This window comes from Amblyomma maculatum, chromosome 1 (assembly GCF_055883805.1).
Source record: "Amblyomma maculatum isolate TAMU_Amacu chromosome 1, ASM5588380v1, whole genome shotgun sequence".
Classification (NCBI taxonomy): Eukaryota; Metazoa; Arthropoda; class Arachnida; order Ixodida; family Ixodidae; genus Amblyomma; species Amblyomma maculatum.
This window is the reverse complement of record NC_139344.1, coordinates 280,245,514-280,531,650: the sequence shown is the minus strand read 5'-3', so window position 1 is coordinate 280,531,650 and position 286,137 is coordinate 280,245,514. Positions and strand designations below refer to the sequence as shown.

Below are 286,137 nucleotides of genomic sequence, written 5' to 3'. Positions count from 1 at the left end.
CTGGAACCAGGACCACTGCAGAGCCCACATCCTGCTGGAACTAAAAGCCATGCCACAGTCTATCCCATACGTTTATTGTAATAGCTGTGCCGCCTGGGCAAGAACTTGATATAAACCACATGGGGGCTCATGGATAAGCAGGCTCAGCAAATTCTCGAACAGTGCCCTCATTGCAACTAAAGCCCGTTTGGCGTGCTGAAAAGTTTCTATGGCAGTACTTTTAGCTCAACCTAATATGCATAGTGCACTGCATTCACAAACACGATGGCAGTGAATGGTTCTTACAGCAGCGAGTAAACCAAAGGGACGTCCTGCAGTCAACTCCTGGCAGATGATGGAACTGTACACAAACTTTCAGGCTCGGCAAGACTAGAATAAGACCATTTACCCACAATCAAAATTTTACCCAGTCATTATGTTTGAGATAATAGCTTTTTCACAGCTCCCTTAATATAGGACATGCTTCAAATAAGCTTAGTGTAGTACTTTTTGTATCGAAATGCCTACAATACTCTGAAAATTCATTTCTTCATTTCTTAGGCTAATGTTGTTGAACCCAATAGACTAGTTAGTCTTGGGACTGGGTGCCAGGTATATCAAAAATGTGGTTGTATATGAGAGGTGAAATACAATGAATGATTTCTACTACCAATTATGTATGCACATTATCTCTCTCTCTCACACACACACACAGACAGACAGACAGACAGACAGAGTTTGCTAAATTGTGTTTTGCTTTTATTTCAGTTGGTATTTGATTCCATATCTTCAAACAAATTCAGTCTGTTTCCATACACATTAACAGGGGAAAGGTTGAAAATTCCACTGCTAACACTGGGTTGAACATAACATGGAGGAATATTTGCAAAGGAAAAGGATCACTGCATTTTACAATGCTACTCACATGGATATACATAGAGAACTGTTCAAGTTCATGAAAGAGTAACAATTATGCCTAAGTATTTATGAAAAGTATGAAGCTTCTTTACCATAAAATTGGATCTTGTTTTATTTGCATAACACTGCACACCTGTTTGGCCAAAACATGGATGAAGGGAATGAAATTGTGGACAATATTTACATTGCCTAAAGCTGGATTTATACAATGAATGAGGTCGTGCAGACAAATCCACACTGACCAAGTTCCGGGGTCTCTTCATGTGTTGCAAGCATTCACAGGATGAACAGAAACAAGAGATCTGTGATTTATGTACACCAAATGAACCCACCGTTATAAACAGCGATTCAAACCAAACAAAGAGCGACAAAGTACAGAACACATGACTACAACACTTCCATAGCAAAGCATCAGAACACATCTGCTGCTGCCAGTTTTTGAATAAATTGCTACAATGACACTTTTATTAGTGGTTAGCTCGCAGGTCGCACAGAACAGTCAGTTGTGAGTAAAAAAAAAAATATTAACAACGGTGCATGGACGCTGGACCAAGGAGCATCTCAATCACCAGGATTTCCTTCAGCATCTTCCAGACAACGCCGTTCTTTACTCATGTTCTTTCCGAAGTTTGTCAATTTCTTCATAAATGCGTAATGTAGCTGCTTCTATTTCTGCAACCTGTAAAGACATCAAAATTACCAATGTGCTAGAAGTTTTAATTTGGCTGTTTAAAACAATTTATGGATTTTTACCAGTTTCCAATAAGGGGTATTAACGTGACGTCGAGGTTGACTTTAGTGTGCGACAAACGCCATCTTGGTGTCCAGTTTTGAATAGTGTGGTTGGCGGTTCAACTATACTTATGCTTATCTGTTTTCTCTGTTACTCTACTTCATGCAAGCACTGAAGCAGTGAACATTAAATCGACATCATGAGACACAGTTCGAACTATCTGGACAGTCTGTGCGATGTGGATAGACATTGAAAAAAATGGAAATGTGCAGCACCAACCCATTTGCAGTCGATGTGCGCAGTCAATGTGCGCGACTGCACGGTCAGCATCGACCTGTGGCCGTGCATAAATACGTGCGACATTCATCAATTTTTTGTGCTGTGGATGAACTTCGTTATGAGAAAACAAATAAAAGCCAATGTATCACGCGAAGGACACAACTACGTTACAATTGTGGCTGCGTTGCACAATGTGTTGCACAATTACGTGCGTGCCGTAGAATGGTTTTCCCAGCAAAACCTTTCAGCTAAAATTACACATAGAATTAACTTTTGGTCGCCAGCACCACCATTATTGCGGTAATATCTTGACGAGATGGGCATAAAATTTTATTTGGCAAGCAAATTTGATAAACATCTCCGGCAAGCACAATTACAGTTTGCTTCAACTTCAAGCTGGGGCACCCTCATCAAACTTCTGTTATGGCTGTCAAACAGCTGCCAAGAAACAAATCAACACAGGCCTGCGAAACCTGCTGAGCAATGCCGAATGGCCGTTGATTCCAGGCCGTCTTTTGGCGGTCTGTGCTGCGAGCTGTTGTGTAGGGCCAGAATGCATTGATATAAGAAGCCAGAGATCGCACCGTGGACACTGCAGCATCTCCGGACTTCCGACGGCTCCGGCTCTATGTGTTCTTCCTCGCAAAAGGCAGGGGCCGAGATTCGCATGCAAAACCTTGTTTTAATTTTCTTTCACGAACGTTGGGGCGAAGGGGAAAGGGGGGGGGGGGGGGGGGGAGGGTGCTAAGAATTGGCAGGTGCCAAAAAATTACGAACATATGATAATTAGAAAGCTGGCCACTTCTAGTGGCTCCTAAGCATAGTGGCAAAGGTCACTTCTTTAGCTACACCGAAGAGATTGATAAAGAAGGAAAAGAATTCACAATAACAGATCAGAATATAAAGCGAGATGCATTCCAAAAGCAATTTCAGGTCTCTCGCAAAATTTCATGGATCTGTGGTTCTCAATCTCTGGCATTTTGCAGAATTTAAAATTTAAAGTTAAGCGCTTTATTCACGGCGAGTTGGGTTATCAGTTGTAGCATTTGTAGCTCCACTGCCTTTCCTGCACCATCAACAGGGATCGGTATGTTTAGGTGGCTGGGGAAAACTACAACCAAGCAGCTGCAATGTATTATCACAAATCAGATCCATATATTGTCCTCGGCACTTAACCTACATGTGAAAACACCTAGAATGACCAAGCATGTCTGCAGTGCAGTTACTGATGCAAAGCAGTAATCAACCCCTTAGCTGCAGCTGTCACCTGTCATCCACAATGACTAGTGCACTCGTTGCCTCTCCATTAAGTTGCGCTATGTGGCCAGAGTGACCTGATTTAGGTAGCAGCCTGTCTCCAGCTGCTACTACTGTCTGCAGAGTAGAGGAGATGAGAAAGACTAGCACCCTGTTTCCAGATCATGCGATAGGTAACTTTAAGGTGGCCAAAAAACTGCATTTCAAAAACCCAGTTCTTTTTTTTTTTTATCAGCTTAAGATTTAACCATGGTTGAACCAAGTTAAATGACCAATAGTTCAAATTTACATGGTTTTGCATGGATTAACACTTTTTCTATGGACACTACTTGTTGAGACCTTTGCAATAATATATGACAACGTTGTAAAGTTCAATTCTTAATCACAATTAATGGTAATTAGGACCTGAAATTAGTGTAGTGCAAATGTATTCAATATAAGCTATCCAACGATAGCTTATACTTGATGCTATTACTTGGATATCCATATGCTGACAACATATGTTGCAGCATCACCTTCCCAAAACAGTTGTCTGCATTCCACCTCCTGTCGCCAATGGTACAACACTGTTTACTTGTTCAATAAATACTGCGGCTTTGTTGTTTTCTTATCTTTAGCATAAAACTGTACAGTAAAAAATTAAGCCAAGTGACGACTATGACTGGCTTGGCTCAAGTGTAATTCTATATGTGCTTCATGTGCACAAAGTTCAAGGTGAGCTTCCACTGCCCCATCATCTGTTGAAGCGTAAAATTGGATGGAAACAGTTCAAGTCATGGGTACTAGTGGCAGGGTAAAGAAGTGCAATGTCAACAGCTCACGAGGTGGTATTCGCAATGCCATCCATTCAAACCTTTCGTGTAGATGTGCTGCGCCTATGTTTCAGTCCTCAGCCTGGACCCGAGTCGAGCTTTGAAAAAGACAAGTCCTTTTCAAAGAGAGATAAGGTTTGTGTGCTCCACAAACTGAAGCAAGAAGAACCGACTTGACAACTGGAATTCTACAGAGATAAAAAACAGCGCTATTTACAGACCCTGGCTGCCTACAGTTCAGTAAAAGCTAAGTAATTTGAACTTCATGAGACCAGAAAAGAAGTTCGAATTATCGAAATGCCTCGAAAAACCTGACAGGAACCATTTATTTGCATTGGGGTAAATTTACCGTATTCACTGGCGTAATAAACCCAAACGCATATTGAACTTAACGCCCACTTTTCCCGCTGAGAATTAAGAAAAAAGTGTCGGTCTTTATCGGGTCCCTCCGTTTCGTGCCGTAGCAGCACTCAGCCTATTTCTTGGCAGCGCGCCAAACTGCTGCTCAACGATAACATCACAGTGTGGGTGTCTTTTGATGTTAGCTGTACCGGTTTGGGGGGGGGGGCAAACTTGGCAGAGTGCCAACGGCTTTCACTTACTCCTCTCTGGCGCTCATTCTTCACGGTGGTAGCGGGTGTGCCATAAAGAAAGAAATGGAGTGCCGCTTCACAAGCAGCCTGCGGCACAGCACGTGTGAGGTCTCGCTGCACGACACGTTGCATGGCACTTGATAAGAGCACGCTTTGGGAGCAGCAAAGAACCGCATTGAAAGCGCGTAAAAAATCCAATATCTGAAACTCCGTGCAACTGGGATCAGTTAGCTGGCTGGTGCGTAGCCAATGAGCGCCACTGCTGCTGACTGGCGCGAAGCTCACAGAAGCGAAACTGAAACGTAGTCAGCCTATTAAGGTAGTGTTGAATGAGCCCGTTTGTGCTTCGTGACACTTTCCATTGCTTTCGTGCCGCCTGCACACTGGCCACGGATACAATGGGCGCTCTTCTAAGTGACTTGTGTCCTCTGTCGCCGCTAGGCGCATGGCGGGCCTACCCCATTCCGGGTGTTCGTTTCTACGGCGGCAGCTGGTGCGCGCCTGGTTTCAAGTTTTAAAGAGCTCATTTATAAGATACAGGGCAACAAAATAAAGACAAAACAATGTGGAGGGTTCACCTACTTCAAGAAGTTCAAACATATAACATATTTTCTTTATAGAGCTGGCGGCTAAAAACTACAAAGAAGAAAATCACCCTCCCGTTTCATAAAACTATGCAGAGTGTACAATATACATTGAGGCCTTAAATGGAGAAGTGGTACTTTAATTTATTTCGCATGCTTATTTTTCACAGAAAGTAAACTGAACGCGAATGTGGGCTTATGCCAAATTAAAAAGCTTTAAAGCAAGCTGTAGTCAATGTGATCATCAGTAGATGCAGACTCAACGGGTGAAAGCTTTGGCTTCCTCTCTAGCTGCAGTGTACGTGCAGACTTCTTGCGTTAACATTATAGCCTGCCGACAGCCCATAATATTAATGATGTATGTCCCAATAAGTAATTCATATGCAAGTTAATTCTTTCCGAACAGTCAAAGATTAACATGATAATGTTTTTGATATATGAATAATACGAGTCACCAGTGACTTAACATGAATTCCCTTAGCTGCAGAAATTGAGTCACTGACATCCCCAGTTAACTGCATGAAGTTCTCACTTAACAAATAATCTCAATGTTGTTAAGACTATGATCAGGCATCAGTATACGTTTTCGTCTCAAAAACCAATTCTCTGTCGTATTTTCTGTATGTTGCAAACAGTGAATTAGCAGCATCAAAGCGTAAGGTTAACATGAGCCCTGTTATGATGCATATAAGCGAGAGCGTTGTCTGCTGTTTTTGTTAATTTCATTGTTCGATGCAGTGCATCGCATTCTGCCAGCCAGTTTCAATCGGAGCATGACTGAGGCAGAGTACCAGTTTCACCTGTGTGCACTATCTTGCAACATGCTGAGCGGCAGCATCGTTTCATGTTCGGACGATTTTCTGGTTGCTTGTGTGCGTGTCTTCAATCACGAGCATCTCCCCGTGACTTGACAGAGTCAGGTCGGTGAATGACCCACTATAGGTTCGGTTACGCGGCTTATCTACTCTCGATACTCTTTCGGTGCAGAGGCACATTATAACCTTTCTTTGTCAAGGCGTGTGCTTCTCTTCGGGGAAGATGACAGTGTTCATTACCATCTGCACATATGGTTCACAAATGAGTAACGTACGCTTAACGTATGTACATGCTTGCAGCCACAGGCTTGAACAACCTGTATATTTTAAGCCATTCTGTAGCGCACCAAAACAAAATCCCAGAGCACAAGTGTCAAGATGCTTTGCGCGCCAGCGGCCATTTCGTCCGCAAAAGAAGGGTAGGGTAGCAGTGCCACGATTGCCTACTGGCGGCAGCAGATAAAAAACATCCCGAGAGCACACATTGTACAAAGCATGTGCCGCAACCGCCGTTCAAGTCCAGCCCATGACTGGTTTAAAAAGATAACGAGCAATAAATTAAAAAGCTTCTGCACAACTTTTTTCTTGAAGGATTCAGTTAACTAAAATTAGGACTTTCTAATTAACTTTGGGGAGCACAAAATAAAGAATACTGTAGTTTAGGTCACACTACTCTCAACAGCCGTCAGATTCACTACGCTAGGATGCTCGCCTTTTGCACGGCATCTCATAAGGTTTAGGAGGGTCACCTGGGACAACCAGTGAAGCTGAAGTCCTTCCAGGGCTAGCGTGGGAGCGCACCACCACACAAGCAAGGCGCATGCAGTGCGGGAGCAGTTTAAAACAAATCATACGGCCCTGCAGAGCAAATTTATTACTTTTCATTTTGCCAACAATCCGTTCCCGTGTCACCTGACTGCAAGATTGTGAGCCAGAGGTCGCATTACAAGCGTTTAGTAGTTTTTCTTTCCCTGTGAGAGAGTGAGGGGCCAATATGCTTTCTGAATACAATGTGGCATTCCACTTTCCCCGGCCATTGCTCCTCGGGCAGTGGGTTCCTGGAACGACTTCTTTGAACCATACCGTCAACGCTGAACGGGTCGCGCCCCATTGCCTGGAAAGGCAGCATAAGAGAATGTAGAACACAGAGTTTAGCTCTACCATTTACTTTTAAAATCTTGGTTACACTGAACTGGAACACCTGGTAAATGTTTTACATGTACGGCAATATTAGTGAACGCTTCTACAAGGCGAGTATATATGAGATCATTGTACTGAAAGCTCATTAAGGTTCAAAAATATATGTCCCCTTAGTTTTCTACATTTAATAAAAAATCAGACTTCAGTATTTTTTGTGGCACAGTGTGTTAATAAAACAGAGAGAAAGTGGCAATTAATGATGTTGTGGACATCAGGTGGAATGACAGAACGACAGCCCTGTTATTAACAATTTCAATTCTCTTGGAAGCACATCAGCGAACTAGTGCATCGAGCACAGTGACTCAGGCAATGTACACATACCCTTGTATGGGAATTATTGATCAAAACATCGGTGCAAAAGTTCCAAGTAACTCATATTCTATTCTGGGGCCTTCATGTCAACAGCACCCAGCCACCTGAGAAGGAAACGTGAATGGCACCAAAGTTTTGTAGGGCTGAGTCACACTTGCAGGCATGGTCACTACGGTATAAGTGTGCATTACAGAGGTCGATCAGTCGGCATTGCGTCCAACAAATGCCTACGTTCAAGGGAGCCACAAGAATAAGATTACACGGCATTAACGTGGCAAATACCGTTTTTCTAGCAAAGTCACTGCTATTTAACAGCTACCAATTGCACCAGGAAAGTCCACATGGGCCAAAACAATCTATGCATTAAAAAACTTTGCATCCTGGACCAAATATTTGGTTACATCTTTTCTCCTATGAAATGCTCCTTAAGGCATCAGTATACATGGCTCAACACAAGAAATTGGCTAGGCATGGTAAATAATTTATCACTACACTTCTCATGTTGTTTTGGCTACAGCTTAACCAGCTCAATGGCAGCCTGTTACATGAAAATTAAGTTTAGGTCACATAAAGCTTACAAAAACTTGCAATGTAGTCACTGCTCTTTCATTTTAATTCACGAAAACCCTTGTGTCAGCCTGCCATAAACACCAGAGTAACAAATAAGCAGCTAAGATGACAGCGTTTGCATGTCTCATGCAACCTAAGCTAGTCTTTGAAAACATGGCCATTGCTCATTTTCACTCCTACTACACCTCCTTGCACAGTGCTTCTGTTTCCACTTTCGCCACACTGAAGGTCAAAGCCCCGCTACTCTCCACCAGCGCGGGCTGCCGTTTCAGTGTGAAAGCACTAATCAGAGGTTCACAGTCTAGCAAAGTCATCTAAAGTTTGTATGCCCACTTCTTGCAGGTGTCCACCAGACAGTGAGGCAGCTACTGCACTTTTCCAGGCTATGAGAGATGCTGTACTAGAGGGCTGTGGAAATTTCGACACTAGGGGATCTTTACATGCACCGATATTGCGCGGTACACAGATGCCTAGCAAAGTCTGCTTAACTTTGAAATTGGTATATGGGAAAGGAAAACGCACAGTATCTTGCACACTTTTTGCCGAGACCTAAGTGCACATATGGGACGGAAAGAAGGTGGGAGAAAAAACGCGTACTATAATGGAGGGCTGTGGAATAATTTTCACTACCTGCGGACTTTTACAAGCACTGACATCGCTGTGCCAGTGTCCTAATCCTAAACCACCAAGCGAAACCACGCCAAAACGGTGCTTTCACATGTCTTAACCAGTTTAAGCGGAGTTAACTCCAGCTGATTTTTTCGTAGCCTGACACACTTTCTACTCTTGTACTCCAGTGCACGTTTTCTCCTTTCCACTTTTCCTTTCTTTTCCCCTACTGCTCTTTCTCTACCTCGTGTATGCTGCCCTTCTACATTTCCTCACTACCTTCGCACACCATCCGCTACCTTTCTCCACTGGTACTGGTTCTCCTCTGTCGCTTATGTGCTCTCTCCATTTCTCTTTCCTTGTCGCAACCTCACAATAATGCCATGTTTTATCGATATAGCTCCTCTAAAGTTTTGCGCTAAAAAATGCATGTAGCATTCCTATTTGATCTAGATGACACAGGCGTTAACATTTAATTCCCCCATACCTGCACAGTGCGGCCCGCTGTTCTTCTATGGCTTCCTTGAGTTTCACGATGTCCAATTCAGCCTGTTTTATTGCCTCGGTAGAAGCAGCAAAAGCTAACTCGAGCTCTTCATTGTCGGCCATGATGGCAGCTTTACGGTCACAGAGTTCTTGAAGAGACTTGTCGCAGGCGGAATGTTCTTTTTCAATCTGCTCTGCTTCCTCAGAAGCCTTGATAAGAAAACTAGCAAGCTTTTTTGCCTCTTCCGTCTTGGTGGAAAGTGCGATTGCAATTTTAGTTGCTTCATTCTTGGCCAGCAGCTGCTTCGTTTCCTTTTCCTGGTTGGGAGAAATAACAGTCAATTGGATGAATGCCACAAGCTGTGCAGCGGTTCAACATCACATACAAAAAAAAAAAAAAAGCAAGCACTGACTAGCTTACTCATATGCCTGTATCACCCAGAACGACAACCTCTGGCAAAGCATGAAAGCCTATTATTAAAGGGGTGGGACACTTGTTTTCCTATTGTCTTTTTGTTTTGGAACAATGTGTATAGCATTAGTAGAAAGGATCACTATCTGGAATTAACTAGTGTTTAATAAATAATTTGTGGCTGAATGTTTTTATTCTGTACTTCCAATTTTGATTCCCAACAATGGTTGCGAAGTCACAAGGTTCCTAAAAAGGGTATATACAGATAACGAGGCTATCATAACACTGGAGGGACAAAAAACAAAGATAGCAGGAATAAAAAAAGGACTCAGGCAAGGCTGCCCCTTGTCACCCCTGCTATTCATGATATAATGAGTCAGGTGGAAAAGTGGCTTGAAAAGAGTGACACAAGAGTAAACTTGGGATATATGCAGGGAGGACAAAAAGTAAGACAAGTGCTACCGAGATTGATGTACGCAGATGATACTGCCTTGCTGGCTGACAAGCGGGATGGGTTGCAGGAGTTAATGAGGATCTGTGGGACACAGGGAGCTCAGTTGTGGCTGCAATTCAGTAGAGAGAAATCGGTGATAATGGTTTACGATGATGGTAAATGTGACCCGACAGAGATACAGGTAACAAAGATTAACTATGTGGAGAAATATAGATACCTGACCATATGGTTAAATGAAAGCAAATGCTATCTAGAAGAACAGTTTTTTATATGGAATTTTATGGCGCACAAGCAACTCTATGATGCACCAAACACAAGGTTACATGATTTGTGATATGAAGTACCTAGATTTTTGATACTCATATATGATTCAAAACATTTGCTTTCACAAGAAACATAAAAATAAGAGAAAAACAGACCTTATACTTAGTGTAGATGGCAGTCATGCGTGGCCAACTGTCCACGAGAATCTTCAGAAGCTCCCGAGTGCGTTTTGCTTTTGGTTTCATTAGGTCTGTCAAGCCAATATCAGTGACGCCCAAGGGGTAAAATAAGACTTGCATCAGCTTCAAATAGTGAACCACTGGCACTGAGTCCTCAATATGTGATTTATCAGGTGGCAAATGGAAAAGGGGCACATTCATCGCTTCCTCCTTCAAGCCAAATGGCAGACAGGCTGCACGCAATACATTGACTATAAAGTCTGAGGTAGGAGAATGCAATTCCTGAGGTGTAGTTCGAATTCTGAGGCATCTTTCCAACATGTCCACAAGAGGGTCAAGGTCGTTACTGGTCGACTTGGCTGTTGATACGTGCTATAAATGAACATCAGCACAAAACATCATCAGTTTACTGTACCAGACTCGAACAGCAGCAGTTGTGCAAATACACAGTGCTGAACTCTCGACCCAATTTGTCAATGCTTTGATCGAAACAATAAATACTATAGGCAGTGCACTTAAAAAAAAAAGATTACTTTGGTCACCACTGTATTCACTTCAAATTAAACAAAAAACCGGACATGACTTCACTTAATAAAACCAGTTCAAATGTTCACAAGTTTCCTACTACTGTGCGTATTTGTCCATAAGTTCTGTAAATTAACAGAATACAATGGTACGCAAAAACTACAAAATTTATCTATTTTTTTAAGCTGACATTTTATGACTAACTGCACGGAAAATGTACTACAAATATACACCCTTGATTAAGCTCAATATTGTAGTGCATTAAGCTGGACTCCACATATTAAAAGCAGCAACCAGTCTTCTTGCACAAGCCATCAAAATTTGTACCAGAAAACATACACTTTTATTGAAGAACAAAATAGATAAATATGCAATTACGCACCGGTGCATGACTTGTCATCTTCTTTATTAATGAACCTCCTGCAAAAGCGATGCAGAAAAATGAAGTTCAGAAATATTCAACACTCAAACTATGTTTCAATCTATGAGCAGCACAACAATTTAAAACTTTAGTCTAGCTTCAACCATATCCAAAGGTTCTATGATACCTTGAGTACTGCTGTTCCAAGCTGCATACTGCAAGCATTATGATGGAATTTCATGTGATGACAAGGCTCATTTTCCCTAATCCATTTTCATATATAGTTTATGCATCCTGCAGGTTGGCCTTGAACTTCAGGAAATAAATAAACAAAAATTTGAGTTAGTTTGAACTAATTATTATTTGTTGTGACAATGCAGTAACATAGGAACCTTGTGAGCAGCCATATGCTATTATGAACAATTTTTTTATAGTCCATTTGTTGTTATAGTCCATTTCCTGTGGTTGCTTTTTTCAGCTTTATAGCTGTCCAGCACCCTTGTCTGCACTTGTGAAATGCTTTACTTAGTTACTAACTGTGTGTCCCTCTTTGTACAGGCTCCATATTCTATCCCCAAGCTGTCCAGCACTTTGCTTAGCTTGGCTCCCAGTGGTGCGAAAACAGTGTTCAAAGGTTCAATCCAAGCTTCTATTTCGGTTTATCAATCTGCTGTTCCAACAGCCCAAAATATGCCTTTTCTTTCCGTTTTGCTTTTTAGCCCTCCGCTGTTCTCTCGACAGCAGGTCCTTTTGGCTAGAGAGCACGAAAAACAAGCACAGGAACTTGTAGATACACTCCGTGTTCAATTATTTGCCTGCTATGAGGCTGCATTTTGAAAACGGCGTTCATAGGCGCTTTCGGTGTTGAGTGCACCCCATCTCCCAAAAAAAATATTAATGTTAATACTACTACTGCGGAGATGACAACCAAAGTTAGTGAGACATTTTTTCAAAACATGCACAATCAAACACAACTAAAATTTAAAAACACATCTTTTTGTGCAAATTGTGATTTTAGTCCTGCATCATTCTTAAAAGGACTGCTAGCCACGACGCTTGTTAGCACCTGATTTGCGGCCGGCTGAAATGGCACAAACAAGTAGGAGATAGAGAAAGCAAAGACGGGGGCGAAATGAAGAAAAGGACAGGGATAAGGTATGTGAAAATGCGTACATATCGCACCGCCAGCTGCTATTGTCACATCAGCTGAGCAGTTTAGACACTTTCAGGCTATTCAAGACGCTTTGTGTGCAAAAGACTACATAGCGCATGCACTTTCTATGTAGTGTACTCTGATGCCCTCACTACTGCCACCGCATCCCCATATACCAGGGAGAAACAGTGGTGCAGTACACTCGGAGTATGAGACTATTTTCCTCCTCACCACAAAAATGGTCTGTAGAACACAAGTTAAAAAATACAGCAGCTGCTAACTATAGGCAATCATTCCCGGCATGTGTATTACTCCAAAGAACAGCAAATGTTTGATATTTGATTGATCAGTTTGATATTTAACTGCACTAAACCCAGATGAATAAAATTCTTGGACTTATAATATGGCCCGACTGTTTCCTTTTTATTTAGGCAACTAGAGAACACTTAACAGCTGAGCGCTTTCTGTGAAAGAGGAATTGTGCTGCGGTTACTGCAGATTGAGTTGTATTCGACTACAAAATTTAAGGGTTTCAGCAGCTAATTTGCTTAGTTATCATTTGTTTCATTACTACAGTCATGATTAAAAGCAATAACATTACACATAACTAGCACTACTTGGCTTCAGGAGGTGGAAACAATGCAAGCATTATATATGCTTGCTGAAAACATTTATGTCAGTAAACATGTGCTGTTTTGTGCCCCCTCTTCATGCTTGTAGTATTCCTTCGGTTTGTGTGATCCAAGCATGCCTGTGAACAACATGCATTTGCCCACTTCAGTTGGGAGTCGCCAGGTAATCTTTTAAAGGACCTGGTACGCTGCAGTTTCAGCAGTAGATGCAGCGTCATCTGGGAGCCATCATGTAAAAATGCGGTTGTTTGGAACCGGCAACACCAGTGCCACCAATTCTGCGCTCGGATCCCATCCTGGCTTTCCCCAGGAACAGACGAAAAATGCACTGTGAAACACGCAACTACATTTACTGTTACGCTTCTGATTTTCACAATACCAACAGGAATGCTGTTAAAAAGCTGCCCAAGATCGGAATGAGACACACAGCGTGCAAAGTCACTGTTTCGTGTATGAGGTTTGATTATGCTTTTTAAGCATGTGCTTAAGTCTGTGTTGTAGCAAGCAATCTTGTAATGTAGCAAGAAAGCAGCATTAAGAACGGGGACAGAGAGGACAACAACAGACATGAACACTAGCCCAAATTGGCACTCTGCATCTGATATTCACATCTCATATCTGCTTCTTTCCAGACAGGAATCGCATTGGCAACATCGAAAACTGGATTACACGCACTGTGAAGAAACGAGACATAAATGAATGAACCTCAATTCCAACCCACATGACCACACATTTCTTGAAAATATCAGAGGATACAGGCTCGTTGAAAACTTATTCGCCCATATTATACACGTCTTTGAGCATATGGAATTTGCATCTGCACACTAACTTGTTTTAAAAACGTGTCAACATTTTCAGCGCTCAAAAAACCATATAGCTGCACACACTGAAGAGCTTGCCCAGCCATGCCAGCCCTGCACTTTTTTTTTTTGAGACTGCGCTGAAGCACAACCCTTCATTTGGACTGAGCCAGTGGTAAAGAAAATGAATGGCGGTGGACGTGGTCCCTGCTGGTGGGTCCCTACAGAGCTCAGAGCAGTGTTGCCGCATGCGCTCATGTATGCCACGGGCACCTCAAGGAGATCCGATATGATCATTGCAAGGAATCCGTGGTCTTCCTGCTGTGGAAGAGTTTTTTTCAAACATGCTTTCCCTGTGACAGCTGCCCTCTGTGCTCGCTATGGGGATGGGTCTAGCTTGTCGGCATACTGCCACTGGGAGCAAAGCCCAGTTTGTTCATTATTTATCACCTTCCACTCAGTGTGTCATGCTGTTAGTGTGAAGACCTAAGGGCTTGAAACCAAGTGCCGCCATCAGAAGCACTCGTGCATGTAGGCCGGCGAGTCCAGGCAAAGGAAAGCCCTCCCAGCTGAATATGAGTAGTGGATTTAGGTGCTTTGTTTTTCATGTATTTTGTAACACACTCTCCCTGCCTTTCCGCCTCCTCCTCCTTCTTTGCAACATACACACACACGCTGCATACATGTGTATGGTTGAATGTAGAACAGCAGCAGAAAGAATCTTTGTTCTATGGCAGTGATGCTATCTGAAAACCGACACCTCACTGCTCCTTCCAGTGCCTTACATGAGATGAGAACAACTTTTTCTACCCTTTATGAGCACACCAGGCCCATAGGCTCAACCTGAAATGTCCAATGTAATTATTCAATTTTTTTTTAAAAACACACTTCCATTCAAAGTGGCATCCAAATGGTTCCAAATACACAGATGGGAATTTTTCTGGCAAAATTAGACTCAATGGTCTGATTTCACCAAAGTACCAAACAATTTTTACACCTGATTTTTAGATTTATGACATCCTCTCTGAGCAGTGTCACCTGGAGACAAATAGCGAAAATATCGTCAAAACGAGAGCGCATTTAAAGCCCTTTTTGTTGCTTCTGTGGCGCAATAGATTAACACTATCTCAGCAGTGAAAGATTTGTTAAAATCCTCTGAGTGAAATTTTTTCTTAATTGTTTTTAAATTCATAACATTCAAATAAATGACTCATCTTTCCTGGTGTGTGTTCCCCTTTAGTTTGCATTACGTGATGTTTTTGATTCTTAATAGCCGCGGAACGAGCCATGAACAGAGCCAGGCAGTGACAGTATGGCAACGGTTAGACTATGCAGTCCCATAATCATTTCCTGCCGAGTGAGTGTATGTTACCTTTAGGTTGAGTTCAGAGTCATCTCTCAGCAAGAATTACGGTTTAACTCGCTGAGAGACAACCATGCAGTGAGGAGAAAAAGGTTGCCGGATCCTACCATTGAAGCTTGGAAAACACAGATCTTGTCCATGCTTTAGTCAGCACCTGCATTTTTTTTTTTTTTGACAAATGTGCATACCTGATGCGTCCAAACGAATAGTTGTTTTTTTTTTTGGGGGGGGGGGGGTCTATCCTCGAAGAAATCGTGTTTTTTTTTTTTTCTTTGGGGGGGGGGGGGGGGGAGGCTGGTTGAACAAGCACGGTCAAGCATAGACTTACATTTTCACCGCTCTGCGGTTCATAATAAATTTTCGCAAGTTATAGTGTATCCCCCGTTTTTCTCTGTCCTTGTCAGACTGTGCGCTTATATATATATATATATATATATATATATATATATATATATATATATATATATATATTCATGTCTTATCAACAATCTAAAATGCCACGTTAGCTCTCCTTTCTTTGGGTTTCCTACTATCTTGATGAAAGTCCACCCATTCAACTAAAACCTCTTGAAAATACAAAAGTTTCGTGAGCCTTTTGTTAGCAGTGAACATGAGTCAGGGCCCCCTATCCTAAAGCTATTATTTAACCACTGCTGCCTGAAACGAATACGATAGATCGCCTGTTATACCTCAAAAGTGATCAACCCGCCAGCTTCCTAACTATAACTCAAGAGGTTGAGAAGACATTTCTTACCGCGGCGACAGTCTAGCTTGCTTCTGGTCCGTTCCTCTTGCTGTAAACGATGTCAAAGGGGTTCCAGCGTTCTGCTGGCAGCCGTTGGTTCTATGCAGCGCGAGCACCGTGAGAAGCCGTGAGCGCGAGGCGCGAGCAGCGCGCTTTGTACGTCGCGCCCTCGTGCACTCGAGATATAATGATGATGATAGCTCTTCATGCTCATATATGAGCCAAGGTACTTCCGCCATGTATGAGCCAGTAGTACGTAGTATGGTAGTATGTATCTCTGCACTGATTGAACATGAAAAAAAAAAAAGCATAACGTGATACCCACACACTTTATTACAAATACAAAGGAAAATCTTCAAACACGGAACAGCGTTTGCTGCTCCGAGTCTAGACCGAGCTCTAGTGAGAAATCTACTGGTCTACCTGGTCCATATACCTTGCCTGGTCTACCTTGGTGAAGAGTATGAATTTTTGTTTTGTGCTGCTATGTTTTATGGCGTCTTGTTAACTGACTCTTCAGTTGATAGTTCACGTCAGATTCGACCGCTGTCAAAACCTCGAGTTGATAAAAATGTCCACTTACTGTGCCGGACATGGAGGAAGGCTACAGTCTCCCCCGTGGTACCCGTGTTCGAAACCTTCGAAACCGAACGCCGGCAGCTGCGTAGCTGCGTTTCGATGGAGGCGAAATGGAGATGCGCCCATGTGCTGTGCGGCGTCAGTGCACTTAAATGTCCCCAGGTGGTCGAAATTACTCCGTAGCTCTACACTGTTTGTGCTTCTCCTCTCATTCCACTTTCACTCCTACCTTCCTCCCTTCCCTTGCGGCGTAGGCCGAGTGTCGACAGAAAAAATTGAACCATGCTGCGCCTTTTGTGGAGTCGAGTGCTAGACAGCTCGTGGATGTAGCCATACTGTTAGCAGAGCTGTAGTTACTGTATATAATAATGCTACCTTTTTGGCAGCATATACAGTAACTCTAAGCTGAGCTATAGACACTTTGCAAAACTCGGGGTTCAGCTTCTCTGCACAATAAAAACCCCTTCACCTTGGCGGCCAAACCTGTTTGGGGGGCAGAAGTTGGGTGCAGCGCAGAATACTGTGTCAAGCCTGATAATCATGTATGAACCTGGTGAGCAGAACTTCCTTCGCTTTTGATAACGAGGAGGAAGCAAAGGGGCGGGAGAGGCGATTTGAATGGCACTTGCGAGGAACTGGCTTCCCCGATGGCCTCTTAATACCATAATTGCGGCAGCAAAAACAGACAGGTGTGCAGGAAATGGACGTGGCCATTATTGTCACATAGACGTCTCCTGCACTGCACCCAACTTCGGCTCTCAAATCAGGTTTGGCCGCCATGGTGCAGGGGTTTTTGCTGTGCAGGGAAGCTGACTTCCAGAGTTTTGCAAAGGGTCTATTGTATGCACCTGAGTAGTACGCACTAGAATGCAGCAGTCCAGAGAGAAGGCATTTCCAAGCTCTCACGGCCTGTACAAAGTCTTCCTTCCAGGAATGCACAATTCATCCTTGCCTTAATATTTGCTAATGCTCTATGGCTGCCTGAAGTTGTGTGTGGCATACAAAGGTGAAACAAATTACATACTCCTAGCCTACATTGAAGACAAGTATAAAAACAAACACTACACAGATTACAATAAAACAAGGTATCTGTGACTTGTATCATTCTATTTAACTTCAAAATCGCACAAATTTAGAAATATTTGTATTCACTTGTATAACCTCATTTTATATGCAGCCTGGAAACTTCAGTGCCGCAATCAACCAAGAAGCATTAAAAAAAAAATTGTTTCATGACCTGTGTTGGCTTTGCATGTCGGAAGAATGCTCAGACGATGATCGCTTTTCTCCATTCTGGTTTTCAAGGTGTTGATCATATTGTGAAGGAGATTTCTTTACGACTATTTTATTTGTTTTGACGCCGTTTCATTCGTTTCACTCCTGAAAGCCCAGTGCAGACCAAGACATTTTGTTTTTCAGATTTTTAAATTTTAAATTTCTTATATGAAATTGTCTTCTCAGTCTGGACAGGTTCATGGCAGCCACAAAAATTAAAAGCTGAAAAGTTTTGTCTGTGCGCTGATAACCTGAATTGTGTAAATTTTTCTAAGCACACATTTAGAAGAGGCATGCTGTTTGCAGCAACGACAAAAACTTAAAGCAAGGTTTTGTGTCATCTGCATTCTCTAGTAATTTAGATGGATGGTGGTGGTAAAAACTCTTTTCATGGTGTGGCTCTCAGACCGCACCTTTCGGCAACTTCCTAATCCAGTTCACCGCCCGCAGTTGTACTGCAGGTACAAAGCTGGTCGCACAAGCTTAAGTAGTTGGTTAGATAACAGTCAGTCAGCTTATTTGGGTTGGAGCTCAGGACACCCGCATACACGATTTTACAAAGGGGTGAAGGGCGCTGCCATAATAGGGAGCTGGGCTGCTCTCGTAGCACAGGAAAGTGTTGACTTCCTCTCTTAACTGCCCAGTCAAACCGGTTTCTCCAGGGATTGTAAAATGGTGCATAGGATATTAAAAAAAAATGTTTCAGAGACTGATTTTTAAAGTCAACCAAAAATTATTATTTTTTTTTATGTACACTTTGAAATCAACACTAGAGCTACTAACAAAATAGTAAGAGTGCCATTATGAAAGAAAACGTGACGCATCCTGGTCTGGTGTGCCGTCAACTAGCTTGATCCCATATAACATGAATCGGTTAAGTTCAAAAACTCTGTCCACAGGTGCATTACTTTTCAGATGTCATTAGTCACGCAGGGGTGGAAGTGCTGCTCCAATTCCTCCATTCTGCTCTAAAATGCAATATTGCTCCAAAAGTGCTCCAAACTGGCTGTTTTGATGCTTTGCCATCAATTTTAGCAGAACACGGGAACAATGTCATTGCATCAGAGGCAAAGATATAACGCATCTTGCACTGGTCTTAATACAAATGAGCTTTTTGTAAGGGAAGGAAGCATGGAGTATAATAAATATTTGTTCGCAAGTAAATTTAATATGAGCCACCGGCAGTTGGAGATAATTGCGAAAAAAAAAAATGCACTGTGCATGTGACGTAGCACCTCCTCTCAGCCTTTTGAATCGCCAGTGCAGAGAAGCGAGATCAGCAAGCGAAGCAGGTAGCGCAAACTATTGTGAGCCGTTAGGAAGAAAACTTGTCCGACCATGTGTTATATTCTAATGGTTCTGCTGTGGAAACAAGCAGGTACTTCACCATCGATCTTCTTTGTCTGGCAAGCTTGCCAGGCCTACGGCAGACAAAACCATACTTGAAGCGTTATGGGTCGTATGCCAAAGCTGTCACTCACTAGGAAGCTTCTCAAGAGTGTTGGAAAGGTATACGGGGCCTAGCGCCAAAATATTAAAATGGAGCCCAAGCATTGCTCAAGCAAAGAATGGTAAACTTTTGGCAGGAGGCAGTGAATTAAAAAAGCTGCGGGATGGAAAGGCTACCCTTCAATGCCATCTGTCTGTAGCCCAAAGCTTCTCCAAAATGCCCGTGCCTGCTTCCAATCCTGTAGACCTCCACCATATTTACAAACGGACAAGACGATCAAGGTTGTACTGCAGTTGTCCGCGATCCCACAGTAGGAAAAAGCACTGAAGCGGCACTGGCGCCAAGCTTGTCAATGTTCGTTACTGTGGTCTGAAGGCGCCTTTTAGGCAGACGAAATATCCATGTGCTCAGGAATTTATCAGGCCACGCATAGGATCAAAAGGGATCATGTAATACCCCATGTCTGGGGGCTTTGAGCTATATTCTAAATAAATAAAATAGATATGCACAAGATAGGGAGCAGAAATGTCATGCCCATTAATCTGAATTCCAAGTTAGTATCGCTACTAGAGCCAATCTAAGTGGTAGACTGGACATTTGAATCTATCAAGCCAAAATAGGTAAATGCATTAGGTCAGACTAGATGTTCAGGTATGAAGCGCACCAGCAAGTGTTACTTTTGCTGCTAGTCTGTTCCAAGTTTTTGCCGAGGTCGGCCTGTGTTATATTATACATCTTTACATGCTTTGGCCGTTTGTCATGTCAGAGGTGAGTGCAAAGTTGGAAAGCCATTAAACTTGCATAAAAAGGAATCAGATTGGAGATTTTGTATTTCAGAAAAAAAAAAAAAAGCAATTATCAAAGGCGTTTGACCTTGGAAACTTGCTCCAAAACACAATTCAAATGCTCCAAAACTCTCGTTTCGTTGCTCCAAAGCTGCTCCAAAATGGCTTCACTACTGCTCCCAAAGCTGCTCCAAAATGCTCGAGCCTGCATCCACACGTTAGTGATGAAGAGCCACAGGAGGTACATATTTGTATTTGTATCGCTACATTTTACCGCCATTCCCGGCTAGGTTCCAAGCTTGCTCTGTGTTTTCGCTTGTATGCTTATTCCTACACAGATTGCAGTACTGCTGAGAAAGCAAAAGAGGGCCACAAAAGATGGACATCTTAGCTCTCTCATTTAGATACCAAGCTTAGACCTGATGTAGTACTATGTGGGCCTTTAATACATGAGCTCATACGGCATGTTCTTGTACTAAATGCAGACCTTTCTTATCCATGATATTGTTACCGGGAAACGCGGGACCAAAGTGATGTGCTCACTGACAAAGACGACGACGCTGAGAGAGTGGATTCTGCACGGCTACCGAAGTCTTAGCGTCGAGTTCAGCCCATCGCAGTGCCGTCACAGTACATCCCCGTAACATCTTGGTGGAGGTCGCGGGTTCGACACAATCTGACGCATGGATCTCCGCAGTGGCCGTCACCTCGGAACCGTCACGATGACAACCGACGCGGCTCCATCTACCTCCGCAACTCCAACTGTCGTCGTAGCCCACCCCCGTGACCCTGGCCCATTCTGCGGTACAGATCGAGGTCGACGGCGAGGACTGGCTTTCGCTTTATGAGCGTGTTAGCCAGCACAACAGGTGGGACGCCACACTGATGCTGGCCAATGTCATCTTCTACCTTACTGGCACGGCACGCGTGTGGTTCGAAACATACGAAGCAGATCTATATACCCTCTTGGGATGTTTGCAAACAAAAACTCCGTGACCTGTTCGGAAAACCGGTTGGCCCCCTAGCAAAAAAGACCAATAGGGAGCGTTATCGGTTCTATAAGAATCGGTATTAGTTCTGTAGGTATTCTATGTGTTGTATCTGCATTTCTATGGGACTTATACAGAAACTCATAAATCTTATAGACTGGTACATATTTGTCCTATAGGCAATAGTATTGGTTTCATAGGTTTATCTGTGGGTTGTATAAGAAAAGTATCAGACCAGTGCAGAAGCCCATACATCTTATAGGCTGATACATGCTTGTCTTATAGACCACTACATATTGGTTCATGTGTCTGATACGTCAGTATGCCTTTGTTTATGAGTCTTACATGCAGGATCAGCCAGTTGGAGATTTTAGGTCTTTTTTATTGTTTCCTTTTCCATCTCTGACACATCCCCAAAACTCACGCATTCATCCCGTTTATTGAGTGTTGCCGTAACGTACAATATTAGCCGCTATAAGAACGCCGTCAACTCGCCGCCAAGAGGGACCTCGCCACAAGTGCCCAGACATATCTACCGAGCCTTATATTACGTATATACAAGACGTTCTGGCCCTCTGCCGAAAAGTCGACAAAGACATGACAGAACCTGATAAAGTGGGGCACATCCTCAAAGGCATAGCCGACGATGCCTTCAATCTTCTACTCTGTCGGGACTGCTCTACGGTTGACTCCGTTCTGCAGGTTTGTCGACATTTCGAGCAGGCCAAACACAAACGCAGTGCACATGCATCGCTTAAATCGGCTCCCCAACACTGCCCCTAGCTCCACGTGCGAGGATCTGCCGACCCTAAGGCAGCCTTCCAACACTCAAAATGTGACCCGCATCGTGCGTCGTGAACTGGAAGCGCTCGCTCCTGCTGCATATCCAACCCGCCCTCCTCGGACAGTAACCTAGCGACGATATCCCTCATTCAAGCAGTCGTTCGTCAAGAGGTTGCTAACTTGGGCGTCCCCTATAGCCACACCGTAGAACACCACAGTTCGAGCCCCATCCCTCCCATGGTCGCCACCGCTACGCCCCGCAACACCTACACGCCACGCTACTGATACCGCAATCCTGATGAGTGGCGCACCCCTGACGACAGGCCGATCTGTTTCACGTGCTCGCGTATTGGCCACATCTCTCGCCACTGCCGCAGCCGCTGGACATCACTACCTCGACGTTTTCCTTACGTTGACCGCTACTCCGATTACGGTCATCCACCGCCGTTTCACGCCTCGTTATGAGCCGCCCCGCACCGATACCACTCCGCCTCCTCCTGTGTCCAGTCGCTCTCCTTCCCCACCAGCCCGCCGTTCCCGTTCACCTCTTCCTAGCCGCAGTTCCTCGTCGTCCTCTGCCGGCCGCTTCACGGGAAACTAGCCAATGCAGCTCCCGGAGGTGACGCTGCATTGGTACCCCGACCTGGAAATCCTCTACTGCCAATTTCTTCGCCCTGTAACCTCCTCTCCCTGCTCGTGGATGGTGTTCCCGTCTCTGCCCACATTGACACTGGTGCCCAAGTCTCGATCATGAGCTCATCGTTTTGCCGCCGCCTCAAGAAAGTACAGACCCCCGCCGCTTCGCCCACCGTTCGTGTTGCCGATGGCAGTACTGCCGCCGTCACTGGTCTGTGCACTGCCTGAGTCACCCTTGCCGGTCATCACATCCCTGTTTTGTTCACCGTCCTCAACCAGTGCCCTCACAATGTGATCCTCGGCCTTGACTTTTTAACGGCCCACTCTGCCCTTATCTACTGCTCCAGCGGCCTTCTTCGTTTGGACCTACCTGTCTGCTCAGAACATCCTCCATCTACACCCCGCCTTTGCTCCACCGAGTTCGCTTGCCTGCCCCCTGACTCTGCTGTTTACCTACCTCTGTCACCTTTCCCGCCTGTGCCTGACGTGACTATGTTGCTTGCCCTATCACCGAGGTCTTTCTTGACCGCAACATCGTTCTTCCTCATCTCATCATACGCGTTACACAGAACTCCTGAACTTCAGTCTGTCACCCCAAGTTCTCCCCGAAGGAATATCCCTTGCTACCTTGTCCCTTCTCACAGACTGCACTATTTGTGCACTCACTCCTGGCCCATGCACATTCAAGCGTCCTTCCAACACCCGTACTTCCCACCACAATTACCGACCCTATTTCCGCAATGATTGCCTCTGACCTCAGCCCCGAACACGCTCAGGACCTGCACAACCTTTTGTTATCCTTCTCCGAAATTTTTGACTTTGCTGCCGGTTCTCTGGGCCAAACATCAGTTGTGACTCACCGCATTGACACCGGCGATGCAAAACCTGTACATCGGAGGCCTTATCGTGTGTCCAAGTCATCCAGCAGGAGGTCGACAAATTGTTGGCCAACGATATCATCGAACCTTCGAACAGCCCCTGGGCATCTCCTGTCGTGCTTGTTAGAAAAAAAGACAACAGTTGGCGCTTTTGCGTCGACTATCGACATCTGAACAAGATTACAAGGAAAGATGTTTACCCGCTGCCGCGAATAGACGATGCCTTGGACTGTTTACATGGAGCCCGCTACTTTTCCTCTATCGACCTTCGTAGCGGCTACTGGCAGGTTTCTGTTGACGAACAAGACCGCGAGAAGACAGCTTTTGTCACACCCGATGTTTGAACGAATGATGGACTCCTTACTCCGTGGCTTCAAATGGACGACTTGTCTATGTTACTTGGATGACGTGATTGTCTTCTCGCCCTCGTTCGAAAGCCATCTTCGCACTTTTCCGCCGTGCCGGACTTCAACTGAACTTAAAGAAGTGAAGTTTTGGCTTGGCAATTTGGTGAATGCCACCGGCGTGCAACCCGATCCCGACAAAGTTCGCGCTGTCAGTGCTTTTCCATCTTCCCATTCACCCCGTGATGTCCGCAGCTTTATAGGACTGTGCTCTTATTTTCGCCGGTTCGTCCCAAACTTTGCCGCTATTGCTCGTCCTCTCACCAATCTCCTGAAGAAAGGCGTTCCTTTCTCATGGGGACCAGAGCAGGCTAACGCATTCTCCACCCTCATCGCTGTTCTCACCAATCCTCCTGTGTTGGCCCATTTCAACCCGTCTGCCCAGACGGAACTTCGCACCGACGCCAGTGGCCACGGGATTGGTGCCATTCTTGCACAGCGACAACGCGGCCAACACTGCGTGATTGCCTACGCCAGTCGTCTCCTATCATCAGCGGAACAGAACTATTCTATTACGGAACGGGAGTGCCTGGCTCTCTTCTGGGCCGTTGGAAAATTCAGACCCTACTTGTTTGGCCGACCATTCACTGTAATTACCGATCACCACGCCTTATGTTGGCTCTCCTCCCTCAAGGATCCTGCTGGTCGCCTCGGCCGCTGGGTACTGCGCTTGCAGGAGTATACCTTTTCCGTTGTATATATACAAATCAGGTCGGCTCCACCAGGATGCAGACTGTCTGTCCCGTTATACCGTCGATCCCCCTTCCTCTACTGACCACGAGTCGGACCCCTGTGTCTTCTCTATATCGGACTTTTCCCACATAGCTGACGAACAGCGCTTGGACCCAACCCTCAGTTCTCTTATCGACCGCCTTCGCACACACAGCCGTGACTCTTCCCTCGCCCTGTTTTTCCTTCATGGGAATACGCTGTACCGCCGCAACATGCGACCTGATGGCGCTGAGCACTTGCTGGTCGTTCCCCAACACCTACGCTCTGCCATTCTAGAACAAATGCACGACGCCCCTACAGCTGGTCATCTTGGCCTCTCATGCACATACGACCGCGTGCGCCGGCGTTTCTTCTGGCCTGGACTCTACCGCTCTGTCCAACGTTATGTAGCCGCTTACGACCTCTGTCAACGCCGGAAGAAACCCCCTGTGCTACCATCTGGACACCTGCAGCCGATTGCTATCCCGACTGAGCCATTTTCTCGTGTTGGCCTTGACCTCCTAGGGCCCTTCCCCGAGTCCTTGTCAGGAAACAAATGGATCGCTGTGGCCACCGATTATGCCACGCGGTACGTGATCACTCGCGCCATTCCAACCAGCTGCGCCACAGACATTGCTGACTTCCTTTTGTACGACGTCATACTTCACCATGGTGCTCCCCGTCAACTACTTACCGCTCCGTGGCCGCTGTTTCCTTTCCCGAGTTGTTGAGGAAATACTTCGTTCTTGCTCCGTTCGGCACAAGTTAGCCACTGCGTACCACCCCCAGACGAACGGCCTTACGGAGCGTATTAACCGCACACTCACCGACATGCTCGCAATGTACGTATCTGACAGTCATCGCGACTGGGATATTAGTCTGCCATTTGTCACCTTTGCATATAACTCTTCGCGTCATGACACTGCTGGGTACTCTCCATTCTATCTTCTCTTTGGAAGAGACCCCTTACTGCCCTTCGACACTTTGCTTCCCGGCGCTGGCCCCGTCACAACCTATGCCCGCGATACCATCGCCCGAGCCGACGCTGCTCGCCAGATTTGTCGTCACAATCTCATCGTCTCTCAAGAAACTCAAAAACGCCGCTACGACGCTCACCACCGCGATGTGCACTATCCTCCCGGATCTCTGGTGTTGCTCTGGCTTCCGTGCCGTCGTGTGGGGTTGTGTCAAAATCTTCTGCCCCACTACGCGGGTCCTTACCGTGTACTACGCCCAGTGACCCACATGACCTACGAGATGGCACCGCTCCACCCAAAGTCACCGACTGCTACACCCACTTCCGAAATCGTACGTCGCCCACCTCAAGCCATATTACTCCCCTTCCACACCGCACCGGGACGTTGCCTTTTGCCGAGGGGGGTAGTGTTACCGGGAAACGCGGGACTAAAGTGATTTGCTCACTGACAAAGACAATCGAGGAACGCGGGCGCGACGAAGCGTTGAGAAAGAGGACGATGCTGAGAGAGTGGATTCTGCACGACTACCGAAGTCTTAGCGTCGAGTTCAGCCCATCGCAGTGCCGTCACATTAAGTACATCCCCGTAACAATATTTTTCTGTTAAATATTCATTTACAGCCTTCCTTTATGATCTGTGTGAAGATTTTATTTTGCTTGAATAATTTGCAGTCGTGCATATGCATTAGTCATCCATTATAGCTGACATAAGATATACATAAACTGTATATCACGCCAAGACTGGTTTCAGTCCAAGGAGCAATCAAGGTCCCATTCTGCCAATGGGCTTAGCCCTCATTTATCCGAGTCTCAGTTAAGCTGAGCCAGGCCTGCCACAAGTCTGCCACTGGAACCAGGACCACTGCAGAGCCCACATCCTGCTGGAACTAAAAGCCATGCCACAGTCTATCCCATACGTTTATTGTAATAGCTGTGCCGCCTGGGCAAGAACTTGATATAAACCACATGGGGGCTCATGGATAAGCAGGCTCAGCAAATTCTCGAACAGTGCCCTCATTGCAACTAAAGCCCGTTTGGCGTGCTGAAAAGTTTCTATGGCAGTACTTTTAGCTCAACCTAATATGCATAGTGCACTGCATTCACAAACACGATGGCAGTGAATGGTTCTTACAGCAGCGAGTAAACCAAAGGGACGTCCTGCAGTCAACTCCTGGCAGATGATGGAACTGTACACAAACTTTCAGGCTCGGCAAGACTAGAATAAGACCATTTACCCACAATCAAAATTTTACCCAGTCATTATGTTTGAGATAATAGCTTTTTCACAGCTCCCTTAATATAGGACATGCTTCAAATAAGCTTAGTGTAGTACTTTTTGTATCGAAATGCCTACAATACTCTGAAAATTCATTTCTTCATTTCTTAGGCTAATGTTGTTGAACCCAATAGACTAGTTAGTCTTGGGACTGGGTGCCAGGTATATCAAAAATGTGGTTGTTGTATATGAGGTGAAATACAATGAATGATTTCTACTACCAATTATGTATGCACATTATCTCTCTCTCTCTCACACACACACACGACAAGACCAGACCAGACCAGACCAGACCAGACCAGACCAGACCAGACCAGACCAGACCAGACCAGACCAGACCAGACCAGACCAGACCAGACCAGACCAGACCAGACCAGACCAGACCAGACCAGACCAGACCAGACCAGACCAGACCAGACCAGACCAGACCAGACCAGACCAGACCAGACCAGACCAGACCAGACCAGACCAGACCAGACCAGACCAGACCAGACCAGACCAGACCAGACCAGACCAGACCAGACCAGACCAGACCAGACCAGACCAGACCAGACCAGACCAGACCAGACCAGACCAGACCAGACCAGACCAGACCAGACCAGACCAGACCAGACCAGACCAGACCAGACCAGACCAGACCAGACCAGACCAGACCAGACCAGACCAGACCAGACCAGACCAGACCAGACCAGACCAGACCAGACCAGACCAGACCAGACCAGACCAGACCAGACCAGACCAGACCAGACCAGACCAGACCAGACCAGACCAGACCAGACCAGACCAGACCAGACCAGACCAGACCAGACCAGACCAGACCAGACAGACAGTCAGACAGTCAGTCAGTCAGTCAGTCAGTCAGTCAGTCAGTCAGTCAGTCAGTCAGTCAGTCAGTCAGTCAGTCAGTTTGCTAAATTGTGTTTTGCTTTTATTTCAGTTGGTATTTGATTCCATATCTTCAAACAAATTCAGTCTGTTTCCATACACATTAACAGGGGAAAGGTTGAAAATTCCACCGCTAACACTGGGTTGAACATAAGAAGGAGGAATATTTGCAAAGGAAAAGGATCACTGCATTTTACAATGCTACTCACATGGATATACATAGAGAACTGTTCAAGTTCATGAAAGAGTAACAATTATGCCTAAGTATTTATGAAAAGTATGACGCTTCTTTACCATAAAATTGGATCTTGTTTTATTTGCATAACACTGCACACCTGTTTGGCCAAAACATGGATGAAGGGAATGAAATTGTAGACAATATTTACATTGCCTAAAGCTGGATTTATACAATGAATGAGGTCGTGCAGACAAATCCACACTGACCAAGTTCCGGGGACTCTTCATGTGTTGCAAGCATTCACAGGATGAACAGAAACAAGAGATCTGTGATTTATGTACACCATATGAACCCACCGTTATAAACAGCGATTCAAACCAAACAAAGAGCGACAAAGTACAGAACACATGACTACAACACTTCCATAGCAAAGCATCAGAACACATCTGCTGCTGCCAGTTTTTGAATAAATTGCTACAATGACACTTTTATTAGTGGTTAGCTCGCAGGTCGCACAGAACAGTCAGTTGTGAGTAAAAAAAAAAATATTAACAACGGTGCATGGACGCTGGACCAAGGAGCATCTCAATCACCAGGATTTCCTTCAGCATCTTCCAGACAACGCCGTTCTTTACTCATGTTCTTTCCGAAGTTTGTCAATTTCTTCATAAATGCGTAATGTAGCTGCTTCTATTTCTGCAACCTGTAAAGACATCAAAATTACCAATGTGCTAGAAGTTTTAATTTGGCTGTTTAAAACAATTTATGGATTTTTACCAGTTTCCAATAAGGGGTATTAACGTGACGTCGAGGTTGACTTTAGTGTGCGACAAACGCCATCTTGGTGTCCAGTTTTGAATAGTGTGGTTGGCGGTTCAACTAATGCTTATCTGTTTTCTCTGTTACTCTACTTCATGCAAGCACTGAAGCAGTGAACATTAAATCGACATCATGAGACACAGTTCGAACTATCTGGACAGTCTGCGCGATGTGGATAGACATTGAAAAAAATGGAAATGTGCAGCACCAACCCATTTGCAGTCGATGTGCGCAGTCAATGTGCGCGACTGCACGGTCAGCATCGACCTGTGGCCGTGCATAAATACGTGCGACATTCATCAATTTTTTGTGCTGTGGATGAACTTCGTTATGAGAAAACAAATAAAAGCCAATGTATCACGCGAAGGACACAACTACGTTACAATTGTGGCTGCGTTGAGCCGTGGCTGAAGCAGATGAACCAATGTGTTGCACAATTACGTGCGTGCCGTAGAATGGTTTTCCCAGCAAAACCTTTCAGCTAAAATTACACATAGAATTAACTTTTGGTCGTCAGCACCACCATTATTGCGGTAATATCTTGACGAGATGGGCATAAAATTGTATTTGGCAAGCAAATTTGATAAACATCTCCGGCAAGCACAATTACAGTTTGCTTCAACTTCAAGCTGGGGCACCCTCATCAAACTTCTGTTATGGCTGTCAAACAGCTGCCAAGAAACAAATCAACACAGGCCTGCGAAACCTGCTGAGCAATGCCGAATGGCCGTTGATTCCAGGCCGTCTTTTGGCGGTCTGTGCTGCGAGCTGTTGTGTAGGGCCAGAATGCATTGATATAAGAAGCCAGAGATCGCACCGTGGACACTGCAGCATCTCCGGACTTCCGACGGCTCCGGCTCTATGTGTTCTTCCTCGCAAAAGGCAGGAACCGAGATTCGCATGCAAAACCTTGTTTTAATTTTCTTTCACGAACGTTGGGGCGACGGGGAAAGGGGGGGGGGGGGGGGGGGGAGAGGGTGCTAAGAATTGGCAGGTGCCAAAAAATTACGAACATATGATAATTAGAAAGCTGGTCACTTCTAGTGGCTCCTAAGCATAGTGGCAAAGGTCACTTCTTTAGCTACACCGAAGAGATTGATAAAGAAGGAAAAGAATTCACAATAACAGATCAGAATATAAAGCGAGATGCATTCCAAAAGCAATTTCAGGTCTCTCGCAAAATTTCATGGATCTGTGGTTCTCAATCTCTGGCATTTTGCAGAATTTAAAATTTAAAGTTAAGCGCTTTATTCACGGCGAGTTGGGTTATCAGTTGTAGCATTTGTAGCTCCACTGCCTTTCCTGCACCATCAACAGGGATCGGTATGTTTAGGTGGCTGGGGAAAACTACAACCAAGCAGCTGCAATGTATTATCACAAATCAGATCCATATATTGTCCTCGGCACTTAACCTACATGTGAAAACACCTAGAATGACCAAGCATGTCTGCAGTGCAGTTACTGATGCAAAGCAGTAATCAACCCCTTAGCTGCAGCTGTCACCTGTCATCCACAATGACTAGTGCACTCGTTGCCTCTCCATTAAGTTGCGCTATGTGGCCAGAGTGACCTGATTTAGGTAGCAGCCTGTCTCCAGCTGCTACTACTGTCTGCAGAGTAGAGGAGATGAGAAAGACTAGCACCCTGTTTCCAGATCATGCGATAGGTAACTTTAAGGTGGCCAAAAAACTGCATTTCAAAAACCCAGTTCTTTTTTTTTTTATCAGCTTAAGATTTAACCATGGTTGAACCAAGTTAAATGACCAATAGTTCAAATTTACATGGTTTTGCATGGATTAACACTTTTTCTATGGACACTACTCGTTGAGACCTTTGCAATAATATATGACAACGTTGTAAAGTTCAATTCTTAATCACAATTAATGGTAATTAGGACCTGAAATTAGCGTAGTGCAAATGTATTCAATATAAGCTATCCAACGATAGCTTATACTTGATGCTATTACTTGGATATCCATATGCTGACAACATATGTTGCAGCATCACCTTCCCAAAACAGTTGTCTGCATTCCACCTCCTGTCGCCAATGGTACAACACTGTTTACTTGTTCAATAAATACTGCGGCTTTGTTGTTTTCTTATCTTTAGCATAAAACTGTACAGTAAAAAATTAAGCCAAGTGACGACTATGACTGGCTTGGCTCAAGTGTAATTCTATATGTGCTTCATGTGCACAAAGTTCAAGGTGAGCTTCCACTGCCCCATCATCTGTTGAAGCGTAAAATTGGATGGAAACAGTTCAAGTCATGGGTACTAGTGGCAGGGTAAAGAAGTGCAATGTCAACAGCTCACGAGGTGGTATTCGCAATGCCATCCATTCAAACCTTTCGTGTAGATGTGCTGCGCCTATGTTTCAGTCCTCAGCCTGGACCCGAGTCGAGCTTTGAAAAAGACAAGTCCTTTTCAAAGAGAGATAAGGTTTGTGCGCTCCACAAACTGAAGCAAGAAGAACCGACTTGACAACTGGAATTCTTCAGAGATAAAAAACAGCGCTATTTACAGACCCTGGCTGCCTACAGTTCAGTAAAAGCTAAGTAATTTGAACTTCATGAGACCAGAAAAGAAGTTCGAATTATCGAAATGCCTCGAAAAACCTGACAGGAACCATTTATTTGCATTGGGGTAAATTTACCGTATTCACTGGCGTAATAAACCCAAACGCATATTGAACTTAACGCCCACTTTTCCCGCTGAGAATTAAGAAAAAAGTGTCGGTCTTTATCGGGTCCCTCCGTTTCGTGCCGTAGCAGCACTCAGCCTATTTCTTGGCAGCGCGCCAAAATGCTGCTCAACGATAACATCACAGTGTGGGTGTCTTTTGATGTTAGCTGTACCGGTTTGGGGGGGGGGGGGGGGGCAAACTTGGCAGAGTGCCAACGGCTTTCACTTACTCCTCTCTGGCGCTCATTCTTCACGGTGGTAGCGGGTGTGCCATAAAGAAAGAAATGGAGTGCCGCTTCACAAGCAGCCTGCGGCACAGCACGTGTGAGGTCTCGCTGCACGACACGTTGCATGGCACTTGATAAGAGCACGCTTTGGGAGCAGCAAAGAACCGCATTGAAAGCGCGTAAAAAATCCAATATCTGAAACTCCGTGCAACTGGGATCAGTTAGCTGGCTGGTGCGTAGCCAATGAGCGCCACTGCTGCTGACTGGCGCGAAGCTCACAGAAGCGAAACTGAAACGTAGTCAGCCTATTAAGGTAGTGTTGAATGAGCCCGTTTGTGCTTCGTGACACTTTCCATTGCTTTCGTGCCGCCTGCACACTGGCCACGGATACAATGGGCGCTCTTCTAAGTGACTTGTGTCCTCTGTCGCCGCTAGGCGCATGGCGGGCCTACCCCATTCCGGGTGTTCGTTTCTACGGCGGCAGCTGGTGCGCGCCTGGTTTCAAGTTTTAAAGAGCTCATTTATAAGATACAGGGCAACAAAATAAAGACAAAACAATGTGGAGGGTTCACCTACTTCAAGAAGTTCAAACATATAACATATTTTCTTTATAGAGCTGGCGGCTAAAAACTACAAAGAAGAAAATCACCCTCCCGCTTCATAAAACTATGCAGAGTGTACAATATACATTGAGGCCTTAAATGGAGAAGTGGTACTTTAATTTATTTCGCATGCTTATTTTTCACAGAAAGTAAACTGAACGCGAATGTGGGCTTATGCCAAATTAAAAAGCTTTAAAGCAAGCTGTAGTCAATGTGATCATCAGTAGATGCAGACTCAACGGGTGAAAACTTTGGCTTCCTCTCTAGCTGCAGTGTACGTGCAGACTTCTTGCGTTAACATTATAGCCTGCCGACAGCCCATAATATTAATGATGTATGTCCCAATAAGTAATTCATATGCAAGTTAATTCTTTCCGAACAGTCAAAGATTAACATGATAATGTTTTTGATATATGAATAATACGAGTCACCAGTGACTTAACATGAATTCCCTTAGCTGCAGAAATTGAGTCACTGACATCCCCAGTTAACTGCATGAAGTTCTCACTCAACAAATAATCTCAATGTTGTTAAGACTATGATCAGGCATCAGTATACGTTTTTGTTATTTCTAAATGTGCATGACTTGTTTTAAAGTGCAATCTCAAAAACCAATTCTCTGTCGTATTTTCTGTATGTTGCAAACAGTGAATTAGCAGCATCAAAGCGTAAGGTTAACATGAGCCCAGTTATGATGCATATAAGCGAGAGCGTTGTCTGCTGTTTTTGTTAATTTCATTGTTCGATGCAGTGCATCGCATTCTGCCAGCCAGTTTCAATCGGAGCATGACTGAGGCAGAGTACCAGTTTCACCTGTGTGCACTATCTTGCAACATGCTGAGCGGCAGCATCGTTTCACGTTCGGACGATTCTCTGGTTGCTTGTGTGCGTGTCTTCAATCACGAGCATCTCCCCGTGACTTGACAGTCAGGTCGGTGAATGACCCACTATAGGTTCGGTTACGCGGCTTATCTACTCTCGATACTCTTTCGGTGCAGAGGCACATAACCTTTCTTTGTCAAGGCGTGTGCTTCTCTTCGGGGAAGATGACAGCGTTCATTACCATCCGCACATATGGTTCACAAATGAGTAACGTACGCTTAACGTATGTACATGCTTGCAGCCACAGGCTTGAACAACCTGTATATTTTAAGCCAGTCTGTAGCGCACCAAAACAAAATCCCAGAGCACAAGTGTCAAGATGCTTTGCGCGCCAGCGGCCATTTCGTCCGCAAAAGAAGGGTAGGGTAGCAGTGCCACGATTGCCTACTGGCGGCAGCAGATAAAAAACATCCCGAGAGCACACGTTGTACAAAGCATGTGCCGCAACCGCCGTTCAAGTCCAGCCCATGACTGGTTTAAAAAGATAACGAGCAATAAATTAAAAAGCTTCTGCACAACTTTTTTCTTGAAGGATTCAGTTAACTAAAATTAGGACTTTCTAATTAACTTTGGGGAGCACAAAATAAAGAATACTGTAGTTTAGGTCACACTACTCTCAACAGCCGTCAGATTCACTACGCTAGGATGCTCGCCTTTTGCACGGCATCTCATAAGGTTTAGGAGGGTCACCTGGGACAACCAGTGAAGCTGAAGTCCTTCCAGGGCTAGCGTGGGAGCGCACCACCACACAAGCAAGGCGCATGCAGTGCGGGAGCAGTTTAAAACAAATCATACGGTCCTGCAGAGCAAATTTATTACTTTTCATTTTGCCAACAATCCGTTCCCGTGTCACCTGACTGCAAGATTGTGAGCCAGAGGTCGCATTACAAGCGTTTAGTAGTTTTTCTTTCCCAGTGAGAGAGTGAGGGGCCAATATGCTTTCTGAATACAATGTGGCATTCCACTTTCCCCGGCCATTGCTCCTCGGGCAGTGGGTTCCTGGAACGACTTCTTTGAACCATACCGTCAACGCTGAACGGGTCGCGCCCCATTGCCTGGCAAGGCAGCATAAGAGAATGTAGAACACAGAGTTTAGCTCTACCATTTACTTTTAAAATCTTGGTTACACTGAACTGGAACACCTGGTAAATGTTTTACATGTACGGCAATATTAGTGAACGCTTCTACAAGGCGAGTATATATGAGATCATTGTACTGAAAGCTCATTAAGGTTCAAAAATATATGTCCCCTTAGTTTTCTACATTTAATAAAAAATCAGACTTCAGTATTTTTTGTGGCACAGTGTGTTAATAAAACAGAGAGAAAGTGGCAATTAATGATGTTGTGGACATCAGGTGGAATGACAGAACGACAGCCCTGTTATTAACAATTTCAATTCTCTTGGAAGCACATCAGCGAACTAGTGCATCGAGCACAGTGACTCAGGCAATGTACACATACCCTTGTATGGGAATTATTGATCAAAACATCGGTGCAAAAGTTCCAAGTAACTCATATTCTATTCTGGGGCCTTCATGTCAACAGCACCCAGCCACCTGAGAAGGAAACGTGAATGGCACCAAAGTTTTGTAGGGCTGAGTCACACTTGCAGGCATGGTCACTACGGCATAAGTGTGCATTACAGAGGTCGATCAGTCGGCATTGCGTCCAACAAATGCCTACGTTCAAGGGAGCCACAAGAATAAGATTACACGGCATTAACGTGGCAAATACCGTTTTTCTAGCAAAGTCACTGCTATTTAACAGCTACCAATTGCACCAGGAAAGTCCACATGGGCCAAAACAATCTATGCATTAAAAAACTTTGCATCCTGGACCAAATATTTGGTTACATCTTTTCTCCTATGAAATGCTGCTTAAGGCATCAGTATACATGGCTCAACACAAGAAATTGGCTAGGCATGGTAAATAATTTATCACTACACTTCTCATGTTGTTTTGGCTACAGCTTAACCAGCTCAATGGCAGCCTGTTACATAAAAATTAAGTTTAGGTCACATAAAGCTTACAAAAACTTGCAATGTAGTCACTGCTCTTTCATTTTAATTCACGAAAACCCTTGTGTCAGCCTGCCATAAACACCAGAGTAACAAATAAGCAGCTAAGATGACTGCGTTTGCATGTCTCATGCAACCTAAGCTAGTCTTTGAAAACATGGCCATTGCTCATTTTCACTCCTACTACACCTCCTTGCACAGTGCTTCTGTTTCTACTTTCGCCAAACTGAAGGTCAAAGCCCCGCTACTCTCCACCAGCGCGGGCTGCCGTTTCAGTGTGAAAGCACTAATCAGAGGTTCACAGTCTAGCAAAGTCGTCTAAAGTTTGTATGCCCACTTCTTGCAGGTGTCCACCAGACAGTGAGGCAGCTACTGCACTTTTCCAGGCTATGAGAGATGCTGTACTAGAGGGCTGTGGAAATTTCGACACTAGGGGATCTTTACATGCACCGATATTGCGCGGTACACAGATGCCTAGCAAAGTCTGCTTAACTTTGAAATTGGTATATGGGAAAGGAAAACGCACAGTATCTTGCACACTTTTTGCCGAGACCTAAGTGCACATATGGGACGGAAAGAAGGTGGGAGAAAAAACGCGTACTATAATGGAGGGCTGTGGAATAATTTTCACTACCTGCGGACTTTTACAAGCACTGACATCGCTGTGCCAGTGTCCTAATCCTAAACCACCAAGCGAAACCACACCAAAACGGTGCTTTCGCATGTCTTAACCAGTTTAAGCGGAGTTAACTCCAGCTGATATTTTCGTAGCCTGACACACTTTCTACTCTTGTACTCCAGTGCACGTTTTCTCCTTTCCACTTTTCCTTTCTTTTCCCCTACTGCTCTTTCTCTACCTCGTGTATGCTGCCCTTCTACATTTCCTCACTACCTTCGCACACCATCCGCTACCTTTCTCCACTGGTACTGGTTCTCCTCTGTCGCTTATGTGCTCTCTCCATTTCTCTTTCCTTGTCGCAACCTCACAATAATGCCATGTTTTATCGATATAGCTCCTCTAAAGTTTTGCGCTAAAAAATGCATGTAGCATTCCTATTTGATCTAGATGACACAGGCGTTAACATTTAATTCCCCCATACCTGCACAGTGCGGCCCGCTGTTCTTCTATGGCTTCCTTGAGTTTCACAATGTCCAATTCAGCCCGTTTTATTGCCTCGGTAGAAGCAGCAAAAGCTGACTCGAGCTCTTCATTGTCGGCCATGATGGCAGCTTTACGGTCACAGAGTTCTTGAAGAGACTTGTCGCAGGCGGAATGTTCTTTTTCAATCTGCTCTGCTTCCTCAGAAGCCTTGATAAGAAAACTAGCAAGCTTTTTTGCCTCTTCCGTCTTGGTGGAAAGTGCGATTGCAGTTTTAGTTGCTTCATTCTTGGCCAGCAGCTGCTTCGTTTCCTTTTCCTGGTTGGGAGAAATAACAGTCAATTGGATGTATGCCACCAGCTGTGCAGCAGTTCAACATCACATACAAAAAAAAAAGAGAAAAAGAAAAAAAAAAAAAAAAAAGCACTGACTAGTTTACTCATATGCCTGTATCACCCAGAACGACAACCTCTGGCAAAGCATGAAAGCCTATTATTAAAGGGGCGGGACACTTGTTTTCCTATTGTCTTTTTGTTTTGGAACAATGTGTATAGCATTAGTAGAAAGGATCACCATCTGGAATTAACTAGTGTTTAATAAATAATTTGTGGCTGAATGTTTTTATTCTGTACTTCCAATTTTGATTGCCAACAATGGTTGCGAAGTCACAAGGTTCCTAAAAAGGGTATATACAGATAACGAGGCTATCATAACACTGGAGGGACAAAAAACAAAGATAGCAGGAATAAAAAAAGGACTCAGGCAAGGCTGCCCCTTGTCACCCCTGCTATTCATGATATAATGAGTCAGGTGGAAAAGTGGCTTGAAAAGAGTGACACAAGAGTAAACTTGGGATATATGCAGGGAGGACAAAAAGTAAGACAAGTGCTACCGAGATTGATGTACGCAGATGATACTGCCTTGCTGGCTGACAAGCGGGATGGGTTGCAGGAGTTAATGAGGATCTGTGGGACACAGGGAGCTCAGTTGTGGCTGCAATTCAGTAGAGAGAAATCGGTGATAATGGTTTACGATGATGGTAAATGTGACCCGACAGAGATACAGGTAACAAAGATTAACTATGTAGAGAAATATAGATACCTGACCATATGGTTAAATGAAAGCAAATGCTATCTAGAAGAACAGTTTTTTATATGGAATTTTATGGCGCACAAGCAACTCTATGATGCACCAAACACAAGGTTACATGATTTGTGATATGAAGTACCTAGATTTTTGATACTCATATATGATTCAAAACATTTGCTTTCACAAGAAACATAAAAATAAGAGAAAAACAGACCTTATACTTAGTGTAGATGGCAGTCATGCGTGGCCAACTGTCCACGAGAATCTTCAGAAGCTCCCGAGTGCGTTTTGCTTTTGGTTTCATTAGGTCTGTCAAGCCAATATCAGTGACGCCCAAGGGGTAAAATAAGACTTGCATCAGCTTCAAATAGTGAACCACTGGCACTGAGTCCTCAATATGCGATTTATCAGGTGGCAAATGGAAAAGGGGCACATTCATCGCTTCCTCCTTCAAGCCAAATGGCAGACAGGCTGCACGCAATACATTGACTATAAAGTCTGAGGTAGGAGAATCCAATTCCTGAGGTGTAGTTCGAATTCTGAGGCATCTTTCCAACATGTCCACCAGAGGGTCAAGGTCATTACTGGTCGACTTGGCTGTTGATACGTGCTATAAATGAACATCAGCACAAAACATCATCAGTTTACTGTACCAGACTCAAACAGCAGCAGTTGTGCAAATACACAGTGCTGAACTCTCGACCCAATTTGTCAATGCTTTGATCGAAACAATAAATACTATAGGCTGTGCACTTAAAAAAAAAGGTTACTTTGGTCACCACTGTATTCACTTCAAATTAAACAAAAAACCGGACGTGACTTCACTTAATAAAACCAGTTCAAATGTTCACAAGTTTCCTACTACTGTGCATATTTGTCCATAAGTTCTGTAAATTAACAGAATACAATGGTACGCAAAAACTACAAAATTTATCTATTTTTTTAAGCTGACATTGTATGACTAACTGCACGGAAAATGTACTACAAATATACACCCTTGATTAAGCTCAATATTGTAGTGCATTAAGCTGGACTCCACATATTAAAAGCAGCAACCAGTCTTCTTGCACAAGCCATCAAAATTTGTACCAGAAAACATACACTTTTATTGAAGAACAAAATAGATAAATATGCAATTACGCACCGGTGCATGACTTGTCATCTTCTTTATTAATGAACCTCCTGCAAAAGCGATGCAGAAAAATGAAGTTCAGAAATATTCAACACTCAAACTATGTTTCAATCTATGAGCAGCACAACAATTTAAAACTTTAGTCTAGCTTCAACCATCCAAAGGTTTTATGATACCTTGAGTACTGCTGTTCCAAGCTGCATACTGCAAGCATTATGATGGAATTTCATGTGATGACAAGGCTCATTTTCCCTAATCCATTTTCATAAATAGTTTATGCATCCTGCAGGTTGGCCTTGAACTTCAGGAAATAAATAAACAAAAATTTGAGTTAGTTTGAACTAATTATTATTTGTTGTGACAATGCAGTAACATAGGAACCTTGTGAGCAGCCATATGCTATTATGAACAATTTTTTTATAGTCCATTTGTTGTTATAGTCCATTTCCTGTGGTTGCTTTTTTCAGCTTTATAGCTGTCCAGCACCCTTGTCTGCACTTGTGAAATGCTTTACTTAGTTACTAACTGTGTGTCCCTCTTTGTACAGGCTCCATATTCTATCCCCAAGCTGTCCAGCACTTTGCTTAGCTTGGCTCCCAGTGGTGCGAAAACAGTGTTCAAAGGTTCAATCCAAGCTTCTATTTTGGTTTATCAATCTGCTGTTCCAACAGCCCAAAATATGCCTTTTCTTTCCGTTTTGCTTTTTAGCCCTCCGCTGTTCTCTCGACAGCAGGTCCTTTTGGCTAGAGAGCATGAAAAACAAGCACTGGAACTTGTAGATACACTCCGTGTTCAATTATTTGCCTGCTATGAGGCTGCATTTTGAAAACGGCGTTCATAGGCGCTTTCGGTGTTGAGTGCACCCCATCTCCCAAAAAAATATTAATGTTAATACTACTACTGCGGAGATGACAACCAAAGTTAGTGAGACATTTTTTCAAAACATGCACAATCAAACACAACTAAAATTTAAAAACACATCTTTTTGTGCAAATCGTGATTTTAGTCCTGCATCATTCTTAAAAGGACTGCTAGCCACGACGCTTGTTAGCACCTGATTTGCGGCCGGCTGAAATGGCACAAACAAGTAGGAGATAGAGAAAGCAAAGACGGGGGCGAAATGAAGAAAAGGACAGGGATAAGGTATGTGAAAATGCGTACATATCGCACCGCCAGCTGCTATTGTCACATCAGCTGAGCAGTTTAGACACTTTCAGGCTATTCAAGACGCTTTGTGTGCAAAAGACTACATAGCGCATGCACTTTCTATGTAGTGTACTCTGATGCCCTCACTACTGCCACCGCATCCCCATATACCAGGGAGAAACAGTGGTGCAGTACACTCGGAGTATGAGACTATTTTCCTCCTCACCACAAAAATGGTCTGTAGAACACAAGTTAAAAAATACAGCAGCTGCTAACTATAGGCAATCATTCCCGGCATGTGTATTACTCCAAAGAACAGCAAATGTTTGATATTTGATTGATCAGTTTGATATTTAACTGCACTAAACCCAGATGAATAAAATTCTTGGACTTATATGGCCCGACTGTTTCCTTTTTATTTAGGCAACTAGAGAACACTTAACAGCTGAGCGCTTTTTGTGAAAGAGGAATTGTGCTGCGGTTACTGCAGATTGAGTTGTATTCGACTACAAAATTTAAGGGTTTCAGCAGCTAATTTGCTTAGTTATCATTTGTTTCATTACTACAGTCATGATTAAAAGCAATAACATTACACATAACTAGCACTACTTGGCTTCAGGAGGCGGAAACAATGCAAGCATTATATATGCTTGCTGAAAACATTTATGTCAGTAAACATGTGCTGTTTTGTGCCCCCTCTTCATGCTTGTAGTATTCCTTCGGTTTGTGTGATCCAAGCATGCCTGTGAACAACATGCATTTGCCCACTTCAGTTGGGAGTCGACAGGTAATCTTTTAAAGGACCTGGTACGCTGCAGTTTCAGCAGTAGATGCAGCGTCATCTGGGAGCCATCATGTAAAAATGCGGTTGTTTGGAACCGGCAACACCAGTGCCACCAATTCTGCGCTCGGATCCCATCCTGGCTTTCCCCAGGAACAGACGAAAAATGCACTGTGAAACACGCAACTACATTTACTGTTACGCTTCTGATTTTCACAATACCAACAGGAATGCTGTTAAAAAGCTGCCCAAGATCGGAATGAGACACACAGCGTGCAAAGTCACTGTTTTGTGTATGAGGTTTGATTATGCTTTTTAAGCATGTGCTTAAGTCTGTGTTGTAGCAAGCAATCTTGTAATGTAGCAAGAAAGCAGCATTAAGAACGGGGACAGAGAGGACAACAACAGACATGAACACTAGCCCAAATTGGCACTCTGCATCTGATATTCACATCTCATATCTGCTTCTTTCCAGACAGGAATCGCATTGGCAACATCGAAAACTGGATTACACGCACTGTGAAGAAACGAGACATAAATGAATGAACCTCAATTCCAACCCACATGACCACACATTTCTTGAAAATATCAGAGGATACAGGCTCGCTGAAAACTTATTCGTCCATATTATACACGTCCTTGAGCATATGGAATTTGCATCTGCACACTAACTTGTTTTAAAAACGTGTCAACATTTTCAGCGCTCAAAAAACCATATAGCTGCACACACTGAAGAGCTTGCCCAGCCATGCCAGCCCTGCACTTTTTTTTTTTGAGACTGCGCTGAAGCACAACCCTTCGTTTGGACTGAGCCAGTGGTAAAGAAAATGAATGGCGGTGGACGTGGTCCCTGCTGGTGGGTCCCTACGGAGCTCAGAGCAGTGTTGCCGCATGCGCTCATGTATGCCACGGGCACCTCAAGGAGATCCGATATGATCATTGCAAGGAATCCGTGGTCTTCCTGCTGTGGAAGAGTTTTTTTCAAACATGCTTTCCCTGTGACAACTGCCCTCTGTGCTCGCTATGGGGATGGGTCTAGCTTGTCGGCATACTGCCACTGGGAGCAAAGCCCAGTTTGTTCATTATTTATCACCTTCCACTCAGTGTGGCATGCTGTTAGTGTGAAGACCTAAGGGCTTGAAACCAAGTGCCGCCATCAGAAGCACTCGTGCATGTAGGCCGGCGAGTCCAGGCAAAGGAAAGCCCTCCCAGCTGAATATGAGTAGTGGATTTAGGTGCTTTGTTTTTCATGTATTTTGTAACACACTCTCCCTGCCTTTCCGCCTCCTCCTCCTTCTTTGCAACACACACACACACGCTGCATACATGTGTATGGTTGAATGTAGAACAGCAGCAGAAAGAATCTTTGTTCTATGGCAGTGATGCTATCTGAAAGCCGACACCTCACTGCTCCTTCCACTGCCTTACATGAGATGAGAACAACTTTTTCTACCCTTTATGAGCACACCAGGCCCATAGGCTCAACCTGAAATGTCCAATGTAATTATTCAATTTTTTTTTAAAAACACACTTCCATTCAAAGTGGCATCCAAATGGTTCCAAATACACAGATGGGAATTTTTCTGGCAAAATTAGACTCAATGGTCTGATTTCACCAAAGTACCAAACAATTTTTACACCTGATTTTTAGATTTATGACATCCTCTCTGAGCAGTGTCACCTGGAGACAAATAGCGAAAATATCGTCAAAACGAGAGCGCATTTAAAGCCCTTTTTGTTGTTTCTGTGGCGCAATAGATTAACACTATCTCAGCAGTGAAAGATTTGTTAAAATCCTCTGAGTGAAATTTTTTCTTAATTGTTTTTAAATTCATAACATTCAAATAAATGACTCATCTTTCCTGGTGTGTGTTCCCCTTTAGTTTGCATTACGTGATGTTTTTGATTCTTAATAGCCGCGGAACGAGCCATGAACAGAGCCAGGCAGTGACAGTATGGCAACGGTTAGACTATGCAGTCCCATAATCATTTCCTGCCGAGTGAGTGTATGTTACCTTTAGGTTGAGTTCAGAGTCATCTCTCAGCAAGAATTACGGTTTAACTCGCTGAGAGACAACCATGCAGTGAGGAGAAAAAGGTTGCCGGATCCTACCATTGAAGCTTGGAAAACACAGATCTTGTCCATGCTTTAGTCAGCACCTGCATTTTTTTTTTTTTTTTGACAAATGTGCATACCTGATGCGTCCAAACGAATAGTTTTTTTTTTTTTTTTTTTTTGGGTCTATCCTCGAAGAAATCGTGTTTTTTTTTTTTTTTTTTTGGGGGGGGGGGGCTGGTTGAACATGCACGGTCAAGCATAGACTTACATTTTCACCGCTCTGCGGTTCATAATAAATTTTCGCGAGTTATAGTGTATCCCCCGTTTTTCTCTGTCCTTGCCAGACTGTGCGCTTATATATATATATATATATATATTCATGTCTTATCAACAATCTAAAATGCCACGTTAGCTTTCCTTTCTTTGGGTTTCCTACTATCTTGATGAAAGTCCACCCATTCAACTAAAACCTCTTGAAAATACAAAAGTTTCGTGAGCCTTTTGTTAGCAGTGAACATGAGTCAGGGCCCCCTATCCTAAAGCTATTATTTAACCACTGCTGCCTGAAACGAATACGATAGATCGCCTGTTATACCTCAAAAGTGATCAATCCGCCAGCTTCCTAACTATAACTCAAGAGGTTGAGAAGACATTTCTTACCGCGGCGACAGTCTAGCTTGCTTCTGGTCCGTTCCTCTTGCTGTAAACGATGTCAAAGGGGTTCCAGCGTTCTGCTGGCAGCCGTTGGTTCTATGCAGCGCGAGCACCGTGAGAAGCCGTGAGCGCGAGGCGCGAGCAGCGCGCTTTGTACGTCGCGCCCTCGTGCACTCGAGATATAATGATGATGATAGTTCTTCATGCTCATATATGAGCCAAGGTTCTTCCGCCATGTATGAGCCAGTAGTACGTAGTATGGTAGTATGTATCTCTGCACTGATTGAACATGAAAAAAAAAAAAAGCATAACGTGATACCCACACACTTTATTACAAATACAAAGGAAAATCTTCAAACACGGAACAGCGTTTGCTGCTCCGAGTCTAGACCGAGCTCTAGTGAGAAATCTACTGGTCTACCTGGTCCATATACCTTGCCTGGTCTACCTTGGTGAAGAGTATGAATTTTTGTTTTGTGCTGCTATGTTTTATGGCGTCTTGTTAACTGACTCTTCAGTTGATAGTTCACGTCAGATTCGACCGCTGTCAAAACCTCGAGTTGATAAAAATGTCCACTTACTGTGCCGGACATGGAGGAAGGCTACAGTCTCCCCCGTGGTACCCGTGTTCGAAACCTTCGAAACCGAACGCCGGCAGCTGCGTAGCTGCGTTTCGATGGAGGCGAAATGGAGATGCGCCCATGTGCTGTGCGGCGTCAGTGCACTTAAATGTCCCCAGGTGGTCGAAATTACTCCGTAGCTCTACACTGTTTGTGCTTCTCCTCTCATTCCACTTTCACTCCTACCTTCCTCCCTTCCCTTGCGGCGTAGGCCGAGTGTCGACAGAAAAAATTGAACCATGCTGCGCCTTTTGTGGAGTCGAGTGCTAGACAGCTCGTGGATGTAGCCATACTGTTAGCAGAGCTGTAGTTACTGTATATAATAATGCTACCTTTTTGGCAGCATATACAGTAACTCTAAGCTGAGCTATAGACACTTTGCAAAACTCGGGGTTCAGCTTCTCTGCACAATAAAAACCCCTTCACCTTGGCGGCCAAACCTGTTTGGGGGGCAGAAGTTGGGTGCAGCGCAGAATACTGTGTCAAGCCTGATAATCATGTATGAACCTGGTGAGCAGAACTTCCTTCGCTTTTGATAACGAGGAGGAAGCAAAGGGGCGGGAGAGGCGATTTGAATGGCACTTGCGAGGAACTGGCTTCCCCGATGGCCTCTTAATACCATAATTGCGGCAGCAAAAACAGACAGGTGTGCAGGAAATGGACGTGGCCATTATTGTCACATAGACGTCTCCTGCACTGCACCCAACTTCGGCTCTCAAATCAGGTTTGGCCGCCATGGTGCAGGGGTTTTTGCTGTGCAGGGAAGCTGACTTCCAGAGTTTTGCAAAGGGTCTATTGTATGCACCTGAGTAGTACGCACTAGAATGCAGCAGTCCAGAGAGAAGGCATTTCCAAGCTCTCACGGCCTGTACAAAGTCTTCCTTCCAGGAATGCACAATTCATCCTTGCCTTAATATTTGCTAATGCTCTATGGCTGCCTGAAGTTGTGTGTGGCATACAAAGGTGAAACAAATTACATACTCCTAGCCTACATTGAAGACAAGTATAAAAACAAACACTACACAGATTACAATAAAACAAGGTATCTGTGACTTGTATCATTCTATTTAACTTCAAAATCGCACAAATTTAGAAATATTTGTATTCACTTGTATAACCTCATTTTATATGCAGCCTGGAAACTTCAGTGCCGCAATCAACCAAGAAGCATTAAAAAAAAAAATTGTTTCATGACCTGTGTTGGCTTTGCATGTCGGAAGAATGCTCAGACGATGATCGCTTTTCTCCATTCTGGTTTTCAAGGTGTTGATCATATTGTGAAGGAGATTTCTTTACGACTATTTTATTTGTTTTGACGCCGTTTCATTCGTTTCACTCCTGAAAGCCCAGTGCAGACCAAGACATTTTGTTTTTCAGATTTTTAAATTTTAAATTTCTTATATGAAATTGTCTTCTCAGTCTGGACAGGTTCATGGCAGCCACAAAAATTAAAAGCTGAAAAGTTTTGTCTGTGCGCTGATAACCTGAATTGTGTAAATTTTTCTAAGCACACATTTAGAAGAGGCATGCTGTTTGCAGCAACGACAAAAACTTAAAGCAAGGTTTTGTGTCATCTGCATTCTCTAGTAATTTAGATGGATGGTGGTGGTAAAAACTCTTTTCATGGTGTGGCTGTCAGACCGCACCTTTCGGCAACTTCCTAATCCAGTTCACCGCCCGCAGTTGTACTGCAGGTACAAAGCTGGTCGCACAAGCTTAAGTAGTTGGTTAGATAACAGTCAGTCAGCTTATTTGGGTTGGAGCTCAGGACACCCGCATACACGATTTTACAAAGGGGTGAAGGGCGCTGCCATAATAGGGAGCTGGGCTGCTCTCGTAGCACAGGAAAGTGTTGACTTCCTCTCTTAACTGCCCAGTCAAACCGGTTTCTCCAGGGATTGTAAAATGGTGCATAGGATATTAAAAAAAAATGTTTCAGAGACTGATTTTTAAAGTCAACCGAAAATTATTATTTTTTTTTATGTACAGTTTGAAATCAACACTAGAGCTACTAACAAAATAGTAAGAGTGCCATTATGAAAGAAAACGTGACGCATCCTGGTCTGGTGTGCCGTCAACTAGCTTGATCCCATATAACATGAATCGGTTAAGTTCAAAAACTCTGTCCACAGGTGCATTACTTTTCAGATGTCATTAGTCACGCAGGGGTGGAAGTGCTGCTCCAATTCCTCCATTCTGCTCTAAAATGCAATATTGCTCCAAAAGTGCTCCAAACTGGCTGTTTTGATGCTTTGCCATCAATTTTAGCAGAACACGGGAACAATGTCATTGCATCAGAGGCAAAGATATAACGCATCTTGCACTGGTCTTAATACAAATGAGCTTTTTGTAAGGGAAGGAAGCATGGAGTATAATAAATATTTGTTCGCAAGTAAATTTAATATGAGCCACCGGCAGTTGGAGATAATTGCGAAAAAAAAACTGCACTGTGCATGTGACGTAGCACCTCCTCTCAGCCTTTTGAATCGCCAGTGCAGAGAAGCAAGATCAGCAAGCAAAGCAGGTAGCGCAAACTATTGTGAGCCGTTAGGAAGAAAACTTGTCCGACCATGTGTTATATTCTAATGGTTCTGCTGTGGAAACAAGCAGGTACTTCACCATCGATCTTCTTTGTCTGGCAAGCTTGCCAGGCCTACGGCAGACAAAACCATACTTGAAGCGTTATGGGTCGTATGCCAAAGCTGTCACTCACTAGGAAGCTTCTCAAGAGTGTTGGAAAGGTATACGGGGCCTAGCGCCAAAATATTAAAATGGAGCCCAAGCATTGCTCAAGCAAAGAATGGTAAACTTTTGGCAGGAGGCAGTGAATTAAAAAAGCTGCGGGATGGAAAGGCTACCCTTCAATGCCATCTGTCTGTAGCCCAAAGCTTCTCCAAAATGCCCGAGCCTGCTTCCAATCCTGTAGACCTCCACCATATTTACTAACGGACAAGACGATCAAGGTTGTACTGCAGTTGTCCGCGATCCCACAGTAGGAAAAAGCACTGAAGCGGCACTGGCGCCAAGCTTGTCAATGTTCGTTACTGTGGTCTGAAGGCGCCTTTTAGGCAGACGAAATATCCATGTGCTCAGGAATTTATCAGGCCACGCATAGTATCAAAAGGGATCATGTAATACCCATGTCTGGGGGCTTTGAGCTATATTCTAAATAAATAAAATAGATATGCACAAGATAGGGAGCAGAAATGTCATGCCCATTAATCTGAATTCCAAGTTAGTATCGCTACTAGAGCCAATCTAAGTGGTAGACTGGACATTTGAATCTATCAAGCCAAAATAGGTAAATGCATTAGGTCAGACTAGATGTTCAGGTATGAAGCGCACCAGCAAGTGTTACTTTTGCTGCTAGTCTGTTCCAAGTTTTTGCTGAGGTCGGCCTGTGTTATATTATACATCTTTACATGCTTTGGCCGTTTGTCATGTCAGAGGTGAGTGCAAAGTTGGAAAGCCATTAAACTTGCATAAAAAGGAATCAGATTGGAGATTTTGTATTTCAGAAAAAAAAAATGCAATTATCAAAGGCATTTGACCTTGGAAACTTGCTCCAAAACACAATTCAAATGCTCCAAAACTCTCGTTTCGTTGCTCCAAAGCTGCTCCAAAATGGCTTCACTACTGCTCCCAAAGCTGCTCCAAAATGCTCGAGCCTGCATCCACACGTTAGTGATGAAGAGCCACAGGAGGTACATATTTGTATTTGTATCGCTACATTTTAGCGCCATTCCCGGCTAGGTTCCAAGCTTGCTCTGTGTTTTCGCTTGTATGCTTATTCCTACACAGATTGCAGTACTGCTGAGAAAGCAAAAGAGGGCCACAAAAGATGGACATCTTAGCTCTCTCATTTAGATACCAAGCTTAGACCTGATGTAGTACTATGTGGGCCTTTAATACATGAGCTCATACGGCATGTTCTTGTACTAAATGCAGACCTTTCTTATCCATGATATTGTTACCGGGAAACGCGGGACCAAAGTGATGTGCTCACTGACAAAGACGACGACGCTGAGAGAGTGGATTCTGCACGGCTACCGAAGTCTTAGCGTCGAGTTCAGCCCATCGCAGTGCCGTCACAGTACATCCCCGTAACATCTTGGTGGAGGTCGCGGGTTCGACACAATCTGACGCATGGATCTCCGCAGTGGCCGTCACCGACGGAACCGTCACGATGACAACCGACGCGGCTCCATCTACCTCCGCAACTCCAACTGTCGTCGTAGCCCACCCCCGTGACCCTGGCCCATTCTGCGGTACAGATCGAGGTCGACGGCGAGGACTGGCTTTCGCTTTATGAGCGTGTTAGCCAGCACAACAGGTGGGACGCCACACTGATGCATGGCCAATGTCATCTTCTACCTTACTGGCACGGCACGCGTGTGGTTCGAAACATACGAAGCAGATCTATATACCCTCTTGGGATGTTTGCAAACAAAAACTCCGTGACCTGTTCGGAAAACCGGTTGGCCCCCTAGCAAAAAAGACCAATAGGGAGCGTTATCGGTTCTATAAGAATCGGTATTAGTTCTGTAGGTATTCTATGTGTTGTATCTGCATTTCTATGGGACTTATACAGAAACTCATAAATCTTATAGACTGGTACATATTTGTCCTATAGGCAATAGTATTGGTTTCATAGGTTTATCTGTGGGTTGTATAAGAAAAGTATCAGACCAGTGCAGAAGCCCATACATCTTATAGGCTGATACATGCTTGTCTTAATAGACCACTACATATTGGTTCATGTGTCTGATACGTCAGTATGCCTTTGTTTATGAGTCTTACATGCAGGATCAGCCAGTTGGAGATTTTAGGTCTTTTTTATTGTTTCCTTTTCCATCTCTGACACATCCCCAAAACTCACGCATTCATCCCGTTTATTGAGTGTTGCCGTAACGTACAATATTAGCCGCTATAAGAACGCCGTCAACTCGCCGCCAAGAGGGACCTCGCCACAAGTGCCCAGACATATCTACCGAGCCTTATATTACGTATATACAAGACGTTCTGGCCCTCTGCCGAAAAGTCGACAAAGACATGACAGAACCTGATAAGGCGGGGCACATCCTCAAAGGCATAGCCAACGATGCCTTCAATCTTCTACTCTGTCGGGACTGCTCTACGGTTGACTCCGTTCTGCAGGTTTGTCGACATTTCGAGCAGGCCAAACACAAACGCAGTGCACATGCATCGCCTAAATCGGCTCCCCAACACTGCCCCTAGCTCCACGTGCGAGGATCTGCTGACCCTAAGGCAGCCTTCCAACACTCAAAATGTGACCCGCATCGTGCGTCGTGAACTGGAAGCGCTCGCTCCTGCTGCATATCCAACCCGCCCTCCTCGGACAGTAACCTAGCGACGATATCCCTCATTCAAGCAGTCGTTCGTCAAGAGGTTGCTAACTTGGGCGTCCCCTATAGCCACACCGTAGAACACCACAGTTCGAGCCCCATCCCTCCCATGGTCGCCACCGCTACGCCCCGCAACACCTACACGCCACGCTACTGATACCGCAATCCTGATGAGTGGCGCACCCCTGACGACAGGCCGATCTGTTTCACGTGCTCGCGTATTGGCCACATCTCTCGCCACTGCCGCAGCCGCTGGACATCACTACCTCAACGTTTTCCTTACGTTGACCGCTACTCCGATTACGGTCGTCCACCGCCGTTTCACGCCTCGTTATGAGCCGCCCCGCACCGATACCACTCCGCCTCCTCCTGTGTCCAGTCGCTCTCCTTCCCCACCAGCCCGCCGTTCCCGTTCACCTCTTCCTAGCCGCAGTTCCTCGCCGTCCTCTGCCGGCCGCTTCACGGGAAACTAGCCAATGCAGCTCCCGGAGGTGACGCTGCATTGGTACCCCGACCTGGAAATCCTCTACTGCCAATTTCTTCGCCCTGTAACCTCCTCTCCCTGCTCGTGGATGGTGTTCCCGTCTCTGCCCACATTGACACTGGTGCCCAAGTCTCGATCATGAGCTCATCGTTTTGCCGCCGCCTCAAGAAAGTACAGACCCCCGCCGCTTCGCCCACCGTTCGTGTTGCCGATGGCAGTACTGCCGCCGTCACTGGGCTGTGCACTGCCTGAGTCACCCTTGCCGGTCATCACATCCCTGTTTTGTTCACCGTCCTCAACCAGTGCCCTCACAATGTGATCCTCGGCCTTGACTTTTTAACGGCCCACTCTGCCCTTATCGACTGCTCCAGCGGCCTTCTTCGTTTGGACCTACCTGTCTGCTCAGAACATCCTCCATCTACACCCCGCCTTTGCTCCACCGAGTTCGCTTGCCTGCCCCCTGACTCTGCTGTTTACCTACCTCTGTCACCTTTCCCGCCTGTGCCTGACGGTGACTATGTTGCTTGCCCTATCACCGAGGTCTTTCTTGACCGCAACATCGTTCTTCCTCATCTCATCATACGCGTTACACAGAACTCCTGAATTTCAGTCTGTCACCCCAAGTTCTCCCCGAAGGAATATCCCTTGCTACCTTGTCCCTTCTCACAGACTGCATCATTTGTGCACTCACTCCTGGCCCACATTCAAGCGTCCTTCCAACACCCGTACTTCCCACCACAATTACCGACCCTATTTCCGCAATGATTGCCTCTGACCTCAGCCCCGAACACGCTCAGGACCTGCACAACCTTTTGTTATCCTTCTCCGACATTTTTGACTTTGCTGCCGGTTCTCTGGGCCAAACATCAGTTGTGACTCACCGCATTGACACCGGCGATGCAAAACCTGTACATCGGAGGCCTTATCGTGTGTCCAAGTCATCCAGCAGGAGGTCGACAAGTTGTTGGCCAACGATATCATCGAACCTTCGAACAGCCCCTGGGCATCTCCTGTCGTGCTTGTTAGAAAAAAAGACAACAGTTGGCGCTTTTGCGTCGACTATCGACATCTGAACAAGATTACAAGGAAAGATGTTTACCCGCTGCCGCGAATAGACGATGCCTTGGACTGTTTACATGGAGCCCGCTACTTTTCCTCTATCGACCTTCGTAGCGGCTACTGGCAGGTTTCTGTTGACGAACAAGACCGCGAGAAGACAGCTTTTGTCACACCCGATGTTTGAACGAATGATGGACTCCTTACTCCGCGGCTTCAAATGGACGACTTGTCTATGTTACTTGGATGACGTGATTGTCTTCTCGCCCTCGTTCGAAAGCCATCTTCGCACTTTTCCGCCGTGCCGGACTTCAACTGAACTTAAAGAAGTGCGGTTTTGGCTTGGCCATTTGGTGAATGCCACCGGCGTGCAACCCGATCCCGACAAAGTTCGCGCTGTCAGTGCTTTTCCATCTTCCCATTCACCCCGTGATGTCCGCAGCTTTATAGGACTGTGCTCTTATTTTCGCCGGTTCGTCCCAAACTTTGCCGCTATTGCTCGTCCTCTCACCAATCTCCTGAAGAAAGGCGTTCCTTTCTCATGGGGACCAGAGCAGGCTAACGTATTCTCCACCCTCATCGCTGTTCTCACCAATCCTCCTGTGTTGGCCCATTTCAACCCGTCTGCCCAGACGGAACTTCGCACCGACGCCAGTGGCCACGGGATTGGTGCCATGCCATTCTTGCACAGCGACAACGCGGCCAACACTGCGTGATTGCCTACGCCAGTCGTCTCCTATCATCAGCGGAACAGAACTATTCTATTACGGAACGGGAGTGCCTGGCTCTCTTCTGGGCCGTTGGAAAATTCAGACCCTACTTGTTTGGCCAACCATTCACTGTAATTACCGATCACCACGCCTTATGTTGGCTCTCCTCCCTCAAGGATCCTGCTGGTCGCCTCGGCCGCTGGGTACTGCGCTTGCAGGAGTATACCTTTTCCGTTGTATATATACAAATCAGGTCGGCTCCACCAGGATGCAGACTGTCTGTCCCGTTATCCCGTCGATCCCCCTTCCTCTACTGACCACGAGTCGGACCCCTGTGTCTTCTCTATATCGGACTTTTCCCACATAGCTGACGAACAGCGCTTGGACCCAACCCTCAGTTCTCTTATCGACCGCCTTCGCACACACAGCCGTGACTCTTCCCTCGCCCTGTTCTTCCTTCATGGGAATACGCTGTACCGCCGCAACATGCGACCTGATGGCGCTGAGCACTTGCTGGTCGTTCCCCAACACCTACGCTCTGCCGTTCTAGAACAAATGCACGACGCCCCTACAGCTGGTCATCTTGGCCTCTCATGCACATACGACCGCGTGCGCCGGCGTTTCTTCTGGCCTGGACTCTACCGCTCTGTCCAACGTTATGTAGCCGCTTACGACCTCTGTCAACGCCGGAAGAAACCCCCTGTGCTACCATCTAGACACCTGCAGCCGATTGCTATCCCGACTGAGCCATTTTCTCGTGTTGGCCTTGACCTCCTAGGGCCCTTCCCCGAGTCCTTGTCGGGAAACAAATGGATCGCTGTGGCCACCGATTATGCCACGCGGTACGTGATCACTCGCGCCATTCCAACCAGCTGCGCCACAGACATTGCTGACTTCCTTTTGTACGACGTCATACTTCACCATGGTGCTCCCCGTCAACTACTTACCGCTCCGTGGCCGCTGTTTCCTTTCCCGAGTTGTTGAGGAAATACTTCGTTCTTGCTCCGTTCGGCACAAGTTAGCCACTGCGTACCACCTCCAGACGAACGGCCTTACGGAGCGTATTAACCGCACACTCACCGACGTGCTCGCAATGTACGTATCTGACAGTCATCGCGACTGGGATATTAGTCTGCCATTTGTCACCTTTGCATATAACTCTTCGCGTCATGACACTGCTGGGTACTCTCCATTCTATCTTCTCTTTGGAAGAGACCCCTTACTGCCCTTCGACACTTTGCTTCCCGGCGCTGGCCCCGTCACAACCTATGCCCGCGATACCATCGCCCGAGCCGACGCTGCTCGCCAGATTGCTCGTCACAATCTCATCGTCTCTCAAGAAACTCAAAAACGCCGCTACGACGCTCACCACCGCGATGTGCACTATCCTCCCGGATCTCTGGTGTTGCTCTGGCTTCCGTGCCGTCGTGTGGGGTTGCGTCAAAATCTTCTGCCCCACTACACGGGTCCTTACCGTGTACTACGCCCAGTGACCCACATGACCTACGAGATGGCACCGCTTCACCCAAAGTCACCGACTGCTACACCCACTTCCGAAATCGTACGTCGCCCACCTCAAGCCATATTACTCCCCTTCCACACCGCACCGGGACGTTGCCTTTTGCCGAGGGGGGTAGTGTTACCGGGAAACGCGGGACTAAAGTGATTTGCTCACTGACAAAGACAATCGAGGAACGCGGGCGCGACGAAGCGTTGAGAAAGAGGACGATGCTGAGAGAGTGGATTCTGCACGACTACCGAAGTCTTAGCGTCGAGTTCAGCCCATCGCAGTGCCGTCACATTAAGTACATCCCCGTAACAATATTTTTCTGTTAAATATTCATTTACAGCCTTCCTTTATGATCTGTGTCAAGATTTTATTTTGCTTGAATAATTTGCAGTCGTGCATATGCATTAGTCATCCATTATAGCTGACATAAGGTATACATAAACTGTATATCACGCCAAGACTGGTTTCAGTCCAAGGAGCAATCAAGGTCCCATTCTGCCAATGGGCTTAGCTCTCATTTATCCGAGTCTCAGTTAAGCTGAGCCAGGCCTGCCACAAGTCTGCCACTGGAACCAGGACCACTGCAGAGCCCACATCCTGCTGGAACTAAAAGCCATGCCACAGTCTATCCCATACGTTTATTGTAATAGCTGTGCCGCCTGGGCAAGAACTTGATATAAATCACATGGGGGCTCATGGATAAGCAGGCTCAGCAAATTCTCGAACAGTGCCCTCATTGCAACTAAAGCCCGTTTGGCGTGCTGAAAAGTTTCTATGGCAGTACTTTTAGCTCAACCTAATATGCATAGTGCACTGCATTCACAAACACGATGGCAGTGAATGGTTCTTACAGCAGCGAGTAAACCAAAGGGACGTCCTGCAGTCAACTCCTGGCAGATGATGGAACTGTACACAAACTTTCAGGCTCGGCAAGACTAGAATAAGACCATTTACCCACAATCAAAATTTTACCCAGTCATTATGTTTGAGATAATAGCTTTTTCACAGCTCCCTTAATATAGGACATGCTTCAAATAAGCTTAGTGTAGTACTTTTTGTATCGAAATGCCTACAATACTCTGAAAATTCATTTCTTCATTTCTTAGGCTAATGTTGTTGAACCCAATAGACTAGTTAGTCTTGGGACTGGGTGCCAGGTATATCAAAAATGTGGTTGTATATGAGAGGTGAAATACAATGAATGATTTGGTTGGTTTGGTTGGTTTGTGGGGTTTAACGTCCCAAAGCGACTCAGGCTATGAGAGACGCCGTAGTGGAGGACTCCGGAAATTTCGACCACCTGGGGTTCTTTAACGTGCACTGACATCGCACAGCACACGGGCACCTTGCTTTTCGCCTCCATCGAAAAGCGGCCGCCGAGGCCGGGATTCGATCCCGCGTCCTTGGGAACAGTAGTTGAGCGCCGTAACCACTGCGCCGATTTCTACTACCAATTATGTATGCACATTATCTCTCTCTCTCACACACACACACAGACAGACAGACAGACAGACAGAGTTTGCTAAATTGTGTTTTGCTTTTATTTCAGTTGGTATTTGATTCCATATCTTCAAACAAATTCAGTCTGTTTCCATACACATTAACAGGGGAAAGGTTGAAAATTCCACTGCTAACACTGGGTTGAACATAACATGGAGGAATATTTGCAAAGGAAAAGGATCACTGCATTTTACAATGCTACTCACATGGATATACATAGAGAACTGTTCAAGTTCATGAAAGAGTAACAATTATGCCTAAGTATTTATGAAAAGTATGAAGCTTCTTTACCATAAAATTGGATCTTGTTTTATTTGCATAACACTGCACACCTGTTTGGCCAAAACATGGATGAAGGGAATGAAATTGTGGACAATATTTACATTGCCTAAAGCTGGATTTATACAATGAATGAGGTCGTGCAGACAAATCCACACTGACCAAGTTCCGGGGTCTCTTCATGTGTTGCAAGCATTCACAGGATGAACAGAAACAAGAGATCTGTGATTTATGTACACCAAATGAACCCACCGTTATAAACAGCGATTCAAACCAAACAAAGAGCGACAAAGTACAGAACACATGACTACAACACTTCCATAGCAAAGCATCAGAACACATCTGCTGCTGCCAGTTTTTGAATAAATTGCTACAATGACACTTTTATTAGTGGTTAGCTCGCAGGTCGCACAGAACAGTCAGTTGTGAGTAAAAAAAAAAATATTAACAACGGTGCATGGACGCTGGACCAAGGAGCATCTCAATCACCAGGATTTCCTTCAGCATCTTCCAGACAACGCCGTTCTTTACTCATGTTCTTTCCGAAGTTTGTCAATTTCTTCATAAATGCGTAATGTAGCTGCTTCTATTTCTGCAACCTGTAAAGACATCAAAATTACCAATGTGCTAGAAGTTTTAATTTGGCTGTTTAAAACAATTTATGGATTTTTACCAGTTTCCAATAAGGGGTATTAACGTGACGTCGAGGTTGACTTTAGTGTGCGACAAACGCCATCTTGGTGTCCAGTTTTGAATAGTGTGGTTGGCGGTTCAACTATACTTATGCTTATCTGTTTTCTCTGTTACTCTACTTCATGCAAGCACTGAAGCAGTGAACATTAAATCGACATCATGAGACACAGTTCGAACTATCTGGACAGTCTGTGCGATGTGGATAGACATTGAAAAAAATGGAAATGTGCAGCACCAACCCATTTGCAGTCGATGTGCGCAGTCAATGTGCGCGACTGCACGGTCAGCATCGACCTGTGGCCGTGCATAAATACGTGCGACATTCATCAATTTTTTGTGCTGTGGATGAACTTCGTTATGAGAAAACAAATAAAAGCCAATGTATCACGCGAAGGACACAACTACGTTACAATTGTGGCTGCGTTGCACAATGTGTTGCACAATTACGTGCGTGCCGTAGAATGGTTTTCCCAGCAAAACCTTTCAGCTAAAATTACACATAGAATTAACTTTTGGTCGCCAGCACCACCATTATTGCGGTAATATCTTGACGAGATGGGCATAAAATTTTATTTGGCAAGCAAATTTGATAAACATCTCCGGCAAGCACAATTACAGTTTGCTTCAACTTCAAGCTGGGGCACCCTCATCAAACTTCTGTTATGGCTGTCAAACAGCTGCCAAGAAACAAATCAACACAGGCCTGCGAAACCTGCTGAGCAATGCCGAATGGCCGTTGATTCCAGGCCGTCTTTTGGCGGTCTGTGCTGCGAGCTGTTGTGTAGGGCCAGAATGCATTGATATAAGAAGCCAGAGATCGCACCGTGGACACTGCAGCATCTCCGGACTTCCGACGGCTCCGGCTCTATGTGTTCTTCCTCGCAAAAGGCAGGGGCCGAGATTCGCATGCAAAACCTTGTTTTAATTTTCTTTCACGAACGTTGGGGCGAAGGGGAAAGGGGGGGGGGGGGGGGGGAGGGTGCTAAGAATTGGCAGGTGCCAAAAAATTACGAACATATGATAATTAGAAAGCTGGCCACTTCTAGTGGCTCCTAAGCATAGTGGCAAAGGTCACTTCTTTAGCTACACCGAAGAGATTGATAAAGAAGGAAAAGAATTCACAATAACAGATCAGAATATAAAGCGAGATGCATTCCAAAAGCAATTTCAGGTCTCTCGCAAAATTTCATGGATCTGTGGTTCTCAATCTCTGGCATTTTGCAGAATTTAAAATTTAAAGTTAAGCGCTTTATTCACGGCGAGTTGGGTTATCAGTTGTAGCATTTGTAGCTCCACTGCCTTTCCTGCACCATCAACAGGGATCGGTATGTTTAGGTGGCTGGGGAAAACTACAACCAAGCAGCTGCAATGTATTATCACAAATCAGATCCATATATTGTCCTCGGCACTTAACCTACATGTGAAAACACCTAGAATGACCAAGCATGTCTGCAGTGCAGTTACTGATGCAAAGCAGTAATCAACCCCTTAGCTGCAGCTGTCACCTGTCATCCACAATGACTAGTGCACTCGTTGCCTCTCCATTAAGTTGCGCTATGTGGCCAGAGTGACCTGATTTAGGTAGCAGCCTGTCTCCAGCTGCTACTACTGTCTGCAGAGTAGAGGAGATGAGAAAGACTAGCACCCTGTTTCCAGATCATGCGATAGGTAACTTTAAGGTGGCCAAAAAACTGCATTTCAAAAACCCAGTTCTTTTTTTTTTTTATCAGCTTAAGATTTAACCATGGTTGAACCAAGTTAAATGACCAATAGTTCAAATTTACATGGTTTTGCATGGATTAACACTTTTTCTATGGACACTACTTGTTGAGACCTTTGCAATAATATATGACAACGTTGTAAAGTTCAATTCTTAATCACAATTAATGGTAATTAGGACCTGAAATTAGTGTAGTGCAAATGTATTCAATATAAGCTATCCAACGATAGCTAATACTTGATGCTATTACTTGGATATCCATATGCTGACAACATATGTTGCAGCATCACCTTCCCAAAACAGTTGTCTGCATTCCACCTCCTGTCGCCAATGGTACAACACTGTTTACTTGTTCAATAAATACTGCGGCTTTGTTGTTTTCTTATCTTTAGCATAAAACTGTACAGTAAAAAATTAAGCCAAGTGACGACTATGACTGGCTTGGCTCAAGTGTAATTCTATATGTGCTTCATGTGCACAAAGTTCAAGGTGAGCTTCCACTGCCCCATCATCTGTTGAAGCGTAAAATTGGATGGAAACAGTTCAAGTCATGGGTACTAGTGGCAGGGTAAAGAAGTGCAATGTCAACAGCTCACGAGGTGGTATTCGCAATGCCATCCATTCAAACCTTTCGTGTAGATGTGCTGCGCCTATGTTTCAGTCCTCAGCCTGGACCCGAGTCGAGCTTTGAAAAAGACAAGTCCTTTTCAAAGAGAGATAAGGTTTGTGCGCTCCACAAACTGAAGCAAGAAGAACCGACTTGACAACTGGAATTCTTCAGAGATAAAAAACAGCGCTATTTACAGACCCTGGCTGCCTACAGTTCAGTAAAAGCTAAGTAATTTGAACTTCATGAGACCAGAAAAGAAGTTCGAATTATCGAAATGCCTCGAAAAACCTGACAGGAACCATTTATTTGCATTGGGGTAAATTTACCGTATTCACTGGCGTAATAAACCCAAACGCATATTGAACTTAACGCCCACTTTTCCCGCTGAGAATTAAGAAAAAAGTGTCGGTCTTTATCGGGTCCCTCCGTTTCGTGCCGTAGCAGCACTCAGCCTATTTCTTGGCAGCGCGCCAAACTGCTGCTCAACGATAACATCACAGTGTGGGTGTCTTTTGATGTTAGCTGTACCGGTTTGGGGGGGGGGGGGGGGGGGGCAAACTTGGCAGAGTGCCAACGGCTTTCACTTACTCCTCTCTGGCGCTCATTCTTCACGGTGGTAGCGGGTGTGCCATAAAGAAAGAAATGGAGTGCCGCTTCACAAGCAGCCTGCGGCACAGCACGTGTGAGGTCTCGCTGCACGACACGTTGCATGGCACTTGATAAGAGCACGCTTTGGGAGCAGCAAAGAACCGCATTGAAAGCGCGTAAAAAATCCAATATCTGAAACTCCGTGCAACTGGGATCAGTTAGCTGGCTGGTGCGTAGCCAATGAGCGCCACTGCTGCTGACTGGCGCGAAGCTCACAGAAGCGAAACTGAAACGTAGTCAGCCTATTAAGGTAGTGTTGAATGAGCCCGTTTGTGCTTCGTGACACTTTCCATTGCTTTCGTGCCGCCTGCACACTGGCCACGGATACAATGGGCGCTCTTCTAAGTGACTTGTGTCCTCTGTCGCCGCTAGGCGCATGGCGGGCCTACCCCATTCCGGGTGTTCGTTTCTACGGCGGCAGCTGGTGCGCGCCTGGTTTCAAGTTTTAAAGAGCTCATTTATAAGATACAGGGCAACAAAATAAAGACAAAACAATGTGGAGGGTTCACCTACTTCAAGAAGTTCAAACATATAACATATTTTCTTTATAGAGCTGGCGGCTAAAAACTACAAAGCAGAAAATCACCCTCCCGTTTCATAAAACTATGCAGAGTGTACAATATACATTGAGGCCTTAAATGGAGAAGTGGTACTTTAATTTATTTCGCATGCTTATTTTTCACAGAAAGTAAACTGAACGCGAATGTGGGCTTATGCCAAATTAAAAAGCTTTAAAGCAAGCTGTAGTCAATGTGATCATCAGTAGATGCAGACTCAACGGGTGAAAGCTTTGGCTTCCTCTCTAGCTGCAGTGTACGTGCAGACTTCTTGCGTTAACATTATAGCCTGCCGACAGCCCATAATATTAATGATGTATGTCCCAATAAGTAATTCATATGCAAGTTAATTCTTTCCGAACAGTCAAAGATTAACATGATAATGTTTTTGATATATGAATAATACGAGTCACCAGTGACTTAACATGAATTCCCTTAGCTGCAGAAATTGAGTCACTGACATCCCCAGTTAACTGCATGAAGTTCTCACTTAACAAATAATCTCAATGTTGTTAAGACTATGATCAGGCATCAGTATACGTTTTTGTTATTTCTAAATGTGCATGACTTGTTTTAAAGTGCAATCTCAAAAACCAATTCTCTGTCGTATTTTCTGTATGTTGCAAACAGTGAATTAGCAGCATCAAAGCGTAAGGTTAACATGAGCCCTGTTATGATGCATATAAGCGAGAGCGTTGTCTGCTGTTTTTGTTAATTTCATTGTTCGATGCAGTGCATCGCATTCTGCCAGCCAGTTTCAATCGGAGCATGACTGAGGCAGAGTACCAGTTTCACCTGTGTGCACTATCTTGCAACATGCTGAGCGGCAGCATCGTTTCATGTTCGGACGATTTTCTGGTTGCTTGTGTGCGTGTCTTCAATCACGAGCATCTCCCCGTGACTTGACAGAGTCAGGTCGGTGAATGACCCACTATAGGTTCGGTTACGCGGCTTATCTACTCTCGATACTCTTTCGGTGCAGAGGCACATTATAACCTTTCTTTGTCAAGGCGTGTGCTTCTCTTCGGGGAAGATCACAGTGTTCATTACCATCTGCACATATGGTTCACAAATGAGTAACGTACGCTTAACGTATGTACATGCTTGCAGCCACAGGCTTGAACAACCTGTATATTTTAAGCCATTCTGTAGCGCACCAAAACAAAATCCCAGAGCACAAGTGTCAAGATGCTTTGCGCGCCAGCGGCCATTTCGTCCGCAAAAGAAGGGTAGGGTAGCAGTGCCACGATTGCCTACTGGCGGCAGCAGATAAAAAACATCCCGAGAGCACACATTGTACAAAGCATGTGCCGCAACCGCCGTTCAAGTCCAGCCCATGACTGGTTTAAAAAGATAACGAGCAATAAATTAAAAAGCTTCTGCACAACTTTTTTCTTGAAGGATTCAGTTAACTAAAATTAGGACTTTCTAATTAACTTTGGGGAGCACAAAATAAAGAATACTGTAGTTTAGGTCACACTACTCTCAACAGCCGTCAGATTCACTACGCTAGGATGCTCGCCTTTTGCACGGCATCTCATAAGGTTTAGGAGGGTCACCTGGGACAACCAGTGAAGCTGAAGTCCTTCCAGGGCTAGCGTGGGAGCGCACCACCACACAAGCAAGGCGCATGCAGTGCGGGAGCAGTTTAAAACAAATCATACGGCCCTGCAGAGCAAATTTATTACTTTTCATTTTGCCAACAATCCGTTCCCGTGTCACCTGACTGCAAGATTGTGAGCCAGAGGTCGCATTACAAGCGTTTAGTAGTTTTTCTTTCCCTGTGAGAGAGTGAGGGGCCAATATGCTTTCTGAATACAATGTGGCATTCCACTTTCCCCGGCCATTGCTCCTCGGGCAGTGGGTTCCTGGAACGACTTCTTTGAACCATACCGTCAACGCTGAACGGGTCGCGCCCCATTGCCTGGCAAGGCAGCATAAGAGAATGTAGAACACAGAGTTTAGCTCTACCATTTACTTTTAAAATCTTGGTTACACTGAACTGGAACACCTGGTAAATGTTTTACATGTACGGCAATATTAGTGAACGCTTCTACAAGGCGAGTATATATGAGATCATTGTACTGAAAGCTCATTAAGGTTCAAAAATATATGTCCCCTTAGTTTTCTACATTTAATAAAAAATCAGACTTCAGTATTTTTTGTGGCACAGTGTGTTAATAAAACAGAGAGAAAGTGGCAATTAATGATGTTGTGGACATCAGGTGGAATGACAGAACGACAGCCCTGTTATTAACAATTTCAATTCTCTTGGAAGCACATCAGCGAACTAGTGCATCGAGCACAGTGACTCAGGCAATGTACACATACCCTTGTATGGGAATTATTGATCAAAACATCGGTGCAAAAGTTCCAAGTAACTCATATTCTATTCTGGGGCCTTCATGTCAACAGCACCCAGCCACCTGAGAAGGAAACGTGAATGGCACCAAAGTTTTGTAGGGCTGAGTCACACTTGCAGGCATGGTCACTACGGTATAAGTGTGCATTACAGAGGTCGATCAGTCGGCATTGCGTCCAACAAATGCCTACGTTCAAGGGAGCCACAAGAATAAGATTACACGGCATTAACGTGGCAAATACCGTTTTTCTAGCAAAGTCACTGCTATTTAACAGCTACCAATTGCACCAGGAAAGTCCACATGGGCCAAAACAATCTATGCATTAAAAAACTTTGCATCCTGGACCAAATATTTGGTTACATCTTTTCTCCTATGAAATGCTCCTTAAGGCATCAGTATACATGGCTCAACACAAGAAATTGGCTAGGCATGGTAAATAATTTATCACTACACTTCTCATGTTGTTTTGGCTACAGCTTAACCAGCTCAATGGCAGCCTGTTACATGAAAATTAAGTTTAGGTCACATAAAGCTTACAAAAACTTGCAATGTAGTCACTGCTCTTTCATTTTAATTCACGAAAACCCTTGTGTCAGCCTGCCATAAACACCAGAGTAACAAATAAGCAGCTAAGATGACAGCGTTTGCATGTCTCATGCAACCTAAGCTAGTCTTTGAAAACATGGCCATTGCTCATTTTCACTCCTACTACACCTCCTTGCACAGTGCTTCTGTTTCCACTTTCGCCACACTGAAGGTCAAAGCCCCGCTACTCTCCACCAGCGCGGGCTGCCGTTTCAGTGTGAAAGCACTAATCAGAGGTTCACAGTCTAGCAAAGTCGTCTAAAGTTTGTATGCCCACTTCTTGCAGGTGTCCACCAGACAGTGAGGCAGCTACTGCACTTTTCCAGGCTATGAGAGATGCTGTACTAGAGGGCTGTGGAAATTTCGACACTAGGGGATCTTTACATGCACCGATATTGCGCGGTACACAGATGCCTAGCAAAGTCTGCTTAACTTTGAAATTCGTATATGGGAAAGGAAAACGCACAGTATCTTGCACACTTTTTGCCGAGACCTAAGTGCACATATGGGACGGAAAGAAGGTGGGAGAAAAAACGCGTACTATAATGGAGGGCTGTGGAATAATTTTCACTACCTGCGGACTTTTACAAGCACTGACATCGCTGTGCCAGTGTCCTAATCCTAAACCACCAAGCGAAACCACGCCAAAACGGTGCTTTCACATGTCTTAACCAGTTTAAGCGGAGTTAACTCCAGCTGATTTTTTCGTAGCCTGACACACTTTCTACTCTTGTACTCCAGTGCACGTTTTCTCCTTTCCACTTTTCCTTTCTTTTCCCCTACTGCTCTTTCTCTACCTCGTGTATGCTGCCCTTCTACATTTCCTCACTACCTTCGCACACCATCCGCTACCTTTCTCCACTGGTACTGGTTCTCCTCTGTCGCTTATGTGCTCTCTCCATTTCTCTTTCCTTGTCGCAACCTCACAATAATGCCATGTTTTATCGATATAGCTCCTCTAAAGTTTTGCGCTAAAAAATGCATGTAGCATTCCTATTTGATCTAGATGACACAGGCGCTAACATTTAATTCCCCCATACCTGCACAGTGCGGCCCGCTGTTCTTCTATGGCTTCCTTGAGTTTCACGATGTCCAATTCAGCCTGTTTTATTGCCTCGGTAGAAGCAGCAAAAGCTAACTCGAGCTCTTCAATGTCAGGCCATGATGGCAGCTTTACGGTCACAGAGTTCTTGAAGAGACTTGTCGCAGGCGGAATGTTCTTTTTCAATCTGCTCTGCTTCCTCAGAAGCCTTGATAAGAAAACTAGCAAGCTTTTTTGCCTCTTCCGTCTTGGTGGAAAGTGCGATTGCAATTTTAGTTGCTTCATTCTTGGCCAGCAGCTGCTTCGTTTCCTTTTCCTGGTTGGAGAAATAACAGTCAATTGGATGAATGCCACAAGCTGTGCAGCGGTTCAACATCACATACAAAAAAAAAAAAAAAAGCAAGCACTGACTAGCTTACTCATATGCCTGTATCACCCAGAACGACAACCTCTGGCAAAGCATGAAAGCCTATTATTAAAGGGGTGGGACACTTGTTTTCCTATTGTCTTTTTGTTTTGGAACAATGTGTATAGCATTAGTAGAAAGGATCACTATCTGGAATTAACTAGTGTTTAATAAATAATTTGTGGCTGAATGTTTTTATTCTGTACTTCCAATTTTGATTCCCAACAATGGTTGCGAAGTCACAAGGTTCCTAAAAAGGGTATATACAGATAACGAGGCTATCATAACACTGGAGGGACAAAAAACAAAGATAGCAGGAATAAAAAAAGGACTCAGGCAAGGCTGCCCCTTGTCACCCCTGCTATTCATGATATAATGAGTCAGGTGGAAAAGTGGCTTGAAAAGAGTGACACAAGAGTAAACTTGGGATATATGCAGGGAGGACAAAAAGTAAGACAAGTGCTACCGAGATTGATGTACGCAGATGATACTGCCTTGCTGGCTGACAAGCGGGATGGGTTGCAGGAGTTAATGAGGATCTGTGGGACACAGGGAGCTCAGTTGTGGCTGCAATTCAGTAGAGAGAAATCGGTGATAATGGTTTACGATGATGGTAAATGTGACCCGACAGAGATACAGGTAACAAAGATTAACTATGTGGAGAAATATAGATACCTGACCATATGGTTAAATGAAAGCAAATGCTATCTAGAAGAACAGTTTTTTATATGGAATTTTATGGCGCACAAGCAACTCTATGATGCACCAAACACAAGGTTACATGATTTGTGATATGAAGTACCTAGATTTTTGATACTCATATATGATTCAAAGCATTTGCTTTCACAAGAAACATAAAAATAAGAGAAAAACAGACCTTATACTTAGTGTAGATGGCAGTCATGCGTGGCCAACTGTCCACGAGAATCTTCAGAAGCTCCCGAGTGCGTTTTGCTTTTGGTTTCATTAGGTCTGTCAAGCCAATATCAGTGACGCCCAAGGGGTAAAATAAGACTTGCATCAGCTTCAAATAGTGAACCACTGGCACTGAGTCCTCAATATGTGATTTATCAGGTGGCAAATGGAAAAGGGGCACATTCATCGCTTCCTCCTTCAAGCCAAATGGCAGACAGGCTGCACGCAATACATTGACTATAAAGTCTGAGGTAGGAGAATGCAATTCCTGAGGTGTAGTTCGAATTCTGAGGCATCTTTCCAACATGTCCACAAGAGGGTCAAGGTCGTTACTGGTCGACTTGGCTGTTGATACGTGCTATAAATGAACATCAGCACAAAACATCATCAGTTTACTGTACCAGACTCGAACAGCAGCAGTTGTGCAAATACACAGTGCTGAACTCTCGACCCAATTTGTCAATGCTTTGATCGAAACAATAAATACTATAGGCAGTGCACTTAAAAAAAAAAGATTACTTTGGTCACCACTGTATTCACTTCAAATTAAACAAAAAACCGGACATGACTTCACTTAATAAAACCAGTTCAAATGTTCACAAGTTTCCTACTACTGTGCATATTTGTCCATAAGTTCTGTAAATTAACAGAATACAATGGTACGCAAAAACTACAAAATTTATCTATTTTTTTAAGCTGACATTTTATGACTAACTGCACGGAAAATGTACTACAAATATACACCCTTGATTAAGCTCAATATTGTAGTGCATTAAGCTGGACTCCACATATTAAAAGCAGCAACCAGTCTTCTTGCACAAGCCATCAAAATTTGTACCAGAAAACATACACTTTTATTGAAGAACAAAATAGATAAATATGCAATTACGCACCGGTGCATGACTTGTCATCTTCTTTATTAATGAACCTCCTGCAAAAGCGATGCAGAAAAATGAAGTTCAGAAATATTCAACACTCAAACTATGTTTCAATCTATGAGCAGCACAACAATTTAAAACTTTAGTCTAGCTTCAACCATATCCAAAGGTTCTATGATACCTTGAGTACTGCTGTTCCAAGCTGCATACTGCAAGCATTATGATGGAATTTCATGTGATGACAAGGCTCATTTTCCCTAATCCATTTTCATATATAGTTTATGCATCCTGCAGGTTGGCCTTGAACTTCAGGAAATAAATAAACAAAAATTTGAGTTAGTTTGAACTAATTATTATTTGTTGTGACAATGCAGTAACATAGGAACCTTGTGAGCAGCCATATGCTATTATGAACAATTTTTTTATAGTCCATTTGTTGTTATAGTCCATTTCCTGTGGTTGCTTTTTTCAGCTTTATAGCTGTCCAGCACCCTTGTCTGCACTTGTGAAATGCTTTACATAGTTACTAACTGTGTGTCCCTCTTTGTACAGGCTCCATATTCTATCCCCAAGCTGTCCAGCACTTTGCTTAGCTTGGCTCCCAGTGGTGCGAAAACAGTGTTCAAAGGTTCAATCCAAGCTTCTATTTCGGTTTATCAATCTGCTGTTCCAACAGCCCAAAATATGCCTTTTCTTTCCGTTTTGCTTTTTAGCCCTCCGCTGTTCTCTCGACAGCAGGTCCTTTTGGCTAGAGAGCACGAAAAACAAGCACTGGAACTTGTAGATACACTCCGTGTTCAATTATTTGCCTGCTATGAGGCTGCATTTTGAAAACGGCGTTCATAGGCGCTTTCGGTGTTGAGTGCACCCCATCTCCCAAAAAAAATATTAATGTTAATACTACTACTGCGGAGATGACAACCAAAGTTAGTGAGACATTTTTTCAAAACATGCACAATCAAACACAACTAAAATTTAAAAACACATCTTTTTGTGCAAATTGTGATTTTAGTCCTGCATCATTCTTAAAAGGACTGCTAGCCATGACGCTTGTTAGCACCTGATTTGCGGCCGGCTGAAATGGCACAAACAAGTAGGAGATAGAGAAAGCAAAGACGGGGGCGAAATGAAGAAAAGGACAGGGATAAGGTATGTGAAAATGCGTACATATCGCACCGCCAGCTGCTATTGTCACATCAGCTGAGCAGTTTAGACACTTTCAGGCTATTCAAGACGCTTTGTGTGCAAAAGACTACATAGCGCATGCACTTTCTATGTAGTGTACACTGATGCCCTCACTACTGCCACCGCATCCCCATATACCAGGGAGAAACAGTGGTGCAGTACACTCGGAGTATGAGACTATTTTCCTCCTCACCACAAAAATGGTCTGTAGAACACAAGTTAAAAAATACAGCAGCTGCTAACTATAGGCAATCATTCCCGGCATGTGTATTACTCCAAAGAACAGCAAATGTTTGATATTTGATTGATCAGTTTGATATTTAACTGCACTAAACCCAGATGAATAAAATTCTTGGACTTATAATATGGCCCGACTGTTTCCTTTTTATTTAGGCAACTAGAGAACACTTAACAGCTGAGCGCTTTCTGTGAAAGAGGAATTGTGCTGCGGTTACTGCAGATTGAGTTGTATTCGACTACAAAATTTAAGGGTTTCAGCAGCTAATTTGCTTAGTTATCATTTGTTTCATTACTACAGTCATGATTAAAAGCAATAACATTACACATAACTAGCACTACTTGGCTTCAGGAGGCGGAAACAATGCAAGCATTATATATGCTTGCTGAAAACATTTATGTCAGTAAACATGTGCTGTTTTGTGCCCCCTCTTCATGCTTGTAGTATTCCTTCGGTTTGTGTGATCCAAGCATGCCTGTGAACAACATGCATTTGCCCACTTCAGTTGGGAGTCGCCAGGTAATCTTTTAAAGGACCTGGTACGCTGCAGTTTCAGCAGTAGATGCAGCGTCATCTGGGAGCCATCATGTAAAAATGCGGTTGTTTGGAACCGGCAACACCAGTGCCACCAATTCTGCGCTCGGATCCCATCCTGGCTTTCCCCAGGAACAGACGAAAAATGCACTGTGAAACACGCAACTACATTTACTGTTACGCTTCTGATTTTCACAATACCAACAGGAATGCTGTTAAAAAGCTGCCCAAGATCGGAATGAGACACACAGCGTGCAAAGTCACTGTTTTGTGTATGAGGTTTGATTATGCTTTTTAAGCATGTGCTTAAGTCTGTGTTGTAGCAAGCAATCTTGTAATGTAGCAAGAAAGCAGCATTAAGAACGGGGACAGAGAGGACAACAACAGACATGAACACTAGCCCAAATTGGCACTCTGCATCTGATATTCACATCTCATATCTGCTTCTTTCCAGACAGGAATCGCATTGGCAACATCGAAAACTGGATTACACGCACTGTGAAGAAACGAGACATAAATGAATGAACCTCAATTCCAACCCACATGACCACACATTTCTTGAAAATATCAGAGGATACAGGCTCGTTGAAAACTTATTCGCCCATATTATACACGTCTTTGAGCATATGGAATTTGCATCTGCACACTAACTTGTTTTAAAAACGTGTCAACATTTTCAGCGCTCAAAAAACCATATAGCTGCACACACTGAAGAGCTTGCCCAGCCATGCCAGCCCTGCACTTTTTTTTTTTGAGACTGCGCTGAAGCACAACCCTTCATTTGGACTGAGCCAGTGGTAAAGAAAATGAATGGCGGTGGACGTGGTCCCTGCTGGTGGGTCCCTACAGAGCTCAGAGCAGTGTTGCCGCATGCGCTCATGTATGCCACGGGCACCTCAAGGAGATCCGATATGATCATTGCAAGGAATCCGTGGTCTTCCTGCTGTGGAAGAGTTTTTTTCAAACATGCTTTCCCTGTGACAGCTGCCCTCTGTGCTCGCTATGGGGATGGGTCTAGCTTGTCGGCATACTGCCACTGGGAGCAAAGCCCAGTTTGTTCATTATTTATCACCTTCCACTCAGTGTGTCATGCTGTTAGTGTGAAGACCTAAGGGCTTGAAACCAAGTGCCGCCATCAGAAGCACTCGTGCATGTAGGCCGGCGAGTCCAGGCAAAGGAAAGCCCTCCCAGCTGAATATGAGTAGTGGATTTAGGTGCTTTGTTTTTCATGTATTTTGTAACACACTCTCCCTGCCTTTCCGCCTCCTCCTCCTTCTTTGCAACATACACACACACGCTGCATACATGTGTATGGTTGAATGTAGAACAGCAGCAGAAAGAATCTTTGTTCTATGGCAGTGATGCTATCTGAAAACCGACACCTCACTGCTCCTTCCAGTGCCTTACATGAGATGAGAACAACTTTTTCTACCCTTTATGAGCACACCAGGCCCATAGGCTCAACCTGAAATGTCCAATGTAATTATTCAATTTTTTTTTAAAAACACACTTCCATTCAAAGTGGCATCCAAATGGTTCCAAATACACAGATGGGAATTTTTCTGGCAAAATTAGACTCAATGGTCTGATTTCACCAAAGTACCAAACAATTTTTACACCTGATTTTTAGATTTATGACATCCTCTCTGAGCAGTGTCACCTGGAGACAAATAGCGAAAATATCGTCAAAACGAGAGCGCATTTAAAGCCCTTTTTGTTGCTTCTGTGGCGCAATAGATTAACACTATCTCAGCAGTGAAAGATTTGTTAAAATCCTCTGAGTGAAATTTTTTCTTAATTGTTTTTAAATTCATAACATTCAAATAAATGACTCATCTTTCCTGGTGTGTGTTCCCCTTTAGTTTGCATTACGTGATGTTTTTGATTCTTAATAGCCGCGGAACGAGCCATGAACAGAGCCAGGCAGTGACAGTATGGCAACGGTTAGACTATGCAGTCCCATAATCATTTCCTGCCGAGTGAGTGTATGTTACCTTTAGGTTGAGTTCAGAGTCATCTCTCAGCAAGAATTACGGTTTAACTCGCTGAGAGACAACCATGCAGTGAGGAGAAAAAGGTTGCCGGATCCTACCATTGAAGCTTGGAAAACACAGATCTTGTACATGCTTTAGTCAGCACCTGCATTTTTTTTTTTTGACAAATGTGCATACCTGATGCGTCCAAACGAATAGTTTTTTTTTTGGGGGGGGGGGGGTCTATCCTCGAAGAAATCGTGTTTTTTTTTTTTTTCTTTGGGGGGGGGGGGGGGGGGGAGGCTGGTTGAACAAGCACGGTCAAGCATAGACTTACATTTTCACCGCTCTGCGGTTCATAATAAATTTTCGCAAGTTATAGTGTATCCCCCGTTTTTCTCTGTCCTTGTCAGACTGTGCGCTTATATATATATATATATATATATATATATATATATATATATATATATATATATATATTCATGTCTTATCAACAATCTAAAATGCCACGTTAGCTCTCCTTTCTTTGGGTTTCCTACTATCTTGATGAAAGTCCACCCATTCAACTAAAACCTCTTGAAAATACAAAAGTTTCGTGAGCCTTTTGTTAGCAGTGAACATGAGTCAGGGCCCCCTATCCTAAAGCTATTATTTAACCACTGCTGCCTGAAACGAATACGATAGATCGCCTGTTATACCTCAAAAGTGATCAACCCGCCAGCTTCCTAACTATAACTCAAGAGGTTGAGAAGACATTTCTTACCGCGGCGACAGTCTAGCTTGCTTCTGGTCCGTTCCTCTTGCTGTAAACGATGTCAAAGGGGTTCCAGCGTTCTGCTGGCAGCCGTTGGTTCTATGCAGCGCGACACCGTGAGAAGCCGTGAGCGCGAGGCGCGAGCAGCGCGCTTTGTACGTCGCGCCCTCGTGCACTCGAGATATAATGATGATGATAGCTCTTCATGCTCATATATGAGCCAAGGTACTTCCGCCATGTATGAGCCAGTAGTACGTAGTATGGTAGTATGTATCTCTGCACTGATTGAACATGAAAAAAAAAAAGCATAACGTCATACCCACACACTTTATTACAAATACAAAGGAAAATCTTCAAACACGGAACAGCGTTTGCTGCTCCGAGTCTAGACCGAGCTCTAGTGAGAAATCTACTGGTCTACCTGGTCCATATACCTTGCCTGGTCTACCTTGGTGAAGAGTATGAATTTTTGTTTTGTGCTGCTATGTTTTATGGCGTCTTGTTAACTGACTCTTCAGTTGATAGTTCACGTCAGATTCGACCGCTGTCAAAACCTCGAGTTGATAAAAATGTCCACTTACTGTGCCGGACATGGAGGAAGGCTACAGTCTCCCCCGTGGTACCCGTGTTCGAAACCTTCGAAACCGAACGCCGGCAGCTGCGTAGCTGCGTTTCGATGGAGGCGAAATGGAGATGCGCCCATGTGCTGTGCGGCGTCAGTGCACTTAAATGTCCCCAGGTGGTCGAAATTACTCCGTAGCTCTACACTGTTTGTGCTTCTCCTCTCATTCCACTTTCACTCCTACCTTCCTCCCTTCCCTTGCGGCGTAGGCCGAGTGTCGACAGAAAAAATTGAACCATGCTGCGCCTTTTGTGGAGTCGAGTGCTAGACAGCTCGTGGATGTAGCCATACTGTTAGCAGAGCTGTAGTTACTGTATATAATAATGCTACCTTTTTGGCAGCATATACAGTAACTCTAAGCTGAGCTATAGACACTTTGCAAAACTCGGGGTTCAGCTTCTCTGCACAATAAAAACCCCTTCACCTTGGCGGCCAAACCTGTTTGGGGGGCAGAAGTTGGGTGCAGCGCAGAATACTGTGTCAAGCCTGATAATCATGTATGAACCTGGTGAGCAGAACTTCCTTCGCTTTTGATAACGAGGAGGAAGCAAAGGGGCGGGAGAGGCGATTTGAATGGCACTTGCGAGGAACTGGCTTCCCCGATGGCCTCTTAATACCATAATTGCGGCAGCAAAAACAGACAGGTGTGCAGGAAATGGACGTGGCCATTATTGTCACATAGACGTCTCCTGCACTGCACCCAACTTCGGCTCTCAAATCAGGTTTGGCCGCCATGGTGCAGGGGTTTTTGCTGTGCAGGGAAGCTGACTTCCAGAGTTTTGCAAAGGGTCTATTGTATGCACCTGAGTAGTACGCACTAGAATGCAGCAGTCCAGAGAGAAGGCATTTCCAAGCTCTCACGGCCTGTACAAAGTCTTCCTTCCAGGAATGCACAATTCATCCTTGCCTTAATATTTGCTAATGCTCTATGGCTGCCTGAAGTTGTGTGTGGCATACAAAGGTGAAACAAATTACATACTCCTAGCCTACATTGAAGACAAGTATAAAAACAAACACTACACAGATTACAATAAAACAAGGTATCTGTGACTTGTATCATTCTATTTAACTTCAAAATCGCACAAATTTAGAAATATTTGTATTCACTTGTATAACCTCATTTTATATGCAGCCTGGAAACTTCAGTGCCGCAATCAACCAAGAAGCATTAAAAAAAAAATTGTTTCATGACCTGTGTTGGCTTTGCATGTCGGAAGAATGCTCAGACGATGATCGCTTTTCTCCATTCTGGTTTTCAAGGTGTTGATCATATTGTGAAGGAGATTTCTTTACGACTATTTTATTTGTTTTGACGCCGTTTCATTCGTTTCACTCCTGAAAGCCCAGTGCAGACCAAGACATTTTGTTTTTCAGATTTTTAAATTTTAAATTTCTTATATGAAATTGTCTTCTCAGTCTGGACAGGTTCATGGCAGCCACAAAAATTAAAAGATGAAAAGTTTTGTCTGTGCGCTGATAACCTGAATTGTGTAAATTTTTCTAAGCACACATTTAGAAGAGGCATGCTGTTTGCAGCAACGACAAAAACTTAAAGCAAGGTTTTGTGTCATCTGCATTCTCTAGTAATTTAGATGGATGGTGGTGGTAAAAACTCTTTTCATGGTGTGGCTGTCAGACCGCACCTTTCGGCAACTTCCTAATCCAGTTCACCGCCCGCAGTTGTACTGCAGGTACAAAGCTGGTCGCACAAGCTTAAGTAGTTGGTTAGATAACAGTCAGTCAGCTTATTTGGGTTGGAGCTCAGGACACCCGCATACACGATTTTACAAAGGGGTGAAGGGCGCTGCCATAATAGGGAGCTGGGCTGCTCTCGTAGCACAGGAAAGTGTTGACTTCCTCTCTTAACTGCCCAGTCAAACCGGTTTCTCCAGGGATTGTAAAATGGTGCATAGGATATTAAAAAAAAATGTTTCAGAGACTGATTTTTAAAGTCAACCAAAAATTATTATTTTTTTTTTATGTACACTTTGAAATCAACACTAGAGCTACTAACAAAATAGTAAGAGTGCCATTATGAAAGAAAACGTGACGCATCCTGGTCTGGTGTGCCGTCAACTAGCTTGATCCCATATAACATGAATCGGTTAAGTTCAAAAACTCTGTCCACAGGTGCATTACTTTTCAGATGTCATTAGTCACGCAGGGGTGGAAGTGCTGCTCCAATTCCTCCATTCTGCTCTAAAATGCAATATTGCTCCAAAAGTGCTCCAAACTGGCTGTTTTGATGCTTTGCCATCAATTTTAGCAGAACACGGGAACAATGTCATTGCATCAGAGGCAAAGATATAACGCATCTTGCACTGGTCTTAATACAAATGAGCTTTTTGTAAGGGAAGGAAGCATGGAGTATAATAAATATTTGTTCGCAAGTAAATTTAATATGAGCCACCGGCAGTTGGAGATAATTGCGAAAAAAAAAAATGCACTGTGCATGTGACGTAGCACCTCCTCTCAGCCTTTTGAATCGCCAGTGCAGAGAAGCGAGATCAGCAAGCGAAGCAGGTAGCGCAAACTATTGTGAGCCGTTAGGAAGAAAACTTGTCCGACCATGTGTTATATTCTAATGGTTCTGCTGTGGAAACAAGCAGGTACTTCACCATCGATCTTCTTTGTCTGGCAAGCTTGCCAGGCCTACGGCAGACAAAACCATACTTGAAGCGTTATGGGTCGTATGCCAAAGCTGTCACTCACTAGGAAGCTTCTCAAGAGTGTTGGAAAGGTATACGGGGCCTAGCGCCAAAATATTAAAATGGAGCCCAAGCATTGCTCAAGCAAAGAATGGTAAACTTTTGGCAGGAGGCAGTGAATTAAAAAAGCTGCGGGATGGAAAGGCTACCCTTCAATGCCATCTGTCTGTAGCCCAAAGCTTCTCCAAAATGCCCGTGCCTGCTTCCAATCCTGTAGACCTCCACCATATTTACAAACGGACAAGACGATCAAGGTTGTACTGCAGTTGTCCGCGATCCCACAGTAGGAAAAAGCACTGAAGCGGCACTGGCGCCAAGCTTGTCAATGTTCGTTACTGTGGTCTGAAGGCGCCTTTTAGGCAGACGAAATATCCATGTGCTCAGGAATTTATCAGGCCACGCATAGGATCAAAAGGGATCATGTAATACCCCATGTCTGGGGGCTTTGAGCTATATTCTAAATAAATAAAATAGATATGCACAAGATAGGGAGCAGAAATGTCATGCCCATTAATCTGAATTCCAAGTTAGTATCGCTACTAGAGCCAATCTAAGTGGTAGACTGGACATTTGAATCTATCAAGCCAAAATAGGTAAATGCATTAGGTCAGACTAGATGTTCAGGTATGAAGCGCACCAGCAAGTGTTACTTTTGCTGCTAGTCTGTTCCAAGTTTTTGCCGAGGTCGGCCTGTGTTATATTATACATCTTTACATGCTTTGGCCGTTTGTCATGTCAGAGGTGAGTGCAAAGTTGGAAAGCCATTAAACTTGCATAAAAAGGAATCAGATTGGAGATTTTGTATTTCAGAAAAAAAAAAAAAGCAATTATCAAAGGCGTTTGACCTTGGAAACTTGCTCCAAAACACAATTCAAATGCTCCAAAACTCTCGTTTCGTTGCTCCAAAGCTGCTCCAAAATGGCTTCACTACTGCTCCCAAAGCTGCTCCAAAATGCTCGAGCCTGCATCCACACGTTAGTGATGAAGAGCCACAGGAGGTACATATTTGTATTTGTATCGCTACATTTTAGCGCCATTCCCGGCTAGGTTCCAAGCTTGCTCTGTGTTTTCGCTTGTATGCTTATTCCTACACAGATTGCAGTACTGCTGAGAAAGCAAAAGAGGGCCACAAAAGATGGACATCTTAGCTCTCTCATTTAGATACCAAGCTTAGACCTGATGTAGTACTATGTGGGCCTTTAATACATGAGCTCATACGGCATGTTCTTGTACTAAATGCAGACCTTTCTTATCCATGATATTGTTACCGGGAAACGCGGGACCAAAGTGATGTGCTCACTGACAAAGACGACGACGCTGAGAGAGTGGATTCTGCACGGCTACCGAAGTCTTAGCGTCGAGTTCAGCCCATCGCAGTGCCGTCACAGTACATCCCCGTAACATCTTGGTGGAGGTCGCGGGTTCGACACAATCTGACGCATGGATCTCCGCAGTGGCCGTCACCTCGGAACCGTCACGATGACAACCGACGCGGCTCCATCTACCTCCGCAACTCCAACTGTCGTCGTAGCCCACCCCCGTGACCCTGGCCCATTCTGCGGTACAGATCGAGGTCGACGGCGAGGACTGGCTTTCGCTTTATGAGCGTGTTAGCCAGCACAACAGGTGGGACGCCACACTGATGCTGGCCAATGTCATCTTCTACCTTACTGGCACGGCACGCGTGTGGTTCGAAACATACGAAGCAGATCTATATACCCTCTTGGGATGTTTGCAAACAAAAACTCCGTGACCTGTTCGGAAAACCGGTTGGCCCCCTAGCAAAAAAGACCAATAGGGAGCGTTATCGGTTCTATAAGAATCGGTATTAGTTCTGTAGGTATTCTATGTGTTGTATCTGCATTTCTATGGGACTTATACAGAAACTCATAAATCTTATAGACTGGTACATATTTGTCCTATAGGCAATAGTATTGGTTTCATAGGTTTATCTGTGGGTTGTATAAGAAAAGTATCAGACCAGTGCAGAAGCCCATACATCTTATAGGCTGATACATGCTTGTCTTATAGACCACTACATATTGGTTCATGTGTCTGATACGTCAGTATGCCTTTGTTTATGAGTCTTACATGCAGGATCAGCCAGTTGGAGATTTTAGGTCTTTTTTATTGTTTCCTTTTCCATCTCTGACACATCCCCAAAACTCACGCATTCATCCCGTTTATTGAGTGTTGCCGTAACGTACAATATTAGCCGCTATAAGAACGCCGTCAACTCGCCGCCAATTGAGGGACCTCGCCACAAGTGCCCAGACATATCTACCGAGCCTTATATTACGTATATACAAGACGTTCTGGCCCTCTGCCGAAAAGTCGACAAAGACATGACAGAACCTGATAAGGTGGGGCACATCCTCAAAGGCATAGCCGACGATGCCTTCAATCTTCTACTCTGTCGGGACTGCTCTACGGTTGACTCCGTTCTGCAGGTTTGTCGACATTTCGAGCAGGCCAAACACAAACGCAGTGCACATGCATCGCTTAAATCGGCTCCCCAACACTGCCCCTAGCTCCACGTGCGAGGATCTGCCGACCCTAAGGCAGCCTTCCAACACTCAAAATGTGACCCGCATCGTGCGTCGTGAACTGGAAGCGCTCGCTCCTGCTGCATATCCAACCCGCCCTCCTCGGACAGTAACCTAGCGACGATATCCCTCATTCAAGCAGTCGTTCGTCAAGAGGTTGCTAACTTGGGCGTCCCCTATAGCCACACCGTAGAACACCACAGTTCGAGCCCCATCCCTCCCATGGTCGCCACCGCTACGCCCCGCAACACCTACACGCCACGCTACTGATACCGCAATCCTGATGAGTGGCGCACCCCTGACGACAGGCCGATCTGTTTCACGTGCTCGCGTATTGGCCACATCTCTCGCCACTGCCGCAGCCGCTGGACATCACTACCTCGACGTTTTCCTTACGTTGACCGCTACTCCGATTACGGTCATCCACCGCCGTTTCACGCCTCGTTATGAGCCGCCCCGCACCGATACTACTCCGCCTCCTCCTGTGTCCAGTCGCTCTCCTTCCCCACCAGCCCGCCGTTCCCGTTCACCTCTTCCTAGCCGCAGTTCCTCGTCGTCCTCTGCCGGCCGCTTCACGGGAAACTAGCCAATGCAGCTCCCGGAGGTGACGCTGCATTGGTACCCCGACCTGGAAATCCTCTACTGCCAATTTCTTCGCCCTGTAACCTCCTCTCCCTGCTCGTGGATGGTGTTCCCGTCTCTGCCCACATTGACACTGGTGCCCAAGTCTCGATCATGAGCTCATCGTTTTGCCGCCGCCTCAAGAAAGTACAGACCCCCGCCGCTTCGCCCACCGTTCGTGTTGCCGATGGCAGTACTGCCGCCGTCACTGGTCTGTGCACTGCCTGAGTCACCCTTGCTGGTCATCACATCCCTGTTTTGTTCACCGTCCTCAACCAGTGCCCTCACAATGTGATCCTCGGCCTTGACTTTTTAACGGCCCACTCTGCCCTTATCTACTGCTCCAGCGGCCTTCTTCGTTTGGACCTACCTGTCTGCTCAGAACATCCTCCATCTACACCCCGCCTTTGCTCCACCGAGTTCGCTTGCCTGCCCCCTGACTCTGCTGTTTACCTACCTCTGTCACCTTTCCCGCCTGTGCCTGACGTGACTATGTTGCTTGCCCTATCACCGAGGTCTTTCTTGACCGCAACATCGTTCTTCCTCATCTCATCATACGCGTTACACAGAACTCCTGAACTTCAGTCTGTCACCCCAAGTTCTCCCCGAAGGAATATCCCTTGCTACCTTGTCCCTTCTCACAGACTGCACTATTTGTGCACTCACTCCTGGCCCATGCACATTCAAGCGTCCTTCCAACACCCGTACTTCCCACCACAATTACCGACCCTATTTCCGCAATGATTGCCTCTGACCTCAGCCCCGAACACGCTCAGGACCTGCACAACCTTTTGTTATCCTTCTCCGACATTTTTGACTTTGCTGCCGGTTCTCTGGACCAAACATCAGTTGTGACTCACCGCATTGACACCGACGATGCAAAACCTGTACATCGGAGGCCTTATCGTGTGTCCAAGTCATCCAGCAGGAGGTCGACAAGTTGTTGGCCAACGATATCATCGAACCTTCGAACAGCCCCTGGGCATCTCCTGTCGTGCTTGTTAGAAAAAAAGACAACAGTTGGCGCTTTTGCGTCGACTATCGACATCTGAACAAGATTACAAGGAAAGATGTTTACCCGCTGCCGCGAATAGACGATGCCTTGGACTGTTTACATGGAGCCCGCTACTTTTCCTCTATCGACCTTCGTAGCGGCTACTGGCAGGTTTCTGTTGACGAACAACACCGCGAGAAGACAGCTTTTGTCACACCCGATGTTTGAACGAATGATGGACTCCTTACTCCGTGGCTTCAAATGGACGACTTGTCTATGTTACTTGGATGACGTGATTGTCTTCTCGCCCTCGTTCGAAAGCCATCTTCGCACTTTTCCGCCGTGCCGGACTTCAACTGAACTTAAAGAAGTGCGGTTTTGGCTTGGCCATTTGGTGAATGCCACCGGCGTGCAACCCGATCCCGACAAAGTTCGCGCTGTCAGTGCTTTTCCATCTTCCCATTCACCCCGTGATGTCCGCAGCTTTATAGGACTGTGCTCTTATTTTCGCCGGTTCGTCCCAAACTTTGCCGCTATTGCTCGTCCTCTCACCAATCTCCTGAAGAAAGGCGTTCCTTTCTCATGGGGACCAGAGCAGGCTAACGCATTCTCCACCCTCATCGCTGTTCTCACCAATCCTCCTGTGTTGGCCCATTTCAACCCGTCTGCCCAGACGGAACTTCGCACCGACGCCAGTGGCCACGGGATTGGTGCCATTCTTGCACAGCGACAACGCGGCCAACACTGCGTGATTGCCTACGCCAGTCGTCTCCTATCATCAGCGGAACAGAACTATTCTATTACGGAACGGGAGTGCCTGGCTCTCTTCTGGGCCGTTGGAAAATTCAGACCCTACTTGTTTGGCCGACCATTCACTGTAATTACCGATCACCACGCCTTATGTTGGCTCTCCTCCCTCAAGGATCCTGCTGGTCGCCTCGGCCGCTGGGTACTGCGCTTGCAGGAGTATACCTTTTCCGTTGTATATATACAAATCAGGTCGGCTCCACCAGGATGCAGACTGTCTGTCCCGTTATACCGTCGATCCCCCTTCCTCTACTGACCATGAGTCGGACCCCTGTGTCTTCTCTATATCGGACTTTTCCCACATAGCTGACGAACAGCGCTTGGACCCAACCCTCAGTTCTCTTATCGACCGCCTTCGCACACACAGCCGTGACTCTTCCCTCGCCCTGTTTTTCCTTCATGGGAATACGCTGTACCGCCGCAACATGCGACCTGATGGCGCTGAGCACTTGCTGGTCGTTCCCCAACACCTACGCTCTGCCATTCTAGAACAAATGCACGACGCCCCTACAGCTGGTCATCTTGGCCTCTCATGCACATACGACCGCGTGCGCCGGCGTTTCTTCTGGCCTGGACTCTACCGCTCTGTCCAACGTTATGTAGCCGCTTACGACCTCTGTCAACGCCGGAAGAAACCCCCTGTGCTACCATCTGGACACCTGCAGCCGATTGCTATCCCGACTGAGCCATTTTCTCGTGTTGGCCTTGACCTCCTAGGGCCCTTCCCCGAGTCCTTGTCAGGAAACAAATGGATTGCTGTGGCCACCGATTATGCCACGCGGTACGTGATCACTCGCGCCATTCCAACCAGCTGCGCCACAGACATTGCTGACTTCCTTTTGTACGACGTCATACTTCACCATGGTGCTCCCCGTCAACTACTTACCGCTCCGTGGCCGCTGTTTCCTTTCCAGAGTTGTTGAGGAAATACTTCGTTCTTGCTCTGTTCGGCACAAGTTAGCCACTGCGTACCACCCCCAGACGAACGGCCTTACGGAGCGTATTAACCGCACACTCACCGACATGCTCGCAATGTACGTATCCGACAGTCATCGCGACTGGGATATTAGTCTGCCATTTGTCACCTTTGCATATAACTCTTCGCGTCATGACACTGCTGGGTACTCTCCATTCTATCTTCTCTTTGGAAGAGACCCCTTACTGCCCTTCGACACTTTGCTTCCCGGCGCTGGCCCTGTCACAACCTATGCCCGCGATACCATCGCCCGAGCCGACGCTGCTCGCCAGATTGCTCGTCACAATCTCATCGTCTCTCAAGAAACTCAAAAACGCCGCTACGACGCTCACCACCGCGATGTGCACTATCCTCCCGGATCTCTGGTGTTGCTCTGGCTTCCGTGCCGTCGTGTGGGGTTGTGTCAAAACCTTCTGCCCCACTACACGGGTCCTTACCGTGTACTACGCCCAGTGACCCACATGACCTACGAGATGGCACCGCTCCACCCAAAGTCACCGACTGCTACACCCACTTCCGAAATCGTACGTCGCCCACCTCAAGCCATATTACTCCCCTTCCACACCGCACCGGGACGTTGCCTTTTGCCGAGGGGGGTAGTGTTACCGGGAAACGCGGGACTAAAGTGATTTGCTCACTGACAAAGACAATCGAGGAACGCGGGCGCGACGAAGCGTTGAGAAAGAGGACGATGCTGAGAGAGTGGATTCTGCACGACTACCGAAGTCTTAGCGTCGAGTTCAGCCCATCGCAGTGCCGTCACATTAAGTACATCCCCGTAACAATATTTTTCTGTTAAATACTCATTTACAGCCTTCCTTTATGATCTGTGTCAAGATTTTATTTTGCTTGAATAATTTGCAGTCGTGCATATGCATTAGTCATCCATTATAGCTGACATAAGATATACATAAACTGTATATCACGCCAAGACTGGTTTCAGTCCAAGGAGCAATCAAGGTCCCATTCTGCCAATGGGCTTAGCTCTCATTTATCCGAGTCTCAGTTAAGCTGAGCCAGGCCTGCCACAAGTCTGCCACTGGAACCAGGACCACTGCAGAGCCCACATCCTGCTGGAACTAAAAGCCATGCCACAGTCTATCCCATACGTTTATTGTAATAGCTGTGCCGCCTGGGCAAGAACTTGATATAAATCACATGGGGGCTCATGGATAAGCAGGCTCAGCAAATTCTCGAACAGTGCCCTCATTGCAACTAAAGCCCGTTTGGCGTGCTGAAAAGTTTCTATGGCAGTACTTTTAGCTCAACCTAATATGCATAGTGCACTGCATTCACAAACACGATGGCAGTGAATGGTTCTTACAGCAGCGAGTAAACCAAAGGGACGTCCTGCAGTCAACTCCTGGGAGATGATGGAACTGTACACAAACTTTCAGGCTCGGCAAGACTAGAATAAGACCATTTACCCACTATCAAAATTTTACCCAGTCATTATGTTTGAGATAATAGCTTTTTCACAGCTCTCTTAATATAGCACATGCTTCAAATAAGCTTAGTGTAGTACTTTTTGTATCGAAATGCCTACAATACTCTGAAAATTCATTTCTTCATTTCTTAGGCTAATGTTGTTGAACCCAATAGACTAGTTAGTCTTGGGACTGGGTGCCAGGTATATCAAAAATGTGGTTGTTGTATATGAGAGGTGAAATACAATGAATGATTTCTACTACCAATTATGTATGCACATTATCTCTCTCTCTCTCTCTCACACACACACACATACACACACACACACAAACACACACACACACACACACACACACACACACACACTCACACACACACACACACACACACACACACACACACACACACACACACACACACACACACACACACACACACACACACACACACACACACACACACACACACACACACACACACACACACACACACACACACAGAGAGTTTGCTAAATTGTGTTTTGCTTTTATTTCAGTTGGTATTTGATTCCATATCTTCAAACAAATTCAGTCTGTTTCCATACACATTAACAGGGGAAAGGTTGAAAATTCCACCGCTAACACTGGGTTGAACATAACATGGAGGAATATTTGCAAAGGAAAAGGATCACTGCATTTTACAATGCTACTCACATGGATATACATAGAGAACTGTTCAAGTTCATGAAAGAGTAACAATTATGCCTAAGTATTTATGAAAAGTATGAAGCTTCTTTACCATAAAATTGGATCTTGTTTTATTTGCATAACACTGCACACCTGTTTGGCCAAAACATGGATGAAGGGAATGAAATTGTGGACAATATTTACATTGCCTAAAGCTGGATTTATACAATGAATGAGGTCGTGCAGACAAATCCACACTGACCAAGTTCCGGGGACTCTTCATGTGTTGCAAGCATTCACAGGATGAACAGAAACAAGAGATCTGCGATTTATGTACACCAAATGAACCCACCGTTATAAACAGCGATTCAAACCAAACAAAGAGCGACAAAGTACAGAACACATGACTACAACACTTCCATAGCAAAGCATCAGAACACATCTGCTGCTGCCAGTTTTTGAATAAATTGCTACAATGACACTTTTATTAGTGGTTAGCTCGCAGGTCGCACTGAACAGTCAGTTGTGAGTAAAAAAAAAAATATTAGCAACGGTGCATGGACGCTGGACCAAGGAGCATCTCAATCACCAGGATTTCCTTCAGCATCTTCCAGACAACGCCGTTCTTTACTCATGTTCTTTCCGAAGTTTGTCAATTTCTTCATAAATGCGTAATGCAGCTGCTTCTATTTTTGCAACCTGTAAAGACATCAAAATTACCAATGTGCTAGAAGTTTTAATTTGGCTGTTTAAAACAATTTATGGATTTTTACCAGTTTCCAATAAGGGGTATTAACGTGACGTCGAGGTTGACTTTAGTGTGCGACAAACGCCATCTTGGTGTCCAGTTTTGAATAGTGTGGTTGGCGGTTCAACTATACTTATGCTTATCTGTTTTCTCTGTTACTCTACTTCATGCAAGCACTGAAGCAGTGAACATTCAACGATAAAAAAGGGTGATTCATTTTTTTCTGAAATTGTTCCTATTACATGTCGCCACTCATCATACGACATCAGTCTGCAGAGTAGGTTTGCATTACCAAAGTGCAGAACTAACTATGGGTTTTGTATGTTGAGATTTATTGTGCCAAAGTTCCTAAATACCCCTTTGAGTGACCAAGTGAATATTATGTCTTTTTCTTCCATTCGTAAAAGCTTTATTCAGCAATCTATGCTACAGTGAAGTCAATTGTGTTTGAACGTACTGTGCCACTCTGTGTTATAGCCTCACGGTCTTCTGCGTCTATTATTGCTGCCAGTTGTCAGATATGTTCTGTCAACCTTGTTCTGTAGATGCACTTGTATTCATTTTTTTTTTTTTTACCAGTGGTTGTTTTTGCCTTGTGCCTACTGCTGACTTGTAGGGGTGGTGAGGCCCGTCAAGCGGTGCATAATTCACTGCTTTTTTCTCACCATCCCCAGTTTGCATGTACAAACTGAAATAAAAGATTGATTGATTGATTGATTAAATCGACATCATGAGACACAGTTCGAACTATCTGGACAGTCTGCGCGATGTGGATAGACATTGAAAAAAATGGAAATGTGCAGCACCAACCCATTTGCAGTCGATGTGCGCAGTCAATGTGCGCGACTGCACGGTCAGCATCGACCTGTGGCCGTGCATAAATACGTGCGACATTCATCAATTTTTTGTGCTGTGGATGAACTTCGTTATGAGAAAACAAATAAAAGCCAATGTATCACGCGAAGGACACAACTACGTTACAATTGTGGCTGCGTTGAGCCGTGGCTGAAGCAGATGAACCAATGTGTTGCACAATTACGTGCGTGCCGTAGAATGGTTTTCCCAGCAAAACCTTTCAGCTAAAATTACACATAGAATTAACTTTTGGTCGTCAGCACCACCATTATTGCGGTAATATCTTGACGAGATGGGCATAAAATTTTATTTGGCAAGCAAATTTGATAAACATCTCCGGCAAGCACAATTACAGTTTGCTTCAACTTCAAGCTGGGGCACCCTCATCAAACTTCTGTTATGGCTGTCAAACAGCTGCCAAGAAACAAATCAACACAGGCCTGCGAAACCTGCTGAGCAATGCCGAATGGCCGTTGATTCCAGGCCGTCTTTTGGCGGTCTGTGCTGCGAGCTGTTGTGTAGGGCTAGAATGCATTGATATAAGAAGCCAGAGATCGCACCGTGGACACTGCAGCATCTCCGGACTTCCGACGGCTCCGGCTCTATGTGTTCTTCCTCGCAAAAGGCAGGAGCCGAGATTCGCATGCAAAACCTTGTTTTAATTTTCTTTCACGAACGTTGGGGCGACGGGGAAAGGGGGGGGGGGGGGGCGGGGGGCGGGAGGGTGCTAAGAATTGGCAGGTGCCAAAAAATTACGAACATATGATAATTAGAAAGCTGGCCACTTCTAGTGGCTCCTAAGCATAGTGGCAAAGGTCACTTCTTTAGCTACACCGAAGAGATTGATAAAGAAGGAAAAGAATTCACAATAACAGATCAGAATATAAAGCGAGATGCATTCCAAAAGCAATTTCAGGTCTCTCGCAAAATTTCATGGATCTGTGGTTCTCAATCTCTGGCATTTTGCAGAATTTAAAATTTAAAGTTAAGCGCTTTATTCACGGCGAGTTGGGTTATCAGTTGTAGCATTTGTAGCTCCACTGCCTTTCCTGCACCATCAACAGGGATCGGTATGTTTAGGTGGCTGGGGAAAACTACAACCAAGCAGCTGCAATGTATTATCACAAATCAGATCCATATATTGTCCTCGGCACTTAACCTACATGTGAAAACACCTAGAATGACCAAGCATGTCTGCAGTGCAGTTACTGATGCAAAGCAGTAATCAACCCCTTAGCTGCAGCTGTCACCTGTCATCCACAATGACTAGTGCACTCGTTGCCTCTCCATTAAGTTGCGCTATGTGGCCAGAGTGACCTGATTTAGGTAGCAGCCTGTCTCCAGCTGCTACTACTGTCTGCAGAGTAGAGGAGATGAGAAAGACTAGCACCCTGTTTCCAGATCATGCGATAGGTAACTTTAAGGTGGCCAAAAAACTGCATTTCAAAAACCCAGTTCTTTTTTTTTTTTTATCAGCTTAAGATTTAACCATGGTTGAACCAAGTTAAATGACCAATAGTTCAAATTTACATGGTTTTGCATGGATTAACACTTTTTCTATGGACACTACTTGTTGAGACCTTTGCAATAATATATGACAACGTTGTAAAGTTCAATTCTTAATCACAATTAATGGTAATTAGGACCTGAAATTAGTGTAGTGCAAATGTATTCAATATAAGCTATCCAACGATAGCTTATACTTGATGCTATTACTTGGATATCCATATGCTGACAACATATGTTGCAGCATCACCTTCCCAAAACAGTTGTCTGCATTGCACCTCCTGTCGCCAATGGTACAACACTGTTTACTTGTTCAATAAATACTGCGGCTTTGTTGTTTTCTTATCTTTAGCATAAAACTGTACAGTAAAAAATTAAGCCAAGTGACGACTATGACTGGCTTCATCATCATCATCAGCCTGTTTATACCCACTGCAGGGCGAAGGCCTCTCCCATATCTCTCCACTTAACCCGGTTCTGTGCTAGCTGCATCCACTTGACCCCTGCGAACTTCTTAATCTCATCCGCCCACCTAACTTTCTGCCGCCCCCTGCTACGCTTTCCTTCCCTTGGAATCCAGTTTGTTACCCTCAGCGACCATCGGTTATCCTCTCTTCGCACTACATGTCCTGCCCATGTCCATTTCTTCTTCTTAATTTCCACTAGAATGTCGTTAACTTGAGTTATTTCTCTGACCCACTCTGCACGCTTTCTATCTCTTAATGTTACCCCTACCATTTTTCGTTCCATAGCCCTCTGGGTTGTCCTCAACTTAAGTAGAACTCTCTTGGTTAGCCTCCACGTTTCAGCCCCATAGGTGAGTACAGGCAAGATGCAACTGTTGTATACTTTCCTCTTGAGCGATACCGGTAAGCTGCTAGTTATAATCTGCGAGTGCTTGCCAAATGCGCTCCATCCCAATCTTATTCTTCTTGTTATTTCCTTTTCATGATCCGGATCTGCGGTTACTACCTGTCCTAAGTAGATATATTCGCCTACTACTTCCAGTATTTCGCTACCTAATGTAAACTCCTGTTCCTTCCCGAGGCTGTTGAACATTACCTTAGTCTTCTGCATATTGATTTTCAAGCCTACCTTTCTACTTTTCCTGTCTAGGTCATCAATCATTATTTGCAGTTCATCTCCCGAGTTGCTTAGCAAGGCAATGTCATCAGCAAATCGCAGATTACTGAGGTATTCTCCATCTACCCTTATCCCTAACTGCTCCCATTCCAAGTCTCTGAATACTTCCTCTAAACAAGCTGTGAATAGTACTGGGGAGATTGTGTCTCCTTGCCTAACACCTCTCTTTATGGGAATTTTGTTGCTTTCTTTATGCAGAACTATGGTTGCTGTGCAGCCACTATATATATCTTCCAGCACTTTCACGTACGGCTCGTCTACGCCCTGATTTCGCAATGCCTGCATCACCGCCGAGGTTTCAACTGAGTCAAATGCTTTTTCGTAATCAATGAATGCTATGTATAAGGGCTGGTTATATTCCGAGCATTTTTCTATCACCTGATTGATGGTATGGATATGATCGATAGTAGAGTACCGTTTCCGAAACCCTGCTTGATCCTTTGCTTGATTGCAGTCTAAGGTTGTCCTGATTCTATTAGCGATTACCTTAGTAAAAACCTTATACGTAGCAGACAGTAAGCTGATTGGTCTGTAATTTTTAAGGTAATGACTGTAATGACTGGCTTGGCTCAAGTGTAATTCTATATGTGCTTCATGTGCACAAAGTTCAAGGTGAGCTTCCACTGCCCCATCATCTGTTGAAGCGTAAAATTGGATGGAAACAGTTCAAGTCATGGGTACTAGTGGCAGGGTAAAGAAGTGCAATGTCAACAGCTCACGAGGTGGTATTCGCAATGCCATCCATTCAAACCTTTCGTGTAGATGTGCTGCGCCTATGTTTCAGTCCTCAGCCTGGACCCGAGTCGAGCTTTGAAAAAGACAAGTCCTTTTCAAAGAGAGATAAGGTTTGTGTGCTCCACAAACTGAAGCAAGAAGAACCGACTTGACAACTGGAATTCTACAGAGATAAAAAACAGCGCTATTTACAGACCCTGGCTGCCTACAGTTCAGTAAAAGCTAAGTAATTTGAACTTCATGAGACCAGAAAAGAAGTTCGAATTATCGAAATGCCTCGAAAAACCTGACAGGAACCATTTATTTGCATTGGGGTAAATTTACCGTATTCACTGGCGTAATAAACCCAAACGCATATTGAACTTAACGCCCACTTTTCCCGCTGAGAATTAAGAAAAAAGTGTCGGTCTTTATCGGGTCCCTCCGTTTCGTGCCGTAGCAGCACTCAGCCTATTTCTTGGCAGCGCGCCAAACTGCTGCTCAACGATAACATCACAGTGTGGGTGTCTTTTGATGTTAGCTGTACCGGTTTGGGGGGGGGGGGGGGGGGGGGGGGCAAACTTGGCAGAGTGCCAACGGCTTTCACTTACTCCTCTCTGGCGCTCATTCTTCACGGTGGTAGCGGGTGTGCCATAAAGAAAGAAATGGAGTGCCGCTTCACAAGCAGCCTGCGGCACAGCACGTGTGAGGTCTCGCTGCACGACACGTTGCATGGCACTTGATAAGAGCACGCTTTGGGAGCAGCAAAGAACCGCATTGAAAGCGCGTAAAAAATCCAATATCTGAAACTCCGTGCAACTGGGATCAGTTAGCTGGCTGGTGCGTAGCCAATGAGCGCCACTGCTGCTGACTGGCGCGAAGCTCACAGAAGCGAAACTGAAACGTAGTCAGCCTATTAAGGTAGTGTTGAATGAGCCCGTTTGTGCTTCGTGACACTTTCCATTGCTTTCGTGCCGCCTGCACACTGGCCACGGATACAATGGGCGCTCTTCTAAGTGACTTGTGTCCTCTGTCGCCGCTAGGCGCATGGCGGGCCTACCCCATTCCGGGTGTTCGTTTCTACGGCGGCAGCTGGTGCGCGCCTGGTTTCAAGTTTTAAAGAGCTCATTTATAAGATACAGGGCAAAAAAATAAAGACAAAACAATGTGGAGGGTTCACCTACTTCAAGAAGTTCAAACATATAACATATTTTCTTTATAGAGCTGGCGGCTAAAAACTACAAAGAAGAAAATCACCCTCCCGTTTCATAAAACTATGCAGAGTGTACAATATACATTGAGGCCTTAAATGGAGAGGTGGTACTTTAATTTATTTCGCATGCTTATTTTTCACAGAAAGTAAACTGAACGCGAATGTGGGCTTATGCCAAATTAAAAAGCTTTAAAGCAAGCTGTAGTCAATGTGATCATCAGTAGATGCAGACTCAACGGGTGAAAGCTTTGGCTTCCTCTCTAGCTGCAGTGTACGTGCAGACTTCTTGCGTTAACATTATAGCCTGCCGACAGCCCATAATATTAATGATGTATGTCCCAATAAGTAATTCATATGCAAGTTAATTCTTTCCAAACAGTCAAAGATTAACATGATAATGTTTTTGATATATGAATAATACGAGTCACCAGTGACTTAACATGAATTCCCTTAGCTGCAGAAATTGAGTCACTGACATCCCCAGTTAACTGCATGAAGTATATCCACTTTGCATCCCTGATACCATTCACAAATGTGAGGTCTGGAGAGGTGTCTATGCTCACGCTGGTGCCTATCCTTGTATGATCTAGCGGGTTGTTCAAGATCGTCCATCGCAGGTCCTGGGCAACCTGCCAAAGTTTACAACTTTCACATTCCCCCGGTCACCGATCTTTTTCAGGCGATGAGACAGGCCATGAATGTACGGGATCACAGCAATCCGCTTGTTAGTAGGCGGCAGTGATTTACTAGTTTCTATTGAGCACAAGCGCTTAACTAGGGTTTCGGCGAGAATGATAATGATATGTGTGGGATATCCAAGGTATACCTTGGTTAGCTATGTTATATGAGAAGCTTTCGGTCTGGTGTGGTCCTTATTCACGTGGCAGCGCTACTATGAGGGTCTATGTCCCAGAAATCGGAAAGTGACATATTCTGATAATTTTAAAAACTGAAGGCGATTTTTAAATCTCTAAAGACGTGCGGATGTTTGGTTTCAACTGGAATGCTCAACTGCTTTATCAGAGTCTGTCTGCTTTGACAGCCTGGAGTGAACCTGTTGAAGAGAACACCTTTTTGAACATTTAACGCGTTTCTGAAGGCGTTGCATTCAATTACGGGGCCCACAAAAAGCAGCTGAATGTCAGACGCCGCCTAGGTAGGCTTTCTAGCGAGACAGCGGTGTAGCGTGGAAAATCGTTCCGCCGGTCCATCGCTGGTGCCATTGACTTGAAAGGCGAATTGTTCAAACGTATAGCTACTGACCACACCTGAAATACTGAATTGTGCATGGTCAAGGCGGAATTTCTCTAACACCGAGCACTGGTAGCTATCAATTTCGCGCCCAATATTATGAAAATCCGTTCTCTCTTCGATCATTGATACGTCCACGGTTGAACATTCATGTGCCTCGGGGTAGGCCAGCCGTGGGAACATGCAACGATCACTTGCATGGCACCCTGTGTAAAATTTCAAGAGTCAGCTTCTGCAACGAAATGTGAAGCGCGCATTTCTACCACGTACCTATAAGTCCGGTGACTCATTTCAAAGCTGCGCGGCCATTCAGTCGGGTCACGCTAACCTCGAGCATGCGGGGGTTTAAACTACATGTACGCAAAATTCAACGACGATAAAAAGATGCAGGCTGAGCATTTTAGTCTAGACTTCCCCTAAATACCAAAGAACATATTGCTGTTCGTAGGGAATTCAGATCGTTCGCGCTTCCGGCTTTTCGGTTGTGCACTCATGTATTGCGGTGCAGTAGGTCTTCACCTCGACGAGTCGATGTGCAGCTCGCTGCAGTAGCAGCGCAGGCCTCTAGTAGATTCGGCATGTCTTCTGCCACGGCTCTGGGGCAGAATTTAAACGAATTTAACTAGAAACATCCTGTTTCCTCTGTCTACATGCGAGGAACAAGTATAATGCCATTTCACATATACTTTGGACTGCGGAATGTGCTGCACGGCGAGGTGTGTGAGTTGTGCCGGCACTAGACCTTCGATCGGAGGTCGATGCAGGACAGCGTAAATGCTAGGAATAGCTCGCTTGCATTACGGGAAGATCGAGGTGATAGTTTAGTGCGAAGCGAAAGCTGCTCGTGAATGTGTTATATGCCAGCTGGTGGAGCTGGTGCAGTATACGTCGCATCGCTTGCAGATATATGTGCGTGATAGCGATGCTTGCCGTACACAACCCTGAGTGAAGACCGTAATTTATGTTAGAACGGATGAACTCTTCGTAGCACCTCATCGAGAGTCGCCCAGCTAGCTATTATATAGACCTGGATAAGATTCATTCACGCGTAGCAAGCGGAATGTGGCGTTCGACGTGCATATAACCATGAATCATGTATATCGACGTCCGCCGTATCTTTACGAGATTCGAATGGATACGTCGGACGTACCTTTAGACAATTCGTTTCATCAAAGTGGCCAAGTACAGGGGGGCATTGCAGGCGGCGCTTAAGTTCGTCGAAGGCTTCTTTTTGCGGCGCTTCCCATTTAAAAGGTACGTCAGCCGTTGTAAGCTGCGTCAACGGTTCGGCGATCCGCGAAAAGTTTCTGACAAATCGTCGATAATAAGCGCATCGCTTTCTTGTCGGCAGGCGGTGGGAATTGTGCGATTGCAGCTGTTTTCTCCGGGTCTGGGCGGGTATACCGTTCTTGCTAACGATGTGACCTAGGAATCGGAGTTCTTCGTAGGTGAAGTGACACTTCTCTGCTTTTAGCGTTAGTCCCGATGACTTGGCTTCCAGCACTGTCTGTAATCGTTTTAGGTGGTCTTCAAAGTTTGACGAGAAGACAACAACGTCGTCCAAATATACCAAACAAATTTGCCACTTCAAGCCTGCCAGGACTGTATCCATTACTCGTTGAAATGTGGCTGGTGCGGAGCAGAGGCCAAATAGCATCCTTGAACTCAAAAAGACCGTCCGGTGTGATGAATGCGGTCTTCTCGCGATCTCTTTCGTCGACCTCAATTTGCCAATATCCGCTCTTCAGGTCCATCGATGAGAAGTGCCTTGCATTGCAGAGCCGATCGAGAGTATCGTCGATGCGGGGAAGCGGGTAGACATCCTTCTTTGTTATGCTATTTAAGCGGCGGTAGTCAACGCAGAAGCGAGGTGTGCAGTCTTTCTTCACCAAAACGACTGGTGCCGCGTAGCACACTTTGTTGCCTCAATGTGGCCGCAATGTTTGCTTTCAACATTGCCTTAACGTGGCTAGTGTCCTCTTTTTGCCACGTTGATGCAACATACATAAGACAACATTGAAGCAACATTGCACCAATGTTACAACAATCTTTAGTCAATGTTTAAGCCACTTCTGAAGACGATATTAATGCAACATGGCTGCAACATTTTCTTAATATTGGTACAACGTTTTATTTGCACACATGCAACATTCCCATGACAACGTTAGTGCAATATTGCTGCAAAGCTATTGTAATGTTTCAGAAACTTTCAGGCAGCATTCCAAGCTACTGAAATATTCCGCCCCATTGATGGCCACTAGCTATCGATGCTTGCTGTTCAATAAATTTATCTTGTGAAAGGCTAAACCATGTGCAATGGTATCGTCGTACCACAATGGTTATGGTAGCTTAAGGTCGCAAGAATGAGCAACTGAACATTACTCGTTGCCACATGGCAGTGCGGTGCAGAGGAGTACGAACACCTAAAAGGCTGCACTGGACAACACAGCTTTTCCCCACTTTTCAAGCCGCTTACTCTGAATGAGACCTTAAATGTAATATTCATCAGCTCTGTACCAGTGCTCATTTAGATGCTATAAGCTGCTGTGACCTGAAAATGGCACTGAAAGTGGTTATCCTGGCAACTAGAATGATTTATATATATGCATGTGCATTACAAATAACCATCATTTGTTTTTTTAGTGCTATTTTATTTGTCAAGAATTTATTCAATTAGCCTAACAAACAGCAAGCTTGATTCCAGTATACTCATTAGCTTGACATACAGCAGCTAGTTTTACAAATGTAAGACATTTACTTCAAGACAATCGTTTTATGCAGAAACTTGCAACAATCATACATAGCACACAGCCAATTTGGCTACTTAAGAACAGAAAGCACAAATAATGTCAACAGTTACTAAGCACATCAGCATAGCTTTAAAATGTGCATATCCCTCAACTTGAATTTTACAAACATGACACTTTAGTAAATTATTAATTGCAGAAACTTGCAACAAAATATAAAACAGCAGTACTGCCTATTCAGAAAAAGGAAGCAGATATATAACATACTGAACATTTACACAGGCACATTGGCATAGATTGAAAAATGTGCCACATGGGCCTACATTTCACAGACAAGATTTATTTTATTTAATTACTTTATAAAGTAACTTGCAACAAAGCTACAAAACAACACACAGGCTACTCAGGAACAAGAACCAGAGATAATGTTCTGAACAGTTACTGGGCACAATAGTATAGCATGAAAATGCACCCACCACCCCTCCAACTTGCATTTACAAATATAAAACACTTCAGTAAACTATTTACGCAAACACTATAGCACAGTGTAGCACTATTTTGTGCAGAAACTTGACACAAATATACAAAGTAGGAGTACAACCTAGTTCGGTATTCAGAAACAAGCAGACGTATTATGAACGGTAGAATCATTACGACTAGTTTAATCCTTCCTTCTTTGGACATGTGCCATTGCACTGGAAAACTACAAACAAGTATTGTCAGCATTTGACTGAACAATTTAGCATGTCTAAAAATGCTTGTGCCCTGGTAGCCTCCAGCTGGTCACGATGAGGGTCTCTTCCAAATCATGATGTCACAAGTGAAGCTGCATCCCTGAAAAAAAAAAAAAAAAAAAAAAAAAAAAAAAAATCGAATTGCTAAGCTAAGCATTTTGGTGGGCACATCTCTAATTACAAAATTTTTACGCTGCTCTATGAATACAGACATGGACAGCTGTCACGACCATTATCAGGACTGACATCTGCCGAACAGTTTTCTAGTCGTCGTTAACAGCCTCTGCTATTCTTCGGCGTCGTTGCCGGATAGACACTTCGCTTAGCGAACACTTCACTCTCTTCATGATACAATGAATGTAGCACTTTACCAAACTATCACGAAGGGCATGGGTAACACATGCATATATGCAACACGTGTCACAGTTCAACGTAGGTTAGAAATCACTCACCACTGATGTTATCCTCTGTGTAGGCCTCTGTCATTTGAAGCCGCAATGCAACACAGCAGCAAGAACACGGCGACCACAAGAAAACTATGCTAGAATAAGGGAAACACACGTGAGCCATGGAGGAAGGAAAATGCTCCATGCACGTGAAGAATTTGCCGCGATCGCCGCTTACACGCGGTTTGGCAGGAATGGCTCTCGGCGCGGCCGCGATTTCGACTTGATTTGGATTCGCGACGATCTTCATGACCATTAGGCTGCGGGGCATTAGTGAAAACAGAACTAAATTTCTTCAGCAGTTATAGTTTTAGTCCGCATGTTTAATTGAAAGATAATGCAATCTCAGCAGTCTAAATATATTGCGTATAAATATATATATATATTTCTATCTCAGTGTAACAAAGTCCAGTACACTTGTACTGTTCATCACATGCACATGACATGCAAGGTTGCACTCAAACTAAAAAATAAATAAACATTGTCATGCGGGGAAGTGACAAGGTCAAAGGAGTGACCTAATACCGGCTTTTCTGTTTGGGCTGCAGAAATAGTCTGAAGAAACGACAGTTAGTCAATAAAGTGAATGTTATAGAAATGTCATCATATGTGGTTCAACATTTATACATCATTTGACAATATTGCTGCAATATGGAAAGACCACTTTAGAGCAACATTGCCAGCATGTTACTCGTTAACATTGCAGCAACGTTATCGAATGTTGAAAGTTTTCGCACTATGTTGGATAAATGTAGTCCAATGTTATCGCAACATTGTACAACATTGACATTGTTGCTGCAATGTTACAGAAACATATTGTGCTACTAATTCGCCGAAGAATACCGGCATCTCAACAAGCTTGGCACGACGATCGCTTCGAAGGTACGACACTGCATTGCACTGGCCAAGCACCGCATTATAACGGACGAACACGCCGCGACCTCTGCGCCAAAGCCCTTATCGTGTATCGCCGCGAGAACGCCAGCCATTCGCGATCAAGTTGAGGAAATGCTGCGTGATGACGTAATGTAGCTGGATTACGTCATCACGCAGCATTTCCTCAACTTGATCGCGAATGGCTGGCGTTCTCGCGGCGATACACGATAAGGGCTTTGGCGCAGAGGTCGCGGCGTGTTCGTCCGTTATAATGCGGTGCTTGGCCAGTGCAATTGCAGTGTCGTACCTTCGAAGCGATCGTCGTGCCCTTGTTGAGATGCCGGTATTCTTCGGCGAAGTTTGTTACCAGAACCTGAGCTTGACTTCTCCGGAATTTCGCGATGCCTCTTGCGATGCCGACACCTCGTTCTAAGAGCAATTGGATATTTCCTTCGACGATGCCTTCAATGGTTTCGATATTTCGCTACCTACGCAGACAGCGATGCTTGATCGGGGCGGGACGGTCAATTCTTCATCGAGGACGTTAGAGCGATGTGTTGCATCGACGTCGTCGTAGCAGGAATGGCTTTGTCTGCAGAGAGCTTGATGAGCTTGGATCGCAGGTCGATGATAGCCCTATGCGCCGCGGGAGCACTGCTGCAAGACCACAAAGCTGGGGGGGTAAGCACACCCATTTACGGTTATTCTTGCAGTGCATCGTCCCGATGGAGTAATCAGGTTGCCACCTGCGGTGCAAATCAGCGGGCCAACCTAAGCGGTGGTAACTTCCTGAACTGAGAGGCCAACAGTCCACTAATGACTGAATAGGAGCTCCGGTGTCTACTAGGGCAATGACTCTGCGACCGTCGATATCAACTTCAAGGTCACTTGTTCGCGTCCTCGCATTGCACGTAGGCCTTGGTGTCCGATCTCGGCTTCGTCGTTTCTTCAGGTCATGGCCGGGGCATACCGTTGTTACTTCGCTGGGCGGCGGGGTCGGCTTGCACTGTGGTCGTGTTGTCGTGGAGCGGCGGTGAAATGGCTGCGTCGTCGTTAGTGGTCGTCGGCGGCGGAGAATGTTCGTCTTTTCGCCGTTGAGCAACCTCACCTCCAAAGGTTGCTCTATTTAGTTTCCCCTGCGCGGCCTTGGAGACAATTCGCGCACACTTTTATCGTAGTTACGGCCTGGCGACGCAAAGCGGGCCCTGTACGGCGATGGAGACCTGAACCGACGGCTTCCCAGACGGCCACTGACGTCCGACGGACAACCGAACTCGGCCGCAACTCGGCGGCCGATTTCGGACGTCCGCCGGAATTCCGGCGTACGTACGAAAGCGGATGGTCGAATCCGTTCGCCCAGCGGACAGCCGCCGTACGTCCGCCACTGGATTTGCTTTTACACAGCTATGATATAGTTTGTAGTCGTCGTGCTCGTCTGAACTGCGTATAAATCAGTAATGCCGTCAAGTCTGCATTATATGATGCCAGAGCGAATCGATGCGATAGAAAGCGTTTCCATTAAACAGTTCTTTTTATTTTCCGCATGTTTCATCGTTGAATTCTTCCATCCAAAATTTTTGATTAAAAGTTAAATGACCATTAAACATGTTTCTATCATGATGCTTCGGTGAAATTTTAATCAGTGGCTGAATAGACGCAGCAAGCTGCAAGCTCAGAAAGAACGAAACCGAACCTATCCTCAAAAAAATCTGAAATGAGCCAATCCAATCCACCTGACAAGTTGAAGTTTAGTCATGGAAGATGGCTTCACGTTTCCGTGTTCTGCGTTTTCTGCGCAGTTACAAATACCTACGGCTGTAATGCACTGCTAGCATTGTTTTTGCTGTGGCTTGGTGCGGCTGGCACACTTTGTTCACCCGCTGATTCCAAAGTAAGTATTTCACCGAACTTTTGTTTCTTTAGTTGAACTTTTCGATGCACCGATAGTGGTGAGCTTTTGCGTAAGGAAACAGCTCTGTACAGCAGCCGAACGGTCGAGTGTTTTAGGCGAGACTGACAGGATGGCTCCGCGCCGACTAACTAAAGTGCAGCCTCAAGTCTGAGGGCCATCTTTTCGGCATTACTGGACGCTGCGCCAGTAAGCAGCGCAACTTCTCTGTCTCTGATAAAGGAGTGCCTGCCCGAGCTTTAAAGGAGTTAATTTGTTAACCATGCGCAACGTGCTGAGTTGTAAAAACTATACGAGAAAACTTTTGCACTCCTCGAGCCTATCGTGCGACATGCCTACACTTGTGAAAACGTCGCGAGTTTTTTTTTTTTTTTTTTTTTAATGGACAGCCGCTGATCTTTCTCTCTCGAGCTTTACGGCAACTACAGTTTCTAGAAGGAACGGCTGTAGCTACTAAATAACTAAAGGTTTAGTACTCTCCTTCAGCTTTGACAAACTAGGACAGCACCTTGCGCATGTTGGTTATGCATGTGGGACCGAACCGCGCAGAACAACCGCACAAGGAGATGAGAGAAAAAAAAAAAAAGTCAGCACTTGTCTTTTTCTTGACCCGTTGTTCTGCGCTGTTCTGGCACGAATTTGACATACCGCCGCCGCGATACAGTTGGGCTGTGAGCTCTGGTGCCTGCAACGCCTTCTTTTATGCAAAACAGGCGTACTGGGAGGCCATGCAAGCCGCGGGCTCAAAAAAAAAAAAAAAAAAAAAAAGAGTTGAGCAAAAGTGAGATGAAAACAAAATTGTTGTTGCTTTGACCTTACAGATATTCAAAGGCTCCTCAGAACTTCACTGCATTATTGACTGCGAGATAATGCCAAAGCTGCACTAGAGCCATGCAGCACCTTATAGTGCATGATACTGAGCTTATGTGTCGCACTGAAAGCTCTTACCATGTTCTTAGATTATCATATTAAAGTAGCTTTAAACCCATGCTTGTTAATACAGTGATAGCCATAAATTGAATCTAGGGCATCATGCTCACATACAAGGCTTCTGATAACCGCTGGTCACATGATGCGGGCTATAGCAGAAACCTGTACGTGGTCATCTTACAAGCATTTGTGCAATTGATGCTTTTAATGTGTTGTAAAAGATTTTGTGTTCTGTTTCTGTATGGGAATGCTTTCCTTATTGAAGGCTAACATTTGGCTTGCTACAGCAAAACCTCTACCTACTCATCCTAAAAACAGCACCGCAGTTGGTGCTTTTAATGTATTGTAAAAGTATTTGTGTTCTGCTTCTGTATGGCAATGCTTTTCTCGTTGAAGACTAGCATGAGGCTTCCAAAAATTTTTCAGATGCCATTTGCTGTAGCCGATTTCGTAGGCCAACAGGAAGCAGCACTTTGAACATGGAAAACTGTCATCCACGGGGGAAAAACAGCAACATCCCTTTGCATTCTCATTTCTTTGGTATGGCTAAAAGTGAGTATTGTATCATTATCTATATTATTAATATTGAATCATGATTGTCAGTGTTGAAGTTGTTTGAGCGTGATGATTTTAAACACACAGGACATCCCTTCGACATTAAGGTTTTAGCTTGTTTACATGTAGGATGTAGAACTGGTTTCAACAAACTTTATGCAGCAAATTCTTTTTACATTGTCCACCATGTTACTTTTTGTCATTGGACACAGTCGTCCACTCTTAGCTTGAATGGGAATGTGTGGCATGCAGTTTGCAAAATAGCAATGCATCCGTCACAGCCATGCATCAAGGCTAAGTGGCTTGTGCGTAGAGGGACCAGCCGCTCCAGCTTCACGTCATCTGCCTCTTTGCTCCGGTGTGCAGACGTGCATTGAGGCAAAGTGGTTTATTTGTAGAGAAACCAGGAGCTTCTTTGTCACATCTGGCTGTTTGTTACGGTGTGCAGATGCGCATTGAGGCAAAATGGCTGATGTGTAGAGGGACCAGGAGCTGCTGCTTAACGTCCTTCGCCTCTTTACTACAGTGCACAGCCGTGCATTGATGCTAAGTGGCTTGTGCATGTAGGGTCCAGGAGCTGCAGCTTCACGTCTGCCTCTTCGCTCAGGTACGCAGGTGCGTATTGAGGCAAAATGGCTTATGCATAGAGGGACCAGGAGCAGCTGTGTGGCGTAGTGTGTATATTTGCTATGGTGCGTATCGAAGTACAATGGGGGGCTCATGTGTAAAGGTACCATGAGCTGCTGTGTCATGTCGTCTGCCTCTTTACTATGGTGCGCAGGCATGCATCAAGGCAAAGTGGCTTATGCACAGAAGGACCAGGAGCTGTTGCTTCACATCTGCTATGATGCGCAGCTGCGTATTGTGGGTGGTGGTGGAAAACATTGCCATCAGATACAAATACAGGAGGTTACTAGCTGACCCTGAGGGGGCCTGTCCTGACAAAAACAAGGGGTCCCTAGTTTGGGACCCCAGTGGTGGTAGAGGGACTAGAGGCTGGTACTTCACGCTGTCTGCCTCTTCGCTACGGTGTGCAGCTGCGATGGATGCAGTGGCATCTCAAAAAGTGGATGCCACGCACTCGCATGTTCAGCCTGAGTGGACGACTGTGTACCTGCTATAGCTTTGTTATTTATAGAATAAACCTAGGCCAAGTTGGATAAATTATAGCTCACCTCATATGTGGTCAGCAAAGAAAAGCCACTTCAGAAAATTTGATGCATTTACTGTCATAGGGTTCTTATTCGTATACATGGTACTGACAAGTCAGATTCTTCACCCTCAGAAATGCCAGAAAAATAACCAAGGGTGCATCTGCAATAGTCTAGCTTGCTCTTTCTCTGCAGACTTGAGTCAGATGTGTGTTCCATTGCTGTGGGTGGGACAGGCGTGAATCTTTGATTTTAAGCTTGCAACAAGTATATTATTGTAGTTTAAAGGCAAAACGGTACTAATAATCATAGCCCCCCGTGGCCTTTATCCCCTTTTAATAGTGTTGCTAGACACTGAATTACTAGTTTACTCTGCACTGTTTCTGTCTAGTTAATGTGCGGAGATGTACATATATTTATATGACTTGGAGTTGTCGACTTTGTACTTAGAAACATTGTAGTGTTATCTGATGTGTTGCTTTCATTTCTTTAATGATTTCTGTAAGGGATCGGTGGGTATGCTAGGCACCATTATTAGTCTGCTCTTTTTTGGGTCACCTGTTCAATGCCCAGCTGCGGCCGTCTCCCACTTGCCCTTGGACAGGAGGCGGAGAGACGCGCACAGATAGGCAGCTACAGCAGCTACAGTGCTTAACGGAAACGTAGGCAGAGAAGGAAAGAAGTCCCCTCTTCCGAGGACTTTGCTGTCGCACTCGAAGACGCGGGGACAGGCAGTTTGTTCTCGTTGCTGTCTCATGTAGGGGGCTCATTTTTATTTAAGGAGCTTTACGAACAGTATACAACTAAGGGGTCCTTAGTACTAAGCGTACTAAGGGATCCTTAGTACGCTGACTGGACCCATCACCCGGAGGCAGCACAGCTTTGAAACGAGCACCTCTTTTGGAAGAACTGCTTATCGTTCAAAGAAAAAACACTGTCAGGTTGAAGGGTGTAAGGCCCTCTTCCTTGTTGGGGAGCCCATAAAAGTGACAATTATTCAGTGCAGGCGCGCTGAGTGGGGTCTCGTTGAGGATTCCAACCCTGGATGTTAACAATGGTGGGAGATAGCGGCGTTGAAAAAGGGCAAGTGTGTAACAGTGACGGTATGATGTGGGTTGGCTCTTCTGATGTGGTCCGCAATGGTGCTGACTCGGACGCCAATAATTGCAATAATTACCCTGTAAAAGGAGCCGCCAAGGATGCAAGCTTTGGGCAATGGTTGCGCACGTGGGACACCGTTTTGATGGGTTCTAATTATTTATTTTCTTTTTTTTTTTTCCTAGGGGAGAGAGTTTGGCATGTGACCTAGTGAGCCAATCATTTCGAGGTCCATTCTCTAAATTCCGTTTGTTGTGAAACGAATTTGTTGTCCCTTTTGCATTGCTTGTATTAGGGAGAGGGTGAAGAACTTATGAAAGTGGAAAGACATGCCAAAATGTTTGTTAGCCAGTCATGTGTGAGTTCGTTGTCATCGGGGAGAAGAAATGTGGGCGAAGTCCCGAAGTTAATGAAACGGCCCCGCGGCCTGGAGAACTCGTTCTGAGCTAGATTTTGATCTCTTTACTCTTCGGCATAGATCATAGTCATTGTTTCACCTGTTGTAAATACGTACATTCATGTATAAAATTTTCAGTTCATCTTCCTCTCCGTGTGCAAGTTGTTGTGGCCAGATGCAGTAAATTCACTATTTTCATTTCTATATAATGTGCCTTTCTGAAGATGGTGAGCTCTTTTGTTCAATCCTGTAAGAAAGCTGCAAAGCGCTCCCAAATTTTCCACAAAACTGTGTGATATCTTTAATACTAACTGCGGCTTGGTGTCACTCAAAACATGTAATTGAGGTAGATTTCTTCCCCCCCCTCTTTTTGTTCGTTCAAATGAGTATCAGCGGACACTAACTCTTGCTTTTGTAATGCCCTAGGCCCTGCCTTAAGGTAGTAGTCCAATGTCGATGCCATTTTTATAGCTATGGCTGTCCAACAGCACTAATGTCTTTTATACACTTCTTTTACTAATCTCTTACCCAAGTGGTGACTTATACTGCGGGGGCGAAAGTCTGGACAGTATGTCTGTAGATTTTGGACTAGAATCGCGATGTAAACGAATTGTGACCTTATTTCTCTTGCACACATGAAAGAACTAACGTTCAACTTTCACATCGACAAGTATGGTCCCTGGTCGATGTGAAAGTTATGTGCTTTGATTGCAGTTTGTGTAGTCCACACGCTTGTCCCCGATATTACATAGGGGCAAATTAGGCGCCTTTACAGGGGCAGTTTCTTTGGCGCCCACTACCTTCCCCATAAAAAAGCTACAGTGTTTCTTGTGAACAGCTGGCTGCATTTATAAATACCATTATTTTTTTTTGTAATTTGTTGTGCATAGTTGAGAAATCCATGACATACATCCATGCTGCATGCTGTCGGTAATACATCAGGAGCTTGTGGTTATCAGCTTTTTGTGTTTTGTGTAACTATAAGCCTTGCTATTGTAATGTCACATATAGCGCTGTGGGTAAACAAATAACTTTATTTTTAACTCTTGTAGAAGCATGAACACTGCGCAATCACTGCGGCGGGCTATGCTTCCACATTGGGCTTTAGCCACATGTCAAATGTCTATCTTTATTCTGCTGCAGCAGCTTGCATGTTATCAGATAAGTTAATTCGTCGCAGCTGCTCTAAGGAGACGCTTTCTAGACGCTTGTAGCCTAGATGTTGATGTCGATATACCCCCGACACGCCCAGGGAATGTCTTCAGTAGAGGGTACATGGAAACCAGCGAAATGTGCAGTTTACAGAACAAAAAGGTAACAATTTTAAATGATGTTATTATTGATCACTTCTTTTCAGAGCAGGAACAATGACTAGAAATCTGCCTGTTAAACCGCTCAAAATGCAGGTTTCTGCCGCCAATGCGTACCTGTGTAATACTGCAATGCTCTGGCTGTGCTTTATGTTCATATACAGCATCCTTTATGCTTAATATCTCTGCATGTGCACTCCATGTCTTGGGCATTGCTGAGGGCGCATAGCAGCAAGCATAACATGCCATGTTTGTTCAGAGTGGCATGTTCAAAGAGACGACATAAAAACATTAAAATACTGAATGCCAGGTTCTGGTCAAACTACGTTTGTATCTTTTGTTATTCTGCATGGGTTTTGCTGCAGTTATATGACCTTTCTATATAGTATGTGACAGTTCTGAATGGAGATGCATGCGTACAGTGCCATCTGGAAAAAGCAATTGAGAGAAACTGGCAGTTGCCCTTGGAGATGTGTAATCAAAGTTCAGCACAGATAACTTGAATTTCATTTTCCCTTCTATTGCAGGAGGAGCCCAGCCTGCTCTTTCCATCTTAGGCCTGAAAGACTAGCAACAGCTGATCGAGCAATTGCACAGGATAGTAACTGCTCCTGGAATCCCGGCCTGCGGAGGCCGCCCACACAGAACTCGATCATCTCGCTAATTCCGAAATATTAGGTTTCAATAAATACCTTTTCCTCCACCACCTCCCCAAGGGAAGAGCTGTCACAACCAAGGATAATTAAAAAAATTATTCAAGTAGATTCTTAATACTCCAGTTGGCCTGCATTTTACCATGCCATTCCTTAACATCGATATTTTTTTTAGTGTAGACTATTTATTCATGCAGTTTTTGCAATAAAGGCAAAAAAAAATGCTTTTTTTACAACCTTGCATGCTGGTATGCCTATGCACTTAGCATGTTTTCAGGAATGGTGCATTTGTGTAAAGCTCAGCTAGCATATGTGCCTCTTTGATGGAAGTTTTATTTGCACACTACTGTTCAGTGCTTTGTGTGTGAAAGTAAAGCAGACAACAGGAAACTTGAACCTGTTGCATATTCTATTGTCTGCTTTACTCTCACGACAAAGGCATTGAGCACTAGTATGTGACTGAAATTTCCATGGCACATGCTTGCTGAGCTTTACACGAATGTTATTGGCAAGTTTTTACACTAATAGCGGGCCCTGCAAGCATGTTCCGGGAAACGTCCGAATGTCCGCCTCCGGCTGCCCGTCGGACGTCCGTGGGACGCGATCCGGATCCACGAACGATAGTCCGACGGACGTCCGCTGTACGTATATCGAACATAACCGGACTTCCGTCGGATGTCCGAAGGTCCGAGAACGGACGTCCGTCGGTCGACCGTCGGACGTCTATGGCCGTCTGGGAACGAATCGGTCTCCGCGGATTTGCAGTCGACGCTCCTCGACCACGCCCAGGTGAACGACCGCAATTAAGATATCGACAACTATCTGCGTAGCGGTGAGATTGCGCCACCAACCCAGACGGCCATAGACGTCCGACGGTCGACCGACGGACGTCCGTTTTCGGACCTTCGGACATCCGACGGAAGTCCGGTTATGTTCGATATACGTACAGCGGACGTCCGTCGGACTATCGTTCGTGGATCCGGATCGCGTCCCACGGACGTCCGACGGGCAGCCGAAGGCGGACATTCGGACGTTTCCCAGAACATGCTTGCAGGGCCCGCTATTGGTGTAAAAACTTGCAAATAACATTCGTGTAAAGCTCAGCAAGCATGTGCCATGGAAATTTCAGTCACATACTAGTGCGCAATGCCTTTGTCGTGAGAGTAAAGCAGACAATAGAATATGCAACAGGTTCAAGTTTCCTGTTGTCTGCTTTACTTTCACACACAAAGCACTGAACAGTAGTGTGCAATTAAAACTTCCATCAAAGAGGCACATATGCTAGCTGAGCTTTACACAAATGCACCATTCCTGAAAACATGCTAAGTGCATAGGAATACCAGCATGCGAGGTTGTAAAGCATTTTTTTTTTGGCTTTATTGCAAAAACTGCATGCATAAATAGTCTACACTAAAAAAATATCGATGTTAAGGAATGGCATGGTAAAATGCAGGCACTAAAAAAATATCGATGTTAAGGAATGGCATGGTAAAATGCAGGCCAACTGGAGTATTAAGAATCTACTTGAATAATTTTTTTTAATTATCCTTGGCCGTGACAGCTCTTCCCTTGGGGAGGTGGTGGAGGAAAAGGTATTTATTGAAACCTAATATTTCGGAATTAGCGAGGATCGAGTTCTCTGTGGGCGGCCTCCGCAGGCCGGGATTCCAGGAGCAGTTACTATCCTGTGCATTTTCTCGATCAGCTGTTGCTGGTCTTTCAGGCCTAAGATGGAAAGAGCAGGCTGGGCTCCTCCTGCAATAGAAAGGAAAATGAAATTCAAGTTATCTGTGCTGAACTTTGATTACACATCTCCAAGGGCAACTGCCAGTTTCTCTCAATTGCTTTTTGCAGATGGCACTGTACGCATGCATCTCCATTCAGAACTGTCACATACTATATAGAAAGGTCATATAACTGCAGCAAAACCCATGCATAATAACAAAAGATACAAACGTAGTTTGACCAGAACCTGGCATTCAGTATTTTAATGTTTTTATGTCGTCTTTTTGAACATGCCACTCTGACCAAACATGGCACGTTATGCTTGCTGCTATGCGCCCTCAGCAATGCCCAAGACATGGAGTGCACATGCAGAGAAACTAAGCATAAAGGATGCTGTATATGAACATAAAGCACAGCCAGAGCATTGCAGTATTACACAGGTACGCATTGGCGGCAGAAACCTGCATTTTGGGCGGTTTAACAGGCAGATTTCTAAAGTCATTGTTCCTGCTCTGAAAAGAAGTGATAAATAATAACATCATTTAAAATTGTTACCTTTTTGTTCTGTAAACTGCACATTTCGCTGGTTTCCATGTACCCTCTACCGAAGACATTCCCTGGGCGTGTCGGGGGTATATCGACATCAACATCTAGGCTACAAGCGTCTAGAAAGCGTCTCCTTAGAGCAGCTGCGACGAAGCAACTTATCTGATAACATGCAAGCTGCTGCAGCAGAATAAAGATACACATTTGACATGTGGCTAAAGCCCAATGTGGAAGCATAGCCCGCCGCAGTGATTGCGCAGTGTTCATGCTTCTACAAGAGTAAAAGTAAAGTTATTTGTTTACCCACAGCGCTATATGTGACATTACAATATCAAGGCTTATAGTTACACAAAAAGCTGACAACCACAAGCTCTTGATGTATTACCGGCAGCATGCAGCATGGATGTTAGTTACTGAAATATGGTTGCATAATTCTGGCAACCAGCTGTGCATGTATGTCATGGATTTCTCAACTACGCACAACAAATTACAAAAAAAATAATGGTATTTATAAATGCAGCCAGCTGCTCACAAGAAACACTGTAGCTTTTTTATGGGGAAGGTAGTGGGCGCCAAAGAAACTGCCCCTGTAAAGGCGCCTAATTTGCCCCGATGTAATATCGGGGACAAGTGTGTGGACTACACAAACTGCAATCAAAGCACATAACTTTCACATCGACCAGGAAACTCGGACCATACTTGTCGATGTGAAAGTTGAACGTTAGTTCTTTCATGTGTGCAAGAGAAATAAGGTCACAATTCGTTTACATCGCGATTCTAGTCCAAAATCTAGACATACTGTCCAGAGACTTTCGCCCCCGCAGTATAAGCCACCACTTGGGCAAGAGATTAGTAAAAGAAGTGTATAAAAGACATTAGTGCTGTTCGACAGCCATAGCTATAAAAATGGTATTGACATTGGAGTACTGCCTTAAGGCGGGGCCTAGGGCATTACAAAAGCAAGAGTTAGTGTCCGCTGGCCCTCATTTGAACGAACAAAAAGAGGGGGGGAGAGAAATCTACCTCAACTACATGTTTTGAGTGACACCAAGCCGTAGTTAGTATTAAAGATATCACACAGTTTTGCGGAAAATTTGGGAGCGCTTTGCTGCTTTCTTACAGGATTGGACAAAAGAGCTCACCATCTTCAGAAAGGCACGTTATATAGAAATGAAAATAGTGAATTTACTGCATCTGGCCACAACAACTTGCACACGGAGAGGAAGATGAACTGAAAATTTTATACATGAATGTACGTATTTACAACAGGTGAAACAATGACCATGATCTATGCCGAAGAGGAAAGAGATCAAAATCTAGCTCAGAACGAGTTCTCCAGGTCGCGGGGCCGTTTCATTAACTTCGGGACTCCGCCCATATTTCTCATCCCCAATGACAACGAACTCACACATGACTGGCTAACAAACATTTTGGCACGTCTTTCCACTTTCATAAGTTCTTCACCCTCTCCCTAATACAAGCAATGCAAAAGGGACAACAAATTCGTTTCACAGCAAACAGAAATCAGAGAATGGACCTCGAAATGATTGGCTCACTAGGTCCCATGCCAAACTCTCTCCCCTAGGAAAAAAAAAAAAGAAAAAAAAAATTAGAACCCATCAAAACGGTGTCCCACGTGCGCAACCATTGCCCAAAGCTTGCATCCTTGGCGGCTCCTTTTACAGGGCAATTATTGGCGTCCGAGTCAGCACCATTGCGGACCACATCAGAAGAGCCAACCCACATCCTCCCGCTCCGCATCATACCGTCACTGTTACACACTTGCCCTTTTTTAACGCCGCCATCTCCCACCATTGTTGACATCCAGGGTTGGAATCCTCAACGAGACCCCACTCAGCGCGCCTGCACTGAATAATTGTCACTTTTATGGGCTCCCCAACAAGGAAGAGGGCCTTACACCCTTCAACCTGACAGTGTTTTTTCTTTGAACGATAAGCAGTTCTTCCAAAAGAGGCGCTCGTTTCAAAGCTGTGCTGCCTCCGGGTGATGGGTCCAGTCAGCGTACTAAGGACCCCTTGGTACTCTTAGAACTAAGGACCCCTTAGTTGTATACTGTTCGTAAAGCTCCTTAAATAAAAATGAGCCCCCTACATGACACAGCAACGAGAACAAACTGCCTGTCCCCGCGTCTTCGAGTGCGACAGCAAAGTCCTCGGAAGAGGGGACTTCTTTCCCTCTCTGCCTATGTTTCCGTTAAGCACTGTAGCTGCTGTAGCTGCCTCTCTGTGCGCGTCTCTCCGCCTCCTGTCCGAGGGCAAGTGGGAGACGGCCGCAGCTGGGCATTGAACAGGTGACCCAAAAAGAGCAGACTAATAATGGTGCCTAGCATACCCACCGATCCCTTACAGAAATCATTAAAGAAATGAAAGCAACACATCAGATAATGCTACAATGTTTCTAAGTGCAAAGTCGACAACTCCAAGTCATATAAATATATGTACATCTCCGCACATTAACTAGACAGAAACAGTGCAGAGTAAACTAATAATTCAGTGTCTAGCAACACTATTAAAAGGGGATAAAGGCCACGGGGGGCTGCGATTATTAGTATCGTTTTGCCTTTAAACTACAATAACATACTTGTTGCAAGCTTAAAATCAAAGATTCACACCTGTCCGACCCACAGCAATGGAACACACATCTGACTCAAGTCTGCAGAGAAAGAGCAAGCTAGACTATTGCAGACGCACCCTTGGTTATTTTTCTGGCATTTCTGAGGGTGAAGAATCTGACTTGTCAGTAGCATGTATATGAATAAGAATCCTATGACAGTAAATGCATCAGATTTTCTGGAGTGGCTTTTCTTTGCTGACCACATATGAGGTGAGCTATAATTTATCCAACTTGGCCTAGGTTTATTCTATGAATAACAAAGCTATAGCAGGTACACAGTCGTTCACTCAGGCTGAACATGTGAGTGCGTGGCATGCACTTTTTGAGATGCCACTGCATCCATCGCAGCTGCACACCGTAGCGAAGAGGCAGACAGCGTGAAGTACCAGCCTCTAGTCCCTCTACCACCACTAGGGTCCCAAACTAGGGACCCCTTGTTTTTGTCAGGACAGGCCCCCTCAGGGTCAGCTAGTGAGTAACCTCCTGTATTTTTTATCTGATGGCAATGTTTTCTACCACCACCCACAATACGCAGCTGCGCATCATAGCAGATGTGAAGCAACAGCTCCTGGTCCTTCTATGCATAAGCCACTTTGCCTTGATGCTTGCCTGCGCACCATATTAAAGAGGCAGACGACATGACGCAGCAGCTCATGGTACCTTTACACATGAGCCCCCCCACTGTACTTCGATACGCACCATAGCAAATATACAGACTACGTCACACAGCAGCTCCTGGTCCCTCTATGCATAAGCCATTTTGCCTCAATACGCACCTGCGTACCTGAGCGAAGAGGCAGACGTGAAGCTGCAGCTCCTGGGCCCTCCATGCACAAGCCACTTAGCATCAATGCACAGCTGTGCACTGTAGTAAAGAGGCGAAGGACGTTAAGCAGCAGCTCCTGGTCCCTCTACACATCAGACATTTTGCCTCGATGCGCATCTGCACACCGTAACAAACAGCCAGATGTGACAAAGAAGCTCCTGGTTTCTCTACACATAAACCACTTTGCCTCAATGTACGTCTGCACACCGGAGCAAAGAGGCAGATGACGTTGAAGCTGGAGCGGCTGGTCCCTCTATGCACCAGCCACTTAGCCTTGATGCATGGCTGTGACGAATGCATTGCTATTTTGCAAACTGCATGCCACACATTCCCATTCAAGCTAAGAGTGGACGACTGTGTAAAAGTAAAATACTGGTTATTTACTTCAATGGACAATGAAAAAAGTAACATGGTGGACAATGTAAAAAGAATTTGCTGCATAAAGTTTGTTGAAACCAGTTCTACATCCTACATGTAAACAAGCTAAAACCTTAATGTCGAAGGGATGTCCTGTGTGTTTAAAATCATCACGCTCAAACAACTTCAACACTGACAATCATGATTCAATATTAATAATATAGATAATAATACAATACTCACTTTTAGCCATACCAAAGAAATGAGAATGCAAAGGGATGTTGCTGTTTTTCCCCCGTGGATGACAGTTTTCCATGTTCAAAGTGCTGCTTCCTGTTGGCCTACGAAATCGGCTACAGCAAATGCCATCTGAAAAATTTTTGGAAGCCTCATGCTAGTCTTCAATGAGAAAAGCATTGCCATACAGAAGCAGAACACCAATACTTTTACAACACACTAAAAGCACCAACTGCAGTGCTGTTTTTAGGATGACTAGGTACAGGTTTTTGCTGTACGAAGCCAATTGTTAGCCTTCAATAAGGAAAGCATTTCCATACAGAAACCGAACAGAAAAACTTTTACAACACATTAAAAGCATCAATTGCACAAATGCTTGTAAGATGACCAGGTACAGGTTTCTGCTATAGCCCACATCATGTGACCAGCGGTTATCAGAAGCCTTGTATGTGAGCATGATGCCCTAGATTCAATTTATGGCTATCACTGTATTAACAAGCATGGGTTTAAAGCGACTTTAATATGATAATCTAAGAACATGGTAAGAGCTTTCAGTGCGAGACATAAGCTCGGTATCATGCATTATAAGGTGCTGCATGGCTCTAGTGTAGCTTTGGCATTATCTCGCTGTCAATAATGCAGTGAAGTTCTGAGGAGCCTTTGAATATCTGTAAGGACAAAGCAACAACAATTTTGTTTTCATCGCACTTTTGCACAACTCGTTTTCTTTTTTTTTTTTTTTTTGAGCCCGCGGCTTGCATGGCCTCCCAGTATGCCTGTTTTGCATAAAAGAAGGTGTTGCAGGCACCAGAGCTTACAGCCCAACTGTATCGCGGCGGCGGTATGTCAAATTCGTGCCAGAACAGCGCAGAACAACGGGTCAAGAAAGACAAGTGCTGGCTTTTTTTTTTCTCTCATCTCCTTGTCCGGTTGTTCTGCGCGGTTCGGTCCCACATGCATAACCAACATGCGCAAGGTGCTGTCCTGGTTTGTCAAAGCTGAAGGAGAGTACTAAACCTTTAGTTATTTAGTAGCTACAGCCGTTCCTTCTAGAAACTGTAGTTGCCGTAAAGCTCGAGAGAGAAAGATCAGCGGCTGTCCATTAAAAAAGAAAAAAAAAAAAAAAGAAAAAACTCGCGACGTTTTCACAAGTGCAGGCAAGTCGCACGATAGGCTCGAGGAGTGCTAAAGTTTTCTCGTATAGTTTTTACAACTCAGCACGTTGGGCATGGTTAACAAATTACCTCTGTCACACGGACACGGCTGAACTCCTTTCAACTCCCTTCAACCAAGGTAGCCATTACCTCGAGGGAGATACGTGCCGTGTCACACGGCAGTCCATTATGGAAGGAAGTTAAATGGAGTTTTGAAGCAAAGGAGATCGACGATCTCCATTGATGGGCGAAGGGAGTACTCTCGTTTCCAATGTGCTTTGCTTCCGAGTCATTAAATAACATTTCTTCAATAATGTAATTTTTACTCCTAAATATATTAGATTTTATTGCATAAAATTGTATTCTAACTCGGTTAGTTGCGTTTAATTGTCGCGATACTGCACCACGTATTGCACAACGCCGCGCATGGTGTCCAGCAGAGCGGGAAAAATGGCTATGTTTAGAGCATGGTCGTTGTTTTCAGCAAATGTGTGTTCTTTTATATTGATATGACTAAAGCTAATTGCATTTTGCGAGGAAAATAGTAGTATAAAAAATATTTCAGTTTGTTTTGGACATTATTTTTTATATCTTTGTGCAAAATAAACAGCGCCTAATGGCCCCATGTTGGCTGCTCTGAGAAGCTCGTTGCAAGCCGTGTGACACGGGGACAACTCCTTTAAGGCGAAACTTTCTGCGACTCCCTTGCGCTCCTTTAGACCAAGGAAGTTCAAGGTAGTTCCGAGTCGGCCGTGTCAGGGATAAAGCTCGGGCAGGCACTCCTTTATCAGAGACAGAGAAGTTGCGCGGCTTACTGGCGCAGCGTCCAGTAATGCCGAGAAAGATGGCCCTCAGACTTGAGGCTGCCCTTTAGTTAGTCGGCGCGGATATAGTGAACTAGAATACTTCAGTCTCGCCTAAAACACTCGACTGTTCGGCTGCTGTACAGAGCTGTTTCCTTACCCAAAAGCTCACCACTATCGGTGCATCGAAAAGTTCCACTAAAGAAACAAAATTTCGGTGAAATACTTACTTTGGAATCGGCGGGTGAACAAAGTGTGCCAGCCGCACCAAGCCACAGCAAAAACAATGCTAGCAGTGCATTACAGCCGTAGGTATTTGTAACTGCGCAGAAAATGCAGAACACGGAAACGTGAAGCCACCTTCCATGACTAAACTTCAACTTGTCAGGTGGATTGGATTGGCTCATTTCAGATTTTTAAGAGGATAGGTTCGGTTTCGTTCTTTTTGAGCTTGCTGCTTGCTGCGTCTATTCAGCCACTGATTAAAATTTCACCGAAGCATCATGATAGAAAAATATTTAATGGTAATTTAACTTTTAATCAAAATTTTTTGATGGAAGAATTCAATGATGAAACATGCGGAAAATAAAAAAAAATGCTTAATGGAAACGCTTTCTATCGCATCGATTCGCTCTGGCATCATATAATGCAGACTTGACGGCATTACTGATTTATACGCAGTTCAGACGAGCACGACGACTACAAACTATATCATAGCTGTGTAAAAGCAAATCCAGTGGCGGACGTACGGCGCATGGTACGGCGGCTGTCCGCTGGGCGAACGGATTCGACCATCCGCTTTCGTACGTACGCCGGAATTCCGGCGGACGTCCGAAATCGGCCGCCGAGTTGCGGCCGAGTTCGGTTGTCCGTCGGACGTCAGTGGCCGTCTGGGCGGGCTCTGCAGGGCTCAGAAAAATACCCATCCCGTACAAATAAATGTGCCGTAACGATTTACAGTGCGCGATAACTCGTCCCGCATGAGCTGTAGCAGACGCCAGCGAAATAAGAGCGCTTTCATCCTAGTGCAACGGCGAAAACCCGATTAATGTCGAATGAAACGCCTTCTATCATGGGTGGAGGTCCACATACGTCAGCATAGGGAAAAAATCACCACTTTTACTGATTAGGCGCACAAAAGCATCGGTACTATGTCGCACTATTGCAAGAAAACATTGAAAAGTCGACTAGTAGATGTTGCAGTGGCGCCGTCTGGCGGCGTCAATGAAAATCGGCGTGCCCGAGCGTCGTCGTTCGCGCCACTAGAAAGTATTCTAGTTCACTATACTTTCAGGTTTTGCCACTAGATAGCGCCACCGTGTTTGCAATTTCGTGAATGAAGCAATGACAGTGCCCACTAAAACTTTCGTCGACGAGGGCGTGCGTTACTGTGCCGTAACAGCATTGAGTGTGAAACTGAAAAGGACGTTTACGCAAAAAATGCCCAATTACTGTCTGGCGAGTGAAAATTATATTTGTTTTAGGTACGTCTTTTTTGTCGACCACCAGGCGTCTTAGCTGCTCATGGTTTCCAGCATCGCACTACATAAAAACGGGTGCATGCATTGACCGAAAAATTCTCGGTAAAAATTTTCTACAGCGTTCCTAAAAAACCGTTATGGAATCGAGCATTTTAGACATCAATCTTTCCACTGCGGCGAAAAAAAATCGAGACCTAAATTCCAGTGTTCTGTCCCTTTAACCATACTAACAACTCCCTCTTGTGTAAACTCGCTGAACATCTGAAATGTGTTTGTTCAGCACTTCATAACTTCTGGGCTGCCATGAATGGCAGCTATGTCATGTGGTGTTTATGGTAGGCAACCACCTTGGCAGGAATGTTGCTTTGTGAGCTGCGTTGATTGGTGTCTGCCCAAGATCTCGGCACCACTTACAAACCTGCACAGTCAGCAGTGGGACGGTGTACATCGGACTTGTATTGGCAGTCACTTTTTCAGAATTGCCGGAACCAAGTACCATATGGCATTACCTTGGCCTGCATTTATGGTGACGCAACAAAAACAAGACATAACTCCGTCTAACTGACAGGATTAAAATTTCCTAGCAGGTCTTGTGCTCAGCACATCACAAACACTGTTTGCCATGTCAGTTACAGCAATGGTTCTAGCAAAACTGCTTTCACTGTGTAGTGTTTATTATTTTTAACAGTGCAAATTTAAGCAGTTTTGTTACTCGTACAGCGATTTGTATCCATATACCTTTTTTTATCCCAGAGCTGCAGTGACATATAGAATATTTTGTGGCTACCCGAGGGTATTTAATGTCCTGAAATCGAGATGCGTGTGTGTATTTTGACACTACACAACCAATATGCAGTCCGCAATAAATGTTCCATCTTGTGCAGGCAAGCTGACTGCTCAAATGTTTGAAAATGCAACACATCATTAGCATGATCGTGTGAAACAATATGAAGGAATATCAGTTCACATTTTTGCAGCTTTCACAGTTTTCCTGTTTTCCCTAAGGCAGAGGAAATAATTACTTGGCAAACTTTGTTTTTTGTGCATGCTGCAATTAGTCGCAAGGGCAATGACTAGACAAGTATGGAATCACGAACGCAGCTCTGTTCATTTATTTATTGTTCTGACACTAGTCTACATGCTTGTCTACAATGATAAGCACAACAGGGAAGTAGAAATAACATTAAATAGGATAAAGGAATTTGACACAAGAAAATAAACTGTCTAGAGCGAGCAGCTGGAAGATAACACTGTGCAAAAATACCAGGACTTTCACAGCTTTTGCTTCGAGCTAGCCTTCAACTTTAGGAGCAAATCTAGAGGCAGGATTGCTTCGGGAGAAGTGGAGAGCATTTTTTCTTTTCACGGGCGTTGTACCTCCGGGCACTCTAAGTGCCAGTGATAAAAGTTTACTTGAAAAGATGCCTGGTTTCCAGGATTGCGGACTAGTCCAGTAGGCCGGTAGCGAGTCGCTTGAGAGCTGTGATGAACAGCTGGCCTTCCCAGTTGAGGTTCTACTATTTCCCAGTTAGTCCCGGGCGCGGGCTCGGTACTGCACCGGAGCTTCAGAATAGATTAGCTGTGCCGAGCTGCCTGTATCAACTGGACACCTAATTCCTGTTTGTACATACATCCAATAAAGGCAACGAAAATGGCAAAGAAATTGCCCTCCAGATACACTAACCGATCTCTTGTAAATCCAGGATAGAGAGGCAACTTCGCACGAACAACAGGCTACAACCAGCATTATTAAACTGGTATTTCCAGGTGATGAAAGTTTACTACTGTACTAAACAGTGGTGCGGAATTCGAGGACCACGATAAAAATGACAGTGAGATTCCACTAATCTATGCACTCAATCGGAGACGAGGTTTTCTCATCCCACGTGTTGCGGTATATGCGCTGTGCACCTCAGTTCAATTGCACATACTGCCGGATGATCCAAAGGTAGTGATTCGTATAAATTTCGGGAAATGCAAGTACATGGAATGCTGACCACACCAGTAACTTGCAACATACTGTAGACATGTTCCATTGACAGGGCGGGCTGACACGCATTGCAGAACTAGCGTCGCAGAGCCCACAGGTCGGAGACGGTGCTATCTGTAACCAAGAGAGCACATGACAATACCACAGCATGCCGCTCGACGAACAGCAGTACTCGAGCCCGAAGCTCAAGGAGTATTATAACAAGTGGAAAGGCACACAACCACACACGGGCACTTGGCTACGAGATATGCATACTAAGACGGCATGAACCCTGTCTCGCCACCATCGTCACAGCGAGTGATCACGGAGTCAGCGATACTGGCGACAGGCAGTCAGCCAGGCCATGCGCAGAACGCACGCGAAAGACTGGTAACATTTTAATCCTTCCATCACGAGCAGTTGTTCGCACTGTGCGGAGAAGTCTTCAGACATCTACCACATGGTGTGGGCTTGCCCATCCAACTCAGCTATTCGATCCTTACCCCAATCCCACTCGGGAGGACTGGGAGGCGACCTTGCTCAGCTGATATGACCTGCATGCCCAAAAGGCCTTGGTCGAGCGCGCCCGGGCAGCGGCCGACATCACTGGGGTACCGCCTAGTATTTGTAAGCGCCGAATCTTCAAAGATCCGGCTCATGCATACCTCCACCTCTTTTGAATAATTAAACGTTTTTCACCACCACCACCAGAACGGTATGTGCGCTTCTCCCCAGACAACACACCAACTCCCAGGGACGTCCCGTTTAATTCCCTACCTCCCACATCCTAACAGGGTAATCCGCAGGACATCTCTGCGAGCTCCCTTTTGGGCTATGTTCGAACCTCCAATCCCATTTATTTGTCCTTCCAGGGCAATTGTAGGGATCATGCACCCTGTCGCATGAAAGAGTGAACAAGAACGTACACAAATTCGCTTGAAATGTCAAAAACAAAAGGCATACTGGTCGTCGTCATAACTAGAAATTGGCGCCATCCCTGCTACAATACTCGACAGTCGCTAATTTCGGTTGTGCTTTTCCAAGAGTCTATGTTTGGGGGTTGGAACTGATTGTTCATTGTGGTTTTTGAGAGCATATGAACAGTGAATGTAGGCTCACAATTGCATTGCCTGATGCATGGGAATAGGTTCCTTTGGAAAATATATAAAAGAGCCACAAAATATGCTGAAATACATGCAGCTTACCATGATATCAGAGGTAACCCAGACAATACACAGACGTCCCAGGGACATTCCAGGGATTCCGATTATGGGAGCCCAGACAGCCACTGATGTACGACGGACGTCCGAAATCGGCGGTCGAGTTCGGACGTCCGCCGGAGTCTCGGCGTGCTTATGGAAGTGGATAGTCGAATCTGTTCGCCTAGCGGACAGACAATACACAGACGTCCCAGGGACATTTTAGGGATTCCGATTATGGGAGCCCAGACAGCCACTGATGTACGACGGGCGTCCGAACTCGGCCGCAACTCGGCGGTCGAGTTCGGACGTCCGCCGGAGTCTCGGAGTGCTTATGGAAGTGGATGGTCGAACCTGTTCGCGCAGCGGACAGCCGCCGTACATCCGCCACTGGATTCGCTTTTACATACCCAAGCTGTACGGACGTACAATTACTCTGGAAGACAAAGCCTTGAGTGGGCCTTCACCGTCGTGTATTGGCCCTATCGCAGACCTACCGGAAACGAGGGAGCCGGAGTGGACCATCTCCGGGCGTACGCTAGATCGGGCCTTGATGCGTCTGAGTGCCAGCACTGCTACGGGACCAGACGGACTGCCAGCCCGGGTGGTCAAGATCCTCGGTCCTGAGGCTAAGAAACAACTAACCGAGCTGCTGACCAGTGCCATTGCAGGAGTGCAAATTCCTGATGACTGGCGGACAGGGAATATGTCATCCTTATCCCAAAACGAGGTGGGGACGCTGATCAACTAAAATCGTACAGGCCCCTTACAGTCATCAGCGTGGTGTACAGAGTGTTTGCGCGCATCCTGAAGGATTGGCTGAGTGGCTGGGTAGAATCGGCTGGCCTCCTGACCGAGCTCCAAAACGGTTTTCACCCCGGTCGCCGCTTGGATGACAATCTGTTCATACTAACGGAGTGCGCGGAGATGGCGAGGAAGGAGGGGCGATCGCTGTGGTGTTGCTTTCTTGACGTTCAGCAGGCTTACGACAACGTGCCTCATGAGGAGCTGTTCAGCCGTTTAGTGGAACTGAAGCTTCCGGAGCGGCTGGTGCAGACCATCCGACGCCTCTGCGAGGACAGGGTCGTCGTTCAGTTCGGTCCTGCTGGATCGGAGCCCATTATCGTGATGAGGGGCTTGAGGCAGGGGTGTCCCCTATCACCCCTCCTGTACATCCTGTACGCAGCAATCATCGAGCAAGAATTACTCAGGTCAGGCATCGGATTCCAACTGAAGGTACTCTCCTTGCTCTCTTCTTGGCATGGCCGGACGACACTCACCGACTACCGGGCTTAGCCTTCACGGACGACCTTGTCTTGATGGCGGAGACACCCCAGGATCTGCAGAGTTCTTCTGGATATCTGCCAAAATGAGATCGGGCTTGCGGTTCAACACTAGACCACGGTTGTCCAGCTGGCAGGACTTGATGGGGCGGAGACTGAGCTGACGCTTGGAGGAGAGATCCTTATCCGAAGCTTGGGAACCAAATACTTGGGAGTGGAGCTCTGCGTGTAGCCATGTATTCCCGGCACGAGGCCAAGTTGCGACAGACTGCACTGCAAGCTAATGCGTCCTGCGTCGTCGGTGCCTCTGGAGCTGCAACCGATTTGTTATGGTACGCGACCTGTGGAAGATGGTCCATCTCCCAGGTCTAACGTTTGCGAATGCGGTTGTGTGCTTGGCAGCGCGGATAGCCGTGAATGGCTGGAGCGACAACAGCGATAGGTTGGCCGCACGGCGCTTGGATGTCATGGCCAGGTGGCTCGACACAGTATACAGGGAGACTTAGGTTGGTCCACCTTTAAGGCTCGAGAGGCGTACAGCAACCTGGCGTTCTACGGGCGTCTTCGCTGCATATACCTCGAGCGCGTTGGGCTCGCCAGGTGTTTGACTACCTGACTGCCACCTGTCTCCGCACGCAGTGGAAGCACTTGTACCAAAGAAGTACGGCTCTTTCCAGAACCATATTGACACCAATTCCGCAACAAAATGGGCAGCGGAAGTCCGTCGGCGTGTCAGGGCAGCAGAGAGTGAAATGTGGCGGGACGCAATGAGCAAAAAGACCACGCTCGCATTGTACAGCCGCCACAAATTAGCTCCCAAGCCCGCAACACTGTATGACAAAAGTGTCGGGAGTAGCCTCCTATTCGAGGCAAGAGTGGGGGCTTCAGAAGCCGGTTCGATACAGGTAGGTAGGTAGCAACTTTAATGATTCGAAAAAGAACCAAGTGAGGGGGGGGGGGGGGGGGTAAAGGGAAGTGAGGGAGCAGGACGGCCCTCAGGCCGCTCTAGATGGCCGGGCACTTTTGAGCTTCGAGGCACCGTGCAGAAACCCAGGTGGTGCGCTTGCCTCGCTGCCCGACAGATGACGCACCATGTTAAAATAACTTTTCGACTCTTCTGCGAAAATTGTGCACGCCGCCGAGAGCAGTTTTTTCTCGATTTCGGAAAATCTAGGCAAGTACCGACGTTGAATCACATATATCAGATAACGTAGACGATATTTTGCTACTTTGTGAACGTTATTTCAGCTCGAATGGTGTAGTAGATTTTACATAGGAATGTTTTAAATTCCAGCCCCCAAATATTCAAAACCCTGTAGTTTGTAGTTGTCGTGCTCGTCTGAACTGCGTATAGACCAACACCGATCTGCGACGTAAGCGAGATGCGGTCGTTTCTGTCGCCTGGAGGCTGGGCCTTTATTACAGTCATAGAGGTAATACAAAGTCCAAGGTAGATATACATCCGCCTTGCAAAGTCTTTGTATTAACTCTATGATTACAGTGAACTAGAATATTCTAGTTCACTGTACCTCTATGGGCTGGGCCGACTGGGGGTGAAAAGTAGGCTTAGCGCCCATAGGAATACATGGAAACGAAATATTTCAAAGCAGTTTTCTAGTTTACCGGGGTATCTATGATCACGGTATTCAGTACAGAGTAACCATGGACATCCTAGAACAGCTCGTGAAAGTATGAAATCTCATTACCGAGGCAAAGCATTTTTAAAACACCGCGAAAAGTATGGGGGTGCGAGTTGGGAGGGCGACCCATATGAACACGTAAACACAACTTACCGCAGCATTTTTATCGTTTCACAGAGCACCAGAGGTAGTAACCAGTCGTTAAACGTTGGCCAGCGCTTTGAAGAAGTGTGTGACAAAGTATGCTGTGTCAGTTAGAAATGCATTGCGGTAGCACGGCCCATACAAAATAGGCTGTGGCTAAAGGTACGTCCGACGGACCCGATCAGTGGTCTTAAAGGTACGTCCGACGGACCCGGTGCGTTTTTCTTCGGGATCCGTCGGACGGATCCGGGAAATATTTTTCAGAGGTACGGCGGACGGACCCGATCGGTAGGGTTCTTCCGACGGACCCAACGCATTTTTCTCCGATATGGGCCTTGGGATCCGTCGGGAAAGCCGGACGGATCCGAGTCCGAGATCCCCAGATGTGGTTGTAGCAACAACATGGTAGCCATATGTAGCCAAATCGAAGTTGGTATGAGGTGTACGCATGGTGTACATACGTACGAGGTGCAAGAAGTATGTATACATACTGCATGCGTGAAATGTGAAATTACAAAGAATAGTACAGTGGCAAGAATAGTGCCTAGAATGGGTGATATACTACGTGATGGCATGATGATAGGTTTACGTGAGTTGGACCGCGGCAGGGTGGCAAGCACGACCAGAGCGCGAGCGCATGTAATCGCGGTGTTGACGGCCAGCCCGCACGCCCGCTCATTTGGTCCTCGTTATCATGTGGATTAACGTCTACGACGGTCGTTATGTAATTATGTAGTTTTGATTCTTCAAAGTTTCCTCACTTCCATATGTGATGAGATGCGTCACGTAACGCATCGCTTTTTGCTCGCATTGAGGTTTGGTGCTGCAAGTTCTACGTAGTACAAGCGGCGCTGAAAAAGCTGGGCACCGCCGGCGTGTGTCTAGCCCAAGCATCGCGTCATTCGTGTTTGTTGTACAACTGGAGGTGTGGTTTGTGCTTACCGTGAGATGCTGTGATTACGGATTACGTCCTACTAGAGTGCTGTGTGAGACTACGAAGAGTGCTGTGATGAGTGCGCCGATGCCCGGACGGACATCAGTGTGTCCGTTTATGATCGGCGATGTTGCACGTGCATGTCAGTGTTTATTAGGTGCAGTAGTAATTTATTTACACGCGCTGTGCAACAATCAGACGAAAATAAGTCATCGACAATTTGTTAGCCTGTATTACAGAGCTCAAAACTCGGAAAATGGGAATGCACATGATGCAGTTTTCGCATGTTGGAGTGGACCGAAAAATAAGTGCCCAGCCCACACCGCCGGGATGCGCATTCCTACAGGTGAAATGGTTCAGGTTTCTGTAAAATAGCTGCCTGGCACAGCACCTTTCGAAATTTTCAGGCTTTGTACTATTGTTGAAGGCCACTTTATCATTAATAAAGGAACGAATATGCTTTATGTGTTAATGACTAGTGTTTTTTCAACATATTATGTTCATTTTTTTTCGCTTTTCCTTAATTTTCTTTGTTTTTCATGCTAGAAAAACACAAATAGCACACTTTTAAACTTGTCAGTCCAAAGCTGAACATGAATATCTGCCATGCATGTGACAGCTTTAATGCTAGAAAGGTTGACATGTATAGCATGTATGTACACGCTGCGACATCTTAGTGGCACGTTCGGCTACTTGCCCCAAGGTCGTGATGTTTAATACCAGTGATGGCAGTCGCACTTTGGTGCAGGTGAAATGCAAATGCTTCTGTTTTCTGCAAGATGTCAATGCAAAGTACAAAGCCTGGGCAGTCAAATTAGTCTGGAGCTCTCCACTACGGTATTCTTCATAGCTACATATGTCACTTTAGGATGTGAAACCCTACATGCCACAGGTAGGCTGCATTGTTTTTTAGATTTTGTAACCTCTCATCTATGTTTTGCAACATTTGGCTAATTTTAGTTCCCAAACAGTTGCTAAAGATGAAACCGAAGCAGTTCATGGCATGGTTTGCTGCTTAGATTAATTTTCTAATTGCAGTTCTTTGAAACTTGCATCAATGCTGGACAGTTCAAATAGCAAGCAGTTGAATTACAGAAATGATGTGGATCATGCATTTCAGTTCTGACAAGTGGAAAGTAATGGTCCCCTCCTTGCATGCATAGGTGCCTTTAGACAAATACATACTCGGGTGTGTGATTGTGACGCATATCAAGGGTCAACAGAAAGCCATGTGGAGCCAGTGTGATATTCTTCATGAAGGCTAAAGTAAAATTGTACAACAGCTGCTGTACCATGCAGAAAAAAATTGATCATTTAGTGTATGATTAACTGACCATGAATAGCATCTTACTCAGAGTATGATGTGATATATATCTGGTTTAGCATCCCAAAATAACTACGGCTATGAGGAACACAATAGTTGAGGGCTCCGGTATAATTTCGACCACCTGGGGTTCTTTTACATGCACTGACACCGCACGGTGCATGACAGCCTATTGTTTCGCCTCTATTGAAATGCCTCTGCTGTGGCTGGAACCAAATCTGCATCTTTGGGTTCAGCAGCCAAGCACTCTAACTACTGAGCCAGCACAACGGGGCCAAGTATCAAAATGCATGCCATTACATTTCCTTCTAGCCTGTGGTTTTCTTCACAGAACTAATGTATACAAGAAAAAGTAAATATAGTTTTATTGCACATTATATTCACATTTCAGCAAACATTCTCTAGGAAAAAATTTCTCATAATGTTTGCATGGGAACCATGAACATCTTACAAAAACAAAACAATACACTTACTCCACTCCAATTGTTAATGGGCAAGGTTGCATCTATGCTACTACACTGCACTTATCACAAAACCACAAGCCCCATCTGCTTTGGCCAATCACTTGATGAAACTAACGGAGACAGATGTCGCACACCACAGACTGGTCGTCTCGCAACATATCTCTGCATATGTTACATTTCAATTTCATGCCTTTCCACTTAGCTTCAACTGTTGCCAGCATTACTAGTTACCCATCTTTTCTGAAATTCCTTTTTTATGCTGTTGGGATCAGCATCCTTGTTAACGATGGTCTCTGGAATTTTCGATGCTATCATTTTCACATCTTCCTCATCTGGAAGAACGAAGGAAATGACAAGCGTTGAGCAGAAAAAAAATTAGGGAGACTCCTAATCTCCACCTTTAAGGGTATGGTGTGCCAGCATTAATGGTTCTTGTCTGCAGATCCCACTGTGGATTCCCGTTAATTTACATGCCCTTTGCTACAAACATAATTACTAATTCCTTAATTCATGTGTCTGTTATCTCAGATATACTCATTAGCATACGGTCGTAGGCTGCCCTGTTAGGTGATAGACAACCTGGCATAGACCTCTGTAAGCCTCAACCTTTCTTAATTTGAGCTGAAATGTCGCAGAACATATTTCAAATATAACTTTGTAAGCTTGACTTAACAGCTCCTGCCATGTCGTGTGGCCTCGTGACATTTGGCTCATGGCACTTTTGGCTTGTGTACAGGGGTCATCTGTTAAATACTGGTTAACATGCATGACAAATACATTTTCACACAAACTGGTGACAAATGGTCAAGTGGTGCACTGCAGATTCTGAAATGTATACCTAATATGCATGCAAGGATCGCACCATCACATAACATGATCAAGAGTTCTATCAGTACCTGTAGTTACATAGCATTTCAATGCCCACTAAAGGACCACCTCAGACAATGGTTGTTGTTACCACAAGACCTGTTCTAACAGCGTACTGACACCATTCCACTGAGCGATGGACATGTATATGCACACCCTAGATAGCTCATGATTGTGGATCTCATTTATTTCTACGACTTCCAAGGAGTTCCTGTCGTCAGAAACCCTACACTTTATGAAATCGGGACAGTTGTCTTGAAAGGTGATGAAAAGAAATAACTAGGTTACCTTGATGCAATGCTAAATTACAGAGGGTGAATATGCTGCATGAAGATACCAAGAAGCTTGTACAAAGAAAAGTGAGAGTGAAATGGCAGGATTTTTGAAACAATGAAATAAACTACAAACTATACTTGTCAAACCTGTCATTAAGGAATGGAAATCATGCAGTAATCAAAAACACAACATGGAGGCCATTTTAGGTCATCTTCACAAAACACATATCCACACCTCACACACAGCTTCATACTTATGAAAGAGGACAAACCAATATGCAAGGAGTGTGGAGATGAACTAACAATAAACCATATCTTACACGTGCGCCAGAGTCGAGAAAATAAGAGGAAACGTTTTGTACAATTTTGCAACAGATCCTTTTCCATACCAGCATGATTCTAGGAGAGACGTGCAAATTTCCTGCATTTTTGGTTTCCTAAAATGTTCCTAAACAAGCTACATCCTAAACAACATTTTAGTCATTACACACAAAATAAATACATTACACCTTGTTCTTGGTGCATGGCAGAATTAGTTGCTTATGCACCATAAAAATCAATACAATGCTGTAAGGTATACCTTGGTTAGCTATGTAATATGAGACAAGCTTTCGGTCTGGTGTGGTCCTTATTCACGTGACAGCGCTGTCATGCGGGTCTATGTCCCAGCGATCGGAAAGTGACCTATTCCAATAATTCTACAAACTGAAGGCGATTCTACAGATTTCTAAAGACTGGAGTGCTCAACTGTCTTATCAACGTCCGCCTGCTTTGACAGCCTGGAGTGAAACTGTTGAAGAGAATACATTTTTTAACATTTAACGCGTTTCTGAAGGCGTTGCTTTAAATTACGGGGCCCACAAAAAGCAGCTGAATGTCAAACGCCGCCTAGGTAGGCTTTCTAGCTAGACAGCGGTGTAACGTGGAAAATCGCTCCGCCGGTCCATCGCTGGCGCCGCTGACTTGACAGGCGAACTGTTCAAACTTATAGCTACAGACCACACCTGAAACACTGAATTGCGCATGATCAAGGCAGAATTTCTCTAACACTGAGCACTGGTAGCTATCGATTTCGCGCCCAATATTGTGAAAATCTGTCCTCTCTTCGATCATTGATACGTCCACGGTTGAACATTTATGCGCCTCGGGGTAGGCCAGCCGTTGGAACATGGATGCGTGGTTATAGCAACGATCACTTGCATGGCACACTTTGCAAAATTCCAAGAGTCAGCTTCTGCAACGAAATGTGCAGCTCACATTTTCTACCGCATACCTAAGTCCGGCGATGCATGCATATCGATCCCGATCGTTTCAAAGCTGCGCGGCCGTTCAGTCGGGTCACGCTAACCTCGAGCATGCGGAGGTTTAAACTACATGTACGCAAAATTCAACGACAAGAAAAAGATGCAGGCTAAGCACAAAGAACATTGCTGTTCACATGGAAATCGGATCATTCGTGCTTCCGTCTTTCCGGTTGTGCACTCTTGCGGTGCGGTGCAGTAGGTCTCCGCCTCGACGAGTCGATGTGCAGCTCGCCGCAGTAGCAGCGCAGGCCTCTAGTAGATTCGGCATGTCTTCTGCCACGACTCTGAGGTAGAATTTAAACGAAGAATTTAGCTAGAAACATCCTGTTTCCTCGGTCTGCATGTGAGGAACAAGCATAATGCCATTTCACATACATACTTTGGACTGCTGAATGTTCTGCACGGCGAGGTGCGTGTGTGTTGTGCCAGCGCTAGATCTTCGGAGGTCGATGCACGACCTAAGACAGCGTAAATGCTAGGAATAGCTCGCTCGCATTACGGGCAGATCGAGGTGATAGTTTAGAGCGAAGCGAAAGCTGCTCGTGAATGTGCGTATCTCGATGCCAGCTGGTGGAGCTGGTGCAGTACGTAGCATCGCCTGCAGCTATGTGCGTGACAGCGATGCTTGCCGTACACAACCCTAAGTGAAGACCGTATTCTATGTTAGAACGGATGCACTCTTCGTAGCACCTCATCGAGAGTCCGGCTAGGTGATATCATAGAGCATAAGATCATTCACGCGTAGCAAGCGGAATGTGGCCGCGTTCGACGTGCATATAGCCATGAGCCTGTATATCGACGTCCGCCGTATCTTTACGAGAATCGAATGGATACGTCGGACGTACCTTTAGACACTTCGTACAAAATATATATAAACAACTGTTCACAAAGAAGCTGACTTTGCGCCTACGAAGGCAGTCGTTGTTTGTTAAGAGCTGGTGCATTATTTTAAGACCATGAATATAGGCATGCAACAGCGTTTCGTGTCTGATCTTTGTAAAGCACATTTATTAATAAATATATGTGCGGCGCGTTTCCAGACGAACCCCCACGTCTAGGAGGCAAGTCGCCCAAGTGGCTTTTTGGTTGTCCTTTTCGTTTTTTGGTGAACTTCTTGTACCACACCCCGACATCACGCTGCATGGCGGCTGCAAAAAAAAAAAAAAAAAACAAAAAAAAAAAAAAACAAAAATTCCAAGTGAACAAAGATGCAACTGCATATGATGCACGAGTTCCATTTTTGGCACTGCTATATTCATTCTGCATGCATATTATACCCCAACATGTATGTATAGCCAGGACTATATGGCCAAAAATCTCTATTAATGCTTGTTCCTGGGTCGGCTAGTAATGTAGCTATTCTGGCAGTCAAAGAGACATATCCACTTGCCGAGGTTGTCATAAACAAAGTTAACCAAGCATAGCGTGTGGGACATTTTACATCATTCACATACAACTGTGAAAGCTCTCCATGTTTGAAATTCCCATGCTTGATTGCCCAATACTGTTGCTGCATTATGTCGGTCAAGCGAAACCATCATTTCTTCCAATCAAAGCTGGGAAGAGCCTGTAACTATTTTGCTGTTCTGTACTTCGTGTTTGGGGTCTGGTTGGACAGAAAAACTAGATTGTGTACATTCAGATGTTTCCAGTAGGCACATAAGCTGTTTATGCATACATACTGATATGTGGGAATGTATAACTTCTGCACTATATGCAACACATTCAAGGTAAAGGAGTCAAGTATGAAAAGCCAGGCATAAAGTCAACTTGTCTTGTGCTTCTTCATAATGAAAACATCAACTGAAAACAAGGTATCACGGCTTAGCAGAGCTTTGCTACAGGCACCAGAGAAACAGTCAGGCAAAAAAAAAATAGCCAAAGATAGAAGTGACTATAGTCTTTATTATCAGTCATGAACTAGCAAACATTCTTGGAAATAGGAAACCGTTCTGGTACTGTAATTACACCTCATATTACTTTCACCGGCAGAACTTTTGCATGATATTTTTTATATAGCATGTGATTAATGACTTCCAAGCAAGGCTGAGAGTGAGGAATAGTATATTGTGGCAAAATGCCTAGTACAGGCTGTAGAAATGAGCTTCAGTTTACCTGTGGGCGAGTAATAGCAAGCTGTAAGAAAATGCACAAAGTACAGAAATCTTGCCTCAGCAAGATTCATACTTCTTACCCTTACAGAAATAAAAGCTGCTAATTAAGCCAGACTCCGCCTACTTTGCAGAATTTTGCACTTCTTGAGATGGCCAATGGCCACCAGTGCCTTGTTTTGTATCTGAAAGCCACGCAGCAAATGAAAATACCACAAACTTTGTATGCAGCACCTTGCATTGAATCACAATAATAAGTAGCTTTAGACATTCATTTAATTTTCGCATGCACGTTCAGCAGCACCTAGGCCATTATAAAACTGCTTTGCTGAACAGCAAAATTTGGTTTTATACCATGTATGTCAGCTGTCAGCTTTTCTACGTGCCATACAACGAAAGATGAAAAATAGCTGGACAATATATATTAGTGCTGTCCTGAAGTGAAGAAAATTTTCATGACTCTCACCAAGAGTATAGAAAAATGCTGTTAATTTTTATTCCTGCAACAGTCTTTAACTGTCTCTCTTTCCACACAGGACAAGAATAAACATCACAGCACCATATAGTAGGTGTGGACAAGCAGGAAACTTTATCCATCTTGCTTGTATTTCTCAGCAATTTCTGCGTGCTCACGCTGATTGCTTCGCTGGTGAAAGCATGTTTAGAATAATTGCTTACACAACAATGTATAAATCTTACAACCGCTAATGGTGACACGCTGGCCTAGGCAGACAACGAGAACCATCGACAGCTGATTGGTAAGCACTGGCCGTGGTTCTTGAAACTTGCATTTAGCAGAAATGGCCGGAGGGAAAATTGTTAAGTACTTATAATATCATATTAAGCTGTACTGACGGAGGCCAAACAACACAATTTGCAAACCTTCTGAAGACGTGGAAAGACCGCTCGCTACTACCTTCATCATGCGAAAACAGCTGTAACGCATAGCCAAAGTCGCCCGAGCAAGAACTTGGTGCTCCTGAACGAGAGCAGACAACCTACTTCACCAAATCTAGCTTTCACAGCGCTATCCAACACTTGCCATTGACAAAACACTCGAAATAAAGCCTCGTGTTCCACGTGCAACTCGCCGTCGACGGTCAGCCAGCGGATCGCAACGGCCAACTGTTTTCGCCGTTCACACCTCGACGGCACCCCAACATCTTGTATCGCGTTCTAGTTGAGTTGCCGAAGTTGGAAGCCGAGCACAACACCACATTTCCAACAAATTAAGCGCAAATATGAAGAGAATAAAGGTCAAAACCGCATGCCTGCAAGCAATGCTAGCAGAAACCAAGCCACCAAATTGACCCGGAAGTCAAAATTCACGTGACAAAGCCTTGCCGCAACGCAATGTCCGCAACGCGCTTTTTGAAGGCTGAAAGGCTACCCGTTTTCATAAATACGTATGAATTATCGCTTAGAATCTAAAAATACATCTAAGTATATAAATCAAACATGCTCTGCAAACGCGTTTGCAGAGCGTCTGTGAGCAGAGCTAGTAACCGGCCAAATAATTGGTTTTCTCAAAAGGTAGGCTGAACTGTGCCGTTTTCCACCAGTACTTAAGTAATTTCTTATTTCTGCCAGAACTGTGCCCTCCAGGTGCGGATCTTCTGAAAAAAATGTAATCTCCGAAATGAGTTTCCAGAACCACCCTTGCTGGTGCGTTCGAGCATTGGTGTTCGCTACAGGCGCAAGCGAAGTGAACGCGGCGAGATCGAGACTGACTGAGGGCGCTCACAACTTTAGAAAGTTACCTTGGAGCGCATTGAACAGCTAAAGAATATTTACCACGAGGCGCAGCAACGGCACAAGTGCGTACTTTCATTTTGCTAGCTGTTCTGTGGCATGCCAAGCGCTTAGGTGGAAGTCTTCCCTTATAGCCCTAGCTGTCGTTTCCCGCCCAGTTGTGTTGCAGAGCAGTGGTTTGCTATTTATGGGTGCTCATTTGTTGCTCGCTAAAGGCATCTGCTGACCGATGCCTTTACCGTGGAACTGCACCGACCGACTGCTAGCGCACTGAGGGTCATTCTGTGGCCTTGCAGGTGCTACTCTAAGCACTAGGCGATTCCGAAAAGCTGGGCTATCGCCGTTGACACATGCCGTTCAATTTCGCTTATTTGACAGTATGTTACCTGTGTTCACTTTTGTCATTGAAATGGCAGTATGCAGCTTGGCTTCTTAATATGTGGCAGCAGTGTATGCAACAATTGTATTAGGTGGACTACAGTATGTTGATTGCGGCTGTATGACTCAATAGTAGACGACTGTTTACAACTGTGTGATTGTGGTACGATTCCTGGTAGGTTTGGCTATTATATTTGTATATTCAATATGTAGCTCTTGTGTCCTCATGCACTCTGCAATATCGGTGCATGTTAAGGCACTCTGATGGGCTAGGTGGTTCATATTAAGCGAACGAGTAAAACTGCGCGAAAAACAAGACAGTCCCGTTTTTCGCGCAGTTTTACTCGTTCGCTTAGCATGTTAAGGGACCTCGGAGTGATGGAAAGCCTTCCACGGCGTCCCTCACAGCCTGAGTAGACACGAAACCCTATAAGCCATAAACCATCGTGGTAGTAAAGGTATCAGTGCATTGCATGAAATCACTATGATGAGGAAATTGGTACAAGTATAAAATGTGTTATTTGGTCACTGTTGACATGCGCTTCTGCTTAATCTTGTTAGGTTATGGGCCCAATGCTTGGCTGTGGCTGCTGCTGGGTGCTTGTGCAATGCTTAAACTCTGTGTTTAAGTTTGTGGTGCACGAGGCGGGAATTATAATTAGGATGTGTTTATTTATTCACTTGAAATACGGTTGGTCTCTGCTTAAGGCCCTGCCAGGTAGGCTTTCACAAGACAGATTCTACAAACTAAAGTAAAATTAAAGCACCTTACGTAGAAAAGAGGAATAACAGAAGTACTTTGTACAACCACAGAAAACTAAAATCTGTGTGAGACGTTTAGAGAGAGGTGTACTAAAAACTTGCAGAAACAGAATTTCAGGAAAGGGGAATGGGCTTGAGAGATGGTCTAATTAATAAAGCAGGGAAAAATGTACGAAATAATCCTTAACAAAGCAATTGCTAGTTCAGATTGTAGAGGCTACTTTTGAACAACAACTAGAAGATTCAGCATTAGCAACCGATGTGACCGGGTGGTTCAGCTCGCTTGTTATTAGCGGATAGAAAGAGTATCTGATTGCGTCACTGTGGTATGGATATTTGGTTATCATAGAGGCGTGATTGTCTCATAATGCCCATGTATATGGGAATGGAGGAAGCCAAATTTTGTTAGCATACTTTAGTACTAGTCTAATGCAAGCTTGTTGCAAAGTTGGTTGTGCTAGTACTAGATGAACATATCGTTTGAGGAAAAAGAAGTTCACATATGCAAAGGAAGTAATGCTATTGATCAAATGTTCTTTTTTTACAAAATGCTTAGAAAAGGGCAGCGTAGATGGCAGCAGTGGAATCTGTATGACTTGCATCATCCATACTACAGCATTGCTAGTCTTCCGGATTGTTGAGGTTTGTGTGACCAAAGGATAATATATTGGATACATTTTGGTTCATTGATACTGAAGTTGTTATTTAGTAGGTAATGAAAAAATTTTAGTCACAGCTGCTCTTTGCTGGTTGCTAGTGCTTTGATTCCATATATTGCTATTTTATGCCTGCTTTGAAGAAGCCTTCATTATTTTATGCTATTGTTGTTTCAGTCATGATATACGAGACACAAATTGAGGAAGCCAAACTTTGTTAGCATACTATAGTACTACTCTAATGCAAGCTTGTTGCAAAGTTGGTTGTGCTAGTACTAGATGAACATATCGTTTGAGGAAAAATAAGTTCACATATGCAAAGGAAGTAATGCTATTGATCAAATGTTCTTTTTTTACAAAATGCTTAGAAAAGGGCAGCGTAGATGGCAGCAGTGGAATCTGTACGACTTGCATCATGCATACTACAGCATTGCTAGCCTTCTGGATTGTTGACGTTTGTGTGACCAAAGCATAATATATCGGATGCTGACAAGCCAGACCAAGGCTTTTTTTTTTTTTAATTAAGTGAACTGGAAGATATTGCTAAAAGCATGTCATATCCATCGAAAAGCCAACAAAAAAAAGTTATGCACCTCAAAAAGTTGGGCCTGCGTCCGAAGGCTGCAGCTGGCGCTATTGCCTGTGCCAACCAGGCTCCACTACTGTTCTGAGCTACGGTGCTGGCTGCAGTCTAGTTTAATGACAGTGGTGGTACCCCCAACTCTGGCTGTAGAATAATGTTAGACTGGACCTGTAATAAGCTTGGAGATTCACCCCGCCGGGGTGGCGCAGTGGTTACGGCGCTTGACTACTGTTCCCAAGGACGCGGGATCGAATCCCGGCCTCGACGGCCACTTTTTGATGGAGGTGAAAAGCAAGGCACCCGTGTGCTGTGCAATGTCAGTGCACGTTAAAGAACCCCAGGTGGTCAAAATTTCTGGAGTCCTCCACTACGGTGTCTCTTCTAGCCTGAGTCGCTTTGGAACGTTAAACTCCACAAACCAAACCGACCAGTAAGCTTGGAGATTTAATGTTTGTACTCTATTTGTGAATACTATGTGCTGTGTAGGACCATGAACTAGCTTGATGTAGTCACGGCATGTGCACATGGCACGTTAGTTGTGATATCTCGCCTATGGTTTGGTTTACAGCATTTAACATCCCAAAGCGACTCAGGCAATGAGAGACGCCGTTGTGGAGGGCTCCGGAATTTTCAACCACCTGGGGTTCTTAAACATGCGCTGACATTGCACAGCACGCGGGTGCCTTGCTTTTAGCCTCCATTGAAAAGCAGCCGACGAGGCCGAGATTTGATCACATCCTTGGGCACAGTAGTCGAGCGCCCTAATCATTGTGCCTTTGTTCTAAGGGGTTCAAAGCATTAAGGCAACTCGGTCATTTTTTGTGCCTTCTCACATGTTATTGAAATTCTCGGCAGCTCCTGGGTTTTTGTGCCAAATTTTGGAGCAGAAATGAATTTTAATGTTTCCAGTTTTGTAGTTTCAGTAGAGGAGATTTGTGTGGATGCGTGAGCAACATTACTGGATTCTGCTTTCACTGCAGGGCAAAATTTCGAGCTGGCTCTTTTCTCAGGAAAATTTTGACCCACTTACAGTTTAGCGAAACAAGGCGAACATGATAGGTTTTATGACAGCAGCTGTGACGTCATAAGTTGGCCTTAGACTCGGTATATTTAAAAACTGTTATTGTACCGGGGAGGGGGAAATCTAAGGAATGTGATTCAGTAACATACTCTAAACGAGCTCAGGAGTTGCCTTAGAACGAAAGTAAAAAAAACTTCCAAAGTGGCTTCGTTGATTAGAGGAGGAACAATTAAAGACAATAGAAACAGGTGCAATTGCAGAAATGGTCAACTGGTCGTTTTTGAACCTTTCCTCAATTTTAGTGAACAGACTAGGTTTGGATATATAATGGAACCAGCTGCCGTCTAAAAAAAAAAACTTCTATGGTTTTAGAGAACAGGGCCATTTGAAGTAATTATGAAATCTATCTTATAGAGAAACTCCTGTTTATTGGACATCATTATAAGGCCTTTTCATGGCTGATGACATTGTGGAAGAGGTAGCTTTTGTAATTTTCGATTTTTGGCAACTTTCCTGAGATGCAACTTTGATCGTCAGAATGCCAAGTTTGATGTATCATTAAGTGCATTGAAAGAAAAGTATTATTATACTGGGTACTCGTATAGTCTTTAGTGTGTTTATTATGTATTAAAGTACTATGAGCTAGTAGCACAGCTACAGCTTATTTGTCATTTCACTTGTATCCAGCAGTTAGCCTATATTTACATATGTGTCCTGTGCTCCTCCATCTGCTACACAATGATCTACCATATTTGTTTCTTTCTAGAAATTGCATTGTTGAGAACTCACTTCACGCTATATTCGAACCTTGGTTTCAACATAGCGTGTTTTCTTTTTTCGCTACTCACCAAGGTAGCTCCACCTACTGCTCGCCAGTTTTGAGAAGGCAACTTTTTGGCAACATTGGGGCCTTAAAATGAGGCCAGGTTAAAAATGGGCGTGAAGAAAGGCTGGAAGGTGGGAGTGAAAGAGAAAGGAATAAAAAGGTGTATTCATGGAGGGCTCAGGACTCTCCTGTCCATTGTCATCAGAGCACCTAACTTTATGTGTATCGATAGGCAAAATATGCAGTGTGGCAAGGTGGCTCTAAAGAGGAGTTCAACTATATGATACAACCTTCCTATGCTTTTACATGTGATTTTCAAAGGAATAATCTGCGAGTTTGATATAACCAAAATTCGAAATGACTGGTCAGAAGTAGAAGCAATGCAACAATAAAAAAATGCAGTCTTCAGTGAAGAGGTGAATTGTGGATGAAATGCTTGTAGGAGGTTGTTGATAAAAACTGAAAATAAAAATGGTTCACGAAGAGAGCCTCGTGGTATACCTGAAATAACATAGCAGGTTTTAGAGCGATGGTTGCCAGTTACAGTAAACTGAGTATGGTCTGAGAAGAAGGAAGTAATCCAAGGGAGTGGGATAAGAGTTCAGTCATCAGACAATGGTGTGGGACCCGGTTGAAGGCTTTAGGGAAATCTAGATAAATGGTGTCAGTTTGGAAAGAAGAATCCTGGTTGTGAAAAGTGACTTGTGAGTAGATGACATGTTCCAGCATTTTACATTCAATACGGGCTAATGAGTTAATGAAACGATCGCCTGCATAAAAAACCAGGAAAACTTTGCCTAATTCTCAGTTCTTTGAGATTGAGTTGCTTGAAATTTGTTAAAAATTATTCGTAATATTTGGCTTGAAATTTCTGTACGGCCTTTTAGGAACTCTGCAGGTATCTTGTCGGGCCTAGAAGTGCTAGATGACTTTAGGTTGTCAATAAGTTTACCTATGTGTTCAGTGCAACTGCCAATTGCAGGCATCTGTCGAAAATTGCTGCGTGGATAATTGGATACATTATGGACTAGTTTTCGAGTAAAACAGGAGTATTTATTTATTTCCGATACCTCAAAGACCCCAGGAGTACGGGGTTTTACATGAGGGGTAGGCTTGACAGTATTGGCGGTTCTGAATGGCGGTTCTGAAATGGCTTGGGTCAGAGTGAGCGACGATGTCAGCGGGAAGATCGTTCCAGTCGATGGCTGCCCTTACAAAAAATAAGTTGAGGTGCGTTGTCGTTCGGGCATGTGGCGGTTAAAAAGCCAAGGTGTGGCTGATGCGACTGGATGTTCGATGAATTGGCATTCATAATGTCTGCACGATCAATGGGAAATGTGTGAGCCATATTTGACATGCAGAATAATATTTTGTGGTGAGTTACGATTTGATAACATGATCTTGCAAAATTATTTAGGGTTATTTTTGACATTATGCAAATCATTAATAAAAATTTCTTTTCGGTGTGCCTCAAAAAAGACCCGTAAAGATTCGTATGCCCCATTATGGATTGGGGGCTGAATTTTTTGTTGCCTGGAAAGGACCTTTTTTTTTTGTTTGTTTAACAGCTGTCAAAGATCATTGGAAAATCAGTGCCTCTCAGTATCCCCTCGGTTGCGGACAAGAGGAACATGTGATTCCTCGAGCGATACCATTTTTTGCTTGTAAAGTAACCAGCTAATATGAACTGTTTGGGAATGGGCAAATTTACCGAAGCCACAAAGAAAATATTTCATGTCCTGAATAATTTGTGCAGAGTCAGCTTTTTTATGGTCTCGAATATCTTTTAATGATGGTTTACAGGAAGGGATGGGGAAAGGACAAATGAAAGAATAATAGGTTATGATTACTAAGGCCACCAGTGCGTGCGTGAGAACAACTGAAGCAACTAAGGCTTTGAGACAAATACTAGATTAAGGATTTGGTACCATGCGTTGTAGTGTTAGTGGACTGAACCGCATTGAAAGTAAGAATTAGTTCAAGAAAATGTTTTGACTGACGAGAAGATGCTGACAACTGCTCTCAGTCGATGTTGGGGTAGCTAAATCTCCCAAAGTATGAAGTTCTCACAGGGAAAGTGAGACTGGAGGTCTAGGAAGACGGAATACAATTCATTAAAAGAACAGTCAGAATCTGGCGGACGATAACATGCAATAAGTATGGTGCCGTTAAACGGAAGCGACAAATTAATACGAAGTGTTTCAAGGCTACAGCGGACAGGTATGAAGTGTGAAATTATGGGTGATTTTATCAAAACCAGGACACCACCTTCTCTTCAGCCAACTCTCAAATCTGTAGATACGAAAAAAAGAATTGCTGCATCCAGGCAGTTCATAGCCTTGAATGCTATGCTTGAATGGTGCAGGGGTGCAACAGCTGCGCCGCGTCATTTTGATACAGTTGCATATATCGCCACGCTGCGCCAAAATTCCCCGAGAAGCCACAAAAATTTGCCATACTCAGGGAAAACAAACTTTCTGCGGCCGTGGTGTGGTCGGTCATGATGTTTCATACACTGCAGCATGCGTCACTGGGATTTTAATTAGCTTTATTTTGAGATGGCTTCACACCGTTCTAATGCCTACTCATAGTTTTCTCTCTTTCATCCACATGCTTCCTCCACTCTGAGTATGCTGAACCGTTGCGGTTTGAGGATGCTTCACCGCACGGGTCACAGCTCTTGTAGCATGTGAAGCATAGGGGCCATTTGTAACGATCGGCACCACTGCTACTGTGTTGCAGTGTGAAAAGGGTCGTTTGTGGTACTTGTGATTTTGGCGCAATACTTCAGCACAATGTTTTAGGCGCTGCATGATATTAACGTTTGTAGCTCTAGTTTTTTATGCGGCTGTTTGAAGTTTTCGGTATTTTGTTGGGCCATTCATGTACAGCAAGGCTGTGTTTATGCTGTCTCATCGATAGACTCATTTTCCCGTCGTCAGTTAGTGTAGGAGAGGCGTCAGTTATAGCTTTTGTGTAAGTGCTAAGGTGTTTCATGTGAAGGGTGAGAGAAAATAGAATAGAAAGGCAGGGAGGTTAACCAGGCGATGCCCAGTATGCTACCCTACACGTGGGGAGGGGAACAAAGGTAGAAAAAGAAAATAAACAGCGTGAAGGGAAGGAGTCTATAACATGCCTAGAGATCTACAGTGAAAGCGGGTAAAGAGCGTGCAAAAGTCTTGAACTCAACCCCGAGGTCTTTAAAAACTTAATTTACTTCAGGTTTCAGCAGGTCTGGTAACGCACAGCAGCATTGATTTCCATAACACCGCAGTGGAGCCCAAGACTGCCAAAATTAACATTTCGAAGTGTCTAAAGGTACGTCCGACGGATCCATTCGATTCTAGTAAAGATACGGCGGACGTCGATATACAGGCTCATGGCTATATGCACGTCGAACGCGGCCCCATTCCGCTTGCTACGCGTGAATGGATCTCATCCTCTATGATATCAGCTAGCCGCGACTCTCGATGAGGTGCTACGAAGAGTGCATCCGTTCTAACATAGATCACGGTCTTCACTTAGGGTTGTGTACGGCAAACATCGCTGTCAAGCACATAGCTGCAGGCGATATGCTACGTACTGCACCAGCTCCACCAGCTGGCATCGAGATACGCACATTCACGAGCAGCTTTCGCTTCGCACTAAACTATCACCTCGATCTGCCCGTAATGCGAGCGAGCTATTCCTAGCATTTACGCTGTCTTAGGTCCTGCATCGACTTCTGAAGATCTAGCGCCGGCACAACACACACACACCTCGTCGTGCAGCTGAACATTCGGCAGTCCAAAGTATGTATGTGAAATAGCATTATGCTCGTTCCTCACATGCAGACCTAGGAAACAGGATGTTTTTAGCTAAATTCTTCGTTTAAATTCTACCTCAGAGCCGTGGCAGAAGACATGCCGAATCTACTAGAGGCCTGCACATCGACTCGTCGAGGCGAAGACCTACTGCACCGCACCGCAAGAGTGCACAACCGGAAAGCCGGAAGCGTGAATGATCCGAATTCCCTGTGAACAGCAATGTTCTTTGGTATATAGGGGATTACTAGACTAAAGTGCTTAGGCTGCATCTTTTTCTTGTCGTTGAAGTTTGCGTACATGTAGTTTAAACCCCCGCATGCTCGAGGTTAGCGTGACCCGACTGAACGGCCGCGCAGCTTTGAAACGATCGGGATCGACATGCATGCATGCATCGCCGGGCTTAGGTACGCGGTAGAAAATGTGCGCTGCACATTTCGTTGAAGAAGCTGACTCTTGGAATTTTGCAGAGTGTACCATGCAAGCGATCGTTGCTACAACCACGCATCCATGTTCCCACGGCTGGCTTACCCCGAGGCGCATAAATGTTCAACCGTGGACGTATCAATGATCGAAGAGAGGACAGATTTTCACAATATTGGGCGCGAAATCGATAGCTACCAGTGCTCAGTGTTAGAGAAATTCTGCCTTGATCATGCGCAATTCAGTGTTTCAGGTGTGGTCAGTAGCTATATAAGTTTGAACAGTTCGCCTTTCAAGTCAGCGGCGCCAGCGATGGATCGGCGGAGCGATTTTCCACGCTACACCGCTGTCTTGCTAGAAAGCCTATCTAGGCGGCGTTTGACATTCACCTGCTTTTTGTTGGCCCCGTAATTGAAAGCAACGCCTTCAGAAACGCGTTAAATGTTCAAAAATGTATTCTCTTCAACAGTTTCACTCCAGGCTGTCAAAGCTGGCGGACGTTGATAAAACAGTTGAGCACTCCAGTCTTTAGAAATCTGTACATTCACCTTCAGTTTGTAAAATTATTGGAATAGGTCACTTTCCGATCGCTGGGACATAGACCCTCATGACAGCGCTGTCACGTGAATAAGGACCACACCAGGCCGAAAGCTTGTCTCATATAACATAGCTAACCATGGTATACCTTACAGCATTGTGTTGATTTTTATGGTGCCTAAGCGACTAATGCTGCCATGCACCAAGAACAAGGTTTAATGTATTTATTTTGTGTGTAATGACTAAAATGTTCTTTAGGATGTAGCTTGTTTAGGAACATTTTAGGAAACCAAAAATGCAGGAAATTTGCACGTCTCTCCTAGGATCATGCTGGGATGGAAATGGATCTGTTGGAAATTGTACAAAATGTTTCCTCTTTTCTCGACTCTGGCGCATGTGTAAGATATGGTTTATTGTTAGTTCATCTCCACACTCCTTGCATATTGGTTTGTCCTCTTTCATAAGTATGAAGCTGTGTGTGAGGTTTGGGTATGTGTTTTGTGAAGATGACCTAAAATGTCCTCCATGTTGTGTTTTTGATTACTGCATGATTTCCATTCCTTAATGACAGGTTTGACAAGTATAGTTTGTAGTTTATTTCAATGTTTCAAAAATCCTGCCATTTCACTCTCACTTTTCTTTGTACAAGCTTCTTGGTATCTTCATGCAGCATATTCACCCTCTGTAATTTAGCATTGCGTCAAGGTAACCTGGTTATTTCTTTTCATCACCTTTCAAGACTACTGTCCCGATTTCATAAAGTTTCTGACGACAGGAACTCCTTGGAAGTCATAGAAATAAATGAGATCCACAATCATGAGCTATCTAGGGTATGCATATACATGTCCATCGCTCAGTGGAATGGCGTCAGTACGCTGTTAGAACAGGTCTTGAGATAACAACAACCATTGTCTGAGGTGGTCCTTTAATGGGCATTGAAATGCTATGTAACTACAGGTACTGATAGAACTCTTGATCATGTTATGTGATGATGCGATCCTTGCATGAATATAGGTATACATTTCAGAATCTGCAGTGCACCACTTACTTGACCATTTGCCACCAGTTTGTGTGAAAATGTATTTTTCATGCATGTTAACCAGTGTTTAACAGATGACCCCTGTGCACAAGCCAAAAGTGCCACGAGCCAAATGTCACGAGGCCACACGACATGGCAGGAGCTGTTAAGCCAAGCTTACAAAGTTATATTTGAAATATTTCAGCTTCAACGTTTCACCTCCAATTAAGAAAGGTTGAGGCTTACAGAGGTCTATGCCAGGTTGTCTATCACCTAACAGGGCAGCCTACGACCGTATGCTAATGAGTATATCTGAGATAACAGAGACATGAATTAAGGAATTAGTAGTAATGTTTGTAGCAAAGGGCATGTAAATTAACGAGAATCCACAGTGGGATCTGCAGACAAGAACCATTAACGCTGGCACACCATACCCTTACAGGTGGAGATTAGGAGTCTCCCTAATTTTTTGTCTGCTCAAAGCTTGTCATTTCCTTCGTTCTTCCAGATGAGGAAGATGTGAAAATGATAGCATCTAAAATGCCAGAGACCATCGTTAACAAGGATGCTGATCCCAACAGCGTAAAAAGGAATTTCAGAAAAGATGGGTGACTAGTAATGCTGGCAACAGTTGAAACTAAGTGGAAAGGCATGAAATTGAAATGCAACATATGCAGAGATATGTTGCGAGACGACCAGTCTGTGGTGTGCGACATCTGTCTCCGTTAGTTCCATCAAGTGATTAGCCAAAGCAGATGGGGCTTGTGGTTTTGTGATAAGCGCAGTGTAGTAGCATAGATGCAACCTTGCCCATTAATAATTCGAGTGGAGTAAGTGCACTGTTTTGTTTTGTTCATGGTTTCCATGAAAACATTATGAGAAATTTTTTCCTAGAGAATGTTTGCTGAAATGTGAATATAATGTGCAATAAAACTAGTGTTTTCTTGCTGTTTACTTTTCCTTGTATACATTAGTTCTGTGAAGAAAACCACAGGCTAGAAAGAAATGTAATGGCATGCATTTTGATACTTGGCCCTGTTGTGCTGGCTCAGAGTGCTTGGCTGCTGAACCCAAAGATGCAGATTTGGTTCCAGCCACAGCAGGGACATTTTAATAGAGGCGAAACAATAGGCCGTCATGCACCGTGCGGTGTCAGTGCATGTAAAAGAACCCCAGATGGTCGAAATTATACCGGAGCCCTCAACTATTGTGTTCCTCATAGCCGTAGTTATTTTGGGATGCTAAACCAGATATATATCACATCATACTCTGAGTAAGATGCTATTCATGGTCAGTTAATCATACACTAAATGATCAATTTTTTTTCTGCATGGTACAGCAGCTGTTGTACAATTTTACTTTAGCCTTCATGAAGAATATCACACTGGCTCCACATGGCCTTCTGTTGACCCTTGATATGCGTCACAATCGCACACCCGAGTATGTATTTGTCTAAAGGCACCTATGCATGCAAGGAGGGGACCGTTACTTTCCACTTGTCAGAACTGAAATGCATGATCCACATCATTTCTGTAATTCAACTGCTTGCTATTTGAACTGTCCAGCATTGATGCAAGTTTCAAAGAACTGCAATTAGCAAATTAATCTAAGCAGCAAACCATGCCAAGAACTGCTTCGGTTTCATCTTTAGCAACTGTTTGGGAACTAAAATTAGCCAAATGTTGCAAAACATAGATGAGTGGGAACTAAAATTAGCCAAATGTTGCAAAACATAGATGAGAGGTTACAAAATCTAAAAAACAATGCAGCCTACCTGTGGCATGTAGGGTTTCACATCCTAAAGTGACATATGTAGCTATGAAGAATACCGTAGTGGAGAGCTCCAGACTAATTTGACTGCCTGGGCTTTGTACTTTGAATTGACATCTTGCAGAAAACAGAAGCATTTGCATTTCACCTGCACCAAAGTGCGACTGCCATCACTGGTATTAAACATCACGACCTTGGGGCAAGTAGCCTAACGTGCCACTAAGATGTCGCAGCGTGTACATACATGCTATACATGTCAACCTTTCTAGCATTAAAGCTGTCACATGCATGGCAGATATTCATGTTCAGCTTTGGACTGACAAGTTTAAAAGTGTACTATTTGTGTTTGTCTAGCATGAAAAACAAAGGAAACTAAGGAAAAACGAAAAAAAAAAATGAACATAATATGTTGAAAAAGCATTAGTCATTAACACATAAAGCATATTCGTTCCTTTATTAATGATAAAGTGGCCTTCAACAATAGTACAAAGCCTGAGCATTTAGAAAGGTGCTGTGCCAGGCAGCTATTTTACAGAAACCTGAACCATTTCACCTGTAGTAATACGCATCCCGGCGGTGTGGGCTGGGCACTTATTTTTCGGTCCACTCCAACATGCGAAAACTGCATCGTGCATTCCCATTTTCCGAGTTTTGAGCTCTGTAGTACAGGCTAACAAATTGTCGATGACTTATTTTCGTCTGATTATTGCACAGCGCGTGTAAATAAATTACCACTGCACCTAATAAACACTGACATGCACGTGCAACATCGCCGATCATAAACGGACACACTGATGTCCGTCCGGACATCGGCGCACTCATCACAGCACTCTTCGTAGTCTCACACAGCACTCTAGTAGGACGTAATCCGTAATCACAGCATCTCACGGTAAGCACAAACCACACCTCCAGTTGTACAACAAACACGAATGACGCGATGCTTGGGCTAGAGACACGCCGGCGGTGCCCAGCTTTTTCAGCGCCGCTTGTACTACGTAGAACTTGCAGCACCAAACCTCAATGCGAGCAGAAAGCGATGCGTTACGTGACGCATCTCATCACAGATGGAAGTGAGGAAACTTTGAAGAATCAAAACTACATAATTACATAACGACCGTCGTAGACGTTAATCCACATAATAACGAGGACCAAATGAGCGGGCGTGCGGGCCGCGGGCTGGCCGTCAACACCGCGATTACATGCGCTTGTCGTGCTTGCCACCCTGCCGCGGTCCAACTCAGTAAACCTATCATCATGCCATCACGTAGTATATCACCCATTCTAGGCACTATTCTTGCCACTGTACTATTCTTTGTAATTTCACATTTCACGCATGCAGTATGTAGTACATACTTCTTACACCTCGCACGTACACCTCATACCAACTTCGATTTGGCTACATATGGCTACCATGTTGTTGCTACAACATCTGAGTCCGGCTTTCCCGACGGATCCCAAGGCCCATATCGGAGAAAAATGCGTTGGGTCCGTCGGAAGAACCCTACCGATCGGGTCCGTCCGCCGTACCTCTGAAAAATATTTCCCGGATCCGTCGGACGGATCCCGAAGAAAAACGCACCGGGTCCGTCGGACGTACCTTTAAGACCATTGATCGGGTCCGTCCGACGTACCTTTAGCCACAGCCTTAACATTTATGGATGGTGGAATGTCAAAAGACTGTAAAGTTTGCTCTGTGCAAGGAATATATAACCTATTATCCCGAGTCATCGCCTACCTCCCCTTAATCAAAATATCGTATCTAGAACCACAGAGTCATCGCCGGCATGTAGGGAGCTTGCATGAAGTGATGCAGCTGGGTATTCCGCCATGATGTTGTCTCTGGCAGTAGACGGCGGGCAGCGCAGTCAGGCTGAATTTAGTAAGTGCCTTGTCGTTTTCAACGGTCCACCGAGCAAACACGCGGCTTTTTGTGCGCTGCTCTTACGTGCATGCAATTGTCGCCAGATTCCTGAGGAACATGACGCTGTGCCCTAAAAATCTGGAGCGCTATGGAGAAATGCAAAGCAGTGCGACGCGGACCTGTTCAAGCTACGCTTCTTCAAGCACGAACGGCTGACTGCACTATGCGTCTCTGGATCTGGCTGCCCGTCGACATCACCGACATTCATGATTTAAGTTGTGGCGAGTAGTTTGATACTTGCCTGGGTTGGTATCGATCTCGCATGTGTTGGCCCATGCGAGCCATTCGCGTCGGCATCGCTAGAGGAATCATTTGCCTTCTCGCCCTCGTGCAGATGTATATTTGAAATCGTGAAAAACCCGCAGTTAGCCTGTTCGATTGCACTAGCATCGTCTGTGCGCACTATGCGACCATGTAGAATGAGGCTCTGTGGCAGTGCTATGCTGCGTCGTCTGCTGCCAATGACATCATCACGGATTACCCAGCATGCATCGTTTCATGCAAGCTTAAATCATAGGCTGAAAACGCGCTCGCTAGTCAGTTTTTTTTGCTTACGACTTGCTTTCTTATCTGCTTTCGGCATTTGCCCTTTCGCCTATTGGTTGCTGTTTTTCTTTTTGTCTGTTTTCTAGTTGTGTCTGCTTTTGAATCAACACTTTGTTTTTGTTTTGTTTTTGTACTGGGCTTGCTTTTGGGCACAGGCTGATTGCAGTCATAGCTTTGAATTGAGCTCTTCTGGAGCTGCCCTCGTACGAAACAAGCTGTGGATTTCGCAGACAGTAAAACATTGTTTCATGAGTCTTGCGACCAAGATCCCGTGATTAAGGTTGTCAAACTGCGCTAGATGCAAAAAAAAAAAAAAAAAAAAAAAAGAAATGCATATTCCCTAGCTTTTTCCATCTTTTTTTTTCAGTCCCCGAAGTTTGAAAAATTAACCTCCTTGTTTTTGTGGCTCGCATTTTTTTTTTTAGTGTGCACCTTACAGTACAAACTGCTTATTTTCAAAAATAGGTACACGCAGCATTGGTGATAGGTGGTCCTTGCTAGACTTCCTTTGAATCACATTCATACGGTCCTATATTCACATCTTTTCATTTTTTTGTGCATAAAGTAAGGTTTCTTCCATGTTTAATGGCTCCCAAATTTGAATTCGCGCTGCAAAGTGCAGTATTTTTCCTTTGAGCTGCTCTAAATATTGATTTTACTGCTCCAAAACTAAAATTTTGCTGCTCAAAAAATTGTTAATCCTATTTGAGCTGTTGCACCACTGCTAGTGGTAAGCTGTGACTCACTAAGGATTGAGCATCTTAACAGTTGTCTACGAGAAGGGCTTCCACGGCTTCCTCCGTTGCGAAGTCGCTGCAGATGTTTGTTGGCACGATAGCCATTTTACGATAAAATTGGATGGCATGTAAGCTTTGCAAAGGCTGAGTCGGCTGTTTGAAGAATGAAAGCTCGATTACAGATTCTCTATTAGCATTATGACATTGTTACGTGAAGACTAAGTGGTTTCCTCCCTTGCCTCGCGGCAAGATATATGACGACGAAGTGGGACTGTTTTGCAGTGGTGCTGCTCGCTGCTATGCCAGTTGCAATCTTGTAAATATTGTTGCGGACAACAGGGCTAAGCTGTAGGGGCAGGCACAGTTCTGAACACAGCGCGCGAGCCGACTTCAGTGTCTTCTTCCAGGTGCCACCTAAGAACATCAGGAACGCCAGGTGGCGTTACTCCCCCTCTTAAAAAAAATCGAAGACGGAGCGCGAGCTAAGCGCAATGCAAGCGAAAACAAAGATCAGCACATGGACAGAATAGATAACGGAGGCGAGGTAAGATGTCCTACACGACAACGAAACGCGCATAGCACACTACCGCGTGAAATAGGGCTTTGTGCGGACAATGTGCACGACCCCGGATTGTGGTTACCGATGCGAGGGCTGCACAGTACCCGCTGAAAGAACTTCGTATGTCACTTCCGTGACATGGCGCAGAACTTCGTAAGGTCCGAAGTAATGGGAAATGTTTTTCACACAAGCCGGGCCGACGCACCGGGGTCCACACCCAAACTTTCTCTCCAGGATGGTATGTGACGTGTCGATGACGGAGGTTGTAGCGGCGTGCATCCGTGCCCTGCTATTGCTGAATGTGAAGGCGGGCAAGTTGACGTGCTTCCTCAGCGCACTGAGCAAACTGCTCGGCTTCTGTCGTGAGTGGATGATCATCTGTGCAGCTTGGAAGCATGGCATCCAACATTGTCTGAACGTCACGTCCGTAGACTAGGCGAAATGGTGTAAAACGCGTCGTCTTTTGGGTGGCAGTGTTGTAGGCATATGTGATGTAGGGGAGAATCTCATCCCAGGTTTTGTGCTGCGAGTCTATGTACATTGCGATCATGTCGGCGATGGTTTTGCTGAGTCTCTCCGTGAGGAATTTGTCTGCGGGTGATATGCAGTGGTTTTTCGGTGGCTGGTATGACTAAGCTCGAACACGTCGTGCATGAGTTGTGCCGTAAACGGGGTGCCTCGATCGGTGACGACTAGGGACGATGCGCCGGGACGCAACACGATTTGCTGCATAAAGAACTGAGCGATCTCAAATGATGTGCCACGCTGCACTGCCTTGGTTTTCGCATACCGTGTGAGATAGTCAGTCGCGACTATAATACATTTGTTACCCACCGATGACAGCGGAAATGGGCCCAGAAGGTCGATGCCGACTTGGTCAAATGCCATCCGAGGTAGATTAATAGGTTGGAGCAAACCCGCAGGCTTGAGAGGCGGCACTTTTCGACGTTGACACTCGCGGCAGCCTCTGACGTAGCAATGGACGGTGTCAGAAAGTTTAGGCCAATAATAGGCTTGACGAACTCGAGCGTGTGTGCAAAGCTCAAGTGGCCGGAGGTGGGCTCATCGTGGCAAGCAAAAAGGATATCGGCGCGAAGGTCGGCCGACACGACGAGAAGGTGCGCTCGTTCAACAGTGCTGGAGTTTTTCTTGAATAAAACGTCATTCCAAAGACAGAATGCAGACAGGTTCCTTCCAGACTGGCGGGGGACGTCAGCAGCGCGACCCTCCAGGTGGTCAATGACAGATCGAAGGTCTGGGTCAGCTCGCTGTCGGGTCATTATGTGTAAGGCATTCACTAGTCCAAGAAAACCTCTGTCGTCATTCGTGACGTTATCGACTAATCCGACGGGTGCCTGCGAGAGCGCGTCAGCATCGTCGTGCTTCTGGCCAGATTTGTACACAATGGCGCAATCAAATTCTTGGAGGCGAAGGCTTCATCGTGCTAGGCGCCCCAATGGGTCATGGAAATTGGCCAGCCAGCACAAAGAGTGGTGGTCAGTAACAACTTTAAACGCGCGGCCATAGAGGTAAGGCCTAAATTTCATAGTTGCCCACATAACCGCGAGGCATTCCTTTTCCGTAGTTTAATAATTTACACCCAGCACCTCCACCAAAATATGTTGCGGACAACAGGGCAAGACGCGAACTACAGGGCTAAACTGTAGGGGCAGGCACAGTTCCGAACACAGCACTCGAGCTGACTTCAGTGTCCTCTTCTTCCAGGCGCCACCTAAGAACATCAGGAATGCCAGGTGGCAATATATTGTAAATAGATTGGGTCTTCACGTAACATTTTGGTGGAAGTGCGGGGTAACAATATAGAGTCCATCGGGAATAGGGGGTATAGAGCAGAAGGTGACGTATGTTGTGACTTCAGGTGGCAGGCAGACAAAGTTGACACTACAAAAGCGGTGCACAATAGGAGAAGGGGGGTCAAAAAGAGAGGGAAGGCTAAGCTCAACAGTGCTTGTAGCACAGTCTACGATGGCTGCATGGTCAGAAAGAAAGTCGAGCTCAAGAATGACGTCGTGAGTGCAATGCTGCAGAACTGTGAACAAGACAGTGGTGTAGAAGCCAGATATTGTTACGCGGGTAGAGCACAAGCCTACGACCTTAAACGTTGCGCCATCTGCGACACGCACAACCTGTATAGGGGCAGGGGTCAGCACTTTTTGCAAGCGACAGCGCAGTTCAGGGCTCATGACAGAAACTTGCGCACCGGTATCAATCAGGGCTTGAACGGCTGCTCCATCAATGAGCACAGTGAGCAAGTTACAGCGTGCACAAAGAGGTAGACGATTTGTGATCGTGGTTCCTACTGCAGCATCACCGCTAGACGCTGCAGCACCTAGTTTTGCGTTGGGGAGCGGCCATAGGGACTGGGAGATGAAAAGCGACGATATCTGGCTGCTACACTACAGTCTTGTTCACAGTTCTGCAGCATTGCCCTCACGACGTCATTCTTGGGCTCGACTTTCTTTCTGACCATGCAGCCATCATAGACTGTGCTACAAGCACTGTTGAGCTTAGCCTTCCCTCTCCTTTCGACCCACCCTCTCCTATTGTGCACCGCTTTTGTAGTGTCAACTTTGTCTGCCTGCCACCTGAAGCCACAACATACGTCACCTTCTGCTCTGTACCCCATATTCCCGATGGACTCTATATCGTTACTCCGCACCTCCACCAAGGTGTTATGTGAAGACACAATCCATTTACAATATAGTTACAAGATTGCAACTGGCATAGCAGCGAGCAGCACCACTGCAAAACAGTCCCACTTCGTCGTCATCTATCATGCCGCGAGGTAAGGGAGGAAAACGTTTAGTCTTCGCGTAACAATATATAACGCCAATAGAGATTCTGTAATCGAACTTTCATTCTTCAAACAGCCGGCTCAGCCTTTGCAAAGCCTACATACCATCCACTTTTATCGTAAAATGGCTATCATGCCAACAAACATCTGCAGCGACTTCGCAATGGAGGAAGCTGTGGAAGCCCTTCTTGTAGACAACTGGTAAGATTTTCAAACGTTCAATCCTTAGTGAGTCGCAGCTTACCGTTAGCAGGGGTGCAACAGCTCAAATAGGATTTGTAGCAATTTTTACATCAGCAAAATTTTAGTTTTGGAGCAGTAAAATTCATATTTGGAGCAGCTCAGAGGAAAAATACTGCACTTTGCAGCTCGAATTCAAATTTGGGAGCCATTAAACATGGAAGAAACCTTACTTTATGCACAAAAAAAAAAAAGAAAAAATGTGAATATAGGACCATATGAATGTGATTCAAAGGAAGTCTATAAAGGGCCACCTATCACCAATGCTGCGTGTACCTATTTTTGAAAATAAGCGGTTTATACTGCAAGGTTGGGTGACCGGGACTGACGGCGGTGGTGTACTGCCGAGGAGGTACTCCCCTGATGGGGCTGGGACAGGTGGGTCACCGCCGCTTGCGGCGGGGGCTAGCCTGCCACAGAATTTTTATCTATTGTAGGCCGTCATTGCATCCGCCACCGTTTCGGTGGGGGACAACGGCTGTTGTTGCGGCGCGCGTCTTTCTCTCCCTCTTCCTTTTCTTTCTTCTCTATTTTCTCTTCTGTCTGCACGAGGCAGCGGAGGTGGCTCAGCAACAGAGCCAGTAGCAGGCCCGTGCATTTTCGTTTCCTTCTTCCTACAGCCACAACAACAACTGACGGTGGTGTGGGGAGGGTGATCGGTTGAGGCGGAAAGGCTCAGGTTCAACAGCAGTGCTTGAATGGTTATAACGAGTTGAGAAAGGACGAGAGCGGTCATCGTAGATAGAAGAGGGTGGAAGGCGGGACCTTTGTGGCTAGAACCTTCGATTTCGGCAATAGCAGGCGATATGGCTGACGATATTGTTTCTTGTTTGTGAGCAGCTTGTTGTAGCTTATTTTAAACATGAGGTTTCTGCCCTGAAAAAGAGTAACTTTTTCTAGCTGATGAAACATGCATCGAGTAATCTTTGCGGACACAAAAATCAGTTTCCCTCAGATTTGGCTGTGCTGCCAGAATCCTTGACTTGAGTTTAAAATTTGTCAGTTTCACAATGATTGGGCGGTTTTTAGATGCATGGAAGTGGCCCATTCGGTGAGTGTGTCCTATATTTTCATATAGAACGAAAGGAAGAAGATGGTTTGCATGGTATGCCCAGACGAAGACAAGTCCACTTGTTGAAACGTTGGCTCATCTGCGAACTGAGGCGTACCCCATTTATCCTTGTTCAGTTCTTTTTCATACTATATTTTCATTGTTTATCAAAATTCCAAGGTGCTATGAGCAAAGATTACTTGCTCCTCTGATTGCTCTCAGGTTTCATCGCTTGCATCCATGTTACCAAAAAAGGTTAAGTTCGATCTGCGAAAATGATTTTTTGCTTCATCGCACTTTGCCGTGAGCATTTTGATTTCTGAGGAAAGCCTTGAGCTTGAACTTGGGCTGGAAATGTGTTCGTCGGCTTGACCAGTTTGTACTGTTTTTATTTTTAAAGAATTAATCTCGTAGAGAAAGTGTGCCGTTGCTGTTTTCAATATTGGTTTGGGTGCTGCGAATGATGGAATGCTCACTTGGCACCATACTCTCTGACATTTCAAGACATATTGTTGCAGCGATGGATTCTAGGGCTGATTGAGTGTTGTTATCATTGGATCCTTGTTGCCCGATAGAGTTAATTTGGGTGTGCTCGTACCGTGAGTAAGAAGGGATCGCTTATACAGGTGGAACAGTTCAGTTCAGTTCAGTCGTGTCCGACTCTTCGTGACCCTGTGGACCATGTCACGCCACGCTTTGCGGTCTCTCACTATCTTCCTAACATCACATAACTACAGGTGGAACAAGCGGACTGTAAATGACTAACCTTCATAGAGAGTGCTATTGGTGTGACCATATTTGAAGCGGTGACGTGCCCCATGTCACTCGGGTGCAGTTGTGGCATATTGTAGCGTGTGCAACAGCAGCCGCTAGGCGGCTGCTCATCGAGAGTCTCGTGCGCGGACTCGAAGAAGTGGCCCCGTGGCGTTCGAAAAGAAGCTGAAGTTAGCCGCCGTCTCTCGGTTCTCCGAATCTGCTCTTCTGCGCCTGCTAGCTGCTCAACCCCCCTTTAAAACCCAACCTTCTGGTTACGGGCCTAAACGGCTACGTGACACTGGTGGAGGTGAGGCCTTGAACTACATGTCTCGGGCCTCTCGCAGCCGCTCGTCGAGTCCCAACCGGCTTCCGCTAGTATCTACACCCGTTCATCGCTGCAGCCGTCGCCTCCGGGGTCTGGCGCCGGAATTCGCTCCTCTACCTGAACCGACGCCAGCTGACCAGCAGTTAGAGACTTCTGCAATGGATCAGGCAAGTCAGCATCAGTTGCTGCTTCAGCAGCCTCGTACGCCCCCCAGTTTCCATGGTGGTACTGGGGAAGATGTCGACGACTGGATCGACCAGTTCGAGCGAGTGGCGCAATTTAATCAGTGGAACCCGGCTCAGAAGCTGCACAATGTATATTTCGCGCTTGAAGACTGTGCTAAAACGTGGTATGAGAATAGGGAGGCCAGTCTTCAAAACTGGGATTCCTTTCGCCAGCAGCTGCGGGAAACCTTTGCCAACCACGACCGCCGTGATCGCGCACGCCGCCTCCTAGCAGCTCGTGTGCAACTACCGAACGAAAGTGTGGCCATGTTCCCCGAGGACGTGACGCGTCTTTGCCGACGGGCTGATCCCGACATGACGGAATCAGCGAAGTTGCGCCACCTGATGCAGGGCGTAAAAGAACCCCTCTTCGCTGGTCTGGTTAGGAGTCCACCTCAAACCGTCGCGGACTTCATCAATGAAGCTACCCTCATTGAGCGAGCCCTGCAGCAAAGATACCGGCGCACGGAGTCCGCCTGTGGTCAGCCCTTCAGCAGTGTGGCCACATTGAACGGGTCCACTGACGATCACTCTCTGCGTGAGCTGATCCGCGAGGTAGTTCGCGAGGAGCTCCTCAAGTTCAATCTTGGAACGCCTAAACCGACTGCCGTGGCTGTCACCGAAGCCGTGCGGGAAGAAATACGTCAAACGTTGTCACCGCCTGAGTCACTGTCGGAGCCACGTTCTATGAACTACGCAGCGGCTCTTCGTCGGCCTGCAGTGCCTCCTGCGCAACAGCTTCGTTTCGAAGCACAGCCGCCGCCCACTTTGCAGCCACCGTTGTACCAACCGTCCTACCAGCCGCCATCTCAGCAGAGCCTCGTCATGCAGCCGTCCGCTCCTCAGCCACTGTTCTTCCAGCCGCCATCCCAGCAGAGCCCCGTCATGCAGCAACCGGTTCGGAAGGCAGACGTCTGGCGCACTCCTTGCCAGCGGCCGCTGTGCTACCACTGCGGAGAACCCGGCCACTTGTACCGTCGTTGTCCATACCGTGAACTCGGTCTTCGGGGTTTTGCTCGTGATTCCCCGCGTCCCCGGGTCGGCGAACGCCCTCCAGAAATCGAAGACTATCTGGCAACCCGTGCAACTCTTCGAGCGACAGTACACAGTCTTCTCCCGCGCGCTACTCGTCACCCGGCCGCCGTGACTTTAATCATGTGCCGAGGCGCCGGTCGCCAAGCCCACACCGGGGAAACTGAAGGCGGCGACCTCAGGAGGGCAGGTTGCTGACGAACGGAATCGATGTCCCGAAGACCCTCCCGTGACGACTCAGCCCGATGCTATGACTAAGATGCCTCCGCCGCCCCATGAACCCGAAACTCCCAATCAACCCCAAGCCGATCACGTTAGCGCCGACCTTTCCGTTCTCGTCGACGGACACCCAGTAACCGCTTTGGTAGACACCGGAGCAGACTTTTCAATAATAAGCAAGAATTTTGCAGATCGGCTCTCCAAGGTGAAAACTGAATGGCTGGGGCCGCAAATTCATACTGCTGGCGGTCACCTTATGACGGCGATCGGACGATGCACTGCCCGAGTAACCATCGCCGGTTCAGCCTTTGTAGCCGTTTTTGTTATCCTGCCGCACTGCTGCAAGGACCTCATACTCGGCATGGACTTTTTACGTGAGCATGGGGCCATTATTAATGTTCCTCGCCGTACTGTAACGTTTTCGACGCCTGCAACGATGACCGCTGACTCAGAACGACGCCACGCACCTTTACGCATCGTTGACATGGATGTATCCATGCCGCCACGTTCGTCTGCTCTCGTCACAGTCAGGTGCGACGACCAGTCCTGTGCTGCCGGTGTTGCCGAACAGAACACAGAGCTTCTGTTACATCATGGAGTCTGTGTTGCACGCGGTATAGTTCATCTGACTAATGGTCTAGCTCACGTGCTGATTACGAACTTCGGAAACGAGCGGCAACGCATCGCTAAAGGCACCACGGTAGCTTACTTTGAAGGTGTCGCAGAAGCTGCCCACGACTGCTTTGTTCTTGAGACCAACACGTCTGCCAGCCAAACGCCCAACTTCGACCCTGATGTGAATCCCGCTCTATCACCGGCAGAGAAGGAAAGACTCGTCGGGCTACTCTTTCAGTTCCAAGACTGCTTCTCATCCGCCTCCGCGGTTAAACAGACGCCCTTGACTAAGCACCGCATAATACCGACGACCGCACCCGACCAGTCCGACAGAACCCCTACCGCGTGTCACCGCGGGAACGCGAAGTCATTGCCCAGCAGGTAGACGAGATGCTAAATGACGGTGTCATACAGCCATCGAGGAGTCCCTGGGCTTCGCCTGTTGTCCTCGTTAAGAAGAAAGACGGAAGTTTAAGGTTCTGTGTGGACTACCGTAAGCTCAATCAGGTCACAAAAAAAGACGTCTACCCGCTGCCACGCATTGATGACTCATTAGACCGGCTGCGCCATGCGCGCTACTTTTCATCGCTTGATCTTAAGAGCGGTTACTGGCAGATCGAAGTCGATGAACGTGATCGCGAGAAGACAGCGTTTGTCACGCCCGATGGACTTTAGAAATTCAAAGTCCTACCTTTCGGATTGTGCTCCGCTCCAGCGACATTTCAGCGAATGATGGACGCAGTTCTATCTGGTCTTAAATGGCAGATGTGTCTAGTCTACCTGGACGACGTTGTTGTGTTTTCACCAACGTTCGAGGAACACCTCCAACGTCTCTCCGCTGTGCTACGGGCTATCAGATCTGCGGGCCTCACGTTAAAACCACAAAAGTGTCACTTTGGCTATGAAGAGCTCCTGTTCTTGGGTCACGTCGTCAGCCATCGGGGAGTTCGTCCCGATCCCGCTAAAACAACAGCCGTCACCAAATTCCCTACTCCATATAAAAAGAAGACAGTTTGCCGTTTCTTGGGCCTCTGCGCCTATTACCGCAGATTTATTGCAAACTTTTCGCGCATTGCCGCTCCGTTGACACGTCTCACACGGGATGATGTCACCTTCACCTGGACGGACGAACAGCAAAAGGCATTCGACGAGTTACGGCACCGCTTGCAGACAACACCTGTGCTTGCTCATTTCGATGCGAATGCCGAGACTGGTCCACACAGATGCCAGCAACGTGGGTCTAGGCGCTGTACTCGTCCAGTGGCAAGACGGTGCCGAGCGAGTTATCGCATACGCCAGCCGGACTTTGTCCCGTGCCGAATCGAACTATTCCACCACCGAAAAAGAATGTCTGGCTGTTGTATGGGCGGTGATGAAATTTCGACCCTATCTTTATGGCCGACACTTTCGGGTTGTGAGTGACCACCATTCTTTGTGCTGGTTAACGAACTTGCGAGACCCCTCCGGACGCCTTGCACGATGGAGCTTACGGCTACAGGAGTTCGACATGACCATCGTGTATAAGTCTGGACGTCAGCACAACGACGCTGACTGCTTGTCCCGTTCTCCTGTCGAGGCTGCGCGGGAAGACGAAGAACCAGACTTTCCCTTTATCGCAGCCGTCGACGCGCTCACTATTTCGCAGCAGCAACGTAACGATCCGGCTCTCGCACCACTTATCGATTTTCTGGAAGCGCGCACTACAGAAGTTCCCCGTCTCTTCGCCAGAACGCATTCATCGTTTTGCATGCGAAACAATGTCTTATACAAGATCAATTCGCTCCGACGGGAAGAGATTACCTCCTCGTCGTACCACAGTCTCTTCGCGAAGAAATCTTACAGGCATGTCATGACGAGCCCACCGCGGGTCACCTGGGGTATGCTCGAACTCTGGCCCGAATTAAGAAGAGTTATTACTGGCCAAACCTTGCGGCTGCAGTACGACATTACGTGAGAACATGCCATGATTGCCAGCGAAGGAAAACACCACCTGTGAAACCGGCCGGTTTACTGCATCCTGTTCAAGTGCCAAGATGCCCATTCGAACAAGTTGGCATGGATCTGTTGGGTCCTTTTCCAATTTCTGATTCCGGCAACAGGTGGATAATTGTCGCTACAGATTACCTCACGCGTTACGCTGAAACGAAGGCCCTCCAGCGTGGTACGGCAATCGAGGCAGCGAAATTTTTCATCGAACGTATAGTCCTGAGGCACGGCGCCCCGACAGTTATAATAACGGACCGAGGCACTGCTTTCACTGCCAAGCTACTGGAATCTGTCATGAAGCTAAGCGGCACTACCCATCGCAGGTCAACCGCCTACCATCCACAAACTAATGGCTTGACAGAACGTCTGAACAAAACTCTCGCCGACATGATGTCCATGTACGTGGATGTTGAACATCGGTCTTGGGATGACGTCCTCCCGTACGTCACGTTTGCGTACAACACGGCGCAGCAGGAAACAACGCAAATGACGCCGTTCTCCTTATTGTATGGCCGCGAAGTTTCGACAATGCTCGAAGCCATGTTGCCTCACGACGGCCGTGACCTCGAAGTTGGCGCCGAGGAGTTCACTCAACGCGCAGAAGAAGCGCGACAGCTGGCGAGGGCACGCATCCGGAACCAGCAAGGTCGAGACGCCCATCGTTACGATCACCGCCACCGTATAGTGACTTTCGCACCGGGCGACAGAGTGTGGCTCTGGACTCCGATTCGATGTCGGGGACTATCTGAAAAACTTTTGAAGCAGTACTTTGGGCCATACAAAGTGCGTCGTCAGCTGAGCGACGTCACGTACGAAGTGCTTCCAGACGGCTTTTCTTCTACTCGTCGCCAGCAGAAATCCGAGGTTGTCCATGTCGTGCGCATGAAGCCGTACTTTTCGCGAGAAAATTAGCGCACCGCCTAACGCATGTTTCTTGCTTTATTTTTTTTTTCTCTCTGCTTTCGAATTCATCAAGTTTACATTTATTTTTTTTAGAGAGGGGGGTAATGTAGCGTGTGCAACAGCAGCCGCTAGGCGGCTGCTCATCGAGAGTCTTGTGCGCGGACTCGAAGAAGTGGCCTTGTGGCGTTCGAAAAGAAGCTGAAGTTAGCCGCCATCTCTCGGTTCTCCGAATCTGCTCTTCTGCGCCTGCTAGCTGCTCAACCCCCCTTTAAAACCCAACCTTCTGGTTACGGGCTTAAACGGCTACGTGACAATATTGATACATGGCGAACATCCCGTAGGAGATTCTTTCTGTAGTTTGGGTCATGCGCACCACTGGACCTTTGTCACCAAAATCTTATGTTTTTGAAGCGAAAGCTTCATTATGCTACTTCGGGCAGCCGTCGCGGACCTTGAAATTTTCACCTTGAAGTGACTTGACAGGTACAGACAGAACCAATTTGTAATTGAAGCTAAAGGTTTACTATGGTTAGGTAGAGCCGGTCTTCGCGTGGCACCAAATTTGACTTTCAAGTGACCTTGACTTAATCAAGTGTGGGTGTCCACGATTCCGTGCTATCCACCCAAAAGTATACTGCACCTTCCTTTCCCAAAGCCTAACTTAAACGAAGATGCAGCCCTGTGTTGTGTGATGTCAGCTCACATATATATGTTAAAGGTACTCTGTACCTTCCACTGCGGCGTATCTTTCTCTTTCCACTTTCACTCTCGTCTTTCCCATACCTTGCGGCGCAGTTGAGGTGTCCACAGAAGAAGTGTGACAGATACTGCGCCTTTCCTTTCCTGTAAACCAGTTATAAGCAAAATTATGAAAAGACCGCGGATTGAAAAGGTGGCGTTAGGTAGGCTATCATAACACTTACGGCTTTTACTCTATCACTAGGTTCAAGCCATGCTTAAACACCCACAAATTTTTTTTTAAAATTTGCTTTTGAGCACGCAGCGTCGTTTCTTGTAATGGTATTGTACTGAGCAAAAAAAAAAAAAAAAAAAAAGGTATTTGCCATGGTTTTGTGTTTGTTTTTATTTCTTAACTCGGGACGGTGTGTTGTAGGATTTCGAGCTTGTTTTTCTGTCAATCCTGAATGTTAGTGATTGTATGCGCCTAAAGCTGGGCTGGCCTATGCATTTGGAACAGTCGTAGGGTGTCACCTCTTCATCACTAGTTTCGCTGCTTTTGTTCATCACTTGGAATATAGTGAAACGATTAATGTGTGAATAATCATGTTTTGTTTCCTTTTGATACTGACTTGTGTTCCTTGCTTCACAGCAGCATGCTCACATATGCAGAAATGTGAAAACCCAAATCAGAGTGGCATTCATGTAGGCATTGCTGCTCTCTCGATACTTTTTTTTTTTTGCCGTGGTCAAGATGCCAGCAATCCTTCTGCCAGCATATCGTGATGAAAACACCTCATTGAGCATTGCAGTACGTTGCACATCTGCTCTGAATCAACTAGCAATATTGTGTGCTGATTTGTTGCACGCATTATGATGAGTGTGAGCTGGGTAACTCAAACATTCTCTTCTCATCTGCCTTGCATTGAAAACGCATCTATGAAATACGGTTGTTCAGCACACATAGCGTGAAAAGTGTATCACTCTGAAAGCAAGGTAGAGCGGACCAGGTGGGTTTACGCAGAATTTACACTGAGTCTCGTAATTGTATTGACACACTTGTCAAGCGGTATGAAAGAGCACGGAACAAGGGTTGAGGGGAAGCATCAGTTCGCAAGCCAAGCCATCGTTTCGACAAGGGGACTTGTCTTCATCTAGGGTGTGTAAGAGACACTAAGCAGGACCACAGTAGTGCAGTCACACAGTCACTGGCACAGTTTGCTTTCATGCAAAACATTTGGTAGTGGGTCAGTAAAGGGCTACTGACCCACTACCAAATGTTTTGGTAGTGCACATTGCTGTGACAGAACTACTTCATCTGCACATTTTCATTTCGCATTTTTCTGGACAAGAGCAGGAAGGGAAATCCAATATAGTGTTCAGCACATCATGAGCATCAACACATTTTGCTGGTGTGAGGCTATAAAAATTACAATGGCATAGTAATTGTTATGCTTACAGTGCATTCCCAAATGTTTAGGCATCAAGCGTCTGTGTAGAGAGGAAATTATGCAATGTTTTGTAAATCATGCGTATAAAAAAGACAACTGGTATGAAGTTCTTTGCATCATATTGGACTTGAGGTGCTTTCACTTGGTTCGGTCCAGCATATGCATGTGGCTCACCCAACTTCATCTGTCAAAGGAACACTAGGTTCCCAAAGTGCCGCATAATCATTCAATCTGCCGCCTCAGGCTCGGTACGATTTTCTCACAAATCTTTGCAAATCATGGTGTTGGAATAGTTAGGTGTTTGAACGAGCCTCACCAGTGCAGCGCGGCGCTGCTTATAGTATGCCTGTCCTTCGGCAGGCGGCGCAACCCTGTTTGGAGCCATCCATGCCAAGCGTACAGCACTCGTAAACTTGTGAATACGTGCACTGCATTATTTTATGAATGTCAATTCATTTCTAGTAGTAACAAACCTAACACCTAGCGGTGCTTTATATCAAATGCTCGTCTTAAAAGACCCAGGCTGCTAAATAAGAGCTGTTCCGTCTAATTTATTTAGTTGGAATTGGTGCAGGCTGTAACAGCAGATGCTCTGTGATATGTCTTGCAGTTTCAATAATATTTTGTTCTTATATAAGCTATAATGTGAGCAGAGTTGTGCCTAGTTATGCGAAACACTGTCTCTAAAACTGGTGACAGAGAAGTTCTGGAAGTTGGCGTTCGGAAACTATTGCTCGCATGCTTTCGCTTGCAGCTTTTATATGTGCAAATTCTTGCGTAGGTTATGGGCGCTGAATATTGTGTACTTGTTTTGAAAAAAAAAATTGCACAATGCTGTATTGCCGTTACATACCTTGCTAGAAATTTCGTAAATTGAGTGCACTTGTATCATTTTTCTTACCTGCATTTCGTTGAACATTAAAATTTATATGTCGCTGGAATTCATCCAGAGTTGCCATGTTTCTCTTCAGCGCCGCAAGAAGTTGCGTGTCAGTTCCGCATTTAATCATCACCAAACTTGTTTTTGCACTGTAGGGACACGAGGAGATGGTAAAACATTTTCTCAAAGAAAGGAGAAAGTTAATGGTCTATGAATGGGAATCAACAGACACGGCACGAGCCATTATTCAGACTAGTTACGGATCTTTCCATTCGCTAGTTTGGCAGCTGCAAGTCACTCTTTTGCTGCTGTCATCTGCAGTGTATTCCCAGTAGCTCAGCTTTTGAAAGCTTCGTTTCAAAATCCTTTTCAGAAAATCACTTGAGCTCACGAACTTGCTTAAGCTCGGCAGTGAGGACCTTCAGCCTTTCTTTAATTTTTGGAGGACCTAGTTCGCACGCCTATGCATAGCAAGTTTTTCCTGGTTTTGATGAACAAGGAAACTTGCACCACTCAACTTGTGTTGCTTCTTTTCTGCCCTCTTCTGGCAAATTTGGAATGTGTCTGAGAAGCTGAAGCACTCCTGGCAGACCAATTTACCTGCACTGAGGATTAGTGGACATTTCTTTTGGTGCACCATTTATGGTCAGAATCAAGAAACTCAGTTTTCAGCTCGGCTTTTGAATACTCTTTGGAGTTTGGTCATCCAGTGGAACGCGTTGCTTTGTCTACGTTCTCCAAAACAGTTTCAACGTCGTCCAGTGATCTCACAGAATGTACGGATTTTCAATCCTTCAAAGAAATGACTTTCAACAGGATAGTTAAGCGGGCGAGTTGGTGATACATCATCCAAAAAAACAGCGCGAACAAACGGGGACGACAGGAAAAAACAACAGGAACAAGCGCTGTCTTGTTGTTTCTTCCTGTCGTCCCCGTTTGTTCGCGCTGTTTTTTTTGGATGAAATGACTTTGTCTACCACCACTATTCTCACCTCCATTTTGTTAATTTTGACGACCTTGGCAGTCACTGGAGAAGCAGCAGGGCAGATGAATATGGCACCCCAAGATCACGTTGCCTCACTCAACTCTGATGTGTTCACGTCTGCTGCTAATGCAGCATATCATGATATAACCAACTGCAACTGGCTGGCAGATCTCCCTGCGCGTTTTATTTGAAGAAAGAGAGCACTTTCGAGTGCATCCATTTCGAGTCTGCGAGAACCCCAGCACTTATAGGAGAGCGGAGGGTTCTTGAAAAAGCTTCCGAATGTTAAGATCACTGCTGTTGGCGATCTGCGGTCAGATTTCACTTCAATCGCTGTGACTTTGCAAGCTCAGCACGGTAGTAGGCAAGGATCGCATGCTACTTTCTACTGACTCTTGTGCATAAGGTGTGACGCTTTCCTTTTTTTTTTTTTTTTTTTTTTTGGGTGTTGCCTGTCGGTCGGTTGGTTTCTAGTCTTTGAGGGCTTCGAAACGTAAACAGGACATTCAAGAAATTTTATGGCTGCTGCATCTTTTGCTAACAAGCTTCGTTTACTCTGACATTCATGTTTTGGACACAAAGCTGGGCTCAAAGTGTCTTTTACAAATGTAATCTGTTCTTTCTAGAGCTTGGCTGCTTCTTGGCATAGCTCGCCACAGCAGCAGCCCCGTTCGTCGTTTTTTGGCGCCGATAAAGGTGAAAACTTTTTTTTGCAGGATGTTTAGCATGTACTGAAGTGGGGCACAAAGCAATTTTTCTCTATCGCACAAACGCAGAATGCTCCGTGATAAAAAAAAATTAGGGGGCCACTTAAACTCTGTCGTTAAGGGTATGACGTGGTAGTGTATGCTATGCCAAGAAGCAGCCAAGCTCTAGAAAGAACAGATTACATTTGTAAAAGACACTTTGAGCCCAGCTTTGTGTCCAAAACATGAATGTCAGAGTAAACGAAGCTTGTTAGCAAAAGATGCAGCAGCCATAAAATAGCCCGTGCTCAAGCCATCCGGCATGTTGCAATCTATTGAACCACCCCTCACACCATTCGAGCAAGTGGGCATGGACCTTTTAGGCCCATTTCCTTTATCCTCAAACGGAAATAAGTGGATCGTAGTCGCCACAGACTACCTGACATGCTACGCTGAAACAAAGGCCCTTGCCCGAGGTACTGCCAAGGAAGTTGCTCACTTCTATATGAATGAAATTGTGCTTAGACACGGTGCACCGTCGACCATTATTACTGACTGAGGCAAGGCATTTACAGCTCGGCTACTGCGGGACACCTTAACTCTCAGCCATACTGATCATCGCACGACAACAGCCTATCACCCACAAACAAATGGCCTAACGGAACGACTCAACAAAACGTTGGCGGACATGATTTCAATGAACGTTGACGTTGAACATAAAATGTGGGACGAGATCATGCCATATGTCACCTTCGCCTACAATACGGCGCTACAGGAAACCACGCAGTTTACACCATTCCGTCTCGTATATGGCTGGGAGGCCCGCACGATGTTGGACGCAATGCTCCCGTGCGGGGACAAAGCGGTCGAACCCGATGCCGCCCATTTCGCGGAACAGGCCGAGCAAGCCCGCCAGCTGGCCCGCTTGCACATCAAGGAGCAGCATGCCACCGACACTCGATACTATAACCCTTGGCACAGGGAAGTCCACTTCGAACCAGGGGACCAAGTGTGGGTGTGGACCTCTCGTGCGCCGCAAAGGCTTGTGTGAAAAACTGCTACACCGGTATATCGGACCCTATGAAGTCCTGCGCCGCTTAAACAGTGTTAACTACGAAGTTGCTCCAGATGGAAGTGTGACCGTTAGTGTTCGGCGTCAGCGACCTGAAATTGTGCACTTGGTGCGCTTAAAGCCGTACTTTTCACGTGACTGAGCGCTGTGTCAACTTCACGTTTTACAACCTTGACGCTGCAAGTGAGACCTTCACTTATTGTACAGTTCACCTACCCCTAATTTTTTTTCTCTTCCCACCTTGACATCGGGACGATGTTTCCCTTTCGCGCATGCATAGCACCGCCGTGCTTGGTGCCGCCGCCGCCGAAGCGGTTGTTGGCTTGAGAGGCGCGCTGGTGCTGGACACTGTCATCGGATCTAGAAGCAAACCTGACCCTCTGGTCTTGACTTCGCGGTACCGTGTACCTACCTTCACGGCTCCCTGTGGCTTGAGTCGTGACAATATTTATTTTTTTAATGCACTGAAACTTAGCACCAGCAAACATTGGCTTTCCATTCTAAATAATCCAACACCTTTAAACCCCCTTTTTCCAATTTTTCAATTTCTAATTATTTCATTAATTGGTCAATTACAAACTCCAAGTTTTCCAAATTTGGCTTTTCATTCTGAGTCTTTTGACACCTTTCAACCCCTCCCCATTTTCAGTATTTTTCAGTTCTTTAATTCATCAATTACTTTATTGCAGTGATTAACTCGTTATCGCCTATCACATACGAATCAATCGCCAATCACTTGAAGCAAAAATTTAAATGATACGAATTTCTTTACATAGACCCCGATTATTCCCGATACGTGGTGGCGACTACTACTAATAATATTATGATGCTGACAGCTTTTCGACTGAACGAGCTGTGTAAGCTATTGCTTAGAAGTTGAGGAACGTGAACATTAGTGAAAGGCACCGTGCACAGTGCGAGAGAAACGACGCACACACACAACAGAAGACAAAAACTGACTCGGGTTCACACCGAGTCAGTTCACCCCCTAGTCAGTGTTATATTATTCTAGTCGATGTAACGTGGCCTTTTAATCCACTTAGTCTCGGCTGGCAGTCCAATCGCTGACCCCAGAGCCATATATTCCCTTCGGGAGAGTTCGGCGTTTCCTAGATCTCGCCGCCAGTCTGGATACCACTGCAGTGGCATCTAGCAACATAGAACTCACATCTTTGATTTTGTCTACTGCTTCCTCACTATCCCTTTATTTCCGCCGTCCCAGTTCAGGTGCTTCAGATAGCAGGGACAGGGGCTGGCAGACACATTTTCCTTGCTTACGAATACATAATAAAATAACCATATACTGCTCTATGGTGGCTACCTCCTCGCAGTGCTGTGCATGTAGAGTTGCAGTCGGCAGTTGTGCTCTTCTTGTGACCAACCCTTTGCAGCTTTGCTGCTATTCGCGCATGTTGGATAACATTGTTATCCAATGTGCATTGCTATCCAACGTTAAACCTAAGTCGGATAATATTGTTAAAGCTCTTTGCAAAAGCAGATAAAAATTTGATAGATACAAATGACAACCAACACTGCTAATTGAATGCAGTATAGCCTACATTGTTCCTCAAAAAAAGGGGAGAGACATGTGACCATTTCAATTATCGTACACAGTTTTTAACTTGAAATATTGTGTGCCATTTTGTTACTTCATTTTTTTTTTTAAGACAGCCATCAAACAGTCACTTTTTTTATAACTTGCAATTAGCCCACTGCATTTGGCCATTTATTGAAAGTTTACTACAGGTTTACTTAAGTTAGGTTTACTACATAAATGAATAAGCAAATAAACATGTCAATCTCGTTTATGCCTAAGCCATGAATGTGACAAAAATATCCAGGCGATAGACCGCAAAATGTAGCACAATACCTGTTACAAAGTGCTAATTATATTTGTACTCAGTCCATAGACGATTGAATCAGGCAGCTCTCGGTTAGACAAACTACAACTATCATTCTTTGCCAGCACTGAAATTATAAATAAGACAGTTTCACTGATTTGCGTTTTCGGTTCATGCTATGCTTTGAACATTGTCTTCACGATGACCCATTTGCCACGGCCCTTACTGAGACTGCGGCAAGTTCAAATAATCCATTCGAATGCATACTCATCAGGTTCGTTTAATAAAGAAAATCAAGTGGTAAATGTCCTATCACTGCACACCCGTAAAAAATTCGGGTGCTGGCGTACACTGAAGTACAATGCGTTATATTTAGGTCAGTGCACTGCGCTACTTCACTTTCTCACTGGCCAGCAGTTCAAGCGTTAATAGACCTAAAAAAATTATATGCCGTACTTGGCGGCGGTGTCAAATGAGACGCGTGAAAAGTTCTATTGCGAACCGCCATGCACATTGCATTTCTACTCACAATTGCAGTCCTGCCTTTGGCGCATGTAAGATTTTGTTACTCTAAATGTGCCTTTCTGTGAGCACATTCAAATATGCAAGTTATTTGTGGTTATTTTCTTCGATAAAAGCTAGCCAGAGACCCAGCACTAGCTCGGTCTCCAAGGCGAACTTCGGGTTCCTTAGCACAAAATGGCGGACAGCGCCGCCACTAAATTTGGGTGGTTGTTGGCCCCACCCCTCCGCCAAACTCTCCCGAAGGGGATATACGGCTCTGGCCAACCTCACACAGTGATCGCGTGTGCTACCGTGCGTACGCCGACCACTGGGGGCCGTGCTCTTGGGAATAAAGGAACAACACATGCTGACAACAAACAGGCATTTATTGCTGCAGTAACAACAACACCAGCTAGCAATAAAGCGCTTCGGCCATGCTAGGGCAGGGGATAAGCTCCGAGAACCGGACAGGGCGATCAGGCGGGAAAAGTCACACAAGGCTTCGCCTCGCCGGCGACCGTGGAGTGCTGCGAGGATGCATCCGCTCGCATCGAGTTTTCCAGGCTGAAGAGACTTGGCTTCCCCACGTGCGCAGGGACGAGACCTTCCTTGGCGTGCATGCTGCTGCAACGCTGGCGCCACCTCTCGATAGTTAACGTTAACTATCCACGCTGGCATTATCTTGTGATAGCTAAGGTAACTACCACGGGGGAAAGCCGACTTTAAAGGGGACGATGGGAAGTCGTTCCCCATAAACATTATATCCAGGTGGAAAAAAGACCCATTTCCAGCTAGAATATTGAACCCGTGCACCTAATCTTTTCAGCTGGAAGCCATGCTTTTCCAGTTGAGAAAAGGCAATTCCAGCTGGAATGACATCTATTTCCTGCTGGTTTGTTGAACTGGAAATGTCAGGTGCATTCATATTAACAAATAAAAATCCAAAAAGGAGGAGATGCGTGCGCACATAGATCCGCATACGATCATGCGACCAGATGCATGCAAGAGCAGAGTATTAGTATTCTGCACAAAAATATAGATTAATTTTTCCCAGCCAGTTCTGTGAACCCACAGTGACCGCCGTTGCAGATCAATTTTTTTCTTCCGGAACAGAAAAAACGCCTTTCCTGACTCATTCCTGTTGCCACACCTAAAGGCACTGCAGCCAGGCATGCTGCCTTTATCTGTGTGTGCCCAAAAATTTCCATCCACTTGAGTGAACAATCGAAAAAAGAGGAACTCCCGCACAAGACATGTATTCCGCGTGCACGCTTGGAAGGGATATGGTGACGGGAAGTCATATCACCCACATCAGCCAGTAGGCGGGCTGGTGGCACGAGGAGAAGGATTGCGGTACTCTGACATTTTCCCCTGACTCTAGCAACCCCCAACTGGCAGCGCCATCACTTGACAGCTGGCAGAACTGTGTTCATCGATGTCACCACTTGCTCTCCAACGCAAGATGGCCCATTCACATGCTTCCTGTATTCTTACGCCATGTCCTAGACCATCCCTAATAAGAATACTAAATAACTGTTACAAACTATGTGCGTGAAAATAATGTATTAAAGTCAGCTCAAGCATAATTGGTCGGTATCACACTGTAACATTTAGAGTACCAAGCTGCACACGTACAGAATTAGCACTTTTGGCCAGTTTTTCAATTCACTGTAGGGTGGGGTTTTGAGAGCTGCCTGAATATGCTGTCAGTGTTCCACTCAGCCTTGAGAAGAGTCCAGAAGAGTTGGATGAGATGCCACGGCCCTCTCCACTACAAACATCAAGCTGAACAATAGTACTTTATACTCTTCTAAATCATCAGAAGCAAGGCCTTGGAGCCACCATAGCAATGCTACAAAGTGCTGCCAACAGGCTGTGGAATGTCACGAGCAGGATGCACTTGATGCTGCATCTCAGGAGCGCTTGATGCATTGTCACAGGGGACACACCACTAGCAGCTTGCTAATTAAGGGATCCCCAACAAAAGGGTGTTCTGGCCAGGCAGAAATTAAACAAATACTCTCCTGGCTTCACTTGTAGGAATTAAAGTGCATCAGATTTGAGCAAAAAGAACCTTTGGAGACATATGGAATGTTGGGGAAAAGGTGGAAGCCCTGCGACAACACATAGAAGCAAGTGCAGATGGGAAACTCTGAACAGCACACGGCTTCTCCATCCTTTTATTTATTTACAGGATACTGCCGGCCTCAGTTTGAGGCCTTAGGCAGGAGTGGGCATATCAATAATACGTCAAGAAAACGAACATAGAGAAAAACATCGCAAGAATTTAAGTGAGAAGAAGAGACGAAATTCAGCAATAATAATAGTAACGAAAAGTAAAGCGCGACAAAAACAACAAGGTGCGTACACAGCAGCATGACACAACCACGCATGCTCAGTCACTTGAGCAAGAAACGAAATGTACCCTTTATCCTCAGAAAATGTGCTACCTCAATTCTTTTTGTAGTACCTTGAAGATGGTGGTATTACGTAAGATGGGTTAATATGGAGTGAAAAGCAGAGCCCAAGATTAGCAGCTGCACATTCACAGAATGCAGAATAAAAGACTGTGGCCCCGATGCCATTCCAGTTGGCTGCCATCCTAGGAAATAATAATATAGAAAATGTGCAGTGTGCATGCGTCACCATGAAATTTGGAGCATGTGTGTCCATGGAAGTGTGCAAATTGAGCTAGGGTTGCAATGAACTGTTTAAATTTGTGATAAATCTGTGCCCAGTCTGCAAGGGCAGAATGAAAGATTATGTGGCACTTTGGGTGTTCTTGTGGCAAGTGAAGTTGTGTGAGCCACACTCTGGGCCAAACCAAATTGAGAACTCCAAAAACCATGCTTTGCAGCAGTTTTGCTAAGTTACTGCACTTGTGTTTTTATATGCATGATTTTATGAACATTACATATACATTTCCCTCCCTAAAAAGATACTTCATGATACCTATGTTAAGCATAATTACCATGCCAAGTTAATTTTTGCAGCCTTACAACATGTCTCATTGATTTAGAGCTTGCTTATAGCTGACACTGTGTTTGACTTCCATTCTTGCTCTGGTTGAGAAAAATGAATAGCTCTGTTACAGTAATATGCGAGGCTACTCAACTGCCACCAGATGTTTCACATGAAACAAGATTTTGTCAGTGATGCTCACACTGCATTGCTGTGGTCTTTGAATTTTGTAAGCCATCTTCTACTAGCTGCTTTTTATTCCATACTTTTTGAAGACTGTTATAATGCAATTACTAAGTGCATTGTAAATTCTGTGTAAGCCCATGTGTCCACTCTGCCTTGTTTTCAGAATGGTATACTTTTGACTGCTGATATATGCACTCGATGCCACAATAAAGTACTGCAGTATTTCAGAGATGTGTTTTCCATGCAGCTCAGATGAGAAGAGAATATTTGGGTTACCTAGCCCTCACTCACTGGTATGCATGCAGCAAATCAGCACGCAATATTGCTTGTCGATTCAGAACATACTGCAAAACCGACTGAGGTGTTTTGCAGTGAGAGGATCGCTGAAATCTTAGCCACGGCAAAAAAATAAGCAGTGAGAGAGTAGCAACACCCATATGAATGGCAGTCTTTGATTTGGATTCTCACATGCACATGTGGGCAAGGTGCTTCAAAGCAAGGAGCACAAGGTTGGTATCAAAGGAAACAAAACACGGTTATTCATACACTCACCGTTTCACTAGATTCAAGGAGATTAACGACAGCAGCGAAATTACCGCGAACATGGTTCATCCTGTGCCCAGTCCAGCTGAAATGTCGAAGATTGACAGAAAGGCAAGCACCAACTCCAGTGGCATGCTTTGTCGAGCTCAGAAAATAAAAACAAAAAAAATAATGGCGAGCATATTTTTTTTTGCCATAATACAATGGCACTAGAGATGGCGGTGCACACAAAAGCAAATAAAAATAAACTAAACATATGATTTTGATGACGGGGGTCACGTGGTGCAGACGACTTAAACCTTAGAAAAAAAACTCCCACGTTGATTGTGGCACCAGGTTGCCAGATGAGAGGCTCATTCCACGCTGGAAACATCGGGAATGCAGTTGCTTGTTCAATATCACGGATTCGAAGCAGCTGATAGAGTGGCAATTGATGAGAGGGTGTTCCTCAGGAGGGTGTAAACAGGCAATGCAAAACCCATTGTCAGTATAAGGACAGCCTGCACAGAAAGTGTTGGCATGATGTGTGACATGCCCCTAATGAAAAATCTGGTTGATATATATGAAATATTCATGTAGTACTAAACTTCACTCATAGAGCTTTTCTGAAAAAGTATGTAGCCTTCCTGAAGGACAGGCAAGGCATTGGTGACTCAGAAATCAACTCTTTTCCAAAAGCATTTGCTGATTAATGGTTATAGGGGCTGTGGCAATAAGGCTGCTAATTTTTGGCAGAATAATCATAGTATTTTCATTGTATATTCCACCGGACCATTGCCTGGAAAGTAAAAATTTCGAAGCTTGATGGCCCATCTTCCAGAGCTGCTTCTGCCATTTGGTGACTTCAGTGTGTAGCACCCACAATGTGGATGCAAGTAAACTGACCCTCATGGTGCACTTTGTGAAAAATTTGTATTCTCTGGTTCATATCTATCTAATGAAAAAGAGCTGGCATGTTATAACATAGCACACTACAGGTACACAGCAATAGTTTTTCCTGTCTTTTCTTCATTGCTCTGGGCAGCCACTGAGTGGACTTTATTAATAATTTGTATGGAAGCGGTCACTTCTCCATGATTGTGAGGTACACAGAAATAAATTCTTACGTAAATCGCCCTTGCACATTTTTAGAGCTGGCTGCTAATAGTAGTTCAAGAAACTCTTATTGCTCAACGCTTGGTCACACTTAAAATTATGTTCCTGTAGAAAGCTGTATTCTACAGACATTAGGAGCAATACAAAACAGGTTGTTGGAATGCTTAGTGCAAGGGTACCCATGAGCAGCGAAATATTGCAGTCGTATGGTATCCGACCATGTGAAGTCAAAAGGCATATTTGATGCCTGTCAGAGCGGAAAAGCTGGGCATAATTTGTCATCTATTAATTTCTGCACAGAGTCATCAGCGCTAAGTGCACAACGTGCTAAGGGGGCTCAAAGGGCATAGTGCTCATTCAGTGCCAGTGCTGCTGATTGTGACTCGCTGAGTCGCCAAGTAGACACACTAGGGTAGCATTCTGAATATGTATTTAGCTCAACACACTATGTCATGAGTGGAAGCTCATGTACCTTGCATAAGCTGAAGGTTTTGTTAAGAACCTGTGTTAACTCAGCAGCAGGCTTTGATAGAATTGAACTAGAGCAGCATTTTCAATATATTTATTGAGCTCAACGCACTATACGAGTGGTTCTCAGCCATGGGACCAGTGCTGGAAGTGATGGGTGACTGCTTGAGACAGGGGTGACCTTGGAGCAGGTTATGGAAGCCAGTCAAGGCTGAACTGGCTTCTAAAAAACGTGCACTTAATAAGCCAATGCCTGTATAGGTTCCAGTATGCATGTCGCTAGAAGAAATTCAACCCTTCCTAACACTGCCGCTTGCTCGTCAGACCATTAGGCATTGCAGCCCCGCCAAGGAGTGCAGCCAGAGCTTGAGTTTCACCGATGCTGGCATCAACAAATGCCATAGACGCTCTCTCTCTCCCCATTTCTGCGTGCCTGCCACATTTCTTTCGCCTTGAGAAACTAAAGTTGGCATTGAACCTCCAAAGTTTTAACCCTCCTAAACTGTGTCTAGCCAAGGCGAGGTTTATCGTGTGACTTTTATTTTTGAGTTTGTGGGTGGGGTTTCACGAACCACTGAAAATGGCTTCTTGGACTCCCATTTGAGAAAGGAAGCTCTATAAGATGTTATCCTGCAACACAGGAGGATCCATTCATGTGATGGACCGTCAACTGCATATTACGTGTTCACTCATCATTGAAAACTGGTGATTGACCTGTTGCCAGTGGACTTGGCAGACCAACAAACAGGCGACGAACAGGACGAGTCAAAAGTTGCTAGACTACATTTAAGCTTCGGGAAGCATGAAAAGAAAGGAGAGGAGCTTCTGTCCACGCATACCTCCGGCTTACCTACCCTCTCTGTCCAACTTCCCCCCTCCGCACTCTTATCCCCCGAATTGGGGGGGGGGGGGGGGGGTGACAGTAGGATCATAATTATCTATTATAGTACTTGTTATAGCATGCATAATATTGAATGGGGCAGAGCACCCCTGCCTCCTTTCGCAGTGATGCAAACAGCTTGTAAGATGGAGTATATCTACAGGGCACCAGTGCAAAGGCCCATCTCGTTCTAGGGGAGGGAGTCCATTTCTGGGAAGAATGGGCTAGTTGCCAGACCTAGAGCGAGCAGCTTCCCAGCTCTAAACCCCGCTGAAGGAAAGGCATTTGACATTTCTAGTGATATGCGCCACTAAACCCAACACAACACAACACATTTCTAGTGACCTGTGAGCACGTAATATGCATTGTTGTGAATCGGCCTTAGATGCAAGGAACTGAAGGTTGTGCTAAGGGCATATGGTAACCCAGTGGCAGACTTTGATAGGATTGCATATGGCATGCTGGAGCATATACATCAATGCACCCTTCAAACTACATTTCTAGTGACGTATGAGCACGTAATATGCATTGTTGTGAATTGGCCTTAGATGCAAGGAACTGAAGGTTGTGCTAAGGGCATGTGGTAACCCAGCGGCAGGCTCCGATAGGATTGCATATGGCATGCAGGAGCATATACATGAATGCACCCTTCAAACTATCCTCTCTCTGTTCAATTCAGTAAGGTATGGTCTGCTGGGTGTTTTCCAAGCCCCGGAAAGAGGCAACTATCGTCCCAATACTTAAGCAAGGCAAAGAAGCCACATGTTGTGAGCTGTCAACTAATTTTTATAACCAGCTGTTTATGTCAGCTCTTAAAAAAGTGGTGCCTCATTGCCTGGTGCATTTCCTTCGGTTCAGTGATGACCTTGACCAACAGCATCTGTTCAACAACTGACCAACATCTGATCACCTTGTTGCTTTTGAGTCTGATTTGAGAGATGTGCATAGCAGTGCTGTTTGTTTTTGGTTTTGCTTTAAAAAAAGCTCATGATATCATGTAGCGCTATCGTATTCTTTGTGACCTGTTCTGCCTTTAAAATCAAGGGGAATATGCTGATTACCATCCAGAGTTATCTGAATAGACATTAAATGTCTGTGTGGGAAATCCCTTTTCAATGCACTTCACTCAGGAGAATGGTATTCGTGAATGTGGCTTTCCTAGTTATACTTTTCATCTTTAAAATGAATTCACTGAAGAGCACACTGCTTAGATCCATCTTTTACTCTGTTTACATTGGTCAAAGCTTCAAGTCATATAATTTGTCCATCTGTGAATGGCAAGTTCAATTGGGGGTTAGCAACCTGTCCAAATTTTAGTCTTTGCGATAAAGATGCACAGTACTGTATATACATGACAGACTTGTCTTTTAAAGAAAACATGGGCACCACGCTACACGGGGTGCAGTTGCCACTTCTCAGTTGTTTTCATCCTAATCACATAACTGAGGTTGAAAATAAAAAAAAAATAGCACTTTCAGGTTTGTACACACATAAAATACCAGTCCACTCCTCCCTCTTTTCAGGTGGTGATTGAAGGCATGCTGCATATGGGATGTTTAGATTTTTAAGTGATGTAGACTTCTTATTTGGAATCTTTTATTGTAAGTGACCTAATCCCCTAAGTGATGTAGACTTCTTATTTGGAATCTTTTATTGTAAGTGACCTAATCCCCTTGCTTGTTGTCGAGATTGCTAGGCTTAGTCTTGCCCTTCTTACTAAGGCAAGGACTGTGGCTGAAGCTACCTGGCCTGGTCTTTGCATCTAAAAATGATTCTTGACCACTCTTTTTGACACTGTACACCTTTTCATTTGCCAGGGTGGCTCAGTGGTTAGGGCACCTGACTGCTGAACCTGAGGACACAGGATCAAATCCAGGCCGCTTTTTAAAGGAGGCAGAAAGCCAGGCGCCTGTGTACTGTGTGATGTCAGTACATGTTAAAGGACCTCAGGTGGTTGAAATTTCTAGAGCCCTCCACTACGGCACTCTTCAATGCCCAGGTCACTTTGAGACATACAACTTTTCTTAGTTATTCTGTCGGATTTAATTGTCCTTACTGTTGTCACGACACGCACACGCTCAGTGAACAACCAGAAAAGAGCAGGGTTTATTCGATGATCCGCGTTTTTATAGCTGCACTCGTTATACCTGCTGTGTGACGTTTGTTATCATGTCTGAAAACATGTTTTCACGATCACAGTTGATATGCAGCACTCCTCCTTCTTTACAGGTTTAGACGCTGCGGTGGACGTCTTATTTTTGTTGACCTGCGAAGTTCAGGCTGTGCAGGATTGTTGGCTCCTTGATCCGGAGTAGCCTGCAGCTGCTCAGATTCTTGGGTTACTTGCTGTGGGGTTTGGTGGTGTGGCAACACGAGGTCGTAGTTAATCCCCATGGCAGCTTTTATGTTTGCCCGGATGGGCAGGTCACTGTCACCATTCGTGATCCCTGTATTGATGACACGACGCCTGGCAACCATTTGAGACCTGAACGAAAGCTGCGAAGCCACACGGGTTGACCTATATAGAACGACAAAGCTCGTTATACCTAGTGGCACGGGCAGAGGCATATTATTTTATATTTTTTTTGGTCTAGTTCAGTCGTTCAGTCGTGTCCGACCCTTCGTGACCCTATGGACCATGTCACGCCACGCTTTCCGGTCTCTCACTATCTTCCTAACATCACATAACTTCATCTGCAGTGCCTCGAGGATGCCATCTAACCATCGCGTTCGCTGCCTACCCCTTCTCCGGCGACCCTCAACCTTTCCCAGCATCAAATCTTTCTCCAGCGACTCCTCTCTTCTCATCAGATGACCAAAGTAGCTGAGCTTTAACTTTAGAATTTGACCCTCCAATGAGCAGTCAGGGTTTATGGTCGACAATATCGACTTATTTGATCTTCTGGCAGCCCAAGGAACTCTCAAGAGTCTTCGCAGACACCACAATTCAAACGCGTCAATTCTTCGGCGGTCAGCCTTTTTCACAGTCCAACTCTCGCATCCATACATCACAACTGGAAAGACCATAGCACGAGTTATACGGATCTTGGTTGGCAGACTAATGTCTCTGCTCTTTACTAGGCGGTCAAGGCTAACCATTGCTCTCTTTCCCAGAAGCAGGCGTCTCCTAATTTCATGGCTGCAGTCTCCTTCCGAGGTAATCTTGGAGCCCAAGAAGAGAAAATCTGTCACAGCTTCCACTTCTTGTCCATTGATGCTCCAGGACTTGATAGGGCAAGACGCCATGATCTTTGTCTTTTTAATGTTCAGTTTAAGCCCAAACTTCTCACTCTCTTCTTGTACGCGCATCAGAAGTCTCTTGAGTTCCACTTCACTTTCTGCCATTAAAGTGGTATCATCCGCATATCTAAGGTTGTTGATACGTTTTCCAGCAATCTTCACTCCAGCTGAAGACTCGTCCAGACCGGCCTTCCTCATGATGCACTCTGCATATAGGTTAAATAGGCAGGGCGACAGTATGCAGCCTTGCCTCACTCCTTTCTCAATCGGAAACCAATCAGTAAGACCATGACCAGTTCTGACTGTGGCCTCTTGTCCTTCATACAGGTTCCTGAGGAGACAGATGAGGTGAATTGGAACTCCCATCTCTTGGAGAGCTTGCCACAATCTGCTGTGATCTACGCAGTCAAATGCTTTCGCGTAATCAATAAAGCAGAAGCAGATGGGTTTCTGGAACTCTCTTGCTTTTTCCATGATCCAGCGAAGGTTGGAAATTTGGTCTCTAGTTCCTCTGCCCTTGCGAAACCCAGCTTGCACGTCCGGAAGCTCCCGATCCACATACTGCTGCAGCCTTCCTTGGAGGATTTTCAACATCACCTTGCTAGCATGCGAAATTAGCTTGATCGTGTGGTAGTTGGAACAATCTTTGGCACTGCCTTTCTTTGGAATGGGGATGTAAACTGACCTCCTCCAATCCTGTGGCCACTGCAGGGTTGTCCAAATCTTCTGACATAATGTATGCAGAATGTTAACAACGTCATGGTTGAGTTTTTGAAGCAACTCAGCTGGAATGCCATCAATTCCGCTAGCTTTGTTCTTAGCAAGGCTGGCTAAGGCCCATTCAACTTCACTCTTCAGGATGCCCGGCTCGAGATCAGTAATCACAACCGTCTTATGTTGGGTTTGCACATTCGGGTCCTTCTTGTACAGTTGTTCTGTGTATTCCTGCCACCTCTCTTTATCTCTGAGGCCTCAGTGAGGTCCTTGCCTCGTTTGTCCTTTATCACGCCCAGCTTAGCTCAGAAACTTCCTTTGATATCTTTGATTGTCTTATACAGAGCTCTTGTGTTCCTTAATTGGCTGTTGCCCTCAACTGCTTGGCACTGTATGCTCAGGAAGGCATTCTTATCTAGCCTCACCATAATATATGTAGAGAACGACATGAAATACTTGTTGCGGTTTGAGTCAGCATTGACGTATTGATTGGGAACGCAACAATCTAATCTTGTCCAGATTTGATATCCCAACAACATCTCCGCTGGTGATTTCCCATCTTTCACGGAAGTTCGGCGGTAACGGCACAGAAACCGAGGCAGACGGTCTGTCATACTGTCACACTTTACTTTGCGAAGTCTATCCTTGATAGCCCTGACCACTGTCTCAGGTAGGCCATTGGATTGTGGATAATAGGGTGCCGATGTGATATGCTGAATGTTGTTGCGAGTCACAAACTGCCTGAAAATGATCGGTTTGAAATGGGGTCCATTGTCAGACACCAGCGTGCGTGGTAGACCAAACCTGGCAAAAATTTCCCTTAATGCCCTGACAGTCACTTCCGTGGTGGTGCTCCTCATAGGTACGACCTCTATGGTTCCGCTCGCGTACGGGGGTGAAATAAACTACCTAATGGGGAAGCACATGCAAGCAGGTGAGAGAAGTGTTCTGCTCATCTGGCATGGCTTCGTGCTCACAGCCCTTTGCGGTAGGTGCGTACGAGGACCAGGCGATTCTCGGTGACGGCGGTGGGCTTACCTGCGGAAATTATGAACCGCGCGGCCGCGCTCAACGGCCGTAAAGCCCCGAGCGAGTTGCTACAGACGCGCTGCTCGACTCGGACCGGGAAGAGGTGTCCCGGTTAGGCTGGGAGGAAATAGGGAAGCCAGCGTCGGCGCGGGAGACTGGGAGGCGGTGGGGGGTGGCTAGTGTGTCTTCTCTTCCGCCAGTCTCCCTAACAGAGCTCGTAACTCGCGTTATAATTACGTGCTGCCATTATTATGGGCGCAGGGGATTAAAACCGCTGTACGACGCGTTTGAATTGTGGTGCTGGCGTTGAGAGTTCCTTGGACTGCCAGAAGATCAAATCAGTCGATATTGTCGACCATAAACCCTGACCGCTCATTGGAGGGTCAGATTCTAAAGTTAAAGCTCATCTACTTTGGTCATCTGATGAGAAGAGAGGAGTCGCTGGAGAAAGATTTGATGTTGGTGAAAGGTTGAGGGTCACCGGAGAAGGGGTAGGCAGCGAACGCGATGGTTAGATGGCATTCTCGAGGCATTGCAGATGAAGCTATGTGATGTTAAGAAGATAGTGAGAGACCGGAAAGCGTGGCGTGACATGGTCCATAGGGTCACGAAGAGTCGGACACGACTGAGCTGAACGGCTAAAAGTAGCCGCGTTCATCGAGGGATATACAGAGTGGGGCTGGCTAGACGCCGTTTAACCTTCAAACCCATTTAGAAAAGTGCCAGTATGTAAAAGTTGCAGACAGCTCATAGCCACAGGTGCCATAGGGGAAGGCGACTGCAGCAACTGCAGATCCCCCTCCTTCACCGTCAGTCGGGTGTTCGTCGCTCGCCTCTGAAGGGAGCGGCCGCACGCTCCGTTGCCTCCCGACCAGGCGCGCTTCTTCTCGCGTCAGTCGCCTTTCAGCTCTCGGTGGGGGCGGGTGTGTGCGGCGCTCGCTCCGGCGAGCTCGTGCGCGCCCGCTCTCACCGAGCGCTCGCTCGCCTTCGCCTCCCTCCGGCGCTGGCTCGCCCTGCTCGCCCCGTCGCAACTTCCGTCCTCCGGTGCTCTGGTTCTTACCGGCGCACCTCCCTGGTCCTTTGGATCATCCCTGCTGGTTCTTCCAGCCCTCCAGCCGAAGCGGAGCCCGGACCCTTCTCCCAGCCCAACCCCCGACCCTTGGGCGTGCGAGTGTGTCCCGTGCTGCGGGCGTTGCCAGGTCTGTCCCTGCCAGCACACCCTCCTCCCTTGAGGAGTTATCGGTGCGGCCCCCTTTGACCTTGGTCTTCGCCTGTGGCGCACCGACGTCGCCCTCGCCCGAGGCGACCCCCAGTGCTGGAATGGACTCGTGGTTCTTCGCCAAGGCTCCCTGCTGCTCCTTCGGGGGCACAGTCCTGCTGGCCTATGCCAGTTTCCCGCTGACCGCAAGGTTCGCGGGCCTCGGCGCTTCCAGCGTCACCTGCCGCTTCCGCGGCCCTCCCTGCTGCTTCGGCAGCAATCCCGGGATCTTCCTGCTCTCGGGCCTCGACGCGCCGCCCTTCCCGGCGGTCCTTCCAGCGTCACCCGCCGCGCCTCAGCCTTGGCTGAGGTACTACTGCGGTCCCTTCCGCTGCCTCAAGGATTTTCCAAGAGACAGTGTCCCGTGTGCCTCTCGCGCACGGGCCTAGGAGTGCCATCTCCCGAGATGCCCCTACCCGCCGCGCCGCTGCCAAGGCAGCGGTTTCCCAGCGGTCCTCCCAACTGCCACCCGGACTTTCCGACGTGGCAGCGCACTGCAGACCATCTGCAGTCACCCCGGCGTCCTGATCTGTCACAGGAAAAGGACGCTTGCCGAGCAGCATGCTGCTCGCACCAAAGCCGAACCTGCACTGTGTGGTGACTTACCTGTGGTGGCTGTGCTTCTTCTGTGTGCTACCCGTTGGGCGCCCAGGATAGCCCTCTGTTTTCTGCGGACCTCGTCGCAGTGCTGCCGTTCTTCGGCCCCCGGCTCTGCGGACTTTCTCGCGCGTCCTCCCCCTCCCTTCCCAACCCACCCCTATCCCATTCCCCTGGGCACCAAGAGTGCCGCCGCTAGCTCAGGCTGGCATACGTCGTGCCCAGTACCCCATCCCCCATCATCATAGTCACCACCACCACCACCACCGTCAGTCGGCGGGACAGCTTGCCTGGGGCGCGAGGGCGGCGGGCAGCACTGCATTCTTCCCGTTGCATAGTTTGCAGCAGGCCAACCACTCGCTCGTCTTTTCCCTTATGGTGCCGACTCAGCAGAGGGTGAGCGCAATGGGGGGGACAAGTTGCTCCCTCTGGTGAAGCTGCGACGGCGGGTCTAGAGCTTTCGCCAAGGTAGACGCAGGAGCCCGTTCCACGAATTCCGGCTTGCTCGCTCCGTGGCTGATCGGAAACCGTTTCTCTTGGTGGCCTGGTTGACGGCAGGCTCTGAGTGCAGGAACGCGGCCGCTCCCTGGACGCTCTTCGATGCTGCAGCTGCCGTCGTGGCCTCCACCGGCTCCACTCCTGGCTGTCTTTCTCTCTACTTACTTTTTTAAATCTACCCTCACTCCAAAGAGAAAGTGCGGGCTTGCTCTGGAAGCAAAATGTACTGAATATCGACAGAGCGTCCCATCCATACTCAGCACAAGAAATTACTTCGTGCGCGTTGGTCAGAGTTACGTCTGCTGTGGGCGCAAGTTATAACAAGGCGCAATGCTCGGAATGCTGAGCCTGGCTTCTTGCTGCAGCTGCCTGCTGGTAGGGGAGAGCGTCCTCCTCGGGCCACTCAGTGTGGCTTTGATTGCGGTGCGCTTTGTGGAAAGCCTAGCTCCGCCATCTTCGCTTGCAGCTCTGTCGCACGTCGGTGTGTGCCCTACGTAGCAACCGTGGCATTGCTGCGAACTTAGAGTAAGTTCTACCCATTCGACAACGTTACCGGGCGCATCTCTAGACAGAGAAATGGCACAACTTGAAGCAGGTCTTAGGGCCGCTCGTATGCTCAGCAGTGCACACGTGATGCGATATAGCTCATCTCAGCATGGCATGACCAACCTCGAAGGACTCATGTGTATCCTTCGCGTGGGGAAAACGGTTGAACAAGGTGCTATCAAAGTATTGCCGGTAGGGGTCCACTACGCTTACAGCAATACAAGCTGTTTTCGAGCGCCCGCACAGGCAGCAGTACCAGCACGCTCTTAAGTGCTGCGGCCGCACCACTTGACTCCCAGAGCCCGTCGAACACTGGTCGAAAAAAAAAAAAAGAAAAAGGATCCTACTGCTTCTTCCTAAAGCTCCCTTAGGTTGACTAGGCTCCCCACTGCACTGATGAAATTAATACGGTCGCCACTTACACACAGGGAACGGAAGCCGGGTAGCCCGCCTGAGGCAGCGAGCTATCCCGACGAACTGGCTAATATGGCCGTGGCATAAATGATAGTAATGTTAATTCTCACGGCATCAACGTGCACACGCAAAAGTGCATATGATACGCTACAACGTTGTCCGTTCTCCTGCAGAGCATGGTAGTCAAACGAGCGAATGCCCATCACACCAGCGTCCGCACGTCACCCTTTTGTAGAGTGGTGAAGTCGTGTGACCTTGCAAAATCACAGTGACTAGCGTCATGTCCTGAGCTCTCTCCATTGTGTAATCACCACTGCAGTATTAGAAAAGACTGAAAGTCAGTCTTGCTCACTGCCATGGCTAGTCTGTGTTGGTAGTCGGATACACACAGACGGATACACACAGAATCCCCACACGATTTTGGTACCACTACGCGGTGACCCCAGCCAGTTCGTCACGCTTGTTGAAGAAGGGTCGAAACCGCTCCTCAGTCTCGGCCAGATATGGGGGTCATCCTTTAACCACCTAGTTTTTACGTGTTGTTGCAACAAGGAATCTCTCTGAGGTAGACGAACTAATTCCTTGGCATTGATTGGCACCTGCTCTAAAGCCAGCGAGTAGACAGCATACTCTGGCAATTCCCTCTGGTTGTTTTCCGGTTCACTTGCTGGCAGAGGCAGGCGACTGAGAATGTATGCGTTTACATTCGCGGTGCCTTTGCGATACTCGAACTTATACTGATAGCCTCTAAGCAGCGGGGCCCATCACTGGATGCGTGCGGCAGCCATTTGAGGAATTGCTTTATCAGGGCTCCTGTTAAGGGTTTGTTGTCCGTGACTAGCATACGCTCTTTTCTAGACCGCTCGATCTTTGGACGCCGTGAAGTATTGTTTCAAGCCTTTTGCAGTCTTTTTTTATTATTATTTTTTTTTTCAATGGGTACATTTCCATGTATAGGTGTACATAAACCTTGTAGGTTCATTTCACATGACGTAATGGCACGAGCGCCGTCTGCCATTTTTTTTTTTTTTGGTCACGTGCGCGATGCTGCCGGTCGTCGCATACCAAAGTTGACTTGTGGTGGAGTCACACGATGGACAAAATCGTGAAGCACTATCGCTATCTGGCATTGCGTGACTATAGTGAGCTAGAATATTCTAGCATACTGTAGACATGACCCTTAAGTCAGCGATTTCCACCGCTTTGCTTCCGTTCGCAAGCAGCGTTTTCGCAGTTCGGATTCATGCACGAAGGATACTTTTCTTTTGCTTTTATTTTTTGTAGCGGAAAGCATTCCAGCCACACCCTGGTGCCCAAGCATGCACAGCGTAACATGTATTCTACCAAAACGCCGGAGGAAAGCGGGCTTTGAGGGACTGACTAGTACGGCCGCAAAGCAGGCACGAACGGGCGTCGCACTGTTCTGCATTTCGATCATCTTAGCCCGACGCTTGTAGTGCATACAGCGGTATCTCTGGTTAGCGCCTGTCTGGTACCCACAGTCACAGGGAAAAGCTAGCAAGAGCTAATAAGTAACGTGCAACGGCTTGAAGGTATTCCTCGCTTTCCTCTAGCGCTTTAGCGCGCTTGCAGTTACGCTGCATACATGTCCTGGGAGCACAAGGGCAGCAGTCGGAAGGGTTCTCCTCCAAGGGTTGAAAGTAGCATGTTTATGAAGTTGTCATTGAGTAAGTGCGATCACTTGCACATCCACAACCCCTTTTATATCACATCGAGCGGGACAGTCAGCACGGCAATGCTTTAGCAAAACGACGCAGCAGAAGCAACATTGCAAGACAAAAAGTTGACAGCTGTGCTGTTCTCGGAGTTTTTACACCTGCAGGACCTATTGCCGCATCCGTAGACAGCGTAATTGACCATTATTGTAGCAAATACAGAGTTCACAGTACCTTGGATCTTCCGAACTACCCAAACGAAACCTCAGCAGACGACGACGATGACCAAGGCTATGGCAGACCGGAAGCGGAGATGCTTCATTTTTCTCGTCGTCCCCCGCGCGGCAGCCGACAGCGAATACAACCTATAAGTGCCCCTTTTTTTGAGTCCTCCGGCTGTACCAAGCTTTGTTGCCTTTCGTGAATCACTCCTTTTAAACAATAAGAAAACGCCTCGCCAGGCTGAGTTATGTCTGAGTGAATAACGTAGACATAAGAGCAGCCTGCCGACGACGTGTACTAAGTCTTCGCTTGCGGTTTGAACGTGCGTTAAATTGTGCTGCGTCGTAATCTGACTAGTGAATTAACTTTCAACGCGGCGATGGCCCCATGTGTGCGCCGTGCGGCACGTTGTTGCGTCCGAGGGAGTGCGTTCCTCGCTTGCCTTCCTTGTACGCTTCGCATCACCATGCTAGTCGACCAAAGCTATCTTCTTACTGCTGCCTTCGAAATGGGTTTTAGCGTAATGGAGAAACTTCAGTATTTTATCCTGCCATGCGGGCGCAGCAGCAACGTTGTGCAAACGAACATTAGAGGGATGCAGCATAGCGCGATCCATCACCGTGAACCGCGACCGCGCCGACCGCGCCGCCAAAGTATGTTGGCTAGAAGGGGGAGGTGGCGCCAGCGCCGGCGTATCCGCCGAGAAAGCGCGATCCTCTGGTTCAAGCCATGGTTCAAGCGCTGCCCCGAAGGCCGCGGTGGCGCTGCGGTCAGCTTGGCGATGCAGTCACGCGATCGCGCGCGGTGTATGGACGGTGCGGCGGCCAAAGTAAAGCCAAAGCGTACAAGTGCACGCTGATTGGTCCCGACGCGTCAGGTCTGTTTGGTTTGGTTTTGTAGGGTTTACCGTGGAGGGCTCCGGAAATATCGACCACCTGAGGTTCTTTAACTGCACTGACATCGTGCAGCACACGAGCGCCTTGCTTTATCGCCTTCAGCGCTCGTGTGTGTCTTTTCTCGCTCCTGATCTGTCCCTGCACTATTTTTGTTTGACATGTGTTGCAACAAGCCCAAACTGCCACCTTAATCGAAAAGCGGCCGCCGCTACCTGGATGCGGCAGATGTGTGTGCCGACTTCCAGCATGTGGCACGGCTTAGAGCCTTCAAGGCGATCTGGGCATGCTCAGTGAAACGCGCGGTGGCGTATCAAGGTAACGGATCCCGCAAAAGTAATTTTTTCTTTTGTCATGGTAGGGGATTTGCCGCAATGTCATGACAATCGGTCAATGCCATTGGTCGGGGTGGCCTCTTAAATTTAAGGGCTGTTTGCGCTTCTTCCTTGAATTGGATCCAACTTTGTATACCCTCAATACATCACTGGTACGGTGTAATACTGAGTTGTATTGAACTTTCTATACTGCAACACCATTGGCATTGGAAAGACAGTTATTTGTATTCATTAGGCCTCGGTCTGCTGCCTGGGTATACTTTGTTCTTAAGCCTATGGGCATACTTGTAGCGAGCAGCAGGCCTTACTCTGTGTGGGAGTCAAGGGTTGAGCTATGGGGCTAGGGTATTTTGATAGTCTCCTGGTGGTCATATATGTGAGAGCTCTGTGCCTGCTACTGCTACTCATCACCTACATTGACGGTGCCATGTGGAATGGAGGACGCTAACTTCTGTTAGATCATTTAGTGTAAATATAACATCATATATCACTGAGCCCATGGAAAGAAAAGCATAGAATATATTACAATATGATGCCTGTGTTCTTTGAATTACAAATGTGTGCTGTTGCTGTCTCTCTATTGACATTAGGGCATCCTATACTAGCTTGTTGGCGGTGAAATCTTGAGATTGCTCACACCTTATGTAATAATGCTCACTGGCCTTGAAGGCAATAACAAATGAAATTTGGACAGAGTTTTAATTTTAAAACCAGTAGAGCTTCAAAGGAACCTGGTTGAGCTTTGGAGATGAGCAACATTTCCCTGAGCTTAATGTTGAGTTAACAAAAATTCAGTGTAAATCATTATGCTGTGATTTGCTTCCCACTTTTTTTTTCTTCAGACCTAGCCTTTGCTGCTCTCTTATTCATTTGGTAATAGTTTCATTGTGTTTCCAGGTTAATATTTAGGGTGTTTGTCATGTGTATGCATTTTGCAGAAAATTTGTAATAATTAATTAGGAGGGAGGGGCTCGAACTAAAATTTTTTATTAACTTAGGCACAGTTGCAAAAGTTTTAGAGGCTATGTATTTTTGTTTGCCGATTTCAAATATGTCAGTCTATTTTATCTTTGTGCCCTATGTGATAAGTTATCTAAGGTTTTTATCATGAGCTTTTTAGAAATTTTGCGGCAGGAAACTTCTAGTGGAAACTTCTAGTGGTGAATCTACTGCGACAAATGGCAAATGCTGTTACATGCTGTATCTGATTCGGGTTTTCACTCACTTATGAGCCACGCCTGCATCAAAAGATTATTTGGCGAGTGCGAAACCGAAGCCGACAATATTTAGTGCTGAAGCACTTGTACCATCGTCCTAGCCAAGCAACAATGTTGCTTGTGTCTGACTCCTGATTTGCCCGTCAGATTGTTATGTTGCAGTCCATTTGCCCTGCCATGGGTAATTAAAATAGTGCTTTCACATGGTATCACTGGTCACCCGGTTTAAATCTTAGATAGAGCGTGACAAAATCGTCAAATGCTTGGATGTCCGTTTGTAGTGCTTAATGTAAAAAAAGAAAAAAGCGGAGCAGATTCGAACCCAGGAATTTGTCATTGAGAGCGAGTACGGAACGTCGTACCTATTGCCACAGGCGATTGCCCTGCGTGCAGACTGCAACATTATCTTAGGCTGTGCATTGCACATTTTCATCACCAATTTCCATATGTGCCAAAAGTTTTTGCACATTCTACTTGGATTAAATACATTCTTTGGCTCCGTGCTTCTTCCTTGACTGCTACACTTAGGGATGAGTAAATAATGGAAATTCAAAATAATGCGTACACAGAATCAGCTATTTGAGTTGCACTGCTCGTTACCAGAACTCTCTCAGTGAACCTGCGCTTTTCTCGCGTGGTTGATCACCAGCACTCGGCAGCAATGGCTGCTCATCAATCGGGAAGTGCAGCACCGCATTGCATCGTGCTGTAACAGTTGGCCAAGGGCTAGGATGCGGCCCACGAGCACTTCATCGCTGTATTCAAGGCAGCTAATTTTTGTTGAGCAGAATGGTACTTTTGGCCGCAAGGATGAAAAAGAAAGTGCAAGCTTGGAACAAAAGCCACAGTGCAAGAGTGGTATAGTTTTATTTTCGCGCATTCCTTTGTGAATGCTTGCGTCACTGCAGCGATGCAATGGCGTCAGCACTAGCAATGAAATTTACGTCACGTGTAAGCACATGAAACGCCATTTGAGGAATGAGGTAGGCTGAAGCTATACATTGTTCTTATAATTAAATAATTTCTTATAATTTTAAATAATTGCTTTATGAGCATTGTGTGCCCTAACAAATTATGAACCCCTAACTAAATGTTTATATCAGTCAAGTGTTGATGATGTGCTGAGAAAGAAAGTGTTGATCCACTGAATATTGTTGAAAGGCAGCAGCTTTTATGAGTCTATCACAAGGCTGAGTACTATGGAACCTATAAGTGAGCATTAAGCATGCTAATTGTCACTGAGAAAGCAGAAACAAGGAAATAATGCCTGTGTGAACATGACACATAGAAATTGCATTAAGTTATTGCACAGCGAACTACGAGCTAAAGGTTGGGCTGCTTGGAAAAATGGAACAGAGCAAGCTGCATTCCATAATGCCTATATTAGGAGAATGGAAATATTTCCAACGTCAGGACTGCTTCATTGTAGTACCTTTGTCGTCTTTGTATGAGACACACACGTGTAACACAATTTCATACTAACAGAGAAAGACAAACTTGTATGTGAATTGTGTAGTGATGAGCTCATAGTAAATCACGTTTAGTCACATGAACAAAGCTTGAAGACCTGAAAAAAAAATATATATTTTACATTTTTTTACAGTTAACGCATCCCATTTCACCCAGCACTACATATCGGGAAACAAGCTCTTGTCATATGGTTCTGATGTTTTTAAGAAAGCCAATTTCTATGTGTCCCGGCGTCTAGGTTCTTAACACAACAAACTATCTAACCTTGTGTTTGGAATTTGATATCCATAGTTGCTTATGCACCAGAAAACCTAATATAACTAACTTGCTTTTTGTCGGAATTCCTCTGTTAACACTTTTTTGTAGGTATTGCAGAGATGGTTCTGCTCGTATCATAGCTCGAGCCCCCAACTCTGGTTTCTTTCTTTAGCTTTCTCGTTTTATTTTGCGTACAGTAATGTCTTTGTATTTCCTCGGAATCATTTAAATAAAGGCAGTTAAGGAATGCTACCCAGAGGCTGTAGCTTCAGGAATGTCATTCCTGAAAAGTGCTGTCATGCTATTTTTGTTGACATGTTTATGTGTAAAATACCACCAAAATACACCAAAATATTTATGCATATTTTTTTTCTTTGCAGCAGTGTGCTAGACAGTAGTCTACATGAGTCGCGGTGCGGAATTCATCTACACTAGCAGAAAATATATAACATTTTTTCTTGTACAGTTGCGGTTTGTTTCAGCCCGCATATGATGGCAGCGGTGTCATAGGCTCTCGTTTGTCGTGTGGGACATGAGAAAACTGCAATATAACCATTGTTTATTAATTTTTTATTGTTTAAACCTTTGAGCAGGATTGCCTAAGAACTGGTGTGAATGAAAATGAGCAAAGCAGTGATAATACAGCAGTTTTTGTATGCCTCACATGACTTCAATGTGCCTATGACATCACAGCTGTTGTGTGAAACTGCATAGGGGAAAAAATTCAGTTATAAATTATTTACCACTTCTTTGCACAATCTACATTGCTATTCTTGTGCTCTGCATCATGATTGTCTCAGGTCCTGCAGCATAGTTTGAGTGCATTGTCTTGTTTGTTTCAGTTGCCGAGTTATGGCAATGCTATTATCTCCTGTCGTAACATGCATGTTTATAAGTATCTAGTGCAGTATAAGTATCTAATATCTTAATTTTCTCGGGAACCAAAATCATGGTACTGACTGTGTTGGCGCGCAGTGGTGGTTCTTTGCAGCGGTTATGGCCTCAACTGGCGAGTGTTGTCCATTAGGAAAATATGTTATGTCGCATTGTGGTGTTTTGTAATGAGTGAATGAATCCAAAATGTTTGCTTTACACAAAGGCGCTGCAAAGTGGTATAAAACTCCCCAACAGAGGAGCTGATTACTATTTTACATAAAAAACTTTCATGGCATATACACGTGGACAGCCATCTGAGGCTATGCAGCCAAAGTTAGGCAGGAAAAAAATTGAACGACCTCGTCAATCACTCCTCGCTATTGTAGGATGACTGCAGGGAGAGAAAGGGATGATCAAGGAGTAGGCTCACGAGAAAAGCACTATAATTGGGTGTGCATGGGGACAAAGGATTGTCTCCTTGCCCTGCCTGCTCCTGGTCTCTTTGTTCCCCATTCTATTTTTGCGAGGCGCGCATGCGGTCTTAGCCATGGAAGAGAGGTCGTCAATTTAGCAAAGACGTTTTACAGCGACCAGGAAACCATAAGAAGCCATCTTCAGCGACAGTTTAGTAACTTGCTCATGTAGGCTCTTATGGTTGGTCCTCCAGCGTGTCATCAGTGGGCGAAGGAAATGGGAAAGCGAAAGACTGGGAAAATGAAGTTGAGGGCAATTTTTGGTTTTCTTGTATTTTGACAATTTATCTCTAACTCCCTTACTAGTGCATTGATTCCTGTGATTCTTTTTGATTCAGTGTTTGCCTGACATGAAGAATTCGTCTAAAGCATAGCGAACAAGCGTTGCAGGGTGCTTTTAAAAGGCAACTCCGGAGGATTTTTGACATTCGAATATCGTAATAAAAAATTTACTGTATATTCTCCTCTCCGTCCTGACGCATTCTACAAAATTTGGCCGCCGTACGATAATCCGTTCGCGCGCAACACGACTTTAAAATATGCTGTTTTCATGGCTTAAGTTGAGACTATTTCTGCCGGCAACACTGAGTTTCTGACGTCACAAACTGTATACCGGCGTTACAGTCCACTTCCCGCATGATTATGAAATTGTGGGGCTTATATTGAACTACCTCAGACATTTTATGCAATGCTTCAAGTTTTCTAAACGTTATTTTCACCATCCAATGCATGTACGAGTGTTTTTCTAATACTTAGTGTGATGTCACCATTTCGTCACCTGGGATGTCGTTTCTGTCCGTGAAAGCAGTTTCGGTTTCGATTTGCTGTTTTTCTTTTTTAAAAATACTTCTAATTGGAATTTCGAAAAACGATTTTTTGTGTTGTAGTCAGGACGTGCCGAGGAATGTAATTCAATGAAAAACAGAAAATGATGGAAAAACCACCGGAGTTGACCTTTAAGGGGGATGCAGTGCAAGAAAACCTCAAATTGAGAGTGAAAGTTTTTTTTTTTATTATTATTGTTTTCGATACCTAGACCAATAAGAACCTCTCTGCTAAATTTTATTCGTGGGAATGCTCTAGAAACGCAGAAATTTTTGTTTATTGAAAGGGTGGTGGCACCTGCACACTCTTTTGGGGAAACGGCCTGCAAGCATCTTTTTGAAAGCGTGCGTGCGGGTTGTGTATTCAGCCTAGTGCGCAGCGTGTACCTGGCCAGAAGCATCATTGCTTCTTATTTCTAACAAGCACACGTGCTTCCTTCGAGAGTGCAGTGAGATGTATGGAAAATTAAAGGGCAAGTGTGAAACTTGGATAGCAGCAAACCCTGATTGGCTAGAAAACCAAAACTGAGATGATATTGATGCAGATATAACACATTACGTTTCAAACATCTTTTTGCGCTATGCAAGGTCTCGCTTTGTCAGACGGCAGAAGTGTTTCTATGTCACTAAAGATGGACTTAAGCAGCTCGTTCACAGTGCATGCACAGGAAGGCAACTGGAGTGTGTTCCTGCGACATACTGATGTTTCACGTTGCGCCACCAGGCGGGAAATGTGGCTCTGCCATCGCGGAGCGAAACTTGAGCTTGGGTTCCCTATACGCAGTCCTGTTCAGGCGGCTGAGCATCTAGTGACTGACTGCATTGTTTTCTTTTATTTGGCATGCAAGTTTAGTTATGACCTTTTCTTTTCAGGGCTCTCTTGTCATTTCTGTGCTGAGATTTGGGTAAGCCACAGCCTGTGCCATACTTGGCTTGCACGTCCCCCACAGCGAGCAGCGGACGAAAGAAATTGCAGAGGTGGAGCTGCAGCAGTGGACCAAGGAGTGTGAGCTGCAAAAAGTGGCAAAAAGTCCATCTGCCAAGACCAAGAAAACATCCAGCCACCACTCACAAGAGATGCAGCGCAGTAGCTCTCAGTCAGAGCACAGTGAGCCAGACAGCATGATTGCATCACCTCTTAGCATCGAGGTGAGTTGTACTTGCATGCTTGTGCTGATATACTGCTGCATTAGCATTTCTAATGGTGTGCTTTGGGCCTTGCGTAGTAAGAGGGATGAGCTTGAAAAAACGGGCTGCATGTCGAAAGGAAAGAGCGCTCATGCGTTAGACAGTGTGGGTACAAGTGTGCATTGTCGTGTAACCCCTGAAAATGGCACTTTTATTGCATGCAAGTTTCATCAGTGATAAAACGCACCTGTTCATTTGGTAAGCATCGTAAATGCGCTGACGACTCCTTGTGTGGGGAGAAGATGCTTGCCATACGTGGACATTGCTTGAGCTGTTGGGAGCTTGCCACCTTTCCACTATCTGCTTTTTGGTGAGTTTGCTCTTTGGTTTAGTTTTTTTCTTTGTGCACTACTTTGGCACTACAAACCTTGGCCACGATACCGCATGGTAAATTCGACAACATGTCAAGACATTGTGGGGCCAGTAAGGGGCAGCACGAGATGCTTCTGAAGAATTATTCCCTTTGACTCCTTTGCAACACACTTGTAACGTTCCTGTGAGGCTTTTTTTTTAATGCAGGAATGCATTTAACGGCTCGATTTTCAGCTCCCGTCGTTTGTCATGGTTCCGTCTGCCATGGCAGATGGGCATCCCGACATGGCAGGGTTACTACGAGCGTATATTTAGTTCTTGTGTGTTGTTGTAAGCGTTACTTAAAAATAATGTGAGGTGAAGAAGTACTAGCTGTCACTAGTCTTATTAATTTACTACCTCCAATGCCGACATTGCGAAAGTACAAGATTGCTATTCTGTGTAAGCTTTTAGCTTGACGCCAAGTATTGGTGCTGCTGTACTAGTGGTGCCATCATGTGCAGCTAACGTGCACCACAACTTTGTTTAAATCTGGTTAATTTCACCTGATAGCATCATTTGCATCACTTGTCTAGAACGTGAAAGTAACCATTTACTCCGTTAATCAGGTTATTCTGCTTGAATGACCTTTTTTTTTTGCCTTTTGCATATCTCGCTCATCAGCTGGCACCTATGTTGCTAAGACGCTATGAGCTATAGTTCAATCACCCACTTCAAGCCACTACCAGAAGTGCATCGTGTATTTATTGCATCTTTGCATGGCACGTCAATGTAACCAGCATGAGCTATGTGTGTTAGCTCAGTTATCACATGCCGCTACTCGCTGCCCTGTGCGACGCCCTGCGCGCGAACACAGGAGCACACGCGTGATTAAAACGATGTACTTAGTTAAGGCCAACAGATTATGGGTCAGTACACATGCATTCCTGCCATGGAATAATCTTGGCAGAGCACTTATTTGATCACATTTTCTTTTTTTGCTTTTATGGAGTGGAGTGCTATTACAGGATTGCACCTGTCTCAAGTCATATTTTTGTCCACGGTGAACTGTCTCCCTGGCACGGTTCCCTTTTTCCACAATAGAGTAAAATCTAGTTGATACGTTTAAAAAAAAAATATCTTCACATCAACATTGAACAGCTTATTTTTTAATTCTCGCAGAATTCTATCCGAGTTTGTGGTGTCCGAAGCGCTGAAGAAAGTTAATAAAAAAAAATGACGAAGCAGGATTGTTTCTCTGGTTGATTTTGGATGTCTCGCCCCCTTACACCTGCTACATGTGGTGAAGCAATTTCGATGGCTTACAGTTGTCACTTTTGTTCATGCTGCGTCCCCTAGAACTGGCTCACACGTATGTAAGTGTGTAGTTACACTTATCAAATGTTTCACCCTTATGCCCCCAGGGCACTACATAGAAGCCACTCTGTTTATCCTCATAAAGTTGCGTTTCTGTGGAAACAGGTGCCTCATATATTGGCTCTTTGGCTTTCTTTGTTGCTTTGCCCCTTTGCACCTAGGCACTGCAGAAAAGCAACTGTGGCGGGTGAGTGTCGCTGATCAGTTTTTTATATTGTGAATCCCCATGTTCGGCCCCTAGCATGTTAGCACGTCTCCGGTTGATCGGCAAACATATTACACGACCACGGTTTGTTATTGTTTTGAGCATAGTAACTGGGAAATAGAGTTGTCAGGGAGCATATTAACCAGGAGAAAAATAGTGTAACTCTATGAAAGTTTTGACTGCCCGCGATTTGAGCATATGAAACAGGAAATCGTATGAACTGGGAACATATGAACAAGGTTCTACTGTATATCTGATAAAACGCAAGTTGAATTGAGCGTCTTGGCTTTTGGCTCGCAGGTGGTGTTATTTGAGATACAACAATGCAGGACATGCATAAAATGGAATGAACGTGATGCCAAAATGGGTGGATATGAGGCTGAAAGTGAAACTTGAGAACATTGCTTTAGTAATCCGCCTTTTGCGGGAGGATGTGGTGCCATAATGCGGGAGCGGGGGAGAAACACATTGGACGGCAGTGTAGGAGACGACCCGAAAGCGCACCATACGAAATGGCCACGCCAACACAGGTAGAAAGCGAAAGCTTCTCCCCTTTTTTGGCCTCGGGGCGGAAAGTAGTGACAGTGATTGCAGTATATCATGTTCACGCAGTATAGGGGAATGTAGAGCGTTTTCACAATCCACTCATAACGCACGTACGCATATACTATCTTCGTATTGTAAGAGCGTGTAGCGCGGGCCGTGTTCGACGTGACGGAATGAGACGTTCTCAGCGTGCAGGTTTTCGGCAGACAGGAGAGTGCGGGGGCAGAGAGAGAGAGAGAGCTCAAAGGGCAAAGCAGCCAGGGGTTTGTTGATGCTTCAGAGCTAGGTGAAATCGTCTCCTGTGACTTCGAGCGGCGCATATGCGCGGGGTGTCTTGAGTTACCGAGCACAATGCAGTCACCGCGGCGCCGGCATGGTGCAATGGGCGTCGCTTCCTCCTCGCGTCATCTACAAGCGTGCAGCTTTAGGATTTCATCTACGAAGCTCGGCAGAGAGGCACATATACACACCCCCTGAAAAGGGCATTGTCCCGGTCGGAATGCACACCTGCAGGAAACGTGCGGCATTTTTCTGGCAACAGATGATTCAGCGCTGTAGACGGTTTCGGCCCTCAGGAGTCAGAACGGATGTGGTCGCAGTGGTGAAAAGGTTCTCAGTGCACAGAGAATGGGCATTCTGTTGTGAAAGGATCCACAACATTCCTTTCTGCCTCCGCCACGATTTCTGCGGAATCAACGACTTGGTGACACATGTGCATCTCCTACATATCAGATGCGCATCTCGGTCAGGAACCAACGCTGTTCTACGTCCAGAGCGATCCACTCCGCAAGTGAACGAGCATGAACCCTCCAGGAGACTCATTTGTGCTGGGCGGTTTCCTTGCCGTTGCAAACGGTTGGACGAAGACGGCGATTATCAAGCTCCCTAACGAAGTGCATCTGATTGCGTACACCAAAGTAACAAAATCCGAATGCTTTGGCGAGCATGAAGGGGAGCCTGTAAAATAAAAAAAAGATACTGTGCGTCGTGCAAGAGTGTCAAGTGCGTCATATGCTCCGAGAGGCAAAAACACAGATACTACAGGTATGTATGCATCTAAAGGAAATATACATGATGAAAAGTACCTACTGGAGTTTGCACCGAGCCTGTAACACACCAGTGATAGCTACAATGAGGATTTCTTCGGTGTGTTTGCTTTAGTTGCGCCGGGGCCTGATGGCGATGTATTTTGTCATTTCTTTATGTGCGAAAGGGCTAGGTAGATTAGATATCCCAGGCGGCCGTGTGCGCTAGGCCGTAATATTTAGCATGTTTTATCGTAACTGGCACCTGACTAACAAGAAAAAAAAAATACGGCGTTTTAATGCACTACCGTTCGCGAGCCTCATCACCAGCTCAACCACTCGGCTCGCGAACGGCGGTGCATATCACAACAAACGCCCTTTTTTTTTTTCTTTTTAGTCAGGCGGCAGTTGCGATAAAACATGCTAAATATTGCGGTCTAGTGCACACAGCCACCTGTGAGATCTGCGCTACCCGGCCCCTTCGCATATAAAGAAAACAAACGACAAAATACATCACCATCAGGCTCCGTCGCACATAGAAAACACGCGCCGAACAAATGCTCATTTCGGCTATCACTGGTGGGTTACAGGCTTGGTGCAAACTAGAGTAGATACTTACTATCATGCACATTTCCTTTAGATGCATACATACCTGTAACGAAGTGTCTTTCGCACAGTCGAGAGTGCGTAGTCTGTTGCTAAGGTCGGCCATTCACATCTTGACGCTTGATGGCCCTAATTCAAGCTTCACGTCGTTGTTGGTCGTGGCTCGCCGAAGGAAACCTGAAAAACCGCGTCTTGCATCTTGGCACGCTTAGAGAGTGGCAACCGTACGCGGCAGATGTGGTTGGCATCGCTTTGCTAAGCCTGTGACGGCCACCGTGCACTGGCGGCGCCGAGAAACGCCGTCGACACCATCCAATGCGTTTCCATAGGTCGCCGCTATGACTTCGCGCATGCGCAGAAAACTTGCGCAAAAGGCGGATTATTGTGGCGGCATGTGGTTCGGGCTGCCATATAATGAAATTTTCTTTACAACTGAGTTCTTGTAAATTGTTTTTTTTTTGCATGCTATTAGAAAATGGAATGTTCTGCTACCAGATATTGGCAATTGCAGATAGTGATGGATTTCACTACATTTTGAGGATGCGATATCTATTTCACATCTCTATTAATAAGGCACCCTCTTCATGCTGTAATGCCTGAAAAAGATGCACCAGGCAGCAGAAATAAAATAAAAATAAAACTCTAACTCCCACGAGTTTTTGCTCTTTTAAACAAAGTATATTTTTTCATACCAATAATTACTGAAAACAGCAAAGGGTAGTGTGTGTGGTGGTGCATCATTTTTTACCATACACAAATCACACATTTATATAATACGCACTGACGAAATATGAATAGACTTATACACAGGAAAATACTCGGCATTTCTTGAGTTTGAACCTTGTGCTGTGATATTTCGCTTCCTTGTCAGGTGGAGGAGGAGCCAGGGCAGTCGTCACCGGGTGGGGCAGAAGTAGAAAGGCCATGCACACCCCAGCGTAAAGTGCCATCACCCTTACCGCCTGCAGCACCTCCTTCGCCACCTTCCAGCCCAGTGTCATCTGCGTCAAACCTCTGTTCTTTGAACCCATCACCTGTGCACCAACCCAAAGAGGTGATATGGCGCATACAATTGTCAGCATAAAGTACAACTTTTAATTACCGATGTAAAAGTGGCTGAAAATCTGGCAAGCCAGAATTGGAATGCATTTATGCTTTATCTATTTCTAATATCGAGTTAATGCTTTTTGTAAACATTATTTACTTATTTTACATGCTGCAGTCACAATGGGACTTAGCAGGTAAGCCATACAAATTACATTGCTCAGAAATGGCATTGTTCAGAAAAAACAGCATGAGTAAAATTGAATCATTGAAAGCATTCTAAAGATACTGAGGCAAGCTTAGGGTGTAATAAGATCCCTGTACAGTAGGCTGCTGAGACATCTTTTTACATTGTTGTGTGACGTGTGGCTTTGAGCTCGGTCAACGAATATCTGGTTTGGGCTAGTTTGCACTTGCTTGTGAAGGCTTGACCTAGGCAGTTATCATTCATTCTTACTGATGTCATGTTTTTAACATGCGCATTCTACGGACCATTTCCAAAATTGAGTAAGCTTTGCTGCATACTAAAATCCCCTTTACCATTTCTGTTTGACCCATTGCTGGGCCACAAGTTTGGTGCAGCATAGAATAATTTTATGTCAAGCCTCATGTCATGCACAAAACTGTCGAGGAGCATTCCTTTGTTATTGAACAGTGGAAGGGGGAGAGAGCTACGAATGGTACCTGCGGTGCAGAGGCGCTCTTGATCACTTAATTGCGACAGCAACGCAAGGCAGAGGGGAAAGACGTCACCATTATTGCCACAAGAGGCGTCTCTGCGCTGCACCCTATTTCTGCCCCAAAAACAGGCTTGGCCATTATGGTGACGGTATTTTTGCTGTGCAGAGAAGGTGGCTTGCAGATTTTCGCAAAGGGTGCATAGCATGGTTTACAAAGCTTACAGTGGAATGGCAGTTCTTTATAGTTAGGGTACTATGGTCAGTCTTTGATATATCGAATTATTGCTTATATCGAACACATATATTTATGCCCTTCAAAGTATCGTGTGAAAGCATAGCCATGTTCATGTCTATCGAACTTCGATTAGCGGAAAATTAAATTCTTTCTGCCGAAGCCACATCGGACAGCACTTTGGATTTGATAAGTACTGTGGTAAATGGCCCAATCATTGAACTGTCTTACTGTCAGCTCCTATGTCGCGTAGTAAAAGAAACATTTTCTGTGATGCCTTAGCAGTGGAGTTCGTAAACAAGTATGCTGTATGAGCTGGCGCCGCACCAGCAGCAGCTGTTTTTCAGAAACTTGCTTATACCACAGTCATCACGTGGTGTGGGTCTGGGGTGCTCAAGAAGGATTAGTTTTTCACGTTATTATTATTGTTGAGGCTCATGATGGGGGGGGGGGGGGGGGGGGGTGAGGGTGGTGCCAATACCGGACGACACCACAGGTCGCACCGAAGATGTATATGAGACAAGAACTAGATCATACTTCACTGCATCACTTAGTACAGTCATTTCAAAGCATGATGTTTTGTAAGGAAGTGTGAGGACTGTTAGTGCAGTGTATCGGCAGCTTATCAAAGCCAGCACTGCAAATTACATGATGGCTGGTTTTGGTTCATGATGTCAGTAGAACATTTCGCATAGCGATTGCTGTTGGTGGGAGGTGCTCTGCAGCCTCGATTTTGGTCACTTATTTCAATATAAAGAATGTGTTTATGGAGCTCTGACCTCAGGAAGAAAATAATGAAGTCTGTTATTGTCTTCAGGAATACAAAACTGCAGTATGCTGGAGCGACCTTGTCATGACATGTTTAGCACAGTATGCCAGTTGTTACCAGTCACCGTTACTGCAGAAATGTTTCCTGCCCCCTTTCTCTTTCAAAAGAGCCACATTGAAAATTATCACATAATGCTGAGCATTGGGGTATTTTGTAGTCAAGGATACTGAGGAGCTTTGAATTTGGGAAGGAGCATAATATTCTTTGCAATCTAAGAGCTGTAGGTCTAGGTTATTTGCAATTACAGTCGAACTCTGATATATAGCTTATCAAAGCCAGCACTGCAAATTACATGATGGCTGGTTTTGGTTCATGAAGTCAGTAGAACATTTCGCATAGCGATTGCTGTTGGTGGGAGGTGCTCTGCAGCCTCGATTTTGGTCACTTATTTCAATATAAAGAATGTGTTTATTGAGCTCGGACCTCAGAAAGAAAATAATAAAGTCTGTTATTGTCTTCAGGAATACAAGACTGCAGTATGTTGGAGCGACCTTGTCATGACATGTTTAGCACAGTATGCCAGTTGTTACCAGTCACCGTTACTGCAGAAATGTTTCCTGCCCCCTTTCTCTTTCAAAAGAACCACATTGAAAATTATCACATAATGCTGAGAGTTGGGGTATTTTGTAGTCAAGGATACTGAGGAGCTTTGAATTTGGGAAGGAGCATGATATTCTTTGCAATCTAAGAGCTGTAGGTCTAGGTTATTTGCAATTACAGTCGAACTCGGATATATCGAACCCGGATCATTCTAATTTTGGTTATATTGAACTCACTGAATATCTCCTTAAATATCCCATGTAAAAGTATAGGAAAGTTGCGTTGTATGTCGAACTCCAATTTCACCGGTCGGTCAGTATATCGAACTCCGCACCACGCACTGGGAGGTGCGCCTTCCCAAAAACGATCGCATCCTGCTCGTCCTTTTGCCGCGTTTCATTTTCAAACCACGCGCAAAATGAGAGAGAACCGTTCGCTGACAGCTGGTCTAGAGCAGCGCCGTGCCCTTTCCCCAAAGGTGCTCGTTTGCTGCCTGCCAGCACGAGACGTTTGCGAGCCATGTGCATGAAGGAGCGAGAGGGAACCGGTTGGCAAGGGCCGGTACGAAGCAGACGCACCCAATGCGGCCGTGATGTTCGGGAGAGGGGAAACAATGCGATACAGCGAAGTGCGAGGGTGTGCCCATTCTGCCAAGCTTTCTCTCTCTGTCCTTCCTCTCTCTTTCCCTGTCTTTGTTCGCAGCAGCATGCACTACGCATGCGCCGACAAGCCAGGCTCAGCCCGTGGCAGACAGAATGTCGGATGCTTTCTCCAATGTGTGTTGTGGACCCACTGTGCGTGGTGGATGACGTGCGATGCACGTCTTGTGTCGTCGGGCTGAATGTGCGGCACATTTTAAGCTATGGTGTCTGCGGACCTTAAGGAGCGGCAGACTTTTTATTTTTTTGAGAGAGTCACTCATCCTTGTGTGCGGCATAACGTAAGCGATGGCGGCTGCGAACATTAAGCAGCAGCTTTTTTTTTTTGTGTGTGTGAGAAGCGTCCATCTTTTTTGTCGTGCTGAAAGTGCGGCGTAGCGTAAGCTCTGGCGGCTGTAGACTTTAAGAAGTGGCAGATTTGTCTGTTTGCTTTGCGAGTCGTCCATCCTTGCCGTCATGCTGAATATGCGGCATAGCAAAAGCTATGGCAACTGCAGACGTGAAGAAGTGGCATTTTTTTTTTTTTTTTTGCGAGTCGTCCATTTTTGCATCTATGAATCAGTGAAAGCACGCAATCAGCTGCTATCATGACATCGGCTTTTAGCATATTTCACTTCGAACTGTATTTACAGCTGTCACTCTTTCCACTGATTTTGTGCAGTGGACTGTGCCCGCCCCAAACGCGGCCTGATAAATAGAACCAGGCTTGTGCAATCAAGCCATCACGGGTCCTCTGCCAAGTTCGCTCCCTGCTACTGCAGGAGCTAACATCAAAAGTATAGTCAAAAGATGAGCTCTCCGTGATGTTATCACTGCGTGGCATCTTGGCGCACTTCCAATAAATGAGCTGTGGATGCGCGGCCGAAACGGAGGGACGCGTCACGTGCGAACGCTTTTTTTTTTTTCAAATTCTCGGCGCTAAAAGTGGAGGGTGGATTCATTATTCGAGTAGGTTGATTACCCAACAAATGCGGTATCATTTCTCACAATCGCAAGCGGCGTCTCAAGCCGATTTCAGTATATCGAATTATCTATATATCGGACTATTTCGTGATCCCCTTCGAGTTCGATATATCCGGGCTCGACTGTATTAGTAAAAGGAGTATAGACACCAATTTTTGAAGTGTCAGAAGGAATATGGTTGCTTTCTTGGTTATACAGAGATGCTTCCCAAGTAATCCCAACCTTTAATTTTTCCGCGAACATATTTTAATTTGATATGAAATGCTAGCCAGGCAGACTCCAGTTTTCAAAACCAATCGACAGTGACATCTCTGCGATGAAACCATGTACATAAGTAAACAACATGATGTCATCAAACAACTGTGACGTGGAGTCAGCAGAGCAAAGGCTAGTGACGACACAGGATACCTCACCGTGTCTGCTCTGTTTGTATCGAGTGGGCACCCCAGGGAAAGCTCTCCGCTTCTGCTCGCTTGACTCGATGGCTTTTCACACTGTCTTCGCTGCATGTTACAATTACTTCACTTAGCGTCGATTTCGTGGTCGGCGTGTTTTTCAAGCTCAATGCTTGGGTATACTTTGTGCATGCACACAGATCAGACTCCGAAAAGGGGAAGAGCAATTTATTTACTCATTTCATTGACGCTGCACTTGTGCAACTTGAACCTGGTGTACGGCTGCCTGCTTTGCTCGGGTCCCAAGAGCATTCCTGCACAAGTGCACAGCTTTCGGCAATGGCGCCACCCGCTGGTACTCCGGGAAACGTGAACTGTGCCGTCCCTCCCCGCCTGCCGACGTCACAGGGCCTAGCTGGTTTCACATCGAAGCTGCAGCAGATGGCGCTTCGTAATGGGTTAACGCTGTAATAAACGTTGGACTGTCGGGCCACTTTACTGGGAAGCCTATCACATAAAAGATACATCCTTGATTTGCAAGACGCCTTCAGCAGCGGAGCTAGCAAACGCCAGGCGAGTCGCGCCGGACAGCAGCAGCAAAGTGGATGTGGAAAAAAAGCTTGCTTGTATCGCTGCAATCACTCTACTAGCACCTCAGTATTGGTCAAAGAATCCTCCCAATTTATTCGTCGCAGTGGCAGCGGTGGCGTAGCGGTAGAACATCCGCCTCGCATGCAAGAGGACCGGGGTTAAATCCCAGTGCCGCGCAATTCTCCACCGGATTAAAAAAAAGAAAAAAAATCCGCGTGTCGTTGGAATTGCATAAACAGGTTTGGGGTGCGACCTGATGCCGGTGAACACCTCCGGCAACGCACTCCCTCACCAGAACAGGAGTTGGCCACCCTGTTGCAGTAATTGGCCACAACCTCTTATGATAAGTTCCATAAAACCCCGGCTCTCAGTCACGAGCGGCTGTGGAACAACTGACCACGGCGGCGGTCAGACCTGTGACGCAGCAGAGGGTGCTAAGAATTCCTGACTCCGCTGGATAGGCCGCCATTGGAAACTGACCCTGGCAACGTTTAACGCTAGAAACCTAAAGCTAGTGAAGCTAGTTTAGCAGTGCTGTTAGAGGAACTAGAGGGTATGAAATGGGATGTCATAGGGCTTAGTGAGATTAGGAAGCCGAATGAGGCATACAGTCGTGCCTCGTTAATATGGACACTTTGGTTTCCGACCAAAACTTTCCATAAAGCGAGTCATCCATAATAACGAGTCATGAATAAAAACAAAAAAGATTTTATTGAGAAAAGAGAATTGTAATTAACGACTGCTTTTGTACATAACGGTGTGCACTGGACTCAAAATTTCACAGAACACTGGCAATTTTGAGTGCGTTATTCTTGTCATTGTTGTCTTCGAAAAATTGTAGTGCAGTCTGAAGCGACTCGCTTACCATAACACATGTGATGTTGGGCTTTGTGTTGGTCGAACTTTCGAGCACGAACTCCTCACTGGCCGATGAATCAGCGTCTGATTCTCTACTCACCACCACTTCCAAAGTGGCCTCTTTACTGAGCTAAGTAGCCGCTAAGTAGCTGCTTGAGATTCTCCTGAGGCGAGGAAACACTGAGCTGTCGATACTAGTCCCTCGCAGCTTGGATTGACTGAGATGGCTTTTGCCGCTTGTGTTCACAGATTTCTTCGCGCCTACGTTCAACTCTCGCCATGCCAAAAGCCACACTCAAGTTGAGGGCTACAGGCTCCTGATGCTGTGCACTTTTTTGCCTAGTTAACCTTTCTGCCTTTCCGTTCTTCTGATTCTTTCTTTTTTTGCCTTGTACTGTTTCTGTAAGAAAGCGAGGGAGTCAAGTTGGCAAGCTGCTATGCAGAGGGCTATCGAACATCCCATCTTCTTGGCGCCGTTTTTATCTGTTAACCCATAAAACAAACACTGCAAGTTGAGTACAGTTTAGAACGACGGCTAGCTGACTACGAAGAGCTCAGACATTGTCAAGGCCGCATCGTTGACTCAAAGTGGAGCTGACATACGTACCGCCTAGTGTGCAAAGTTTGGCAGTTCGGCAGCGCAACAGGGACGAAAACCAGGAGCATGAGAGGGAAGCGCATCCAGGACGGGACGCCCGGTCCCAGTTGCGTGTTTGTACATCGCCTTTCTTTTGTCGCTCTACTTTGTGAGTGTGTCTTAACTCTCACCAAAAAGCGTTAACGGCTTCATGGAACACACATTGCGCTTTGGGAAAGAAAACTTCAGTTGCCACCGCCACTGTAAGCACTTGTCTTTCTTCTTGTAATTTTTTTCTTACGCTTTTACCGGCCTGTCTGTTCACGTTCAGCAGAATTTATTGCAACCACATGTTGCTGTTTTTCCGACTGCGGCGGCACTTCCGCTGCACCTAGAAATCTCCTGGTACCCCCTTTCGGGGTCTTTCTTATGCTGACCCTTGGTTTGCTGTGTACGTTCCTCTCCGCTCTTGCGCTCCCCTCCCCGCTCCCTTAGAACGGCGACACGCCCGCTTTGGTTCTTTCCAACCCCACAGGACTCGTTCAGGCATCCCGCCGTATCGGCTGCTGCGTAGGTTCGCGGGCGGCGCGCCCTCCTTTAACTTGCGTTCGGACTACTCTGCTTTTTTTCAAGCACTGTCCATATTAACGAGACAAAAATACATGGGCCCAAGTGGGGTGCGTGCATTCTTCCCCTGTCTATTGTCCGGACAGCGAGTTTCCATATTAACGAGGCATAAATACATTTGAAAAGGTTTCGTCCCCAGAAAAACTGTCCATAATTCGGGTCGTCCATATTAACGGGGGTCAGATTAACGGGGCACGACTGTATACTGCACTAAAGGATAGGCATGTACTGTGTTATCGAGGCTTACCAGAGAGGCGAAAACTAGGAGCAGGTTTCCTTGTCAACAAGTATATAGTGGGTAATATAGATGAATTCTATAGTATTAATGAGAGGATGGCAGGCATCGTAATTAGGCCTTATAAGAGGTATAAACTGAAGGTTGTACAGGCTTATGCACCTGCATGTAGTTATGATAACCAGGCAGTTGAAAGCTTCTATGAAGATGTAGAATCGGCAATGCGAAAAGTAAAGGCGCAGTATATTGTAATAATATGCGACTTCAATGCCAAGGTAGGGAAAAAGCAGGCAGGAGAACAGGCAGTAGGTGACTATAGCATTGGTTCTAGGAATAGCAGGGGGGAGTTACTAGTTGCGTTTGCGGAGCGCAATAACTTAAGAATCATGAATACCTTCTTCAGCAAACGGAAGAACCGGAAATGGACATGGAAAAGTCTTAACGGGGAGACTAAAAATGAAATTGACTTCATACCGTGTTCAACCCCTGCCATTATGCAAGATGTAGAGGTAATCGGGAAAGTGCGATGCAGTGACCACAGGATGGTGAGGTCCCGAATTAGCCTAAATCTGAAGAAGGAAGGCAACAGGTTAATAAGAAAGAAACCCATCAACGAATTAGCGGTGAGGGGGAGAGCACAAGAGTTCAGGATCTCGCTACAGAATAGATATTCAGCTCTAACCGAGGATGGTGACATTACCTTAGAAGCAATGAACAATAATTTTAGAGATATCATTACTGAGTGCGCGGTAGAAGTAGGCGGTAGGATAGTTAGAGAGGATACCGGTAAGCTGTCTAAGGAGACGAAAGATTTGATTAAGAAACGCCAGAGTATGAAAGCTTCCAATCCAACAGACCAGATAGAATTGGCCGAGATATCAAAGGTAATCAATAAGCACAAGGTGGCCGATATAAGGAAGTATAACATGGAGAAAATTGAGCATGCTGTAAAGAACGGGGGAAGCCTTAAAGCGGTAAAGAAGAAATTGGGCATAGGCAAAATTCAGATGTATGCGATAAGGGACAAGGTGGCAACGTCATCACGAATATGGACAAGATAGTCAAAGTAGCCAAGGAGTTCTATACAGATCTCTACAGTAGCCAAAGTAGTCAGGACCGTAATGAAATTGGCGGTAGGGAAAAACAGTCAGACGTTCCACCAATGACGAAGGACGAGGTCAAGAAAGCATTAGAAACTATGAAAAGGGGGAAATCAGCTGGAGAGGACCAGATAACTACAGATTTGTTGAAGGACGGGGGGCATATCGTGCTAGAAAAACTGGCCACCCTATATACGCAGTGCCTGGTGTCATCGACGGTACCGGAATCATGGAAGAATGCAAACATTATCCTCATTCATAAGAAAGGGGACTCTAAGGACCTTAAAAATTACAGACCAATCAGCTTACTGTCTGTTACATATAAGGTATTTACTAAGGTAATCGCTAATAGAATCAGGACTACCTTAGACTGCAACCAAGCAAAGGATCAAGCAGGTTTTCGGAAACAGTACTCTACTATCGATCATATCCATACAATCAATCAGGTGATAGAAAAATGCTCGGAATATAACCAGCCCTTATACATAGCATTCATTGATTACGAAAAAGCATTTGACTCAGCTGAAACCTCGGCGGTGATGCAGGCATTGCGAAATCACGGGGTAGACGAGCCGTACGTGAAAGTGCTGGAAGATATAGATAGTGGCTGCACAGCAACCATAGTTCTTCATAAAGAAAGTAACAAAATTCCCATAAAGAAAGGTGTTAGGCAAGGAGACACAATCTCCCTAGTACTATTCACAGCTTGCTTAGAGGACGTATTCAGAGACTTAGAATGGGAGTAGTTAGGGATAAGGGTAGATGGAGAATACCTCAGTAATCTGCGATTTGCTGATGACATTGCCTTGCTAAGCAACTCGGGGGGATGAACTGCAAATAATGATTGGTGACCCAGACAGGAAAAGTAGAAAGGTAGGCTTGAAAATCAATATGCAAAAGACTAAGGTAATGTTCAATAGCCTCGGAAAGGAACAGCAGTTTACATTAGGTAGCGAAGTACTGGAAGTATTAGTCGAATATGTCTACTTAGGACAGGTAGTAACCGCAGATCTGGACCATGAAAAGGAAATAACAAGAAGAATAAGATTGGGATGGAGCGCATTTGGCAAGCATTCACAGATTATGACTAGCAGCTTACCGGTATCACTCAAGAGGAAAGTATACAACAGTTGCATTTTACCTGTACTCACCTATGGGGCTGAAACATGGAGGCTAACCAAGAGGGTTCTACTTAAGTTGACAACGCAGAGGGCTATGGAACGAAAAATGGTAGGGGTAACATTAAGAGATAGGAAGCGCACAGATTGAGCCAGAGAAATAACTCGTTACTGACATTCGAGTGGAAATTAAGAAGAAGAAATGGGCATGGGCAGGACATGTAGTGCGAAGAGAGGATAACCGATGGTCGCTTGGGGTAACAAACTGGATTCCAAGGGAAGGAAAGCGTAGCAGGGGGCGGCAGAAAGTTAGGTGGGCGGATGAGGTTAAGAAGTTCGCAGGGGTCAAGTGGATGCAGCTAGCACAGAACCGGGTTAATTGGAGAAATATGGGAGAGGCCTTCGCCCTGCAGTGGGTATAGTCAGGCTGATTATGATGATGATGAATTTATTCGTACATAGTTGTTATGCATGCGAATGAAATGTGATCCTCGAGAGATTACTGATAGCGGTGGCTATTGGTTCTGATCGCGGCGGCCACAGCTTTGCATGCCCAGATCACCTTGATAGCGCCAGATGGCGCCGCATGCTTGACCGGCATCACTCAGGCCTGCCACGTCGGGACCAATCAGCACTTGAGCAGGCATGAGCATGGGCGGTATGGGAGTCACGCTAGTCACGGTGGCTGACGTTGTCTGATCGGGCTATGATTTTTTTTTTTTTTTTTTTGACGCCAGTTTGGAGCTCACAGTGCCGGCAAACCGGGCTGAGAGAGCAGCATCTTCATAGTAATCAGTATATTTGTTCAACATGTCTAACCAGCAGATATTTCCTGCACGCCAAACTCCAAGCTTTCATGGTCTGCTGGTTCCTGCTTTTTCACTTGAGTCGCTGGCGAGCCGGTCAAAATTAAAGTGCTCGGCAGTGTCGATGGCATCCGCGCCTTCGGGTGAAACAACGTCGGAGAACTAATTATGCACGCTGAAACACTGCTCGACTATGACGTTTTCTTGCATGTGCGATCGCAAGCAGATCGCCAGTCTTCTCAGCAGGAGGTGCTTGTATGGCGCACTCTCGCATCTTTGACGTCATTGCGCACTCGTGCTAGGAGAGCTCGAAACCGAAACTGGTCCTGATAAATGCCCTGATAATTAATTAATTGAGGCGTGTTGGGGCTTTTTGGGTCGCAGCCCCTGTTTTGGACCATGGTGGATCATTTAAAGCGAAAGTTCCGAAACAGAAAATGTATATGTCTATACTCCTTTAAAAGCCTCAGATACATTCCTTTCTCTGCACCTTCCTGTCCCTAATTACTACTTACTAACTATGCGTGATCATCTCTGACGTCTGGTTCTCGTCAAGTTTCTTCTTGCAGTGCTGTCCGACAATCGAGCAGACCTCCAGCGGGAGGTAGACCGGATCGGTCGTGCTGCCGGTCTGGATGCAGGGCAGGTTGGGGTGCGTGAGGCGGCAGTAGCGGCTCTCAAAATAGTCAGCCACAGACGAGCTGGAACCATCTTGCATTCTGAAGAAAAGCTTCTTCGCTGGCTCCTTTGTGACGCGCACCACCTTGTACTTGCGCGGGTAGGGAAGGTGAGTAACCTTGACATGCAAGCCCTTCAGCTCCTTGTTCAGACGAGCGTACTGGGAGTCGCGCAGATCCCTAAAGTCTGGCTGACATCTCGCGCCGGCCCTCACTCAACAGCTTGCACATGAAGTTGATTATGGGCAGAGGCTCGTAGAAAGCAGCGGTCGTCATGTCAACATTGAGCATGGGCTTCCACTGAGCTGGCCGGACGCTCGTGTAGTAGCCGAACCAGACTTCGCGGCCCCCTCCGAGGGTGTTGTCATTTGACGGAGGCGCCTTGAAGAAGCACCGCCCAACAGGCGTAAGTTTGAACGAAGGTCCGTGCCGCATAACGATGTCCACGGCCTGGAGAACCTCCTGGGGAACCTGGTTGATGCGTTCATTGAAGACGGCTTGCAGGGCGTCCAGATTTACGATGGCAGCGTACTGGATCTTGACAACGAATTTCTAAACCCGTTGGTCTTCTTTGAAATCGACCGTGAAGATGCGCTCGCGGAACTTGAGCTTTCTCCTCATGTATAGGTTCTTGCGGCCGTCGAAGGCAGGCAAGCAGCTGTTGAGGTCAAGCCTCTACTTCTTGACGAGCATCACGATGACCAGGCGGTTGATCTTTGTGCTGATGCAGCGATACGTCAGAACAGTCAGAACTGGGCATGGTCTTACTGATTGGTTTCCGATTGAGAAAGGGGTGAGGCAAGGCTGCATACTGTCGCCCTGCCTATTTAACCTATATGCAGAGTGCATCATGAGGAAGGCCGGTCTGGACGAGTCTTCAGCTGGAGTGAAGGTTGCTGGAAAACGTATCAACAACCTTAGATATGCGGATGATACCACTTTAATGGCAAAAAGTGAAGTGGAACTCAAGAGACTTCTGATGCGCGTACAAGAAGAGAGTGAGAAGTTTGGGCTTTAACTGAACATTAAAAAGACAAAGATCATGGCGTCTTGCCCTATCAAGTCCTGGAGCATCAATGGACAAGAAGTGGAAGCTGTGACAGATTTTCTGTTCTTGGGCTCCAAGATTACCTCGGAAGGAGACTGCAGCCATGAAATTAGGAGACGCTTGCTTCTGGGAAAGAGAGCAATGGTTAGCCTTGACCGCCTAGTAAAGAGCAGAGACATTAGTCTGCCAACCAAGATCCGTATAACTCGTGCTATGGTCTTTCCAGTTGTGATGTATGGATGCGAGAGTTGGACTGTGAAAAAGGCTGACCGCCGAAGAATTGACGCGTTTGAATTGTGGTGCTGGCGAAGACTCTTGAGAGTTCCTTGGACTGCCAGAAGATCAAATCAGTCGATATTGTCGACCATAAACCCTGACTGCTCATTGGAGGGTCAAATTCTAAAGTTAAAGCTCAGCTACTTTGGTCATCTGATGAGAAGAGAGGAGTCGCTGGAGAAAGATTTGATGTTGGGAAAGGTTGAGGGTCGCCGGAGAAGGGGTAGGCAGCGAACGCAATGGTTAGGTGGCATCCTCGAGGCACTGCAGATGAAGTTATGTGATGTTAAGAAGATAGTGAGAGACCGGAAAGCGAGGCGTGACATGGTCCATAGGGTCACGAAGAGTCGGACACGACTGAACGCCTGAACTGAGCTGAACTATGCTGTAAGAGCTGGATATTGAATAATGGAGACGCTGGCAGCCAGTCATTCATAGAGGTTTTTTTTATACTCCTCTTTCTTATAATTTACACTATACGTGTCATTGGTCATTTATTTATTAGGTGGCATTTTCAGATTGCATTTTCAGATGCTTTTCAGTGAATATTGCACATTAAGCCAATCAAGGAGATTTCTTTCAAATGTTTTTTTTTATCTTTCTTTCAAAATTACTGCTTAGCAAATAATTTATAATTTCATGTGGGTTGTTCTTAACTTTTTTAGTTGGCGTTCTTTGAGGCTCTTTAGAGCAAACACTTCTTTTTAAAACACTTTCAAATAGCCCAGAAGGTTGGCCTGTACCTTTAACGTTAGAAAATTTACCTAACAAAGAATATGCAGTGTCCCCCAAATTGTTCCTTACCTTTCAATTTGCATTCCGAGGTTCTTTGGAGCAAAAATAATTTTGTATAATGTTTTAAAATTTCCTGGAATACTAAGACGCTGTATTGTTTACAATTCTGAAGTGCACCAAGGGGCACCTTGATCACGGGCATCTTTGGCAGATATGCCTGGTTGCTTTATCATTACACATGCTTAGGAGTGACTTTACTCAAAACATATGCTTCAGAGGACATTGTATATCCCTGCTGATACGTCTTTCACGGTCCGTAAGAAAAAAACAAACGCAAGAGTCGAGAAACAGGACAAATTGAAAAACGACAGTAGTGGGTAACTGAACATCTTTATTGCAGCGCTAGCGTTTGAAAACATCGAGCAGAGTTGTCTGCTGCATTTTCTCGCACCCGGTGAGCACAATGCGCTTTTCAAGCATTTGCAGTGCCGTTTGGCTCTCGCGATCATCGGGAACATACCTTCTCGGAATGTCTAATGCCACTACAACTGATGTAAAGATTGGCTATGGAATCTGCTCACCCTCTACCTCTTCTTCTTCGTCTCCATTGCTCGCATCAACACACTCGGCCACAATCTGGTCAACAGTCAAGAGCTCTTGGGTGGCAATGGCATCGTCAACAGAAACGTAACCGCTGTATGCGACCCCGTTAGCGTCAACCGACTCCATGGCCATGTCAAGTTCTTCGTAGTTCTCCATGGATCCATTCCCCACGGTTCAAATCTGCTGCGCAGTATGCACCGCCAAAATACTTTTCGAAACAGTTTTGACCATTGCAGCAGTGACACCCCTCTATGCTGTGGCCAAATAGTGCATGGCATCCAGGAATGTAATGCCAGTCGGCTGCTGCCCGCGTTTCACATAGGCCAAGGACTGCTTCACGATGCACTTTCTGTAAAAGTGTTTCACATTTTTGGTGATGGCAGCATCCAAGGGTTGAAGGTAGCTCGTCATGTTGGTCGGAAGGTACACCACCTTGACGTTCCGCAGCGACATGGTATCCTTTGGATGTGCGGAGCAGTTGTCCAAAAAAAGGACTTTTCTTTCCTGACAGCCCACCTTTGAGTCATATATGACAGAAATTCTTCAAAAATTGCGCATATCATCCACGCCTTACTGTTATTTTTGTAGGGGCAGGGCAGGTACCGGATATTTCCAATAATTCACAGCTTCATCATCTCAGAGCCATTTGAGTTGCTGCACAACAGCATGGTGAGGCGTTCTTTGCTGCATTTTCCGCTGTGGCAAGCCTCGCCTTAAGGCTGAGCGTCTTTGATGGCTATATCTCGGAAAAAAAAAGGCCCGCTTCATTGGCAATGAAAATGTCTCTAAGTTGATGGCCGTTGATAATGGCCACTACGAACTCTTTCCAGTTGCCTGCAGTAGCTGTGTGCACGCTTGTGACCTCCCCGTTCACAGTTCAGTAGGAAATACCATGTCTTCTCTTGAAGCGGTCGGCCCATCCATTCGACGCAGTGAAATCGTCGATCCCAAGCTTGTCGGCTATCAAAATGGAGCTGCCAAATTCATGCCTGCAGCTCTGTCTTGTTTAAACCATTTGTAAACAGCCTCATCAAGCTGCACGTGCTCACACCGCGGGCTTGTTTGCTTTCTGCTTCGGTGCCGCTTCTTTTCATAACAGTGGAGTTCAGGGTGGATGGCCCGAGTCCCAGTTCGGTTGTGATGCGCACCCGCTTCCGCGTCGGGTTTGCATCTATAGTGCGGGGAATGTTCAGCATCTCCTCCAGCAAAATGCTTTGCGCTTTCTTTATCCCATTACACCACAACACGACACTACAACACGCTACAACAAACAAGATCTCGCGCACATGCGCCACGTACGCTGGAGAAGGCAACCAGCGGTACAAGGCAGCTGCTAACCCACTGCGATTCACATTGCGGTGTGGAACGGTTGGCACGGTGCCAGGTGAGAGATTGAACGGACTGGACGCGTGCGAACACAATCATGGCACATGACGAATTCAGTCTTTGCGTATCGCACAGTGCGGCACAGTAGGAAAAGGAACACAACTATACATCACATCTGCACTGACGCCAACAGCCACGCTAGCTCTTGTCTCACAAAGAAATCACAAGAAAGGATAACGACAGAAAAGAAAACCGACTGCTGCTGATAATGATGATGCAGCCTGCCCGAACGCCCTCTGCCTGACGCAGTTCACGGGCCACTAGATGTGCCTAGCCAAGCCAAGTCAAGCTGCCTTAAAAGCAAACATGGCCGTCACCACTTGTCACTTAGGCCCGCTTGGGGAGGCAGTTAACGACGTATCATGTGGGCACGTGCTTGAAGTTGCGAAGTAACAGCGGAGTTTCTAATGCATGGAACACTATGGGAGTCATGCCGGGACTCGACCACAAGAACATAGCAGCCAGGAAAACTGAGATCCCAGAAACGTAACAGTGGGGCACCTTGATCTCAACCAACTTTGACAGATCTCTTGTTTTCTGCAACGGGCACTGATATGCCTGGTTTCTTTTTTTGTCATAACGTGTGCTTAGGAGTGACTGGCATGTTAAAGAATCCTAGGTGGTCGAAATTTTATGGAGCCCTCCACTACGGCGTCTCTCATAGCCTGAGTTTCTTTGAGATGTTAAAGCCCATGAACTAAACTGAAAAAGGCTTGAAAATTGCAGTGTGTTTAACCTAAGTAACTACTTTGAGCATATAACAAGTTCTTCATGTCACTTCACGTGGAGAATGTGGTGTTCTTCAGCCTTGCATGTTGCCTCTGCTGAATTTTCGTGCTGACGATACTGCTTTTTATTATGCTGCAAATATCGCTCTGAAGTGCATTGGTAGCACTTCTATGGTTTTTCATCGTCCTTCTTGCCTTGCAACGGTTGTATTTTCTGCTTCTGACCTGATGTGTTTTTCTTCCAGCAGAGCACTCCGAGGTCACACCTACCCCCCTCATTTTTCAATCCATCGGCTGCGTGTCAGCTGGCCACGGTTACTCTCTCTCCGATCACTGCATCAAGTACAGCTCCACGGTTTTCACCTACCCGTACCACTGCAGACGCAGTTTCTCGCCCGCCTTCAGTTCAGATATCTCCCCATTCTGCAACATCATCAGGTGAGTGACTGACCTGTGCGGTGGCAGCAGTCTGCCATACTTCACAATACTTCCTCTGAAATTACTCCCAAGTACAGTATTGGTAGAATGGGAAGGCTATGGGTGCTTTATTGGAAAGTGCAGTTATGGCTTATTTGGTGTCATTTGTTACTGATTGTAGGGTAAAAAGTATGGAAATTTCCTAGCTCATTTATCAGTTAATTCGTCTTGTACTGCTTTTTGGTCGCTTAAAAATTTTGATGCAGAAGCTATAACCATAAATATAGTGCTTTGATAGGGGTACAGACTGGTCATTGTCCTTTTGGCAGTTATTTATTGTCGTACCTCAGGCACTGTCTTTTTCCTCTCTACGTGCTGTAGAGGCACAGCACGTAGGGAGAATGAACTTATTGCTCAAAAACAACAAGTTATGCATTGAACTGAGGCATTTAATTGCTGCACTCTTTCATAATGAACCCGGCAGTAGCGCTGAAGTTTGTTTCGGTGCTAAAACTTGTGGCTGGAATGACTAACACATTATTTGATAGGAAAGCAAGTTCTTGCAAGCAGCTTGTTTGCTTCTCAAAAAGTGCGCTAGCTTTGAATTTAAACAAAGGGTCTGTTTCGTGGTCAATTACTCGGTGAGCTCGCCTGGCTCACCGTGAGCCTTTCGCATGAACTTTTCGCAACAAGAGAAGCAAGAGGAAACTCTTGCATCGCAGATGTTTTTAGCTGTGTACTGCTTTAAACGAGGTCATGTCGAGGTAGAAGTAAGCCATAGCAGAGATGCTTGATAGCGACAGCATGGCGCGAATCTTGAAACGGATACCTAAACATCAGCGCCGATGTTATCAAAGCGGAGATGCGAAACTCGAAACTAACTGGCCCACAAGAGGCCCCTCTTGTCGGTCCCTGATGGCTACCAAATGTCCGTTTGCGGCGAAAAGGTGGGGAGGAAATGCGGGTCGACGCCGGGAAAGAACTCTCTCGTAAGGAACACGCATGAAAATGCTGTGCATTCTAGACGCTTATCACACTATGCCCGTATTCGCACTTCCTCAAAACTTCCATGTGTTCGTGATCGTCGTGTCTGACCCGGCCCGGTTTGCCTGAGACAAATATACCGAAACCCCTGAAGGGTTCCTTGAACTGCTTACAATGTACCTGTCCTCAACGTTTTGCCCCTGGGATGGAACCATACACCTTCAAAAACCCGAAGTTCCGATAGGCTCTTTCATAGCACCAATTTTAAGTGACATCTTTCTGGCTTCAGTGGACAGACAGCTAGCTCAAATTCTAGAAAGTTTCTCCGTGGTTAAAATATTTTGGTATGTACATGACTATTTGGTTTTGACGAATGTAACTCGACAGAACTTTCATGCTACTGCACATCAAATCTTAAAATGCTTTAGCACGGCCTTATCTCTTTTAATCCTAACTCATGACATGCCAGCAGATCTAACTATTCAATTTCTGGACATAAAGATACACCTCCAGGCACGTCACACCTGCTGGTCCTATGAACCACGGTGCAAAAAAAATTGTCCTTCCATTCCATTCGGCTCATTCTGAGATAGTGAAACATGCTATCGCAAACCTATGCTTCTCAAATGCACTCAAAGTCATGTACGCATTGTAAGGCATCTAGTTTTCTTAATCAGTGCAACAGGCTAAAGGGAGCAGGTCACCCGCCGTATCTTCTGGTATCTGTCGCTCAGAAGTTGCTGAAGCATACCTTGTCTGAATTCGGAAAGGCCGAACCTAGTGAGACGATACCAGAGAACAAAAAGAGAGACCAACAAAAATTGAGTTATTCCTTATTGCCACACACTTTCCCATAATCTTAAGAGGATAATGAGCCGTGCGAAAGTACAGTTGGTGTTCTTTGCTCCAGGCAAGTTATCAAACCTATGTAGTCGCGTGAGCCTTCGTCCTAATAAAGCCACAAGTTGTAAAAAGAAGCACAAAGATTGATATGTCACATGTAAAAAGAATGTAATCTATTCTATCCCACTAAGATGCGGCCGGAAATACATAGGGCAGACAGGCAGATGCCTCAATGATAGGTTACGGGAACATAACAATGATGTCAGGAATGGTGTGAGAGGGCATCTGGCTGGTCACATCAATGAAAAAGAAAAAGATGGAAAAACAAAAAAATGTCCTGATTGTCATCCTGATTTTAAAAGATCTTCTGTCATTGATTGCCACAAAGATCAGCTCACCAGGGAAATCATTGAAGCGTTCAATATAGGTACTATCCCAAAAAGAAGAAATGTGCATCAGTGCCGCCTCAGTGTTTTTATATGACAAAGAAATGCAATTCTTCTCAGCCAATCTGTGAATGTCGCTCGACGATAATACTGCTTGCTTCCATGTATTTTCAATAGTTTTGTGTCTCCTCTTATTGCTAAGAAAGTGCTTATATTGCCTTCTTTCATGCAATAAAAGTTCAGTTGTAAGTTAGCACCCGCCTCGTGTGTCTCGCTGTGTCCCTATCTGTTTAGGGCTATGTGGCAAGAAAACCATCACCAACTCGCCCAATCTTCTATCCTGGCTCCATTTCGAGCCGTCACGGTCCACAACACATTTCTTGGCAGTGCACTAAGATCTGCACAGCGATAACACGGTGATGCGTTTTTCTTTTGGCGTTGGCTCTAGCAAGGGGGAGAGCGAACTTGGCAGAGTGCCAGCGCTTGTCTGGTTGTGCAAGCCTCATTTTCAGCACGTCCGCTTTATCATGCCATAGGCGATTGGGGCGATAACAGCAAACGTCTTTTGAAGCGGACGATGCTAAAAGCCGGCGTCATTACCGCGGCCGACCGCCTGCTCTCGTTGACGGCCGATAAATGAAAAGGTGGACGACTCTCGAAAAAAACAAAAAAAAAAAAAAACAAAAACAACAACAACAAACTTAACCCGTACTAGTGGGCGCTTGCTGGGACCACGCTGACAGTGCTTATGCACATATCCGAATTAACAGGGCTCGAATTAACAAGTATTTAATTCGCGTTTCGGGGGTTGCGCAGAAGAGAGAGCAGGCAGCTGTGGCTGCCAACCCCTACGCTCCGGCGCCGCCGCGTCGGTCATGGCGCCATTTAGGCTTTACCCATCCCTTCATGCTTCTATCTGGTTCCATCTTCTGTCCCCGTTTTGGACGTGCGCAGCCTCTAACTACATCGCTCTTTCTCCGAGGGATTTTAAAAAAATATTTTATTTTTGCCACGTGCTGTGCGCAAGCCGGCCATACGCAGCGGCGCGTAGTTCGAATTATTCGTTGCGGAACCGACTCACGTTTGAATTGGCGAGCTTTTTTGAACCCAGATCTCTATAGAGCTAGGCCGGACCGAGTAGTGTAGTTCGAGTTATCCGAAAATTAGAATTACCAAGGTTTTAATTAACTAGCTTTCACGTTGTGGTTTAGCTCTAGTTAATCCTAGTTGAATTGTGAAAGCAACGGCGGAAGCTTCTTTTGCCTGGTACATTATTCCTCTATCATGCCCTATCAGTGTAAGGTGTTACATTATTGGGGACACTTAAGCTTATTCTTTAAGGGTATGACGCGAGAGCGTAAGCTATCATCCCACATATAAAGTCACGCTTCAACCGAGCCGTATGGACGTGCCTGCGTGTCGTAGGGGTAACGAGTATGCAAACAGTTCTGGCAGGCTGATTCTGATATTACCCTCCTATATGAAAGGAGCGACCTGAGTTGGCAGCTCCTGCCCGTGGCATATAGGGATAACGTGAATTCAAATGTCACAGCAGGCTGATTTTTTTACGAGGAGACCGTAGCTACGCCTCTTCACAGCGTAGCTGCCTCTTCATGGCGTAGCTGTGGCCACCCGAGATCTCGCTTTGGCTGTCGTAGTATTGCTTTTGCAATAAAAAAAAATGCTACTACACTCACACTGCATGGTGTGGTACAGAGCTAACTTGACTTCAAAGCAAACCATGAGGACAGAGGAGGTAGAAAGGAAGTTGCGATGCGATGCTTAAACGCGGGGGGGCAGAGGGGGAGGTACCATGCCACGCCTCCGCGCCGGGTGCGGGTGACCTTAGCGCCGCCGCTGCTGTACTAGAAAGGGCAGTATGGCTGATTGGTCTCACTTGCTACTGATTGGAAGGGTAAAAAGTGTGCAATTGCCTAGCTCATTTATCAGTCAATTTGTTTTCTAATGCCCTTTGGTCGCTTATATTTTGATGTAGGAGCTATAATAATAAATATAGTGCTTTGATAGGGGCATAGACTGGTCATTGTCCTATTGGCTGTTATTTATTGTCTTACCCCTCAGGCGCTGTCTTTTTTTTTTCCCGTAGCCCCAACATTGCTTAATTCGCTGGAGCTACCACCGAGCATGCCTGGTGGATGCCTTCCTTCCCTGCCATTCCTCACTGCCTCACCATTGACTTTACCACCTGTGGAAACTCTCGTAGCTGTGTCCGTAGCTGTTGAAAGCAGCTGCAGTTTGGACGTCGTGCCAGATAATGTCAGGTTAGTGTGTCTCCTATTAGTCGCTCATTTTTTTACCTGAATATTTCACTACTATTTACTTTTGTGTATTGCTGTTAGCCTTCCTTCGAGAGAAGCTAAGCCAGCATTTCTTTCGGCACTGGCTAGCCTTTTGTTGTTCCCACGTAGCTGCAGTTCCCACAGTCAGTGCTATAGCGTATCAGGATTGCTGAGGCAGAGGACATGATATCAGAACAATGGGTGAATTCCGGATTTACTGCTTTTTGTTGATTGGCTGTTTTTTTCTTAATTATTCTTTCAGTGTGCCAGGACCAGTGTCCTCTACAAAAGAGGACGAGGCCGCATTGTTGCCACCCAGTGAAATTCCGGCAGAGATCCCCAGTGAAATGCCAGCTGCTGAGAACGAGGGGCCGCAGCCATCGCTTGCCCCCGAGGAGCCCATGGATGTCACTGAGGACCTTGCTGAAGACTCCTCACCTGTCGAGTTGGAAGCCAAGGCTGGAGCCAAAGATGAAGAGATGGAGGAAGACCAGGTAGTCTCCTCTGCTGAAGGTAAGGTAGTTGTGCCTTTTGTGGAGTTAGGAGTTTCTTAGTGTCGTACAATTATTATTAGAGATGCTAAAATGTTATAAGATCCAATTCTGGCCACATTTTAGTGGAGGCGAAGCATAAAGGAGCACATTTAATGACACCAGCTTCTCCAATAAAACGGAGTCCTCCTCTAGAGAGTCTGCCGTGGTCCACATGCAGCTTCAGGGCATTAAACAGGGCATTAAAAAGACACCTGACCTGTTGAGTTGGAATCTAAGGCTGGGGCCAAAGATGAGGAGATAATTAAAGACCAGATTGTCTCCTCTGCTAAAAGTAAGGTAGTTGGGACCTTTGTGGAGCTAGGAGTTTCTCAGGGCCAATTAATTATTATAGTGGCTAAAGCGTAATGGCGCTAACAGGATCCAATCCTGGCCATATTTTGATTGAGTTGAAGCATAAAGCAGCATATGGAAGGACACCAATTTCTGTAATAAAACGGAACCCTCTGCTACAGCGTCTGCCATGGTCCACATGCAGCTCCAGGGCGTTAAAGTGGCGGTCCCACTTCAGCGGTGAAGAGAAGACATTTTTTGTGATATTCATACGTCTACTGTACCTCACTCGTTTAGTTTATAAATGTGGTTTTAATATCTTTGTAAAGCTTACTTTCTCTGCTTTCTAATGGTGCATTTGGCTTATAAATAGCTGCAAAGATGTTTAAGCCGTAAAGAAAAACGCAAAGGCATGAAACGGGTTTTCAGCTCTACTTGTCTCAGGAAATGCAAAATTGTGCAAAACCTTTTGCACCTAGAGAAAAACCGTTCGAGATGTTTTGAGATTAGATTGTATTGAGCGAAGTTAAGCATTTTTATCAGCGTGTATCGCTTAGTTTATTAGCCACGCGCCTTTGGAAAATGTAAGAAACAGGAAAATATATATACAATAACTATCAAGACATGCAATGTGCTACAGAAATTTTTTGCAGTTGGAGGTCGTGTAGGGTTTGCTTTTTCCTGAAAATATCGTCTGTCTGCTTCATTTAGTGTAAAAGTTATTTGTGATCAAAGTTGGTGTTTTTTGTAAAATGGCTAAAAGAAAATGCTAAACTGTTGAAGTAAGAAGCTTTTAGCGGTGCTTAGGTTTTGTGTGGGAAAACTTTACACTTAGCTGTCAGAGGATAAGCATTGGTTTTGCTCTACAACTCTCGAGGAATGTGCAGAGTCAGGGTGATTTCAGCTAATTTTTTCGTGGTTCGCTTGAAGCGCATGAGCTCTTTAAGCACGTTTGAAATGCTCCATGGCTTGTTTTTTTTCTGGCGAATATAACTTAACGTTTAGGGCTTTCGTTCCTTTATTCAACTGGTAACAATTAATAACTACACAGGGTACAAAAAAGAAATAATAGTGGAATAGCAGAGCCACGTACACTAAATGTAGTAGGTTGCGCTATCTAGGAAATGTATGTGGACTGCAATGTCGCAGTTCAGTAAAATTATGAGAGTGGCGCTACAGAAACCCTGAATCGAGGAGTATTTACGGGAGGTATTATGGTTCTACAACGTTTTCACTCTGCCCTTTCCCTTCCATCGGGCGAGGGAGGTAAACACTGGCTGGTCGGGTCGAGTGGTTGAGTCAAACTATTGTGCAGGGTGGGGTTGAATTGGCTCGACCCCACTGCAGAAAGCATGTAAACACAGTGTAGTTGAGTCGGGGCACAGTAGGACGTCGCGCCATGGTTTGTCATGAATGGGGACATCCGAACAATAGCTGGAGTATTGTTAGAGTCTCCCCCTCTGTGACAAATCAAGTCTGGCAACCTGTGGAAACAGACCTTTTTCCAGTAGTACACCCTTCTTGAGGGTGTCAGGCGAAGTACTATTGACGGGACGGGTTGCCAAGAATTTTTGCGGAAATTCATTCCTAGTAGTGAGGTGAGCTTATATTCCAAACAATAGTTGCGTGCAGGGCTGGTCTCGTCTAGCCTGTGCGGAGACGCGTGAGTCATCTGTGAACATACATTGATACACTACCCCTCTCCCCTCCCCTGTTAAACCATGACAATGACAACAGGAAGGTGGCGAACCTGGCCGCGTCTTCTCTTTTGTGGCAAGCTGCGGGAGGCGGAGACAAAATCATGCATGCATTCCTAAGGGCTAGAAGATGCTAGCACTGCACACAACTATTGTGCAGCAGTTCGTTGCGTTGATGAAGCAAGGGACGTCATTTTCTGAAAAAGGACGTGCAGCGAAGTCCTCCACCTATTTTCGCGTTGCATCCTGGCAAAAATGGCGTGAGGACACTTCGCGCTTGCGCAGTAGCGCTACTTGCAAAAGAAAAAGGTCCATTGACAGTGTACACTTGCTTGCTTTGTGATTTATTTATCCCCTCCAATTCAATGTGTCATACTGTTTGTGTGCCGAAACGTCACCAGTGCTCTGGCGCGCGCAGTTGAGGTCCGCCCTGGTTACAGTCACCACTTTACCCTGGCGAACTAAACGTTCTTCTTGTCCATTACTTCCCTGCGTGTTTTGAAAACGTCACAAGGCAAACGGCCGAGGGTGATGCGATCGTCTTTGGGGAAGGTGCGTGGTGCGGAGTTCGATATATCGAACCACTAGTGAAGTTGAGTTCGATATACGACGCAGCTTTCCTACACTTTTACATGGGATTTTTAAGGAGATATTTCGTGAGTTCGATATAACCGAAATTCAAATTATGCGGGTTCGATATATCCGGGTTCTCCTGTATTACCTCTCCAGAAGCTCACCGGCTTGCTGATACTGATGGCATTGTGGCTGGCCATGGTTTATTGAGCTACTTTCTTTTGAGTTTTAGGACTTCAGTTTCGGTTTTGAGGTTTTTCAGCTTTGAGTCCGATTGTAACGTGCATGTATTTTTAAACACTTATCAGGAAAAAAAGGTGCGCAATAAAATCGTGCTAATACGGTGTGGGTTCATAATTAGTGTGTGTGCATATTTGAAATTTTGAATTGTTTTCGAATAGCATTTACAGTGTGATTCGTTTTACACTTTTCTATTTGAAGTTCTCAAAATGTACCTTGTGATCAGAAATCGCTGTGTATCCTGTACTGGCTCTTGTTACACCCCTTAACTTGCCATTTCCTCATAATATCTGCATACAGCATGCAGCAAAGCAGTGCACTTTATAATAAAAACAATCTTTTGATAGCCATCATGAGCTGCCGTGTCATAGCCACTTTCTGCACGTGAAGTGCTGTGCCACATGGGACGTTGATTACGGTGTACCACAGTGATTCGGGGAATGATTGCTTTCATTTTTGATCACCGTATAGTGAAATCTTGTCCACATAATTTGAACTAGGAGCTTGGTCCTGGCCTGTGCCCATAAAAGTTGAGACATATACTCCAGTTAGGCAGGCAAATTTTATGACACTTTCAGCAGGTGCATTTCACCGAATGAAATGTCATTTTCAGTGCACGTTGCTACATAAAGGGTCCTTTTTCTTTTCAGTGCTCTTTTTATTATATTTTTAATTACCTGATATTCCATTCTTACTGTGGCTGGAATGTGTAGTGAATCCATGAAACTCTCTTTGCACTGAGTGCATTTTGCAATGAATATCACAAACATTTGTCGTGTGTCACGGTGAGAGCGATACTAAATGCAAGTGTCACTCGCTAAAAAATTTTGCACTGCAACAGACATACGCAATGCTAATTCTGGCTTCATTCCAACTTGATTTCAGGAGCTGTGTAGGCACATTTGCACATGATCAATCACGGCTGTTAACTGCCACCATGCTGTCCATTGCGCTCAGCCTATTCACATGGTTTCATGACATCACAGACCCCATTGGCCAATCAGCACTCAGCCATGTCACTGACCTTTTAACATGATCACTGTTTCCACCAATCAGCAAATTTTATGACTAACCACGACAAGCTTTTTTCCCATGATGAGGCTTTTAATGCTGTCACGTTAATGATGTGGCTCACTCCACTGAACCAACCAACATTCGGCTATGTCGACCCTGTGATGTCATCAGTGTCTCAGCTGGTCAGCACATTTTATGGCTAACCACGTCGAGTTTTTTCTCTGTGGTTGTATAAAAGTATAAGCAACCACAATAGCGTGCCGCCGGTAGGATCCCAGTCCATGATCTCCCAATCGGAATCCTATTGGTTGCATGTGTTCTTTTTTTTTTTTCTTCTGCTTACGAACCAATCATCTTTCAGCCATGAAATGACTCAAGTAGCAATTTTGGGTTGATCGATCAACATGCCGATTTAAAAATGAAATGTCATTTTTCCTGTGCTTTTCCTGATTTCAGTGACTGCTAACTTCCTTCGTATGTATGTCATAATGAGCCCGTCATTTCTCTACCCACGTCTAATCTAAAACAAGGATATGCTTACCTTCCTTGTTGAACAGAGAATGAGTGAAGGCTGGGACCTTTATGAGATGCATGCCGTTGTGGCTTTTTGAAATTTGCTTGTTATATGCGCTGAGCTTGTTAATAACTTCATTGCCTGCCTTTTTACTTTTGTCTAATGCAGCACCTGAATCACCTGGCATACCTGACAAGAAGGACAAGGAGAAAGAAGGTGAAGAGCCACTTCAGTTTTTTCTTGCACTTAGCCAAGTTTATTGGAAGTAGGCTCAAGCATATGCCTGAATTAATGTTGAGCTTAGCTTACTGTAAACAGTGAAGGTTTGACATTAGTCATTTTCATTGCATGATTGTAGGTTGCTTCTGTGAGAGGTTGTGTTTACGTTTCTCAGAATCCCTGCTTAGAATGGCTTTCATTGTTCCTACTTATGTGTTTTGGTACTTAGGGGATCTGGTTTATAGCGGTGAATTAGCATTGAACTTGTAATACTCTGTATAGAGTTGAATCTCGGTGATATGGATTTCACAGGGTTGCGAAAAAATTCGTATCATCAGTGTGAACAAAAATCGGCACTCAGAAGCATGGGGAAGGCGCTCACGCTTGCGTTTACATCCGAGGAAACTTGCTTACAGCTGGAAGGCCACAGCTCGCCACTCGCAATATGTACAGCGCGACAGGAGGCTACGACATTGGTGATGCGTGGGCCATGCGCCACTGAAAACAACTCCTTGTGTGTACAGTCTGACAGGAGATTGTGTGGGCGATACACTTTCGAAAGTTGCTCCTTGTGTGTACAATGTGAACAGGGATTGTGATGGTGTTGCCGCAAACTGCTCGTGGGGCATACAGTGCAACTGATGATAGTGGGCTGAATGATGTGGGAGCAATGCGTAGCGCTCAAGGCTGCAGTCACACTCTGCACATTTGTATCGATCCATAGTATCCCGAGAGAGTGTTCAGAACATCTGAAATTCTGCACATTTTACACAGTTTGTGGAATTTAACAAATTGATGTCATCTGGTTTTATATCACCGAGATTTAAAAGCATGCTGCTTTGTGTTTGCACATGTGCAGGTAAACTGGTGGAACAGGTGTGTTGAATGAAATATTGTTATCGCTATTGTTATACCAGGTTATTGCTCAATTTTTGTGCCACGCATGTGCAGCCAAAAAGCTATTGAAAATCTCTGAAGAGACTTTTGAAAATCTCTGAAGAGACTTTAACTATAGCTGGTGCTTTTAAACATTGGCTGTGCACTCCTTTCAAGACTGTGTAGCAGGAAGTAGAGGTGTGGAAATACTCAGTAATTTGATTACATTGGAAGCAGAATCTTTGGTTTGATTTGTACTTTTCGATATTTTGCAACCCGAGAAAAATTGTCCAAAAGTCACGGACAATCCTGGTCCTCACATCTTGTGGTCAAATATTGTTGCGTTTCTAAACGGCTCTCAATACCTTGCCATGCATGATCGCTAGCATGCCGCATAAGTATGTGCAGTAATGGTTGGCCTTGCATGAAATAAATTTGATAATGGCTGTTGCCGCCATGGCTGCTGCGTGCTCTCGGATCGTGCAACAGAGTTGCAGCACCTTGTGATGCGTCATTGCATCGCACCACAATGCAATTGATCGTTGGTCATGAACGCAATGACTGCAGTCACGAGGAATGTGAACAGGCAGTTCTCTTAATGCGCTCTGTGCATGGAGACAGCTTGTAGTTGAGCGGTAGTAGCAGCAGCGCATGACCACCGTGTACAATTTTCATCTCTTACTGTTTTTTTTTTTAGGTCTTTTCAGATAGGAAAATGCAGGTCTTAAAGTCCTCAGAGCTAGATTACATTGTTGCATCCCATGGAGCGTAGCCCACACTTAGTGCGCTCTCATCATTGCATGCATGGAATTGCAACAGCACTAGCGATAAAATTTGCGCCGCATGTAAGCATTCGCAGCATCATTTTCAAATTTCCAGATCATTTAATTAAGGCTGTCCAGTATTTTTGTGAAAGCATGTTTCAGACACTTTTGGATGTGACAATTACATGTATGAATGAATTAAGGCATCACAAAAAATTTTGTGCAACTTTGCGGAGTTAAATTGCCAACGCAAAAGGCTGAGAGCAGTTGTGTTATGTGCTGCAAAGAATGTTTTGCTGCACTCCATTGTTTATTGTTCAAGTGCAATGGTTATGAATCCACTGCAGTGCTGAGTAAGGCAGAATCGATACATTAAGCATACTGCAGTTCACCGCGTAAGTAGAATTAAGGGGAATTCCAGTGGCGCTTTCCTAGCATTGAGAAGGGATGTACCTACATGCGGTATTGCTGCTTGTATTTTCACCTGATTGCCGCTTTTCATTCTACCTTCGAATTTTGCCAACAATACCCCTTCAGAATAATGAGACAAGATTTACTACCTGTGGGCTCCAGTGTCAAGGGTACGATTCTTGCGTTTAGTGCAGATTTCTTCGTCACCCTGAAGTTTTTAGAGCATTGTAACTATGAAGCTTTGTTTTTGCCCTGAAACAATTTTTACTGCTACAGAAACTGTAATGAAACCAGTTAGTTTTTTTTGCTACAAAGGTGCTGCAAGAGGCCTGTTGCCAGTTCCATCACTGGATTAAATATGTGGTAGATTCTCTCTTGAGCTGAATTTCAAGGTACTATGATATTTGTTGGTCTTAACAGAAGGAGGTCAACTTTTGAACTGCTGCGGCAATTTGGATAAAATTTTCAGGGATTGCTCGTCTTCCTTTTATCAGGATATATGTTAAATTTTGTTATCTTAATGAAACAAAGTTGTCAAATTGAGCAATTAAGTGTCAGAAAAAAATAATGAACCATTTCCAATAAATTGTGATTAGATACTTTAGGTAGCTCATTTCATAGTGTAAGGCCAATTGCAGGTTCTTATTATGTCGTTTTTATAAAAATTGGGCTCTTTAACATTTTTTTTTTCTCGTTATATGTCGTATATGTGATAATCTCTTGTTAGAGAAAAATTAGGCGTCTAGAATGTGTTAATAATACAGTAAAACCTTGTTAATTTGAACTTCCGGGACGCGGAAAAAACTTCAAATTATCCAATGGCCTCAAAAAGATGACAACCGTTTGCATTACGGTTAATGGACCGAATTTACCCTATTTACCTTCACGGGACCTGGAAAAAACTTAGGATTATCTGATGTTCGAATTATCGAATTGCCTCAAAAAAGCTGACAACAACAATTTGTATTACGGTAAATGTACCATATTTACTATATTTACACGCCTAACGAACAAACTCGCATATTGAACCCCCCTCCTTCAGGTTTTTTCCTACGAATGAAAAAAAAAAAACAGCGGGTTTGCGTAGTTAACTCTTTCCCTACCGCGCCCATTGTGCATCGTTAGCCCTCTAAAGATGACTTCGCGCGCTGATTTTGAACCCTTCCGCATCGCTCATGGACATGCTATACTATCTAGTGTGTAGTCTGATAAATGTATTTTAGATTTTGATGCTGTTTACAATTTCCCCCCGCGAAGCGGCTTTTTTTTGATCGCGCTCCAAACTCTCAGCAGCGTCTCAGTCACATGCGAGAAAGGCGGCATTCGCGTCGGTGACGCGCGCTTCGAAACGTCGCAAATCTGACGACTACGCACTATCTACGATTGGGTTTATCAATGACTCAAGTAGAAACGACTCTGAAGATGCTGCCAGGTATCGTCAGAATTTAGTTCCGACCCCACTGGCAACGGAAACCAGCCCGAAACATCGGCGGCCGCACTCCGGCCCGCTAACGACTCCGCACGCAAATTTTGAACCTTTTCGCATCGCTCACGGAGATGCTACGCCATCTAGCATTTAGTTTGATAACTGAAGCTTATATTTTATTGCTGTTTAATTTTTTCCCACGAGGTGGCTATTTTTGAAAGCGCTCCAAGCACGCGGCAGCGTTGGAGTCGCATGCGAGAATGGCGGCATCCGCATCGACGACGCGCGCTTCGAAACGTCGTAAATCTGACTATTCCGATTTCATCGATGACCCAAGCAGCAGGGACTCTGAAGATGCTGCCTTATCGTCAGAATTCAGTTCCGACCTCGATGATGATGGAAGCCAGCCCGGAACATCAGCGGCCACACTTTGTTGGCCTGTTTGCATGCATCTGGGACTGCTCTGGATGTTTTTTTTTTGTGTTGTTCGTGTCACTCATCTCATTCCCAGGGTGTCAACATCATTTGGGCACTATATCTTGCCACCCACAAAACAGGGAGTGGCGTCCTGCCCAAGAAGGGAATCGGGCAGCCGTTTCGGCATGGCGCTCTGCAGCGGCCCTCGTTGATTGCTCATTATGCGTCAAGCACACTATTCAATACTGAGCTTTTATTGTTTCACAGGGAGTGGCCAATATAATTCTCTGCATTTTGTATATATCGAAAAATTATTTACATTTTTGTTGTTTCATTTACATGTGCATTTCCTCAAGTTTTGTTCAAGTTTTTTCTAAAATATGGTTTTTGGGAAATTGTGTGTTAAAACCCACAACTTCATATTCAAAGTGGTATGCCTACAAAGCAAATCTATTTAACTTTCTTTTCGTGTATTGTATAATATTTTAGACATGATAGTTTTTACAGAAAAAAAGATCTACTGAAACCTACAAAAAACGCCCATTTTGCCTACGGTAGGGAAAGAGTTAACTAAATGCGAAGTAGGTGCGTAGCGCTGCTTATCCCTGCTATACTTTTCAAGCATTTTACAATTTGTTATGCTGCATTTTGCATGAGCACGCTCGGCACGTTTCCTCATTTTTTTGTGTTTCTAGGTTCTTGCACCGTTTAGTTGCAATATCAGAATCAGCAGAGTCGCGTTCTCGCTGTCTTTGTAACCGTTGTACTTCGATCAGCACGCCAAGCACGGCAAACCTGCGCCGCAGAGCCAGAAGGCCCGGCTTCATCCATTGCGACGCGAAGGAAACGCGCGGCGCAGCCACGTCCTCAGCTTTCTTTACACCATGGTCAGCGGTTCTTATGAGAGAGGAGCGAAAATAGGCACGATGTATTGCATCCCTCTTTGGAATGCACTGCTCTGAGCCTGAAAGGTCGGGGGTGGGATCAAAGGGGGAGAGATAGATTTGAGGAGAATGTAGGGAATTGGCAAAACAGATGCTCCAGGGTTTCTGCATCAATACATTCCGAGCATGTAAGAAGGTCTCCAGGACGAAGAAAGGTAATCCAAGAGCAGGGAAATGCGCTTGAAGGCGAGCGCCAGTTAAGGCGAGGAGGTAAGCACAAGCTGCTTCACGTTGTGGCGAGCGGCTCGGAGCTGAGGCTCAGGAAGCGCCGCGCGTGCACGTCTGTTGTCCTTGAAGGCTGAGGAGTGACGGATGCGAGGGTAGAGATGTCAAAGTTGAGGATGCGCAAGTGACACACGATTGCTCACCCCGGAGTACCACACGCTTTTACAATATTGCCCGGTGAAGGCAGCGACGTCTGCAACTTTGACACACCCCACTCTCTCACTTGTTGGATCTGTGCGTGCGCTCCGCCCCCTCACTGTTAATTCGCGTAATGCGGGCGTCGCCACCTTCTCTTTCCCTTCAAGTTCTTTGCGAGACGGACGGAGGGAGAGAGAGAGCGGATTCTGCTGCAGCTGCGCGGCCGCTCCACCTCCTCAATGCTGAGCCGCGCGACGCACGCGTCGGCAATTTTTTTTTCTTCACTTCAAGTTCACGAAGAGAGAGAGAGTGAGCGGCTTCGGAGAGACATCGGTGAAATCCGCAATTGTGGCTAGTAGTGCTACGCACTAAAAGTGGCGTTATTTATCCCTTAGCGCTTCCCTCAGTTTCCGTCATCACGGTCCACAGTGTATTTTTTAGCAGTACGCCAAAATGCTGTGCAGCGATAACTTCACAGTGTGTTTACCTTTAACGTTAGCTCTCTAGAGATGAAAGGGCGGGGGGGGGGGGGCGGCGGAAGGAACTTGGCAGAGTGCCAGTGCTTGTCGGGTGTGCAAGCCTAGTCAGGTGTGCAAGCCATGATATCGGCTGACCTCATGCTTCCAATGACAACTGATAAGTGGAAGAATGAACGACTCCCGCAAGAAAACAAAAGAAAGGTTTTCCTGCATAATTTGTAGCGCCCGTTCGAAGTCATAGCTTTTCATGGGCGTTGGCTGGGACCGCATCGACAGTACTTATCTGTATTACCGAATTAACAGGGCTCGAAATAACGAGTATTTAGTTGCGAGTTTCGGAGGTTGCAGAGAAGAGAGGGTAGGCCCCTACTTCCTACCCTTTACCCCTTACCAACCCCTACCCCTAAACTTCGGCAGCACCGGCTGCTGCGCCAGCATTGGCGCTATTTAGTTTTTACCCACTCTTCCATGGCTTTACCTGGTTCCATATTCTGTCGCTGTTCTAGTTATGCCGCTCATTCACCATTTGCGGAGGATTTTTTTTTTTCTGCCAACCCGCCCAGACTCGGCAGCGCGTAGTTAGAATTATCCATAGCGGAACCGACTCGTGTTAGAACTAACGGGCTTTCTTATACATAGATCTTTATGGGGCTTGGCCGGACCAAGTAGTGTAGATCGAAGTATCCGAAAATTTGAATTATCGAGGTTCGAATTAACAAACTTTCACTGTATATTTAACATGACCTTGCCTCACACAGTGAATATTTTTTGCGGTATGATTGAAGGGAGCTGATGAGGGAAGGCATGAAACACGCACATTCCATCTTTCCGGAACACAGTGCTGCTTTGGGAAAAAAGCTGTGCATGCATGTGAGAAAGAGAAGTCTCCATCCAATGTCTTTAGTGGACTGGAACAGCTTCTCTTTCATGTGCAGAGATGCACCGATGCTATCTAAGAATGCATTTTTCACGTGTGCCTCGGCCCTCCAGAAGCCCACAAAGCAGGCCCAGGAGAGGAAGGAAAAAGTTGGCTGTGGTTTAGCTGTGGTTAACCCTAGTTTAATTGCGAAAGCAATGGCTGCGTGGCTATGCTTGGGGTTAAGCGTTTGGTTTAGCTCTATTGTATAGACAAGACAAACTGTTCAAGTAACGATAGGCTTTTATTCTTTATACCTATGATGACGCTGCGATGATCAGTGAAGTAGTTGGACTTGGTTTCCACTCGGCTGACAACGTGCTCCATATCTGCCGAGGCTTTGTTAAAACAAAGTCTAAACTGCTTCCCCAGTGTGTGGTGGTTTGAGGTTGGTACTGGCTCAACTCGAGTAGAAACCGCTCCTCTGCAGCTTGAACGAAGGCGGAGTTCTTGTCTTTAATAAAGTCCCCGCCACGACAACCAATTCCTTTTCAGTTCAGCTAGGCATTCCGGTAGCCAGAACATCCAATGTAGTTTCAACACTGGCCTGGGGAGTTATATAGACCCCGGTTACTACAACCCCTTTCTCGCACATTTTGACACAGCAATGGCAGCGGCGTCGACGGTGCCACCTTCTGTTAGAGCGCGTTCCGTGGAACCAGCGTTCTGTTGAACGCATCAAAGTTCCCCGGCGTTTTAGTTGGTAGTGGTAAAGGCATTTATTGCATCTAAATATGGGGGACACTTAAGCTCTGGCTTTAAGGGTAGGACACAATAGTGTAGGCTACCAGCCCATATATAAAGCCCTGCTTTAACCAAGCCGTATGAACGTGCCTTAGTGGCCTATGAGGGTAATGTGAATACCAGGGTCCTGGCAGGCTGATTCTGACATAACCGTCCCATGTGAGACGAGAGACCCAAGTTGGCAGCTCCTACCACGGTTTCATTGCACCTGCCATTTGTGGCTACGGCATACGAGCATACGTGACCAGCCGAGCTGGCTGGCATAGTGTTGCTTTTGCAACAAAAGCAATGGCAGATCATATTCAAAGAGACACTGATTTCGATCAGGATTAGTAAGAAAGCACATTTGTCATATTTCCTGTTACTTTTTTTTTGCTGTTTTTTTTTTCTTTGTCAGTTTTAGGTACTGCTACATGTTATTCAAGGGTGCTTGGCTAGTTAGCCATGAAGTACAGGTTCTGCAGTCACGTGGTCATCCTTCCAATTTCTCCCTTTTGTTATGCTTCCTTCTGAAGCATGGCTGCTATCCACTGCACAAGTAGATGCATCATGTACTTTTCCATTTGTCGCTGTTGTCATGCACACTGCCTTTGCAGGTGAAACAGTCCGTCTTGAGCACATTCTTTACATAGCACATTCTTTACATTGAGTTTGTGGGCGTACTGTCTACTGTATTTGCATGAATGCAATACAACAGAAGAAGGGGGAGGGGGTAGTCAGTAAAATGAAAGAAAAATGCGTGAACATGGCATCAGCTTTCATGCATTCAGTGTATTTTTGACGGAACCCCTTGGAAATGCTGGCAGCACAGTCCAATGCCCGAAAGCCTCCACATTAACACATGCAGCCTTTCGTAGTAGTGGCGGCAGTAGGGAATGTCTACGAATGCCCAGAGTTGCCATTTTGAGTTTATGACACTGAACTAAAGTGTTAGTCCTTTTGAGAATTTCATTAGCACATTCACCACTTTTATCTGGGATGAAGATTGACTGTAAAAATGCGAATATAATACGGACCTGCATATAACACGAAGTGTAATTTCGGGATAGCAAAAAAATGTGCTCATCTGCGTATGATTCGAGCAAGGAAAGATCAGCAAAAGTATTTATTTGCACTTCATTTGGCTGTTCCCTTGCGAGGTGTACGCACCCCGCGCTTTCGCATCCAATGCCACCCTGCACCAATTGTGCCACGAACCTTCGTGTGCCAGTGCTGGTTCGCTCCACTTCTCGCGCTGATACACTTGATCGGAGAATTTCAAGCACCGTGAGGAGAAAAGCAGCTCACATTCGCCCCGGCAATCGTGAAAGCCCCACGGCCCTCCCGCTTTTTAGACTAGTAGGCCACTGCCAGCTTGGACATGGGACAGCAGCTCACAAGCTGCATGTGCATTGTCTGCGAAAGTTCCTTGCTGGAAGTATCTTTCTATAGAAACTCTTCCTCAGTACCTCTAAATGCATTCAGTATCCCACATTTCTCAAAATTCTGCTGCAGGGCGTGGTCAGCACGGTTGGAGGGGCTCATGAGACACCTGTGCAGCATGTCGATATGATTCTTTCGCTGTCCCTACATCATGCGTATTGAGTTTGACCTCCTTCCGTTGCATGTGGGTTCCGGGCACCGTGGTCACAAGGATTGCAGGGCAGCGTGGCGAAGCTGAAACAATCGAAACAGTTAGCCAATGTCACAGCTAGGTAGTGCCTCCTCTCACTGGAAGCCTGATGCTGATAGTGCTGATTAATAGCGAGGCTGGAACTGCGAATTTAGGCTGAAATTTGTTAGAATCCGCACATAATACGCGGTGGAAATCAGACATGCCAAATCTGAAGAAAAACCTTGTATTATACCCGAGTTTTTAGGGTAAATTGAGGCCAAGCAGTAGAGTTCCCACACTTTACAGATCTGCCATTGTGATGATGGGGGCATTGTAGAAGCCAGTCCCAGCCACAGGTGACATGACTGTGTCGTATCACAGTGAATAATTTGGACAGCAGTGAAATAATGGACAGCATGCCAAGCCGTCGGGGTTAGACCTGGACAGTGTTTAGGGCAAGCGCTTGCCGATGCCTTGCTCTGTTGGCTCTCATCAGTGGTATCTGAACAATGTTGGCACTGACATCATCAGCTGAGTTGTTTCCAACAATACCACTGTACCCTGGAAGCCACTTGAAGATTATGCTTTGACATTGTTTCAGTTCCAGGTGTTGTAGGTACCTTATCTCTGCTACTCATCGCTCATGGTGGCCATTGCCAAAGCAGTTTTGAGACTTTATAGAGCAGCTTAAGAGCTGTAGAAAACAGCCCATTTGTGAGGTGTTTGTTGATCAGTGTAGACGTCCGTTGGGGTGTTTGTGGAGCCTGTCATCAGCTTACTAGAACAACCTAGCAACACTTGTGCGGCATTTGAAACTTCGACCAATGGTGTATTTGAATGTTCAAGCTTTGATAAACGAGAAATTTGTGTAAGAGCCGTACTGTACTTGCCCTTTTACTAGAAGGATGTGATGGCAGTGCTAGGTGTTCTTTTGTGTTTTGCAGATGCTGCGCAAGACACAGCACAAGATCAGCCAACAGTAGATGAAGACGACGATGTGGAAGAGTCGAAAGGTGGCGTCAGCTCGCCATCACCAGCCGGGGAGACCCTGTCTAACTTGGACGAGCAACAAAGTGAAGACATGGATGACGACAAGTTGAAGGATGACAAGTCTATTGAAGATGTCAAGACACCGGAGACTTTTAGTGGAATGGAGCTGGACATGAAGGATGATGGCTCACAGCATGCCGAGCCAGGCACCGAGGATGGTGCTGGGGAGCTGAGCAAACACCTGATTGGCTCTGTTGGTGATTCTGTTCCAAACAGTCCAGCATCCATGTTACAGGGGTGAGCAAAAATATTAAATGCTTAGAATTTCTGTCAGTGGTCATTGTCGATAGAGAGTTCTACTTGGAGAGGAGCCTGATCACAGTAATACCTCGATAATTTGAATTCCTGCTGTTCCATAATCTCTTGCGTAAATTTGAACAGATAATTCAAGGCAACGGATAGCACCAATTTGGTTAATTCAAAGGTTTGGGGGGCGCCATGTGTCAATGTCTGATCCCAGTTTTGCTACAGACCAATGAAGCGATGGCTCCTGTTTAGCTGCGAAGCAGTGCTGCAAAGCGATGGTGTAGCTGCCCAAACACGAATTCCCAGCATAGAACACCGCTTTGGTACGGCTTGTGCCTGCATGTGAGAAGATGGGCTTCACTACAATGTAGCCGTGGGATTTCTCGGTGTTTTGGTAATGTTGCTCCCCTTCAGCCTAGCTGTGGTCAAGGCTGCATATAGCGAAGGTGCTTAAAAGCACCTTTCAACCATGTCAACAGCTGTGCTTGTCTTACAATATGACACTGCAGCACTGGCCTGCGCCATTTATTTTTATGGTTACCACCACCACAGTTATTTTAAGTGCCGTCAGAAAAATGACCGTATGAAATTTTACTGAGCTTTTTGCAGGATGTAAATTAGCTAGCTTTGGGCTACAGGAGGAGTACCCACCGCATACAGGTGCCTGTTTCCAACTGGATGCATGGGGCTCCATTCGTCAGCTGATTCATATGCAGATCATCTCTGCTGTGGGAAAGTTCATATTGTGCGCTCTGTGCCCGGTTCATTTGAGTTTGCAATTGCACCCTAGGGCAAAGTAGCACTAGAGCAAACTTGGATAATCTCGAGGCTCTGTGCTCATAATTTCCTGCATTGAGTTGAGGCACATTGATGCCATCCCACGAGAAATTACAGAAAGTGTGGCGTGGTGGAACAATGGATTCTTGGCCTGGGCCCTATATTTTGTTTCTTTTTTTTTTGCTTGTTTGGGTAATTAAAACATTTTTCATAGCTCCACTGACTTTGAATTAACTGGATTGTACAGTGTAAGAGTAGTGCAAATATTTGAATGTTTAAAATATCAAAGTGAGTAATGTGGCATTAAATTCGAGCTTCGAAGCAGCTTGTTTTCGGCAATTTTCGAATCCTGAAAATATTCTAGGTTTCTGAATATCGCTAGTCACTATGATATTTCAAAGAGTTGAATATTAGCAAAACCTCATGTCAATTGTGTTGTCATGGTCTTTGTAGCTTTTTAACTGTTACCTTACTGCGCCCATTGAGCATCGTTAGCCCACTGACGATAGCATTGCACTACAGTTTCAGAGCTTTTCTTGCGGCCAGCGGACACGCTGCACCATTTGACATATAATCAGACAAGTGAAGTTTAGTTTACGACTTAGTTTTTTTTTTTTTCTCTCTCGAGCCACAAGTTTTTTAACACTGCCATAGACGCAGTACAGCTATTAGTCCACCAGCAATAGCTTCCACACTGATTTTGGAGCTATCTGCTTTGCTTAATTAATGATGTGCTGAGCCATCCGGCATGTTATGAAACAACTGAAGTTTCACTTTAAATGTTGTTTTCTTTTTTCACTTGAGGCATTACTTTTTGACTGCATTCCCATGGCTGGTAGCGTCCAGGCCAAAAACAAGAGAGGCAAGCTGGAAAATGTTGCAAATATCATGACATCGCCTTGTCTGCAGTAGGTTCTATCGACACCCAAAGCAGCAGAGTAACGTGCTGCTTATACCATCAGAATTAAGTTCTGACAGCAACGACGTTAAAAACGAGGCTGGAACATCAGCTTTCACAGTTTTGTTTTTGTCATTGGCCTCGTTTTGCATGTCCAGTTGTTATTTTGTGCCAAGAATATTATTCAACTTGGAACTTATGTTTTTTAACTGGGAGTAGCCTAAGAGGTCCAATGTTGTGTATATTCCACAAAAATTATAACTTTTCTTTGTTTTCAAATACAAGTGTAGTTTTAAACGTTTTGTTTAATATTTTGTAAAATCTTGTTTCAACAAATACAGTCAAAACCGGATAATTCGAATTTTGGTTATATCGAACTCAGGATATCCCCTTGAAAATCTCATGTAAAAGTATAGAAAAGCTGCGTCGTATATCGAACTCAATTTCACCAGTCGTTCGATATATCGAACTCCTCACCACGTTTGGACTGTGTGCCTTCCCCAAAGACGATCGCATCACCTCGGCCGTTTGCCGCATGACGTTTTCAAGCCACGCGCGGAAGAAATGAGAGGGCACAGTTTGGAGACTGCTGGTCTAGGGCAGCGCAGCGCCCTTCCCCCAAACACACGCGCATCTGCGATGATCGCTTCCGCGCTAGCATGTGACATTTGCGAGTCATATATGTGAAGGAATGAGAGGGAACCAATGCAGCCGTGGTGTTTTGGAGAGGGGAAAAACGTGATACTCTTCTGCTGAGCTTTATCTCTCCCCTTCCTCTCTCTTTCTCTGTCTTCGTTCGCAGCAGCACGCACTACGCATGCGCGGACAAGCCAGCTCGGCCCGTGGCAGACGCTTCTCCAGTGTGTGTTGTGAACGTTCTGCACGGGGCGGCTGACGTGCGATTCGCGTCTTCTCGTGTCGTGCTGAACGCGCGTGTATAACGCACGTAAGCTACGGCGGCTGCGGATGCTAAGAAGTGGCAGATGTTTTTTTTTTTTTTTTTTTTTTTTTTGCAGAATTTTTTATTTTATCCCTCATGCTGAACGTATGCTATGGCGCTGCGGACGTTTAGAAGCGGCAGAATTTTTTTTTTTTGCGAGAGTCGTTCATTTTTGCATCTATGAATCAACGAAAGCATGCAGTCGGTTTCGATTATGACACCGGCATTTAGCATTGATCGCTTCAAATGGCATTTGCAGCTTTTACGCTTGCCAATAATTTTGTAGTAGTGAACTGTGCCCGCCGCACCCCAAATGCGGCGCGATAAATCGAATCAGGCTTCAATCAAGCCATCAAGCGGGCACTCTGCCAACTTCGCTCCCTGCCACCGCAGGATCTATGAAAACTATAGTAAAAAAAATAAACACGTTTTGACGTTATCGCTGCGCAGCATCTTGGTGCGCTGCCAATAAATGAGCATTGGATGCGACGGTTGAAACGGAGGGATGCGCCTACGAACTTACTTTTTTTTGTTTTCAAATTCTCGGGAGCAAAAATGCGGAGTGAGTTCATTATGCGAGTGGGTTGACTGCGCGACAAATACCGTATCGTTTTTCACGATCGCAAGTGGCGTTTCAAGCCGATTTCTGTATATCGAATTATCGAACTATTTCGCGATCCCCTCAGGGTTCGACTGTATTTCGTTGTTCAAACTTATATGGCTAAAAGCACATTCCTTTAGCTTCAATGTTATTTGTTGATTAATACATCATTTTCTCTACGGCAAAGAAAGACCTAATGCATGGTGTGGTGGCTTCTTGAGTTCATGCATGCCGTTCAAGGTGCGCTTTCTTGCGATTTTACTTTTCTTATCCATGCAGCTAATATATTGTGTGGCAGGCCTTACCCCACTATAATAAAGGATGACACATGCTGTGGTTGTTTTGCAGTGAGGACTCTGAGGTTGTGCGTGACTACAATGTGTGGAAGAAGTCTATCATGCTGGTCTGGAGATCAGCAGCCAATCACAAGTATGTGGTCCAGCTGTGGAAGCTTTTCTTGATGAGTGTCATTCATTTGCTTTTCTACCAACCTGCTTCCAGGTTTGGAAATGTGTTTTTGCACCCGGTCACTGATGAAATGGCTCCTGGTTACCATAGCATCATCTACAGGTTTTGTATTCTTACCTGCATTTGTAGCATCGTTGCTTTTATTTATATTTGACTCGCTGTCATTCCTTTCTCCTCTTTTTATATTAGACCAATGGATTTACATACAATCAAGAAGAACATTGAAAGTGGATACATCAAGACTACCTTGGAGTTCCAGAGAGACATGATGCTTATGTTTAATAATGCCATCATGTACAACAACTGTGATCATGATGTCTATCACATGGCCATTGAAATGCAGAAAGAAGTCATGCTGTATATACAGGTCAGTCTTCTCGATATCTTCTGGAGTACCTAAGGGGTGTCATGCTTTGTTTCAACAAAATACTAACGTAATGAACTAATGTTTTACTAGAAAGAAGAAAAATGTAGCATGTATTTACTGCCACATCATTTGTTTAACCTGTGGATGTTACACAAGCATGTCACACATTGCTACATTTATAATGTGTGGCAGAGTTTAACATTAAAGCATTTTGCCGGGCTAGTTGGTCTAACATTTTTTAAAAGCTGGGAAAAGACTCTGGCGCTAAATTTAACGCACACAAAAGAGAAAGATAAGGGGATAACAGGCAGGCGCCAACTTCCAACTGCTTATTTCAGAAGACATGCACATGCATTTATACCGTCAGGCTACGCCCACTTAACAAAACTTACATTATCAAAGTCGTGGCTTATCACCGTGCACTACCTTTACAAAGAAAATTATACTCTGCCACATACAAATTCACTGACTTATCACTGACGCACAAGGCTGCCTTTTTCTTTATATGAAAGGTTTCCAGTAATAGCCTGGTCTCTTCGTTCTTGCTCCTGCCTAGAATCCTCGCCTTTTCTAGTCGAGGCTGACACTTGCACGTGTAAACATGTCTGACCAAATTGGCATATTTATCTTTATATCTATCTACCTTTTTGCCATGTTCCCCAAGGCGTTTGTTAATACATCTGCTCGTTTGCCCTATACATATAGGACTTTCCACGGGTCAGGGGTATCTTGTATACAACTCCTTCCACACAGGAGATGAAAGTACGCTGATGTTTTATTGTTCACCTGGGCGTTCAGCGCCACAAATCCGAGGTAAAAGTTTACTCAACTTGTTAGGGGCTGAACAGCGGTACCCTATGCCTGTTAATCACCTTCTTCAGAGTGTGTGACACCTTGTGTACATAGGGCATAACTTCAGGTATTACCGCGAGGCCCCGCCCTTCAGGGCTTGTCTGACTGGTGCAACGTTTTGTTCTTTGGAGGAGGGTTTCAGTGACTACAGTCAATGCTGAATGCAGGAAAGCATACATATTTCTTGCCGAGCACGGGGAAAATCAGTTGCCTGCATTTACAGTCAAACCCGGTTATATCGAACTCGCGGAATATCCCCTTGAAAATCCCATGTAAAAGTATAGGAAAGCCGCGTCATATATCGAACTCAATTTCACAGGTCGTTCGATATATCGAACTCCGCACCACGCACTGGAAAGTGGGCCTTCCCCAAAGACGATCGCATTACCCTTGGCCGTTTGCCGCTTGACGTTTTCAAGCCACACGCGCAAGGAATGAGAGGACAGTTCAGCGACGGCTGCTCTGGGCAGCGCCACGCCCCTTCCCCAAAGGCGCGCGCATCTGCAGTTATCGTTTCCCGCGCGCCAGCACATGACGTTTGCAAGCCATGTACGTGGGTGTGCCCATTCTTTTGCCGAGCTATCTCTCTCCTTCAGCACGCGCTGCGCATGTGCCAAGCCAGCTCAGCCAGTTTTCAGACAGACGTCGGACACTAGTCGGACGCTGTAGTGTGTGGCGGCGGCTGACGTGGCTCTCTCTCTCTCTCTCTCTCTCTCTCTTTTTTTTTTTTGCGAGAGTTATCCATTTTTATCGGTGTGCTGTACGCGCGGCGTAGCGTAAGATGTGGCGGCTGCGGATGTTAAGAAGCGGCAGGGTTTTTTTTTTTTTTGCGGGAGTCGTTGATCCTTGCATGCATGGATCACCGAAAGCACACGGTCAGCTGCTGCGATCATGATGCCCGCTCCAAGCGCGGCGTGATAAATCCAACCAGGCTTGTGCAATCAAGCCATCACGGGCACTGTGCCAAGTTCGCTCCCTGTCACCGCAGGAGCCATCAAAAGATAAACGCGCCCTGACGTTATCGCTGCGCAGCATCTTGACACGCTGCCAAGAAATGAGCTGTGGATGACAGGACCGAAACGGAGTGAAGCGCGCCATCGACATGCAAGCGAAAACGCTCGCGATTTCTGATTTCTGCCGCGGCGACAGAGAAACCTTGTTTTGAGCTGCCGCGGTGGCTCGAGCAGCGAGAGGGAAGCAGTTCCAAGTTCGAAAATTTTCGCTCTGTCGCTGCCGCATCGTCGCTGAGATCGCCAAATCGCTTGCATGTGAGCGAGCTGGCCTTAACGTCTTCTTTTTTTTTTTTTTTTTTAAATTCTCGGGTGCAAAAGTGGAGGGTGGGTATATTATGCGAGTGGGTTGATTACGCGACAAATATGATATCGTTTTTTCGCATTGTAAGTGCCGTCACAAGCCAATTTCTGTATATCGAATTATCGATATATCAAACTATTTTGCAATCCCCTTCGAGTTCGATATATCCAGGTTCGACTGTATTGTTTTGCTCACCTTCTGTTTTTATTGATTTTAAACGGGACTATCTTGGCACTCCATATGGAAGCTCCGCTTACCTGTAAATGGCATCGTCACCATCACCCATTCCTACAAAGCCATTTTGATGGAAGCTTCATTTAGCCACCTGGGCGCTGTTTCAATCCGAAGCCACAATTGATAAAATGTATTCAGATAATCTGGGCATCAATGAAATTAAAGAAATGTTCACTACCTATAACATTGCCGCAGCACAGTTGTCCGTTCATACCACAGTCATCAGGTGTAGTAAGTCGAAATCATAAGGACGAAGTGCAAAGAAGCAAAAATAAAAAAAAAAATAGAACATAAAGCTTGGGGAAGTTTCCGGAGACGTCCAACTCATTAAAATCTCATAAATTTTAAAAAGGCATAAACTGAAGTGTGATGTATCCGCTGCAGTGCAGAAAAAGAATCTTGGCAAAGGTGTGTGTCATCCATCAACAGCTATATCACATCTGAAAAAAAGTGTGGGAGGGATTTGGTAAATTTAATACGAGCTTCTTGCCTTTTCTAATCTCCTTTCTCATAGCTCCTGGCACACAAACTACAGTAGAACCTTGGTGATACGAATCTCACAGGGTCGGAAAAAAATTCGTATCATCAAAATGAACAAAAATAAGTGTCAGAAGCATAGGAAAGGCAGTCTCGCATATCTGTTTACGTCCGAGAAGGTTTATTACGGTCACGCGGTCACAACGCACCACTCGTGGCGCACACAGCGCGACAGTTGATCGCGACGCCGGTGACGCGCGGGCTGCTTGCCTCTGTGGAGTTCTCGCTGTGCGTACAGCACGAAAACAGACGGCGACGTGCCAGCCACGTGGCGCCGCAGACTGCTCGTGATGTGTACAACGCGACTAGCGGTCGCGAAGTCTACAATGTGTGGCCCGTGCGCGCCCGCTGCCGACTACTATACTCACGGCCGCGCGCCAGGGGATGCACGGCGCTGCGGGCCGTGCAGCGCCACAAACTGCTCGCGGATCACGATTGCGGAGGCAGTGATGTCCCGTCCGTGCGCACCAGCCGCGTACGCCGCCACCAGCTATGCCGGTTGCGACGTCTGTGGTTTATGGGCCACGCGCCGCTGAAAGCTTTTCGCGGTGTGAGCCCGACAGAAAATCGCGACGTCGGCAGGGTGCGGACCCCGCGTCACCGCAAATTGCTCGTGATGCGTACATACAGCGCAGCTGGTGATCGCGGAGTCAATGATGTGCGGGCATTGTGTAGTGCTCAAGGTTGCGGTCGCAGGTCGCGCGTTCGTATCATCCGTAGTGGCACGGGAGAGTGTCCGGACCTTCCGAAATTTTGCACATTGTACACAATGCACTCTGGCCGGGGGATTTCGCGAATTCGTATCATCCCGAAATTCGTATCACTAAGATTTTACTGTATCATGGGAGCAGAGGCAAATATATTGGGTGAACATGTCTCCAATGTTTCTAGCTCCGCCCACTATACAGACGCATTTCTAAATTACAGAAACACAGCTGAAAAACAAGAGCTTCTGACAAGTGGCAGACCGAACAAGTCTTAGAATAAATTGATTACACTTCAAGAAATCTAAACAATACTTCTCTCTTGGTAAACAGATAGCACCTGCCCTTGACCAAATACATTCTGATGAGATAGCCGACTCTCGGTACTGTATGTTGAGGCACTTTTGAGGTTTTTCAACCAACAATGGGTTTTGCGGAAAATTGCTACTGGCTGGAAAATACCCTTTATTGTGCCATATTTGAAACCCAGAAAGCCACCAACCGCCCCTGGTAGCTATAGACACATAGCTTTCTCAAGTTGCCCTGCCAATTGTTTTCATACTGTACTGAGTATGAGGATAAGGTTAACTTAAATCTCTCGAATTTCTTGATATACCAATGTGGTTTAAAAAAAAAAAAGCACACTGCACTGTAGAGCACCTTGTACACCTTGAAAACACAGTTCGAGAAGCGCTCATATGTAATAAGCACTGTCTTGCAATTTTCTTTGATATGAAGAAGGCATATGACATCACTTTGAGGTACAATACTATTTTCAGACTTACCTGGTCTATGCGTCCATGGAAGGGTGTTGAACTGCGTAAATGATTTCCTATCCCAGTCACTCCTTCCAAGTACACCTAGGCTCCACCCTTTCAAGAAACTTCATTCAGGAAAATTGCGTACCTCAGGGGTATATCCTAAATACCTCACTATTTATCATACAATTAGAAATTCCGAAGTTTTATGTACACAGTTTGTTGATTGCCTCAAGGTAGCATAAACAGCCTTTGTCACAAGTGTAGAGCCCAGAGGGTCTGCTTCTGAGCCGTGTAGTGGCGCTGATTTAACATTAGTGGAAGTTCTTCCCATTGGAGAGGGCAGAACAAAAGCTCTTACCATGGAGAGATTCGGAATGCTGGAAATGCATTACAAGTGGCACTAAGGGGCTCAAGAGGAGACCCCATGTGCTCAACACTTTTGACAAAGACTGTACATCATCGAGCTTATCAATGTAATTGGGCAAACAAAAACGGATTCAGATTTTCTCCACAAGAACAGCTGCTGTTCCCTTCTCGCTCAGAGAAGTGGCTTGCAGATCGTCCCTACCCTTCGTTTAAATGAAACCATGCTTCCAATAAAGCAACAACATAAATTTTTATTTGTAAGATTTGACAAAGAACTCGCACTCCTGCGGCACATAAAAAACTTGGAAGCTAAAGCTTCTGGAGCCCTGATTATCCTTCAAGTTCTGTCATGCAAATGTTTGGGCTATGATAGAGCATGCCTCCTCCAAGTACTACCGCTTTCTGGTGTGCTCTTTTCTGGGTTATGGATGTATATTCTGCGGTTAAGCAAGAAGTTCGTATTTAAAACAATTAGATCTAGTACGAAATCTTAGTCTGTGCCTGTTATACAGAACTTACTGAATGTCCCCAATAGCTAGGCTATATGGGGAAGGAAATGAGCCCTCTCTGGAAGATAAAAGAAGAACACTCATGTTCACAAAATAATGTCGCGAAGAAAGCACCTCTGCTGCTTTATAGTCTCAACTTGTCCCTCCCGAACAATATTCACCATTAAACCCCCAGCAACGAGCCCAGTGATATCGCGGTGTGAAGCGAGATGCTGTGACATTGATACATTGGACACACTGCCTGGTACTGCTCATAGCAACAGCCCTTTGCTCCAATGGTACAACTTTCCATCTGTATGTAATGTCACTCTAATGCAGTTCAACAAAAGCCACACCCCTAAAGAATTCAGGTAGAACGGGAGGAAGAAGATGGTTTACACGGTATGAAGGAGCACTGAACAAGGGTAAAGGGGATACGCCTAGGTCGAGCTAACGTTTCAACAAGTCCACTTGTCGAAACGTTGGCTCGACCTGCGAACTGAGGCGTACCCCCGTTACCCTTGTTCAGTGCCCCTTCATACCCCTAAACAATGCATCATACAAGAATATCTCACAGTAAAAGAGAAATACAGTAAATATATGGAGTTTTACCCAGAGTGTTCAAAACTTCTATTTATGTGGGCTCCACAGTAGTGGAAGAGAACTGGGAAAAATAATTAGGCTTCATCAGTGCACATCAATATTTACAGCTGAATGTTACGCCATCCTGGTAGCTGTGGAAAAAGTAATGAATGAGGGCATTGAGAACAGTGTTATCTACACGGACTCTCTTAGAGACCTCAGAGCTTTAAATTTCAGATATGCTGACACACCACTATGTGACATAATCCATAATATAAAAAGGATCACAACATCAGAACATAATATTCTGCTGGGTCCCAAGTCATGTAGGCGTTCACGGCAGTGAGAGAGCAGGCACGTACGCTAAACTAGCTCGCAACTAAACTAATGAGAAAGTAAACATGCCACCTAAAGAATGCATGAAGCTACTGCAGCATAAACGGAAGGACAAATGGCAGTGTATGTGGAATGACCAAGAAAATAATAAGTTGCACCTCATGATGCTCATATTAGGGGTATAGAAATCGAGCACACATCAGCAATGTTTTATGGAAATGATAATAAATTTAGTAGCTGGGAAGTGCATATGAAGACGAGAAACCTATTTTGTCTGCCATTTATATTTATTTATTCATTTTACTTTTAGCAAGGGCAGCATGCCTGTCTAGAATTTACAAGAGTCAGTGTCTCTGAAAGTTGCATGCATGCACAGAAAGTCCAGCACACACTTTTCGTCTTGTTAGAATGTTGAACTGTTGGTGCAGTGGAGCCATCAGTGAAGAGTGCTTGAAGTTTGGGTGCACATGTATGTGTCAGCACTGTTTTTGGCACCTTCTTTATCTCTCCTCTTTGATAGCCCAAGTTGCTCTGGGATCTCAAACCTCATAACCAATGTGAACCATTTCCTGCGATCAGGATAATGCATATATAAGATGTAGGTGATTACGGAAACAGGGGTTATAGAATAATGCCCGAGAGGCAATTCTGCACAACTGCATCTCGTTTGCAGTGTTGCCCACAGTATAGTCTTGTTCTCTGTTCTGAGTGTGGGCACAACGGTGCTGGAAGTGCATGCCAGTGTGCTCGTGCCTGTCCTGTTTTCAGTAGGCTATCATAATGCTGCCTTGGTGCCAAGCACTGTAATGAAGTTGCATGGCACGCTCAAAAGCTAACAGATTCGACTTGGCAGCCAAGTTTTTACTGCATGAATTTTTATGGAAGCGGTGATTTCTAGCTGATGAAAATGTAGCAGCCAGAAGAATGCAGCACTTAAGAACGTGATAACAAGGTTGTATCGTATATAATGTGCACATGCTGCACTCCAGCTTGTTTATATTGCCGTGATTTTGTATCACCATGACAGTTGCGCTGCAGATTACAGGTCCCTTTTAACTCGTTGTGACCATGATGGTTATTCTACTTGCACTGCGACATAGTGCATAGTTTTATCATGTTCTGAACATTTTGATTGCTTGCTTATAGTTGGTTTGTCGTGTGCATTTGTTATTTGTGGACATTTGTTGGTATTGTACAGGATTGGTTTTGGAAGTTCATTCACTTCCTGGCTGTAATTCCTCAACACTACAGCATATGTTGTAAACAAATAATGAGAATTATTAATGGCAGCCATTAGCAGTGAGATTGCAACTGAATGAAAGAAAGGATCATTAGGCAATAACGACCAGCATGCAAAGATGACTACTCCTGTGCTAAGCAATCAGTGGCGTTTGTGGAACAAGCTTTAGCTTGGAGAAGATATCCTTTCTTTCGTCATTTCTAGAGGGTAATTTGTTTAAAGTGTTGCAAACTAGATTATGCATTATGAAATAAAGGGTGCAGGTGACCACAGAGGGCTGGTACAAAACTTGCTGCTGCATTTTTACTTTGTGCATGTGCCCTTGGCAATATTTCGATGTCTACCTTCCCTCTTCTCACTGCATGTAGAGCTCCTAAAGATGAGATGGAGAGGTGCTGCATGACAATGTATTTTTATGTACCGCCTCCTGGACGCTCATAATATATCAACTTAGTCTGATGTTTAACTCTGCTAGATCAATCACCGATTGCATTACTTTTGAGGTTCATTCCCAAAGATGCCAACACTATGAAAAGCTATAAAAATAATCTGTTTTGTAGTGTTCAGAATTCCATGGGCAGGTTTGTAACGTGTTCAGGTTCCTGCTTAAACGTTGACCATACTTGACTAGGCTTATGTGGACTAGGTGAAAAGGTGTTTTAACGATAAGTAGTGAGAGAGCCACTACATGCACGCATTAGTAAATGTGTACTTCTGGCTCAGTGGTCCTCACATTTCTACTTGTATATGGGTGAGCTGAATATTGTGTCAAAAAGAATACATTCAGTGTCACTTCTGGTGTAGATGGTATTTGAAAAAAAAAAAAAAAGGCAAAGTCATGTTGGCTGCTGCCTGAGAACTAAGCTTGCAGAGTGCTACCTTATGTCATATGTCTTTTACTATCACGATTTTTTGGCAACCCAGTTGATGATGAAGACAACAAAAACCAAAAGCCTTCGTGGACGTGATGCGCGGAATAAGGAGCCGGAAGAGAAGGTGAGCGGGCAGGCCCTGTGCACTCCTGATGTGACCCTCAGCTGGGTCACCCCACTGGTGGTGCTCTATGGACCCTGGTTATTATGCTGGTCTTTAAGGTGTGATATTTCTGGCTTCAGTCAAGAGCTATCTCTCAGGTGTGCATTTTGAGTGGTTGGTGCAGCCTTGAAAAAGTTCAGCAAAGATCAGGGTTCAAAGTCAGACCAATACGTACTGATTTGCATTTGTTTGGCGGAAATAGTCCTTACCTCCTAATGGCTCCGTGCTGTGAACCTTGGCTTAAAGCAGGGCTCCTGTTGCACCCCGCCGGGGTGGCGCAGTGGTTACGGCGCTCGACTACTGTTCCCAAGGACGCGGGATCGAATCCCGGCCTCGGCGGCAGCTTTTCGATGGAGGCGAAAAGCAAGGCGCCCGTGTGCTGTGCGATGTCAGTGCACGTTAAAGAACCCCAGGTGGTCGAAATTTCCGGAGTCCTCCACTACGGCGTCTCTCATAGCCTGAGTTGCTTTGGGACGTTAAACCCAACAAACCAGGGCTCCTGTTGCAGTGTTCTTCATCGAGTGAACAGCCAGGCAGTGGAACAGGCCTTGTTCTGAAAGGTATCCAGGCCTGTAAAAGGTCTTGGGAAAGGGTAATCACCTTTGCATTTATGGTGTATTAGCTTTGTGCTGACTTCACAATCTGAAGAGGCAGTTTTCTATTCCCTGTATGTTCGGAAGAATTTTTATTTCTTCCTTGTAAATTTCCACGTTAGAACAATGCAGACACGGGCTTTTTTGCGGTACGGGGCCAAAACAGGCAGGCGAGCAAGCTCAAGGAAAGTGTGTAAAACTGTTTATTAGTTCGACCTTCACAAAGTGTTGTGGAGTACATTTTTATTTAAGGAGGAAGTACTTACTAGTATCCATCTTGTAAAGGAAAGCTATAATGTCATGGTTAGCTCTCTCGGCAATTAAGCTTCTGCCGCATGGCGTCTCAAACACAATGATAGTGTCAATAGGCACCTTTTCAAAGCAAAATAAACAGGTTATCCATGCACCTAAATGCTATTGCCCTGAAATTATATTGTCCCATCAGTTCTGTTTGAGATTCGACAGGTGCAGTACAGGAGTACTGCTCAAGAGTGCTGCCGAGCTGAATGCAGTTTGAACAGGCTGTTTTGTGCCTTCTGAATGGATAATTATGTTGCTTGAGTACGTTCTTCTCGCTATGCATGGAAAGTATGTTCGAGGCATTTATATAACATTATATATATATATATAGTAGTAGTAGTAATGCACTTTATTCAGGACTCAAATTAAGCGTCCAACAGGTCGGCTGCCTGTCGTACCAAGGCTAGTTGTTCCTTCGGTGAAGAAGATTCCAGCCAGGCACGCCAGGATACAGGTGGGGGGTATGGATAGTGTGAGGATTGTATGGCGGCAGGACAGAGGAACAGACAGTGTTCAAGATTCACGTAGATGGAGGGGCAGTTAGGGCACGAGGGGTCAGCTCGCATGTGATAAAGGGAGAGGCGCGCCGGGGTAATGAGGGCATTTGATTAAATTTTACGGAGAACTCTGGCTTGGGGGATAGTGAGGGCTGGGTGGGGCGCCGGAAGACGGGCAAAATCTTCCTTTAGCTGCTTATAATGCTCTTTCAGGATGTGTTTTAGAGCGTATGCCTCGTCACTTGTCGGTGGGCTGACCCAGGGGATCACCGGAGCCCGGTTATGGAAATTGCGGGCGATCTGATTACACAGCTTATTTCCGGCGATCCCTGAATGACCAGGGATCCACTTTAGAGTGACAGTGGCTGGGCGTAAGGCGAAGAGGGCCTCATCGAGACTGTCTCGTAAGTCAACGGGTATGGTGCGGTTGTGGATGGATCGAAGAGCGTTTTGTGAGTCCGTGTATATAATGTAGTTGTTTGTGGAGGACATTTGCATGAATGTCTGAGTGGCGTGCACGATGGGCGTGATTTCAAGCGTGGTTGAGCAGGGAGGGTTGCTAAAAGGTCCACACGTCTGGCATATGGGGTCCGGAAGATGCGGGGAATGGATGACATATGCGCCGGTGCCAGTGTCTGAAAGGCGTGAGGCGTCTGTGTACGCCACCGTATGAGTAGAGAAAGGAGGGTTGTGGTGGGTAGCTTGTGCCAGTCGACGATCGTCGTGTAGCCCCGGCTGCATGTGCCGAGGGATGGGTGCAATCCGGAGGTTAGAAGGGAGTGCATGACCGGATATGTGGAGAGGAAGATCAATGGGGGGTATTCCAGCCTCTCCCAGAATCCATCGACCCTGTTGCGTGCTGGACAAGCGGGCTAGCTGGCGCTCCCGATGGAGGTTGATGAGCGCAGGAAGAGGCAGGAAAAGGCCTGTTTCGTAGAGTCGTGGGTTGGACGTGTGAACTGGGAGATGTAGTGCGGCTTTGTATAGAGTGTTGAGTGCGGCACTGAGCTTGGTAAGGTGTTGCTGTGTAAGTTTAAGGAGGGTTGAAATCTGGGTCAGTTGGTACATAGTCAGAGAATAAAAACCAGCCAAGGGACGAGGACGAAGAAAGACGATGTACACACGGAAGGTAAGGTATGTAGTAGAGGATTTTGTTTAGGGCCAAGGCGTGTGCTAGCTGCGTGGCACGTGACTCGCTTAGTCCAGCATGACGCTTAACTACACGCCGAACCAATTGAGTAACTTGATGACATGTGTTAATGGCCTGCTGAACGGAGGGCGTGCTTTGTTTCGTGTGAAGGTGCATACCGAGAACCCGGCATGAATTGACTTGGGGTATTGGTTGGTTATCGATATGTAGTGATATGAGTGACTGGGTGGAGCGTTGATATTGTGTATGCGTGAGGAAAAGGAGTTCGAATTTTTCCGGTGCTGGTTGAAGTCCGGTGTGAGAAAGAAAAGAGGAGATGAGGTCAAGGCCTTGCTGTAGTGTGTTTTCGACATCTCCGGGGGACCCGCGGGTGCACCAGAGTGTGATGTCATCAGCGTAAAATATATGATGCAGATCGGGGATGGAGGTGAGCTTTCTGGCTAGTGCGGTCATGCCGATGTTAAAGAGAGTCTGGGAGAGCACAGCACCTTGTGGAGTGCCACGTGTTAGGGCGATTGGTTCAGTAAGAGTATCTTGTAGTCGAAATTGGGCCGTCCTGTTCTGCAAAAAGTTACGGAGATAAGTATATGTGTTATGCCCGCAGTTAGTGGTCTGAATGGAGTCGAGCATGTGATCATGACTGATGTTGTCGAATGCCTTGTGAACGTCAACTGTGACCAAGGCATGTACCTGAGCTGAGGGGGGCTGGAGGAATGTGTGTTCGAGGAGGAGGAAAAGGTCTTGCGTCGAGACGTGAGAACGGAACCCGATTAGGGTGTGAGGAAAGAAGTCGATGGCGTCGAGATGCTCCTGAAAGCGGGTCAGAACTAGCCGTTCCATAGTCTTTCCCACACATGAGGTAAGGGAGATGGGACGATGGTTTTGGAGAGTAGACGGTTTACCTGGTTTCGGAATAAGGACAATGGTCGAGGATTTCCACTCGTCGGGAAAAGTTCCCTCAGTCCAGTGTTCGTTGATGTAAGAAAGAAGAGTTTCTTTGTCGGGGTCAGGAAGGTTTCGAAGAAGAGTGTAGGTGACGAGGTCCTCACCTGGTGTCGAGGAGCGGGAATTTTGTGTGAGAGCAAAATCAAGCTCGTTGAGAGAGAAGGGTTTGTCGAGATCTGCTTGAGAGGCGCCTGTGTAAGCTGGATAGGTTGATAGAAGAGGTGGAGGAATGTATAGGTTCGATAGAATTTGCTCTAGTTGAGCGGGACCTTGCAGGGACAGAAATTTATCGATGATGGAGGTGGGGTGGGGTTGGGGACCGAGAAGGGAGCGGAGGAGATGCCAGGTGGATTTTTGGTGGAGGGTGCCATTGATGCGGTTACAAACTTTATCCCAGTTAGATGCCTCAAGGGTCGAACAGTAGTGTGTTATGTCAGAGTGTAGTCGGTCTAGTGTTTCTTTGAGTTGGAGGTTGTGTGGCTGTTGTCTGATTCTTCTAAGGAGTCGCTTGCGCCGCTTCCACAGGCGGATTAGGTGTGGGTCAGGAGTTACAGTGGGCGCAGAAGGCTTTTCTGTCGTAGTTGCAGATTGTCGTGCCGAATGAAGAGATTGGAGCCAATCTGGATATGGGGGAGTTGGGATGAGGTGGAAGTGCGGATTTTGCGGAATGATTCCCAGTTTGTGAGGTGTCGGGTACTTTTCCGGTGGCGTAGAGAGAGATCGAGAGATTACAGAATGATATAGTGATCGCTGAGGAGCTGTGCGTCCGTGCTTTGCCAGGTGATTTGTGTGGAGCCTAGGAAGAGCGCGAGGACAGGTGTGGACGGTTTTTGTGTGCTTGTGCCTGTGCGTGTGGGTGTGTCAGGAGTGTTGAGTACGGTGAAGTGATGCTGCATAATGTGTGTGTGAAATATGCGGCCAGGCCGTAATGTAGTCGGGTAGCCCCAGCTGACGTGCGGGGCATTGAAATCTCCTGCCAGTAGCAGCTCGTGGGTGGGAGCTAGGGATGCAGTGAAAGAGAAGAGTGGTTTGAAAAGGCAGTATTCGGTGGATCTGTTATAGAGATTGAGGAAGCATATAGGGCGCTGTTTTGGTGAGGGATAAAATACGAAAGCAATGAGATAGGGTTGTAGCACGGTCGGGACTTCGATGTGTTCGAACTTGAGGTCTCTACGGATGAAAGAGGAAACGAGGGGTTTGGTAGGGTTGGGGTTGTGCAGTCCACGGTATCCAGGGATGTTATGAGTGTGGCGTGTTTCTTGAAGTAGCAGGAAAGCCGGTAGAGAAGGAAGAGTGAGAAGCCATTGATACAGAGGTGTTTTATTTGTCCTGAGGCAGCGGCAGTTCCATTGCACAATTTGGAGTGCGGTTGTGTTAGCCATTATAGTGCGTTAGAGGTGGGAGAGAACGACGAAGACGGCGGGGGTGGAGGTAGAGGACCTACCTCTGCCGCCGGAGTTGGGTGTGTACGTTTGAGAGATTGGGAGGTGGCTTGCATGGGGGTGGGAGTGTTCAGGTGGATGGTTTTTTCGAGGGAAGCGACGCTGTAGGTGAGCTCCTCGATTCGGGAGACGAGGGGGGAGACAATGGAGAGAACGTTAGAAACAAGGGTTTCGAGGGTGGAAACACGTTGGGTGATTTCCGTCAGTTGTTGTTCACACGGAAGAAGACGGTTTTTTAGATCAGTGTATTGTTGCAAAAGTTTAGCGGAGGAGGGGTGGAGAGGGGGGGATGGGAGAGTGCCTGGCGTACCTGAGCATGAGGGGGTGTCTTGCGAAGTTGCTGTCAGCTGTGGTTTGACCGGGGGCAACCTCTCCTGAGGGGTGGAGAGGGGGGGATGGGAGAGTGCCTGGCGTACCTGAGCATGAGGGGGTGTCTTGCGAAGTTGCTGTCAGCTGTGGTTTGACCGGGGGCAACCTCTCCTGAGGGGCCGCCTGTTGGTTCACTGCGGAGGTGGACTGATGCGGGGTGGGTTCTTTTGGTCCCGTGATTTGAGGTTGAGGTTGGGCTGTCAACTGAACAGTAGCAGGACGCTGGAACGCTGTGGTCGGTGCTGTAGATGGCGGTTGAAGAGGCACCTGATGAGGCTGGTTCTTTCCCCAGGTAGATGTGGCAGGTAGAGAAGATAAAAATTGCGCAGATGACTGCGGATTCGCATGTAGGGCAGTGCTATCCGGGCCCGTAGGTGGTGAGACCTTATGAATCGACGTAGCACTGCGTAACTTGATGCGCTGCTCATATGAAGCTTTGGCCCGGGCTTGGTCTTGCTGATACTGAATGGGACATGCGGTGTCGAACGGTGGATGGTCTGCTTTGCAGTGATGGCACCATGGCGAGCAGGGATGGGCGTCGTCAGCTGATTGGAGCTCAGTAGAGCAGATGTTACAGCGGAGGGAACGTTCGGTGCAGGTATAAGTCCGGTGCCCGTATTGCAGGCATTGGGTGCATTTATATGCCTTGGGGTGATGTGGGCGGCAGCGATACGCGGCGCGGCGAAAATAGACGGTGTTTGGAATTACTGAGCCCTCGAAGGTGATGAGGACGGACTCGGTGGTGCCCATCATGCGGGCGTTGAGGATGTTTGCAGAGTAGCTTTCCAGGCCTTGCATGAGAGCAGCTGTGGAGAGGCCAGCGTCGACGCCGTGTATCACACTGCGGCAGGAGTTGGTGGGGGCTGCGATGTATGAGTGCACGAACATTTCTTCCTTGTTGAGGGTGATGTGATTAATGGCACTCAGGCGTGAAGCAATCAGCTGGGACGAGGTCTTGATGATGGCAATCCGTTGCTGGGGCCGGAGATGGAGAGAAATGTCGGAAGAGGCACCGGCAGGGAGCTGAGAAGGCGGTGAGTAGAGAGTAGGGCTTTACAGTAGGCGCAAAGGCGGCGGCAGGGAGTTGCACGCACACGGAGTGGAGGGCATACCGGGAACGGGGCTCAGTGTGTGTCTTACGGGCTGCGGGTGTAATCCATCCGTCTGCGGGGTCGGGGGTAAAGTCCGCGGAGTCGAGGAGGGCATCGTTCGAGGTGGCGGCGGACGGTGCGGCGGTGAGAGGCATGGCGGCGATGTTTCCAGGGGCAGGCTGCGGTTGGAGCGTCGCTGGGGCCGAGGAGTCCATGTTATGCTGCGGGGCTGCGAGGCTTACGAGGGCGGCAGCCGCTTCGGATTTTCGAACAGCCGCTGCCACGCAGTGCAGAACGGTACCGGGTTGTACTTGGTATCAGTCGGTGCGCAGTGATGAGGTTACGCGCCGGTTGAAAACTTTCAGGGGTTGGTGGCGCAGAACAGCGATGCGTGCGGATTTGATCGGAGCTCGACGCGGGTGCTGCTGCCCTGGGCGACGCCACCTGGCCGCTGTCATATATATATATATATATATATATATATATATATATATATATATATAATGTTACGGTGAAATAGAAAAGGGGTGTTTATTTACAGTGATATGGCAGTGGGATAAGGTGAAGCCTACTAGACCCCAGGCACCAACGCTTTCTCTTCTTCTTCTCCCAGACCAGCACAATTCTTCCTCGTCATCGGTGGCGTGACATTTCTCCCCTACTCAGCCTAAGCCCTCTGGGTGTGTTCGTGGGTCGTGCGAGGCCGACACGGCTTCAAGCGGGCAACATGACATAGTTCGGTTTTGGCAGACCGACAACCCGATGCTGTCAGGTGGGCTATTGCATAAGTTAAATCGCTGATGCGTTTGACAACCACATATGGGCCGTCATAGTGGGCCAAGAGTTTTTGATGTAGGCCACGGCGCCGAATTGGACGCCACAGCCTGACTAAATTACCTACAGAGTATGTGACCCGCCGGTGACTGGTATCGTATCGCACTTTAGAACGTTCTTGTGAAGCACCAGACCGTAATCGGGCGATTCTCCGAGCTTTTTCGGCGAGACAGAGGGTCTCAGCCAGGCAGGGGTCTTCAAGGCTTGTGAAGGGCAGGATAGTATCCAGGAAGTAGCGTGGCGGTCTGGCATAGAGCAGGAAAAATGGACTGTACCCAGTCGTCTCATGCGTGGCGGTATTAAACACATACGTGATGAAGGGTAGTTGTAAAGTTATGTTATGGGACCAGGTCCGTTCAAGAGCTCCGGCAGGTAACAGGGCAGGTTCAAAGACACACGCACGCTTTTCTTTTCTTGACCAACGTGTCACGGGCAACACGCATGCATACAGCCTAGCTTGCTACCTAGTGGGACATATCCAAACACAAAACCGTCCTACTTCTGTTTGCCCGCTCGTGCATTCAATGCCAGTGTAGGCGAGTCTGCCGGTGCTCGGCGTCCGGTTGAGGCAAGACCAGCGGCCGGGGTGTGACGCGGGCTCTGTTCACGCCCAGTCGCCCGAGGACTCGGTAGCGCGGCAGGCCACGCTCCGGCGTCTGCTTCGCAGTCCGGGGTACTGCGGTGGTCACGCCCGGGTACTGCAAAGGCACCAGTGCGGCGGGCAGGCACGATGGAGCAGTCTAGCTGCCTCCGGGAGTCGTTTGCAAAATGGCGAAGCGCTGTGCGGCACCAGACCCCGGACCAAGTGCCCGGCCGGTGCTGGTGAGCCGGCCTATGCCGCCAGGCCCAGAACGATGAGTTCAACCGCCAGCGATGCCCAGGAACGTCCGCCCCGTCCTCCTGCCTCGAACCAACTCACGCGCATTGGCTCGCCCCGCACGCGGCCGCACTCCCACACACGATCACCATCATCACAACCTCCCCCCGTTTCAAGACAGTTTCTTGAAACTGTTCTGGCGCCGGGGAGGGGGAAGACGTGGCGGGGGGAGAACAAACTACACCAATAATAAACACAAATCAGAAGCACACAAAACTTTGGAATCCAACACACGAGTTCATTTTTTAAATTTCTGTTCAGTCACCAGAAACACACTCCCACACCTTTCACACGCTACTCATGTAACTTAGACACAGCACTAAAACACTAACACAAGAAATACAAGGCTGCAGAATGCAGGCCCAAGTTCACACATGGCTTACGTAGTCAGCGCCGACATTATCAGTTTCCTTGACATACTCTTACGCACTTCATATGGAAGCAAGTTCCCGTAGTTTGCGACACCTTTGCATCAGTGGCAGTCCTTGCGTGGCACAAACTTAATAGCGGGATACAGTCACTGTAGTCACATTTCTTGCGACAGATGGGATGAGTGTTTGACATGTTTCCTTCTACAGCGGCGACAGCCACGGTGGGGAAACTGGTACGCCGTTTCTCATATTTTTTTAGCATGTTGATGTGGAATTGTTCCTTTGCACCTCCCAAGTCAATGAGGTAGTTCACCTCGTTTCTCACGCCCACAACTTTAAAAGGACCTCGCCATTGCATGAATAGTTTGTTTGAATAGGCCGGCAGGATGATGAGCACTTTTTCTTCAGGCTGTAGCTTCCTTGGCCGACTCTTGTGGTCGCATTATGTCTTGTTTTGTGCGAGCCCTGTCTAGGTGGTGGTGCTGTTTCGATGCCAAAAGGCATATATCGGAAGTGGTATAGTCTGAAATACTGAAAAAAGCCGTTTTTTTTCCTGCTTCCAGCAACCATAGTGACCTTCCAATAACGTACCCTTCGTAAAATTGAACTTGGAGAAAAACGTTTTCTGTCCTGCAAGGGCGAAGACGGCATTAATGCGCGGAATGAACCCACAGTCTGAATTCAGGACGTTATTGAACTCCCGGAAGTCACTGCACAATCGTATGCGTTGTCTGACATCTTGACAACCACAATTGCCGCATGGTAGAGGGACTTCGACTTCTCGATAATGCCAAGACGCAACATCTCCCGTTATTTCACAAGCTGCTTTTTTCCGGCAGTGAGTACGATGCCACTGTTTTATGGCATGTGGTTTCATTTCCGTCCTCGGCTTAAACCGAATGTGCTTGCGGAAACGAGCTTCGCACGTCGAGGTTCTTCGCGCACTTCTGTACTTTCTCGCACAGCTTGCTTCTCGTGGGGGGTGTTCTTTCCGGCCACCAACATCCTTCTTGAGATGAACCATCACTGATTTTACGGCTTTGGGAACATAGAAAAGCTGCAGCCAGTCTTTCGCCTCCGCTTGCTCTCTGGATAATTTAGAAACATTATCAGAATATGTACTTTTCTTGGTATGCCTTGGTCGCCCACCTTTCCGGCGGCGATCCTCACCAGGTGTGTGAGTTGCTGCAGCTATATCTAAAGTAAGATAGTCATCTCGACATTCCGGACAATTTCCATTGCTGCTCAACAGTCGATTTGCGAGCTTCTCACGCTCAACATTTCGTAGCAGCCTTATATAACCTAGGCCAGCCACAGTCTTGACTCTTAAACTCTCGTTATGCATTTTCTCATCTTCACGCATGCTCACATTTCTGCTCTCAACGACTTTATTCTCAACCTTCTCATAGGTGCAGTCCTTCCCTGTGATCCTTTATCAAGGTGCTTACGTTTTCAGTATTACTGTGACAGTCAGTAACGCACCTTTCCATGCAGACATATGTCCTTATGGAGCTCTTAGTCTCGTTAAGAACTGACGTGAACATATGAGGACGGTGTCCAACTGTATCTATGTCAAAACAGAGCACATGTAGTGCTGAAGGCTTCGTAAGGTCTTTGACAGCTTTGTACTCATGCTTTAGATGTGATCTTACCCTACTAGCAGGTGCTGCGGCCTGTAATGCCCCATGTGCTTCATTAAACAATGGGGTCACTTTGTTAGGGCTCTGATCCAACCCAGTACAGTTGAACCTGGATATAACGAAACTGAAAAAGCCCGTGAAATATTCGTTATAGGGAGGTTTTCGTTATATGCAGTTTCTGCGAGAAAGTTCGAAAAATAAATACAGAAACGAAACTAAGCTGAAAATCAAGGCTAGTGAACTCGCCCAGAATGCTTTTATTGCACTGAGAAGTAACAAGTGATTTTGCTTTGCTGTTTGTTGACAAGGGTCGGCACCACTGATCGCTCGTAGGTCATTAAAGCACTTAAAGCTGAACCACCATCGACCAGCGAGCCGGCGACGCGGCGCAAAATGTCGATGGCGTCCAACACTTCATTCGTTGAAGGCATAGCACATGGTGGCTCGACCTCTGGGAATCCATCACCGTCGGTCTGACATCGGATACTTTCCACCAGTGCCTCATCTGACATCTCTTCAGAAGTCACGGCACAGTCATCCGCATGCAAAAAGTCGCAGAGCTGCACGTCATCCGGGGCTGCTCCATTCACGCGCAATAAACCCCAAGCTTCGGCGAGATCGGGCGGCGATGAAGGCTCCAAGCGCTCCTCTTCATCGTCAGCTTGCGCAGTCTGAACTTCTTTTGTAATGCGGGCTTTTCTGAAACAGTTAGCGATAATGTCCGCACCCGTTTCTCGCCACGATGCTTCAAGCATCTCAACTGCTTGAAAAATGTCCACTTTCATTTCCCGCTGAAGACGAATGTTTAGAAGCAGTCTTTAAATCAGTCTACGCCGGTAGCTGCACTTCACGCTATTTATAATTCCTTTGTCGAGGGGCTGAATGAGTGAAGTGCAGTTAGCGGGCTAATACTGCAGTTCAATATTTGAAAGGTCGAGGCCTTCAACATGGTGCGCAGCACAGTTATCTAGGAATAAGCAAATGGTGCTGTTCTGCTTCTTGACATCTTCATTAAATGCCTTCAACCAGTCACCAAATATAGCCCGCGTCATCCACGCTTTCGTATTGGCTACGTATTTCACGGGCATCCGGTGCGTTCCTTTGAAGCACCTGGGGCGGGCACTCTTGCCGATAATCAGTGGGACGCGCTTGTCAGTCCCGTGTGAGTTTACACACAGCAAAACAGTTATGCGAAGTTTGCTTTGCTTGCCGCCTTGGCAGACGTCACCTTTTAGGCTGCTTAGGGTGCGGTTTGGAAGCAACTGATAAAAAAGAGCCGTCTCGTCACAGTTGTAGATTTCAGACGCGTCGTAGCGCTCCAAAATTGCTGGAAGTTTCTCTTCAACCCAAGAATTGGCAGCATCACTGTCCGCAGACGAGGACTCACCGCTTATCATCTTTCCAGCGATGCCATGCCTCTTTTTGAAGCCTTGCAGCCATCCGCTGCTCGCTTTTAGGTCATCAAAGCCCAAGATGCAAGCATAATCACGTGCCTTTTGTTGCAAGAGACTGCCGCTGATCCGAAGATTTCTAGCCCTCGTGTCCATGAACCATGCGAACACCGCATTGTCCACGTCGGCATATGTTGATGGCTTCAGCTTCTTTTTTTTGCCGTCAGCACCAGACTCCATTGCACCACGAATCGCATCTTTCGCGTTGAGTATGGTAGAGAGAGAGCTGGCTGGGATTCTAAACCTGGCAGCTATATCCTTCTTTTTTTCGCCTCCAGCAACGGCGTCCAGAATAGCAATTTTGTCCTCAAGAGACAATATTTTTCGTTTTTTCGTGGACGCATTCATTCTCGATGTCTTAAAGCACCAACACGACCCGGCGCACAGATACACGAAGACAAAAACAAAATGCGCACGCCGGAAGCAAGCTTGCCGGTACGACGTAGGACAACAAAGAGATGGACCCGAAAAGCACCGAATGAAAACAAACAACAAAGTTCGAGAAACGCCTGTCGCGCCACCTAGTGTCACGCATACGAGGTGATGATTTCTGCATCAGTCAAAGAGTGGCGCTGCTAGCGGGGCGCCTGTGCATTATCATCATCACCACCGCGTGGGCGAGTAATATGCTCGCTCGCCGCGGCTGCGAATGTTTTTTTTAGGCGGTCATCATTCTTGATCATTAACTAACGAAAAAATCTGGCACAACTTCGCTCTATGTTCTTAAAATATGCGGCAAAAAGACTAGGCGGTTGACGGCCCGAATTCGTTATTTCAAGGTTCTCTCCCCTAGCCACTTTGTTACATTGAGGTCAAAAATACATGGGTTTCTATGGGACTGGCGACGGGGAATAGAAAAACTTCGTAAAATCGAGGAATTCGTTGTATGGAGGTTCGTTATAAGCAGGTTCAACTGTAGCTCTATCTATGTAACGTCCAACACCATGAAAAGATGTGTTTTTCTCCTCTGCTGTCACGTGCTTTCGAAGCTCCAATAGTGTTTTTTCGGTCGCCTTCAACCACTGTTCTCTCTCACGGAGTTCTGTAATCTTGTGCAAATGCTTGGGTTCGGCATTAGGCGTCAGCCGCCCATCCATTCGCGTTTCTGCCCAGTCCGCTTCTAATTCCTCTTTGTCAATGCTAAGCTGTTCTTCGTACCAGCCGAGGAATTCTTTAAGCGTCATACCTAGCTGCTCGCCCATCAGCACCAACGCCTCGAGCTCCATCATCATACCTAGCTGCTCGCTCATCAGCACCAACGCCTCGAGCTCCATCATCTCCTCACGACGGCACAGATCTGGCACGGCAAGAAATGACGTTTGCCCGAATCATTCTCGATACTCTGCCCTCTCTCTGATGGATTAATACCTCGAATCCAATGAATTCTAGGAATCCTGGCAGGCTCGCCAAATTGTGATGTTATGTTATGGGCCCAGGTCCGTTCAGGAGCTCCGGCAAGTAACAGAGCAGGTTCACAGACACACGTACGCTTTTCTTTTCTTGACCAACGTATCACGGGCAACACGCGTGCATACAGCCTAGCTTGCTACCTAGTGGGACATATCCAAACACAAAACCGTCCTACTTCTGTTTGTCCGCTCGTGCACTCGATGCCGGTGTAGGCGAGTCCGCCGGTGCTCAGCGTCCGGTTGAGGCAAGACCAGCGGCCGGGGTGTGATGCGGGCTCTGTTCATGCCCAGTCGCCCGAGGACTCGGTAGCGCGGCAGGCCACGCTCCGGCGTCTGTGTCCGGCGTCTGCTTCGCAGTCCGGGGTACTGCGGTGGTCACGCCCGGGTACTGCAAAGGCACCAGTGCGGCGGGCAGGCACGATGGAGCAGTCTAGCTGCCTCCGGGAGTCGTTTGCAAAATGGTGAAGCGCTGTGCGGCACCAGACCCCGGACCAAGTGCCCGGCCGGTGCTGGCGAGCCGGCCTATGCCGCCAGGCCCACAACGATGAGTTCAACCGCCAGCGACGCCCAGGAACGTCCGCCCCGTCCTCCTGCCTCGAACCAACTCACGCGCATTGGCTCGCCCCGCACGCGGCCGCACTTCACTTCTCGACTCGAGCACTCTTACACATGATCACCATCATCACAGTAGTATGGTGTCCCAGTTTTTATGCCCTGTGTCCACATACATGGCTAGCATGTTGATAAGCGTTCTGTTGACGTGCTCAGTCAAGCCATTTGTCTGGGGATGGTATGGCGTCAAGTGTCGGAAAGTTACGGCCCATAAACGCATGAGCTCTTCAGCAACATCAGCAGTGAATTGTCGGCCCCGATCAGTGATGACAATTCGTGGCGGCCCGTGTCGTAAGATGACTGAGTGCAGCAAGAAAAGCGACACCTGATGCGCCGTAGCAGATGTAAGAGCGGCGGTTTCACAGTAACGTGTGAGATAGTCCACGCAGATTACAATCCAGCGATTTCCATCCACGGACTTCGGAAACGGACCTACGAGGTCAATGCCTACTTGATCAGACGGAGCTGTCGGGGTCTTCACAGGGTGCAGCAAGCCAGATGGAGTTGCAGTTGGACGTTTGTGGCGTTGACATTGCTTGCAACTGGCAACGTATTGTTCAATCGTCGAGCGCATTCTGGGCCAGTAAAATCTTTCTTGAGCACAGTGGAGTGTTCGAACCGATCCCAAATGCCCAGACGTTGGATCATCATGCATAACATGCAATACGTCCGTGCACAGCGTCTTGGGAACTACGAGTAGGTATCGCTGGCCGACAGGCAGATAACTTTCTTTCCATAGGAGGCTGCACGCTCACAAAAACGGCTTGTAGTTACGCTGGCTTGGGCGGCGGCAAAGAGAGGCTGCAGACTGCTATCATTTTGCTGTTCCGTTTTGAAAACATTCGTGTCGGAGAACGCTGGCTCGAGGGTCGATATATAATTGTCGAAATTGTCGCTGTCAGGTCCAGTCGTGGCCATTGGCATCCTAGAAAGACAATCTGCGTCTGCATGACGCCTCCCACTTTTGTACACCACGGCAAAGTCATATTCCTGTAACCGGAGGGCTCAGCGTGCGAGGCGACCACATGGGTCTCGAAGGTTCCGCAGCCAACAGAGTGAATGATGGTCAGTTACGATAGTAAACGACCGTCCGTACAAATATGAACGGAAACGCGGCACAGCGAAAACTACAGCCAGGCATTCCTGTTCGGTGACTGTGTAGTTTTGCTCCGGCTTGCTCTGGGTATGACTTGCGTACGCGATAACATGCTCTCGTTCATCGTGCCGTTAGACAAGGACTGCCCCGAGACCGATTCCACTAGCGTCCGTGTGAACTTCTGTCACTGCAGCAGGATCGAAGTGATGTAGTATGGGTTTCGATATTAAAAGAAACTTCAGTTGACGAAATGACGCGTCGCAGTCTGGTGTCCTGTCAAAAGTGGAGTTTTGTTGAGAAGGCACGTCAGTGGGTAAGCGACGTCAGCAAAGTGATGTATAAAGCGTCTAAAATAAGAACACAACCCTAGAAAACTGCGCAACTCCTTCACTGCCTGCGGGGGTTTAAAAGACTCAACAGCGGCAGTTTTCTGGGGATCCGGCATTACACCATCACCATTGACAAGGTGTCCTAGCACCAGTGTTTGGCACTCTCCAAAGCAGCACTTTTCCGAGTTTAGAGTTAGGGCGGTGTTGTGCAGACAATTCAAGACGCGTACTAGACGGTCATTGTGTTCTTGGAAGGATTTCCCAAATATGACGACATCGTTCAGATGGCAAAGCAAATGTCCCCTTTTAAGCCGCGCAGAACTGTGTTCATGAAGCGTTCAAATGTGGCTGGCGCATTACACAGCCCGAATGGCATAACATTAAACTCATAAAGGCCATTTGGCCTTACGAAGGCTGTTTTTTTCTTATCCGTAGGGTCCATTGGAATTTGCCAGTAGCCAGATCTGAGATCAAGACAAGAACAATAGGACGCACCAGAGAGGCAGTCGAGGGAATCGTCTATGCGAGGAAGAGGATAGACGTCCTTTTTCTTAACAGAATTTAGACGCTGATAATCGACGCAGAATCGCCACGAACCGTCTTTCTTGCGTACAAGAATAACAGGGGCAGCCCAGGGGCTAGATGACTCCTGTATCACCTTCTTCCCTAGCATGTCCTCCACTTGTTCACGAATGACTTTGCGCTCAGATGGGGACACGCGATATGGCTTTTGATGAATGGGACGAGCCGAACCAGTGTCGATGGTATGATGGGTCCGATGTGCAGGGCGAGAGGTCGGTCCATCTGTTTGAGAAAAGTCAAACATAGGCGAAAAGGGTAGAAGAATATCCACAAGAGTACGGCGTTAGGTGAGCTGAGATCGGCGCTGATCATACGGAAGATCGAAGTTTCATCAGCAGGCAGAGGTACGGTGGCACTCGTAGCATCTGTGACCAAAGCAACGACGTGGGGCGCATCGGGTCCACAGGAGGCAAGCTTCAATCCCGTTGGTAAAACTGCGGGCTCGGACGATGGATTGATTGTCCATAACGAGGCACTACCGTGATGCACGGAGATCATACAGTGAGGGATAATAACATTTTTCTTCAGGCATGCTGAGTGAACTGGGTGCACCACGGCCTGAAATGAAACCTGGTCAAGAAGTGGAGCGGACACAGGGACGAACATGGCAGACAAAGGTGGAACTACTGTGTCTTCGGTAATACTAAAAACTGTGTCTTTATTACGGCCACTTTCAAAAAGATTCGGCAGATGCGAGCCGTCAAAATGAACCTCTTGACTTCGGCAGTCCATGGTAGCGCCACAAAACTTCAAGAAGTCCATTCCTAAAATGATGTCATGCGTAGAGTGGGGTAAGACTACGAATTCAACTTGAAAAATTGCGCCACCCACAGACACTTGCGCACTACACACACTCAGTGGCCGCAACGCCTCTCCACTCGCACCACAAAATGTTGAAGCACGGTCATATTCAAACATCACTTTGCGTCCCAACAAGCGCCTAAACTGATTACTTCCTTTATATAGAATTTGTTGAGGGATCAAATATCTGATTAATACCAGCACTTTGATTGCCAATAGCCTTTGTGTGTTAGGTGCTGCAGAGGAATTCTTGAACGCTATGCACTGTCAAGACAAGTAAAGTATTAATTTTATTATAAAAGAACTTATATGTATGTGCTGAAAATTCTGGCAGAAATAACTGATATCAATGCTTCCGTGAATCTATTTTATAAGTACAGAAAATATTAAACGAACTTTAGAAATATATCACTTCGAAACCAGCAAAGCAGTGCATGTCACGGATATGAAAACGTAAAGGCTATGAAATGAACACCTTGACGGTAAATACTTTACTGAATATTTGGCATCCAAGACCCTTGTTTATTTTTTGTATACATGTGCAACGGCCAATGACTATGCCCTTTCTTCCAATTTATTGCACAGGAACAGCCGGTGTTGTATTGTGAGTAATTGCACCGAAATTATAGTTGCAACAGAGAGCGCACCTAAAAAGCAGCAGTCCGAAACATACACTATAAAGAAATGCGAAGATACAATGGAATACAGTCGAACCCGGATATATAGAATTTTGGTTATATCGAACTCACAGAATATCTTCATGAAAATCCCATGTAAAAGTACAGGAAAGCCGCGTCATATATCGAACACAATTTCACCAGTCGTTCGATATATCGAACTTCGCACCACGCACTGGAAAGTGTGCCTTCCCCAATGACGATCGCATCACCCCTCGGCCGTTTGCCGCATGACGTTTTCAATCTACGCGCGGAAGGAATGAGAGGGGACAGTACGGCGACGGCTGGTCTAGGGCAGCACTGCGCCCGTTTCCAAAAGGTGCGTGCATCTGCGGTTATCGTTTTTCGCGCTCCAGCACGTGCCATTTGCAAGCCATGTGCGTGAATGAACCAGAGAGAACCGGTGGGAATGAGAGGGGAAAAACGTGATAGAGCGAAGGGTGTGCCCATTCTTTTGCCGAGCTATCTCTCTCCTTCCTCTCTCCCGGCCTTCTTTCCAGTAGCACGCGCTACGCATGCGCCAAGCCAGCTCAGCCCGTTTTCAGACAGAACGTCGGGCACTTTCTCCAGGGTGTGTTGCGAACCCTCTGCGCGTGGTGGCTGACGTGGCTATGGCGCCTGCGGACGTTGAGAAGGGGCAGATCTCTCTCTCTCTCTTTTTTTTTTTTTTGCGAAAGTTGTTTATTCTTATCGTTGTGCGTTAAGCGCGGCGTAGCGTAAGATATCAACTGTGGACATTAGTTTTTTTCTTTTTTTTTTCGAGAGTCGTTTATCCTTGCAAGTATGAATCAACGAAAGAACGCGGTTAGCTGCAATCATGACATTGGCTTTTAGCATTTTTTGCTTCAAACTGCATTTAGCTATCACGCTTTCCAGTGGTTTTGTGGCAGTGGACTACGCCCGCCCCAAGCGCGGCGTGATAAATTGAACCAGGCTTGTGCAGTCAAGCCATCAGGGGCACTCCGTTCGCCAAGTTCGCTCCCCGCCACCGCAGGAGCTATCAAAAGATAAACATGCCCTGACGTTATAGCTACACAGCATCTTGGCACGCTGCCAAGAAATGAGCTGTGTATGAGACGACCAAAGCGGAGTGGCGTGCACCATCGACATGAAAGCGAAAACGCTCGCGATTTCTGCCACGGCGACACAGAAACCTTATTTTGAGCTGCCGCAGTGGCTCGAGCGGCAAGAGGAACGCAGTTCCAACAAGTTGGAAATTTTTTGCTTTGTCACTGCCACTCGTCGCTGAGATCGCTCAACCGCTTACATGTGAGCATGCTGGTTTTAACGCTTTTTTTTTTTTTTTCAAATTCTCGGGTGCAAAAGTGGAGGGTGGGTTCATTACGTGAGTGGGTTGATTACACGAAAATTACGGTATTGTTTTTCCGCATCGTAAGTGCCGTCACAAGCCGATTTCTGTATATCGAATTATCGATATATCAAACTATTTCGCGATCCCCTTCGAGTTCGATATATCCGGGTTCAACTGTATTACAAATGAGAAGATGTAGCTTGATAAGGACAAAACATTACCACTGGAAACAAACTTCACTGCATGTATGCACGGAACCTCGCAGCACAGTATATAAATATACGTATAAGTCTCCAATAAATATATGCAACTAAGCAAAGTCACTGTATATAATGCTTCAAAGAAGGCAAATAAATATGCTGCGCAATCACACATAGTAAACTTTACGCACAGAAAGACAGACGATTCGACGAGCGTTGGTAAGAAAGTAAGAAGTAACATTTTTGGACCGCAAGAACTAAACATACAGACAAAATTCAGCAATAAGTGCAAAGTTTACAAACGTGGTAACCATCAGAAAACAACTTTAAAACAATACTAAACAGATAAGCTATGGTGAAGGATATGAATTTTTGCTGGACAAATGTATTAGTGAAGCTTAACACTAGTTTTACAAAATATTTATGCACTCTGTCACAACGTTCGCACCTCTATTTGTTTTCAAAACACCGCTTATTTGAATGCAAAGACAGCAAATTGTCAGTCAGTCATGTGTGGCATTTCGAGTTGTGAAGATGTCAGTTTTTTTTTATGATAAACAAAACAAGTAGTTATCGAAATTATTTGCCTGCCTTATAAATAAATGACTTTATGGCCAAATGGTGTGGTTTCAAAAGTAGTGGGTCATATATAGAAAAAAACTGACAATTTCGCCGGAAAGGCGAAGCAATGAACGCGATAGCAACACATTGGAGAGCTAACTCAACAAGCATGGCAGCATGCGCGCACAAATGTAAACACATCTCATTCCACGACAGCGGACACTCGCTGTGAAACGCACGGGTGAGCAAGCTTGGACGCAGGAGCAGCTACCTTCGTGCTGCCACTCGCTTCAACGCGAACGGCCATAGCCAGAAAGCATTCAAAGGGCTGCCAGGAAGAATCGTCACGGTCAGAGAAAACGAACGCACAGCGAAATGCGCCGCGCGGTGGTCGGGCAACACAAGAAAAATGCATGCGCTCTGGCTGGCCTTGCCAGTCCCCGGGTAGCGAGAACAAGAAAATTGAGAAGAGGTCTCAATGTGTCCTCTCGCATACGAGTCAAAATAGAAAAAATAAATAAGAACCCAGTTACCTTTGCTGGCTTCAGTGTCGTGACATGGATGCTTTGGTGCAGGTGAAAAAAAATGGATATTTTTTTCTGTGGCATGGCAGAAGTGAATGACCATGGCGCTGCGTCTCATTCGACCTCGCTGCGTGCTGTTGAAGGGTGGCGCCGTTGGTTCGCCTGGGATGTCTCTCGCCAGACCGAGGTTCCCGGGTCCTGGCTCAGAAGGCTGCTACTGCGTAGTGACGATGAGAAGAGATGGGCTTCGAGGTGGAGTAGATGATGTGATCGGGGTTCGGGGGCCTAGACTTCACCGCAGTAGAACCATGAGGAGCCGAGACGAAGGAGAAGGAGTAGGAGCAGCCAGGGAGTAGAGGCGAATAAATGCTTTATACAACTCTATACATGATGAAATATGTACAAGTTGAAGGCTGAAAAAAGAGCTCTCGGCGGAAACAATTTCCACCGGTAAATTATGGCTGGGAAACAAAGGTCAATCTGTACAGTCCAATGAGTGGAGCACAAGCAAGGACTTGAGATGCCGCCCACTGCCGAGGGTGGTGCTTGAGCCTCCTCGCACATCTTTCGGTGTCGAGGGCTAGCTTCTCCGATGTCGATGACGATCTTCTGGTGGTGGAAATCCTTCACCAAAGCGAAGCAGCAGGAGAAGCCGTCCGTTGGCAGAGGTCATTTACGGCATATATATATATATTTTTTTTTTTTCTGTCACACTCCAAGGTTACTGCACATCTGTCTCAAAACAGTAAGCAAGTTCTGCTTCAGGGAACTGCAGAAGTGTTTTGGAGTTTGCATCTAGCTCAATGCTTCCATGTCAATACAAATATTACATGGTCAAACTAGAAAAATTAGCGTTTAGCATTGATAGCATTCAGCTTAGTGCTACTGCTCTCTCCAGCACACCACCCATAAAATAAAAATAGAATAGTGCTGTCATATGTGTCTTAAGTATCTCGCCTTCCTCCTTCCATAGTAGTGTTTACTCTGACGATTTATGTCTTCATAGTCTTACAAAGACAACCCACTTCTTTTGGAACAGTAAAACAGTATGGAAGTTTTATGGGGGTTACCCTTGATTTAATGCACCAAAGTGGAGGCTAGATGCGGAAGCCGCCTTCTAGCCCTAGCAGGCCAGCCATAACAGAGCAGTGACCACCAACCCGCGGTGCGAGAACTCGCTACTGCGGCGAGTTTGAGCAAGATGGGGCGAACACGAGTTGCATACTCGAACAGGCTTTATTCTGTCGAGTACACTGCAAAACACGGCGCTCAAATACAAACGCCGTAGCGAGCGAAAGTCCCACTCATGTATGGGGGGTGAGATAAAGGCCTACCAAAAGGGGAAAGCGCACACGAAAAGGAGAGAGGAACCTTCTGCTTAACACGCTTGGCTTCGGGCTCACAGTTCACAGCGGTCAGTGCGTATGATGACCAGGCGACTCGGGTGATGGCGACGGTCTCCCAGGCGGAAGGTCAGAACTGCGTGCGTGCACTATCACTGTGGATCGTCTCAGACTGTGGAGAGCAGGTAGCTGGGTTATGCCAGGAGGAAAGAGGGAAACCCGTGCCGGTGTTGCTGCGGGAGACTGGGAGGCAGTGAGAGGTGGCCAGTGTGCCCTTCCTGTCACCATCCTCTAATAGTGCGCGTATACTCACGTGATGTGTGGACGTTATAATCAGACAGGGGATTCATGTGTATCTCTGCATCCCCCCCCCCCCCCTTCAGAACCGCCGTATTGTTAAAAGTAGCTGCGTTCACCGAATGGGGTTGGCTAAGCGGCGTTCAACTTTTAAACCAATCTGAGAAAATTGCCAACATATAAAAAGTTGCAGAAAGCTCACAGCTACCGGTGCCGCTGCAGAAGGCCGTGGGTGCTGGACACTAAGGCAGGGCTAACGACCACCGCAGACGACCATGGCTTCAGGGGTTAAAGTGTCGATGACCACAGGTGCACCACCGCCTTCATCGTCGGTCGGCCAGGGCAGCTTGCTGGTGGACACGCGAGCGGTGGGTAGGGTTGTGTCTTCCCGTTGAGTAGTGTGCTGCAGGCGTCCAGTGGGTAGACCGCTGGTTCTCGGCTTGCCTCTTCTCTCTTCCATCGTCGGCGCAGCCAAGGGTGAGCACAGTGGGGCTCCAAGCTGCTCTTGTTGGTGAGGCTGCGGCCACGGATCCTAAGTGGCGCCAAGGCAGCCTCTTTTCTGTAGCTTTCGCTTTGGTAAACACAGGCCCCCATTCTGCAAACGAACTCCAGCTCGTTTGCTCCGTGGCCGGACAGAAATCGTTTTTCTTGGTGGCTTGGTTGATGGTGACAGCAGGCTCTGGGGCCAGGAACGTGACCACTCTTTGGACAGCTTGGCTTTCGATGTCCCAATGATCGCTGTGGCATCCGCCGGCTCCTCTCTCGGCTGGCTGCAACTCTGCCTTTTTTCTAGTTGCTTTTTGCCCGTTACTTAAGGCCCACTGTCCACCCTCCAGTAGAAAATATTTTCTTCCCCGGTGACTTGCCTCCAGAACGCAAGGCCGCAAAATGCTTTTGAAAAGAGTAGCTAATAACGCAGTTACAGCCACCCCGATCACCCGATTTTGTCGTGTTTCTCTCCTTCCGTTCCCTCGCAAAGGTTTTTTACTCTCCTACCCGGTCGTCTAGCCTCCGCAAGACAAATTCCCCTTCCTTCTCCGCGTTTAGCGGGAGGTGGGGCGCGGCACTCCGCCTGCGTGAAAAAAAAAGAAAAACGGGCGAGGGAGCGCGCGCCTCTGGATTCAGTCGGGCCGTGGCGAGGGAAAAGCGCGCAGCGAGCGATAGGTACCCATCCTTCACCCTCAGACAGCGAGACGGATCAATGGACGTCGTTCGCGGGAAGTGCATCATTACTGTGGCTCGACGGGCCAGCGCAGGAAACGGGGAAGCTGGCTTCCCGAAGGAGAGAGCATGAGAGAGCTTTGATTTGTATTTTCGTTGTTTTGCGGTGCGCGTGTCACTGTAGCATTTTGCACAGACTATCTCTGATACCTGACCGAAACACTGGGCTCCTTCGCCTAAAAGGTCCTTCCCTGGACAGTGGCCCTTTAAGGTGAAAGCCTTTAATGGCTCATGCTGTCGTTCGCAAAAGGTGTTGCACTTTGCGGCCACACTAGGTGACATGATATCACCCAAGATGACGGCCACCATAGGTCAAGGTGGGCAAGTATCATCCTACCAAGACCCATGCATTCACGTTATCCCTAGGCCATGCAGGCACGTTCATATGGCTCGGACAAAGCGGGGTTTTATGTTTGGCTGGTAGCTTACGCTATTGCATCATCGCGAAGGTGGGAGTGAAAACAGAGAGAAAGAGGTGCCGTAGTGTAAGACTTCGGACTACTGCGCACTAGAGGCTTTCGCCTCATCACAGTTTAGGGATCCAAAGTGCCCCCTAGAATTTTTTTCAATCTACCCCCACTCTTTCTTTTTCAAAGAGTCCATATTCAGCACAAGAAATTACTCCCTGTGCTTTGGTCAGAATTATTTCTGCTATGAGCACAAGTTGCAACGAGGCGCAATGTTCGAATGTCGAAACTGCTCTCTAGCTGCAGCTACCCACTGGAGGGGAGTGCGTCCTCCCCAAGCCGTGCAGCAATGCTCGGATTTCAGAGCACTTTGTGTAAAGCCTCCGCTATCTTTGCATGCAGCTTCGTCGCGCAGTTGGCGTGCGCCCAACGCAGCAACTGTTCGACAACTTTGCCATGCACGTCACTAGGCTGCGAAATGACATAACTTGAAACAAGTCTCGCATGCTTAGTGATGCACATGTGCATATAGCTTGTCTCAGCGTGGCGGGACCAAACTCGAAGGACTTATGTGTATCCTTCACATTGGGAAAATGGTTACGCAAGTGCTATCAGAAATAGCAGGCAGGGATCCAACATGCTCACAGCAATGCACGCTGCGTTCGAGCGCCCACACTGGCAGCGATACCAGCATGCCCTTCGGTGCGCAACGGCCGTGCCGCTCGCGCCCAGGGCCCGTCAAACACGTGTCTACAAAAAAAAAAAAGGAAAAAGGATTCTGACGCTTTCTTCCTAAAGCTGCCTTCGGCAGACTAGGTTTCCCACTGCATTTATGCAATTCAAATGGTCACCACTCTTACCCAGGGAAGCCGGGTAGTCCGTCTCTTCTGTGAGGCTGACTGTTGCAAGCTATCGCGACGCACTGGCTAACGGGCATGGCAGAAATGATAGTAATGTTACTTTTCATGCCATCAATGTTCACGTGCAAAACTGCGTACGCTATGTTGTTCGCCCTCCTATGGTAAAGTCAAAACACTGTGAGAATGCCCATCACACCTGTGTCCGCGCGTCACCCTGCTGTAGAGGGGTGGAGTCATGTGACCTCTTGCTCTCGCAGAAATTTACAAGATCACAGTAACTAGCGTCAGCTCCTGAGCTCTCGCAGTAACAACAATTAAGGTGGTTTTACTTTGTTGCTGTTGTGCAGTCACCACTGCAGTATAGGAAGAGACAAAGTCAGTCCTGCTCACTGCCATGGCTAGTCTGTGTCGGCAGTTGGATACACATATTCGATTTTTCACACCTCTGGGCTCGCATTCAGGCGCCAAGAATAGGGGTGTTACTGTTGATATAACGCATCAAAGGGGGTCTAGACGCGGAAGTAACTTTTTAGCCCCAGCATGCCAGCCCTAACAGACAGGTCTGTGCCCTCAACCCGCGGTGCGAGAAGTCGCCACTGCAGTGGGTTCGGGCCAGAGGGGACAAACACGATTTGCGTACTCGAACAGGCTTTATTCTGCCTCAGTGCTCAGCAAAACACAGCACTCAAATACAATCGCTGTAGCTAGCGAGCGTCCTGCTTGCGTGCGAGGGTGAGATAAAAACCCACCAAAAGTGGAAAGCACACACGAAAAGAAGAGAAGAACGTTTTGCTCACCACGTGTTGCTTCGCACTCACGGCTCACAGCAGTCAGTGCGTACGATAACCGGGTGACTCGGGCGATGGCGACGGTCTCCCAAGCGGAAGGTCACAACTGCACGCGTGCGTGATCAACCGCCGAGAGAGTCGCGAGAGGCTCTAGGACTATGGAAGGACTATGGGAGGCTCTAGGACTAAGGTCTCCGGGTTTCGCCGAAAGGAAAGAGGGAAACCCGCGACGGTGTTCTTGCGGGAGACTGGGAGGCAGTGGGGGGTGGTTAGTGCACCCTTCCCTCACCATCCTCCCTAAGCGGCATTCACACGAGCGCTGGAATCCCTCTCTAAGCGAGGGTGACTGTGCTGATATCACGCCTTCGAGAGGGTGCTGGGCGTCGCAGCTTCCGGTTTTTCGCAGCCGGCCACCGTCTCCAGGCTGGGGGACATCTCAGCTGGCCGGTACAAACGCTCCCCGACTCCCCAAGACACCCCGACAGGGAAAAAAAACCGCGCTGCAGGGTGCGAGCAGATAAGATCTACCTCACCCGGGTCTTTTGTATTCAACCTTTCTTTGGTGGGCCTTTTCCATTTCAGACGAGTTTGCTTATTTTATTTTTTGCGTGCTTTCTTTCACTGAACTTGTTTCCCTGACTGGCAAAGAAACATTAGTAGGTCAGAAACGGCTGTCTTGTATACTTCTCTGTTCCTCTCCTGCTGCGTGTGGCTTGAAACAGTCGACGTCTCTCTTCGGCGACTCATCGCCCGTGTGAATGTGCGAGTTCGGGAGCGGGGGAAAGTTTGCCCAGCCCGTGACGTCGTGCACCTCCTTTCCACATTCATCCTCGTCTGAATCACCCGTGTGAATACCACTCTAACAGCGCGTGTAAACTCACATGATAATTACGTGCGGCCGTTTTAATGGGACAGGAGATTCATGTGTGTCCCCACAGGTTTACTTCTTGTACCTTGTTTTGTGAATAACTGAAAAAAAAAATGTGCTTTGTTTAAGAAAGAAGTCACTGATCAATAACCACAGTGCTAAAGGAATCTTCATCCCCTTAGAACTCCTTGCCGAAGCCTAACTGCACTCATTCGCAGTTATTTGCCGCGTCTTTGCAATGACATTCATAGCTTGTACCCTTAATAAACCTGCCCTCATTATTTAAGAACAATGCTGGCATAGCACTTTGTGGCTATGTTCGGTGTTGCTAGAAACAAACAATAGCTTAGTTTGCATTCCATTTGCAAGCACCAGATGTTGCAAAAACCATTTTACTTGGCCAAGATGTTTTCTGGAACATAGTATGGTTGTCTAACTTGCCCTTAGTGAGCCCCATTTTGTACCTCATTTTGTCCTTTTGTAGCAGTGCTCCTTTGAAGCGCATAACCATAATCCACAGCTTCTACTTTCTGTGATGTCTTGGACACATGTGTTGCAAATGTGTTTCGAAATTGCCTCTCATACTAAGAGTGCTGGCACCACCACCATCTGCAGCATGAGTAGATAGCCTTGCTGAGTGCCCTACTGTCCCATTTGTGCAGTTTATGTCACGAGGGTGTCGTAGACATCTTCGGATGTAGATTATTGTGGTGTACAGAATGTGAAGCAGGGAGAAAGGAGTACCTTCTCCTTTCTCCCTGTTAAAGAGAGAGATACGAATATGGCTTTGTGTGTCCAATATTGATCATGCCACATTGCTTGCACTGTGTGTGTTGCTGTAGTTTGAAGTGAGCACAAATTGGGATGCTGGGTTCGCCTTCACGTTACTGTTGTAGCAGGTCTGCAATGCTTGCAGTGCTATGTGATGCACTGCAAAACCCATCTTACATTATGTAGGTGGTAGCTGTGCTGTATTGTTTTGGCTCAGTAATAGGGTGAACATTATTTGAATAGAAGAAATGTACACTTCATTTCCATTCATTTCCACTTACGATCTAATAATCAAAAGTTTGATACCTTGATGCATTAATTGTTAGTCCCACTTTTTTTTTTTCTGCGAACATTCTTTTTTGTACATCACAGTTGAAGCATTTGTCACGATGCAATATGTCAGCATGCAATGGCAACCAGAGATTAGATAGGCACAAATATTCAGTTGTGTCATGGTTTTGCTTAGCTCGCCATATAAACAGTGGTCAAGGCCACTGCTGATTGAATTGTTCTAGCTATAGTCCCTTCTGCAGAGAACATTGTTCTAGCAAACAGCTTGCCTGAATCGGTCCATGTTATATTCTGTCGTAACTTTCAAAGCACCAGCTTAAATGATATCAAAATTTATATATATACAGTCAAACCCGGATAGTATATCGAACTCGAAGGGCGTCATGAAATAGTTCGATATATCAATAATTCTATATACAGAAATTAGCTTGAGACGCCTTTTGTGATCATGAAAAATGATATTGTATTTGTCACATAATCACCCACTTGCATAACCCACCCTCCAGTTTTGCCCACGAGAATTAAAAAGAACAACATTAAAGTCGGTTCACATACATGCGAGCGATTGAGCGAACTCAGCGACGAGCGGCAGCGACAGAGCAAAAAATTTTCAGCTTGTTGGAACTGCATTGCCTTTGCCGCTAGAGCAGCCGCTACAGCTCAAAACAGGTTTTTGCATCGCCGCAGCAGAAATCGGGAGCATTTTCGCTTGCATGGGCCGCCGCATCCACAGCTCATTTAGTAGCAGCATGCCAGGATGCTGTGCAGTGATAGTTCCTGCGATGGCAGGCAGCAAACTTGGCAGAGTGACCGTGATGGCTTGATTGCACAAACCTGGTTCAGTTTACCACGCCGCGCTTGAGGCGCGCGTAGTCCACTGCCACAAAATCATTGGAAAGCGTGATAGCTGCAAATGCCGCTTGAGGCGAACAATGCTAAAAGCCGGTGTCATGATCGCAGCTGACCGCGTGCTTTCATTGATTGATAGATACAAAGCTGCATGACTTTCACAAAAAAAAAATCTGCCACTTTTTAACTTCTGCAGCCCCCATAGCTTGCGCTACACCACACGTTCAGCACAACGACTTGGATAAACTCATGCAAAAAAAAAAAAAATCAGATTTGCTGCTTCTAATACTCGCAGCCGCCATAGCTTACGCACATTCAGCATGATACGAGACGCGCATCGTACGTCAGCCGCCGTGCGTACAGGGTTCACAACACTCACTTGAGAAAGCATCTGACGTTCTGTCTGCCACGGGCTGAGTCTGGCTTGTCGGCGCATGCATAGTGCATGCTGCTGCGAACGAAAACTGGGAAAGAGAGAGGAAGGAGAGAGAAAGTTCGGCAGAAGAATGGGCACATCCATGCGCTTTGCTCTATCGCATTTTCCCCTCTCCCGAACACCGCTGCATTGACTGCATCTGCTCCGTAACGGCCATTGCCAAAATGGTTCCCTCTCGTTCCTTCACACACATGGCTTGCAAACGTCACATGCTGGCGCGCGGCAAACAATCACCGCACGCGTTTGCTGCACACTTTTGGGGAAAGGGCGCGGCGCCAAACTGTTCTCTCTCATTCTTTTTGCGTGTGGCTTGAAAATTTCACGCGGCAAACGGCTCAGGGTGATGCAATCATCTTTCGGGAAAGTGCACCTTCCAGTGCGTGATGCGGAGTTCGATATATCGAACGACCAGTGAAATTGAGTTCGATATACGACGCAGCTTTCCTATACTTTTACATGGGATTTTCAAAGGGATATTCCATGAGTTCGATATAACCAAAATTTGAATTTCCAGGTTCGACTGTATATATATGTATAATAAAAAACTAAGACGTACTTGGTTGCTAAGCGTATGCACAAGTCAAAAAACACTTCTTACTGCTTTTAGTTCTTTATTTTTAGTCGATATTTAGGCAGGGTTTCTGCCGAAATGTCGACGCAGCAGGAACCATGTTTTTACTTGTTTATATATATATCTATTAAGGTTATTGAAGTATTAGAAATTTCAGAATATTAGAAAGTTCTAGAATTTTCCACATATTCACCGCAATGCTTGACCATGTGGACTGCAGTGAAGCATCCTCAAAATGCAGCGGGGCCATTATGTAAAGAGGAACCTTGTCTGCAGTGTGTGCACTGCATTGCGCGCTTCACTGCACTGCTTTATCGTTGACTATATATTGAAACATCTTCCGTTTTGTGAAGAGGGCATTCCCAGCAGTGCGCTTTGGTTTGTCTCAGATGCAGACAGCCATCGTGCAGGTGTGTTTGGCAGTTTTTTCAAGCCCATTTGGTAATTTGAGCTTTCGATTAATCTGAAAATTTTGCTGGTCTCTTTAACCCATTCGCTGCCAAAGCCGGCGAATCACCGAGGGCACGCGCTGTGGCGATATTTCCAAAGCCTGCGAAACGACGGGCGCATGTTATTTGTTGCTTTGTAAAGTTGTTAGATGGCGCTGCTGGTACTTTTGCCAAAACGCACTTATATCTATGTTCAACAGGTGGCAGCACGTCACAGGTGGAAAAAAAAGTTTTTCGTATTGTTATTTTTGTGTTTTGCTTTAACGCCATCATGTCCGAAAAAATGGCAGACCGCGGAGGTCGACGCGGTCTTTCCGACGCTGAGATTTTGAACATTCTTTTTGATAGTGATGGGGAAGAGATGTTTAGGGACTCGAGTAATTCTTGTGAGCCGTCATCCGACGAGGACAGCGATTCATACAGCTGTTCTGAGCCAGAAGTACGAGACGACAGCCCGCGGTTCTCGACAGCTAAGCGTCTAAAGAAGCTTGAATGGACGTTGGAAGACACCGACAGTGCTAAAAAAGTAAGGAGAGCTCCATTTACTGGATCACCTGGGCTGAAACATCATATGGATGGGGCGCTGACTAGCAAAAGTTTTCCGCTAGAATCTTTAAATCCCCTAATAAATGATGAGATCTGGGAATCGGTGTCCAACTACACGAATGAGTTCGCTAGAGAGATTCAGCGCTCCAAGCCAGACCCTTCATGGTTCCCAGCAACACTAGCAGAGATGAAGGTATACATTGCTTTGTGTATCTTGATGAGCCAAGTGAAAAAAGGTTCCATACACGCCTACTGGTCTGAAAGGAGTGTGATTAGAACTCCAATCTTTGGAGAAGCGATGCCACAGAAGCGGTTTTGGCAGCTGTCAAAGTATCTACATTTTTGCAATGGAGAAGCCGCAAGCCCTGATGACAGTCTCCGCAAGCTCCGTCCTGTTATTGAATATCTGCTCAAATTTTTTTAAAGTGCCTATTCTCCTGACGACCGCCTTGCAGTAGATGAAAGTCTGATGAAATTCCGTGGACGCCTGCCTTACGTACAATTCAATCCATCAAAGCGTGCATGCTTCGGCATCAAATTTTATAAGCTGTGTGAATCATCCAGTGGCTACTGCCTGAATTTTTCGATATACACTGGCCAGAACAAGAAGTCAAACGCAACCTCTTCAAAGCTGTGCAGCGAAGCAGTCGTCATTGATCTCGTCAGCGACAGGCTTGATGACGGCCACACCATTTATTTGGACAATTGGTATTCGTCACCCCAGCTCTTCTTGGCAATCAAAAATAGAGGCTCCAGTGCTGTGGGAACGATGCGGGTGAATAGAAAAAACATGCCGAAAGAGTTCGAAGGCCTGTGCCTGAAGAAGGGTCAGTGTGAGAGCTTGTTTTCTCATGGAATCATGGCGCTTCAGTAGCAGGACCGAAAACCTGTCACCATGATTTCCACTTGCCTCAGTGGAGCAGAAATCACTGACACTGGAAAGCGACGGCGCAAGGGTAATCAGCCAGTGCTAAAACCCAAAGTTATAGTTGACTATAACAAGGGCATGGGAGGCATTGACCGCCAAGACCAGCAGTTAGCGTCATTTCCCGGCTTGACATTGCAGTGTACAATGCGTACGTACTGCAAGCAAAAAAGTGTGGAAAAAAAGGAAGTTATACGGACTGGAAAATCCGCCTTGCCGAGGAAATCATCGAAGAAACAGTATCTCTCGGCTACCGCAGACGAGGAGTGCAGGCTGCCGGACCATCTCCCATGTGTTTGGAAGCAGCAGAATGGGCTCATTTTCCACGCCAAATCCCGCAGAATGCAGTGAAGCAGAATCCTTCAAGGCAATGCCAAATTTGCAAGGGGAAAGGGAAAAAAAGTGAGAGCCAGTGGGAGTGTGAGAAGTGTGGAGCAGCGCTACACATGCTCGAATGTTTTAAGCTATTTCACACCAGAAAAAACTTGTAAAGCTCAAAACGGTTCCCAACAGAACTCAGGGCTCTAGGTGAAATAAAGGTGTTTTTTTTTCACAGTCTCAGCTTTCGTGTTTACGGCAACGGCTTACAACCGAGGCCGAAACGGGAGCGAAGTGCACCTCAGTTCGAAGTGCTGAAAACGGGCAGCGCACACGGTAGTGAATGGGTTAAGGTAGAATTATCGAGAGTTCACTTTATTCAGCAGCAATATGGCAGCTCCATCAGGTCTCATACAAGTGCTTCTTGTACAAACAAGTGGCTTAGGGAATCCTATATAATATTTGTACTGAATTTTTCAGTAGGGTATATATTTCTATGCAATTCTAGTTTAGTGTTGTTTGCAAATACTAGGTGCGTACCTGCCAGGCTCACAGAAAAGGCATTAGGGAGATCTCATCGGACTGGGGAGGGGACGACGACGAAGGAGTTACTAGGCATTTATATTAAATGAGTTGTTTTTATTTGGTTCAAAAGAGCGGTAATTGGGAGGTTTTCGTTTGAAAACCACTGACGTGCCACATCAATGCTCACTGTTGGGGAATCTTCGATGTGGCAGATGTTGCCCTTTTCAGAAATTTCTTTGAGTACTGCCGAGAGTAATAGTGTTATCCCCTGCGACATTTAGCCAAAAGAATGTGACCGAAGGTTGTGTCGGACATGGATGATCTGAACTGGGTGCGAATTTTTTTTTACAATACTGAACTGCCTCTCACATTCAGCATTGCTGTGTGGTATACAGAGGATTCCAAGCATTACTGCTGAGATACGGCTAAATTTCTTTTGCCCATCTGCACCTTTCAGCTGGGAGATGGTGCTCCACTGCCTGTCAGCATGTTCCTCTTGCAGCGCATCTTGGGGAATGTCAAACGCCTGAAGTTTGACAAATTCCATTTCCAGAGAATTGAAAGCTTGGTCTTTCGACTCTTGCTGCTTTAGTGGCAGTAAGACCGGAAACCGCTCCACAAAGAAAAGCACATTCTGAAAGGACATAGTGTCGATGGATTTCAGATCTGCGACTCTAGAATTAATTACTGCATTGTGAGCCAAAGGGAATTTGAGGCAAATATAATCGCAGGCAGCGATCATGTACTTCCAAACAGCTTCGTAAAATTGTTCTTGCTCATTTGGCTTGAGTTTCGGAACAATGCGTTTTGGCTTCCAGTCCCACCACAATGCCTTCATCATCCTTCTGTCCATCTTTGTCATGGTAATCAACTATAAGTAGGTCCTTATGTTCCTTTAGAAGGCGTGGCTGCACAACCCTTGAAAGGAGGTCTTCAAGAAGCCCAAAAAGTAAAGATTGCAATGTGTGTATTTGAGGAGTTTGAGACTGCAGCCGACAGTTCAATGCCTCAAAGACAGGAATAGTGTTATTCAAAAAAAAGAAAGGACGCTTTGTTGAGGTCCGAGCTCAAAAACTGAAACAGCCTCTCTTCACGTGTTGGTAGCCTACTCTAGTCCACCATATCAGTGGCCTTAGCCTTTTTCACTGCCACTGGTGTAGCACCTGCTGCCTTCTTTCTCTTCAATTTGCACAGCATGTGTTCCAGTTCTGTACTTTGCGCCGACACCACTGGAGTCTTTGGAATTTGGTAGTATGACAGAAATTGCGCACTTGCAGCTTCTTTTTTCACCTCATGAAGGAAAAAACTCAACAGAGGTCCCCATGGATTCATTAACCTTTCCAGGCATTTCCCAAGCGACAGCCATCGGGTTGGTGCGTGCTTCAGAATTTTCGGTACTCAACGTTAAGCATTTGTTGGAAATGCTTAAGGGCAGCTTTTCTTTTTGCACTTTTTTTGAAATAAAAAAAAATATCTACGAGGACTTCGTCCACCTTCACTGGGAGACAACACGCCGCTTTTTCTGTTGCAATGTTGATTGAATGGCACGGACAGCCAATTATAATAACGTTTTCATGGGCTTCAGTCAGCGCTGCCGCTACGCCATTTCTTTCCCAGCATGACGTTGGCGTTGTCAGAGCCAAAAGCTATGCAGTTAGACAATGGTATGTCCAAGGAATTCAGAGTATTTATCAGCAATCTGGCGATATTGCACCCAGATGACTGGCCCTCTAGGGTGCTCAGCGCAAGAAGTTTTCTATCGATCACTCCCAATTCTTCAACAAAATGCGTAACCACGATCGGGTAAAGCTGCGCTTGGCTGTCAGTACTACCATCCACGGCAACTGAAAACACACTCTTTTTCAGGGCACTCACCATGTGCTCTCTTGTGCATGACTCGCCATTTCACCGACAATAGCTGTCGTCTTGCTTCTAGAACATGCGTAGCACTTCGCAACGTCAGACTTTGGGAACATTTTGCACAACAGAGGCGTACGTGCTCAGAGGCGCTCAGTGGGATGTTATGCTCCAACAAGAAATCGGTAAACAAGCACTCCACACAGACGACATCGCTGTCATCTTGTGCACCGAAGAAATTTTGGAGACGCTGTTGCTTGTCTTGGCACTGAAAGCTGCTTGAGTGCTTCTTCGACGAAATGTGCGTAGCCAAGTCCGTTCTGCCGCCGTGCGAAATGCTGATGTCACAATTGCAAACTGTGCAAAACGCATGATGCTCGCCTTTCCAAGACTGCACAATACATCCAATACATCCTTTTAGACCTTTTACTGATCACGATGTCAATCGGTGTCAAGCGGTAGATAGCCTTGGAGCTAAGTGCCCAGACTAGGAAAAGGATTTGGCCAAATGTGGGAACGTTTCCGGGAGATTTCTGTTTTGGTTGTACAATCGTACAAAAGCATCAAGATTCGGGAGTCTCCCGGGTAATTTGGGAGACCTAGCAGGTATGTAGGTTAAATATTTAGTTAAACAAAAAACAGTGCAACAACAGAGATGAGGGAAAAGATAGATCCAGTCTTCTCTGCACTATTTCTTGTTTAACTATGTACCAATTAGCTCAACTCGCCATTTTATTAGGTGACATCTGAAATAAACAAGATGAACAATGTTTTCAATTTTTTATATTTACATTCTTTTTTCACTCATGGTTCATTTTTCGCATTCCCATTATAGCTTTATTGAATGTACACTGTCGGCAGTGTCAAATAATAACTGCTTGAAAATGGTGAGGGCCTCCCTGGCATCCTTCATGGTGTGATGCAGTGGCAGCAGTGCCTTCTCACAAGCTGTCCGCATCGCTTGTTAGGCGTCAGCACGATTCTCTGAATGGCACTTCATGAACGCACATGTTCAGAGCTGCGGAAGAACTATGCGGATGGAAGCATCGAAAATACCCACTACTGCTAATGAGTGTCTGAGACGCTGCACAACATCAATCACTTAGCTGCCTGATGCATGGTCAATGGCTGCAGTGGACGGCACGAAGCTCATAAAAGTGAAACCAAAACCGAGTAGTCTGCCCATTATCGGAGACAAAGTCATCAGTGTTTCGTCACGCTTGCCGTTGTGTGCAAGTCAAAAGTGCATGTTCAACGGCGCAACATGTGTACTTGAGTGCTATTTTAACAATTGCTTGCAGTGTCAATCGTACCGGGATGTGGCCTAACAGTTGACGTCAGCTGGGTCCGTGCCGACAGTACGACATCTATACTTCCGAATTATCGGGGTCAATTAAATAAGCATTTAGTTGCAAGTCTCAGGCAGCAGACTCGGGCAACAGACAGCAGGCAGCCGCTGCCATCGGCTGCCATGCCGGTCATGGCGCCGATTAGGCTTTACCCATTCTTCCATGCTTTTACCCGTTTTTATTTTTTTTTCCCCGTTTCGGAGATGCGCAGCTTCGTAACTCTGCTGCCTTATTGTGGCAGCGTGTTTTCCGTCATGTGCCTGAATATCCGTAGCAAAACTGACTCGCTTTCAAATGAATGTTTTTTTTTTATTCATATACTTATGGAGCTTGTCCAATCCAAGTAATACAGCTCGAATTATCTGAAAATTCAAATTATGGGATTGTATTAACGAGCCTTCACCATACTAATTCAGGTCTGCAGAAATGCTGTCAGCATCCTAGTAATGTGAGTGCAATACAGACTGTGTGTCTTCTGAGTGTTATGACTTGGGGCAACAAGAAGCACAACAGCTACTTTGTCTTGACTCATACGTGTGATGACATAATCATATTGGCATATTGCTAAGATAAACTGCCTTGCATCAGCAAAGTACCAGCACTTTGCTATTTCACCAACTTTCATAGTACTTCCATTTGCTGCTTGTTGCTTCAGTTGCCACTTTGTTCATATCTAGCTGTATTGTATCTGCCTTGCATGAACCTGCATGTTAATGCACATGCCTGTCTGGGTCACTCTATTTCTTTGTATGCATGTGCACATAATGGTGGTAGTGCTTGTCTTGTCTTTCTGCATTTTGTTTCTTATGGGATGGAAATATTTCAAGATTAACAAGTCAAGTGGGGAAATCCAGTCAACAGCTTTTGTTCACAAGCCTCTTTTCTTGGCAGGCGGTGGCACGGCTGTACCGTAGAGTGAAGAGAGGTGCTGGCAAATATGTTACAGAACTCGAGCATTTCTAACGGCTTGAAGGATAGCCCAGTGCTGGATCACCAAATGAATGCTGGAGTTGGAAAGCCTCCCTCAATACTGCATTTGTTTTGAGATTAAAGAATACTTTTTTACAGCAGACTACCTCCAGTTCAGTTTACTGTTGTCACTGTGTAAATAGCATGCTTCAAGTGCATTTTTGTCACACTGACTGGCACATTATAAAGGGAAAAAAGGTTGAATGCTTTATAGCTTTGCTGTGTACACACACAAAGCACAAAATGCTTTCTTTTTTTGGCATTTTCTATATGTCTTGCCATTGCTAAGGACATGGCTAGTTTATTGGGAGGTTTGAACATACCTCATCAACTGTATTTCAGGGTGCCTTAATGGTGATGGGTAACAGGGTGTGAGTTGTAGTACTGCTTCCGGCATGCATGCATGCTCCTGTCATTTTAATTTTGTGGCACTCTCTGTGCACTGCGGCTTGGTGGGGAGTGCCTTCTGCTCTTTAGCTGTGGCGTGCTCTGCCTGGCCCAGCAACTTATGACTTATGTGGTCAGCTCTGAAGGCAAGCCAGAATGTGTCCCTCAGGAAGGAATGAGAAGAATGAAACATTCATTGGTAGGTGACCACTGTTTTCTACTTGCAAGCAACAACTGGTTGATTGCTTGTTGTGGGCTCTTCATTGTATATTTTATGGCTCATTATTGTTCTGTCACTATTGGAGCTCTGACACACTTACCTTTCATGAATGTATGTAATGTGTATGTATGCTCTAAGCTAGTTACTTTGTTATGTGAAATAGGTGGGGCAAGTTATGTCCTGTCCTTGTTTATGTTACGTTGTTATAGAAGCATTCCCTTTCCACGTGTCTAACTTAGTGGCATAATTCATAACTTTTGCTCCTTATTTGTATTCATGTGGCTTCTTTGTTTTTTTGCAAACTGACTGCACAAAAAAAATGTGTACCATCAAAGATACTTTGTGGTCGGTGTATGAGCCCAAATAGTCTTATACGTTGCGCAAGAACTCGAACTAATAAATACGGAACATGCTGTATTGGTCAGGCTGTGATACACAGAGCAAATTCCGGCACTTATATATGCATAAGTTGTAGTCTGTTAGTAGATTACTGTGTTCCAATAACAAACATGGTGCTTTCACTGAAAACAGGATATTTGTAAACTAGGAAAGGTTACAAATGAAATACAGGTATTACCTTCAGTAATGGTTTTCACAAACTGCAGTGTGTCAAAACAGCTTTTTGCATGTAGATTCCCAAGGTGAGGCTACCTTACCATTCATTTTCTCAGTCTTATCATTATCTACATCAAAATTATGAGTCGAGTGGCCTAGATTGAATTTTCTTAGTGAGAAATGCATTTTTTTGCTGCTACACAAGTATTGATATATAGCCGGTAAAAGCCAAAGGATCTGCATTTCCCAACAGCGAAAATTGGATGACTTGTCCTTGCATTCTTTAACACTACTGCCACCAAGCTTGAGAATTGCCATTTACAGCTGACATTTCGATCTGCGATTTTAAAGACTCACAAAAATGCCACGACCCGCCACTGATCACTGCGACAAGAAGACATCTCATCATTTGTGGAAAGGCATGGGACTCAAGATCTATAACAATAGATAGTTCCCATCATGCGACGATGTTTACGGGTTGGAGAAACAACTGCTCACGGAGCCGACCCAGCTCCACATGCCGGACGATGACACCAGTCCCGCGGCTATCCCCTCCTGCCACACACTGGGGAAACCAAGCTCCACAAGGCCAAAAGATGCCACCACAAGGGTAAAAGCAGGTGAGCTTGGTAGAGTGAGCACATGGTCATTTCGCTCTTTCACACAACCCCCGTTTCCAACAGAGAGGTTACAATTGTGTCCCACAGTGCCAAAATAACCGAGCAAAACATGAAATTCACAGCCCTAATGGCCAAACTAAAACAAGCCCTCCCGCCCCCTTCCCCAGAACCAACAGAATATGAAACCGTTCAAATGCTTCGTGACATCGAAGAACGGATTATGCACTGCCTGACAAGTCTCAATGTCCACAATTCTCAAAACACTAACAGAGAAAATAGAAGCCCTTCACCATACACTCACGTGACAAGAGACTACTCTAAATCAGCATACAACCGCCATTCAGGCACTTCAAACTCAATGCCGTAAACGGGCACGGCCCCTCGTAAATATGTAGACGCACTAGCTCAGTCAGCAGTGATGGGGGTCGCACCACATTCCAGCACGCCCGAGATGGCCACACACCCTAAAAAGTGGCCCAAATGCAGAACAAATGCAGACAGAAGTCTGACAGTGGAATTGTAGAGGTTACAAGTGCAAAGCCAGTCTCCACAAATGGTTCATTGCCACCGCTCCAAACCATCCAGTTCTTATCTGCCTGCAGGAGGTGAGAGTGGACAAGGCCCCGATGCTTGCAGTAAGCCTCTGATGCTATCGGTAGTATTATTAGTAACAAAAGAGATTACTGTCATCACGCTGAACATCTGACGGTCGAGGTTGTGCCCAACAAGCACGCCGAGAGGGCACCTTTGTCTTAAATATTTCCAAGGGGCGCTCGGAGTGAAAACGACGTTGAAGTGAATCGGCTCCGGACTCGCAGAACGTATCTAAAACTTGGACCGTGCAATTCTACCTGTACTGGCTCTGTTAACCTAGCCCCAGTCGCCAACACCATGAAAAATCTGGTGGAGGTGAGGTCTGATGTCCCTTACCCCTACGCTAAGCAGGAGTGCTGGTCATATATTCGAGGAAACGCCTGTTCAACGCACTAGCCACAGGAAACGAGGCCTGCCACCTGAGTTTTCCCCCTCGGGCATGACTACCAGCAGCCACGACGTCGTCGCAATGCCAGTTTGCCGCAGTTCTCAAGAAGATTGTGACTCCGTGGGCTGGCACACACGTTCGCACTGCGGGTGGTCATCTGATTACTCCTCTGGGCATGTGCACGGCCAGAGATCAAATTCAAGAGTCAACATTTGTGGTAAGCTGCCTTGTTCTGAAAAGCTGTTCGCGTGACTTGATTCTGGGTGTAGATTTTCTGCGTGAATATGACGCAGTTATTGACCTCCGGGATTCTAAGGTTTTGTTTTCTACTGAGAAAGCAGTGGCCCTCAGTGGTGCAAAGTGACCACTCAATGTGCTTCGAGTTTATGAGGACAGTATCACTCTGCCACCCCGAACCAGCACCTTCGTTAATGTCAAATGCAATGCCCTTCACGATGGTGACGCAATAGCCGAAACTAACGTCTCGTTACTGTTGACACAAGGAGTCTGCGTGGCCCGCAGTTTGATCCATCTTCACCGTGGTCAGTCCAAGGTACTTGTTGCCAATTTTTCGCACAAGTATCGGCACCTTTTTCGTGACACTTCCGTAGCTTTCGCCTAACCCATCTCTGATGTCTCCGAGTGCTTGTCCACAGAAACAGTGCCACCGCCCACATCCCTCGACAATCACGATGTCAGCTCAGAGCTATCGGTCAGCCAGCGTGACCAGCTGTTTTCATTGTTACTCGAATTCAGAGAGTGTTTTGCATCGTCGTCAAAAGTGAATCAAACTCCCATCGCCAAGCACCAGATCGTGACGTTCGATGATGTGCGCCCAATCTGCCAGCACCCCTACCGCGTCTGTTCGACCGAGCGCGAAGTTATTAAGCCACAAGTTAAGGAAATGCTCGAAGATGAGGTTATCCAGCCTTCCAATAGTCCGTGGTTCTCCCCGGTCGTTGTAGTTAAAAAGAAAGACTGCACATTACGTTTTTACGTCGATTAACGCAAACTGAACGCCGTAACCAAGAAGGATGTCTACCCCTTGCTGCGGATTGACCACTCTCTCCACCGCCTTCGGCGTGCAAAGTATTTTTCGTCCATCGATCTAAAAAGTGGCTACTGGCAGATTGAGGTCGATGAGTGAGATCATGAGAAGACGGCCTTCGTCACACCTGACGGCCTTTACGAATTTAAAGTTCTGCTTTTCGGCCTGTGTTCCGCGCCGGCCACATTTCAGCGGATGATGGACACTGTCCTCGCCAGCCTTAAATGGCAGTGTTGCCTAGTCTACCTAGATGACGTGGTGGTCTTCGCAGAATCATTTGCACAACATCTTAAGCGCCTGCGGTGAGTACTCGAAGCCCTTCGATCCGCTAACCTGACACTTAAGCCACAGAAATGCCACTTTGGCTACCGAGAGCTTATATTTCTTGGCCATGTCGTCAGCGTCGCCGGCGTAAAGCCCGACCCTCACAAGATTGCTGCTGTTGCGGAATTTCCGATTCCATGTGACAAGAAAGCTGTTCGCCGATTTCTCGGCTTGTGCAGTTACTACCGGCGTTTTATCGATAACTTCACTGATCTCGCTGAACTGCTGACTCGGCTCACCCGGGGAGACACCCCTTTTGTTTCACGAGCAAGAAGCTGCTTTTGCCGAGCTGCGTCTCCATCTGCAATCGCCGCCTGTTCTAGCCCATTTCGATAAGCAGGGGGAGACAGAAATCCTCACCGACGACAGTAACCTTGTCATAGATTGGATCCGGGACTATCTAACAGATCGTCACCAGTTCGTACAAATAAATAACCAGAACTCAGAAATAGTACCTGTCACCTCTGGAGTACCGCAAGGTTGCGTACTGGCGCCAATATTATTTTTACTCTTTATAAATGACCTTCCTAAAAATATTGTCGTAAATATCAGGCTTTTCGCAGACGACTGCATCCTTTATCGTGAAATTAATTCCTCTGAAGATCATATAGCTCTAAACAACGCACTGGAAACAGTGTCACAGTGGTGTACAGAGTGGCAGATGGTGCTAAATGTTAATAAATGTGTATTCCTGCCGTTAACCAGAAAAAAAGAGTGCCTGCATTTTCCGTACAGTATAAGCAATACTTTACTAACCCGAGTCAGCGAACACAAATATCTTGGCTTGATACTCACGCATAACCTAAGATGGGACTCGCACGTGAATACCGTAACAGCAGCTGCACCACCCGAAACTAAAATGTTAGCTTACAATGCCTTTATAAGAACAACAGTGGAATATGCAAACGTCGTATGGTTCCCGGCAACTAAACAAAACATAAAAAAACTAGAAGGAATACAACGGAAGGCGATAAGGTACATCTTTAACAAATATAAAATGACTGACTCGCCAACTCACCTACTTAAGAAAGCCGGCATGCTGAGTTTGGAAAAACGCGCAGTACTAGCACGTCTGAAATTTCTTTATCAACTCGTGCATAACCACTTTAATATAGATACATCAAAGTACATCGTCATCGAAGATACAAGACTCACGCGCTATAAACACTCTTTGACTATAAATGAATTTTCTTGCCATTGTGACAGTTTCAAAAACTCATTTTTCCCCCTTGCAATTAGAGAGTGGAACACCTTGAAACCATCAATAACACAAAGTTCAACACTGGATGAATTAGTAAAGCTAGTGGAGGATCATTTACACACAAATTCATGAATGTTCATCCAAACAGTTCCCTTGTCAGCATACATTGATAACTTAAAAATTGTACTAATTCCTTATTGCTTTGTTATTTCCATTCTGTGTCCATTCATATACCTTTTTCTTTGTTTTCATGTATCAATAGTTCACTGTAATTTTTACTGTACACTGATCATTGTCTTGCTTCGTTTATTTCTGACCGCAATCTTCCTTTTATTTTAAATGATTGTCCCTGCCTTTGAACATGTTCCAAATATTGTCTGACTTTTTGTATGCGTTTTGTGCCCTGCCTGTAACGATCCCGCCCGGGATTGACAGTATTCCTAAATAAAAAAAAAAAAAAAATTGGCCTTGGGGCAGTTCTCGTGCAACGTCAAGAGGGTGTTGAACGAGTCATCGCCTATGCCAGCCGTACTTTATCCCGCGCCGAGACGAACTATTCAACTACTGAAAAGGAGTGCCTCGCCATTATTTGGGCTACTGCGAAATTTCGCCCCTACCTTTATGGTCGCCCATTTAAAGTGGTCACTGACCACCATTCTTTGTGTTGGCTGGCCAACCTGCGTGACCCATGCGGCCGCCTGGCGTGATGGAGCCTTCGCCTACAGGAGTTCGATCTCACTATTGTCTATAAGTCCGGACATAAGCATGAAGATGCTGACACGCTCTCCCGTGAGCCTGTCAAGCTCGCTGGAAGTTTCCGGATGACGCTGGCAGTTTCCTCGGAGCTGTTGATGCTTCAGATATGTCTCATCAGCAGCGTGCCGATCCAGAGTTACGGGCACTGATTGATTATTTAGAAGGTCAGCCAGCCACCATACCTAAGTGCTTTTCTCGGAGCCTCTCAAATTTCTGCCTGAGAGGTGGTGTGCTCTATAAGCACAACTCAGATCTAGAGTCGAGAACATACCTCCTCGTGGTACCCACAGCTCTGAGAGAGGAAATCCTTTCCGCGTGCCACGATGAACCAACTTCTGGCCACTTGGGCTATTCTCGCACACTTGCTAGAATAAGACAGACATTCTACTGGCCCAACCTTTCCGGTGTTGTTAAGCGCTATGTCAAGAGCTGTTGGCAATGTCAGCGTCTGAAGGTTCCGCAATCAAAGCCTGCAGGCCTCCTCATGCCCATAATACCACCATGAGCACCGTTTGATCAAGTCGGCATAGACCCTCTCGGTCCTTTCCCTCGGTCCTCCGGTGGCAACCGTTGGATAATCATCGCCACAGACTATCTGACTCGCTATGCCGAGATCAAAGCGTTACCTAGTGGCCCATTTTTTTGTACACCAGATCACACTGCGGCACGGCGCTCCTACCTGTATTATTACTGATAGAGGGACTGCCTTTACTTCACAAATGATGGCCGAAGCCTTTCATCTCAGCGGTACGGCGCATTGAAAAGCTACTGCTTACCATCCGCAGACCAATCGGCTGACGGAAAGGCTTAATAAGACAATCGCGGATATGCTGGCGATGTATGTCGACGCCCAGCACAAGACTTGGGATGCGATCGTACCATATGTGACATTCGCATACAATAAGGCAGTCCAAGAGACTACACGTTTCATGCCGTTTTGCCTCGTTTACGGCAGGGAGGTTCGGACGATGCTAGACGCACTGCTCCCTTGCCAAACAGATACCGAACTTTGTTCTGATGCCGAGCAGTCTGCCCAAGATGCTGAGCAAGCACGCCAACTAGCACGCGTTCACATCACCCAGCAACAGGACAGGGATTCATGCCAGTACAACCTCCGCCGCAATCTTCCAACACCAGGGACCAGGTGTGTGGGTGTGGACTCCTGTTCGATGCCACAGCCTGTCAGACAAGCTAATTTGCCGCTACTTCGGACCATATAAAATCATGCGGCGCATCAGCAACGTCAATTACGAGGTGCTCCCGAATAGATCAGAGCACACAGGCGGTCGGCTACCTCGTCCAGAGACAGTTCATGTCTTGTGATTGAAGCCGTACTTTGCGCGTTGACTGACAAACTGCATCTGCAACATTTTCTTTTGGGGGGTTTGCTTTTGTCCGCTTGTGTGCATGTGTGACTGTGTGCGTTATGCTTAAGGAGGGAGGAATGGCAGTGGGCGCTCGGAGTGAAAACGACGTTGTAGTGAATCGGCTCCGGACTTGCAGGACGTACCTAACACTCGGACCATGCAATTCCACCTGTCAGTTCAGTTCAGTTCAGTTCAGTCGTTCAGTCGTGTTCGACTCTTCTTGACCCTATGGACCATATCACGCCTGTACCGGCTCTATTAACCTAGCCCCAGTCGCCAACACCGTGACAAAATCTACAAGCCCTCCAAGCCTAGGACAGGTGACTTCACAGACCTACTATTGGCTACTTCTCGCAACGTGCAGCGTAATTAGCTTGTGATATAGGGAGATTTTAATGCACCCCACGGAGAGTGGGGGCATCACGATAGCACGGCAAGAGGCCAGTCGATAGTGAAAACAATACGCACACTCGGACTGGAGCTCCTCACTAACCCTGCCTCTCCGACACGAAAGGGGAATAATGTTACTAGAGACTCCTGTCCTGACCTCACCCTGGTAAAGAATGTAAGCCACATGAAGTGGACCAACCTCACTGAAACAATGGGGAGTGACCACTGCATCCTAAGCCTCTATCATTTCATCCAAAATCCAGAGAAGCATCGGACCAGCCAGAATAACGGACTGACCAAAATTTCGCAACTCGAAATTCCCTTCGGGACCCATAGAATCCATCCAGGACTAGAGTACTGGCCCTTCACTAGGCACACACTACCGCAACCGAAGTGGTGCAGCGCACGAACAAGACACCTGAGGTAGACAGGCACCTACTCAGATTGTGGGATCAGCGTGTGAAGCTCGTTCACCGTTGCAAGACCCAGAAGTTAAGCCAACAACTCCAAGCACACGTATAAACCTTATGCAAAATTGCTGCCATCTATCGGCCGCCGCGCGCGTTTCCGCCATGTTTAAGGATAGCTGAATTGAGGAGTGGCAAGCGGCATTGTTATAGCGGTTGCGTGGCCGGCTTCGTTAATGCTCGTTATCGCCGATAATGCCGACATACTATTGTGTCCCTTATTGTACGCAAAACTAAAATAAGGGTGTAGAAGAAAAGAAGCAGCAAGTTATATACCTTGAGCTTTCTTTTCTTTTTCTTGAGGCTTGTATTAATCTGCTCTCGCGTGGTTGTCGCGCTAGGCGCACTTTCGATCAACGGCACGCCCGAATTGTAAAATGTTATCTTATTTAGCGTCCTTTGGAAGATTGCAAATCCGTACTCAGTGCTAAGGCAGACGAAATATATCGCCCACGGTGTGTTAAATTTGTCTGCCTCATCCCAGCTTTTGCGGTTTTATACATACAAGCTGTCAACAGATTTTTCCCGTATGTAGGCTATCTAAGTATCCAGGTAGAACACGTTCCGATTGTCGGTGCCTGTCTCACTACTGAGCTTATCCATGACATGGCCAATGAAAAAAAAAAAAATTGAAATACTTCAATGCTGTCAAGAATCACGGAAAGAAAAAGAAAAAAAAAGGTGGCATTTGAGAGAATGACTTTGCTGCAAAAACTGCTCATTGCTCAAAGCACTGCTCGAATATGCGTCCACTAAGGAGCTTGACATTGCGTCTGGGTATAAGGCAGACCTCTGCGATGTGACTTCGCAGACAGCAGTATCTGTTAATATATTGATTTTCACGAAATACAACCACGATGTGACGGCATCAGGATTTAGATATCTGAGGAGGATCAGCGCACACGGAATCATATTGACCTGTCACGTTTCGCCGGCAAATTCACGTGTTTGGGTGTTTTAGCCAATAACATTTAGAATCTGGGATCTGCTATATGGTCGTTTACACGTTAACAAGATACATCAGCAGCTAAACGCCCAAACAGAATGGGAACAGTGGTGCGCGCGCTGTACTGGGAATTGTGAAGGTCCATAGGAGTGCAGTATTTATTGGGCACCGGTCCTATATTAAAAAAAAAAAAAAAAACAATATTAAGCTCCTTCGTGTATGCGTATTCGTACACTGTACCATATGAAACGACAATGATCACGGCCAAGCATCGGGCGCACTAACAAGTTGAGACTTGCCCGAGCTGGACTCGAAAACATCCTGCTGCGGCTGACGCAGTGTACTGACATCGCAGACATGCTTTACACCCAGAAGCAATATCAATATGCTTTGCACTTTCATGGACGTGCATTTGAGCACTGTGTTAAGGAATGCGCCTGAGGAGCAATGAAGGCTTTGCTGTTTGTAGCTACGCTGATACCACCATTCGCAAGAAGTTTTAAAAGTACAGTATCGCTTCACGAAGTAAAATTGGAATGTAGGCAGCGTTGACAAGTCAATCCTCTATTATTCTGTCATTTTTTGCTCTGAATGCGAACAAATGGCATGGAAACCAGAGCACAGAGCAGACGCAGCTAGCGCGACAGCAGCAGTCGTAAGCGCAGCCGGCTCACTCTACCCTTCAACATGGCGTCACGTAGCGCAGTTCTCTGAAGGTACGATACATGGCAGCAATTTTGCATAAGGTCTATAGCCAAGCTCACGGAAAAGGCACTAACATGCGCCATGCAACTCTCACACCAGACCTGGCAATAGTTGAGTCCCTGTGAGGCACTCTGGGCACGTCTCGGACCTGGGCAATTGTCAGAAACCTAGTAAACCCAACCAAGTCTTAAGTCCAAGGCGACCCACTCTCTCATGCGGATTTCCCACATGTTCCCGGGCGATGATGCAGATCTTCTCACTCTCACTGCGCTTCGCGACAGATACATAGGAGCTGTGACTACAGCACCTTGCAAGATTACTTATCAGGGCACCCTCAAATGTGCTTTGGACACAATATGGCAGCTGATGCGGACAAAATTACAAAACCCATCACACGCAACCTGAGCAAGGACCAAATTCAAGACCTAACTAAATGAGCTCTGGGAAAAGAATGTCACCCTCAAGAATGGAAACAATCTGAAATCATCGTCATTCCGAAGCCAGGGAAACTGCCCACACTCGAGGCGCTCTGTCCCATCTCACCCATGTCCTAGGCAAGCCATACGAGCAGGTGATCCAAACCCGTATTCAGAACTATGCAGAAGACAACAGCCTCTTCCCTTTTTCCATGATCAGCTTCTGATCTGGGCGATCAAACCAAGCTGCCTTTCTTCTACTCGAGGAAGTACTGGTGCATGTTTCCAGCAGAGGGGAGCAGTTTGTGATGGCACTGGATATCAAAGGTGCACTTGACAATGTGTGTCATGATGCCATCCTAAGAATTGAGCAAGCTTAGTTGTGGGGTATGCACGTCTTCAACTACCTATCCAATCCAAATTTCCTATTCAAAAGAACACCTACAATCGGCATGGGCGACACACGCTCAGACGCGCTCAGACACCCAGGACATGCCGCACGAAGGCAAGCCTCAGGGCTCGGTAATCTCCCCCCTCCTTTTCAACATAGCCATGATTGGTGTGGCCCAAAGCCTCCAAACAGTTCCGAGCATTGGATTCACACTGTATGCCAATGACATAATCATATAGACTACCAAAGGCTCTCTAGCGGCCAAGGAAGAAACTGCAGCAAGCTGCCACCTGCATTGAGGAAGCGGCCGCGCAGTGTGGACGCCGCTGTGCATCTGAAAAGTCAGAAGTCATCCACGTAGAAGAATGCAACTCCAGGTCTGCAGGAGAAATTTTACTCCTACTGGCATCCCTGTCCAAGAGGTCTATCAAATGCGCATTCTTGGCGTATGGCTCCAGAGCACGCCATCAAGTTGCTATCCACCGCAACACAGCTAGTCGCCAAAATGATCACGCAACCTGACTGGTATGTGGGAGAGGACACACCTCGTCCAAGCACTCGTGGTTAGCTGCATTTTGTATGGTTTACTGTAATAACATTAACTCGACAAGAACTCACCAAAGTCAATGTCGTGTTACGTATGGCATACAAACATGCACTTGTCCTTGCTACCTACATTTCAAAAGCCAAACTAGAGGCTCTTGGCCTCTGTAACTCATTCGAGGAGATACAAGAGGCCGTCCTCCTTTTACAACATGCATATCTGCTTCGCACAGACACTGGTAGGCAGATTCTAGAGCGGGTGGGCTACCCAGCAGATGTCCAGATCATCCAGAGCATGACCAACATCCCAACAACGTATCGCTTTAAGGTCCACATCGCCCCAATTCCTGAAAATATGTCAAGCTGAGCCAGTTCTGGCAGACACTCAGCCAGAAGAGACTACATCAAGCGGACGGCGGCATGTAGCCCCTACACAATGTGCATTAACGCAGCAACACACAGCGAGATCACGCGAGCGACGGCAGTTGCGGTGAACTCCTCCTACAATGAGGTTGTCAGCACCTCCTTGAAAGACACAACGATCACGGAGGCAGAAGTGGCAGCAATCCTGCTAGCGATCCACTATGGTGACGCCCTAGACCAGGGCGTACACATTATGAAAGACTCCCAAGCAGCCTATCGGCTCCTACTTGCAGGAAGACTACCTAAGATGCTTTTAGTCATAGCCACCAATTCCTTCCTAAAACGTCAGATAACATGGGTGCCTGGTCACACGGGATTAGAAGTTAATGAGGTTGCGGATGCACTGGCTTGAGGACATGCCAACCGAGCGGGCTCCAACCCCTACTCAAGTTCTCTTCCCAAAGTTTCCGTCACCTACAGCACACGCCTCCACTCCTTGCGATCACAGGAACAAAACTTCCCCCTCCGCACAAGAAGCAAGAAGCTCACTCGGGAAGCTCGGAACTGGAGGAAACTCCAGACACATTCCCCAGTCTTCACAAATACGGCATACAGGAGGCCGATAATTGTAAAATTTATTTACTTTTTAGGGACAAGTAGTGCCTTTTGTCTGCTGCTTCAAAATTTAAGGACACTGGCTTTTCTTTGAACATTATTCTGAGAATAAGCACAATTTCAAATACACTCAACTCGACAGATTAATAATTCAGGGAAAAACCTATGTGTATGATGGCACTACTGGTTCAATTCGGGAACTTGTGCAATAGCAACCAAACCATGCCGCTCCAAGGCATTGCTCAGTTTCTTATGATGTCCGTCATTATTGTTAAATGCAGAAGTATAAAAAATAATACTGTGGACTTCTCTGGCCTAGTTCACATTTCGCAGCCTGACGTTGTCATTGGCACGGAGTCGTGGCTCGACTCTGGTATTTCAAGCGCTGAAGTTTTCCTGTCTGAGTACACAGCTTCTGCACATCATTGCACACTGTATGAAATTGTAAGTGTTTACGGGCTGCGTCAGTTTGTGGACTTTCCTACGCTTGTTGGATCGAACAGTGGCAATACCTTAGATTTCATCTTTTCTAATTGAAGTGATCTAGTAAAAACATAGTAGCCACACCTGTAATTAGTGATCATGAAGTGGTAGCAGCAAAAGTATTTAAACGAGTAGGAGTGCCGAAGCAATGTCATAGAAAAGTTTATATCTATGAAAAAGGTAACTATGGCGCCATAATTAGGGAACTTGATTCATTTTTTATGGTTTTAATGGATAGTTCCATTTCCTGTGATGTAGACGAACTGTGGGCAGCATTCAAGAATAAGCTGTTGTCTCTCGTTGATCGGTTTATTCCCAGAAGGCTGATGTTACCTAATAAAGGAACAGATAAACCATGGATCAATAAAAGAATGCATGCATCAGTTAGAAAGAAAGCTCAGGTTTATACAAGGTATTGTAAAACAAAAAAAAAAACATCTGTGTACGCACGACTGAAAATCCTGACTGCAAACCTTAAGAGCAAATTAAAGGCAGCAAAGCAATTGTACCTATCCTCATCTGCAGACGAACTGAAAATGAACCCAAAAGAAGTGTGGCACTTTATCAAATGCAACAAAAAGGATGTTGGTATTCCTGCCATCAA

General features: G+C 45.9%; 4 protein-coding genes, 4 long non-coding RNA genes and 1 pseudogene across 15 annotated transcripts; 2 read left to right on the top strand and 7 right to left on the bottom strand.

The window, feature by feature from the left end:
- Nucleotides 1–721: 721 nt before the first annotated feature.
- LOC146206676 (uncharacterized) lies at nt 722–16,300 on the bottom strand. Of its 2 annotated transcripts, none has more exons than XM_084591462.1 (5): nt 16,045–16,300; nt 11,364–11,401; nt 10,433–10,527; nt 9,149–9,465; nt 722–1,576 (listed from the first exon to the last, which is right to left on the bottom strand). In XM_084591462.1, exons 1-5 carry the CDS (start codon nt 16,272–16,274, stop codon nt 1,564–1,566), a joined length of 693 nt encoding a protein of 230 aa, XP_084447588.1. In that variant the 5' UTR covers nt 16,275–16,300; the 3' UTR covers nt 722–1,563. The 2 variants fall into 2 exon arrangements, with proteins under 2 accessions (XP_084447588.1, XP_084447587.1); XM_084591461.1 differs by having other exon boundaries at nt 10,433–10,828; nt 16,045–16,180.
- Nucleotides 16,301–27,688: 11,388 nt separating this feature from the next.
- Nucleotides 27,689–44,176, bottom strand: LOC146206675 (uncharacterized). 2 transcript variants are annotated; one of them, XM_084591459.1, is made up of 6 exons: nt 43,613–44,176; nt 43,038–43,310; nt 38,404–38,441; nt 37,474–37,568; nt 36,172–36,488; nt 27,689–28,543 (listed from the first exon to the last, which is right to left on the bottom strand). In XM_084591459.1, exons 1-6 carry the CDS (start codon nt 43,732–43,734, stop codon nt 28,531–28,533), a joined length of 858 nt encoding a protein of 285 aa, XP_084447585.1. In that variant the 5' UTR covers nt 43,735–44,176; the 3' UTR covers nt 27,689–28,530. The 2 variants fall into 2 exon arrangements, with proteins under 2 accessions (XP_084447585.1, XP_084447586.1); XM_084591460.1 differs by lacking the exon at nt 43,613–44,176 and having other exon boundaries at nt 37,474–37,869; nt 43,038–43,174.
- A 10,124-nt stretch (nt 44,177–54,300) lies between these two features.
- LOC146206674 (uncharacterized) lies at nt 54,301–69,921 on the bottom strand. Its single transcript, XM_084591458.1, has 5 exons — nt 69,667–69,921; nt 64,989–65,026; nt 64,058–64,453; nt 62,773–63,090; nt 54,301–55,155 (listed from the first exon to the last, which is right to left on the bottom strand). Exons 2-4 carry the CDS (start codon nt 65,004–65,006, stop codon nt 62,887–62,889), a joined length of 618 nt encoding a protein of 205 aa, XP_084447584.1. The 5' UTR covers nt 65,007–65,026; nt 69,667–69,921; the 3' UTR covers nt 54,301–55,155; nt 62,773–62,886.
- Nucleotides 69,922–80,844: 10,923 nt separating this feature from the next.
- On the bottom strand, nt 80,845–87,107 carry LOC146206673 (uncharacterized). The gene is made up of 2 exons (XR_014704491.1): nt 86,602–87,107; nt 80,845–81,723 (listed from the first exon to the last, which is right to left on the bottom strand). It is a non-coding gene; the product is annotated as an uncharacterized LOC146206673 (long non-coding RNA).
- Nucleotides 87,108–94,988: 7,881 nt separating this feature from the next.
- Nucleotides 94,989–101,501, top strand: LOC146206672 (uncharacterized). Its single transcript, XR_014704490.1, has 3 exons — nt 94,989–95,148; nt 96,523–96,648; nt 101,135–101,501. It is a non-coding gene; the product is annotated as an uncharacterized LOC146206672 (long non-coding RNA).
- A 1,340-nt stretch (nt 101,502–102,841) lies between these two features.
- Nucleotides 102,842–109,911, bottom strand: LOC146206671 (uncharacterized). The gene is made up of 3 exons (XR_014704488.1): nt 109,773–109,911; nt 107,592–107,717; nt 102,842–103,015 (listed from the first exon to the last, which is right to left on the bottom strand). It is a non-coding gene; the product is annotated as an uncharacterized LOC146206671 (long non-coding RNA).
- Nucleotides 109,912–119,857: 9,946 nt separating this feature from the next.
- Nucleotides 119,858–130,625, bottom strand: LOC146206670 (uncharacterized). Its single transcript, XR_014704489.1, has 2 exons — nt 130,538–130,625; nt 119,858–123,574 (listed from the first exon to the last, which is right to left on the bottom strand). It is a non-coding gene; the product is annotated as an uncharacterized LOC146206670 (long non-coding RNA).
- LOC146206668 (uncharacterized) lies at nt 125,906–272,860 on the top strand. Of its 6 annotated transcripts, none has more exons than XM_084591453.1 (13): nt 125,906–126,070; nt 183,639–183,914; nt 188,875–189,057; nt 204,956–205,148; nt 209,448–209,622; nt 209,903–210,153; nt 214,671–214,718; nt 224,600–224,942; nt 228,516–228,596; nt 228,669–228,737; nt 228,825–229,002; nt 237,341–237,412; nt 269,924–272,645. In XM_084591453.1, the coding sequence occupies exons 2-13, from the start codon at nt 183,843–183,845 to the stop codon at nt 270,041–270,043; spliced, it is 1,785 nt and encodes a 594-aa protein (XP_084447579.1). In that variant the 5' UTR covers nt 125,906–126,070; nt 183,639–183,842; the 3' UTR covers nt 270,044–272,645. The 6 variants fall into 6 exon arrangements, with proteins under 6 accessions (XP_084447579.1, XP_084447581.1, XP_084447577.1 ...); XM_084591455.1 differs by lacking the exons at nt 125,906–126,070; nt 269,924–272,645 and adding exons at nt 126,080–126,354; nt 272,677–272,860; XM_084591451.1 differs by lacking the exon at nt 125,906–126,070 and adding an exon at nt 126,080–126,354.
- Nucleotides 238,684–240,846, bottom strand: LOC146206669 (uncharacterized; annotated as a pseudogene).
- Nucleotides 272,861–286,137: the final 13,277 nt, after the last annotated feature.

Excerpts from the sequence above, each read along its gene's own strand:
- LOC146206675 (XM_084591459.1), bottom strand. The coding sequence starts at position 43,734 with ATGGGCGCATCTCCATTTCGCCTCCATCGAAACGCAGCTACGCAGCTG. Across the intron at positions 43,311-43,612 it reads CTTCCTCCATGTCCGGCACA|TGCAGAGATACATACTACCA; the intron begins GTAAGTGGACAT and ends ATGTTCAATCAG. Across the intron at positions 37,569-38,403 it reads AGATGACAAGTCATGCACCG|ACCTAATGAAACCAAAAGCA; the intron begins GTGCGTAATTGC and ends TTGGCTTGACAG.
- LOC146206674 (XM_084591458.1), bottom strand. Across the intron at positions 63,091-64,057 it reads CCATCTACACTAAGTATAAG|GAAAAGGAAACGAAGCAGCT; the intron begins GTCTGTTTTTCT and ends TTCTCCAACCAG.
- LOC146206676 (XM_084591461.1), bottom strand. Across the intron at positions 9,466-10,432 it reads CCATCTACACTAAGTATAAG|GAAAAGGAAACGAAGCAGCT; the intron begins GTCTGTTTTTCT and ends TCTCCCAACCAG.
- LOC146206668 (XM_084591453.1), top strand. The coding sequence starts at position 183,843 with ATGCAGCGCAGTAGCTCTCAGTCAGAGCACAGTGAGCCAGACAGCATG. Across the intron at positions 183,915-188,874 it reads CATCACCTCTTAGCATCGAG|GTGGAGGAGGAGCCAGGGCA; the intron begins GTGAGTTGTACT and ends CTTCCTTGTCAG. Across the intron at positions 205,149-209,447 it reads CCATTCTGCAACATCATCAG|CCCCAACATTGCTTAATTCG; the intron begins GTGAGTGACTGA and ends TTTTTCCCGTAG.